This window comes from Canis lupus, chromosome 8 (genome assembly GCF_003254725.2).
Source record: "Canis lupus dingo isolate Sandy chromosome 8, ASM325472v2, whole genome shotgun sequence".
NCBI classification, from domain to species: domain Eukaryota; kingdom Metazoa; phylum Chordata; class Mammalia; order Carnivora; family Canidae; genus Canis; species Canis lupus.
The window spans coordinates 49,737,273-49,962,657 of NC_064250.1; the positions used below are offsets into that span (position 1 = coordinate 49,737,273).

Here is a 225,385-nt window from a genome sequence, read left to right on the forward strand (position 1 = left end):
GCACAGACCTATGTCTTGAAGACAGTACTCAACCTTCAACTTCAAGTGTGTCCCCATCCTGAGTGACTCCAGCTGCAATGCCACAAATTTACTGATGACTGTGGCCAGTTTTCCTGCAAGGTCTCCTTCATGTTTAACGAGCTCATCTGCTGAAAGCAAATATTTAAAAGAAGTCATACATTTTATAATGTTGTTCGGGTTCTGGTCTTTGTTTTTCATTTACAGGGGACCTCTAAAAATAGCAGTGACCCAGGTCTCCCTCATGCCCTGAGCAGCCTTGATGCCACCTCCCACAGCCCCAGGCCTCACACCCTGGAGGACACCCACATGGACAAGGAAAGCCCCACCAAATGTTCAGGAAGGAAGTCATGGTACCCTAACTGCTTAAGAAAAAATGATTCTGGTGCTTGTTAAAATGGTAGGGGAGATTTAATGTAAGGCTATTGCAATAGGTATCAAGACTGTTACAACAGGGGAGAGAGATGGGGTTCAGCTCTAAGCACAATGAGAATAGGTGAGGGTTTATAGCCAAGGAGCAGATTGGAGGGTGGGCATTTCTAGGAGGACACCTCAAGGCCAGGGGGTTCTCACTCAATTTACTTTATAGGATTCTTGCTGAAGGCGGCCAGGGTGATTGAAATCAAGGGTGGGGTGATTCTCTCTGAGCTGATCTGGCAGGGTTCTTGCTACTATAACTGGACTTCGCAGGCTCAGCAAGGACAGGGCCAAGGTCAAGGCCTGGTCAAGAAGAGGGCTCAGAAAAAGTTGACCCGGGATCCCTGGGTGGCGCAGCGGGTTAGCGCCTGCCTTTGGCCCAGGGCGCGATCCTGGAGACCCAGGATCGAATCCCACATCGGGCTCTCGGTGCATGGAGCCTGCTTCTCCCTCTGCCTGTGTCTCTGCCTCTCTCTCTCTCTCTCTCTCTGTGACTATCATAAATAAATAAATAAAAGAAAGAAAAAGTTGACCCAACTGTGATCATGGAGAGCCTTTGTCCTTCACAGCCACTTTGTCCTCCAGCTACTAGGACACTGCAAGAACTCATGAGAGACTACAAGGAGGTGAGAAAGAAAAAAATCTGGATCCCAACCCAGGGACTATTTTGAGTCCTGGCACTCTACTCCCATTTGTTGGTGGCCCACCTAAGTGGCTGGCCCTGATGCCCTCCGCCCATGAGCTTGCCTCTCACAGGAGAGGACAAAATGTCAAAGACATGTCTTCCTAGCCTTCTTTACAGCTGGAAGCAGGCTTGTGACCCAATTCTGGCCACCAAAAGAGAAGGACAATTCTCCCAAGGGGGTTTTGGGAAATGTTTTCCTGTCTGGATGAGGAGTGGGGAAATACCATGCCCACTCTTAACTGAGGCAGTCATCCCCCACCATGAGGTGGCAAGCCTGAGGACAGGAAGAGTGCTGACGATGGAAAGAGGGGAGCCTGGGCCCTTGGTGACATCACTGAGCTGTTCCACCAAGTCTGAACTGTCTACACCCAGACTTCTTAATAAGTGGCTTTTTGATGCAAGCGACTCTTGTAGGTGTTCTACAATTTGCAGCTCAAAGCATTTCTAATACTGGCTCTCTGCCTCCCCGCTCTGCTGGAATTTGTAAAGGATACAGAGACATCTAAGCCTTGGCTTCATCTTTCTATTCTAGAAGTTTATAGTCAAGGTGGGGAAACTAGCCATATAATACACATGCTCCATGTCCTTCAAAATTAAACAACTTAGATTATAAACAAGTTTTAAAGGAAAAGTAACAGCAACTCCACTCCTAGGAAATTTTCCTCAGAAAATCTAAAGATATATACCAAACGTAGATATCTGTATCATGTAAGACATGATACAGGAAATGCAGAAATACCCTAAACATACAACAACAGGGGTTGAAATTAAATTCCGTTCATATATATTGTGAAGTCATTAAAGATGATGCTACATTTAGTGAAGGAATTCTCTAGGTGATAAGCAGGAAAAAACAGGTTATTATCTTGGTATTACATAAATCCCCTCTTGTGCAGAAAAGCATCTCTGAGTCTAGGTTGTATGCGAAGCTATCAGTAGTGATTATCACTATAAGGTGGAATTATTACTGATTTTTATTTTCTTTACACCTTGCTGTACCTTTTGCACTTCTGTACCTTTTGCACCTTGTGCAATGAACATATATTTCTTTTATAACAGTTCCACTAAGAATGTTTAGAAATGCAACTGATTAGTAAGACTATATATCTCATGGAGCACAGTGGAGGCGTGTTAAAAATCTACCAGCTATTTGCAAAACAGTATGGTATGAGGAGGTAGGGTGGAGAGTAACAAAAATAAACCCACGGTCCCACACACAGTTCATGGCTTCAAACACCAAGTGTCTAATTGGGGAACTATGACATAATACAGGTGAAATGCCCCCATCCAGTTCTGTGAGCTGTGGAACATTTGTCACATGGCCCATCCTCCCCAGAGATATGATAAATACTAAAGCAAAACTGAAATATAAGTATTTGCCTTTTACCAAAAAAAGAAAAAAATCTCTGCAAAAAAATTTTTGTATTATATCTAGTATGGACAGAATGTAATTCAGGCATTGTGAACAGCTTCCAGAAAATGCTTTTAGGCCTTTTAAAACTTGCCCAGGAATTGTTTGCAAAGTCTTACTTTAACACTGTCTGGTAATATAGAACCTAATTCACAACAGAGCCCTTTGTATTTCTTAGAGGCATAAATGTACCAGAGGATCTCTCAGTTTCTAGAATACTGCCAAATCATGGTGTCATCAGCCTAAACTCTGTGATATGCTAATCAGCTCATTGCTTACTGGGTGTGAGTCTTTGCTCCCAGGAACATAGCTTACTTCCCCAGTTTGACCTCTTTGCCTGTTTCACTGCATATTCAAGCAAAACAGGTAGCTTTCCAGCATTGTTACATAGATTGGAACAGCATTAAAACAATCGAGATTACATTTAACATTTGAGTACAGAGGATGGTGAAGGACTACTTTGAGCTAAAGATACCTCAAGAACAGCAAATGCAAAAAAAAAAAAAAAAAAAGAAGCCTTTCTGACCTCCGCTTTCCGCTTTTTTTCCTGAAACCAGAAGTTCATGCTCCCATGTGAGAGATGCCCTCCCTACCCCAGGAGGAAAGAAAGAAACCAGAGACAGGGAGTGGAGGAGAGACAAATCTGTACAAACAGACCTTTGTAAAATAACTCTTCCTCTTCCTCTAGTCTCCCCATGTATTTTTGTTACTTTTCCACAATGGCTAGTCTTTGTGCAATCTAGGATATAAGTAGTCTGCCCTTTGGGGGCCGTCTGCCCTTTGGGTCTTCATTTTCCCAGGGGGGCTCCCTCATACACATAAAACTCTGTAGGCTTTTCTCCTGTGAATCTGTCTTACATCAGTTTAATTCTCGAGCAGCTAGAAATTCTAAGAAGGTAGGGGTAAAGTTACGCCTCCCCTACTATGCTCTTCGTTCATTTACTAAAACTGTTGGTTGGGTTTACCGAGCCACCCAAGATCCAGATAATATTGATTCGTCCCACTCTTGTGGTCGCCTCTGGTTCTGAACTGCTTCTTCTGAATTACTTGATGTTAGGAATCATCCTGACATCCGTCCTGTTTACGTGGCCATCACTCCACATACCAACCCAGGCATTGGCCTCAGATCACTTCCCCAACTCGCACAGAGGCAGGTGTGCTGTGTGGGCACACCTGTGTGTTAAAATCCATGTATAGCTCTCTCACCTCTTTCCTCCCACCCCCAAATGTGGGAACTGGGTTCTCTGGTTGCTTTGTCACCTGTTGGCCAGTACCTTTGGCATCTCAACTTCTTCTTTATTCAGTCAACAAATATTTATTGAAAACCTTCTAAGTGCCAGGCACTGTGCTAGGGAAGAAAAACAGTCATGGGGGCGTCTGAGTGGCTTAGTTGGTTAAGTGGCCGCCTTCAGCTTAGGTCATGATCCCAAGGTCCTGGGATGGAGCCCTCTGTCGGGCTCCCTGCTCTGCTTCTCCCTCTCCCTCTGCTGCTCCCCCTGCTTATGCCCTCTCTCTGTCAAATAAATAAATAAAATATTTTAAAAAGAATTTTAAAAAAAGAAAAAACAGTCATGATCTCTAACTTGAGAGCTCAAAGTCTCTTGTCAAAGACAAATCTTATTCAAAGAATGACATCATAAAATATAGTTCCTCTAAGTGCTTTTTCCTAACTTGATATTGAAATATCTTAGATGTACATAGAAATACCATAGAATTCCTGTGCACCCTTTGCCCAGCTTCCTTCAATGATAACATCCTATATAATCATGGCACAATGATCAAAACCAGGAAATTTACATGGATATAATACTATTAACTAAGCGATGGCCCTTACTGGATTTCTCCAAGTGCTGTTTATTACGTTAATTCTTCAATAATTTTAACAATCATAGGAAGTAAATACTGTCATCACTCATTTTACAGATGCAGAAACTGAGATTCAGAACAGTTAACATTGTTTGCTGAGGATTCCAGCTTGCAAGTGGCAGAGTGAGGAATGCAAACACAGGCAGCCTGGCTGTGAGGGGTCCTGTTCCTCATCTCCGAACTATACTGCCTCTTAACATGACCCTGGCCAGCCAAAGCAGGTTCCCTTGTTCAAACCTGAAGAAACTTACTATCAGAGCACTACAATAAAATGGCTAAGGAGCTAGAGGAACTTGTAATGCCTGAATGCCATCTTTAGACCCAAAATATTTGCTTCCAACATCACAGTTTGCTTCAATAGCTAAGGCTTCCCAAAGGAAATTACTATTACAACCACTGCCGATGAAACAATGTTCTTTAGGCTAACAAAGGCTGACTTTCAACCATTTCCCTCCGGTTCAAAAAAACTTTACTGGATGCATTTTGACTCTCAAAAGGAAGTTTCTTTGTAAGAAACTGCAAGAAATGCAGGTGCAATTCAGGCACCGCCAAAACGAAGGCTTCAGAAAACACGGACTTCCTCTCAAAATCAAACTATTTCCAATAGTCCCACTTCCACATAACTCAGACCTAAATGAATTACGCCTTCAGGAGTCTATCTATGGCAGAATCATGTGAGATTAATTTGGGTTTGCTCTCCTCTGTAGTTGTCCTTCTTCTGCTTTCAAGCAGATAGAGCCAGGCCCTTTGGAACTGCTTACCTTCTGGATTTTGCAAAGCCAAAGGCAAAAGGGCTTCTAGTCAATGCCTCCTTCACTATTTTGGGGTGGGCACGGGGGTCAAGGAGTAAGGGAATGTAGTGAAGAACGGTGTGCTACATAAGGAGGGAGCGAGAATTAGCAAAGGGCAAAAAGAATCCCCCAGTCTGCAGTGGGGAGCCATGCACCTCTTTCTGTCAAGATCCGAAGCCACAGATGGTTGTCCGGTACACCAAGGCATGCTGAGCCCCAGGCGCCAAAGCTTCAAGTCTTCTCAAGAGTCCCTTGCCCCAAATGTGGCACAGGGGCAAGGGACCTAAAGGGAACATGTGACTGAGACACAGGGGTCTCAGAGTGGCCAGTGGGATCAAGGCTGGCAGCATATTTCGGAGGAGGCTTTAATGCTTCAGGTTTTAAGATCTTTGTATAACCTGGAGAGGGCAGGGCGCTGAGGGGAAGAGCCAATAACCACTGAAATTTAACTTCCCTTCAATTCAACAGGTGAGAGAAACCCAAGTTGATTTACAGACTACAAGAACCATAAGCCTTGAACATCTGAGTTTGTGGACTAACATTCACAACAACTATACATTCATCCATGTTTCTCCAACAAATAACTGTGCACAGAGACAAGATCCGAGGACATGGTGGTTCCCTAGATTTCCAGTGGTCATGCACTCAGAGGTCAGCAGCCTAAACCAAGGAGAGGCTGCTACAGTGTTGCTGATGGTAAGAGAAGGCCTCAGGATGAATTACAGGCATCAAAATTGACCCATATTGTGCTGGTACTCTTTCACTGTTAAGTAATGCATGATGTATCAAGTTTCAAAATTGATTGGATTTATTCCAATGAAAGAATTACAGATGAATGCAATTATTTTGCTAGAATAATTTTCATCTTACTGTTATAATAGCAAAACCCTAAAAAAGCAAAAATAGATTAGTTAATATATTACAATATATCCACTCTTTGGAACATAATACAGCATGAAGAATGATGTTATGGGGCAGCCCCGGTGGTGCAGCGGTTTGGCGCTGCCTGCAGCCCGGGGTTTGATACTGGAGACCCAGGATCGAGTCCCACATCGGGCTCCTTGCATGGAACCTGCTTCTCCCTCTGCCTGTGTCTCTGCCTCTCTCTCTCTCTCTCTGTGTGTGTGTGTGTGTGTGTCTCTCATGAATAAATAAATAAAATATTTTAAAAAAAAAAAGAATGATGTTATGGGTGCTACTTTAAAAAAAAAAAGCTTTATTTACTTACTTATTTGAAAGAGAAAGAGAGAGCGCAAGCAGGAGGGACAGAGGGAGAGGGAGAGAGAATCTAAAGCAAACTCCATGCTGAGGGTGGAGCCCAACTTGGGGCTCGATCCTATGACCCAGAGCTGAAACCAAGAGTCTGCACATAAATAAATTACCTACTTTATGCAATGCTTACACGTAATACTGAGAGTGAACACAGCTTCTGGAGGCAACACCCTCCAGGGACTTTCAAGCATCCCCACTGAATACAGTCTGGCATCCATGACACTGCTGACCTAGCCCATCAAATGATTTCCTGCTAGAACCAACCAAGGTGGGACGCCTGGGTGGCTCAGTAGTTGAGCATCTGCCTTTGGCTCAGGTTATGATCCTGGGGTCCTAAAATGGAGTCCCTCATCAGGCTCCCTGCAAGGAGCCTGCTTCTCCCTCTGCCTATGTCTTTGCCTCTCTCTCTCTCTGTCTCTCATGAATAAATAAATAAAATCTTTTTTAAAAAGAGAGAGAATCAACCAAGGAGATAAAACCTCTAGTTTTCAGAATAAAGTAGCTCTCTGGCTTACCAAACAGAATGGGTTCATGCCTTGTCCTTTGCACATAAAGAGGACACCACCAGCCCATATTGGCTTTATTTCTCCAGGGGCACAGCAGTCTGAGAAGCATTGAGACAAGGAGGGCAGACTTGGTAAATAGGCAAAGGCACTAACCAGCTCTCCTACAGCCTCATCCATGGCACCACTGCCTCATAAACTGGTGCTCTTTGCCAAACGGTAAAGTTTGCCAATACTTAATAGATTTGATTTTATAAAGCCAGCCTTTCAAGTATGGATTTTTAATTCATACATTCATTTATTTATTCATGTGCTTAAGAAATATTGATTAAGCATCTACTCTGTGCCAGGCACTATTCTAGGAGCTGGCGACACAGTGGTGAGCCAGAAAGACACAATCCCTGTCTTCATGTTGCTGGAAGGAGAAATTCTGAACCAGGTGCAGAATTGCTTGCAAAGGGAGAAGCAATGGGTGTGTTGAGAATGTGTGGCCAGTTGAAGGAGCTGAGGATCCAGCCTTCCCAAGGAATGAAAGGAAGTAGGAGTGGGCCAAGCAGGGAAAGGGGAGGTTCAGGAGGAAGAACAATGGACAAACTAACACCCGGAATCTAAGTCTAGAGTCTGAGTCCTAAGGAACTGAAGACATCCAAAAGGGTTGATGCATATGGCAGAAGGTTGAGTTAGAGTGGCAGGCGGGGGCCAGAGGTCATAGACCATTTTATTTAAGTCCAGTTTGGGAGCTGGGACTACATCTTTACTCCAACAGGAAGCCACCCCAGAGCCTTCAGCAAAGGAGTGCTTTGGTGCTGTTTCCTCGCATCACTGGTGGTGGCTGTTGTATAGCAGGAACCCCATGAAAAAACTTACTCCAGCCTAGTTTTAACAAGTGGAAGAAACAAAGACCTCTGTGCTTGCCACAGTCTCCATCCCAGGCTTCAGAACCACACAACAAAGAAAACTTAAAATGGGGCTGTGGGAGGAATACCTCACTGTCCTGCGTCCTAGAGCTTTGTGATACTTCTTGATTCTTCCAGCCTACATCTTCCAACTTTTTCTTCTTCTACATTATCTTTACTCTTCTTAGCTGTTTGAATTTCTACGGATTTTACAAGCAGCTTATCAATTTCCATAAAATAAAACCTGCTAGTATTTTTACTGGGGTTACACTGAATCTAAAGATTGATTTGGAGAGAACTGACAGCTTTGCAGTACTGAGTCTTCTGATCAATAGCCTTCCATGTGTTTAGGTTTTCCTTAATTTCTTTCAATAAGGATATGCTGTTCCCAGTGAAGAGGTCTTGCACATATTTTGTTAAATCTATCCCTGGATATGCAAGGTTTTTAGGTGATTCTATGGGCAAATACTTAAAATATTAACGAAAGGAAATAATGTTTGGGGAAAGTACTTTGCAAAATATAAAACGTTATACAAACTTCTCACCAACATTATTGAACACAAACACATCCTTTTGTAAAGCCAGTCTACATACCCGCCTAAGGCATTTTTCCCAGTCTCTATTGATTAAACAAGATGCTGAGGCTATCCAACCCGAACAGCCAAAAAATAGTGACATCAGAGGCCAAGAGGAGAGTTACTGGCCTGGAATAAACTCTAAGAAAAAAAAAAAAAAAACTAAGTTTTCAATATGAATTTTCATTTTACCCAACAACCACCAGATGGCCTAGGGAGGGGCATAGTTTTAAAAAAAAAATAACAACACATTCAATCAAAACTCAGGGACTGGATACACTCCATACAAGATCTCACTCAATCTATGAGCGCCTGACACTGTTGCCAAAAATTAACCTAGACCAGCCCCCAGTGGGAGCAGAGGTGCTACTTCCTATCTTCAGAGAAATTCTCTACAGAACTGACAAAAGCCAAGCTTGGCCTCTTCCTGGGACCAGCCCCTGGTGATGCTGACTCTCTCAGAGTGAACTGAACTAGTGACTCACACTCCCTCCTCTGAGCCCAGCCTCAAAGGCACACTCCTCCACCTGCCAAGGCCACTGGTTCTCACCTCTTTCCACCAGTCTAGAGGAGAAAATGACCAGAATGAAGTCTTCAGAACACTAAGACTATTTATAAAATACAAAAAAAGAGAAAGACATTGCTGTTATATAACCCCACAATTTTCTGTCCATCTCTTGGATCCCCCTCCTTGGTCAATGTAGCCATAATTGGTATTCATTGAATCAGCAGATATTTATTGAGCACCTGCCATATGGCAGGCAATATTTTAAACAGCAGAGACACAGCAATAAACAGTACAACAAAAGGACCTGCCTTCTTGCAGCTTACATTACTGGGGGCAAAGGTACATGTGCCCTCAGTGATGGAGAACAGCAGGGAACAGGACCATTAGTTACAAATCAAAAGGGACTTTAGAAGCCTGAGGTCTTGGGGATCCCTGGGTGGCTCAGCGGTTTAGCGCCTGCCTTTGGCCCAGGGCGTGATCCTGGAGTCCCGGGATCGAGTCCCACGTTGGGCTCCCGGCATGGAGCCTGCTTCTCCCTCTGCCTGTGTCTCTGCCTCTCTCTCTCTCTCTCAGTGTGTCTATCATGAATAAATAAATAAATAATCTTAAAAAAAAAGAAGAAGAAGAAGAAGCCTGAGGTCTTAGTTTGGGTTCCCCCAAAAAACAGACCCTAAGATAAGGACCTGAGAGTAGGTTGCTTATTGAGGAAGTGATCCCAGGAAACATAGGTGAGCAAACAGGGAAATGACAGCGATGAAGGCAGGCTATAAATAGTTTACACTACAAGAGACACAATAGACACTTTATACTTTACAATAGACACTTACCAGTGTGCACAACGGACGCTCAGTCCTGGAGGACCCTCTCAGGATTGTATAGAATGTGCCTTATAACATATACCTCGCCCTGAGGGGCGAGGAAGCTCAAGGGCTTACCCATCCACTCCCATCCTCATTAGTTGAGGGTCCCACCAGGGTCTTCATGCCCTGGCACCTCAGAAAGAGACCAAAGAAGGCCATAAGCAGGCACAGAAGTGTTTAGAGGCAACCTCTGAGATGAGCGACTGGGATGGAGGTGGCATTGGAAGCATGTGCTGCTCCCAGTCATCTTGTTCCTCTTATAAGCCCAGGACTTAGTGGAGTTCGGGGTACATAGTAGGCACTCAACAAATATTTGTTGAGTAATTAGATGGTTTGTTATCTGGAAATGTCTTTAGAACTATTCCAAAGTCAGCAGGAGAAAGGGCCCTGTACGTGAACCTGGAAAGTCTGAGCTCAAAGCACCTTCAGCTGTGCTACCCTGGGCAAGTCCCTTCCCATTCCTGATCTGTTTTCACAGTCATGAAGCAGGGATGAACACCTGCCTTGCCTGCTCCACCAGATTGCCATGAGGAGCCAACGCGAGAAACTCTGCCAAAATACTTGGGGAAACCAGAATGTGTTAGAACTATTTTTCTTTTGCAAAGATCCTGGAATATGGAATTTGCAGAAGGAGATTTTGGTCAAGTACATTCTGAGTCTGTTTCCTCACTTATAAAAGAGGCACCGTGATAACCAGCCACAGCATGTCTCAGAGTGCTGTTCTGGGGCTCAAGAGGCGAGATAATGGCTGTGGTGCACTCCATTCCCTCCTGAAACTACACTAAAATGACAATAAAGGGATGTGGACTTTTGAAAGCGAGGGGGAGACCATAAACCCATGATGACAAAGCACAAGGAGAGGAAATGATATCAACAAAATTTGGGATGTGGAAAAGTAGATGGCGGATTAGCAAATGGCTTAGTTAGTAGAGAAACTTAAATACTCAACTAATGCTGGGAAAAGCCAGGAAGAGATGTGGCTCGCCCCAAATATGAGGCATCAACACCTCTGGAAGTGAGGGTGGAGATGGGCAAAAACAGGAAGATTGGCAGGAAGGCTTTTTTTTTTTTTTTAAGATTTTATTTATTTATTTGAGAGAGAGAGAGAACACAAGAGCATGGGGAGGGGGAGGGGCAGAGGGAGAAGCATACTCCTCACTGAGTAGGGAGCCTGACACAGGGCTCCATCCCAGGACCCCAGGATCATAACTTGAGCTGAAGGCAGACGCTTAACAGACTAAGCCACCCCAGCACCCCTGAAAGGCTTTTGAAAAAGTAAGGGTGCCAAATCCCCTGCTCGCCCCTGATGGAAATTCTGGGGGTGGGTCTAACCATTTGTGTGGCAAGGGGCCCCCTCTGGTTCTGAGACGCACTCAAGCTGGAGAAGCAGTGCTTTAGGACATCCATCAAATGCTATCTGTATAGATGCTGCTGTATTCTTGACTCTTTTGAAACCTTGGACCCTGACCACCTCATGTGGTCTGTACCACGGCCTATCTGTGATGGATGAGAGCAGGTCAGGTCACGCTTCTGTCCCATCTCCAGGGATGCCTCAGCTGTCCCATCACTCACTCCCTGTCTCTCTCTGCAGCACAAAGGAATGGAACAAGGGTCCTTTGTGAACCAGAGAGAACATGGATGTCAAGATATCTTTAAGAGTTTCATCTAGAGTCTATTTGCACCTGCTGGTCTGACTCCGTGGCATCTAAAATGCCCAAGCTTCAAAACTAATGGTGCCAAAGGGACCATGACCCCTAAGAGAAGGGAGGACAGAGATAAAATGATCTCAGATCCCAGCCCCAAATATTGTACTTATTTTTATGCTGTGCCTCCTGCAATAATGGAGTGTTATTTCATTGCTGGCAGATGCAAAATAATGAGCCCATTGTGTGCTGATCTGGAGTTCATATGTCACCCATTTGTCTTGCAGCCTGACTGGGCGCTCTGCCCTGTTCACAGGAAGCCCTCCTGGTAGCCAAGCACCATGCAAGCTTGATAACTGTCCTTTACCAGGGGAGGATCCACCAGAAACACTGTCTTTCCTCCCACAGTCTTCCCAGTCCTAACCACCCCCGCCCCAACCACTGCCAAGCCTGCTGGGGCTAGCTGGGAGCTCATCACAAGGGTACATAAAGCCCAGTGGGCTTCCCAATGAGGGAAGGACACTCTTAGGAGGCAGTAGCATACAGAGGTTAAGAGAGGAGACTCAGCAACGCCTGGGCCCAAATCCTGCCTCTGCCATTTCACATAGGCATGAACTTGGGTGTGTTGCTTCCTTCTGGCTGGCTGCCATCTTCCCCATGGAATGGGGATGGTAAAAACCCCTTCCTCATGGGATGCCTGGGTGGCTCAGTGGTTGAGCGTCTGCCTTTGGCTCAGGGTGTGATCCTGGGGTCCTGGGATCCAGTCCCACATCAGGCTCCCTTCATGGAGCCTACTTCTCCCTCTGCCTGTGTCTCTGCCTCTCTTTCTATGTCTCTCATAAATAAGTAAAATCTTTAAAAAAAAAAAAAAGAACCCCTTCTTCTTGGGGTGCAGGGAGATCTAAATGAGTTAACCATTATAAAGCCCTTAACACAGAACCACACTCCAAATGAGTGCTAGAGGAATGACCTTGGTGGTGGTGGTGGCTGATGGTGAAGTAGATTCTCTAAGAGCTCCCCGCTCCCACCGCCCACCCCCATATACCCCCTGGAAAGGGAATAGGGTCCAGAGATGAAAACTAGGCAATAACTTCAGGCTAGACTAACAGAGGCCAGGGAGGACCTGGTTACCGAGGAAGCCTACAATCCATGAGGGGCCCCCTCATGCACTGCAGTCTCATGGCAACTTTATGTGGCTGTTTGCTTTGTGTGCTGACCCAGGCAAGCCGCAGGGCCAGGGGAAAGACCAGAGTGGAAAATCTAAGTGGAAACTCTTTGTCGTATGGAAAGAAAATGATGTTTTCTTCCTTTCTTCAACTGCCCAAATACTTGTCTGATCTACAGGATTCTCATCAGCCCAGGTGGAAGACCATTGTTTTCCTACCACCTGTGATTCTACACCAGGAGTCACAATGGGGCACTTGCTACTGGCATCTAGTGGGCAGAGGCCCTGGACACTGCTAAACCTCCTGCCAGGCACAGGGCACTGCCCGCAGCAAAAAAAATTATGCAGCCTCAAGTTTCAACAATGCCTAAGGCCAAACGGTGTCGCCCAAACTAAAATGAATCTCTCCCTTCACTATACTCTTCAGACACCTTGTTTGAGCTTGTGTTGGGGCATTGGTCTGACTCTGCCAGGTATTGTAGTTAGCTGGTAGCATCCTGGTACAGCAGAAAGGGCACACGCCCTGACCCCTGGCTTAGCCACCCACTCACTAAAACCCAGATAGTCATTTAGCTTCTCTGAGACCATTTTCTCATTTGAGAAATGGGGAATTGGAATCCTTATTTGCAAGCTTAAGGGAAGGATTACATAGAATACTGGGTAGAAGAAGCCCTGGCACATGGCAAGTTCTCAGCAAGTTATGGGGACATGTCTCACTAGATATAGCCCAGAAGATCAGGTAATGTCCTGCATAAGCTTGCATCTTAGGCTATGCCGTGCAACATAGTAGGCGTTCAGAAATTGTTGAACTACAGTGAAGTCTTCCCTGGAAGCCCAGGATTAAGAAGCAAACCCAGCCCATGGGCTGCCTGGGTGGCTCAGTTGGTTAAGCGTTTGCCTTCATTTCAGATCATGATCCCAGGGGCCTGGGATCAAGCCCCACAGGGGGCTCCTTGCTTAGCGGGGAGTCTGCTTCTCCCTCCCCCTCTGCCGCAGCAACCCCTGCTTATTCTCTCTCTCTCTCTCTGTGTGTCAAATAAATAAAATCTTGATAAATAAATAAATAAGCAAACAAACAAACCCAGCCCATCTCAGGGATCTATACATAGTCCCACGACTTTAAATGGTTTTGATTTAGACTTCAAGATACATCAACATCTCAGCCTCTGCATCTCCCTGTCATCAAGCTTCAGGCCCTTCCCATGACACTGGCCTTTAAATTCTTTCTGGGACTGCCAGGGTCTTGGCCACTGCTTGGGAGCAACTACTGCAGCCCAGCCATTCCTGGCTGACCAATTCAACAACCCTCCACCAGCCAAACACCTGCTCTAGTGCATGCAGAAGAAAGTCAAAGGAAATGCCAGCTTCCTAACAGGAGGATGCAAGTCTAGAGGAGTGTGATCTGCCTGGAAAATGAGAAGGGTCGTGTTCCAGTCCTTCAGACTGAATGGAGACTTCCTAAACACACACCCAGTCCACACCCAACTACTGACACACACAGCTCGGCCACACCTGAAGCAAATGTGAAAATACCATCTCTACCTCTTGCCACTGCAAAGTTTTCAGAGGCTCATCTACTATCCCTTTTCCCCTGCTAGTGAAGACATCAAGGAAGGCATACCGGGCCAGAAGGAAGGCCTGGTTGCAAGTGGGATCCCTGCCTCTAGCTGGCTGTAATTCAAAATAAGCCCTGTTAGGTCACTGAGCCTCAGTTTCCCATCTGTGAAATGAAACCTGGAAATATCTTCTTACAGTCTTTCTGGCTGTGATAGTCCATGCTCTTTCTATGGCCAGTGGTGGCCTGGCTCCCACAGAGACCTGCTGAATGCCATACAGACAAGCCCTGAGCCATTCCAAGTGCAGTCTTTACTGTTCTCCAAGGCCAGGATTTTCCATTACTATATGAGGTGGCCTGCAGAGAATGGCAGGGGAGACATATATCCCCCATTGTTCAAGTCCTTTGGAATGGACACAATGAGTCCTGTCCCTTCACAGCTCCCAGAGGCCAGGCTGCCCAGGAAGTATCAGGCAGGGACTCAGATTGCAAAGATACACGGCAACACAGACATTCTGCAAGCCCACAGGGATCCAGGCCAAGAATAGATAACGCTTATACCAAGCATCTGTCATAATTGCTAGGTGTCAAAGAGCTCACTGTTCCAGGTACAACACTGTTCTTAGCTATTTCCTCCAAATCTCTTAGTAAAAGGAATCCAGACACAACCATTAAGCAAAAGGAGAACTCTGCTCCAAGTCCCCTCATCTGTTTTAACCCTGAACCCCCCTTCCCTGCAGGCCCCCGATATTCTCACTGAAGACAGTGTTTGGGTCACATTAGCTCCAGGGTGATCCCTGACACACAAAGAACTGCATGTCACTTCTTCACTCTGTGAAACGAGCACAATGCCACTATCTGCTAGCTGCCCTGCACTCTTGGCTATCGGGTAGATGCTGGGTGGCGAAGGGGAAGGAATAAGAAATCTGGAGTTGGAATCCCCACTATACCAACTTGGACAAGTTATAATCCTTATCCTCTTTGCATCTCAGTTTGCTTATCTATAAACTGGTGTCAGCAAAACTCACTTTGTAACAGTGTCCTGGGGATTAAATGAAACTGCATATGAAGTGCCTGACCTACACTAGGTACTCAGAACAGGCACTATTTTTATAGGGATTTCCCCAAGTTGCTGAATAATGCAGTTCCAGGCACAAAACATGCAAACTGTTTGAGAAAAAAAGTGATTTAAAACCAGGAGTTCTTTTGGTACTTTATTTGAAGTGAATTGGATTCTCTTTGGATTAAGGAAGAGTTGTCTTGTTCTTCTCTAAGAATTTCACCTTTGATCAGATAGGTCCCACATCCACAGAGAGTTCTGATCTTATCATAAGGACCCTGAGGTCAGACACAGATTCATGTTTTCAGGTTATCTGAAGCAAATCACTTCCCTAGCCAGACCAGATTGTAATGCTTCTCAAGCCCAGCCTCATGTTAGCATCACCTGGGGTGCTTTTCCACCCTATGGGTCTGCCGGACCCACCCCAAACCATTTTCACCAGGGTCTCTGCTGGGTGACGCCTGAATATCAGTACTTCTAAGAGCTCTCTGATGATTCTAACATGCCATCCAGTGGACCAGGAGATCTCCAAAGTCCCTCTCAGCATCCTAGTGCCTACAACAATGAATTGAACATTGTCTACAATGTTCAAAGCAGATACTTAGTTTATGTTTGATGAATAAGTTAGTGAAGAATCTGACTCACCTTTTTTTTTTTTTTTTTTTTTTTTTTGGTATTTCCCTATCCACATTGTATTAAATAAAAGAAGAAAAGAAACAGTTGAATTGCAAGTAAGAATCCTGGAGCAGTGCTATCCTCTGCAATGATGATAATGCTCTATAATCTGTGCTGCTCAACACAGTAGCTCTAAGCCACAAGTGGTTATTGAGCACTTGAAGTGTGGTTAGTGTGACTGAGAACTGAATTTTAATTTTATGTCATTTGAAGTAAATAGCCACGTGTGACTTCTGGCCACTACATTGGACAGTGCAGACATAGAGTGGCTGCCTTTCATAAACACACCTATAGCTGTGCCCCTCCACGCTCCTCTTTTATTAACAGTGTCCTGTTTTCATTGAGGGCGGTCCCCTGCCTGCACTGCCTGCGGTCTTTTGGGGGCAGCTCACAAAGTTGCTCTACTCTTTTCCAGCCAATGGGGTGGGCCCAGAACCCGAACTCAGTCAACCAGACTCTCCAGGAATCTGACTGTGGCTCCAGTGTCGCAAGAAAATGAGTTGGAGCAGATTAATACCAATGTTGATTCCCTAAGACACTGTGTATTAGTTTCCAGAACATTAATCCCTGGTGTGACAATAATAAGTGAGATATGATGTGACCTAGGCATCATTACCATCATCATCCCTGTCATCATCCAAGTACCTCATCAGTACCTATCAGTCCTGACATGCCAGCTCCTAAACTAGATACTTAAGCTGCCTAGCTTCCCCCTGCATCATTTCTCTGTCTCTAAAATGGAAATAAACTCATCCAAATTTCTTCCAGAGTCTTTGTAAAGGCAGCAAAAGAAATATTAGTCATAAGAGCTTTGAGCCAAATGAGGGAGTAACCAAATTGTCATTAGAGGTGTTGTTTCCTGGGATAGGTATGGGGACCTGTGGGAGGGTCTGAAGCAAGACCCAAGATCTGGGCCCAGTTCACAAGCTGTGTGACCCTAGGCAAGATACTTGTCCTTTCCTTTCTCAGCTTTCTGCTAAAATGAGATTAAGACATATCCCTCTCTAGTTTCACCACTTTCTCATCTATTTACACACCCCTCCCACCTTGCCTGACACCTGTCCCCTCCTCTTTCTACAAATATGTCCCAGAAAATCCTCTAGGCTAGATCATGCTGGCCTTGTACCGAATTCATTTCTTCTTTCCCCAGCAACCCACTTAACTGGCAAGTTGCCCCGGGTATGTACTCTCATAGCTTCCTAGACTAAGCCTCTGACAAAGCACTTTACTAGAATCATGTTTAACCATCTCCTCCAGTAGTAGACCATAAGCCTTGCCAGGGCAAGGCTCACATTCCTCTTGTCCACCATTGAATCCCCAGTGCCTAGTACAGAGCCGGGCACACAGAAGGTGCTCAGTAACTACTTCCTGGTGGAATGTTTTAATAAATACTCCAAATCCATTTTATTATTTGTCATTTCAGGAAGTATCATTTCACAGGATTAATCATCGAACGCTGCCTAACAAAGTACCCCAAAACTTACTGGCTTAAAACAACAACGATTGCTTCTTATCTCTCAATCTCTGTGGGAGAGAAACTCTGACAGGGCACAGTGAGGTTAGCTTGTCTCTGCCCCACGTCTAGGACCCCGGCTGGAAGACTCAAAGTTGGTGGTGGAGTAAAATCAGTTCACCACCTATCTGATGAGTGATGTTGCTTGTGAGCTGAGAGCCTGGCTGGAGAGGTCAGCCAGAGCACCTCATGTCCTCTCTCCATGTGGCTTGGGCTTCCTCACAGCATGGTGTCTAGGTTCAAGGGTGGTGGTCCTGAGAAAGTAAGAAAGAGATAGGAGGAACATCTCCTTTTTATGACATAAGCTTAAGAGCTATCTAGCATCACCTCCACCACATTGTTCATTAGAAGCCAGTAGCTAAGTCCAGCCCACAGTCAAGGGGAGGGGAAAGCAGCCAACATCTTTTGGAAAGAGAAGTGGTAAAGAACTTGCCAACATTTTAAAACTACCACAACAACTGCTTAGCTAGCACAAGAGGCAAAGTGCAGGGTGAAAGGTGTCTGAAGAAGTAAGGCAAATTACTTCAAATTATTAACTATGTGAGCTTGAAGGCATTACTCCCTGAGACTCCATCTCCCCATCTATACAATGAGTAGGTTGTAGCTGCTGGTGCCTGGTGGTTTTCATGCTCAGAGTCTTCCTGCCTCAGTGAGCTTAAGAGGTTCTCTTCTTAACTAGCTTTCTTGAAGTCCCATGACCCTTCCCATCACGCATCACCCTTGGTTTCTGACCCTGGAGGCAGCAAGAGGGAGCTACTGGAGCTCGGGGGACCTAGGAAGCTCAGACACCAGGGATAACTTTAGGGAACAGAAGAGAAGCCACTGAGCACCTCCGGATTCTCCAAGGCCTTCTCTGTCCCAGCCCAGGTGTGGAAACCTCAGGGTGCCAGTGAGGGGGGTGGTGAGAAACAGGGCAGTCACAGACCAAAGCATTCGGCATCTGGCCAGGCCCCAGGGGTCTGCTTTACCCCAGAGAGACTGTCATTCATACTAACTCCTGGTGGGAGAGAGGGGAGAAGCCTTAAAGCGCAGGGGCTTAGCTGTCTCCTTTCAGAAAGTTCTTTCCTTCCGCTCCCTGCTCCTGTCGTTTCCATGTTACTGTTCTGTGGAGGGGAAGAGAAGGTTGCCTTGGGTCTCCGCAGTCCTGAGCCCACGCACAGCTTCCCCCTTTTCTGAACCGGCTGCAGGACGTCGCCTCACACTCCCGTGGGTCGCTCAGTCCCCAAACCCTGGGGCACAGCAGCCGCTTTGCCCGGGGCGGCGGGGGGGGGGGGGGGGCGGGTTGGGGCATCCACCACCTGGTTCGGTGCAGGGTCCACCCTCATCCCACCGGTGCACGACTTGGGGTGGAGCCGGTGGGTGCCTTTTAACCCTTTCGCTTCCAGACCCTAGGTCGTGACCCTAACCCCCCAGGGGGCCCCCTTTAAGGAGCCCGCGCGCCGGGAGGACCCCGCGCTCACCAGGTGTGACTGCCCGGCTGACAGCGGGGGAAACCGAGGCCCGCGGGGGGAAGAGACCTGTAGGAGGTCCCGCGGGGAATCAGACTGCGGGTGCCGTCTAGGGCCGGGTCCTCCTGGCCGGGCTCTCGCTCCGACCCTCTGAGGGCCCCCGCGAGGTGCTTCCTTTAGGAAATTCCCGGCCGCGGGCCTCCGCGCACTTCGCGCTCCGTGCGGCACATCGTACACGTCCTCCGCGGCGCCGCCGCGCCCCGAGAGAGGTGAGAGCGGAGAGGACCAGCGCCGTCCGCCTCCGAGAGCTAACTTGGGGCGCGGGTCCGGCGCGGGAGGCGGAGGGCCCGGCGGGAACGCGCTGGCCCTTTAAGGGGGGGACGGGGCGCATGCGCGGCGCGGGCCGGAGTCGGGGCCGGTGGGCGGCGGGCGGGCAGGGGACGCGCGCGCTCGGCGGCAGCTGGGCCCGGGGGCGGCGGGGGCGGCGGGGGCGGCGGCGACCGAGCCTCGCGGAGCAGCGGAGCCGCGACCTGCGCGTGGGCCCGGCGCTCGGGGGCTGCTCTCCCGGGACTAGCTCGGCGCGCGCTCGCCGAGGCCCCGCCGCTCGCTGCAGCTCCCTCCGCGGGCCGTGGCTGCGCGAGCCCCGAGCCCTCCGGCCGCCGGTCCTTCGTCCCGCCCGGGCCGGGCAGCGGGGAGCGCCAGCGGAGCGCCGCGGAGCATCCTTCGCCCGGCCCGGATGCCGCAGCCCCTGGGGGCCGCGACCGCGCAGCCGGAGCCCGCCGCCCGGTGACCCCGGCCCGGCCCCGCCGAGCCCCGCCGAGCCCCGCGCCCCGCGCCCCGCGATGGCTCGGCTGGCGCTGCGCGGTGCCGGGTGCCCGCCGTCCGCCCGCTGAGCCGCGCCCCGCCCCGCCCCGCCGCGCCCCGCCGCGCCCTGCACCCCGCGGGGAGCTGCGCGGCCGCTGCCCGGGGCCGAGGGCGCGGGGGCCGAGACAAAGCCCGGCGTGCGGGGCCCGGCCGCGGGCGTGGAATGAGCGCCCCCTCCCCGCGCCCCGCGGCCGGCGCGCCTCGGCTCCCGGGCTGGTCGCGCCCCGCGCCACCCTCCGCGGCGGGGGTCCCGGCCCCGAGCTGAGGCGCGCGGTCGCCCCGGAGCCCCCCGGAGCCCCCCGGAGCCCCCGGAGCGCGCGCTGCTGGGAGGGAGCGCGCCGTATTTTGGAGACGAATCTATTCTCTCCAGAACGGGGACTTGGGGCGCCCGCTCGGCCTGGGCGCCGGTGCCTTGAGCCTCTGTGGCCACAGGTCGGAGCTGTCTGGCCTCAGTTTCCCTTAGACTTCTCTCCGGTCCGCAAGCCCAGGCTGCTGCCCGGCATTGTTCTCGCTGTCAAATCGGGGAGCGTGGTGAAGGCTGCCAGCTCGGGGGTGCGTTCTCTTTATCCCACTTCACAAAAGGAACAAAGCCTCCAGGGCCGACCCCCGCCCTCCCCGCCCCGGACAACCACCTCTCTACCCCTACTTCACGTTGAGGCACTGATTTCTTTTCTTTTCTTTTCTTTCTTTTTTTTTTTTTTTTTTTCTTACCGAGTAGTATTTTATTGTACAGGAGCCACGCCCTGGTTTCTTAAAGGCGCCTCGCACTCTGTTTGGCCATGTGTTATCTCTGCAGCTGGTGTGTGGGAGGCCTCCAGTGAGCCACCTATTTTTTCCTGCCTCCTGATACTTACTCCCACCCCACCACCCCCCCGCCAAGAATTCGGGGATGCCCGGGGGGAAGAAGGTGGTCGGGGGTGGCAGCACCGGTGCTGCCACCACTGCCACTGCCGCCCCCTCTGGGGTCAGACGTCTGGAGACGAGTGAGGGGGCCTCAGCCCAGAGAGACGATGAGCCAGAAGAGGAAGGGGAAGAGGACCTGCGAGATGGAGGCATCCCCTTCTTTGTCAACCGGGGTGGGCTGCCTGTGGACGAGGCCACCTGGGAGAGGATGTGGAAGCACGTGGCCAAGATCCACCCCGATGGAGAGAAGGTGGCCCAGCGGATCCGGGGGGCCACAGACCTGCCCAAGGTGAGAGATGTGTGTGAGTGTGGGTTGGGGGGAGTGGTGTCTAGGGTTTTAGTGATGTTGGGGCTGGGAGAACAAAACCACACTTTCCTTGGTGGGGCTGGGGACCACCGGCATGGTAACACTTCAAAAATATACACAGGTTCTATCTGTCCAGAAGAATTTTCTCTCAACTACCGTTGAGGCTCTTCTGTGAGGTCCAAATACCCTGTTTCCAGGAGGCACTCTTCCCTCTCTTCTTATGTATTAAGGTTTTTTGTTTGTTTGTTTTTGTTTTTGTTTTTGTTTTTTAAGTAATCGCTATACCCCAGTGGGGCTTGAACTCATGACCCGGAGATCAAGAGTCACGTGCTCTTCTGGCTGAGCCAGCCAGGCTCCCTCTCTTCCATCTCTTGTTAAACATCCATGTTTTGTGGGCAGGGCAGCAGATTAACTGACAAGTACACTGATGTGGCTTATGTCTTATTTGCTAAGCCGATGAACTGTGGGCAGAGAGGTAACGAATGACTAAGGAGGATACAGGGGTTCAGGTGTTAAGAAAATATTTTCATGCCTTATCCCACTGAGTTCTCTGACAGCCTTGTGAAACAGGTGGGGCTTGGGGTCCCGTTTTCCAGACAGAAAAGCTGAAAACTCGGGTAGGAACTCAGGGTCCCACAGCTAGTAAGGGGTCACAGAGCAAGGACTCAACCACAGGTCTGTGGGCTTGCTGGATGCTAAATTCGGGGCAGTAAGAAAAGAGCCTGTGGAGAGGAGTAAAGTTAAATCATCTTTCTGTGCAGGGCTGGCTCCGTGATGGCTGTCCTTCATTTGCATTACCCATGAAGGCTGAGGCTGTGTCTCATTCATCTCTGTCTTTACAGGGTCTTCTGTATACCTGGTACAGAACAGGTTTTCACACACACAAATTTTGGGTTTTTTAACATTATGATTAAGACCAAGGAAACACTGTCCCCAGTGCAGAAATGCCCAAAGAAAAGCCCTGGGGTCAAAGGTCAGAGCTTGCTCAGGTGAGAAGGAAAGGGGCCAGGGAGAGTGGCCCTTAATGTAGAGTAGACACAGAGATGGCCTGTTCTGTTTCATTTTTACCAAGTTATTGGTAGAGCCATCAGAACTTGTCTTCCGGGAAAAGGGAATTCAGAGGTTGAAGATTGAGCAATGGTCTAACATTTCCAGGGGAAATAAAATGTGGGTTAATTTTGTGTGGCTACATAATTGTCTGTGTAGAAACTTGATATCTATGAAGCTAATCCCCAACAATTGGACATTGTTTCTGATATTCTTAAGATGAACACTGGGACGAACATTCTAACACATATTTTTGCGGGGGTCCATCTCTGGTTATTTCCTTGGCATAAATTCCTGGAAAGGAACTCTTGCATCAAAGGATATGTTTTTGATCGCCTGCCTATCTGTGTGAACTCGAGTGGGCCCTCAGCCTATTTGAGCCAGTTTTCTCACCTATACGATGGAGTGGATTGTGGGGAAAATTAAGTGAGAAATTAGGTGTCAAAGCGTTTAACGAACAGTAGAGTCTCAAACCAGTAGTTATTATTGGATGTGTGTTACCTCGTTTCATATCCTTCATCAGGAGGGGAGGCTAGATTTCACGCAGTGTCTGTGCCAATAGGGCCAGAGCCACATGCTTCCCCCATAGCAGCAAGGCGGTAGGTAGTTAGCAGACAGCTCTCCAGCCACTTGCTTATATCTAAATCAGGCTACGGGGGAGTGTGAATGGTTCCCTGCAAAACTGTTACCACTCCTGAAGACTAAAAAAAAATCAGCGAATTCATTAGTAACTGGTCTGTAATGTCATCTCGTCATCTTCAACCATCACGTAGAGGAAAGACACAAGGGAGAAATGAGGTTCTTGTCTGGGGGTAGAGGGGATGTCACAACTGACAGTATGGTGGAGCGGAAGGGGTTTTGTGAGCAGACTGGAAAAATTCTAAACTCGCCCTCCTTAAACTACGGGACAAATATCACAGACTGAGAACCTGCATGTCTGTATGAGGTTCCTCTTGGACCTTAGCCCAGAGTAGAAAGGAGCCCTAAAGTCTGGGAGCCACCAGAGTGCCAGCAACAGAGGGGATTAACCCCTAGGCTGGCCCCTCCCCCACTAGCCATGTCCTTAGAGGTGGCATAGTGGCATTCTCTGCAGAGCTCACATCAGGGTGGGCCCCAGAGCTATTTTGTTGGGATGGCATAATGTTTTAAAAGATCACTTGAGCCAAAATATAAAATTGGGAGATTTCACGTTAAGATCCAGATTTTGGGCACCCTTTCAGAAAATGAGAAGATCTGGGAACGGAGAATCTGTGATCCCACGTAGCAGCTGGCAGCTGGAGCTAAAGAGCGGTTCCCCCTCTTGCAATTGGCCACCGTCCCTACCCCACCCTTCCCACCTGCCTTACCCCTTTGTGCTACCTGCCTGGCCCCTGCCCATGGTTCAGTCTGGGAGCCCTGCACTGTGTGATAAAAAGCGTGTGATAAAAAGAGCTTGGCAGAAAAATCCAGCTTATTCAAATGCTGATTCTCTCATAACCATTTTTGTGAGGAAGGCATGCAGCCTCCTTGTGCCTCAGTTTCCTCAGCTGTCAAATAGGGATAGTAGCAATCCCGGGGTCCGAGGGATTTGGGAGGAATGGATGAAGTGAACATGTGAAACAGGTGAGCATGTGATGTGTACCCAGCAAATGGAGCAAGGCCTGAGGGTGTGATGGCCACCCCACAGCTGCTTTAGAGGATGGATGATACAGTTCGTTGAAGGGCAGCCCATTTCTAAAAGGATCTCAGGTCCAGGAACAGTTTGTGTTTTTTCATAAGCATCTCTCCTTGATGCTGCAAGCCGCCACCACCTTTCAAAGCTCGGTGGCCACTCCTCAGACCCAGCCGCTGAAGGTCTTCTGACCGTGGCTCTGGCCCCGGGGCTCCTGCACAACGGGGGTTTGAACATCTCCTCCAGGCAGCCACGCGGCCGGCATCAGCGTGTGCTGACCAGTCGCTCTGGCACGCCCCATGGTGAAGGTGAGCAGCTGTTGAATCTTAGCCATGTGCCAGCCCCTCTCCAAGGCCCCGACGCACAGCATCTCTATGCTGTGAGGTTGGTTCTGCCGTGGCACCCATTTCACAGATGAGGCATCTGGGGCACAGAACAGAGAGACATTCAGGAATTTGATGCCAGACTGTGAGTGGCCGAGCTGGGCTGTGGATTGTGAGGGTCTGGTTCGAACACCGGCTCTGTCCACGCCTAGGCCGCCCTGCTCTTGCCCACACGTTCGTCTGCTGGCGGTTCCTCCTCCCCAAAGCCTCCTCGCGGTGCTGGGCTGAAGTGGACGCCACCAGGGAGAATGTCTTCATAGAATTCAGGAGTGTAGGGGTCGCAGAGCAAGGGTAACCTCTGGCCCTGGTAGTGGAGGAGGAGTTGTTCCTGAAGAGATCCGGGTATTCAACAGCGCTCACTGCCGCGAAGCTCACTTAACCCCACCCCTTGGCATACCCTGGCTCCTGCTTTGCAGGTGGGGGTCGGGGGGCGAATCCAGGCTGCCAGTCCTAAAGCGGGCCTGGTCATGTGGATGTCCAGGATCCTGCCAGTTTGTTTGGGAGCGAATGCATATGTGAATGTTCCAAAGAACGCTGTCAGCGCCGTCCACGCTGGTTAACACAAGTTGACGTGAGTCGTGCAGCTGGCCAGACAGATCTTTCCAGCTAAGCCTCGGGGTGGTGGTCTTTGAGGCTCTGCTTGTGAATCCCATGTCTTTCTTTGCCTCTCTTGGGGTCATTTCCCTCTCCCAGAGGTTCTCTGTCTGGATGGCAGGCAAGGCTCTGACCCAGGGATGGTTCTGGCAAGCATAGGTGAAGGACCCTCTGACTAGAGCTCCCTCCTTCTTGGGAATGTCTCAAGGGAGGGCATATTCCGTCTCTATCCAGAGCTCCTAGAAGTCCCGGGACAGCCTCACATGAGAAGAGGATGACCCACCTGCCTCTCAGGGACTTTCCACCTGAGGAGATAGGCGCCATGCTGTTCATATTGCAAAGGAAATTTTCCAGTTTCTCTCCCACCGCCCCCCTCACCCCATATCCTGACACAGGGAAGGCTAGGCCAAGCCCTCAGAGAGTTCTGGAGTTCATCTGGTACAGAGTAGTCAGGCAAGAAGAAGGAGAGCACCCCCCTCCACCATCCTGGGACTTTCACCCCCTTGGTGACTATAAGTGGTGGCGTCAATGTGGCCAGCAATGTGTGTGAAAGGGGAAATTGCTTCCTCCAGAGAGGGCTGTCAGCTGCTCGGGACTGCCCAGACAGGAAGGAGGGGACCACAAGGAAGAGACAGGAAGTTCATGCAGAGCTGTTGCTCTGGACTCCCCTGACCGACCCAGGCCTCCCCTCCTGCATCTTCTTCACCCTTTAGAATGAATAGGACAGGTCAGAACCTGTCCTTTGTCCTCTGTCATCAGTGGCACCCCAGACATGAATGTGCAGTGATCACCGCTGTGTCACTTCCCTCTACATTAGAGCCCTAGACATCGCAGCCCTGTTACTTTAAAGGCTGTGCCACCATCTCATTACAGGGAGACCCCCTCCTACCCCAGCCCTACCCCAGGTTCCCACAGACAGGGCTCCTGCTTTACCCTTTCTCTCACATGTATCCCTATTCATGCAGACTGAGACTCTCAGCAGCTCCAGCCTGCTGGATGAGAGAGATCTGTGGGGACTGGTGGGTGGAGGTGGAGGCCTTGGGAGTAGAGCGGGATACTCCTCTGTGAGGATCCTGAGGCCACCTCCCAGCAGGATGTCCTTGTGGCCAAGAGGAAGCCCAGACAGGTGGGCCTTGTTGGCAGTCTGGTTCTTCTACCTAAAGAAGTCTGTTCCGTAACCCCAGAGAACCCCAGCTGGTGCTTCTCTTGGCCACCTCAGCCTACCTGACTCGTAGCCAAACAGATCCTGCTAGGATTCAGGCTCCCCTGGCCTGAGGAGGGGGCCTGCAGTCTAGGGGACACATCTGTACAGTGGCCTCTTTCCTGGATGCTGCCGGGCAGCTCACTGGTTCCTGGCCACCCCCATCTCTCCCCTTCCTGGTCCAGGCATTCAAAAGTCTCCTCTGGGGAGGAGGAGTGCCCTCTCCATTACGTGGTTGCTCTGTTGATTACAGGTGTGGAGCTGACAGGAAAGGGAGGGGCTTGCAGGGACTTGGGGCCCCTGTGCCTCCATGAAACCCCTCCAAAGTGGCTAGATCATGGCAAGTAGATTCACAGCAAGACCTGTCCCCAAACCTGTTCCTCTAGCCAGCTTCCACTGACCTAGTCCTCAGCAATTCAGGCCGCAGCTGGCAGGCCTGTGCCTCCCGAGGCACAGGGGCCCCAAGTCCCTCCCGAGGCGCTGCGATGCTGGGGTGCTCTCACCCTCATGGAAGGAGCACTCCCCCAGCCCAGGCAGGTCCCTGGGGGAAGGGGACACCAGGTAAATCCACTTTGATCCAGCAGTTAAACCAGAGCACACCCCAAACGTGAATGGATATGACCCCAATATTGACATTCTTGTTGAACCTTGAAGTTCATGAACATTTAAAATTCAAAAAAGCTGGTGAGTCAACCTATGCTTTCCTAAAATTATTAAATAATCATAAAATTGAAACATCAACCTAACCTCCAAATGAGGAATGCTGTCAAGTGCCAGGAGGGAAAGAAAGGGCCACGGTCAGGGCCCGACCAGAGTCTCTGGAAGGAGTTGGAAGGTTCAGGACAGGAGGGAATGTATGGAGGGCTTCTCCAGGCAGTGACTTCTCTGGGGCTACTCCTGGGTGTCAGGTGGGCAGGAAGCTCCAGGATTAGCCTCCCTCTTCTAACTAGAGCTCTTTCTCTGTCTCTAGATTCCCATACCGAGTGTGCCTACGTTCCAGCCCTCTACACCTGTCCCTGAGCGCCTGGAAGCTGTGCAGCGCTACATCAGGGAGCTGCAGTATCCTCCCCAGTTCGAGGTCATGGCCACCATCTGGCTGGTGCAGTGGTCCAAAGACCAAGTGGGGCTGGTTTTCAGACAGGGCTGGAGAAGCATCAGGAGAGTGACCCCATTCTACAGCCCCCAAGAATGCTGTTCACAGGGCATCTCTGTGCCCGGCAAGTGATGCCAGCACAGCCTGGCTGTGGGAGTCTTTTATCTGATGAGTGCCAGACCCCCTCTGCCACCCACTTCCTTCCTCGTCCTCCCTGTGATGGGAGAAATGTCCTTGGAGAGACCCGCTGCTAAGACTGTCAAGCCTAGGTCCACCAGCACAGACCTCCTCCTCTGCTGTCCATCCAGACCTAGCAGAAGGAGAGTGGGGAAACTCTCCCTTGGGGCAGTTTAAAAGCTGGTTTGAAAGAGATAGGGGGAGGCAGATGCAGGAGAAAAAGGCTTTGATGCTCCAGGACATAACTTCTACGTCTTGGAACATTCTTCTAGTTCTTTGCCTTTTTCTTCCCGTGTACGAGGCCAGTTGCCTAGCATGGAAAGACCTGAATCCCAGAGCCCGATTCCCCAGTATCCCTGCTCTGGGCCTCGATGGAGAGGCCCAGAGCTGTGTGCCCTGAGTCCTCTCCCTTCTAGCTGCACATGTGCCAGGGATGGGAGGACTAGGCATGGTGCCTAAGGAGGAAAAGCAGGCTCATTACTGGAAACCAGGTCCAGCCCTTCCATTTCCCAATGGGGAAGCTGTGGTCTGATTTGGGGAAGGCAGTTGGCTCAGGAGCAGCACCCAGCAGGTAAGCTGCAGTGGACCCCCAGTGCAGCCTCCCCTCCGCTCATCTTGCTGCTCCATCTCTCCGGGCCCTGGCTGGCCAGGCTGCCTGCCCCACAGCCCACTGCTGTGTAGGGGAGAGCTGAGCTGGCCTCTCCTTTCTGATGTTCCAGCCTTAAGTGCCTTGTGGAAGCAGCTTGTGGGATCCTTACCCAGTCTGCACCCCAGAGGTGTCGGGCCCCGAAGTCTGGGGGGGTGGCGGGCAGGGGGGCAGAGGGGTGCAGCTCTTCCAGACCTGGCTAGAAAGCCCTTAACTGGCACCCACAGGTACAATCACACAGGGACACAGTTCTTTGAAATTAAGAAGAGCAGACCTCTGACAGGGTAAGTTTGGGGAGCACCTTGTCTCTCTGCATCCGGGCTGTGTCCCCAGCCAAGTTGCAGTGCCTGGGGACAGCCTTTGGGGAGAAGCTTATGAGGCAGGCAGGGACATCTTCCAGGGGAGCCAGAGAGGGTGGAGGCAGGGTTGGGGACAGGTACCACGGCGGGGCTCTGAGGTTGTCATAAAGGGGAAAATCCTGGCCAAGATGAATATCCAGGGCTCCCCTGATGGAAAGGAAACCCCAACATCCATGCTGAGCTAGGAGAGTGATGGGTAGCCCCCCACCTTGCCCTGGTATTGACAGAGGGTGGTCCCAGGTAAATGTCTAGCCTCATCCTTTTTTTCTTTTGTTATTTTTATTTTTTTAAAGGTTTTATTTATTCATGAGACACACACAGAGACAGAGGCAGAGACACAGGCAGTGGGAGAAGCAGGCTCCATGGAGGGAGCCCGATGTGGGACTCGATCCCGGGACTCCAGGATCACACCCTGGGCCAAAGGCAGGCGCCAAACCACTGAGCCACCCAGAGATCCCTTTCTTTTTTTTCTTTTTTTAAACAAGAGATGAGCCTAGCAGGAGAGAGCCAGCCATCCCGTTCTCTCCATGCCCTGCAACTGCTCACGTACTCCCCATTGCCGGGGACCTGTATGCTGCCCCCTTTGCCTTATTGGACTCTCTTCTAGTCATTTTGTGCAAGTCCCAGTATCTGAGAAGCAGGGACCCCACTGGAGACAACACTGCATCTCTCACTTCCCATTCCACCACCCCTGGAGACCCCTGGCTGGTTTCACCCCAAAGAAGCCCCGAAGGCAGAGGAGAGTGAAGGGTGAATGCCACTGCTGGGTCTGGGGCCTCAGCCCAAAGCTTAAAACTCTGTTTTAAAAATTAATGTGAATTTTATATCTTTCTCCACACATTATCTGTCCATGTTTGCTTTCTTACAAGAAATACTTTAAATGGTTTGCTAAATGACTTAATTACCCCGTCCCCAAACCCCTGGGTAGAGTCCAGCCTCTCTAACCGAGAAACTTCGCTCTTATTATGCTGTGGCTGCTGTATGCTAGGGGCCCAGCTCCAGCCTCAGTGCGATGGAGGAATTCAGCACCCTCCTGGGCAAAGCCAGTGGCCAGGCCAGTGTTCCAGGGCTGGGAACAGCATACGGTGAGGGAACCAGGCCTCAGGAATAGGCTGTCTCAAAGTGGCCTGAATTGGAAGTTCAGAGCAGGCTGGGGTTTGTCACTGGGGTTTGTCACTGCCTGAGATCCTGTGTCTGTGCCCCGGGCAGCTGGCCAGCTGCAGAGGAGCAGTTGTAATCAATTACAAGCTCTTTGGAGAAGCCCTGATTGAGAGAGGTGTTCACTGTGCTCCAAAAGGGACAAGAGCAATGCCAAGGTCCCCAGCATCCCGGGCATGCTTTCCCACTGCCCCTGGCAACACTGTCTTCATAGAAAGCCCCCAGCCCAGTGAGGGTCAAAACCCTGCCTACCAGGGCATGCCCCCTACACCCCCATTCAGGCTCCTCTCTCCCAGAAGTCTTTGGAGTAGGAGCCTGGGATGGGAGGAGGAAGTGAAAGGGGGTAGAAAAGGGGGGGGAAGGGGCCTCCTTCTATATCTTTAGTGGCTGCCTCTTCTCCTCCTGCTCAGGCTCAGGACAGACTTGGGGGCAGGGGGTGCACAGGCTGGGCCTGAGCTGGAAGGGAAGGGGCTCTCAGTCCTGTAGCACTTCTAGACCATCTTCTCCCCGCTCCTGACCCTCCTCCACTGGAAGGGCCTGGAGGCTGTGTCCTCATAGTTCTGCTTCCCTTCCCCCAGGCTGATGGACTTGGCCAAGGAAATGACCAAAGAGGCTCTGCCAATCAAATGCCTGGAAGCCGTGATCCTGGGAATGTATCCTTCCTTGGCCCTCAGAGACTAGGGGCAGGTGGGCTCAGCCTGTCTGAGCTCCAGCTTCCTCCTCTGGAAGGGGAGGGCTGAATGAGCTCCAAGCCCTCCCAGCAGTCATGACCTTGATCCCAAAGCGAAGGGGTTCTTGGGGCAGCGGTGAGCTCCGTCCCCAACACCTCAGTTGCTAACTTTCCAGGCCTGCTTTTTTTTTAAGGATTTTATTTATTTATTTATTTATTTATTTATTTGTTTGTTTGTTTATTTATTTGAGAGAGAGAGCATGAGCGGTGGGGGAGGGAGAAGCAGATTCCCCGCTGAGCAGGGAGCCCAACTCGACTCTGGGTTTAATCCCAGGACCCTGAGATCATGACAGATGCTTAATTGCCTGAGCCACCGAGGTGCCCCTAGGCAGGTCTTTTTTACGTCATGTGAACACAGTGACTATGTTCTCTGAACCCCAAATCAGGGCACATTGTCTCACAAAAGGCTGTTGTACCATTTCTGAGAACCAGACAGTCTGGGAGAAGCCATTTGAATGCCCAAAAGTTGGCATTTCCAGGACATTGTAGATTCATAGAGATGATGGATGGGGTCTTTAAAACAAAACTGCCTTTTTTAAAAAGCAGAGTTTCTGGGTCACCCCCATTCAAAGGGCAGAACTGAGGCCTAGAGCTGGGTTACCAGGGTCATGAAGTGGGACCGACCAACCCCTGGTCAGCGCAGGAGGGAGACAGGTGTTTATGGCCGGGTCTCCGTTCTCATTCGTCTGTGCCTTAGCGATGGCCTTTTGTTTTATGACGGAAAACTGTTAAGCTTGTACAAACAGAACAATATAAGGAATCCCATGTGCCCATCACTCAGTCTTACCAGTTCAAGGCCAGTCCTGAGTCATCTCTGCTCACCCCCACCATCTCTTGCTGCCCATAGTACCTCCCAGCTCATAAATATTCTGTCCGCCCCCCCACCCCCCACACATACACATACCCCATACCCGGTATAGATGCCTGGCTTAGTGCTGCAGAAAGGGCAAGGGGGCTGCTGCCTAACAGAACAAGGACCGCATTCTCTAGGACAGATCGGGGAGGAGAATGTGATGGTCAGGCCAGGAGCACGGCTTCTCTAAGGAGGACCATGGTCCAGGGGGTACACTCCCCCCACCCCTCACAGCCATACCTACCTTAAATTATTCAGAGAGAACACCGGGGCGCCTCCTCAGTCCCACTTCCGCAGAGGCCCCTAGAGCTAACTCCGCTGGGGTGGTGGTCAGCTGACAGGCAGGCCCACCTCCACAGAGCTGGACAAGCATGGCCCTGTCTAAAGGGTTCTTTGCGGGGATGTGCATGAGAACCTCAGGCCACTGCCCAAGCCTCCTCCACGACCCCCCATTCTCTTCTTCAGGGGCCACACACACCAAAGTTGAGGTTCCCAGCCACACTGTAGGGGGGAGACTCTGCTTCCTCCCTGCAAAGCTCACAGAAGCTGCTCCAGGCAGGATGCCATGGTCCCAGAGGCCTTTCAGAGGTTACCTGGGGGCTCCTGGACAGGAAGACGACAGGAGAAGCTCCCTGGTATGGGCTGGGGCCCCTCCCCAGTGTCCCCCACAGAACTGCCACAGCCCCCTTGTTTGTTGCACACACGGCGGACACCGTACTGAATTTGCTTCCTTGTCTCCTGGCTGCACGCTGAGCGTGTGCCTTGTTCATCTGTGTCCTCAGACACTTGCAAGGAGTGGGGCTCAGTAAGTCCTGGAGGGGCCGAGAGCATAGGCTTTGGGGGCAGGCTGACCCAGACCTGAATCCTAGCTCGGCAGCCGACTGACTGTGTGACCCCAAGCAAGTTCCCCAACATCTCTGACCTGTGGGGTCTTCCTCTGCAAAAGGGCATGATGGTAGTGCCTCTCTGGCAAGGTGGTTGGGACCACTGAACCAGTCATTGCATGGAGGACACCTGGCGCGGTGCCTGCACAGGGTGTCTGCTCCATGCTTTTCTCTGCTCACCTCCTTTGACTCAGGTGTTCAAGTAGAGCTCACTGAGTAACTACTGGGTGCCTGGCTCTGGGCTGAGCCCCAGACATGCATCGAGGAACATGGTCATACAAGGTCCCTGTTCTCAGGAGTTTATGGCTAAGAGGGGCAGGCTCAGGTGGATGGGGGACAGCCCTCTGGCCAAAGGGAAGAGCTGGTGCCGAAGGTCCTGGGTGGGAAATCCTGGTGGATGGAGAGACTGAACAAGTGAGCAGGCGGGGTAGGAGGCCACGGGGGCGGGGGGCAGCCGGCCCGGGCTCCACTGGCCTCCCGGGAGGACCTGGTTGTGTGCAAAGGGCGGTGGGCAAGCACGTGTGTGTGTTGGGCGGCAGCAGTGAGAGAAAGAGCACAGAACTGTGAGCATCTGGGAGAAGTGTATGTGTGAGAGAGAAGACAAGACTGTGTCTGCGAGCGTGTAGGGGCGAGTGTGGGGAAATGTGTGTGACTGACAGGAGGGAGGGAAGGAGGGGGCTGGCAGCAGGCCTCCCTCATCCCTCCTTCAGCCGGGAGGACTCTGGAGGGCCCTGCGGTTTGCAGCGGGGAACTCACGGATAGCTGGTAACAGCTTGACCTCGCGGCAGCGGCCCTACAGGTTACTTTATTGAGCACCTACTGCATGCCAGGCTGCGGGGGGCGGGGGTCCTCCAGCCCGGGTCCCCGGGGTGCAGGGCACTGGGGGGAGGAGGGGAGGCCCCTGCACCCCTCGAGCTGTTTCCTTAGCTGGGCTGGCGGGGCCAGTTACCTCACCAACAGCATGCCCACCCTGGAGCGCTTCCCCATCAGCTTCAAGACCTACTTCTCAGGGAACTACTTCCGCCACATCGTGCTGGGGGTGAACTTTGGCGGCCGCTACGGGGCGCTGGGCATGAGCCGGCGCGAGGACCTGATGTACAAGCCGCCGGCCTTCCGCACGCTCAGCGAGCTCGTGCTGGACTACGAGGCCGCCTACGGCCGCTGCTGGCACGTGCTGAAGAAGGTCAAGCTGGGCCAGTGCGTGTCCCACGACCCGCACAGCGTGGAGCAGATCGAGTGGAAGCACTCGGTGCTGGACGTGGACAGGCTGGGCCGCGAGGACTTCCGCAAAGAGCTGGAGCGCCACGCCCGCGACATGCGGCTCAAGGTCAGTGCGCTCTGGCCCGCCAGCCCTGGGCGCCGGTCCCCTGGGGACCGCCACCAACACCCTCTCCTTGGCCCCCACCCCAGCAGCAGAGGGGCGGGGCTCTCAGGGAGGGTGATGGGGGTGGAGAGTCTGGCCCCGAGGGGCTTGGCTCCCTGCTCCTGTTGAGACCGTCCCCTTGGGTGGGCGTGGGCGGGCCAGGGAAGGCCCTGGAAGGAAGAGGCAGGTGAGCTGGGTGTGGGAACCGGGAGAGGGGCAGGGGTGCCACCCTCCTTTGGAGCCTTTGGTTGGGAAAGCAGAGGCTGTCTGGAGGAATAGGTAGGGCCAGGTGCAAGGAGCCGGCATCCACCCTAGGTATGCTGACCCTTGACCTCCCAGACCCCACGTTCAATAAAGAACCAGAAAGTCAGAAAAAGGAAGCCTTACATGGGAAGATGGTGAGGGTGGTGGTTCCTTCTCCCTCTTCCCCACTGTGATAAGCAGGAGGGCAGCTAGGAGGGGCTGTCCTACCCCAGCAGGTGGGCTGAGCTGCTGAGAAGCTTGCTCCTGGCAGCCGGACAGTGGGCACAATCCTGGCCTCTCTTTGGGTCCCCCTGGATTTCAGTGCCTTGCCTGGTGCCTGCCTGGCCCCTCCTGGGTGTTCAGCCCCTCCCCATTGCTTGGTCACTATTGAGCACAGGAGGCCAGCTGGTAGCTTGCAGGAGCTCTATTTTTGGGGCAGGAAAACCAGGTACAAGGGAGGCAAGGAGTTTGCTCACAGGCCATGAGGAGAGTGGGCGGGAGCTCAGTCTCCAGATGGGGAACACCAGGTGTGTCACAGGTGCAGGCACTGTGCCTGCAGGGCCTGTTAGAGCTCGGCTGCCCTGCCTTGCCCGGCAGTCACAGCACTTTCCCCCCGGGGTAGAAGCCAGCGGCAGTGACCCTGCACAGCTCCGGGGGCACTGGCCCTCCCTGTGTATCACTGGCTTCCCAGCTCCCTGGCTCCTGCCACTGGAGTCACACTGGGTCTTCGGGGGAGCACGTTGGACCTAGAGTTGGAGCTAAGAGTTGGCCTGTCCTTAGGCACTGTGATTCCCAATCTATTTGGCGTGAAGGACTCCCCATGTTATTTGCTCCTCTCTAGCATCCCTGCCATATACCCCATTTTTTGAAATTTTAGTTCAAGCTGCCCATGCCATATAAAAATGTTTTATTTGCTTTTCGCCTTTTTCCTTCACCATATGTAGCTGCCAGTCTGAGCATCTGCCCGGTGACCAGTGTCCTGCTTGGGCCTGGTGGGATCTCAGCCCAGAACTCAGACATAGGCTGCTTCCCCAGTTGTTGCATTTACCTGGCTCGGGTGAACGGCCCAGGGCTCCTTACAGTATCACAAAGCCTAGTGACTTCCCTTGACTGCATGCTGCCCTGCTGGGGAACCCTTGCCCGGCAGCTTTAGTTCCCAGGAAACAGGTTTGGGATGATCCTGGAGACAGGATGGCCTCGGGGCTTTTTGCTCCACCGTGCGGTGCAACGCAGGAGGGGCTCCGGGTCAGCTCTAACTGTGTCTTTGCTTCTCCTTCCCTACCAAGATTGGCAAAGGGACTGGCCCTCCCTCTCCCACCAAGGACCGGAAGAAGGACGTCTCCTCCCCGCAGCGTGGCCAGTCCAGCCCCCACCGCAGGAACAGCCGCAGCGAGAGGCGGTAAGGGATGGGGTCGCGCCTGGGGGGACTGGGTCGTGCGTGCGAGGTGCGAGGAGAATCCTGAAGGCTTTCCCTCTTGTCTTCTAGATCCCTGTGCTTTTCTCACCCTTTCCCCACCCTTCCTTTTTTGCCTCCACCAGAGGAAAGTGACCGGGGTTGGTGGGTTTGTGTGTTTCTGGGTTGACACCTCCCAGGAGCAGTGCTGTCCCATTTCCCTGGGGAAAGCCACATTCACTGGCCCCCTGGCTACCCAATGTGAGGCACTGGTGCCAGAGCAGGAGGGCCCACTGAGAGGGTGGGGGCAGCTGTGTGGGAGGGAGGCAGGGACGGGTGGGCTCCTGGCAGACGACGAGTTCTCCCGAGAGCATCACTGGGCAAGGTTGACATCAGATGGCAGCTGTTGGGCGGCTTTGAACATAACTTTGGCCCCTGCAAGTCTGGCGTTTGTCTCTATCTAGATGGCAGAAACAGCCCATTAAAATGCCAGGCCGCCTCCTCTCCTTGGTCTCCCACACGGCCGTCTGGCTCTTGCTTCAATATCTGTGTGGTTCAGGAACCACAGCTCCGGGATGATTTAGGGGCACAAGCAGGCCTCCGAGGTACAGTGTCTTTCCCTTAGACTCGGGAGGCTTTTATAGAGAACAGATTCCCAGGGCAGCTGGGGACAGCCAGCTGCAGGGGAGGGGGCCTCCGGTGACCAGCAGGGCCTGTAAGGGAGTGTGGGGAGCACAGCCGGGACAGCGCAGGGCAGGGCAGGGCTCCGGGAACACACTTCCACGTGTCCTTCACTGCTGCGTTTGGGGCACCTTGGAGAATGGAGGGGGAGCGACCCAGGAGCAGCCCCTGTGGTTCCGCCCACCCCCACCTCCCTGCCCAGCCACTCACCCTTCCCCCCCTCACCCCCTTCTCTTTTTCCCTGCAGGCCATCGGGTGAGAAGAAGCCTTCTGAGCCCAAAGCCATGCCGGACCTCAATGGGTACCAGATCCGGGTGTGAGGCGCGCGGCAGTGCCCCAGCCTCACCGCATCTTGGGGCCAGGATCCCCCTGCCAGAACTGGCCTTGTTTGTGGGGAGAGAGGGCCTGGTGGGGGGCAGGGTGAGAGGGCGGCAGGAAGAGCCTGTCTCAGCTCAGCCACCCCAGCTGCTGCCCCTCCCACTGGGCCAAGACCCCTAACTTTGGGCCAAGAAGCAGTTAGTATTTTATTTGGAGTTTTTAACCCGATAACTAAAGTTTAAAGTGTTTGGGGGAAAACTTAAAAAACTAATGGATCTGCCAATCGCCAGAAGGCCAGTGCTTAGATCTGAGGACTACAGGGTTGGGCAAGGAAGGGACGCTGGCTCTGCTGGTGTCTCTCTGGGGAGGTGAGTCCGTCCTGTCTCAGCCCCACTAAGCCTGTGGCTGGGCGGGGGTGGAGTAGGGGAGGGAGGGAGGTGTTCCCCTAGTTCTGCCTCCCCTGGGAAGCAGAATCTTGACCCAGGGAACGGGAAGCAGGGTAGAAATCATCCTGGGAAAGGTCTTTGTGGCCCATGGCAGGAGCTTGGCCCAAGGCCACATGGCCCAAGACCAGAGCCCCTGGCCCAGGAGAGGCCTCATGCCCTTGCAGCCTGTGGCCAGGGCTGTGGGGGCTGTAGGAGAGCCCAGGGGAGCCCGCTGGGGGAAGGAACCCCAGGCCGCTACCTGGCCTCCTTGCTTACTCCAGCTCTGCCTGGAAGGGTGAAGCTGGGGGTGCTCCCTGCTCCCTGCAGGGCGGCTGGGCTTTGCCACAGGCCCGGAGCTGTACCAGGCTTGGCATGACTGTAGGGACTGAGCAGCCTGGTGGGCCCAGGAACCATGACTGGGGATAGAGTGGGACACTCAGGCCCCAGGCTGTCCCCTGGCAGGCCCCAAGGGTTGTGGGGAGACACTGCTACTCCCCACCCCTTTTCTATTACCTCAGTCCTTGCTGTGAAAATGAAGACCAGATCAGGATGCTTGTGCCTCAGGCCTGGCTCCCCTCATGCAGCAGCCCATCTGGGTTTGGGGGTAGCAGTGACGGTCAGACCTGTGGCATGTGCCTTGTCAGGGAGGCATCTGGACAGCTGGTGTCTGCACAGTCTGCCTATCAAGTGTGAGATACCTGGTGGACACGTGAAAGTGGAAAGACGTTGGCAGGGTTGGGGGAAGGTCCTAGAGACTAAAGCAATGGCAAGTGATAGGGCGAGGGCGCAGCTGGCCACCACGAAGGAGCAGAGCCTGGGAACTGGGGAGTGTAAGTGAGAAAAGGATGCAGGGGAGAGGTTAGAAACAGGCTGCTTGGGAAATAGTGAGTTCCCTGTTGCTGGAAGTATCCAAGCAAAGCCTGGATGGCAACTTGTCGGGAAGCTGTCGAGAGGATTCAGGTTATGGAAGGGGAGCCGGATAAGGTGACCGGCAAGGTTTCTTTTCACTGAGAGGCTGTGCTTCAGCCAGGGGCCAGGCCCCGGATAAGGAAGGATCAGAACCAGGGTTGGTTCTGAGGGTTCACACGCCCAGAGGGCCAGGCAGGGGATTAACAGGAGGGCTGCAGTGAGGGCCGGGTGGCCAGCTAACGGGCTGCTCCTGCCCAGGTATTCTCAGAGTGGGGGCCATGCATTGCCAGATTGTATGATTGTTTCTCAGAAGCCAGAGCTCTGGATTTTTGTGTGAAATGACCTGATTTTTAAATGTTGGCAATCAGTTCGGACAATGTAAAAACCCAACATGAAAGAGAATGCCAATTTGTAATCTCTGAGGTAGAGAGAGCTTGTGCTGGGGAGAAGTCCACTGAGAGGTTTTGAGGTGGAGATCAAGAAAGTTCATCTAGGCTTCCCGGGAGGGCTGGGCCAGGGCAGGGTCCTCTCTGCTGAAGCTGCCCCAGACAAGGCAGCTGGCCCGTGTTTGTCCTCCTCCCCGTCCTTGCAGACCGGAGGCCTACCGGAGTCACCAGCAGGGGTGGAGTGGAGATTGCCCAGTGCCCAGCCTGCCAGGGAGATGGATGTGCGTGGGAAGCAGGGAGGGGTGGAGGGAGGGAGACACGATGCTTCTGCTGATGCAGGTGCCCATCAGGGAAGCACCAGGGGCTGGCAGCTCTTCACACCAGCAGCTTCTGGCCCAGAGCCAGGCCCGGCAGGAGAGCCAGCTGGGCAGTCCTTGAGTTCCTCAGGGGCCGCCAGGCCCTGGGGAGGACACCTAACTAACCTGCCCCTGGACTACACTCCAGCCAGGCCAGTTCCAGCACCATTGTGGCCCCTGACTCACCATCCCGTCCCATCCCAGGTCTCAGGCCATGGGGTGCTGGTCCCCACGTTTGCCACATTGGCCTGGGGCAGAGAGGACTCACTTCGGGAGATGTGCAGCTGACAGCGAACGTGGCCTTTTCTGGGTCTACACGTGGGTGCCACTTACCAGCAGGGGAGGGGACTGCCACATCCCCAGAGACCCCAGGTCTTAAGGGAAGACTTGACAGGGGACTGGGGTCAGAGAGATGGGAGGAAACTGTTCTACCCTTCTCCAAAGCCGTCTAGGGAGAAATGGGAGGAGGCCCACCCCTGTTGCTGCCCAGGAGGGAGCTGATCACCCTGAGCAGATAACCCCCCCGCACTCTCCCTCCTCCCTCAGACCTCGGGCCTGTGGAGGCCACCACAGGATACAGCGGTGCTTTTTAATTTATTTTTAACATTTTCTCATATGTAGCAAGCCCTCCTCCCCTCCTGGGCGTGTTTACACAGGCTCTGCTCCCTGGGGCTGGCCTGACTGCAGAGTTTCTGGGGAGGCAGAGGCAGGGACTTCGGGGCCTTAGTCACCATCCTTGGTTTCACCTCATGTCACTTCCTGTGAGGAACAGGGGCCTGGCTCCTGACTCAGGACTGCCTTCCAGCACTCAGTGGGGGCTCCTCTGCCCCCAGGGGTGGAGGCTGCTGGCCCAGGAGGCCCCAAGGTGAGGTTAAAAAAAAAGCTGCTTCATGAAGGTGGGCCAGGGTGGCAGTGATTGCTTCCCAAAGCCCAGCTCCTTGGGCTCAATGCCAGCTCAGAACACTGGGAACTGGGTGTAGAGAGCCCTCCTGCCCACCTAACTGCCAGTCCTCTCCCTCCCATGGCCTCAACACAGTCACGTTCCCCTCACCCATCACGCCAGACCCCATCCTTCCTGGGCATGGCCAGGTGAGGAGGGAAGCAGCCCTCTGGCCCCCGACGCCATGAAGCCTAGGGCCAGGCTCCAAGGAGTGGAAAGGGCCCAGGGGTTGGCTGTGTCTGGTTTCCGGCCCTCTCTGCCGGCACACGCCCCATTCCTTCCATCCTGGACTTGACCTGCTGGCTCTGAGATGAGGTCCAGTTCTGGTCAGCAGCATGTCCAGGGGCCCATGTGTCTGTGTGCACCTGGGGCTCCTGCCTGGGTTGTTTTCTGGCTTTGATGCACTACCATCAGCAGGCACACCCCTGGCCTGGAAGCACCAGGAAGGTGCACACCGCTCATTGTGCCAGAGCACCCCAACACACACACTGGAATCTCCATGGGTTCCCGCTCAGAAGCCAGCTGAAGGGTGGGAGGGGGCCTGCCTCAGGCCAGACTGCTCTGGTGCTAGCTGCGAGCCCATCAGTGTTGACCCCCAGCCACACCCTGGTGCTCCTGAGTCCCAAGTTCCCCTTTCTCTCGGGTATGCTTGGCCCAGGGTCCTGGGGACAGGGGGGCCACCCCTCCCTTAAGCTTTGTGTTAAGCTGCCTGTGGGACCAGACTCTGTCCTTCCTGCTCTTCCCGTGTCAGTATTGCTCCCTCCCCTCTCACTTTTACCCCTCTCATTGCTGTGCTTGCTTTTTTCCTGAAATGAATAAAGGCTCCCCGGCTCCGGTTGCACCGGCTGGGCAGAAACCACATGGAAGCCTTGTCTCCTTTCCCCTGCGAACTGAGGCCAGAGCCCACCCCACCCACCAGTGCCATCCCTGGTAGCTGTAGGAAGACCCAACCAGAGGTAAGGGGAGCCCCAAACCAGCCAACAGGAAGCCTACAGGCCCCCGTAGCCATCGTGAAACTTCTGGGGTCCCCTGTCACCCTCAGCCTGCCTAAGCCACTCCGCTCTTGTCAATCCTAACCTGGGAGATCTTTCCTGATGGCTGTAAATAAAACCTCTCCTTCACACAGTCAGCCTGAGCCGCACAGGCTGGCCCCAGCAGTCCCCCAGGGACAGAGGAGGGAGGATGAGTCTTCCCCTAGGAGGAAAGGTTATTTCAGGAAACCACAGCAACGGGGCTCTTAAGTCCCTTCTCAGCGCAGGTGCCCACAGTCTCAGCACAGAATCTACAGTGGCTAAAGTCACAGCTTCAGAGAACACATGTGGTTCCACCCATCGCCCCTGCTCCCTCTAGCGCCAGGCCCCTTCCCACACTTTATGACAAGCCTACGGCTGCAACCAGACTTGCACAGAAACAGCTTTTAGATCCACAGCCTTTGTTTTCACCCTCTCTGCTCTCCTTTCATTCAGCTGGACTTGGAGAAGAGGTAGGATATTTCCTCCTTCTCATTCCAGTCAATCCCCATAAAGTCCTGGCTAGAAATGTAGTTCAACACAGCAAGACCCCCTCACTTCCAGTGGCGTGGTGGTGAAGCACAGCAACTGGGAAGAGGCAGTCTGTTGGAATCCCTGACCATCTTAAGACTGTATATCGTCCAGAGAGAGGCAGTTTTGCTACCTACAGGCTCATTTAAGTCTTACTTAAATGATACCCAAAAAAGACTTTTCAATAAGGTAACCGAAATCTGTAAATAATATGGATTGTACACCTTTACCCAAAGGCAACATTATAATGTACACATTCAAGTGCAGCTAAAACACCCAGTCAAGGGCCTGTGGTGGACTTCAGTGACATAGGCTCATTCCCAGCAGGCCCCTGAATTGCTGGGGTACACGGGAGGGCTGGGTCGGTGCTGGGACCACAGTCCATCATGAGCCCAGCAGGCTCATTGGGGACACTGCTTAGAATTGAGAGATAAATGTCATCATGGAGTTCCAGGAGGATCAGGACCCAACTTACAGAGGGTGGGAGTGGGAGGTTACCTCATTTCCTGCTGCCATATTTCAGGCTCTCAGCATGTCCCAGCCTCATTTAGGCACGGGACTAATCTGTGCTGGGACTTTTGGATGCAGGTGGCACTTTTTAGAGCCCTGAACATGAAGAGGTTGAAAGCCCTGTCACCCCCATCTGCCAGGATCTGACCTTTTGCCCACCACCATGGAAGGCAGTGGTGACAAGAAGAGGTGGTCATATCAAAGACCACGCCAATTGGCCCCGACGTGGGCTGCCTGGTAACCCAGTGTCTGCCAAGGGGGGAAGGGGACCAGCTGCTGAGTCTTGGCAGGTGGTGGAGATGGGCCACCTCAAGTCGGCTGGAGGGACAGCTCTCTGGGGATGTGCACTTCCTCTAACCCCCAACAAGAAAGAGCTTGATCGTGGGAAAGGCAAAAAACCTCCCAGAATTTAAGTGAAGAGATTCCGGTCTTCTCTCCACAGCTGTGTGCAGCCTCAGCAGCAGGGGACCTGAGGAGGGATGGGACTGAAGGCAGAGTCCCCTTGGAAACACGTTCAGCTCACATTCTCCTAACTGGGGTGAGAGCTGCACCGACCCAGGCTCTCATCTGGCTGGTTCTTGCCTGCAACAGTTTTGTTTTGCACATTTGCTCAGAATCAAGGGGAAGGCACTCCAGGTTGAGACTGGAAGTGTCAGGCCGCAGGTCCACTCTCTCCTCAGGCGGAAACTATAGGAGTAAGGCCCCTCCAACTCCCGGGAGAAGAGAGGCCAGACTGTGCATTACATAACCAATCAAAATAACAGCCCCCTGGGGCAGCCCAGGTGGCTCAGTGGTTTAGCGCCACCTTCAGTCAGGACATGATCCTGGAGACCCTGGGTCGAGTCCCACGTTGGTCTCCCTGCATGGAGTCTGCTTCTCTCTCTGCCTGTATCTCTGCCTCTCTCTCTCTGGATCTCTCATGAATAAATAAATAGAATCTTAAAAAAAAAAAAAAATAGCCCTCTGGTTAGTTGCTACACCAGGGCAAGACCTGGGGAGAAAAAGTTTAAAGACAAAACCCAGCAGCAGCAGGCTGGTTGGTCTTTTCCCTTCTTCCAGGCCCACCCACCATGTGTCCGCCTTACAAAATAACCTGTCTCTCCTACTCTGGGAAAGGCTGTGCTCTGAGGGCTGTGGGGTATCAAGGAACAAAGCAAAGGAGATCCTCAATTTACCTCTTTGCAAATTGTGTTTCCTCAAATGTAAATAAAGGTAATATATGAAAACCCACATTGCCACCTCACGGTGTTGACTGCTAGTGGATGTAGAAGCACTGTTCAAACATTAATAAATATCTGTGCAAATGTTACATGACTCAGGAAACCCTGCAGGGTGGGGGGTACACCTCAAAGCTCAGAACTGTAAAATAATTCCTAGCCAACGAGCAAACCATGCAGCCAGGCTGGAGAGAACTATTCACCCTCAACTCCTACCAGCGATCCTCTGAAATCTTACCTTCCCTTGCTTGCCAAAGCCCAAACAACACAATTTCAGATCTGAAAATTCCTCACAAATGGAAAAGGTTATTACTTTAATCCCCATTTCACCAAGATACGCAACACAACAATTAACTTACCCACAGTCATCAAATGACCAGGCCAACATGACAAGTGGTGTTCCTTATCCCTGGCTGTTTTCTTTCGGCCAGGTGGTTCAACAGAAGCACCAGGTAACTAAATAATTCCAGTTCTCAGAGGCCAATTCAGGAGTGTAGGGTCTGGGATTCTATTCAGGTAAGGCAGAAAGTCACACCTGGTTTCACGGCTTCCCCAGGGCACGTGGGCCTGATGGATCTGCTGCAGGAGGAGGCTGGAGGAAGACAAAAGTACCAGCGGAAGGAGGCCCGGGAGGGAAACCTTTCCATCAGCAGATGGCCCACAGTCCAGCTCTGATTCCAGCATGCAAGAGGTAACCAGAAATAGACACTGACCAAGAGGCAACCGCCATGCACATCATGCCTCACGCAGCTGCGATGGCTCTGACAAGAAAAATGCTTCTCGCCCCATGTTCGACAGAGACCCTCCTGAAATGCACGTGGACCAGGGGAAGGAATGAGGGCAGCAGACGGAATAGGAATGATACCAGCTGAAGGAGCTGTTCTGCTCCTGTGAGGAGGGAGAAGAGAGCTGGACCCCAACAAAAGGCAAGGGAGGAGGCTTCTTCGGGCCCTGTTCCTCCCAGGCCTCAGAGCAGCAGGGATATGTGTCAATTATCACAGGGTGTGATTATACCTTTCTCAGGTCAAGCTTTAGGACCTGAGAGCCCAGCCCAGGATTAGTCTTTTCCTCTTGCCCACCTCACTCTCCAGGCCTTCTCTTCCCCATGCCCTTCAGGAGCCTAACAAAATGATCAACAGTTGGGGGGAAATGGTAAACCTTTATTTGGAAAAGACAGCTCAAATGACCACTTAAAACCCCCATTTCATTTCTAAAACAGAAACAAATAAGAAAACAAGGAAAAGATCATCTATAAAACTCCTGCCCTCTGCCATCTTGAGCCGTTAAACTGCATTTCCTGGCAGAAGAGAACAGTGATGGGCCATAGTCCTGAAAACCAACAGGGCACTGACTTGAGACCATCTCAGGAGGTGCCCAGGGAGAGACAAACACAGTGAACGATGGGTGGGGTGTGGACAGGTGGGCCTGGGGCTCAGACAGGCACATGCCCAGTACCCAGGATACAGTGTTCAAAAATATACACGCACAGATAAATTCCCCAGTACCTAGGCACAGAAAGCTTATAACCATGAACACAGCAGCAGAATTCAAGCTGGGTCTTTGGCTTCCAAAAATAAGGGGAGAGAACCTCTGGCTAACTGTCCCTAATTCCAGCCTCTCCACTATTCCTTTCAGTCCCATTCCCAAGGCCGAGCCGGGCAACAGCAAGGCTAATCTGCAAGGACCAGCAGCTACTCTGAGTTGAAGGCGATGTGAGGAGCTGTGGGCCCAGGAACACCCAGGCTGCACCCCAGCTATGAAAGATTAAGGCATGCAGGTGATACATGTGGGCAAAGGGCCCCCTGAATGAGCCAGGGTAGCCCTGTGCTAGGAGGGGAAGCACTGGCAATGAGCAGCTGAGGCCTTGCTGGCCAGAACAAATCCTAAAGCACTGCCACCTCCGGTTCTTGGATAGGTTTAACCCAAGGCCACCTTCTGCAGAGAGAGTTTGGCCTGAGCTAAGTATCAGGCTTTTCTAGAAGGAAGTGGAAAGGAATGGGGGAGGCAGGAGATAAAAGGTGGTGGGAGGAAAGGAACAGAAAATGGCTTCTGAGGTGTGCAGAGGAAAGAGAGAGTCCCTGAGGTCTTGGGTCCCAGCTGAAACAGCTGTGCAGCCTGCTTGTTTTTACCTCTACCAGGACTCCCACCCTTGCCCCAGGTCTGCAGGAGACAGAGTCCAGTAAGACAAGTTTCCTGAAGGTTCTCTTTCGTCCTTTTAAACCTCAGACTCCTATTCCAGTCCACTGACCCCACACAGGGGTTCGCACTTTCACCTCTCTCACAGTGGCCTAGGGAAAGGGACAAGCCCTAGAGAAAGTGTGTCAGGCCTATGCGAGCTCTGGGTTGGAGGCTTGGAGGCTGCTGGGGCAGGCAGTACATCCCTGAATCTGCTGCTCCAGGCCAGGAGGCCCGCTCATTTCCAGAGGCCAGAGGAGGAGTATGCCCTGGGTGGCATGATGAACACCTCATGAGACACAGAGGATAAAAGGGGAGAAGGGCCCATGCCCCTGCTGCTGCCTGGCAACATCAGGTCCTGCTCTCGATCTGTCCTGAGGCCGATAGGCCAGTGCAGAGGCAGGAATGGCCATACAGAGCAGTCTCACCCTGAGAGGACACACTCATACTACACACCTCACATGTGTATGCCTAACAAGAGGGCTGGGCCCAGAGGTCATGAAGGCAGGAAGATTGGGTTAGAAGATACCATCAAGAAACATCCTGAAAGCAAATAACCAATGAGATCAATAGCTCCCGCAACCCTGGTAATTAAAAATTAAGGGGGAGCGCTGGATACATGGAAGGAAAGGGGAACCCCCCTTCTGCCTCTCCCAGGGCCACTGAGTATGTGGCACAGGATTAGGAAGAGGTTGGGGCAGGGCAGGGACCACAGGCAGAGAACGTGGACAGGCCTGGAGAAAATCTAACCATGGGAAAAGGGAAATGGGGAAGGGACGTAAGTTCCTTGGATCTCAGTTTCCAGAAGCATAGGGTATTTCCACAGTCTCTGATCCAGTGAGCTCTTCTGGAAGAGAAGCTCTCTTCCCCTGGAAGCCCCATCATGGGGCGGTGACTTCCATCCCAAAGCTGGCCAGCAGGCAGAGGTGGTCTGAAGAGCAGAAGGGATTGGGTAGGCCATTGGCAGCCCAGAGAATCTCTTCAGAGAGGAGGGAGAGACGGCCCAGAAGCTTGAGAGTCCCATCTTGATACAGCCTGCGATCTAGGATATAAAGCAGAAGCCAGTGGGGAAAGCAGCCCTGGCCACTGCATAGGGTGGCTGGGGCCTGTAAGAGCTATGCTTTATGGAGGCCGCACCCCCTTGGCTACCCCCTGCCCACCCTCTCCTCCCCCCACTGCCTCTGGCTGAGGCCTCATTTTCTCAGATACTCTGTGAAATACCAATGAACGAAGCAGGGTAGATTCAGGGAGACTGTGGCAACCAGAGAATGTATGCCTATGAAAACTTCAGACTTTCCAAGAAAAGCTGGAAATCCAGATTTCTTACATAAAATCTGATTTATTTTTTTAGATTTTTTTTATTCGTTAGAGACATGGGGGGCGGGGGGAGATTGAGAGAGAGAGGCGGAGACACAGGCAGAGGGAGAAGCAGGCTCCATGCAGGGAGCCTGACGTGGGACTCGATCCCGGGTCTCCAGGATCACGCCCTGGGCCAAAGGCAGTGCTAAACCACTGAGCCACCCGGGCTGCCCTAAAATCTGATTTTTTTTTTTAATCTGATTTTTAAACATTGACAATCAGTTCAAACATTTTAAAAGACATGCTTTAACTAAAACAGGCATGAGGCTGGTAGACTGCCATACTGTGACTGCCAGTGCCGGGTGAAGAAACAATAGGGTTTCTGATCTAACCAAGTCCCTCACTAAATGGCTGCCACATTCAAAATCCACTTACCTCCTGATGCTCTATTTTTATCTCTTAAATAGAGGTAGGGCTGCTTCTGCCCACCTCTCTCTAATGCTGCAAAGATAAAAAGAGAAGGCAGGCAAGTGGCCTAAGGGAATTATGATGAGGATGTCCAGTGCCAGGTGGGTATGAAATTTGCTCTTTTGTGAGACAGGTTGCAGCAGCCCATGCCATGTGACCAAATACCTGACGTACCATCAGCTATTCCCAGGGATTTCTGAGGGTGGCTTCTACGAACCCAGGATCCACCAGGCTTACCAGTTCTGTTCCCATTCTCGCAGGACTCAGCTGAGAAGAAGATGTAATCCACCGTTGTTCCAAGACCCAAGGGCATTGTGGTGACCTCTGGGCGGCCATGCTGGGGCAGGAAATGAGTATATACTGAGGTCAGGTGAAGGCAATGCTGGATGGTACCTACAGTCCTGCAGGGATGAAGGAAAAGAGGTCAGTCAACAAACATTATTGAACTTTTCTCAAAGTCATTTCTTGTATGGATTTTGTAAAAATTTTTAAGGGATGATCCCAAATAACTCCATCTCAGCAAATTCCTTCCCATGCTAATAAAAGGCAGATAGTCTTAGCTAAAATTAGCCTAGAAACAGATACATTTATACTCAGACTCCTGACTCTCCTCACCCCACGGCCACCCACTCTCCTCTTATTACATGAAGTATACATAATGTATCCTTTCCAGGGGTCAGCAAGTTCTTCTGTGAAGCCTTATTCTCTGTGGAAAAGTGCATGAGCTTTTCATCTGCAAGTACCTGGGTAGGTCACTTCTGGCCTCTGCACACCAGCCTTCCAAAAGCTTAACATGTATTAGGAGAAGAGAGACCTCAGCAAAAAGTGCCCCCCAAATCAGCCTCAGGAAAGCCAATGAGAACCCTCCCATATACCCAGATGGGGGCTGGAAAGCAAGCTGCAGGGAACTGGAAGGAAGATCACCTGGGGAAGACAGGCTCAGGCTCCAATGCGTCTTCCTCAAGAACAGACTCAACCCAGCCAGCAGGTCGCTCTGTAGAAGACCAGGGAGAAAAAACACAGACAGTGAAGCAGGGTCAGAACCTTACACCCTGAAATCCTTCTCAAATCCTTGACTGGATTGCTCCAAAAGGGGGAAAGGGAAGAGAAGAGGTAATGGGATGAGGAAAATAATGGATCAAAGTCAAGAACTTGAGGAAGGCAGATAGAGACCTTGAGTGCACATTTCTTCCTTGCCTCAGCACCTTTTCAAATTATTTAAATTTATTCTTTAGAATAGGTAATTAGAGTCACATGGTACAGAAATCAAAATGTAGAGAAAAATATCAGTGAAAAAGTCTCCCTACCATTAAGTGGGGCCCCTGCCACTCAATTTCCCTCTCCTGAGGCAACCAATGTTACCAAACTCCTGGTATAAATCCTTCAGAGATTTTCTATCACACACCATCTGCTATGTGTGTATACATGTATGTGTGCGTGTGTATGTATATATACTGTATAACATGTATGTTATGCATTGTTAAATATACATAAATATATATATACACATTCATGAAAATATGCATTCCCAATATCAGGAAAGAAGGTAGGGATATTATTATAGATCCTACTAATATTAATAAGTGTTATGGACTGAATATTTGTCTCCCCAAAGTAAGGTGAAATTCTACCCCCAGTGAGACGGTATTTGGAGATGGACCTAATTATTTCCAAATAATTAGGTCACAAGTGTGGAGCCCTCCTGCATTGGATTAATGCCTTCATAAAAGGGATCCCCAAGAGGACCCTCACCCTCTTCCTGCCATGTGAGGACACAAGAAGTTAGCACTCAACAACCCAGAAGAGGGCCCTCATCAGAACCGGACCACACTGGCACCCTGATCTTATACTTCCAGCTCCAGAACTGTGAGAAATAAAATTCTGTTGTCTATAAACCATCTAGGCTGTGATATTTTGTTATAATAGTCTAAACTGACTAAGACAACAGGAAAATAAGGATCAACAAAATTGACAAACCCTGAGCTAGACTGAACAAGAAAAAAACAAAATACTAAAACCAAGAACGAAAGAAAGGACACCACTACCAACCTTATACAAATTTTTAAATTAGACTATTATAAACAACTGTATACCAACAAATTTGATAACTTAGATGAAATGGACAAATTTCTAAAATGACACAAACTATGTAAACTGATTCAAGAAGAAATAAACAATCTGAATAGCTTATAAGCAAGTAAAAAAATTGAATTAGTAATCTGAAAACTTCCCACAAAGAAAAGCCCAAGACTAGATGGCTTCATTGGTGAATTCTGCCAAACATTTTTTAAAAAAGCAATACAAATACTACATAACACTTAGAAAAATTAGGATGGGACACTTACAACTCATGCTGTGAGGTGTTACTCAATCAAAATTAGACAAAAACATCACAAAGAAAACTACAGAACAATAACCCCTGTGAATGTACAGGCAAAATTCCTCAATGACTATGATATTATAATTTATAAGAAATACATATTTGCTCTTGTCCAGAGTTCCTCATAACTCTCCAAACCCTTAGAATTCCCTAAGAGATGAGAGTGATAAGGGTGTCCTCTGCTATGTTAGATGACTTTTGGAAAGCACCTAAAAATGGGGGCTGGTTACCAGAAGAACCAACCTGTGATTAATGGACTGGAACTTTCTGTCCTAACTCCCTACACCTCCTGGGAGAGGAGTGGGGCTGGAGCTTGAATGACCAACAGCCAATGATTTCATCAACCCTGCCTATGTAACAAAGCCTTCAGAGAACTTCTGGGCTGGTGAACACGTGGGGATTTGGGGAGAATGCAACATGAGAGAGTCCACAGAAGCTTCCCAACTACCTTGCTGTATGCATCTCTCCCATCTGCCTTGTTCCTGAGTTTTATCCTTTTATAATAAACTGGTAATCTAGTGACTAAAATGTTTCTCTGAGTTTTGTGAGCCATTAGAGCAAATTAATTAAACCCAAGGAAGGAGAGGATCATGGGAACCTCTGATTTATAATAGCCAGTTGGTCAGAAAGTTAACAATCTGGACTTATGACTAGCATCTAAAGTCCAAGGAGGGAGTTGTTGAAGCACAGGTTGGGCTTGTGACTGGTGTCTGAAGTTAGGGAGCAAGGGCAGTCTTACAGGACTAAGTCTTCAACCTGTGAAATCTGGTGCTATCTCTGTGTAGACAGTGTCAGAATTGAGTTGAATTGTTGGTGTGGGCAGGTGGCGGGGGGGGGGGACCTCTTTCTTCCCTGTGTTGGAAATTAAGTCTCAGGCAACCAATATTGGTTGTCTCAATAAACTGTATCAACCAATTAAGTCTCAGAACAATATATTAGCAAACCAAATCCCGCAAAATATAAAAATGATTATAAACTATGATCAACTACAATTTATCGTAGGAATATAAGGTTATTTTTACATTTGAAAATCTATTAATGTAATATATGATATTAGTATAATACTGAAGGATAAAAACCATATGATCATCTGAACACAAACAGAAAAAACATTTGACAAAATTCAGTACCCCTTTATGAAAAAAAATAAAATAAAATAAAATAAACAACATAAAAAACTGGACACAGAAGATAACTTCTCTACCCAGATAAAGCGAATCCACAAAAACCCCAGGGCTCACATCACATTTAACTCACTACACACTTAAAAGCTCTACCCCTGGGCAGCCCCAGTGGCGCAGCGGTTTGGTGCCGCCTGCAGCCCGGGGTGTGATCCTGGAACTCAGGATGGAGTCCCACATCGGGCTTCCTGCATGGAGCCTGCTTCTCCCTCTGCCTGTGTCTCTGCCTCTCTCTTTGCTCTCTCTGAATGAATAAATAAATAAATTTTTATGAAAAAAAAAAAAAGAGCTCTACCCCTAAGATCAGGAACAAATCAAGGATGTCCACTCTCATCACTCAACATTAGAAAGGTCTAGCCAGGGCAATCATGGAAGAAAAAATAAAAGGCATTCAGATTAGAATGGAAGAAGTAATGCTGTTTCTGTTTGCAAGATGACATGATCTTTTATACAGGAAATCCTAAGAAATCCACTAAAAAACTATTAGAATAAATGAGTTATCAAGACTATAACATACAAGTCAATATACAAAAATTGCATTTCTATACACTAGCAGTAAAAATCCAAAAATGAAATTAAGAACACATTTCCATTTACAGTATCATCAAAATGATAATAAATTTCACAAAAGTGTAAGACTTCCACACTGGAAACTAACAGAATATGGAAAGAAATTAAAGATCTAAATAAATGGAAAGATATTCATGTTCATTGATAATATTATTAAAATGGCAATACTTCCCAAATTGACCTACAGATTTGTAGATCCCTATCAAAATCCCAACTAGCTTCTTTGCAGAAATTGACATGCTGAGCCTAACATTCATATAGAAATGAAATGGATTCAGAATAAACAAAATAACCTTAAAAAACCATAAAGTTATAGGATGTATACTTCTCTACATCAAACTTATACAGAACTAAAATAAGCAAGACACTATAGCACTGGCATAAGGATAGACATATAGTGAATGGAATAAAACTGAGCGTCAAGAAACCCGTATGGCCACGTTCAATTAATGTTTTTCACAAGGGGAGAGGTGAACAGACATTGACTGCTAATAGATACAGGGCTCCTTTCGGGAGAGATGAAAATGTTCTACTATTAGATTATAGTGATGGTTACACAATTCTGAATACAATAAAAGCCACCGGGTAGATTTTATGGTATATGAATTTCATCACAATAAAGCTATTTTTAAAAAACAAAAACAAAACAATAAAGCTGTTTTTTTTAAATGGGTTAAGGGGGGCACCTGGGTGGCTGTCAGTTAAGCATCAGCCTTCAGCTCAGGCCATGATCTCAGGGTCCTGGGATCAAGTCTCACATGGGGCTCCCTGCTCAGCAGGGAGTCTGCTTGCTCCTCTCCCCCTGCCCTTCACCCTGCCTGTGCTCTCTCTCATTCTCTCTCAAATAAATAAATATATTCTAAAAAAAAAAAAAGTAAGGGAATGTTATGGACAACTTCTTATCAATAAAATTATTAATTCAGACTAAATGAAATATTCCTTTATATACTTTACATTTTCCCTGTTGATTTTTTCTTTTGTTGGTATTATAAATAGGGTCTTTTTTATTATTATCTTTTAACAAATATATCATTATTTTTATATATGAATACTATTGTCTTTCTGTATATTCATACCATACAAGCTACTCTCCAGGATTATCTTAATGCTTATAAATAGTTATTGGTTGATTCTCTTGGATCACCAGTTATCTAACAATATGAGCAGCAAGTAATTAAACCCTCCTTTCCACTTTGTTACTTCTGTTTTCTTACCTTTCTGTTTCTAAATCTGTTGGCTGGCATCTCTGAACATGGCTGAATAATGAGAGTGGTCATCCTTGTCTTATTTCTGACTTTGACAGGAATGCTACTATAGTGTCTTCTTTAAGCCAGATGCGGATTTGTGGAATTGAGATAAATGCTGTGGTTTGGTTTGGTTTTTAATTTGGCCTGCAGTGGCTCCACTCCCCTCTTCCTGCACCCCACCTCCACGGTGCACTGCTGCTACCATACACTGCTGACCAAGATTCATTTTATGATGTAAGGGATTATGGGCATACCTCAAAGATATGGTGGGTTTGGTTCCAGACCACCACAATAAAGTAAATATCCCAATAAAGCCAGTCAACCGAATTTTTTGGTTTCCCAGAGCATATAAAAGTTATATTTATACTGTACTGTAGTCTTTTATGTAATAGTATTATATCTAAAAAAAACAATGTATATACCTTAATTTAAAAATACTCTATTGCTAAAAAAAAGTGCTAACCATCACCTGAGCTTTCAGCAAGTCATAATTCTTTGCTGGTAGAGAGTCTTGCCTCAATGTGGATGGCTGCTGACTGATCAGAGTGGTTACAAACGATTTCTCTGTAGCATGCAATCTGTTTGATATTTGATAGCATTTTGTCCAGAGAACTTTTCTTTCAACATCGGAGTCAATCCTCTCACACCCTGCTGCTGTCTTATCAACTAAGTTTATGTAATCTTCAAAATCCTTTGGGAGCACCTGGATGGCTCAGTTGGGTTAAGTGTCCAACTCCTGGGTTTGGCTCAGGTCAGGATCATGGGATTAAGCCCTGCATTGGGCTCCCCACTCAGCAAAGAGTCTGCTTGAGGTTCTCTATCTCCCTCTCCCTCTGCTCTTCCCCCCACTTAGGAGCATGCAAGCACTCTCTCTAAAAATAAATAAATCTTTAAAAACTGTATATTCTAAATCCTTTGTTGTCATTTCAATAATCCTCACAGCATTGTCACCAGGAGCAGATGCCATCTCAAGAAATCACTTTCTTTACTCATCCACAAGAAGCAACTTCTCAGGGTACCTGGATGGCTTAATCAGGTTAAGTGTCCAACTCTTGTTTTAGCTCAGGTGATGAGTTTGGGATCCTGGGATCGAGCCTCACATCAAGCTCCTTGCTCAATGAGGAACCTACTTCTCCCTTTCTCTCTTTGCCCCTCCCCCTGCTCATGCTCTGTTTCTCTCAAATAAATTAAAGCATCTTAAAAAAAAAAAAAGAAGAAGAAACCCCTCATAAGTTCTATCCTGATATTGCAGCAATTCAGTCCCATCTACAGGCTTGACTTCTCTAGTTCTCTTGCTATTTCCACATCTGCAGTTACTTCTTCCACTGAAAACATGAACCCCTCACAGTCATCCCTGAAGGCTGGAATCTACTTCTTCCAAACTCTTGTTAATTAATGTTGGTATTTTGACCTCTTCGCAGGGGTCACAAATGTTCTTAGCAGCATCTAGAATGAGGAATCCTTTCTAGAAGGTTCGATTTACCCTGCCCAAATCCATCAGAGGAATCACTATCTGTGGCAGCTATAGCCTTACAAATATATTTTTTCAATAATAAAACTTGAAAGTTGAAATCATTCCTTGATCAATGGGCTTCATAATGAATGCTGCGTTAGCCTGCATGAAAACAATGTTAATCTTGTACATCTCCATCAGAGTCTTGGATGACCAGATACATTGTCAATGAGCAATACTATTTTGAAAGTAATCTTTTTTTCTAAGCAGTAGGTTTCAACAGCCTATCCTTTGAAGCTTTGAAGCCAGGCATTGACTTCTCCTCTCTAGCTATGAAAAGTACAGATGGCAATCTTCTTTCAATAGAAAGCTATTCTGTCTACACTAAAAATCTCTCAGGTGTAGCCACCCTCATTAATTATCATAGATGGATCTGGATCTTTTGGATAACTTGCTGCTTCACCTTGTACCTCTATGTTACAGAGACAGCTTCTTTCCTTAGACCTTATGAACCAACCCCTGCTAGCTTCAGACTTTTCTTCCGCACGTCCCTTACCTCTCAGCCTTCACAAAATTGAGTAGAATTATGTCCTTGCTCTGAACTAGGCTTTGGCTTAAGAAAATGTTGTGGCTAAGGTGATCTCATATCCAGACCACTAGAAGTTTCTCCATATCAGCAGTAAGGATGTTCTGCTTTATGATTCAGGTCATCATTGGAGTAGCACTTTTTTTCTTTCAAGAACTTTTCCTTTGCATTCACAGCTTGGCTAACTGTTTGGGGCAAGAAGCCTAGCTATTGCCTGTCTCAGCTTTTGACATGGCTTCCTCACTAAGCTTAATCACTTCTAGCTTTTGATTTAGTGGAAGACATGTGACTCTTTCCTTTCCCTTGAACACTCAGAGGCCAGTGTAGGGCTACTAATTGGCTAACTTCAATATTGTTTTGTCTCAGGGAACAGGGAGCCTAAGGAGAGGGAGAGAGAAAGACAAGGGAATGGCTGGTCGGTACAGCAGTCAGAAGACAAAAAACATTTATCGATTAAGTTTGCCATCTTATATGGGTGTGGTTTGTAACGTTTCACAATTCCAATAGTCGCATCAAAGATCACTGATCACAGATCACCATAATAAATACAATAATAAAAAGGGTTGAAATATTGCGAGAAGAACCACCAAAATGTGACAGACACAAAGTGAACAAATGGTGTTGGAAAAACTGCGCTAATAGACTTGCTCAGTGCAAGGTTGCCACAAATCTTCAATCTGTGAAAAACACGATGTCTGCAAAGTACAATAAAGTGAAGCACAATACAACAAGGTATGCCTGTATCTAGTTTTTCCTTAATTTAAGAAGGGTCTTTTAAAAAGAATCTAGAATAGATGTTGAATTTCAATAGTCTCTTGGACTATATAGGATATATTTCATATATTTTAATAGATTTCATATACATTTAGTATGTTAAGTTACATTAATGGATTTCCCAAAATCAAACAATCTGTATATTTCTTAAGTTCCTTTTGTTCATGGTATATACTACTCTTCTGATATGCTGCTAGATTGTTTCCTGATCTTCTGTTTAAATTTTTTTTTACATCAATATTTATAAGTGGAGAATATTAGCATCAATAGTTTCTTCTGTTTAACTGCCATCAGGTATCAGTGTCAAAATACTTGTATAAAAATAAGCAGCTCCAGGGATCCCTGGGTGGCGCAGCGGTTTGGCGCCTGCCTTTGGCCCAGGGCGCGATCCTGGAGACCCGGGATCGAATCCCACGTCAGGCTCCCGGTGCATGGAGCCTGCTTCTCCCTCTGCCTGTGTCTCTGCCTCTCTCTCTCTCTCTCTCTGTGACTATCATAAATAAATAAAAATTAAAAAAAAAAATTAAGCAGCTCCTTTTTTCCTCTGTGTACTGTAATAATTTAAATAGTAATGGATTTATACTTTCTTTAAAGGTTTGATGATAATCTCTAATCAAGCTGAGCCTGGTGTTTTTGTGGGACCACATCTTTGAGAACTGTATGTATTTCTTCTCTATTTAGAGTCTCCTCTCTGTAATCTCTTTTACTAAATTACATTTTCTAAAATTAATATATGCCATCTAAGTTTTTAATTTCTTTTGTACTTAGCCGGGCCAAGAACCCCCTTATAATCCTATTAATTATTCTGCATCTAGATACTTTCGTTTGTTCCTTCCCTGACCTTTGAGATAGGTTAGCTAATGGGCCTACCTGACAGCTGCTTTTTGCCCAAACAACCAACTTCTAGAGTTTATTAGTTCCACTATTATGTTTTCTAAATTATTCCTATTCGTATCTTCTGTTTTCTTTCAGTTTATTTGTTCTTTTTTCTAATTTCTTGAGTTCAATGTGTATTTTACTTACTTTTAGCTTTTCCTATCTACTAATGTAATTCTATGATTCCAAATATTCTATATAATTCCATGAACTTTTCACTGAATGCTGTTTTAGCTATAACCCATAAATATACTGTACTTTCATTATTATTATTGTCTGGATACTCTGCAGTTTTAGCTTAAATATCACCTTTGACTCAAAAAGTTGTTTGAAATTTTCTAAGTATTCAGATGACAATGTTTTCTGTTTCTAATTTCTATTTTTACTGCATGTGTGATCAGAGAAAGACTATATGACTTCTACCATTTGAGATTTACTGAGGGTTTTTTTGGTAGTCTAATTCTTAAGAGTTTCATATGAATACTTAAAAAGATGTCTTTGCTCTGCTTTCAGTATTCAGAGTTTGATGTGCATCAATCAGATTTACCATACAACATGTTACTGAAGTCTTCCACATTCTTATATTTTTTCTACTTGATCTGTTGTGGGCTGAGACAGATTAATTAAAACCCTTTACCATTAGTTATTTTCTGACTACTCTTCCTTATTAAAGCCTGCACTTTCACTTTGTGATTGTTGATGTAATATTATTTGGAGCATATATATTTGCAATAATGCTAATATCTTCATTTTGAGTCCTACATTTAACCATTACAATATGCCAGAAAAATCTCAGTGACTAGCAGGATACTAAAAATGGTTTACCTCAACAGCAGGTTCTGTCCACCCAGCACTGTGTACAAACTGCACTGTTCTGGCAATCACACAGGACTAGAGACCTCTGCGTGCCCCACCAGGCCATATGAGCACATGGGCCACAGATGCCTCTACCTAGGCGGCAGCATCTTCCTGACCCAGTCAGCACTAGGAGTGGTCAAACAAGTAAGTTCTTCTGCAAGTTCTTGGGAAGAGGATAAATTGTGTCCAGGCATGGGCCAGTGGAGAAGCTGGATTCAGAACTTTCCTGGTTAGAAAAATGATCCTTTGGTCCGTGGTCATCTGGTCAGTTTGTAAACAGTGGTTACAAAAATCATCTATTAGCATTTTTTTCCTATAATATACTGTATTGAGCATATGGTTTATTGTTATTAAAAGACCTGAAGGGGGATCCCTAGGTGGCTCATCGGTTTAGCGCCTGCCTTCAGCCCAGGGCGTGATCCTGGAGTCCCGGGATCGAGTCCCACATCGGGCTCCCTGCATGGAGCCTGCTTCTCCCTCTGTCTGTGTCTCTGCCTCTCTCTCTCTCTCTCTGTGTCTCTCATGAATAAATAAATAAAATCTTTAAAAAAATAAATAAAAATAAAAGATAAAATTTTATAGTGTTAAAAAATAAAAAAAATAAAAATAAAAATAAAAGACCTGAAGGTCCAGAGTTCAATGGAAAGAGGCAAGTGGTCATGAGAAAGAAAACACAGTAACCCCTTTCAGTGTCTTTAAGACCACACTGGAAAAAAGAAATCATTCATAATTGAAAATGCTTACAAGGAGGGAACTTAAAATTTAGATTCCCTTCTTTCGAATTATTCCCCCACAAAGGGAGCTGGGGAAGGAAAACCATAGCTGGGGGCATCACAATGCCAGATTTCAGGTTGTACTACAAAGCTGTGGTCATTAAGACAGTGTGGTACTGGCACAAAAAGAGACACATAGATCAATGAAACAGAATAGAGAATCCGGAAGTGGACCCTCAACTTTTATGGTCAACTAATATTCAACAAAGCAGGAAAGATTATCCACTGGAAAAAAGTCTCTTCAATAAATAGTGCTGGGAAAATTGGACATCCACATGCAGAAGAATAAAACTAGACCATTCTCTACACCATACACAAAGATAAACTCAAAATGAATGAAAGATCTAAATGTGAGACAACATTCCATCAAAATCCTAGAGAAGAACACAGGCAACAACCCTTTTTGAACTTGGCCACGCAACTTCTTGCAAGATACATCCATGAAGGCAAGAGAAACAAAAGCAAAAATGGATTATTGGGACTTCATCAAGATAAAAAGCTTCTGCACAGCAAAAGAAACAGTCAAAAAAACTAAAAGACAACCTACAGAATAGGAGAAGATATTTGCAAATGACCTATCGGATAAAGGGCTAGTATCCAAGATCTATAAAGAACTTATTAAACTCAACAGCAAAGAAACAAACAATCCAATCATGAAATGGGCAAAAGACGTGAACAGAAATCTCACAGAGGAAGACATAGACATGGCCAACAAGCACATGAGAAAATGCTCCGCATCACTGGCCATCAGGGAAATACAAATCCAAACCACAATGAGATACCACCTCACACCAGTGAGAATGGGGAAAATTAACAAGACAGAAAACAACAAATGTTGGAGAGGATGTGAAGGAAGGGGAACCCTCTTGCACTGTTGGTGGGAATGTGAACTGGTACAACCACTCTGGAAAACTGTGTGGAGGTTCCTCAAAGAGTTAAAAATAGATCTGCCCTATGACCCAGCAATTACACTGCTGGGGATTTACCCCAAAGATACAGATGCAATGAAACGCCGGGACACCTGCACCCTGAAGTTTATCGCAGCAATGTCCACAATAGCCAATAAAGAGGATGTGGTCTATGTGTACAATGGAATATTACTCAGCCATTAGAAACGACAAATACCCACCATTTGCTTCAATGTGGATGGACCTGGAGGGTATTATGCTGAGTGAAATAAGTCAATCGGAAAAGGACAAACATTATATGGTCTCATTCATTTGGGGAATATAAAAATTAGTGAAAGGGAATAAAGGGAAAGGAGAGAAAATGAGTGAAAATATCAGTGAGGGTGACAAAACATGAGAGACACTTAACTCTGGGAAACGAACAAGGGGTAGTGGAAGGGGAGGTGGGTGGGTGGTTGGGGTGACTGGGTGATGGGCACTGAGGGGGGCACCTGGCGGGATGAGCACTGGGTGGTATGCTATATGTTGGCAAATTGAACTCCAATTTAAAAATTTAAAAAAAAAAAAAAACAAAGGGAGCTGGGGAGAGTGAGAATCACAATGTTTTTATTACACAACTTGGGCAATACAGAATGCTCCAGTGCAGTGCAATGTCAGCCTGTGGGAAGGTTAGACCATCACTATCTAGCACTGCAGCTCCTTTTGCAACTCACATGCTGTCCAGTAAAATCAATGTCACAATCAAGTCAGCAAGTTCTGATGTGCACTGGTGGGTTGCATGAGTCTAGTATTAGACTGGAAATATTATTCATTAGCACACCTAAACGCATCTAGAAAAAGATCACATGTTATGATCTCCTTATTGTACTTCTTTCTACTCACGGTCTAAAAATGGTGGTAGATTTTTAGATTTGGAGTCTAAAGGACATTCATGAGATAAACATTTTTCCAAAGAAGACATACAGATGGCTAACAAAAACATGAAAAGATGCCCAATATCACTAATCATCAGGAAAATGCAAATCAAAATCACAATGAGATATCCCTTCAGTCAGAATGGCTAGTATCAAAAAGACAAGAAATAACAAGTGTTGGTGAGGATGTGGAGAAAAGGGAACCCTTGTGCACCACTGGTGGGAATGTAAATTGGTCACTATGGAAAACAGTACGGAAGGTGCTCAAAAAATTAAAAATAAATACCATATGACCTAGTAACTCTACTTCTGAGTATTTACCCAAGGAAGACAAAAGCATTAATTCAAAAAGATATATGCACCCCTATGTTTACTTCAGCCTCATTACAATAGCCAAGATATGGAAGCAACCCAAGAGTCCATCAATAGATAAATGGATAAAGAACATGTTGTGTACACACACACACAAGTGCACGCTCAGAATATTATTCAGTCATAAAAAAGAATGAAATCTTGCCATTTGTGATAACAGAGGTGGACCTAGAGGGCATTATGAGTGAAATAACTTAGAGAAAGACAAATACCACATGATTTCACTTGCATGTGGAATCTAAAAAACAAAACAAATAAGAACAAAATAGAAACAGACTCATAAATACAGAGAACGAACTAGCGGTTGACAGAGGGAAAGGGGCGAGGGAGAGGCAAAAACGGATGAAGGGGATTAAGAGGTACAACATTCCAGTTATAAAGTTAATTATAGAAATGAAAAGCACGGGGGCACTTGGCAGGATGAGCACTGGGTGTTATGCTATATGTTGGCAAATTGAACTCCAATAAAAAAAATTAAACAAACAAAAGAAATGAAAAGTACAACATAAGGAACAGAGTCCATATTATAATAATCTTTTGTAGTGATAGATGGTAACTACACATATGGTGGATGGATGTGTTTACCCAAATTTAATTTCAATTTTGAAAATACTATTATTTTGTACTATTAGTGAACTGGGTATTTTCCCCACATAATGATTCTACCTACAAAGTGATCATCAGTATGTATTTTAAAGGCTTTTGGTTTAATTTTGTAACTAAATTGAAATGCTTGTTTTATGTTTCAAGTACAATACTGTTTTATTTGTTTTTTAATACTCTATCTATTTTTTAACATGAAATGTGGGGTCCCACTACTGTTTAACTTTAGGATTTTGTAATTATAAAACACTGAACCACTGCTTCCCTGCCTGAGCCCACTTAATACCAGCAGTCATCTCAGTTCCTGGCACATGCTACCTACTTATGCATGGGGGCCATCATTATCATTATTGCTATCGTTACAGCAATATAATATATTTAGCTTTGCAATTAAAAAAAACTGAATCACTGAAATGTTTGTTGCTTTGTGCGAAATGCCAATTTGAATTAAATTCCTATAAGAAAAAATAAATTCATGACTTATCACCAGTCCTTCTATTTTTTTTAAATTTTATTTATTTATTCATGAGAGATACAGAGAGAGAGGCAGAGACACAGGCAGAGGGAGAAGCAGGCTCCACGCAGGGAGCCTGACGTGGGACTCGATCCCGGGTCTCCAGGATCACACCTTGGGCTGAAGGCGGCACTAAACCGCTGAGCCCAGGGCTGCCCATCACCAGTCCTTCTAATATAGTTTTTCCAGTCATTGCTTGGTTGTCTTAGGTTGTTCTAGCAATTTGGTCAAGAAAGGCTTTTGGTTGAGTATGAAATTCTTGAACCATATCTTCTTTCTTTGAAGCCTTATTCTCCTGTCTTCTACAACTGAATGATAACGTTAAGTAGTCTAAAACCAATCTGATCATTTTTACTCTTAAGAGCAGCCCAATCCTTTTTGGTTCAACTGCCCAATGGATTCTTTTATTTCTGACTTCTAGTAACTTCAGTAGGATGTCTTATTATTGATTCTCCTATGTCATTTTTTACTGAAACATGGTACATCTTCTCAATTTAAAGACTCAAATCTTGGGACTCCTGAGTGGCTCAATGGTTGAGCTTCTGCCTTTGACTCGGGGCATGATTCCGGGATCCAGGACAGAGTCCCACATCGGGCTCCCTGCAGGGAGCCTGCTTCTCCCTCTGCCTGTGCCTGTGCCTCTCCCTCTCTCTGTGTGTTTCTAATGAATAAATAAATAAAACCTTAAAAAAAAAAAAAGACTCAAATCTTTTAATTTGGGGAAAACCTTCCTTGAATCATACCTTTACATACTTCTTTTGTGTCTTTATATTGGTTTTCTTGTGAACTCTAATTATGTGTATGTTGAAAGTCTCCTTATCTTTCACTACAATCATTTCTCTCTACCCTCTTTTATCCTTTTACTTCCTTTTTATTTTGCTTTTTCTTTCATGGCTTCTGTCTCTTGTTTTGTTTTCAGCAGTATCTATTCCTATTCTTTCTTATGCTGTACCCAATTTTGTTTCATTTTATGTGATTTTTACATTTTTTATTCTTTCCTGAGCTCTGCAGTTTCCATTTAATTTTCTGATGTCTTGCAATGTGCCTGAACTTACTTTATAAAGGCAATTATTTTTGTACTCTTGTTTTAGAAAGTCAATTGCTTCATTTTTTTAATTCATGGGAAAATAATCATAATTTTTCATATATTTCATGGCAACAATTTTTATCTCTGAGGTAAGCATTCTTTATCTGCCTTTTATTTTTCCTGTTCCTTCTGCTTTCTTTCTTGCAGTATTCTAACACAGCTCACATACTGGTTCCTTTTTAGCAGCCCTGCTTTGAATTAGTTGAGGTTTTTCTGTACCAGCTATCTGTACAGTTCCTCTAAGGGAAGAACTGGGTATGCATTCCAAGTAATAGGGATATTCCTGATGACACAGTGTATGAGTCCTTTAATCTTTACTTTTCCCCAGCCAAAAGCGATATGCAGCTCTGTAAGTACCTCATCACCCCTGCCGCCATTCAAACAGACTGCTTAATGCAAATAAGCATTATTCCTTGATCAGGCTTTTCTCCAGTGCCTCTTAAGACCAAAACAGGTTCAGGCAATCTCCTACCATAACCTGTGCATCCTATTGTTGCTGATGAAACAAGAGATTTTGGTTTTGTGCCTTAAGGTACACTCCTCACCTTGGAGAAATGCACTGTGCTGGTTCTTTGTCCCCAGATAAGTCCCTGCATACTTCTTCCAGTGCTGCTACACAAACTCCAGCGCTTCCGGCAGCCATTCTACCTATGCTGTGATTCATGGTTTAGGTTATATTTAGATCTCCTACTTTTCTACTTTTCTCAAAGGTGGAGTTTGCATTGCTTTTTTCCATTCTCTTTGTTGCTTTGTAATGGTTTCAGAGACAAGAAGGGGGGAACATATCAAGTATACTCTACCATGTTTGATCTGGAAGTTCTCAGTAGGAGTAAATTTTTATTACAAGCAGGACTACAATCACCTTATGATTTTCTTTTTTTTTTAATTTTATTTATTTATGTATTCATGAGAGACACACAGAGAGAGAGAGAGAGGCAGAGGGAGAAGCAGGCTCCATGCAGGGAGCTCGATGTGGGACTCGACCCCAGGATTCCAGAATCACGCCCTGAGCTGAAGGCAAATGCTTTAACCGCTGAACCACCCAGGCATCCCACCTTACGATTTTCAAAGCCCTGTCATGTGTATCTTCCCTATATGCCGTACACACACTGGTTATCAGCAACTTAAACCTAAAAAGGTTACATGTCTCACTAAAGGTCTCAGAGATGACTGGAACTCAAGTCTCAATTCCAAGTCCATGTTCTCACTGAGCTGCACATCCAGTCACACATATGGCCACAGAACTCTACTGACCTTCCTTCTAAGCATGCTTACTAACGGAAGCTGACTACTAAGAATTTTACTTACAAAAAGACTAAGAAACCACATAACTGACAAATACCAGGGGTGAAGATGAAAGAAGAGCAAGAAAACAAGCTTAGTTGCCATTACCTGGCTTAGTATCTGTCACTCCTTCCATAAGAACCAATCCTACGGGTCGCTGACAGGCGATGTCACAGAAACGGAATTGCAGCAGGAAGTCTCGGCTATACTTTAGTCTCTCTGCAAACCAGGAAAAGCCATACAGTGAGAGAAAGGAAGAGAAGCCACATGCTGAAACCCCCTTAATACCGAAAAGCTTCCAGTGTAGGGACACAGAAGAAGCCTGGCTCTGAAGACAAGTTGATTTCCAACAGATAGGATTTAAAGTTGTCCATTTCACTGGGAGGGCTCATATGAGGACAACAGTGGGAAAAACAAAGGAACTTGTTAAGAGAATTGAGGGAATTACATTTTTCTCTTCACTATAAATACCAGCTTTCTCCCAAAATGGGCACAGAGGTATAGCCAACCAAGAATGTGGCACATGCTCACCTGCTCTCTTGGGGTGACAGGAGGTCAAATACTGACAGCAATCAGTGATGCCCAGGGAGCTGGGCCAGAGGGGGGCCTGCAGCTTCCTCTGGTAAAGCTGATGGGAGAAGTCTTCCTGTCCAGACACCTAGAAGGAAAGAGCAGGTGGGAATGAGCACACTAAGATGGAAAAAGAAAACAGCCCGTGACAATCACACACTGTATATATAAGATAAGCAAAACACATCAGTCTCAGGGGAAGGTTAAAAATAAGGAGCTAATTAAAGCCTTTTTTTTTTTTTAACTAGAAGCACTGAAATGTCCACGAGGCAGAAATGAGGGCTACGAGAATGAGGTATGTGAGTCAAAGAGAATAGAACTGTATGAACATCGCCTAAATTAGCCCCATTCTATCCCCTAAATTTCACCTTAAAAAAATCTACATGAATCTCCACAGGGAACATCAACTTTCAGGGGCTTTAATTTGCAGTGGGAAAGAGTTTATCCTGATCTTCAGATCTTCTGGATCAAGGTCTAGCAGCCTAAGTCCATCATGAGGAAACCACAGGGTCAAATCAAATGGGAAATGCAACAAAGAACTTTACCGTATCTATGTCCCATCCTCAGTCAAAGCCAAAGAGCAGCCTGGGAACGGACAGAACATAGCAGAGAAACGTTCGGCAACATCAGCCACCTGCATATCTCCACAGTGTGTAGCAAAATTCCCTTTATTTCATTTAACAACAACAACAACAAATATTTGGATGCCAACTATGTGCAAGACACTAGCTAAGTGCTGGAGAGAGCACAGTGAGAGATACCATCTCTCTGCCCTTGAAGGACATAAATTTTCAATATGCCATCTCAAGTAAGACAGAGCTAGAATATAATGACCATTTTCTAGCTGTCTAACTTTGGGCAAGTTAGTTAACTCTCTTGAGTTCAATATCCTCTATTATAAAATGGGATGATAATAATACCATATACAATTAAGAACCTTAATGATAACCAATAGCTGTCTGCTTCCTTTGAAGCAGGAACTAGAAAACACTTCACTATGTGTTATTTTATTTGATCTGCTACACAACAACAAAAACCCCCTGAAATGGGTTCCATTGTATCCCTAGGGTACCAATGAGGCACATGGGGCTTAAGGAAGTTAAGCAACTCGCATAAGGTAGCAGAACAGGGATCAGAACTCAGGACTGTCCGGCTTCCAAATGAGTGCTCTTAATCACTATCCCTTAATGGCGATGGTCACGTGGTAGGCACTTAGTAAATTCTTTTTCCCATTTTCTGAGCTCCATGATTATAGCAGCTTTCCACCGGGATAAGGCCTTTCTCTGTACACGCAGGAATCAGGATATTGCTGGCCCTTGAGTAACCTCATTAAAATAAAAGCCCAAAGTGTTTAACAATATTTCAGCCATTTTGTGTCCTTTCTCCACTGCACCTTGCCAAAAGCAAAGCAGTAAGTTGGGCAGCAGTGGCCAAACAGAGGAACAGGGAGATTAAGTGACATATAAAGAAATCAGCACAAGCTGAATGTCTATCATCAGGGCTGAATATGATGAAACTATGAGACTTCTATCAACATTCAGCAGTTAAAAGGAATGAGACAGATCCATATATACATTGTTGAGTTAAAAAAAACCCTACAGAATTAAACATACAATAATATGTTTATAAATACACACACAACAGATCACATATCAGTCGTCAGAAGCAATCACAGCACAGTATTGGAAGGCAAGAGCTCTGGGGCCAGACCACCTGGTTAGAGATCGTGGTTCTACCACTAGCTATCTACATAGCCTAGAGCCAGCAAACTGCCAAACTTCTCATGCAAAGTGCTTAAAATAGCACCTGGAACCCAGTAAGTGCCTAATAAATGTAAATTACAATGACAATATCACAGGAACATAGATATCACTATAAATGCATATGGAATATTCTGGAAGACCACTACCAAACTTCAAACAGTTACTACTTCATCCTAAAGGGAAAGGTGAGGAACGTAGGTAATAAAGAGGGTTTTGGTCTTATTTACAATGTTTGAATTCTTGTGAGTTTACTTACAAACTAAAAATTAATGATAAAAGCTGAAAGGACTATAAGATGCCAAAGGCACCCAGGAATTTCTAACATCCAGGTTTATAAACTATTCTACAGAACAAGAAAAAGCTGGAGGAAGCCAGAAAAGGTGTAGCTGAGGTCCCTGCCACAGAAGCAGCACTAGTTGCCAGTACCCAAATCTCTCCCTTGGCCATATTCCCACCCCCACAGTGGCCTCTCCCATTTCACCTTCCAGGCCGGCATCCCATGGTATTGGAGTTCTCCGTCCCTGATGAAGTTGTAGAGAGGTGAATCAGGAACTGAATTCAGGTCCCCGCACAAGATGATGGGGCAATGGCTGCCATCTGACAACCTGGCTACTTTGTCCACTTCAGCCAAGAGAATGGCCATCTGGGCCAGCTTGACATCACCCCGGCGTGGGTTGTACAGCACGTGGGTATTTGCCACACAGAGAGGGGCCACCGAGACTTGCCCCAGGCCTTCTGGGACTAGCGGCTGCAGCAGCAACACTAAGCCCACGTTGTCCCGATTGAGGAGCTCCAAGCCAGGCCGGAAGTACTCCACAGGGCTGGCACAGAGCAGACGAAATCTTGTGGGCTTGTAGCAGACAGCACAGCCATCTGTCTTACACCCGGTCCTCCTCTTATAGAAACAGGTAAAACCTGCAAGAACACCCAGCCAAGGAGATGGGTCAGAGTCCTCGAAGCCTGAATCCCTCCAACTAGTGGGAGCAGCCCAGGCGTGTGGGCCTATGGCACTGCTCCTGCGGCTCGGTAAAGGGGTTCCTGTCCTTGCCAACTGCTTGGTTCTGCCGAGGTTCCCTTACAGTTCCCTTACCAGGTGACTGAGGGGCTAGATGGGAAGTAGGACAGGAGGGTATGAAGCAACATAACTTGATAGGAAAAGCATGGATTCTAGAGTCAGACAAATTATAGAGTCCTAGCTCCACAACCTACTAGCTTTGTAGCCTAGTGACCTTGAGCAAGTCACAAAAATCTTTAGAACCTCAGTCTCCTCATTGCAGGAATAAGGATAACACTAACTCAGCCTCACTGGGGCAGGGGCTACTTCAAGGACTAAATGGCAGTAAATGTCAGAACTGCTTTAAAACTGCAGAACTCTTTCTTTCTCTCCCATACGAAGAGGAGACAGTACACAGGTGAGACTGAGGATTTACTGAAGCACAAGAAAAGATGGTGCCTTCAGGAGAGAACAGACAGGGCCTCAGGAAGCAAGACCAGTGCACGTGCCAGGGAGCTGCATTACCCATCATTCGCAGAGAAGGCTCCAGCTGCTCCCAGTAATGATCTTCCTGCACTTCCTGGAGACACAGGATCTGGGAAATTGACAGGGACACCAATCACTCCAGAGTTACCAAGAGTGCTGGAGAGGGACCCCTGCCCCAGGAGCAGACACTGGGGCCAGGTGGGCAGCTGTAGCTGGTCTCAGACAGGATCACACTGAAACTTCCCACAGTGCCAGCCCTGCCCAGACAGCCAGTGCCAGCAAGGACAGGCCTTGAGTGACGCTGAGCAGACTAGATGCAAGCGCAAGATATTCCTGCTTCTGGAATCCCTCAAGTCTCCCTCCTTGCATAAAGGTGCTGGGAAGCATGTACCCGTGAAGTCTTCTTAGCACCTGCCAAAAACTCATAGACTCCAGGCAGGAAAGCTCCAACCCTAGGCAGAATTCCAATCCTATAAACAACTATGGGGTTGAACTCATTTTATAAGTGCACGGGAAAAAACAGCCAGGTTCAAAACAAATACAAGATGGCACTTCCTCCCCTCTTCACTCACATCGGGGTCCCAGTGCTGGAATTCTTGCATGAGATTCGCAAAGCGATAGTTCCAGTTGAGGATGTCCGGGTGGCAATGCAGGTAGAGCTCTGAGCTCTGCTGCATCAGGTCCTGGGCCAGGATGTTATAGGACATCAGAGTGAACTGGAACTGAGGGCCATCCCCCGCCTCCAGGCCCTGAGCATCTGGCTGAGTGGAGAAATCCTCCCATTCTCGCCACAAGATTTCTGCAAAGGGGTTGGGAAGAAGAGGCCCACAACAAGTACATGTTATCCACAGGCCCTGCCATCTCTACTCCTGACTCAGAGATACTGTGCCTGAAGTTCCTTTTTTCATCTTCCCTGCCACCCATCCCTCTCTGTGGCTATTTGAGCAGCACCCTAAGGACATTTTCAGACTAGACAGTAAGCTCCGCAAAGCCAGAGACAATCTTAGCCTGTTAACCACTGCATCCTCAGTATCAGGCATAGTACCTGACACCTAGTACATGTTCAATAAATACAGGCTGACAATTTCTCACTTTTGATAAATCTAAGGTCTCTAGAGAATCACTCAGATCAATGTGCTTCATAGTCACCTGAGGTTAAAGACATTTCAAAAGTAATCTCGGCCTTGGGTATTTTCTAACCTTTAAACTCAAAAAAGCCTGTGGGGCTATAAACCACATGTCCCCATCTCCCCTAGAGCATGGGGCTACAAAGTGAATTTCAAACCTATTTGAGCCACAGAACTCATTCTTCAAATTTTAATGGAAGCCAAATATATAATATAGATAAAACCAGAAGATAAAATTCTGGTTGAGGCAGAGAGTGGAGGCCCTTAGATCTCTCCACCACTACCCCTAGAAACAATATCATGGAGAATGAGAACTAAGGTGTACTTTCAGTTATGTCTCTGCCTAGCTATGTGACTTCAGGCATGTCCTGCTACCCTCTGCACCGTGGTTGTTTCATCTGAAAGACCATGGGGCTGGATGAGACAATCTCTAAGGCCCCTCTAGATCTGATACTACAAGATTCTCAGAAAAACAGAATGCAGCAGCAGAGCTCCCTGCCAGAGAATATTCTTTTTAGCAGTGGCTCTGCTCACAATGGAGACAAGCTCCTGCCCTGGCTCACTCAGCCAGTTGTCAGACTCACCATGATATGGGATTTCCAATGGGGGAGGTTGCAACTGCCCAAGGCTCTCAAAAGGCCAGATGGGAGCCTCTTCCTGGGGCACAGGCTCGGGTGCTATGCTCCAGGCCACCATTGCAGGGTCCTCTTCCCACTGCTCTGCAGCCAGGGCACCCATTGGGAGGAGAGCACAGTCTGCATACTGGGGGCCGGTCTGCATGGGGACAGCTGCCCACATTGGGCCCTGGACCTCTGGCAGTGGCTCCTCTCCTAGCACCTCAGGGAAAGGCTCCTCCAGGTTCTCTGCTGCCCGCAGATCACTCAGCTGCCTGCTGGACCACTTGTCCTCTGAAGCAGCATCCTGTTCTCCGGGATTATCCATCAGGAGCGCCAGGCTGCTCTGGGCTAGTCCCTTATCTACAAGGGGACCCTCACTCGAAGTTGAGAGCACCTGGCTCGACCCTTCTTCTCGCCACTGCTGTAGCAGGCCCTCACACTCCTCCTGGTCGGGCCCCCGAGGGGCCATGGCAAAGTCACCCTCTACCTGGGTGGACGAGCTCTTCGCCAGGAGTGCATTTTTTCGACATGTGAAGAAGGCATCTAAGAAGCAAGCCAAAATACCATGTTATAAGATGACAACATCACCCAACCCATACTCTTCTTCCAAGTAGAATGAAAGTGCCATATAAGCAAGAATCATATGCTCCTTGCTCATCATTGTACCATCATTGAGCCTGCCCATTCTAGTACCTGGAACACCATCATTGTTAGCATAAAGTGCTTACTATGAGCTGGGCACTATCCTAAGTGCTTTGTAAGTACTAACTAATTTGTATGGTAGGGATCTGATATTCAGTGTGTGAATGAAAGAATGGCTGTCCCACATAATCTAGGACAGAGATGGTCACATATAACCACTTCCCTTTTATCTGGAAGTTAAGACTCCTATTAAGCATCAGCTCTCTGGTTCTCAGGGTCACACTGAATTGGAACCAGCACTTGACCATGAATCAGAACTGTGGGTTATGACCTAGCGCTGAAATTTGGACAATGCCCCCAGTGATATGGACTCAGTCTTGACTATAAATTGGGGAGGGGAAGTTTGAACTACATAATCTCCAAGAGCCTTTCTAGTTCTATAAATCCCCTAGTCTGTAAACACATTGCAAAAGAAAAAGTCCTGAAGTAGACAAAAAGAGTGTCTCAGAATCTATACGATTCACTTTGTAGCAAAGGCCCCTGGTCTTTTTCTCAAAACTATTCTATTCATAAATCTTCACAAACTTCATTATCAGCCTTCCCATCCCATAACACACCAGAGGCTGTAAATCAGAAGGTGCCAACAAGTGACAGCAAGAGACAGCTGTCATCTCTCTGCTACAGCAGCCACAAATGACAGTCAACAGGCAAGAAAGCAAGTGGGAAAACTCTAAAATTAGAGCCCCCAAACTCCAAGCACAGTATTTTAGTGCAAGCAAACACCCACACTCACTAAATCACTTATTTACGGCACAGGACAAGTGACATGCACGATGCTCACCCTCAATCACCAGAGATTCATTTCATCAGCTCTATTTTTTAAAAGGCAAGAAAAACTTCAAAAGTGTTCAAATGTTGACAGATACAATCTTATTTATGGTCTATGTGGATTTCTGTCCCTCTAAGCCAGTGGTTTTCAACCAGGGGTAATTTTGCCCTCGGGGCCATTTAGTATTGTCTGGAAACACAGTGGTTGTCAAAACTGTGGGGATGCTACTGGCATCTAAAAGTTAGTGGAGAAGGACACTGCTGAACATCCTACAGTGCAAAGAACAGCCTGACAATAAATTATCCAGGCCCAAATGCCAATAGTGCGGAGATTGGCAGACCTTGGTTTAAATCCACGAACTGGGCCGCTGGCTCTGATCTCAGGGATTTTTCTAATTCCTTGTCCCTTGAAACATCCTCTGCATGCTAGACGGCAGCGGTTCTCTGATTTATCTGTGTGAGGATACTAGTTTTCAAATTTAGCAGATTTTTGGTGGTGGTTGGCTTTCCAAAAGAATTATAGGAAGGAAGGACAGAAGGAAAGAAAGGAAGGAGAGAAAACCTTCTGGAGAAACCAAATACGCAAAGTTAAAAGAAGTGGCAGGGGATCCCTGGGTGGCGCAGCGGTTTGGTGCCTGCCTGCCTCTGGCCCAGGGCGCGATCCTGGAGACCCGGGATCGAATCCCACATCGGGCTCCCGGTGCATGGAGCCTGCTTCTCCCTCTGCCTGTGTCTCTGCCTCTCTCTCTCTCTGTGACTATCATAAATAAATAAAAAATTTAAAAAATATTTTAAAAAAAAGAAGTGGCAGGATGCCTGTGTGGCTCAGTGGTTGAGTGTCTGCCTTCCGCCCAGAGCATGATCCGGAGGTCCTTGAATCGAGTTCCCCATCAGGCTCCCTGCAAGGAGCCTGCTTCTCTCTCTGCATCTCTCATGAATGACCATATAAATGAATCTTTAAACAACAACAACAACAAAAGTGGCACTACTTTAATGGGGGAAGGAGGGAGGGAGATGCTCCCTTCCCCAAGATCTCTAAACTCTGCGGGCCTAGAAACCTGTGGACTAGTCGGTGTCACTAAGGCTGCACCTTGACGCACATCAGAAGCTCCAGAAATGACAGCAACGTGGATGAAGGCACATGCTTTAATTCTCTGAAAACAAACACTTCCGCGGAGTTTCTCGTGGTGAACCGCGTGCCTACTATACTCCGGGCGGTGTGCTAGCACTAGAAACACAGGGAACAGAACAGGCATGGCCCTGCACCCCCCACCCCACCCCGGGAGCCTGCATTCCAGCGGCAGACACACAGGAACAGATGAATTTACACACCCACACACATCGTGTGAAGTTCCAGAAAGGGGGGGAAAAAAAAAAAAAGCACAGAATGCAGTTGACGGCTTATTCCTAGGAAAGTAGCTCTTGGTCTGTCCCGCCCTCTAAAGTCGCCAGAGAACATTCTGGGAGTTCTGCTTCTCGCAGAGGGAGGGGGTCCCCTAAGAGCCTGGGGAATTTCAAAGACCAGGCAGTGCAGGCGGATGGTGAGAAAGTGCAAGCATGACAGCCTTCCCCGCCCTCAAGGACCAAGCGGGAGTGGGCATCGGCTCCGCCCCGCCGCATCTCCAAACGCGGCTTCCAAAGCGGGGGCTTCCGTGGTCTCTGGGTTTGGGGAGCAGCCGGCCCTTCCCAGCCTGAGGCTCGGCCGGAGAGCGGAGCGGCGGCTGGGAAAGGGGAGCGTGGAGTGACCCGGGAGGCCGCAGGTACGTGCGGGGCTCGGCTCACACCCCACCCCCACCCCCACCCCCGAGAATTCGGCCCTCGCCTCGACCCGAGCTGCCAACGCCCCCGCCCCAGGGCAGTGCCCCGCGGACCCCCGAAACCTCTGCACCGCGGGGGCCCGGGAGCGCGGCTGCCGCCCCTTCTCCGGCCCCTCCCACGGTAACTGTGGCCCGACGCCGTCAGGCCGCAGGCGCAGGGGGCAGGGAGGCCCGCGTGGGCGGGGGGTCGGCCAGGCCCGGGCCTCGCGGGGTCCCGGACCGGCACCGGGGGCCGCCTCCCCGCACCTGGGCCGGGGCAGGTGGTCGTGAGGCCCGACGCGCCGCGCGGGGCCCCGCCGACGTGGGCCCGGGCCTGGCACCCGCCTGCCGGGACGCGGGGCCGGTACCTGAGAGGGCGCGGAAGAGGCGCGCGGCCGGCAGCAGCAGGTAACACAGGCACGACGCGATCATGGCCAGCCGCCGCGCTCGCGCCCGCGCCCGCCTCCGCCTCCCCTCCTCGGCGCCTCCCGCAGGGTCTCCCTCGCTCCGCTCGGCCCCGCCCACGGCCCCGCCCCGGCCCCGCCCCCGGGCCGGCCCACGTGGCTCCGCGGCGCTTCAACAACAACTTTATTGGGAGCGCTCCCTCGCTCCGCTCCGCTCGGCCCCGCCCCTGGCCCCGGCCCCGCCCACGGCCCCGGACCGGCCCACGTGGTTCCGCGGCGTTTCAACAACAACTTTATTGGGAGCGCTCCCTCGCTCCGCTCCGCTCGGCCCCGCCCCTGACCCCGGCCCCGCCCCCGGCCCCGGCCCCGCCCCCGGACCGGCCCACGTGGCTCCGCGGCGCTTCAACAACAACTTTATTGGGAGCGCTCCCTCGCTCCGCTCCGCTCGGCCCCGCCCCTGGCCCCGGCCCCGCCCCCGGCCCCGCCCCCGGGCCGGCCCACGTGGCTCCGCGGCGCTTCAACAACAACTTTATTGGGAGCGCAGCGGCACGCGCGGGATTCGCGAGGGCGGGGAGCCTGTTCCCGCGGCAACGGGCGGGCGCCCAGCCTGAAAATTAAGCGAGGCTCGTTGGAGGCCGCGCGGTATCATCCCAGGGCCACACTGTCATTCCCCCTCTGCCATCTCAGTAGGAGTCCACCTGGGGCGCCCCATAACCTCTCGCCCCACAGATGACGACTTTGTCTCAGGCCCCCGCAGCCCTGACTTCTGTAATCTCTCTCCGCATCCCAGGGAGGATGCGCCTTCTTGGGAAGAAGAATTTATCCCTGTTCCTGACTCTACTGTCTTCCCTAGGTCACTCAGATTCTAGGTCCCAAATTAAGTCCACACCTTTGTCTCCTTTTCCATTCTATTCCAAATGAGCCTTCTTTTTACCTAATCTGGGGGGGAAAAAAAAAGAAAAGAAAAGAAAAGAAAAAAAAAAGGGCAGGTGTCCAGTTGGTAATTGAGTCAGGAAAAGTGGGTGGAGCAGGGGTGGGAAGCTCCACAAGGCAGGGACCAAGTCTGGTAGGTGGGCTGGTTTTCATTGAGGTGCCCCTCTAGTGCCCACAACAGTGTCAGGCACACAGTAGGAGCCAAATCTGTGTTGACCCAACAAAGCAGGTGTCACTGAATGAAGGCCCGGTCTTCTGTCAATTCTGTGCTACCCGAAGACCTCTTGGAGTCTCTCTCTTCCCCCATCCTTACCCCTCAGTCCTACCCCGGCCACACTGGGATGCAAGGACGGTGTCATACTGCCAAGTTCAGTACCTAGTGTCTGAGTTGTGCGATTGCTGATTTGTGGCTGGAGCCTCGGTTGCTCGGGGAAGCCCTCCGGGGAGTCACCAGATCCAGGACCAGCTGGGTACATCATAACACTGAAAGGCTGAAAGAAAGAGAGGGTCAGTCTGGCTTCGAGTAACAGCATTCACGACCTTGCCTGAGATGCAGTGGGGGGGGGGGGGGGGGGCAAGGGCAAACTGAAGGTTGGGAAGGAGCACATTCTTAGAAATGGAGCACACCAATGTTAGTTAGCTCTGCCTAAGGAGCCCCCAAAGCCAGGCCCACTTCTTTTATAGGGCTGAAATAAACCTTCCTTGTACCTCCCTTCCATTTTGTCCCAGTGGTTACCCAGAAGCCCAAGTTCTAAATCAGATCCTAAATCAAGGTACCCACCTAGAGACTCTGTTTATCGCTTTGTGAAATGAGGGTTCCCTTATCCATTTGGAAATGTTTTAAAAATATAGATTCCTAGGCCCTGCTGCCAGGGTTCTGATTTAACAAGTCTAGAATGGGGCACCGGTTATTCTGGTGTCTAGTATCTAGTCTGGGAACCTCTGCTAAAGGACCTGCCCTCGACTGCGCTGTCCGATGCATGTGTGTGCAAAATATGTCAGGCCAACCAATGCCATGCTCTCTCAGAGGGTTTTCCCCAAGGCCAAGTAAGCGAGACTGTCCTCTTTTTGTTTCCTAATCCATAATCAGCTATGTTGAAAAGTGTAGGCGGACGGGAGCATCACAAGTTTTGGAGTTAGACCACCTGAGTTCACATCCTGGCTCCGCCACTTCCCACCTGTGGAACCTCTCACGTTATGAACCTCTTGGAGCCTCAGTTTCCTCCAACCTAGGGTAAGCCCTTAGTGTTTACTTTTTTTTTCTTTTAAACCCAAACCAGCTCTGGCTACTGCTAATTAGGGTCATCTTCTACAATCCTTGGCAGAAATAAGGGCCTTCCAAACTGTAATGCTAAACAAGACCTCGCTGCAGATTCCAAGGAGACCTGGCCTGGAGAAGAGGAAGCGTTGGGCTTCCCCGGCCAAAGGAAAAGTAGAAGTACAATGTGCACCATCTGCAGCCTTATCATGCCAGAAATATTCCAAGAAGAGAGACCAGATGAGTTCCTTGATTCATCCCTTGATTCATGAAGATGAATCCCTTGAATCTCCTTGATTCATGGAGATGATGATACACCACTGGGTGCTTACAAGGATACAGACCCTATCTAAGGGTAAGTGGAAGGTTTTGCAATACTTTAAGGGACACAAAATATTCTCTTACAGAGAAATATCCTGTATACAAGAACCCTCAAGGGTTCAAATTTTACTTATGTACGGAAGTTCAAGATGGCTGCCTTTATTAACTTACTGGTAGAACATGTGCATCATTCAGGCAGGCATAATCCTTCCTTTTAGGATTGCAGGAGCAACTGACCAAGGCCTAGAGCAAAGCTGCTCAGGTGAAATACAATATGAACTCCATATGTAATTTTAAAAATTTTAGTAGCCTCATATAAAAAGGAAAAAAAGCAGGTGAAATTCATTTTAATAATATGTTTTATTTAACCACTTCTATCCAAAAGAGTAGCATTCCAACACCATCAATCCTTTTTTTTTTAAAGATTTTATTTATTTAAAGAGAGTGAGAGCCAGAGAGATCACAGAGGGAGAAGGAGAAGCAGACTTGCCACTGAGCAGAGAGCCCAATGCGGGGCTCGATCCCAGGACCCTGAGATCATGACATGAGCTGAAGGCAGATGCTTAACCAACTGAGCCACCCAGGCACCCCCATCATCAATACTTTAAAATGAAATACATTATTTTTTTTTCTTTTTTGTGCTAAGTCTTTGAAATCCAGTGTGTGTTTTACATGGATAGCACATCTCGAATTAGACTAGCCCCAATTCAAGTGCTCAATAGCTACAAAGGGCTAGTAGCTATCATAATGAACCTGTGCAGGTCTAGAGGGCTCAAACAGTCTCTCAGATACGATAAGCTGAAAAGAATTGACTGTGTTCAACTCTTATGATAACCTGAGACCCGTACACTCCTCCTAACCTGGCCTCTGTAATCCTAGTGTTTCCTCTGGCATCTCAGGATTTATGGCCAGATATTCCCAGAAATGTGCCAGCTTGGTCTGAGTTGATGCATTCACTTATTCACGGATTCATGCATTCGTGTATTCATCAGATGTTTACCAAGCACTCATCAATGTTTACCCCAACCTCACCCTGACTTTCTTGACCTCAGTCCCCCTTCTCCTCTTTCATTGCAGACTCTGGCCCTGGACTCAGTTTCTCCTGCCTCAAGTCCTCCTGTGCCCAATGTCAATGAGCAATCCCAAACCCTGGAAGCTTACTGTACTGCCTCCTCAGTGGCCTCATTCCCACTGTACTTCAGACACCCTTGGAGAATCATGGCTAAGTGCTGCTCCACCTCTGAAATCATAAGTTCACAAACCCATCCCAGTGGATCACACCTCATGACTTTCAGCCTCTCCCACTCTCACTTCTGCGCCAGCTGTTAACTCCATCAAACCCTGGAGCTCTCTCTTCTGTCCCCATACCTCTCCTCGGTCAGCATTTCTTTCTATATCCAGCATGGAATCCCCATTAACCATCTTTTATCACTCTTCCCATTATCAACTCTCTTGTCCACTATTCTTTAATGACACCTGCCTCAGTCAGTAAAACCATTCTCCTTCCTGGCTCCTACATCTGGGCTGCTGAGCACTGGTGAATAAAGTTACCAGGCCCTTGGACTGGAGCCAGTAGTGTGCTGGTCTCCAACCTCATTCAGCCCTCAACCCTCCCCAGCAATCCTTTGTTTTCAATTAGCTTTCTCTCCCATTTCCATGATGACCATTCTTCTCTAACTCGTTGTCCTATGATCTCCCTTCTTGTTCTCTGGAGATCATCTCCCTGCCAACTTTAGAGAAAAAAAATAGAACTACCAAGTGAAAACTCTCTACTCCTTGTTGCCACACCAACACACTGACCAGCATCCATAGCCACCTTTCTTCCTTCCCTCCCAACACAGTGGCTCACAATTCCACCATGCTTGGGATCCCTTCCTCCTGCCTCCTCAGAGATTATGCTCATTATGCTCACCCCATGCTTTTCTTTCCTGACTCCTTGCCATCACCATTTAAACATGCTTCAGATCTCTCCTATATGAAACTCTTGCCTAGCCCAAGGCCCCCTCCAGCCATCCCTCCATCTCCCCACCACTCCTTCACAGCCAAGCTTCTTGAGTTGTCTGCTCCTGATATCCATACTTCTTTACCTTTCATTCATCTTCATTCCACTGAAATGTAGCTTCTACCCTCATCACTCCACTGAGACTCCCCATCAAAGTGCCTTCCTGGTTGCCAAATATAATGGGCCATGCTCCAGGCTTTATTATTTCTTGAATGCTCTATAATTTTGCATACTTCTTCCCTTGTAAGATTTTCTTCCCTTGGAAGGAGCCTCGGTGTCCATCGAAAGATGAATGGATAAAGAAGATGTGGTCTATGTATACAATAGAATATTACTCAGCCATTAGAAACGACAAATACCCACCATTTGCTTCAACGTGGATGGAACTGGAGGGTATTATGCTGAGTGAAGTAAGTCAATCGGAGAAGGACAAACAGTGTATGTTCTCATTCATTTGGGGAATATAAACAATAGTGAAAGGGAATATAAGGGAAGGGAGAAGAAATGTGTGGGAAATATCAGAAAGGGAGACAGAACATAAAGACTACTAACTCTGGGAAACGAACTAGGGGTGGTAGAAGGGGAGGAGGGCGGGAGGTGGGGGTGAATGGGTGACGGGCACTGAGGGGGGCACTTGACGGGATGAGCACTGGGTGTTATTCTGTATGTTGGTAAATTGAACACCAATAAAAAATAAATTTATTTTAAAAAAAAGAAAAGAAATCTCACAGAGGAAGACATAGACATGGCCAACAAGCACATGACAAAATGCTCTGCATCACTTGCCATCAGGGAAATACAAATCAAAACCACAATGAGATACCACCTCACACCAGTGAGAATGGGGAAAATTAACAAGGCAGGAAACCACAAATGTTGGAGAGGATGCGGAAAAAAGGGAACCCTCTTACACTGTTGGTGGGAATGTGAAATGGTGCAGCCACTCTGGAAACTGTGTGGAGGTTCCTCAAAGAGTTAAAAATAGACCTGCCCTACGACCCAGCAATTGCACTGTTGGGGATTTACCCCAAAGATACAGATGCAATGAAACGCCAGGACACCTGCACCCCGATGTTTCTAGCAGCAATGTCCACAATAGCCAAACTGGAAGGAGCCTCGGTGTCCATCGAAAGATGAATGGATAAAGATGTGGTCTATATATACAATGGAATATTCCTTAGACATTAGAAATGACAAATACCCACCATTTGCTTCAACGTGGATGGAACTGGAGGGTATTATGCTGAGTGAAGTAAGCCAGTCGGAGAAGGACAAACATTATATGTTCTCATTCATTTGGGGAATATAAATAATAGTGAAAGGGAATATAAGGGAAGGGGGAAGAAAAGTGTGGGAAATATCAGAAAGGGAGACAGAACGTAAAGACTGCTAACTCTGGGAAACGAACTAGGGGTGGTGGAAGGGGAGGAGGGCGGGGGGTGGGAGGGAATGGGTGACGGGCACTGGGGGTTATTCTGTATGTTAGTAAATTGAACACCAATAAAAAATAAATTTATTTAAAAAAAAAGATTTTCTTCCCTTGGTTTTCATGACATTCTTGTTTTCCTCCTGACACTGTGGAAATTTGTCCTAATGTCTTTCATTTGTGTTCCTCTGAGCACCCCTTTCAATGATGGTGCCCCTAGGATTTCATCCTTGGTCTGTTTCCTCTTCTTACTTTAAGTCCCTCCTTGAGAAATGCTCATCCCTCCAGTGGCTTCAGATACTATCCACATACTGACAACTCACATATCTGTTTTTATCCTTTTCCTGGGCCATATACTCATAAATTCTTTTGTCTGTGGACCTCTCCAATGGATGTCCCAGAGGCAGACAACACACCCAAAGTTGCATTCAGCACCTTCCCCCACTATCCTCCAAAAAACGACCACCCTTCTTTCCCCCCAGCTCTTCTGTCATCGTCTTTTGGAACAGCACAATCATCTATCATGTTTTCCTGGCCTCTGGCTTTTTCTTCTTCCTTTCACCTTCATATCTGATCTGTCCCAAGTCCAAGTGCTTTGGCCTTCTTTATCTTTATCAGTGAGATAAAGATATACCCCTGCAGCCACTTCTAACTGGTGTTGATCCTCCTCCTGTCCTAAGTCTGCTTTCCACACTGCAGCCAGAGCAGTATTTCTACTCTGTGAATCATGTCAGGTCATGCTTCTGTTTAAAACCTCTCTGCAAACCCCCACTGTCCTCAAAATGCAGGCCAAACTCCTTTGCCTCAAAATGCAGGCCAAACTCCTCTGTTGCTGGCCTCTGCCCACCTCCCATGTCATCTCTCAGCTCTTCCCTTCCATCACCACTCCCCGAAGTAAGGATCCCACTCCAGCCTCACTAAACTACCCATGACTCCTTCAGCAGGCTACAGGAACTTTGTATGCTTCTTCCCAACCTCAAATACCTTTCCTCCTCCCCTGGGTCTGTCCCTCTCCCTGCCTTCACCTGGATACTGCAAAATGGAACTTCAAGTCTCAGCCTAGACATTTCTTCCTCGAGGAAGCTTTCCTGAACCTCCAGCACCCATCCACAAGCAAACATGCCACTGCCCTCAGTCTGGACCCAAAGCTTCCTCCTATTTGCTTCTCTCACAGCCTTGCTTACCCTGGATCCAACACTGTCACTGTCTCTTTACTCCTCAGTACCCCTCAGTAAGCTGTATATATACTTCATGAGGTTCGCCACTCTGCTCCCATTGCCTAAGCCAGCACTAGTACATTAAGCACATTGAACGAACTAAAGAACAAATGAATGAATGAATGAATGAATGAATGAATAAAAAGTCCTTCTTTCTGAAGAGCTGCAGTTTCATAAGGAAACTGAACATAATAAAACCCAAACTTGCAAAAGTGGACACATAATGGGGAATTTCTTGCTTTATAATTCTGCAAGCACCTTTCTTTCAAAAACCTCCCCCCATATTTGAAATCCTACTGGATTTACAACTACCATTTTTTTTAAATGCCCTTGCATGAAATGAATATTATTACATCTGGTAATGGCATTTGTTTCTTTCTTTGGTTGTACTTCCTCATCTTGCCTCCTAATGTGGTTTCTGCCAACTTTCTTGGATTCTTTTCTCTCCATTCTTTCCTCGGAGAACTAGAACCATTATTGTCTTATGCTAATAGCCATTAAATGCAACGGCAAACTTTTTCCTAAAGGACCAGATAGGAAATATTTTTTACTTTGCAGGATGTGGGTCTCTGCAGCAAATGCTTGACTTTGGCATGTGGCTGTATGAAAGCAGCCACAGAAATATCTAAATAAATGATCATGACTGTATTTCCAGAAAACTTTATTTACAGAACAAGCCATGGACCAGATATGGTCCTCCGACTATAGTTTGCCAACTCCTGAAACACATCATCTGAGCCCAGATCCATCTGAGCCATGAACAGCAGTTGCCCTGAATGGAGAACAACCCTGTCATGTTAAATCAACAGCATGCAGGGCGGTGTAGAGAGGCATTGTGGGCTCTACAACCAGACTGACTTCCTTCATGTCCCAGCTCTGCCACTTTCCAGCTGTGTGATTTAGGGCCAGTTACTTAGCCCCTCTGTGCTCAGTTTCCTCCTCTGTAAAATGGGAATCAATAATAGTATCTCTTAATGGCATAATAATAGACTATTTAAATGGAAAGTTCATGGAACAGTGTCTGCACTTACAAGTGCTGTATAGATGGTACCTTATAGGATAATAAAGGGTCCCTTTGCCGTGTTCTCCACTAGTGGAAGTGTTGTAACAATAATACTGGCAACAAAGAAGGAAATTTTCCTTCTCTTAGTATTTGTCCATATCTTGCCCTGGATGACATTCTCTTTGACTTATTTCAAGTCAAAACCACATCTCCCATCCTCCCCTGAGACTGTCTCCTTTGTTCCTGCTCTGTGGATTACAGAATCAGTTTACCTCCCACTCCCGAAGTCCCTTATGCCTACCTCCCAGCACCGCAGTGGCTCATCTAGCTACAGAATGTACTTGTAGGGCAGGGCAGCCCAGGTGGCTCAGCGGTTTAGCGCCACCTTCAGCCCAGAGCCTGATCCTGGAGACCTGGGGTCGAGTCCCACGTCAGGCTCCCTGCATGGAGCCTGCTTCTCCTTCTGCCTGTGTCTCTGTCTCTCTCTGTGTCTCTCTTTCTGTGTGTGTCTCTCGTAAATAAAATCTTAAAAAAAAAAAAAGAATGTACTTGTAAAAGTACAACATTCTGATTAGATGGGACATCACATGCTGGTTGTATCATTTCTGAAATGCTAGCCCCACAAATAACCCCAAAAGGATACATACAGTCAACAGACTTTTGACCATGGTAAAAAGGCAATTAAATGATGAAAGAACAGTGTTTTCAACAATACTGTTGGAACATTTGAACATCCACATGCAAAATGAATCCCAATCCATACCTCACAAAGGTACCCTTTATACCTTACCCAAAGATTCACTCAAAACGGATCCTAGAGAAAGCTCTGCAGATGGATGACAGTTATACATCTGTTTACCATGGTGATGGTTATGCAATATCATTAATGTACTTAATGCCACTAAATTATACACTATAAAAGGGTTAAAGGGATGGCTGGGTGGCTCAGTGGTTGAGCATCTGCCTTTAGCTCAGATTGTGATCCCGGGGACCTAGAATCAAGTCCCATATCGGGCTCCCTACAGGGAGCCTGCTTCTCCCTCTGGCTATGTCTCTGCCTCTCTCTCTCTCTCTGTATCTCATGAATAAATAAACAAAATCTTTAAAGAATAAATTTTAAAAAGGGTTAAATGATAAATTTTATGTTAGCATATTTTACCACAAAAAAAATTTAATGGATTGTAGACCTAAAGGTAAAAGATAAAACTATAAAATTTCTAGGATAAAACATGGGAGGAAATCTACATGACCATGGCTAGGCAGAAAGTTGGTAATTTTTCAATTACGAATTTTGAAAAATTATTTGACTTGATCAAAATTGAAATGTGTACACTGTGAAAGACAGAGTTAAGAATAAGAAGCTAAACCACAGATTGGGAGGAAAATATTTGCAAACCACATGTCTGATAAAGGATTTCTACCCAGAATATATCAAGAACCCTCAAAACTCAGTAACACCCAACTTAAGAGAGACAAGAGATCTGAACAATAAGAAAGATATAGGAATGGCCTAAAAGCATATGAAAGATGCTCAACATCACTAGTCGTTAGGGAAATACAGATTAAAAGCACCAGAAAATAACATTACACAGTTCAAATGGCAAAATAAAGACAAAACTGCGATATCAAGTGTTGGGAAGAATGTAGAACAATGATGCTACCATATATTCCTATGGTAAATTCATATTAGCAGAGCCCCTTTGTACTTTGGGTAACAACATGATGGTGTCTCACAAGGTTAAACATACACCTGCTACATACATGCAGGTGAAGAGGGGGCACCTAGGTGGCTCAGTCAATTAAGCACCTGCCTTCAGCTCAGGTCGTGATCCCAGGGTCATGGGATCTAGCCCTGCATGGGGTGGGGGGTGACCCTGCTGCCCATCCCCTGCTTGCACTCTCTCTCTTTTGAATGAATAAATAAAACCTTAAAAAAAAAAACCAATAGTCTTAGCTATAAAAATAAAAAACAAATAAATAAAAGGTAGAGAGCAGGTTAAAAGGACACAGGAGACAACCTGAATGAGCTCCCATAGCCAAAGTTGGAACTTGAACAGCAAAATAATGACAGTACTGTATTGAATAAAATAAGCAGCCATGATCCCTGCTAATATAAACAACTGATTAAACCAATAAATAAGAGAAAGGGACCACTCTCTCCTACAAAAGAATTTCAATTAACAAACATAGAAGGACTGTGGGAAACAGAAAAGCACTGTTAAAACATGATAGTAATAATGGTTGAGGCAAGATCTCTGTAAGATCAATGGATGCTAAAATTATTGGGCAAAATAAATAAATAAAAGTATTGGGCAAAAAGTTGAAGCAGAAATAGGATATTTGCATAGTGCATCTTCTCTAAACTATATAATTACAAAGTGGAAAGCAGTAATTTCATAGTAGATAAACCTGGAAGATACCACCTTGGCCAAGAAATCAACGTAATCTATATTGACATCATGTGTCCTTGATATGCGCTGAGAAGGGCACATCAGCTCTGGCACCTTTCCCAGGAATCGTGACAAAACATCAGACAAACCCAAACTGAGGGACATTCCACAAAATATCTGCCCAGTACTCTTTAAAAGTGTCAAGATCATATAAGACCAAGACTGAAGAAATGTCATATTCTGAGAGAGACAGAGAGACATGGTAACACAATGTGAGATCCTGGACTGGATTCTGGAACAAAGAATGGACATTAGTGAAAGAATGAGTAAAATACAAATACGATCTATAGTGGAGTTAATAGCATTGTACCAATGTAATTTCTTAGTTTTGAAAATTTTTCTATGCAAGATGTAAATATGAGGGGAAGCTGATTGAAGAGTATATAGTCTATTATTTTTTGTAACTCTATACAATCTAAAATATTTCAAAATTAAAATTTTAATTAAAAAACAAAAGGATGCCCCTGGGGCACCTGGGTGGCTCAGACAGGTAAGCGTCTGCCTTTAACTCAGGTCATGATCCCAGGGTCCTAGGACCAGTCCCACGTTGGGCTCCCTGCTCAGCGGGGAGTCTACTTCTTCCTCTCCCTCCACCCTTCCCCCCAACACGTGCACACTCTCTCTCACTCTCTCTTTCAAATAAATAAAATCCTTAAAAAGAAAAGGGATGTTCCTCAGTAACAAACTTTTAAAATAACATATAAAAAGAAGTTGCAGGGGTACCTGGGTGGCTCAGTCAGTTAAGCACCTGCCTTTGGCTCAGATAGTAACCCCGGAGTCCTGGAATTGAGCCCCATGTTGAGGTGGGGGGGTGGGGGGGGTCCCTGCTCAGCTGGGAATCAGCTTCTCCCTCTCCCTTGACCCCTCCCCCTGCTTGTGCTCGCTCGTACTCTCTCTCTCTCTCTCTCTCTCTCTCTCTCGCGCGCGCGCGCACGCGCTCTCACTCTCAAATAAATAAAAAGAATAAAAAGAAGTTGCAGATATATTTTCTGATTTTAAAAGAGATACAAAATTTTAAAATTATGGCTCTTGAACATTTTTCCTTCTCCAGAATGGACTTTTTCCCTCAAATAAATATAATTGCTGCCCATCATTATAAAGAGGAGCTCTGATTCAGCCATGCTCCTGTTAAAGATCCTCAGTGGCTTCCTACTGACTTTTCACTGCATTGAATCGATTCCTGAAATTGCTGTAATCCCTATGGCCTCCCTTTTCCCTACTACTCTCTGCACCCTGTATTCCCCCAAACTCAGCTTGAGCTCTGTTGCCTTCCTTTATTCTGTATCCCTAGAAATGCCTTTTGCCAGGACTCTACTTATCCAGAACCCACAAATGCTCCCCAGCACGAAGAAACCTCCCCTTCCCTTGACCTCCCAGAGAATCTCCCTCCTGACCCTTACCAATTCCCAGTAGTGCCTGGTGTCTGAGCAGAGGCTCAGTGGCTATTTAGAGTGCTCTCCCTCAAATTTTCTAATTCTCCCTTTGTGCCTGAGACCATGTGGTGCTGTCCAGACAGAGCACCTAGAGTTTAGACCAGGACCGATATATATACTCTCCAGTCCCCTTTTTTCTCCTTTCAGGACACTTTCTTATCCTCTGTACCAGTGTGGAGTAGACAGATGTCCAGAGGGTCTCTAGGACTCATGCTTACCAAATCATCCTAGGAGTTGATCACTCCCTCTGGCCTGTTTGGTGTTTCTTTCAAGGAACCACATGGGATTGGGCCAGTAGAATGGTGTTGCCATGCTGATGTAGGGTGACTCAAGTTTGTTTTATGAACAGGAGCTCTGCCGAAAATACTTGCCCACCACCCTCACACCCTTCCTATCTTGTATTATATATGCCTTGAAGGGACCATGCCATAATCATGTCTGCATCCCTTCCCCACAGTGGTGCCTATCTTAGGGTCTTGTACATAATAGATACTCTATAATTTTTTTACAGAATGAATGCCTGAAGGAAAGGGTAACATCTCAGATATACATATTTCTTTCAGTCCAAGGTTCTAAGCATTGTTTCCCTACACAAATTCCTAGATCTTCGTCATTCTTCTGAGTGGCAAAGAGGGATCTCCATATCCCCAAGCCCTCCAGTCACTGACCTGACCGTTGATGTGCTGAAGGCTTATCAAGAAGGAACAAACACACCTCCAGATTCTCTTGAGAGCAAACTGCAAGTGAACTTCAACTCCAAGACATGTGAAAACAGCCACGCGTGTGAATGATGGTTGAGTGGTTTCAAGTTAGGCAGCCCGGTAGTTTGGATTAAACAATACTTTGGCTGCAATAAATTGTAGTGATAGAACATATGTTTGTTGTGCTTTGCTTTTGATCTTCTGCTCCAAGGTTGAGGATACTCTCTCGGGGAGGAAAGAAAAAAGGAAAGAGAACTGGGTAGAAGAAAACTGACTTCACCCATGACTGAAATATTTCGTACCTGAAGCACAACCACCTTGAGAGAAGAACATGGTGGCCGCTCTTCACAGTCACCTGATTAAGGAGCTTGGTTTTGCTCCTGCCACAAAGGGAAATCTAACACCACCGAGAGGCCCCCCCACAGCACCTGCACACTCACAGCCAAGCCTGGGCTTGGCCCCAGCAGACATATGAGAAAAGAGGACTGCCAGGGCCACCAAGAGGGGAGGTTGGCTGTTGCCAAGTTCACCCACATGGATCACAATGACTGCATGAGGTCATGGAATGTTGAAGAGATGAAATGAAAGTGCCCCCTAAGTCACAAAGTCGCAGGGGGTGCGCATCCTTTCGACGGGGCTCCCAGGAATAGAGCTGTACCACTCTCCCTGATGATCCTGGGAAGTAGCTACTTCCCCCAGACAGAGTTGGGGTCCAATCCATGCATGTCCAGTTCCCACCAAAGCCCACCCTCCCCAGGGCTTGCTTGGATACAAGGATAACTCTAGGCCCCACTGTGGGATTTATCTGTGAGAGGGCAGAGGTGCACAAAGTTTGAGACAGAAGTGAATAGACAGGTGTGCTTCTTAGGGAAGCAGCAGAAAGGTGGCAAGAAGCTGGCAGCAGCCCCCGAGAGGGCCCTGGCACCATGGACAATGATGAACCTCTTGAGCCTGAGACAAAAGGTGAACAGGCATCCCATCTCTCATCACTTGGGCCCTTCTGAACTGCTCGGTGTAATACCCAGTGATCACATGGACCCTGAAGACCCCTCCCCTCCTCAGCCAGGACCCTCTAGATTCTGGACAGTGGATTACATTGACTTGGCTTCAGGGCTTCCCAAACAGGGAGTGAGAGAGTCAGATGCAATGCTGTGCTGGAATTGGCTTGTACTAACTCTGGGTGACTTTAATTTTCATTTTGTGAGCTGGTTTATGTCATGTTGGTAGTTTGAAACAGCCATGTTGGGAATATTTACGCCACCTGAATTGGCTAACACTACAAATCAGGATTTTTTTTTTCTTCTGGATATCTATTTAAACATGTACTAGCATTCTGCTGGATGGATGGAATTCTAAAATTGTATGACTCAGGATATTAAGACTCAAAAAGTTATAACTTTTTGATGGCTCAGTTGGATGGCTAAGTTGCTGTATGTCTTCTAACTGCTGGGCCACTGCTACTTCTACCCCTTATCATCCAGACCCTGTCTTACAGTCTCAGAAATAAATATTGGAGCTTATGGATAATAAGGGTTTAAATATTGGGTTTATGGATAAGGACTGAGAAATCACAGACCTGCATGAACTTATTAGGAACCCCACTATCTTATAATCTGGGTGGTTAAAACTTGGGACCACTGCCACAAATGCTCAGCCCACCCAAAGAGTAGATTGGCCAAGTTCTGATGGGCTACCTGGTGATGGAGCATGGCTCCTCCAAACATTGCATCAAGTACATGTGGGAGGACTAGCTCTGGACCCTTCTGTGAGGCTTTCAGGAACCCATGCTGGTCCCAGATCAGTGATCCAGTGGCAGAAAACCATGTCCAGCAAGTGTGGGGACTGGTAGGAGGAAAGCTTAGGACGTGTATGTTTGATGATCCCAGCAAGATTTTGCAACCCTTCCTTCTTCATGGTCTTAAAATAAATGTTGGATTGGAAGGAAGAGAAGCTAGGTCAAATTTTCAGGAATCAAGTTATCTTTCTTTCTCCTTGGGATGCTTCCTGTCTCATTTCATTTCATATTTGACCCAAGTTGCCTGCCCTGCCCTGCCCTGCCCTGCCCTTTGCCTTCTGCAGCATGGTTTGTGCCCGCCAATGAGGAGGCCTAGGCATCGGCACACATCCTCTCCCTGAAAGCGTGAAGCAGACTCTCAACCCCACCTAAGCCAATGAGAAGGGGAAAAGTGAGCAAGGAGCCAATCTCCAAGACAGGCCCAAAGCAGGGAACCAGGCAGGCGCAGGGAGTCCCAGAGGACACAGGAGGTGTTTAGCACCAGACCCTATAGGTGACCAAGAGGTGGCACTGTGTCCCATAAGGAGGGCTTGTAGAATGGAGTCCCCCTGTCAGGACTGAATGCACACTGTGGTTCTCAGCATGCTGAGCTGCATGGGGAGGGGAGGGGGCGGGTTTCACAGGCTGTGGCCAGGACGTAGCTTGCCAAGGAAGGGAGCATAGGCCAAGCTCTACGTGAGAGGCCAGCAGGTTTCATTGCCAGCATCAAGGAGATGAGTTTTTTTCTTCCAGATGAACCCGAAACCAAACCCACCTCACAGAACAGTGATGAAACCCTCTACTGTGAGGCCGAGGCCTCTGTGGCTGTGGAAAAAGAGAAGCCAGCCCGAGAGAGCTCAGAAACAGACCTGGAGATTGAAGGTGAGAGTGGACACTTAATAGGTGGGGTAGTAGCAAGCCTCGTTCCTCAGAGGCTGGAGGCCTCTGCTTTCCCAGGTTGGCCATGGCTCTGGCCCCGGCAGGCTGGCCTGACAAAGGCGTTCTTGGGGCCAGTTCCATGCCACGTCCTCTTCAAGTCTGGCCCAGTGGCAGCAGGTGCAGCTGCCCAGTGCCTGTGGCCTCCCTGGTGAGCAGAGTAGCCACATGGGCTTGTCCAAAGGTAAATCAATACACGAACAGGGATTTCTGGTTTTCTAAATGATTCCACCTGTGGCATCTTATGTCGTCTTTGAACGAGTCCCAGGAGGTAGTCATTATTATCGGCCTTTTCAAGAGGGAACTGAGTGTGAGTTGCCCAAGGCCACAGAGAGCTGCCAATGTTCGCTGGTGCCCTGTTCACCCCACCCTGCTCATCTGCCTTCGTGCTCCATATTGTGGGGGATCCTGCAGTGTCTGTGGCTCCCAGTGACTTGCATCCCAGTGACTTTCCCCTCTACTCATATTTGAGTTCTCAAGTTCTTGGTTCTCCTACTTGAATGTTAGCCCTAAACAAAGCAAGTGTGCCCTGGGAGGCTGCGGGGGGAGGGGGGGCCGTGGGGAGGACAGGGATGTGGGCAGGGTGGCAGGGGAGGGCAAGGGTGCTGGCTAGGCTGCAGCAAAGACTCTTATTGCAAACAATGCCTCCATCCTCCTCTCCCTCTCTTTCCCCGGGGAGGGAAGTGCCCAGAACAGCTATGAAACAACGTGAGCAAAATGCTCCCCCTGCCTGATGGGCCAGCCTGGAACTTCTAGGCTGAGGCTAGCCCAGTGGCTGTCCTCTCTCGTGTTCTGGAGGCTGGGTCAGTCAATTCATAAACCTCCCCACCCAGGGTTAACACACAACTTCCACCTCCACACATGCCTCCTTCCCACTCCACAACCACCACCACCACCCCGCCCCACACTCAGCATCTTGTTGCTCTTTCTCTGACTTCTTTTCCGTGTCAAGGCTGCTGCTAACATACTAATGTGGTTTTTAGCACGGAATTTTAGGGTCACCTGAGTGGCTCAGTGGTTGAGCATCTGCCTTCAGCTCAGGTCACGATCCCAGGGTCTTGGGATTGAGTCCCTTATCAGGCTCCCCACAGGGAGCTTGCTTCTCCCTCTGCCTCTGCCTCTGTCTCTGTCTCTGCCTCTCTTTCTCTCTCTCTCTCTCTCATGAATAAATAAATAAAATCTTAAAAAAAAAACAACCCACAGAATTTTTGCTGGTTGGAAGGGGTGGCAGATAGAAACTGGATGCTTTGTCCCAGATTCCTGCTTCCATCCCATTACCCCCCAACTCCCCACGAGAGAATATAACACTGTTGCAAGCTGCCTCTAAAACACAACCACACTGACTACAGCTAGAAAGGGTCAGCAGAACAAAACAGAGCAGAACTAGTGCCAACGACAAAGGTGGAGGTTACCTACCCTGACTTGGCAAACAGGAATCTCTCATGGCAACTATGCCATGCTGGGATAGACACTCAGGGCCCTCTTGCTGGAGCTTCTAGTGACCCTGCAGCCAGTACGGAGGTGCTGGGAGTGGGCAGGGAGGGCTTTCTGGACAGGCCTGAGACATAAACCCATGGGGGGAGGGGGGAATAGCAAGCTGGCAGGGAAGCTGCAGAAGAGGAAGAGAAGGCAGGAGAAGTTGCTCACCTGCCACATGCTGTTTTTCCTATGCAACACTGGTTCTCACCTGGAGGCGATTTTGCACCCCAGGGGGCATTTGGCAGACTGGGCAGAGTGGGGGCAGGATGCTACAGGCACCTCACTGGCAGAGGCCAGGAATCCTGCTAAATATCCTTCACTGCACAGGACAGCACCTCACAACAGAGAATTATCCAAGTCAAAATGTCAATAGGGCCGAGCTTGAAAGCCTCTGCTCTACAAACCTCCTAAGGAGAAGGCCAGGGAGTAGCTGTGCGGCAAAGTCAACTTCCTTGTAAACTTGTCCTTTCCACCAACAAAGCTCTCATTGTTGGCCTCAGAAATGTCCAGGGTGGGTTGGCCAAAGGCCCTGGCATCTGAAGGAAAACAGATGCAGGCTTTAGACCCCAGCTGGCCATGGGAGGCCCGGCTGTCCAAGGGGCTTGCTTCATGAGACAGCTGTGAGGGCACACGGAATTCAGGGAGGTCTGCTGCTGCCCATTGACCACGAGCCAGGCAGGGCTCAAGCCCAGGGAACAAAGGCCCCGAGAGGTTGGAATGGAGACCTAATGTCCCCTATGTCCCCTGATGTCAGCTGGTTTGAGCGCTGATCAGCTGCATGTGATGTGGGGCTGGATTTGTCATCAGTAAAGTAGGCATAACGCTCCTTTTTGTGAGGAAACATGACCTGCAAATGTTTTTTGTTTTTTTTTTAAGATTTTATTTATTTATTCATGATAGACAGAGAGAGAGAGAGAAGCAGAGACACAGGCAGAGGGAGAGGCAGGCTCCACGCAGGGAACCCGATGCGGGTTTTGATCCCAGGACTCCAGGATCACGCCCCGGGCCAAAGGCAGGCACCAAACCACCGAGCCACCCAGGGATCCCGACCTGCAAATGTTTGAAAGAGAAAAGCACGCTCAAATTCAAGTTTGCTTGTTTCCAATTGATTGGGGTTGGGGGGTGGAGGGGTATCCCTCCATCTTGCACCGATTGGCCACTTTGAGAAGCCCGCTCAGTCCTACTAGAGGGATTTTCAAGTTGGAGCCTCTCTAAATCTTTAGCAAAGCTTTACTCGCAGCTCTCATTTTAACAGTGGTGGTGAAACTAAAACAGAGGCTCCCCTCAACTATCACCAATCAGATTTTTGTCTGTTTGGCCTTTCAGAGCTGTCCCATGGTAGGCAAGCAAGTTAGGCCCTTATGTGTCCTTGATCTCATCAGTCCTGGATGTGGACAATCCAGGGAGGTGGGCATGGGCACACTGCTCCTTCTCCTAGGAAAGCTTGGGCCTAAAACCGGCACCCCTGTCTCTTACCCAAAGGGAGATGTCCATTTGGACCTTCTGGAATTTGGATCTCTTTTTCCACCTCCGGCTGACTTCCCGATTGGAGTTGCCCTCCTGTGCACACACTCATAGGGACATCCTGGGGCAGAGGAGACACCAGATGAATAGTGTCTGCAACTGGCCCAAGGCCAGAGGGGAAATAAGGCAAATGTAGAAGAGAAACCCCACCTCATCCACTTGCATCTTTTTTCTGTAGATACAGAGAAATTTTTCACCACCAGACAAAATGAGCTGTACCTGGAAGCCTGCAGACTGATGAGCGTGGTGCCTGTCTCCTACTTTCTCCGGAACATGGAGGAGTCCTACATGAATCTCAACCACCATGGGCTGGGCCCCAATGGTACCAAGGCTATTGCTATAGCCCTAGTGGTGAGCATGCCAATGGGGGCACTCGAAGGCTGGTAGAGGTGGGCCTTGACAGAGTGGTGACAGATCTCAGAGAGATCCTCCATGGGGCCCTCAATTGCAAGCTTTATGCCCATCCTGCCCTAGACTCTGCTTGACTGCCAGTTGACTTACCGAACAGGCAGGGATGCCCCATTAGCTCCTGGGAAGGGGGCTGTTAGGGACCTTGGCCTTGCGAGTCTATGCTCTTTCTGATTCAGGAAGCAAAGGCAACAGCTCCGGGTAAGTGGCTGGGCACTAATGCAAGTGCTTGATACAAAATGTCAGCCTGGGTCTCAATTCCGAAGCTCACTTTTGCTATAAATGAGGTCGCTACTGAGCTATTCTATTCAATGTTTGCCTTTTGCAATGTTAATAATTCTTTAAAAATCACACTGTAGAATAGATCATGTTTTCCCACATGAATAATCCTCTCTCTCTCTCCCTCTCTCTCTCTCTTTCTCGGCTTGGCATGAGCAACCAAGGACTTGACCTTGAATTCATCATGGCTTTATATAATTAAAATTGATTATATACAAACCAACTTCCATCCCAGCAAAACAGAACACGTGACAACTGTATATCAGCACAACACTTTGTTCATTTAGGTTGGTAAAGAGAAAGTTTGATTTAAAAAAAAAAAAAAAGCACTCACTCATTTTGGGAAATAGAACATCATTTGCATTTAGCACATGCCCGTTAAGAGGCTACATGAAATGTGAGAGTGTGCTGCTTTCTGGAGAGGGAGGAAAGAGAGGAAGAGCAGAGAAAGAACAAAGCCATCTTGAAATTTATTGAGTGTTGAAAGACTGATTAATGAGGTGTTAGGAATGCACCATTACCTCATGAGTTTCATGGAAAAAAAAACAGATAATAATGCAATTCTCTCGGGACTTGGGCCACTTGTCTCTTAGTAACAGCAGTTTCTGTTTGGGAGGGGGGAGTTTTTTCTTCTCTGATTCTCTGTGTCACTAATTTGACAATTAATCACTGTGACATGCCGGTGACTGAACTGTTATTTATCTTTTGCACTGTTTAGCTTTGCACATGTTGTGTTTCCCTGGCTTCGCTTAAAAGCACCCTGATAGTAGCGGTCCTACTTCATGTGTCGCGTCTCTCCCTCACCTGCCCGCCTCCACACCCTCATGGGTCGTGAGGTGCAGGGGTGTTCTCTACCCCCGTTGCTTCCCCAGCAGTTGGCATGGAGTAGCCAGTGGCCATGTGCCCTAATGAGACGAAGGTCGATAGGCCTGGGGGGGCGCTGCCCGCCGCCCCCCACACCGTGCTGGTTCCCCCCTCCCCCGATCCTGGACACTTCTAAGTGCCACCTGGCCACGTGAGCCATGACCCTTGCCTTTGAGCACGACGAAATTGTGCCTGCCTCAGCGAGCCAAGACCAGAGGGTGTTTCGAGAAGGCCCTGAGTGAACCATTCCACATTGCGGTAGCTGTGTGTCGTCTTTCCCTTTGCCCGGAGCTAGGGCTCCTTCCCGCGGCCTACCTCTCTTGCTGCTGGGCGCACGTTGAAAACGCTCAAATCCAAAACTGTGTCTGTTCTCTACATCTCTCCGTACCAGGACCCCGAGGTAAGGAAGGGAAGAATGACAAACAGTGCCAGGTAGAGCGAACCCCTGGCCTTCATGCTGCAGGTCACTTCCTCTGCCCCTGGGAATGCTGACTAGCTTGGAAGTGCATATCTAAGATTGAAATTTAGGTCCTGGGGACGCCTGGGTGGCTCAGTGGTTTAGCGCCGCCTTTGGCCCAGGGCCTGATCCTGGAGTCCCGGGATCGAGTCCCACATCGGGCTCCCTGCATGGGGCCTGCTTCTCCCTCTGCCCGTGTCTCTGCCTCTCTCTCTCTCATGAATAAATAAATAAAATCTTAAAAAATATATATCCTTAGGGTCCTGGAATCAAGCCCTGTATGGGGCTCCCTGCTCAGCAGGGAGTCGGCTTCTCCCTCTGCCCCTCCTCCCCGCTCATGTTCTCTCTCTTGCTCTACACAATCTCTCTCACACAAATAAATAAAATCTTTAATTAAAAAAAAAACTAAATAAATACCCTTATTAAATATATCAAGTTCTCCTTAATCCTAGAGTAGGTGCCAGCTTCTCTCCTCCAGGCTAAATAGTTAACCATCTGTTTAGCCCACCCCTGTGTCCCGCACTTTCTCAAGGATCTCATCATTTTAATGTTCCCTTTCTAAGTTTCCCCACAGAGTTCCCCTTTGGTGGAGATACCCAGAATAAGCATGTCGTCCTGGCAAAACTCAATGGGGTGGATCATCCCTGTGTTTTCTCCCGTTCTGTCCATTCTCCAGAAGTGCTAGCATGCATCCCTGAAAAGGCTGGCATGTTCCAGAGAGGGGATGGGCTCCAGGCAAGGGCCAGGAACTGACTAGATCACCTACCACCTCTGTCTTTCTCCCCCTCCCCCTGTGGCGTCTGAAGTCCAACACAAGTGTTGTCACCCTGGAGCTGGCTGACAACGGTCTCATGGAGGAAGGCATCCTGAGCCTGCTGGAGATGCTGCAAGAGAACTACTACCTGCAAGAGTTGGTACTGTGCCCTTTCCCTGGTGCTACTGGTTTCCACCCCCAGCCCCGGGCTCTCGGAACCCACCTGAGATAGGCCAGAGGCCCCTGCCCCAGCCCTAGCCAGCCTCCAGCTCCCTGTGATCCATTGGTCTAGAGGCCCCTTCCTCCAGAGGTGACTTCTCAGAGGACGGCTGCATGTCAGAGGCCAGCAGGGGGGCTGTGTTCCTTGTGGCCAGAGGAAACCCTAAGAAACGGATTCTGTCTGGACCTTATAAGCCCTTCTGCATAGATGCTTCTTTTTTTTTTTGAGATTTTATTTTTTTATTTGACAGAGAGAGGGAGCACAAACAGAGGGAGCAGCAGGGAGCCCGACACGGGACTCAGTCCCAGGACCCTGGAATAGACCTGAGCCAAAGGCAGTTGCTTAGCTTAACAGACTGAGCCACCCCGGTGCCCCTCCCTAAATTCATTTTAAAGCAACTATGCAGGGGCACCTGAGTGGCTCAGTTGGTTAAGCTAAGCATCTGCCTTTGGCTCAGGTCGTGATTCCAGGGTCCTGGAATCGAGCCCCACATCAGGCTCCTGCTCCGCAAGGAGCCTGCTTCTCCCTCTCCCTCTGCCTGCCACTCCCCCTACTTGTGCTCATTCTCTCTGTCAAATGAATAAATAAAATCTCAAAAAAAAAAAAAAAGAGTGAACTTAGAGAAAATAAAGATGTGAAATACTTTCATCAAACACAATGTGCCTGGAGACAAATGATGATGATAGTTGCATAAGCATGTGAATATATTTCAGACCACTGCGCTGCATCCTTAAAAATAGTTAGGATGAAAAAAAAAATAGGATGGTAAATGTTGTGTTAGGTCTATTTTACCATAATTTTTTTTTAAAATGAAAAAAAAAAAAAAGGAGAGGAGAAACAAGATAATAATGTCTGGTTTATATAAAAGTCCCTCCCACTAGCCCAAAAGGGCTGTGTCTATTTGCATCCCTACATGTTCCCAGCATAGTGATTCGTGCTTCAGGAATCAATGAATGAAATTTACAATGATGAATGACTCTGAACTAATTTTTCAGTTGCTTTATGCCAAACTTTCCAAATAAGGCTGTCTCCGTTAAAAAAAAAAAAGTACAGTGTGCTTATCTAAAGTACTAGGGCTAACCTGAGAAGTAAGAAGTCACCAAAACCAACTTCAGAGAAGATTGAGACCAGGGGGAGAGCCTCACAGCCAGGCATCAGAAAAGTGAATACTCATCACCCTCCCTCCTTTGCTCTTCCTGAACCTTCCTACCCTTTCACCTTTGCCCTCCCACCGCATGCAGGCCTCAAGTAAGCTCCATCCCAACACTGTTCATTAATGAGGGCGCTTGGGTGGGATTTTTATACACCTAAGTGTGTTCTTGCCTTTTAGAATGTTTCCGACAATGACCTTGGCTTTAAGGGGGCCAAAATCATCTCTGAATTTCTTCAGAGAAATACGTCTTCTCTCTGGAATCTGCAGCTTTCAGGTAAGCCCATGGAAGGGGTGGGAGAGGACAAGGGAATGCAAAGGAGACACAGGAAAGAGCCAGAGAATCCAGGGTGGAATTGAGCCAGACCAGGCCCCTCTGAGTTCCAAGATCAGAACACCATGTCTTCGCCCTGCTAAACCCTCTGGTCATCCCTTCCTCCTCCCTAAGGCCACACTGGCTTCCTGGCTGTCCTGGACCAGAGACTTCTGACTCACTTGGCAGCATGCCTGCCTCTGCCTGAAAGTCTCTACCCTAGATATCTGCACAGCTCACTCTGTGGCTTTATTCCTGCCTCTGCTTAAATGTCATCTCCAGAGGGAGCACTTCTCTGACCTCCCCTCTATCCCCATCACTCTCCTATTTCCCTGCTTGTTTTTTTCTAATAGCACTTATTGCTACCTGACCCCCTATTGTACACTCAGTTCTTAATTAGTCTGTTATCTGTCTCTCTCAAAGAAAAAAAAAAAGTCACTTGAGAACTCTAGCTCTCACAGACTTGTCCTCACTCAGGTTTGTGGTTTGAGTTTATATTATCTTCAGGGTCCTGGAACCCCTAAGAAATTAATCTAAGTGGTCCTGTGCTGCTAATACCCTGGGGCATGCATCAGGAACAAACAGAGTGCCTCATTGGAGGAAGAACCCCTGGCCCCAGGCTCCAGGCTGCTTGGGATTCCCACAGATAAAGCTCCACTAAAGATGGGCTCACAGTCCAAAATTGCAAAACAAGGAAACGAAACGTCAAGAGAGCTATCAGAGTCTAACAAGTGGCAGCATCAAGAACTTCAGAAAATAGAATTATTAGAAAGGAACTATAGGGGCACCTGGGTGGCTCAGTCAGTTAAGCAACTGACTCTTGCTTTCAGCTCAGGTCATGATCTCATGGGTTGTGGGATAAAGCCCCGCATTGGGCTACATGCTCAGCAGGGAGTCTGCTTGAAGATTCTCTCCCTCTGCTCCTCCCCCCACTCACTTGTGCAAGCGAGTGCTCTCTCTCAAGTAAATAAATAAATCTTTAAAAAAGAAGAAGAATATCATGCCAGGGGCACCTACCTGGATCAGTCCGTAGAGCATGCAACTCTTGATCTCGGGGTCATAAGTTAGAGCCCCATATCAGGGATAGAGATTACTTAAGGAAGAAAATCAAAGAAGAAGAAGAAGAAAAAGAAGAAGAAGAAGAAGAAGAAGAAGAAGAAGAAGAAGAAGAAGAAGAAGAAGAAGGAGGAGGAGGAGGAGGAGGAGGAGGAGGAGGAGGAGGAGGAGGAGGAGGAGGAGGAAGAATAAGACAGAGAATAGCAGAAGATTATCGACATTCCTCCCTCCCTCCTCGCTTCTCCTCCGCCGCCTCCTCCTCCTCCTCCTCCTCCTCACTCCTCATCCTCGAAGCAGCTCTACCAGGTTACAATTCCACCAATGGAATATCTGTTTCCCTTGGTTATTAGCAAATTTTTTGTGAATCAGAGTAGAGTGTAGATGTTGAAATCACAGCATGTGGGTGCAAATCCTGGCTTTGACACAAGGCAAGTTATCTAACCCTTCTGTGACTCATTTCTCTCATTTATAAACTAAGGAGAATTATATTATCTACTTCAGACAGTGACTATGTAGATAAAGTGAATCGAAATCTAAAACACCTAGAACAATACCTGGGACCAAGTATTCAATAAGTGTTCATCATTATTACTATCTTTATTACATTCCCAAATTACTACTGAAATAAAACATCTTTTCCAGATGCTTATTTCCATTTTTATTTTCTCCTGTATGAAATGTCAATTGTCCTATGAGGTTGCTTGTATTATTGAGTGTTAGAAACTCTTTATATGTTATACATATTCACACTTGAATGTGAGGATTGATTCAAGCACACTTGAATGTTACTTATGATGTTTTCTTATACATATTTTGTATTATTTATTGTTGTCAAGTTCATCAGTCTTTTTTGTAGGTTTGGTTTTTGTAGTCCTGCTCAAAAAACTGTTTCCTACTTCAGACTATGACATTTTTTTCCTTAATTTTCTTCAAATATTTTTATGATTTTGTTTTTTCATCCTTAATCTTCAATATATCTGGAACTTACTATTGTTTGTGGCATGAGGTAGAGAAAGACTCAAACACCGTATTTCCAAAACCAATAGCCAGATGCCCCAGCATCTTTAGCTGAATATTCAATCCTTTACTGACTAATTTGAAATGTCACCTTTATTGTATATCAAACTCTCATATAAATACAGGTTTCTCTCTAGATTTTCTTTTCTGTTTTGTCAGTCTCTGTGTCTGTATCTATGTCAATGCCATACTATTTTAATATTTGTTTAGAAAATTAAAACTATATGCCACGTGTTATAATTTAATGATTAATTGTAATTAATGAAATATATTATTATTATATAATTATAATATTAAATATTATATTATTATAATATATTAAAATATAATAATTATAATTATTATATTATTATTGTAATTAATGAAATATATATATATAATTAATGAAATATATAGAATCATCTTGTCAAGTTCCATAAAAAAACAAAACAAAACAAAACAAAAAACTGTTGGCTTTTATTTAGAGTTATAGTTAATGTCCTAGATTAATTTAGGACAGAGTTGAAATATTCAAAATATTGAATGTCTTCATTTAAGAATACAGTACCAGGTTACAATTCTACCAGTGGAATATCTTTCCCTATACTGTCTCCATTCTGGCTCTCACCAAGTTACCTGTGAACCAGAATGATTAAATGTGTGGATGTTGAAGTCAATGCTTGGGTCCAAATCCTAGCCACTAGGTTTATCTTTATTTCTTCAAGTCTTTTTTTTTTAATCTTCTGCAATAAAGTATTATGCTTTTATTCCATTAGAAGTCTTGCACATTTCATATAGGTCCAGGTGCTTTATCATTTTATTCCCACATAAACAGAATGTTTTTTCTTTTTTCTTAAGATTTTATTTATTTATCCATGAGAGACACAGAGAGAGAGAGAGAAGCAGAGACACAGGCAAAGGGAGAAGCAGGCTCCATGCCGGGAGCCCAACATGGGACTTGATCCCAAGTCTCCAGAAGCATGCTCTGGGCTGAAGGCGGATCTAAACTGCTGAGGCATCTGGGCTGCCCCAGAATGTTTTTTCTATCATATAGAGATATTACTATCTGGTTATTAAGTGGTTATTACTGATATGTCTGAGAGCTATTGATTTCTGTATATTGATCCTATATCCAGTCACTTTATTTATGTATTTATGTATTTATGTATGTATGTATGTATGTATGTATGTATTATTTATTTATTTATTTATTTATTTATTTATTTATTTATTTATATTTAGAGAATGCCAGTCAGGGGTGTGGAGGGGCAGAGAGAGAAAACGGGAGAATCTCAAGCAGACTCCACACTCAGTGCAGAGCTTGACATGGGGCTCAATCTCAGTACCCTGAAATCATGACCTGAGCCAAAATCAAGAGTCAGTCATCCAACCAACTAGCCACCTAGGCACCCCCCCCCACCAGGTCACTTTATTGAGTTATCTTATTGGTTCTAACATTTTGTCAGTTACTTTTCTTGGATTATTTAGATAGGTGATCATGTCTGCAAGTAATAGTTTTGTCTCTTCTTTCTAATACTTATAGCTCCCAGTGATTTTTCTAGTTGCATTGGCTAAGGCCTCTAAAACAATACTAACATAATACAGAAATCTCTGTAAAAATACAAATTACCCAGTCCCATCCCAGGCTGCTGAGTCAGAATTTTTAAAGGGAGGGATCTAGGAATCTGTATTTTATCAAACTTCCTAAATGACTCTCTTACAGCCATCTCTGTTATTTGTAACCACGGATGTAAACACAATTTGAATCGCTAATAACCTAATTTTATACGTTGACCAGCTTATTGTCTCATTTCATTGCTCTGGTACAGATGCAACCAAGGTGCATTTATTCATTGGATTCATTCATTCATTCAGTAAGCACATATGGAGCACTGTTAGGTGCCAAACACTATTTAGGTGCTAGAGATACAAATATTATTAAGGGTTTAAAGGAGAAATTTAGGGATAAGTCTCTATATCATTTATTTTCCAGGAATCTTTTTTAAAAAGATTTATTTAGGGATCCCTGGGTGGCGCAGCAGTTTGGCGCCTGCCTTTGGCCCAGGGCGCGATCCTGGAGACCCGGGATCGAATCCTACATCGGGCTCCCGGTGCATGGAGCCTGCTTCTCCCTCTGCCTATGTCTTTGCCTCTCTCTCTCTCTCTGTGACTATCATAAATAAATAAAAAAAATTTTAAAAATCTTTAAAAAAAAAAAAAAGATTTATTTAGGGATGCCTGGGTGGCTCAGTGGTTTAGCGCCTGCCTTCGGCCCAGGGCATGATCCTGGAGTCCCTGGATCAAGTCCTGCATCAGGCTCCCTGCATGGAACCTGTTTCTCCCTGTCTGTGTCTCTGCCTCTCTCTGTGCATCTCTCATAAGTAAATAAAATAAAATCTTTCTTTAAAAAATGAAGATTTATTTATTTGAAAGAGAGAGAGAGAGAGTACTCATGTGTGCATGGAGCATGGGAGGAAGAAGGAAAGCATCCTTAAGCAGACTCCCCACGAGCACAGAGCCCTTGAGGTGGGGCTCCATCCCAGGACCCCAAGATCACGCCTGGATCCAAAATCAAGAGTCAGACACTCAACTGAATGAGCCACCCTGGCACCCCAGTTTTCCAGAAATCTTTTAAACTGTCTAGCAGGGCTGGGGTGAGAGTGAGATAAGGAAGGCACACGCCTCAGTCATAGAATTTAAGGGGCACAAAAAAACTCAGTAACTAAGTAAATGATATCTTGTGGTAATGTTTGTAAAAATCAAAAATAATGTAAAAAAAAGTCTGTAGTGAACAAAATATCAACACTTAAAACAGGATCCACAAGGGACAGATTATGGTTAGGTTGAGTGCAGCCATGCAAGTGCAAGGTCAAATCCTGCCTTTATTTAAAACTTTAAACTTGGGGATCCCTGGGTGGCTCAGTGGTTTAGTGCCTCCTTCAGCCCAGGGCGTGATCCTGGAGACCCAGGATTGAGTCCCACGTCAGGCTCCCTGCATGGAGCCTGCTTCTCCCTCTGCCTGTGTCTCTGCCTCTCTGTCTCTCTGTGTCTCTCATGAATAAATAAATAAAATCTTTAAAAAATCAATAATAAAACTTTAAGCTTTTGTTCATCTTAGATGTTTTACATTATTTTGAGTTTTACAAGTATTGTATTAAGATATTACTCATGGCGATTACTGAGCTCAGATCTTGCACACAATGGGAGTGCCTCACTTGTCCCCCTCTGCTCCTGGCCCTGCTGCTGAATTTGTATTTTTTATAATGTTATAGACTCTAGGCACTAAGCTAGGGGTCGAGGCTGCCAAGGGGGGAACGCAGGGGATGATGTGTTGACTCCTGGAACTCCCCACACTATCACTATCACTATCACTATCACTATCACTATCACTATCAATCACTGGAACTCCCCCACATGTCACTATCATGACAGAGAGAGCAGAGAATGTTCAAGAGAAAGGCAAATAGTTGCCCTCTTTTCTCCTGTTCTCTTCCATGTCCATATATTTGCTTAAAGTACTTGTCACTTTCCTGTGGCTGATTGTTCCAAAGGGGAAGAGCCTGACAGGGCCAGGATACAGGAGGGGAAGGGAGCCCTAGTCTGGAAAGCATTGCAAACAACCCCCTTCACTGCAGGAAATAACTTCAGGGATGAATCTGCAGAACTGTTGTGCCAAGCCCTGGCGGTAAGAAGCGAGGGGCGGGTGCCACCGAGCCCTGTGGGAGATGGCCCTGGGAGATATGGGAGGCCTAGAGGGTGGCTCCGGGTACAGAGAAGTGAGGTCACATGAATGTCTAGGAAGCTGGTGAGTGTCTGGACTCTGCCGATCCTGACCACAGCCACAGCAGTGGCCAGGCCATTTGGATGGGACTAGACCCTCCTCCCAGCAGTCATCATCAGTGATGATGCAAAATGCACAAAGAATGTCTTCAGTCTATAAACTCTCGTCCACCTGAATTTTTTTTTTTTTGTATGGGAGCCCTCCATTACACAGCCCTGAGATGAAAGAGGTATTTGCAGCCAAGAGAAGACAAACATCACCTCTCTCTCTACCTTGTTTCTTTCTGCAGGCCAATTACCAAATCAAGACGCTGGATCTCAGCCACAACCAGTTCTCTGATAAGGGAGGAGAATACATGGGCCAGATGCTGGGTGAGTCCCCCATGGAGGCAAGGGGCGAGCAAAGGAGAGGCACTTGGCAGACAGTTGCCTGTCAGGGCTGCATCTCCTGTTTTTTACTGTTATTGAATGCTCGGATCATAAAGTGATGTACGCCACACCCCAAACACATTTTAAGTGGAGCCAATACCTGGATGTGGGAAGTAAAACTTTTAAAAAGATTAGAAAAACATAAAGAATTAACTTGCTGACCTCAGGGAGGCTAAGGATTATTAAATATGCACAGCGGGCATAAACTGTAACAAAAACCATCCATTTATTTGACAACAGGCATAAAATGTGCCTATGATAAAAGACAAGCAACAGAGAGGACATACTTGCAGCATTTGTATAATAGATTTGTGTTCAGAATACTGATACAAGATCCTATAGGTCCACTGGACAATGATAAATGCTCCCCAAAAAACAATGTTCAAGGCATACGGACAGTGCGAAAAGAAAGCCAAACACCTAAACTCTTTAGCAATTAGAGAAGTGCAAAATAAAACAATGAGAAGATCCCCCTTGTCATCTACCAAAGCTGCAGAAATTTCAAGTCAGACTATCTGGAGCAGTGAACACAGGGAGAAATAAGGACTCTCTGAAGCTGCTAGGTAAAGGCACTATGGAGAGCAACCTGACAGTATTTAGTAAAATTGAAAAGGTGCATATTCTGTGATACAGCAATTCACCCGTGCAGGTCTCAGAGATGCTCTCGCACGTACACAGAGATGTCTGAGGAGGTTCACTGCAGATAAAAAGTGAAAAAAAAAAAAAGAGAGAGAGAGCCTGGGATGGCTCAGTTGAGCATCTGCCTTCGGCTCAGGTTGTGATCCCAGGGTCCTGGGATCGAGTCCCGCATCGGGCTTTCTGCAGGGAGCCTGCTTCTCCCTCTGCCTCTCTCTGTGTGTTACTCATGAATTAATAAATCAAATCTTAAAAAAGAAAAGAAAAAGAAAGAACCTAAGTGTTCATTCCTGAGGAGATGAGTAGAAAAGGGGATCACTATTAGCAAGGGAGATGCTAGGTTAGGTGGGGTGGTGAAAAAAAAGCCCCCCAGGGAAGGTGGCTTTTCTTTGAAACCTGAGTATTAAAGAAGAGTCAGCTGTGCCAGGTTCTGGAAGTAGAACATTCCAGGTGGAAAGAGCCAGGGCCTGGTGTGTCCGAGAGTGAGGACAACGTGGCTGCCACAGAGCAAGCAGGAGAAGGGAACAGAAGGAGGAGGTCACCAAGGGGGCCCGCAGCCACTTGGGTGAGGCTTCATGGGCCATGACATCTAGGAAGTCTGAATGTGATTTCCCATGTGACGAGAAGTCAGTTCAGGGTGTCAACGTAAGGGAGTGACACGGTGTGATTTGCGTTTCAGAGGAACCATTTTTTGGAGACTTATGTGCTTTATGATGAACACAACTGAGGACAAAGCGGACTTTTAAATACAGAGAGCAACATAGAGCGTAGAGAGTACTGTCAATAATACTGTAATAGTGTCGTGTGGTAACAGATGGTGACCACTAGGTAATGTATAGAATTGTTGGACCCATGTCATACACCTGAAACTAACATAACATTGCATGTTAATTAAACTTTAATTAAAAAAAAAAGAATGGAAGAAGGAAGGCCCATCAGGAAGCTAATGCAGTAGTCCAGGCAAGATAGGACCATAGCTGGAGCTGAGGGAGGAGGTGCCAACAGAGAGGAGTGAATGAATCCAGAATGTACCTTGGAAGTAAAGCCAAAAGGACTCACTGGTGTGGAGAATGAAGGAAAGGGAGAGAGAAAAATAGATGTCTGGTTATTTTGTTTTAGGAACTGGCTGGATGGTGGTGCCATTTACTTAAATGGGGAAAAGTCAGGGAATAACAGATATGAGGGGACAGGAGTCAGGAGCCAAAACTTCTGTTTCGGCCATGTGATGTTTGCCATGTCCGTTTGACATCTACATGGAGACATCCAATTTGCTATACGGGTTTAGAGCTCAGTTTAGAGCTCAGTGAACAGATCAGGACTGGGAATATGCATCTGGGAGTTTAGAGGCATTGCAATGTATTTAAAACCGTGGGGCGGGATCCTTGGGTGGCTCAGCGGGTTAGAGCCTGCCTTTGGCCCAGGGCGTGATCCTGGAGTCCTGGGATTGAGTCCCACATCAGGCTCCCTGCATGGAGCCTGCTTCTTTTTAAAAAAAAAAAAAAAAAAAAAAAAAGATTTTTATTTATTTATTCATGAGAGATACACACACACAGAGAGAGAGAGAGAGAGAGAGAGGCAGAGACACCGGCAGAGGGAGAAGCAGGCTCCTTGCAGAGAGCCCGACGTGGGACTCGATCCAGGGCCTCCAGGATCACGCCCTGGGCTGCAGGTGGCGCTAAACCGCTGTGCCACCGGGGCTGCCCATGGAGCCTGCTTCTGCTCTCTCTTGCTCTCTCTCTCTCATTCTCGCGCGCGCTCTCATCAATAAATAAAGTCTTTAAAATAAAAAAATAAAATTCTAAAAAAAAATTAAAAATAAATAAATAAAACCAGGGGGCAAGATGAGATCATCTAGGCAAGGAGTGTGGATGGAGGTGAGAAGGTGGCCATTGGGCCACTCTGACACTTTTAGGTGTCCCGGGGAGGGGTGGGAAAAGAGACCCAGCAGAAGTGGCCAGCCAAGTAGGGGGAAGGTGAGGTATCAAGGAGCCAAGTTCTTTCAGGAAGGGAAAAGTGGTCTCAGCTGGGTCAAGTGCTGCTTAGAGGTCAAATAAGATGAGGTCAGAAAAGTGACCACAGGACTCAGCAACATAGAGATAATTGGTGACCAGGACAAGTGCTGTGTTAGCGGAGGTGAGTGTGGACACCTGGCCAGAAGAGGTGGAGTTGAAAATGGGATGCAAAGAAGTGAAATGGCAACATGGGCACCTCCAGAAGCCCCACCGAGATGAGGCCGGGGCAGAAAGATGGGTCACATGGAGGCAGGAAGGTTTGTAAGGTTGGATAATGCTGACAGGAAGGAAAGAAGAAGAAACGGGTCGCAAGGAAGGAGGAGGAGATAGTTGCAGGAGCCGAGTCCCTTGAACAGGTTGGCAGCTGTGGGGCTGTGGCATGAGGAGCAAAGGGGCAGGGGAGGCCTCAGGGAACAGAGCTGAGAGAAGGAGGGGGCGGAGCGTGGGTGCTAGAGGGGGGGGCCTGGCAGGTGGGGGGGAGCTCTCTGGTCTCACTGCTACCACCCCCTTAGTGAGGGGTGAGCCACAGATTCCCCAAGAGGGAGGGTCCTGCCCAACAGGTCAGAGGGGAGGAGCAAAGTGTACGAGCTTTGTGCGGCAATTTGGGTCCATCTGAAAACTGATTTCCAGATACTTTAAAACTAAATTTTAGGGGCACCTGGTTGGCTCAGTCGGTGGAACCTGCGACTCTTGATCTTGGGGTCGTGGGTTCAAGCCCCATGTTGGGTGTGGAGGTTACTTAGAATATTTTTTTTAAAAAACCCTAAATTTCCAAACAACTTTCAAGTGAGACAGACTACATTCTGTTTTAAAATGGTTACCATCATATCATATATGAGCTTTAAAAAATATTTATTATGAAAGCTGCCAGTTAATAAGCAATTGCCACGTGACTGGCATCCTGCTAGACGTTTTACATCAATTCTCTCACAACACCTTGTATGGGTTAATATCTCCATTTTTACAGATAAGGAAACAGAAATAAGGGAAGCATCAGGAGCCTGCTTGAGGTCACACAGCTAGCGAGGGGGTGAGGACAGACCTAAAATTTAAATTTGGCAGCCATTGAGGAGATGCAGGTGTGCAAAGCATAACTTAAGTGAGGGAATTAGCAGAGAAGAAGAAATAGGGGTAGAGGAGAATGAGGGAGAGAATGAAGGCGGGGGAACATTTATTCTCAAAATAATATAAGGTGTTGTGCACCTTACTGAAAGTCCATCCTGGTGGTTGACACAAGAGACACACACATCAGTTCACAGCACACTGACCATGGAAAAGAAAATCGAGTCAGACCTCTTCCTGGGCCTGAGGCCTGAAGGCGCTGCCTCCCACCCAGTAAAGCTTCAAGAATGCTTCAGCCTCTCTCCAGCAGTGTCCCTGGCATATCCGCCCTCCCCTAATAAAAATAACCATGATGATGTGTTTAAACAGGATATCAAAAAAGGATCTTATTTTTTAAAAAATAAATAAATAAACAGGATATCTCCTCAAGGCTTTGTAGCACGTAAGCAAAAGTATTTTTTTTTAAGATTTATGTATTTATTTTAGAGAAAGAGCAGAGGAGGGGCAGAGGAAGAGAGTCTTAAGCAGACTTCCTACTGAGCACAGAGCCCAAAAGGGGGCTCAAACTCACCCACCCTGAGATCACAACCCGAGCTGGAACCAAGAGTCAGACTGAACTACCCAGGACTCCCCCAAAGTATCTCTAAATTAAAAAAAAAAAAAAGTGCAACTTGTATGCAAACCAGCTTCTGGACGAGCCTGGTGCCTCACCACTTAGCTTTCTGGAGCCACCTCTGTCCCCGTAGATCCCCAAGAAAAAAGCATCTCATGAGATAAATACCATCAGAGCCTCCCCCGTGTAAATACAACCCCTGTGTTCCATGCTGCCTCTATCTAGTTTAATGGTTGCATAATATTCCACCAGGCGGCTGTTTATTATATATTTTACTCTTCCCCTGTGAGTCACAAACGTTGCTTTTATTAAGTGATGCCATGATAAACAACAAGCATGTAACTCTTCTCTTATCCTGCACTGTGTCCTTAGAAGAGTCTCGGAGGTGATATTGCTGTGTGATAGGGTGCGCATAATAGCAAAATATCTGTGACCAGATCACATTTGCCAACTAGATTGTAGCAATTTCACTTGCCACCTACAATATTGGAGTAAGATTGTTTTACTACATTGTTGCCAGCCTTGGGGATCATCTTACAATTTTATGTTTAAATGAATAACTGAAAAATTATTGCCCCAATGTCTTAACTTAACTTTGCATGAGCATCTTTATTCCCCAATGTCATGGACCTTTGTCAACTCCAAGAGTGGGTTCTCTGGGAGTTGGAGGACACTCACATGACTCCCTTTCTCCCCCAGCCCTCAATGTAGGGCTCCAGTCACTGGATCTGAGCTGGAATCACTTCTACATACGGGGAGCTGTGGCCTTGTGCAATGGTCTCCGGGTAAGATGCTCTCTGGCAAGGGTGTGTTGAGTCCAGGGAGGACGTCCAGCACCTCCCATCCCACCATCTTGAACCTTTTCCTCATGACCCCATTGATGAGAGTACACTGAGCTCTCGTCAAATGCTTTCATGTTGTTAGCATCATTCCCACAACTCCTAGATGTGCTTTATTCTTTAGTATAAATCCTACTTTGGCAAATTCACCTTGCTGGGGCCTCGGTGGCATCTTTGGGGATACTTCAAGAGGGCAGTTTAATTAGGGGTAGGGAATGATCAGGTTCTGACTCCCACCACTGGGAGGGATCTGGAAAGGTCTCCCTCCCAGAGACTACTGAGCACCCGGACTGGATGGGGAGAGGAACCAGGGCCTCGTGGCTGGATGAGTCACATGCAACCTTGCCACTGGTGCTGTTCTCTCCCGTCCCCTGGAGGCTAATGGAACCCTGCAGAAACTGGATCTGTCTATGAACGGCTTTGGGAACGAGGGGGCCACAGCCCTTGGGGAGGTCCTCAGACTCAACAGCTCCCTGGTCTACCTAGACATCAGCATCAATGATATCAGCAATGAGGGAATCTCCAAAATCAGCAAAGGACTGGAGTTCAATGAGAGCCTCAAAGTCCTGAAGGTAAAATCTTTACTCAAGCTGGGAATGGGCCATTTTATGGGTGTGTCCATGTGCATGTGTGCACACCCATGCATCTGTGTGTGTCCATGTTTCCAGGTGTGTGTGCATTCCTGTGTGTGTTCATGCATCTGCGTGTCCATGCTGCTGTGAGCCTGCACCTGCGTCCGTGTCCATGCATCTGTGTGTATGCATCCATGTGTCCATGTGTGTTCATCTGTGTGTCCTTGCATCCACTGTGTGCCCATGTGTGTGTATCTGTGTGTGTTGGGGTGGAGACAGCAGGGTGATGGGGTTGCATATTGCTGGAGAGAATCATTGGGAAAATTTACTTTGTGCTTCACACGTGCATAGGTTCTAGACTGTCTCTCTGCTATAACCCTAATGTCACCCTCTACGGTCACCTGGTGCATGGTGTCATCTCCTATACGGTCTTCCCTCCTCCCACCTGGGTCTCCTCCAGACTGCTCCACATTGAAGCCAGAGTATGCATTTTGAGCCTAAGTCCGGCTTCCACCCCCACCCGCAGCTAGTTTCCTTGAGCGGAGACCTCCATCTGGCTTCCTGTGGTTTCAATCCACTTCTCTCATCCCAGGGTGCTTCAACAACCTCAGTTTACCACATGCTCTCCCTTGCTGTCCAGCCATGGCCTCAGGGACTCCTTTCATCTCCACCCCCTTCTTGGGGCCTGGCTCTCCCTTGTGGCCCTGGCCTCAGCCTCACCTGTAGTGCCTTCCCCCACTGCTCCCTGCACCTACCTGAGTCACTGTCCCACCCCAGCATGCCGCTCTGGCAGCAAGCCTCTCACAGACCCTCAGATCTTGGCTCACTTCTTCACACAGAGCTTGCCAGGTTCCTCCTTATATTCACATTTCAGTGACTAGTTGTCTGGTCACCTCCACTGGTGTGAGAGCTGCATGAGACCAAAGACTGTGTTTGGTTCTACCCGTTATTATACCCCTTGTACCTTAGCTCAGTGCTGAGCATAGAGAAGATGCCCAGTGAATGACCATTAATGAATGAATGAATACATCTTTCATTTCAAATCGATTGGCTTATAGGGGCACATGGGTGGTTTAGTCAGTCAAGCATTTATTTGCCTTTGGCTCAGGTCAGGATCCCAGAGTCCTGGGATCCAGCCTCGCATTGGACCCCCTGCTCAGCGGGAGGTCTGCTTCTCCCTCTCCCTCTGCTGCTCTATTTGTGCTCTCTCTATTTTTTTTTTTTTTTTTTAGTAAGGAAATTGATTGGCGTACAGATGCTAATGTATGACATAGAAGGTCCTAGGCAGTTGGAAAACAGATGAAAGATGAGGCCTTCCATTACCAGTTCCCCTTTCTGGGGCTCCTACCATGAGGCAGGTGCACATATGGGCTGCTGCTTGCTCACAGCACAGCCCTCCGGTGTGGGCTCCACTAGCCCCTCCCGCCAGACCAGAAAGCCGAGCCCTGCAGGCCATGAGAGGCAGAGAAGTCAGCCTGCAGTCTTCCTGCAGCGACTCCAAATCCTTCAAGATATGGGGGGTGATTCGGGGGAACCACAGATGTGGGGGCTCTGGTGGAGAAGGACAGGAGTTAGAAACCAGTGACAATGAGCTGCCATCTGAGTGGACAAGCACCTCAGAGCTGCAAAGAGGAAGCCAGATTCCCAGCAGTGGATGGAGCAGGGTGATGGGCTGGGGACAGTGGGAACTGCGGGTGAGGCGTGGCCAGAGCAGGAGGAAGGGTAACTCACAGTGGAGACACTGATGTGGCCTGCCTGTGATTCAGCCTCTGGGGAGCAAGGAAGCCAGGGAAAGTTCAGAGAACCCAAATCTTAAAAGATGGAAGCCAGGGATGGAACATGGCAACAGGGATTTTCTTTTCTTTTTTTCTTTTTCTTTTTTTTTTTTTTTTTAAGATTTTGCTTATTTATTCATGAGAGACACAGAATATGAGAGAGGCAGAGACACAGACAGAGGGAGAAGCAGGCCCCATGCAGGGAGCTCGATGTGGGACTCAATCCTGGGCCTCCAGGATCACAACCTGGGCTTCAGGCGGTGCTAAACCGCTGAGCCACCCAGGCTGCCCTAGGTATAGGGCATCTCAGCCCCACTGGGATAATGCCCTGAGCACTTAGCTAAGCCCGTGTGGTCCCCGTGATCTGCCCCACTCCAGCCCTGTAGCCTCGTTCTTTCCACTCCTGCTCATGAAATGTTTGCTATTGCCCAGACACCTCCGCACCCTTGCACTTGCCTACCCTTGTCTTCTCTGGTGCATCTCACTCCTTCTTCTGGTCCTGCCTCTGCTTCTTCAGACCAGAATAATCCCCCTTAGTTCTGCAAGGCTTAGCTCCAGTGTCCCCTTCACTGTGCCGGATGCCCCTTGCCTAGCTCATGCAGCAGCAACATGGACCTCTGTCACTGCCCTCACTGCACTTCTGATGCCATTTGCTTGTTTGCCTGTGGCCCCCTCTGGAGTGTAAGCTACATGTGGACGGAGACCTTGTCCTGTCTGTCTGTGTGTATCCCTTAGCACTTTTTCCAGCAACCAGCACATGGCAAGCTCCTAATAAATGTTTGCTAGCTGGCTGGATAGATGATGGGGTGAGCCATGAGATGGACAGCAGATGGATGACTGGACAAGCAGACAGGGAGGCAGATGCTTACAGAGAAGTCTGGGTGGAAGTCAGAGATTATGATTTGATGGGGAAAAATGGAAGCCATGCTCTGTGCCAGCCTCTCCTGTCTGTCTCCATGTCACCCTCCTCCTGTCTTGCCCTTCCTCCCACAGCTTTTCCTCAACCCTATGAGTATGGATGGGGCTGTTTTGCTTATCCTATCCATCAAGAGGAACCCCAAATCCAAGATGGAAGAGATTGACATTTCCGTGAGTGATCAGATAGTAGTTGCTGGTACCAGGAAGCATGGTAGTTACCATGGCCACGCTGTGTTGGCAGGTGCCAATAGCCCTGTCCCTCACAGGCCCTCACACAAGTACTCCATGAAAAGGTCACTCCTTTTGGAATACAGCTTGGCCCTCTCTTGGGGTCCTGTTAGTGGGAATAACCATTCAGTCAATAACTTTACAGTGTGAAATCACTGACCAGAACCTGAGTAGGTCTGAGAGCAGACGGTAGAAACAAAAGTGGGAGGACCCAGAGCAGACTTTGTTGACTGCCATTTCTGCTCATGGACAGCCCTGGGTCCCAGAATGGTTCCAGAATCACAGAACTTTTAGAATCTGAGAATTAACACATAGGCAAATTTGTATTTTTATTCCACGACTTGGCCTGCTGAAAGCAGAATTTAAGGGTTAACCTCCTGATGGAGGAGGGAGACTCGAGCAGGTGACATCACTGGGGCCACATGTTCTTGTCTCAATCCTCAGAGAGGTGGTAGCTTGTCCACCACTTTATACTGGCTTTTCCCCCAAAGTGATTTTACATGCTCCAGCTTCACCTGACCCCTACTCTGGGAGGTAGATAAAGTGCATTCAAGTCCTAGAGCTGCCCTTGACAAAGCACGACAATCCAGCTGGCTCAAACAATAGAAAGGTATTACCTCACAGCTCTGTAAACTAAAGCTCAAGATCAAGGCACTGGCAGGATTGGTGCCTTCAGAGGAGTGTGAGGAAGAATGTGTCCTCTCCTTCTCCCAGAGTCTAGTGCTTTGCCAGCAGTCTTTGGTGTTCCTCGACCTGTAGGAGCATCACCCTGATTTCTGCCTTCAGCGTCAGAGGGCGCTCTCCCTCTGTGCATGCCTGTCTCCATATCCAAATGCACCCCCCTTTTAATTTATTTATTCATGAGAGACACAGAGAGAGAGAGAGGCAGAGACATAGGCAGAGGGAGAAGCAGGCTCCATGCAGGGAGCCCGATGTGGGACTCAATCCTTAGACCAGATCACGCCCTGAGCCAAAGGCAGATGCTCAACCACTGAGCCACCCAGGGGTCCCCCAAATGCTCCTTTATACAAGGGACACCAGTCATAGCAGAAGATTAGGGCCTACCCCCATGACCTCATCTTACTCGATCATCTACAAAGACCCTGTTTCCAAATAAAGTCACCTTCACGGGCCCGGGGGATTAGGCCTCCAATATCTTTTTGGTGGGAACACAATCCAACCCATAACAAGAACTTTTCCTCATTTTCCGATATTCTATATAAGGAAACTGAAACAGAGAGGTTAGGTCACTTGCCCAGGACCACACAGCAAACAAGAAACACGACAAATGGTAAACCCAGGACTTCTGCCTCTTGCTCTAGAGTTCTATAAATGTACATACGGTGTTAACGTCATGTTATATAAATGCCACACAAACATGATGTTTTGCCAAGATTTTAATGCCTTGCAATAAAATCGGTGATGATATTTTGAATATAGAAGCCCAAGCTCCTTGGGCTTGGAACTGAATAATAAGTAACATTTGGACTTAGGTTTGCCACAGATTATAAAACATTAGAAAAACATACCTGCTTTTCTTTTCACTGAGTTCTCTTGCCCCTTGCTCCCCATCCCAGGCTCCTCCTTTTGCTTAAGGTCTTCCCCCGCAGAGGCCCTCTGTCCATCCTCCTCCTACAGCTCTGACCTTGCCCCACCCTGACTCTGGGTCTCAGTTACACACTCAGATTCTGTTGGCATTTGCTCTTCCTCCCTCCCCCACAGTAGTTTGGAAGGCATGCATACAGGCACTGTCTCTTGGTGTCTGAGGGAACATTAGAAATGGTGCTGTTTCATCTAACCCCAGATGGCACACGAACCCATGTGAGCTGGGATCACACTGCCACTTTACAAGCCTACCAAGGACAGACAGTCTGAATGGGCCTTTTCCTTCCCTTTTGTCATTTCTCCTGACATAGCTCTAAACAGTGTTGGGATTTCTTCATTGTAGATGAACCTTCTCTAGAACTTTCTCTAGAATATCTACAAATCAGGTTAAGCACGGGTTTAATTATTCGAAGCAGTAAGTGATTCCTCAGAAGCACATCTGAGGAATGGAGCAGGCTGACCAAACCAGTGAAGGCCAGGTTTGGTCAAACACTGCTTCACAGAACATCTCTTCTCCTGTGACCCATAACTCAGCTCTGAAGGCACTTCCAAAAGGGGAGTTTTGAGTCAGGTCAGAGTGGTTGGAAAGAGGAATCCTCGTCCAGAGCACCTGCTCCAAAGACCAATATGGTGGTGAAATGGACATTTCAGGGCTTTTGCCTCGGGACCAGCCTCCTAACCCCATAGCTGTGTCTCATCTGTCACATGCAGACAGTGATGCTCACCACCTGAGAGCAGAGCCGAGCCGACAGTATGTGACCGGCTACCGGCACTCAACTAGAGCATCTGATCAAAATCACGTGTGAACCTCACAAGTCAAATCACAGAGTCTAAGAAAGATCAACTACCCCAGTCTAGGAGCAGCACTACAGAAAAAGCTGGAAAAGACCAAAAAACAAACAAACAAACAAAAAAACCATACACCTCTGCCTTTGGCTTGGATGGACCTGGTACTGGGTGGGGGGGGGCGTCAAATGGTACGGGTGATGCCTTCCTCATGAGGGGTCCCCTCTCTCCCTGCCTCAGAATGTGCTGGTGTCTGAGCAGTTCCTAAAAATATTGGATGGGGTGTGTGCCATCCACCCCCAGCTGGACGTGGTGTACAAGGCAGTGCAAGGCCTCTCTGCCAAGAAAACGGTCCTCCTGTGGGCGAACCCCATGAAATTGATTCAGGTGAGCCCTTGCTTTCCTCTCAGAGACCCCAAGGACCCAGAGTCTCCCCTCCTGCAAAGGGTCTGCACAATCCTCTCTGATAAGGAATGTCTCAGACATGGCATATTCCTTGTGGATGTTGGATTTCCCCTCAGCAGTGCCATCCGACCCTGGAGGAAGGGGCGATCTGGGAACTGGCTGAAGTGGGAGGGGCTTGGAACAGAATGGTTTCTACCAGCCGGGCCCCTCCACTGGCTAATGTATGACCAAAGGCAAGTCACAGTGCCCTCTGGGTCCCAGTCTCTTCACCTGGAAAATGGGTAGAACAACAGGACTCACCCCAGGAGGGCTGCTGCAGAGATCCAGTTCTATGACACACACAAAAGACTGAGAGCAATGCCTGACCAATAATAAGCATCCAACAAACCCAAGCTCTTTCCAATAGCTGGTAAGGATGCCAAGATACCTGGTGAGCACAGCTATTTGGTGGCTTTAGCTAAAGAGGAACGCTCAGATCCTTTATATCTAGGGGTAACCTGCTCTTGGCCCAAGTCTTAGGTCACAGGAGGGAGATGTTACCATGGGAAAGAAAAAAATCAGACAATTTTAGAGCTGCAAGGGAGCTCACCTGGTCTGACCACCTCACAGAGTAGTACCCAGCCCAGGCAAGTGTTCCCACCCCCGGCACTCACCGGTGGCAGGGTTGATGGGCCTCTGCTGGATGCAGACTGGTTGCTATCTGGGGTGATGCCGTGCAGATGTAGGTTCTGCAGGGTTTGTGCCTCTGGGGCTGCTTCCTGCATCTTGATTGGTCTGCTCTGTGCCTTAGCTTCCAGGACTAAATAGGAGAGCTCTGCATGAAAATTATTGTTGTGTGGAAAGTTCTGGAAGGCAAGGGGGGTATTGACTATCTTCACAAGTCAGATGACATCAGACAGAACCAAGGGGAAATCTGTTTTTCAAGGGGCGCGGGATGCTCCAGGGAACAGGAACAGAGTTCTTAGGTGCAAAGTGGGGGCCCCATCCCCTGTTTAAAACAGCAAAGAAATCTCTAGGAATCTCAGAGGAATCTCAGAAACCAAACCGGATGTGCAACATAAAACATAGTCCTTCCCCTCAGGGCAGCAGTTGGAGGGAGGGTGGGAGCAACCATCTGGTTGAAAAGATGGAACAGATGCAATAACTTCTCATAGATATATGATAAATAATGAATGAGTGACAAGGGCAACAAATAGCATCAAAGTCCAGACTAGAGGCCACTGCGGGATTAAGGCAAACAGAAAAAGATGTGTCCTGGGGAAGGGCCTTGAAAAGCAGAAAGTCTTGAGGTGGGCAACGACAGGGAGGGAGTTCTGGGAATAGGTTTCCCACCCTCGAAGGAGCAGAAGTGGGTGCACACAGTCTGTTTGGGCAATGGGAACAGGACCACATGGTTCCAGGCTCCCGCAAAGCCTGTAAGTCAAGGCTGCACAGGGAGGCTGGGGCCGGATATGGTGATCCTCAGGTTCCACACTCCACATGGGGGTTTGATTCCACAGGGGAGCATGGAGCCAGCGGTAGTTGCTGGGCAGCAGGTGATGGGACTCGAGCAGGACCGAGGAATAATTTTTCAGGCAATGGGGAGGAAATAAACTGAAGGGGGTAAAGATGAAAGTGGGAACACCAATGCAGACGTTATGGTAGTATCCTAGGTATGATAACTAGTGTTCTAGAATGAAACCTCGCCTGAGAGTGGCAAAGGAGATGGAGGGACAGATGTAGGAGATACCACTATGGAGCATCTCCAGGATTTGCTGAGTGTTGGGGTATATGGTGCATGTGTGCAAGTGTGCATGTGTGTGCATGTGTGCGTGTGTTGGGAAAAGGAAGGCGGTGATGATAGGAGAGAGCCAAGGATAACCTCAAAAGTTCAAGTCCAAGGGACTAAAATAAAGGTGGTGACATTGCCAGGGGTAAGGAGGCCCTCTCCAGCCCCACCCTCCGTCCACCCCTCCCTACCCCCAGTTTTCCACAGAGGAACTCCACTGGATTTCTCCATTTCTTCACACCAGTTCTCGCTCAATCCCAGGCCTATACACATGCATGTTCCTCTGCCTGGAACACCCTTCCTCCTGCCTTCCGTGCCTCATTCATTCCTACCCTTTCTCTAAGTCTTTACTCAAGTTCATGTCCTTGGGCAACCCTTCCAGATTCCCTAGTCAGGAGTAACTAGGCCCTCTCTGAACAACTCCTCCAGGGCAGGAGCTATGATGGGTCTCATCCATAGCACCTACCAAAGTAACAGGTCCTTGTACTGGTCAAAGTTCTTGTCGCTGACCGCCCAATCCACCCTAGCTAGGTTAAACAAGGAGGGATCTACCACCAGAGACAGAGCACAGAAACATCGTGGGGGCTGGAGAAACAAGAATCTTGGTTTAGATTCTGAAAATGGCTCCCCCAAACACCCCCAAGTGGACTGCAGGATGGCTGCTGCTTCGCCATTAGCAGGAGGCTACCCAATGGGGCAGCCTGGGTGGCTCAGCGGTTTAGCACTGCCTTCAGCCCAGGTCCTGATCCTGGAGACCCGGGATCGAACCCACATCAGGCTCCCTGCATGGAACCTGCTTCTCTCTCTGCCTGTGTCCCTGCCTCTCTCTCTGTGTGTGTGTGTGTGTGTGTGTGTGTCTCATGAATCAATAAATAAAATCTTAAAAAAAAAAAAAAAGGAGGCTACCCAATGGAGAGTCACCCACTGAATCAGGACCACCCTCCAGCTGCCCACGGCCTGCTGTCTCTAAATCAGACCTCTCACACAAGAGTCACCCAGGTGCTTGGTGAAAGCCATCCCATTCCAACCCCTAGCTGAAAGGGGGTTGGGGGAATGTCGATGTCGCGCTCTGCAGCCTCAGCGTGGAAGAGCAGGGTGCCATGGGGGAAGTGGAGGTGTGTTGGCTCACCCACCCATGGTATCTGCCACGGCACCTACGGTGTTGACAGCGTCGAGCAGACTGAGAATCACCTGGGATGTGTTGGACTGAGGTGCCAGTGGGTGTCAGCCTGGACTTGTGAGCAACTGTTGAGGATCCAGAAGTAGAGTCACCCCAGGGGGAGAGGCAGTGCACCCCAGAGTAGGAAGTGTGGGGAAAGGGGAAAGAAGAGGCAGGGGCCAAGAACTGGTCCCAGAGGAGTTCCCCTGTGAGCAGGATGCCTGCAGAAATGTCTAGCAGTATGGCTGGACCTTACGGGCTTTTTGAGAGTGGGAGGGGAAGAGAAACAAAAAGATACTTAAAAAGGACCCCAGAGGAATGTTTTATGATACTGAGAAGGGGTTCACGATGTATTAGTACGCTGTATTTTATAAAACACTATGTACAATAGAAAGATGATGGATGGGGACACCAGGGTGGCTCAGCGGTTGAGCACCTGCCTTCAGCTCAGAGTGTGATCCCTGTCTGGGGATCAAGTCCCATATCGGGCTCCCTGCGAGGAGCCTGCTTCTCCCTCTGTCTGTGTCTCTGCTTCTGTGTGTCTCTCATGAATAAGTAAATAAAATCTTTAAAAAAAAAAAAAAGAAAGAAGATGGATGGATGGATGGATGGATGGATGGATGCATGGATAGATAATAGATGATAGGTAGACAGAAAGAAAGATAGGTGGGCCAAACAGCATGGACTCTAATCCTTCCCTCTTTGGAGCCACGTGGAGATCCTGCTCCGTGGAGTGGGGGCTCCTGGAAACTGAGCAAACCCACAGAACCATCACGGCACGCCGCTTGCCACACCTCACTCTGTGCAGGGCGGCTGCTAACACCCAGGAGACTCAGGCTCCCCAGTCGGCCTCCTTCCGCCCTCTGCTTGCCAGGCCACCCTTTGGTGGGAGGTGGCGGCGGGTGGGGGGTGGTATTAATAGATGTTATAAAATCAAGTGTTTGCTCCTGGTGTCTCCTGCTTCTCCCAGAGCTATGCCGACCAGCACAAGATCACAGTCTTAGACTTCTTCAAGAGCCTGAGCCCTGATGGAAAGATGACGATGCCTGTGGGCAATTTCCGGAAAGCCATAATACTGGTGTGCTGACCCCCAGGGGCTACAACCAGTATCTGTGTGTCTGTCTTTGTCTGTGTGTCTATCTGTGAGTGTGTGTCTCTCTGTGTCTGTATGTGTCTGTGTATCTCTGTATCTCTGTGTGTGTGTCAGTGTGTCTCTGTGTGTCTTTGTGTGTATCTGTGTGTCTGCATGCATCCGTATGTCTGTGTAACTGTGTGTGCCTGTGTGTGTCTGTGTGTGCATATGTGTCTGTGTGTGTGTGTCTGTGTCTCTGAGTGTGTCTGTGTGTGTGTCTCTGTGTCTGTGTGCCTCTGTGTGTGTCCATGTTTTTCTGTGTGTATCCGTGTGTCTCTGTGTGTCTGTGTGTGTGTCTGTGTGTCCTTGTGTGTCTGTGTCTGTGTGTGTGTGGCCCTGGGGAGGGCTAGGCAGGGAGCTCCACTGACCGGGCCTGTTCCGTCCACCTCTTCAGCAGGACAAGGTCCCCCTCAACCTGTACCAGGTCAGGGAGCTGGTAAAGAAGCTGAGTGACAAGCCCGACACGGTGAACTTCAGGTCAGTCCAAGCCAGCGGCCACCCTCCCCTGCTTCTGCCCCTCGCGAGCCCCCACCTCTCCACCAGGCGCCCTGGTTGATCTGCGCCCCAAGGGCCACCGTGTCTGCCTGTGACCAGGGACGACCTCCGCAGGCTCCCTGGCTCCCAGGCGGCCCCACTGTCTGCCTCCGCACTTCCATTCACACTCCACGCAGAGCTTCAGCCTCCACCATGTGCTCCTGGCTGTGGGGCCAGGTTCTGGGGACATGGTGTCACAGCTGAACAGGAGGTGACGCAGCGGAGCCCGTGGCTAGGCCCTGGAGTGGTGACAGGTGTTTGCCGGGTACCCAGTAGGCCAGAGAGGATCTCCCGGGCAAGTACGGAAGGTGCAGGCCACTCCGCTGTGGACAGTGATGTCCTGTGACAGAAGCTGTGTTCCTTAAAGAGACAGAAAAGGGCCGGGACAGCAGCAATAAGGCAGCGACTCCCTCCGTGAGCCCTTCCCGCAGCCCCTTCCTCTGCGGGCACCGGGCCTGCCCACGAGCCCCGCAGCGCCGTCCTCCCCGCCGTCCTCCCCCGCGGCCCAGACGATGAAGCTGAGCTTTGGAGAAAGGCAGCACAGAAGCTCAGCGTGTGCATACAGGGGCAGCCGTGGCCTTTGAAGCCACGTCTATGTGCTTCCAGAAGCTGCCCCACCAGCTTGGGCTCCCATCTAGCCCTGCAGCTTTGTGTTCTTGCGGTGTCCTTAGGGAGCGCTACCCGAGCCATCCCCTCTGGCCCTGCTCCACAAGCCTTCCCCGGGTCCCTCTGTCCTATGCCCCGACTGATGCCTCCGGTGGGGAGAAGCCAGGCAGGGACAGGCGGGGCAGACTGACCCATCTGCACACCCTGCTTCTAGTAAAGGGTGCAGCCGCACCCAGGGCTCTCAGTCTCCAAGTCTTTAGCATGGGGTTATGACCCCAGCACCCGAGAGGGTTTGTAAGGCCTAAATGGGGACAATGCATGCGAGAGGCTGGCACATGTCACCCAGCAAAGGGACCCTTCAAGATGCCTCGCACGTCTGCCACACCATTCCCATCTGCCCTCCCTGACGTGATGATGCTTCTTGTGCCTTGGGAAGTTGGTGGAAAGTGCCCGGGCAGAGCCTGAGAGACCAAGTTCTGGGTCCGCAGACGAGTTCAAGTGGTCATCAGGAGGCAGTCCTGGGGCTTGGGTCCCCGAGTCTTGGGAACTGAGGGGAGGTCTCTGATGCACCCTGCAAATTATCCCTCAGCTCTGTTAGTTCTGATTGAAGAGCAGAGTGGTCACTTTTATTGTCGCGTGGATTTTTTTATCTTCATTTTTGTTACAAACACTATCTACTCGTGAAAATTCTAAATCCACAGCAGTGTAGCAAGAAGAAGGTGAACGTCCTCTTTTATCTCCTCCCTACAGAGCACTCTGCCTCCTGGAGTACTCATGAGCAAATCCAGGGCACGTTTCCCTACCTTTCCCATGACCCACGATCAAGTGTGCACGTATGTGCGCACGTGTGTGCGTGTGAGATAGTGGTTTAGAACGTGGCCTCGGACGCCAGATCACCCGAGTCCCAAGCCCAGGTCCACTCCTGTGCAAGTCACTCGACCTCCCTGGGCTTCAGCTTTCCCATGTGTACTATGAGCTTAGAACACTACCCATGGCATAGGAGCTTCTGAGGAGTAAATGGATTAATGCCTATAAAGCATGTAGAACTTCACCTGGCATGTGGTAGGCCCCGCATACACATATGTTTTCTTCTATATTATTTTACCCTCACAAACACACAGTTTCTTATTTATCATAAATAGAACCATGTTATCACGTTCCTCTGAACTTGCTTTGCCTTCCAGGATGCCTTGGCGATCTTTCCGTGTTTGTACATTTAGATCCATCGCAGTCGTTTTAAATGTCGTTTTAAATGCCATGTGCTATTTCAATAGCACAGAAGGCTCATTATTTAACCTCATTTTTATGGGCATTTATTTCCGTGGTCTTCCTACGACAAATAATACTGTAACCAGCATCCTTTTGGTGTTTGCACACATGACTCTCTCCGACAAGGGCTCGGTGGTGGGGAGCCGGTGTGATCTCTGGGTCAAAGGGTGTGCACATTCTAAATTGCCATCTAGTGCTAAACCCTTGCCAATAATGTAAACCAGCTCTATGCCCTGTCGCCGAGCTGGCACAGAAACTCAGCTGTGTCCAACCCTCTGCCACAATGAGGGGCAGGTCCTCTAATGGTCTTGCTTGGATCTGAGTCTGCACTGGTACTCAGTGTCATCCCCTTACCTTTCAAACCAGTTTGTTGAAAACGGTGAAGCCCTAGCAACCAGTCTGGTCTGGAAAGAAGTCCTGGTGACAGAGACGTCCTGGCAAGTCGGATGGTGGCAGGGAGGAGGCGGAGATCTGTCTGAAACCTCCGTAGACAAAATTCAAGGCCAGACTGTAAGCGAGCCAATAAAGTCTGGCTGGGTCCCAGTGTCTCTGGGCTGCTGGTGGTGGTGTGCCCTTCCCCAGGGGCCGCACCCCCCTGCTTTTAGTGACCAGCAGGGGGTGCATCCAAGGCGGCCTTGGTGGGAGCTGCGAAGACAACTTGGGAATGCGATGGGGTTGCTAGGCAGCAGGAGAAAAGAAAAAGCGGGGGAGTGGAAGGAAGAGGAGATCAATGCACAAAGGCGGTCATCAGAGCAAATGTAAACTGTGTCAAGGAGAGAGATTTCTGAGCTGCGGGAGGCAGTGGCTGAGGGAACAGATGCTCAGGACGGGGACCTTTAGAAGCAAATGCTGAGGGGCCATGTGGAGAGAGCCCAGGATGGGAGACAGAGGGACCTGGCATGTAGTCGAGGCCCAGCACTACTTAGCCACCTGACCTTGGAGCCTTATGCTTCCATCTGAAAAGTAGGACAGCTGAACTAAAGGCTTTCCACTCTGTTCTGGGGATCTACTCTTCTGCGTTCCTTTTTTTTTTTTTTTTTTAAGATTTTATTTATTTATTCATAGAGACACACAGAAAGAGAGAGAGAGAGGCAGAGACACAGGCAGGGAGAGAAGCAGGCTCCACGCAGGGAGCCCGACGTAGGACTCTATCCCGGGGTCTCCAGGATCACTCCCTGGGCCGAAGGCGGTGCTAAACCGCTGAGCCACCTGGGCTGCCCTGTGTTTCTTTTTAAAATTCCTTGGAAGCTAGGGAGACACCTAGTGTAGAGCAGGGATAGTCAGGAACAGCATGTGCTGAGCAGGCGGGGGTGGGGGGCAGTTGTCTTTGTGGATGAACAAGGGCATCCTCACATGTTTATTGAATTGTCGACTGCATTGTAGACTGAATAATCTTGTACCTCTACAGCACTGCATAGTGCCTGGCACATGATAGATGCTCAATAAATACCCATGGAATGAACAGACACAGTCACCTGGCAGTTATTTTGGGCAAGGGGTGGAAAAGTGGGAAAATTGGGGGATAACCGAGAACCGACACCTCAGAGCATGGGGAAGCCCTGGACCGGCATCTATGCATCCAGTCACCCACCCTTGGGTTTCACTTTGCTTCCCCAGGGGTGGAGCTGATGCCAAGGCCTCTCCGCCCATGTGTCAGGATTGTTATTTGAAATCATGTACGTGCCCCCTCCTCACAGTGCACCTTCCTTCATCAAGGTCTCAGCCTAAAATTGAATTTCCACTAATCTGGTGCCATATAGGAGCTTGGAGTCAAAATTCAGACCATAGAAGAAAATAAAGAAATCTAATAAGGGATTTGGGGGCTGAAACCCACATCTACCATACTCATCAGGGTATGTAGATGTCTTTTGCTCCACCCCACAAATAAATCGAATCCCCTTGAAGTCAGGCTGTGTCTTTTAAGTCTATTATAATCTATAAACTTCCCCCCATCAAGTCGCCTCCCATACTTAGCATCCAAGAACTGCTGGGGTCTGAGTGGAACCCTGAGGGTTTTGAAGTCACAAAGTACCAGAATTTGTGGACTATAGACTATGGATCGGTAAAAACAGCAAAGTTTTCTCAAGACTTTGTAATCCATCTCTTGCATAAAATGAAAAGGCAGCAATCTTCTGATCAAAGGTTACTTTTCGTTTGGGTAGCTTTGGGGAAATTATGGAGATATAGGGCAGCTAAAATCCACCCCCACCCCCACCTCCCACCTTCCAAGCCAGCCCCTGGACACACTGCAACCCCCAAGTGAGTGAAGGATGGCCAAGCCCACGTCAGCCGCAGCCGGGGAGCCTTCCCTAAGTGGGATTAATTCCTATGATTGGCCACTAGGTGTCAGGTCAGCTCCAAAAGTCCTGGTGAGTACTTGGCTCCCAGAAATTAGAGACCGCTTTGCAACCCTTGCAACCTTTGCACTTTCCACGATTTCCCAAACCTCTGCCCTCCTCCCAAACCCCCCCCCCCGCCCCCTGCAAGAACCTGACATGAAATCTGAGCCCTGATGGGTCCAGCAGCCTGACCCTCGGGCAGACTCAGCGTCGTCATCATAGATTGAGGTTTCTAACTACATTTGCACCCTTGCTACAAGGAAGAAAATCAGAAGCTGGTAAAAACTCTATAAACAGTCCTGGGGCACCTGGGTGGCTCCGTGGTTGAGTGTCTCTGGCTCAGGTTGTGATCCCGGGGTCCTGGGATCAAATATTGCATCAGGCTCCCCTCAGGGAGCCTGCTTGTCCTTCTATGTCTCTGCCTCTCTGTGTGTGTCTCTCAGGAATAAATAAAATCTTAAAAAAAAAAAAAAAAAAGCAAAACAGTCCTCAGTCAGCCCACTCTGGAGCTGGGCAAGACCACAGGAGGAGACAGTGCTTCATTTGGATGGGACTGCCCAACTGTCATCCTCTGACTACTGGAACGTGCATCCAGAGGCTGGGAGACCCAAGCAGGAGCCGCAAGCCCAAGGCGGAGGGAGAGGAAACTTGCAGAAGTAGGAAAGGCTGGTAGGTTGAAATGGCCCAGAGGCACTGGCCCGCACTGAAGGGGGGTCAGGCTGCAGCCGACCCAGGGAAACAGCACCCTGCCTGTGCCCCTCCTTCATACCCTAACTCAGCTTCGTGTTAGCACTAACTTTTTGCTCCTCACAGAAACCTTGTACAGAAGGTCTGGCCTTACTCCCATTTTACAATTGGGGAAATGGAAGCATGCAGAAGTTAAGCATCTCATTCAAGGCTTTTGCTGGCCAATAGGGAGGCTGAGATTAAGACCCTAACAATACAGCTCTGGCTCTCTGGTGTCTTAACCACTGTACTTCCTGGCCCTTGATGGCTTCCATGCTTCAGCTTCAGATCAAGACAGGGAAGTTTAAATGCACTTACTCTGTTTATATTCTTTCTGCAACATAGTGAGGAATAACTAAATTAATGAGCAAGCATGAGCTCCAGGCTGGACTAGCCAACAGGAGAGGGGCAAAGCCAGATGGTAATGTTCTATTACAGCTGATTCCTCAAGGTCAGGTTGATAGGCTTTCCCTGTCCCCAGTATTATTCAGAAATTGCACTAAGGGAGGTACGATGGGAGAACAGAAGGAAGCGTGTGGAAAGTTCTGTGTATCAGCATCATAAAGTGCTTAAGCACACAGAACCTGGCATTGACGTTTCTGGGTTCGAATTCTGCTTGGCTTTACCACTTGCCCTTGCCGGCTCTGTGACTTTGAGCAAGTCCTCAGCCTCTCTGAATCTCCATTTCCTCATCTGTAAACAGAAACAAGAATAGATCCCCTCCCTCACAGGACTGTCATGAAGAGTTACTGAACTCCTGCATGTGAAACACAGCCCAAGGCCTCTGGCACACAATGAGCGCTTCTTGTAAGGATGACCTCATTGCACTGGGTGTTCCTTTCCAAGAGGGAGGGGGTGAGAGGAGCCCTAGGTCCAGCAAACCGGGCAGCCGTCTTTGAAATATTCAAAGATATTTAATATCTTTGAATATTCAAAATATTCAAAATTACTGGTCCTTTGAAACACCATGGGAAGCATTCTAATCTCAGGCTTTGGTTTAAGGCTTGCATTAAAAATTTTTTTTAATTTGTCCAGAATCTTTTTTTTTAATTTTATGTATTTATTTGACAGAGAGAGAGCAAAAGCAAGGGGAGCAATAAGTGGAGGAAGAAGGAGAAGCAGGCTCCCCTGGTGGAGCCGGGAGCTTGACGCAGGGCTCGATCCCAGGACCCCGGGATCATGACCTGAGCCAAAGACAGACACCCAACAACTGAGCCACTCAGATGCCCCAGAATCCTTTTGAAAGATTTTATTTATCTATCTATCTATCTATCTATCTATCTATCTATCTTTTTTTTTTTAATTTTTTATTTATTTATGATAGGCACACAGTGAGAGAGAGAGAGGCAGAGACACAGGCAGAGGGAGAAGCAGGCTCCATGCACCGGGAGCCCGACGTGGGATTCGATCCCGGGTCTCCAGGATCGCGCCCTGGGCCAAAGGCAGGCGCCAAACCACTGCGCCACCCAGGGATCCCTATCTATCTATCTATCTATCTATCTATCTATCTATCTATCTATCTATTTATCTATTTATTTATTTACTTATTTATTTTTTTGAGAGAGAGTGTATGTGCCTGGGGAGGGGGGTAGACAGAGGGAGAGGGAGAAGCAGACTCCCTGCTGACTGCAGATCCTGACACAGGGCTCCCTCCCAGGACCCTGAGATCAGGACCTGAGCCCAAGTCACACGCTTAACCGAATGAGCCACCCAGGAACCCCCTGTCCAGAATCTTAAGGATTGGACGGATGTGGGGACGACCAGCAGCACTGTGTGGACAGTGCAGGGGACACAGCAGCCATCTGGCATTTTTCTCAGCTGCTGAGGTCTGAAGCCCTCTTCCTGGGCTGGGAACGCCTTGCCTTGGGGGAGGGACAGCTGGGACTTGCGGCTGGGACCCCGGATCATGCCCTACACCAGACACTGACTCTCTGAGCTAGATTCAGGAGCTGGCATCCCAAAGAGCCAAGTGATGTGGGAAACCAAGGCAGAAGAGAAATTATTAAATTTCCTCACTCCCTACAGGCCCTTGACAAGTCCCTAAAACAGGCAGAGTGACATTCCTCTAGGGACTCAGCGACCTCAATGTTGATACTTTGCTGAGGGCAAAAAGACAAACCTAGCCCGGTCCCCAGGATCCTATAAGTCTACTTTAATATATAAAAATTCCTTTAGAAATGTTATCTCTAAAGCCCCTAAGATACATGTTGGCAATCCTCCCCCAAGCATGTGACCCACCGATATACATCTGAAGGGTCTCATGACTCGGGTTTTATTAGACGGTAATAAGTGACCTTTCCCAACAATAGCCAGCCCCCTCAAGGTCCTGGGAACCTTACTTCCAAAATTCCTTAAAGACTACATTTTTCCTAACCCCCTCCCAACTTATCTCTAAAGGGCCACTCCTCATGACCCCGGTGCGGGTCCTCCTGCCCTTGGGTCCTGTCCCTGTGCTTTAATGAAACCACTTTTTGCACCAACATCTCCAGAATTCTTTGTTGGCCGTCAGCTTTGGACCCTAATGTCTTTTACGTGGCAAGGACCACAGCGAATTCTCTGGAACAGCTGCAGCAGGGCAGCCAGATGAGCACTCGGGGAGGCGGCGTTGTCGGGGACACAGAGCCTGGGGGTCAGCCGGGTGAGCGCAGCCTCTGCCGCGTGGCTGTGGCTGCAGTGGCAGCTGCCGTGTCCTCAGGGGACCGGGCCGCCTTGCCAAGGATGGGGGCGGGAGGGGCTTGGGATTGGTTTTGTTTTGATTAGTTTTGTGTTAAACAAAATCAAACAATGATTAGCAAGGCAAGTCCACATCGGAAACACTGGCTGCACACCAGTGGCCTTGAGCCACAGGAAGGGAACACTTCTCCTTCGGGAACCAGACGTCCTGGAGCGGGGTGGAAGCCAGGGGGGCTGGGAGGCCCACCTTGACGTCTCGTGGTTTGCCTTTATTTATTTTTTATTTTTTTGGATTTTTTTTTCCCTTTTAAGGAGGGTCAGTAGTATGGCCCTTGGAGGACTACCTCTGAGGTTCGGCCCCACCTGAGGGAGTGTGCGGAGGAGCCGGCTGCTGAGGTGGCCCGGATGAATAAGCCCTAACTCTTGTGCGTGTGTACGTGTGTTGTGGTATAATCAAGAACATCCTGGGTCTTTCTCCCAGTTCCTGCTACCAACTTTAAAAACTCTTGGGGGGGTGAGGGTGGCATACAGGGGACGCAGTCGGTTAATTGTCCAACTCTTGGTTTCAGCTCAGGTCAGTTGTGGTCTTAGGGTCCCCACATCTGGCTCTGAGCTCAGCATGAGTCTGCTTGAGACTCTCTCTCCCTCTCCCTCGGCCCCTCCCCACACCTCTCTCTCTAAAATAAAGGAATGTTTTTAAAAATCTCTTGGGGCACCTGGGTGGCTCCATCAGTTAAGCATCTACCTACAGCTCAAGTCATGATCTCAGGGTCCTGAGATAGAGCCCCACATTGGGCTCTCTGCTCTGCGAGGAACCTGCTTCTCCACCTCCCTCTTCCCCTCCCACCCTGCTTGTACTCTCTCTCTCTCTCTCTCTCAAATAAATAAATAGTCTTTAAAAAAAAAAAAAGAAGAAGAAGAAGTCTTGGAATTTCCTGAGTGGCAGGAGTGTCATTGTTATGCTAATGAGGTGACCCAGGGTGGGCCCCTTCATAGCTTCCTGAAGCTGGTGACCTGGAGGACCAAGCAGGGAGCAGAGGAAGGAACTTCCAGCCGATGGGAGAGGGGGTTGGAGATTGAGTTCAGTGACGCAGCCAGGGTTCAGTCATTCCCACCTAAGGAATCTCCCGTGGGAACTCTGGGCGGGAGCCTCAGGGGAGCTTCCTGGGAGGGGAGCGCCTTGCTGTGCTGGGCAGGGAGGGCACGGAGGCGCTGCATTCCCTTCCGGATCGGCCCTGCACACATCTTCAGGCTCTGGCCCTTGATAATAAAACTGTAATCCTAAGTATAGCACCTGTAGTGAGTCCTGTGAGTGTTCCAGGGAATTCTCCAGCCTGAGGGGGTCCTGGGGAACCCCCTTGCAGCTGGCATCTGAAGGAGCCTGTAGGGGCTACTGAGCCCTGAACCTGTGAGTCCCACGCTGGCTCTGGTGGGACTGCCCTCGCCCCAGGTGTGGTGGAAATGGAACCCGGGGACGTGAATGCATTAGCACGTTTGAATTATAGAGACATAAAGTGTGTGCTCAGATATGTCCGTGACCAACAAGAGGGTATCTATGCCCAACGAGAGGGGCTTCCTCGTGTCCTAACCCCCCGATCCACCTGCTTTGGATTGCGGGCGACCTGACCACCAAACTCAACCTGCAGCCCCTGCAGGGTTGTACCCCTCCTGGCTGTTCCTCCGATATCCCAGGAGAGGGCGCTCCAACCTCACAGGTCCTCCCCCTCCCGCTTGCTTCAGCCCTCTAAGGTGGGGTTGGGGTGCTGCACAGAAAAAAAAAAAAAAGATAGGACCCCAGACTGGCTCCAGGGAATCAAATACAGATGACTGAAGAGGGCAGCCGTGCCCCTGGCTGGCTTCAGTGACACTGGTCATACCAGAGGAGCGTGGGCCTGAGCTCTCCAGCCACCCGGAGAGCAAGTTTCTCCACCCAGGGCAGCTCCAGGTTCTGGGCAGGGCCCAGCTGTACCATCTCGCGGGACCTCTTCACAAAATATAAATTTACAAATACAATATGAGGAGGGTGCCTGGGTGGCTCAGTGGTTGAGCATCTGCCTTTGGCTCAGGTCGTGACCCCAGGGTCCTGGGATTGAGTCCCGCATCAGGCTCCCTGCAGGGAGCCTGCTTCTCCCTCTGCCTGTGTCCTGCCTCTGTCTCTCTCTATGTCTATCATGAATAAATTTAAAAATCTTTAAAAAAAATAATAAAAAATTGGGATCCCTGGGTGGCGCAGCAGTTTGGCGCCTGCCTTTGGCCCAGGGCGCGATCCGGAAGACCCTGGATCGAATCCCACGTCGGGCTCCCAGTGCATGGAGCCTGCTTCTCCCTCTGCCTGTGTCTCTGCCTCTCCCTCTCTCTGTGTGACTATCATAAATAAATAAAAATTAAAAAAATAATAATAAAAATATAAAAATAAAAAAATTTTAAAAATATTCATGAGAGATACAGAGAGAGAGGCAGAGACACAGGCAGAGGGAGAAGCAGGCTCCCTGCAGGGAGCCCAACATGGGACTTGATCCCTGGTCTCCAGGATCACACCCCCGGCCAAAGGCAGGCACCAAACTGCTGAGCCACCCAGGGATCCCCTCTCATGAATAAATAAATAAAATCTTTTTTTAAAAAAATACAATATGAGGTATAGTAACTTGATGTTTATTTGGAATGAGGGAAAAAAATCACAAAAGCCACGCTTTCTAAAAGCTGATAGTGGCCTGAATGTGAGATCCTCCCTGGGTCTTGGGAGAGAGTCTCACAAAGTGAGGGTCCCTGCAGCTCCAGCCTCTTCAGCTTCTTTACGGGTGCAGGTAACTCCACCACTGCCTGCATCTGCCCCCGAATGAGGAGTCCAGCCTGCTTCCTGAGCCCACCCTGCCGCTAAAATATGCTAGAAAGACGCAGCTCGAGCCAGCTGCCTGTCTGGGTCTCCACGCCTCTGTCCCAGCCACTGCCCTTGGAGCAGCCAGTTGTAGCCACACCATGACCGTGTGCATGGCTTGCTGCTGTCCCTTCCCTCCCTGCCACACCCCAGAATCGGTCACCTCCATCCCCTCCGGCTTTTGAGGCACAAGGTGGTTCCCTGGCTTCTTCCTCCTTGAGTCCTGGTTTCAGTGAATCCTCGTTCCACCTGCATTATCTCAAGATTGTAAAACTCACAGCCCCGATATGCCTTTCCTAAGGGCACTGTGATGCAGGAAATAACCTTTTTCTTAAAATCCGTGGTTTATGCGAGTGTGGGGGTGGGGTAGGGAGTGTAACTACATCCATTTGTTTATACTACAGTGTAAGTGACTTCAATAAAATTCAATAAACATTTATTAAGAGTTTACCCCATGTCCAGTGCTATTGTGGGTGTTTGGGATACATCAGCGAATAAAACAAAACCCATCCCTTACATGGAGTTTACACTCCAGCAGGAAGAGACTGACCACAAACAAGACATACAATCAATAAGTGAGTCATACGGTATGTGAGAAGATATTAAGTGCCATGAGTGGGGGGGAGGGGAATGAGCCGGAGAAGGAGGTTCAGGAAGGTCATTGCTGGGGGTGGGGTGGACTGGGAGAGGTTATAATTTCAGGCAGGTAAAGAGTGGTATTTGAGCAATGACTTGAAGAACACCTGGTGGAAGAGCTTTGCAGGCTGAGCAAAGACCCCAAGACAGGCGTGTGCCTGTGCAGGACTAGGGTGCTGGCCTGTGTAGCCGGAGCAGAGTGAGGGGAGAAGGCTGCTCGGTGTGTGGGGAGATGGGATGAGGTTGGAGGCAAGGGCCAGCCCAGGAGGGGTTCCGAGGGTCACTAGAGAACTCGGGGCCTGGGTGACATGTGCCTTTGCAGAGTTTGGGGCAGCAGGGGGCATCCTCAGACATCTTTTGAAAGGGTGTTTTGGGCTTTGCTGGGTTAAGATTGACTTTAAGGACTCAAAGGCACAATCAGGAGAGTCACTAGCAAGGTTATTACAACAATCCAGGCAAGAGCTGAAGGGGGAAGCTGTAGGGTGATGGGGATGCTGGGGGTGCCAGACCCTGGATGTATTTAATGATGGCGCCAACAAGATTCCCCAACAGAGGGGGTGCCTGGGTGGCTCAGTCAGTTAAGTGTCTACCTTTAGCTCAGATCATGATTTTGGGGTCCTGGGATCACCGAAGTTTGGGGCCCAAACATGAGGAAAAATAAAATCTTCATCATCGACCTGAGAAAACCTCAATGGGGCAGATTTGAGTGTTGGGGGGTGGAGAGAAAGAAAACCAGAATTGATTCAGGGGTGTTCATGAGCTATGGCAAGGAGGCGTCACACAGGCATTCGGAATCCAAGAATGAGCTTTGGGGGCAGGATCAGGACTGGGGAGTGTGCTTGGGATTTCGGCGAGACAGTATCTAATGCCAGGAGACAGCCGGAGCACCTCATCTCTCCAGCCTGCAGAGCTGTGGGGAGAAAAACCTCTGCTGCTTATACGCACCCCCTCCCCAGCAGCGTGAACAAACTGAGACTAAATGGGGCAGGGGGGCAGGTGCTCCCCCCGTCTTCTAGTCAGAGCTGAGAATGCCCGGCGCTCGCTCTCCCGGCCTCCCTTGCAGCTAGCCACGCTCCGGTGACCCAGGTGGGCTAGGAGATGTGAAGGGCAGGCCACTAGGGCTTGTGGGAAAATCTTTCCTCCTTGATGCAAGGAGCAGCGACAGGGAGAGCCTGCTCCTCCACTCCGCTTCTGGACCTGATTGTGCGAGGCTGTGGTATCCATCACGTGGCCGGGGAGGTGGCATCACAAAGATGCTGAGGACAGCAGGGCAGAAAGACGGGACGAGCCTGGCTTGGGTGACATCACTAGGTTGCTAGGCAACCCTGCCTCACACCTACCCTGTGAAGTGAACCAATAAATGTCTCTCTGCCCGGGCTTCTTGGAGTTGAGTTCTGTTACTTGCACCAAAGCATCCTGGGAGACACGGATCACCCTCCCCACGCTTCGTGTACGCACCGTCCCCGTGTGCCTGCTGCCTGGTGACGCGGGGCCCTCCCCTACCGGACTGTGAGCCCCTTGAACCTAGGGCCGGGTCCCCATCCGTGATCCCCAGCCTTGGCAACATGCCTGCGACAGAGGAGGGGCTCAGAGATATTTGAGGAGCACATTTGAAGAATGGAAGACAGGGTGCGGGATCCCTGCTCTCAGCAGCCCGGCTGTTGGGTTTCCCGAGAGCCGCTCCAGCAGGCACAGCACCCCAGCAGCCTGGCAGCGCCCGCGTGTAAACACGCCCGGGGTGAACGCCCACAGATGCCTCGGCTGACAGAAGTGTGGGCCTAAAGGCTGCAGCACCAGCAAGGCTAGGAAGGCACGTATTCCCAGGGCATGGGGAACTGAGGACTGAGTTACTCCGTGGGGCCAGGTGGGGAGCGGCGTGCTGTAAATGCAGGCGTTTCTTCTAGAAAAGGCCTCCCCGTTGCCAAGACCCCTGCCTCACAGGGCTGGGGGTGCAAGCAGTCAGCTGGGAACCAACTGGCCCAGTGGGGTCTCCCACGAAGGAGGGGTCTTCTGAGACCTCAGAGCTAAGGACCTCCGACTGGGAGCTTGAGAGGGTGACAAGGCCCTTTCCTCCTTTCCCAAGCTCCTCCCATGATGCCAACATCAGTCCTGCCCGCTTCGGGTCTGCTACAAAGACCCACATTAGCCCGGCAGAAGTATGTCAGGGGAGCCTCCGGGGAGAAGGAGCGAGGACAGTCGGGTGGTTTAGGGGCAAAGGCTCCGTGCCAGGCTGGCCTGTGCTGGAATGCTCACTCCGCCACCTCCTCCCTCCCTGCCTCCCCGCCTCGCCGTTTAGGGCGGTCCCTGTATGCGCTGGCCACTGTCTATGGCACCAGGGTGACAGCCCTAAGCATGGCAATTGCCCAGATGTGAACTCAAACAGCAGCTCTACTCGGGGCCATGGGGCTTAAACCCCAATTAGGGAGGCTCAGAATCAGACCGCCGCTGGAACATGGTAAGGACCGTGGTGAGGACTTCCGCCAGGAAAGAGTACCCGAGGACACGTGGCAGCCATGGGGACAGGAGCCCATCGTTCAGTTCATCAGACTCATTATTGTAACAGTAGGACCCACTTCCTGTGGCTTTTGTGAGAATAAATGGGACACAGTCCAGAGGCCACTAAGCCTCTTCCCAGGCCTAAGTGCTTCCTAATGGGATGGGTGGTGGCCATGGCCATCCGGAGGCCGATGACGGGCCTGGAAGCCTGAAGGTTTTATTTATTTATTCATGAGAGACACCGAGAGAGGCAGAGACATAGGCAGAGGGAGAAGCAGGCTCCCTGCGGGGTCCTGGGGTCATGACCTGAACCAAAGGCAGACGCTCAACCACTGAGTCACCCAGGTGTCCCAGAAAGAAGGTTCTTGCACGGGCTGGTGCCTAGGGCCTGTTGGGCCCACCTTCCCTCTGGCCTGGCATTCCCTTGCAGCTGGACGGGCAGGTTCCAGTCCCCAGGCAGGGCTTGCCTGCTCTCCGTGACCTCAGCTGAGCTTCGGCTACTGGAGTCAAAACCAAATCCCTGAGTCCAGACACTCCTGGACACAGGTGCCACCATTTCCCTGGCTCAGGTCCATGAACCAGCTACCGTGCAGTGTGACAAAGAAGAAAGCAACCAGGCTTGGCTGTGTGGAGGCCTGGTCTGGAGCTATCTGTCACAGCTGTCTGTCACACCCTCACCCCTCAGGAAGAATGACACTAACAGGGAACAGAAGGCCAGGGCAGGAGCTTTGACACTTGTCCTCCCACCCAGAGCTCTGGGGCTGGCACACCATGGGCAGCCAAGGGGAGCTGTCACTGCCAAGCCCTCATCTCGTTGTCTGAGATGGGTGGTACTGCATGTGATCATAAAGCCCCGGGCTCCCTGCTACCTCAGTTTCCCTGAGAGGAAGGGAAACTGTAGGCCATCAGATACCACCACTGAGGTCAGAGTGAGACAAAGGAGCAGAGCCGGTGGATGTCTGCTCAGACCTGCCTTCTAGCCAAAGACATGCTAAGGTCCAAGAGAGGGCTGGGCAGGGGCCAAAAGGGCCAAGGGCACTCTGGGAGCGGGGCTGGTTTTGTGGGTGCAATGTGTGTGGTCACACAGGGCCCTGTACTTGGAAGGGCCTGGGGCTTGGTTCTGTGGTCTCTTGTCACTGTCTTAAAATTCTTGATTATTTTGGGGGGCACCTGGGTGGCTCCGTGGTTGAGCTATGCCTTTGGCTCAGGGCCTGATCCCTTTGTCCTGGGATCGGGTCCCCCACTGGGTTCCCTGCTTCTCCCTCTGCCTATGTCTCTGACTCTCTCTCTATGTCTCTCATGAACAAATAAATAAAATCTTTTTTAAAACTTCTTGATTATTTTTTAACAAATGCCCCTGCAAATTTTGTAGCTGGTCCTCTCTGAGGGAGAAGACTTATACACAAAGGGCATAAAGGGCATTCCTATCCAGGAACCCGAAATAGAGGGTATGGGAACAGCCAACCCACCATCGTCTCCCCACCAACTCAATGAAGAAACTAGAGTGGCCTCCTCTCTCAGACAGATGGAATATGTGTTTTCAGAAGAGTGGAGAGGTCAAGAATGGCCAGGACTTCAACAGGTTGCCCAAAAGGCCAAGAAGAAAGGCCAGGAGCCAGGGGAAGACCAGCTCCTCCTCCCGAGGTCCTGGTTGCCTCTTCCACAAATAGGGTAGCAGGGAGCACTGGTGAGCCCCTCCCCCGCCCCCCCCCCCGCCCCCCCCCCCCGCCCCCCCCCCGCCCCCGCAGCTGGGACTCGCCAGTGCAGGAGGCAGGCAGGCAGAGGGGAGCTAAGGAGGGGAAGGGGGGAGAGGTGGTTAGTCCTCAGAGCCAGGAGAGAGGCTCCTTAAGGACCTCAGCCAGCAGGGCCAGCCCAGGCCTGCTCCGACCTCTGGTCTCCAGCCAGTAAGTAATTGAGAAATTCCTCCAGAATGCTGCCGGGGCCCGCGGGCCTTGCCCACCCCTGCACCCCCGGCCTGAGCCTGCTGCTTGGTCCAGGCAGACTGCTAGTTTCCACCTCCCAGAGGCTGGCCAGAGGCTCCTGTGGCCGCCCCACCTCACTCACAGCTGATCCGGGGTCAGACGGTGCCGGGAAGGAGCTGGCAACAGGGGAGCGGCCCTGGGTCCCAGACCAGGGCTGGGGAGAATCCAGGCTGGTTCCCAGGAAGAGGGGGCCCCACCCTGTGTGTGTTGTGGGGGGAATGAGGGAGACTTGGGGATCTGCCTGGGGCCCAGCCTAGAGCCCGGCCTGGTTCTCAGAAGCCAGGCCCAGGGAAGGGTGCCCTCCCCGGCAGATACTGGCCAGGCTAGGCAGGAGCCAGGAGCCGGGGCAGGGCCTGCCTCAGCACCCCACCTTCTGTCCCCGAAGCCGAGAACTGGGCCACTTGAGACTCTCTCCTTGGCATCTGCCCCATTCCAGGCTGCTAATCCCCTCCCAGGAAAACACAAAAGGCCCTGGGAGGCCCCAAGAGAGGGCAGGCCTCCCGTCAGGCTTTCATCCTTCACACTAGTGGGAAGTTTGTGCTGTTCCAACCTCAAGTAAAACCCCGAGAAAAGAGCAAGGGAGGTCTTCAGTGAAATTGGAGGGCAGATGCTTTGGCAAGGGAGGAAGGATGGGCAGAAGGGGAACTTACCCATTTCAGACTTGTGTCCCGGGCAGGAGTCCCTGCGTGGGCCCAGTCCACAAGGCTCCCAACTTCACGCCAGTCTCTACCTCCTTCCCTCTTCCTCCTCGGGCTCAGGCTAGCACTGCAGCTCCCAGGGTGGTGGGTGGGGGGCTGCCCTCCCATTTCCACAGACAGGGAAGCAGAAGCAGTCAAATGCCGGGTGATGTCAACAGCTAAGTGGCAAGAGCAAGGCTGCTGCTACCAGCTTCTCAGGGGCACTCTCTGGACAGGGCAGTGACGGCCCAAAGCCAGGAAGAGCTCTGGTCTCGGATCTCAGCTTTGCCACTTACTGGCCTCAGGGCCTTGGGCCAAACACTTGACACCCCCTACCTGTAAGGGAGGGAGGAGCTAACAGCCCTTGCTGGGGTCACCTCAATGCAGACATCAATAAGGATGACGGGGCATGGTACCAGGCCTGGCTGCAGAGACGACCTCGGTCAAGGGATCCTGCCCCTTTCCATGGCCGGAACTCTGCCCCCAACCCGGCTGCATCCCCCATGTTCCCACTGCCCAGGGCCTGCATCTCAGACTCTGTGTTACCAAGCTAGAGGGGATCTGCAAGTGTGCTCCCAAGGGCTCCCAGGCCCAGCTGCAGTTCGCGCCACCAGCACCGCCGAGCCTGTTTCCCTCCCTCGCCTGGCCTCAGCAGTGAGTCCGGCCACCACAGACGCTGTTGAAAAGTCCCAACTGTCCCTGGAGGCCCGATTCAAGTTCCTTCCATTGCTGAAAGGATCCAAAGGTAACCTGACTCATCCCCGGGTCTATCGAATCTGCAAGAGCTTCATTCATCATCTCCTTTAATAATAAAAGGGCCCCCCTGGACAGGCCTCCACATCCACAGGGCCTTTGAGGGTGTGAAGGCAAAGCAGGGTCCTCTGCTTACCCCAGAGGACAACTTTGTCAGCTGTTCCCACCTGACCAGATGATCCTCTGCTACCCTGGCCCTGGCCTGGCCCTCTGACCTCCACCACCGCCACCCACCTGCTTCTGAGAAACCTCAACTAGCTCCCTGACTCAGTTTCCCCTAAGCTGATCTACTCCCTAATTGTGCACATGTCCTGGTTTGGCCTCTCATCTTGCCTGAGGCCTGACCTTTGGTCCCAGACCTCCAGCCATGAGCTCTACACATCTGATCTCACACAAACACACACACACACACACACACACACGGATCTGCTGACCATTCCCACCTGTCACCTGCTCTTCCTGATACTCACCTCTGGTCACTAATGCAGGACCCAGGGTCTCTGCAAAGTGCTCCTTAAGTCTTATCCACAACTGCAGGAGGAGATGTCCCTTCTTGCTGGGCCTCGCTCTGTAAAAGCTCCCAAAGTAGGGCTGCTTGTGCTCCGAGGGACACAAACCATTTTTAATAAGATAAGTCTTCCCATTGTAATTTCCTGCACCCCATCTATGTCTACTTCAGGTTTCCACCTGGCTCAAGTGTGAGAGGGCGCCTCATCACACTCCCTGGGGACCCTCAGAATTCCCTCTACCCCCGGATGCCTCTCAGTCCTAGCATGTGGGGCCTGACCCGGTCCCTGGAGAGGAGTCATATCCCACACAGCCCTCCACTGCTCCTACAGATTTCTAGAAGGCCTCCCTGCACAGATGCGTCTTGGGCTGAAGCTGGGACCCTGCTACACAACCATCAGCTCAGCCCGGCTCGCAACCGACTCTACCTGCCTGGGACTCATACCCTTCCATCTGATCCTTCCCCAAAAGGGCTCCAGTCCTTGATCCTTCAGCTTTCAAGACGTTTGAGATTCGTCCCCCAGCTCAAACATGGCCCGTGTGGAAACCCACATGACAGATCCCCCTTCATCCCTCTCTGTCCATGTTCCTGCCTCTCCCGTGTATTATTTCCTTCTACACGTCGAGGCTCCTAGAGACAATGCATCTGTTCCCATGCTGGGTGTAGAGCAAGTGCAGAACACTAGCTCTGAGGTTGGCTGACGCTGACTCCATGAATAAAACGGGAGACCTGCCCAGGGGCCTCTTTCTTGTCCATCTACTCCCCACACCTGCCCGTCTTGGGGAGAGCCCAGGTGTGGAGTGTTTACTCCCCAAAATGACTTAGAGATACTTCAAAAAGAAGGAGAATTGCTGTCTTCTTACCACGGTGATGGCACTTCCCGTGTCAACTCATCTAGAAGGTGGAGACCACCACCCCTCACCAAAAACAAACCCTGCAAACGTAATGCTTACATGTGTCCTATGCAAAACTCCATGGTGAGCGGCCCGTCAGGTGACACAGATAAAGCCCTTGTCCTTAAAATGCCTCTTAATATGTTCAAGGAGGTAGATTCTTCTGAGAATCTGATGAAAACTCGATAGTTGTCCCAGAGAATCGCACCCTCCCCCCAATTTTGCTCATAGTTCCAGGAGGTCTGCTGACCCTACGTAGACCATCCTCGGACCTCCCCAGGGTTCATGCTGCCAGGATTAGGAATCCTTCCTCGAGGCAGCTTGCAGTCATCCACAGAGGCACACCAGAGGGGAATTTCAAAGGAACGTGGACCTGAGGCCAGCCCTGCGTACCTGAGAAGCAGAGCACTGTGAGGTTGTCGTGGAGGAAGGCACGACTCTCCACAGAATGGGCTGGCCCTGCTGGACCCAGCATGGGGGGGTGGGAGGGTGGGGGAAGTGGGGAGACGACAGGTTGCTGAGCATCTGGGCTCCACCCCGAGCTGAGAGGGAAGCAGGAGGTGATAGGCCTTGATGATTCTGCAGGGCTAGAGAATTCTAGATTGTAGCTGCAAAGAAAGATCTCTATCTGGATGCCCTCGGGGAGAAGACTGGAGAGTTCATTAAAGCACACGTTTGCTTTCTCCAAAGTTCTCCAACTTTGATGTAGGTCAGAATCAGCAGAGGAGGGAGGCCTGGTAAATGTGTGGGAATAAGCCCTCCCCCCTCCATCCTAGGGCCCCAGGATCTGCATTTTACAGCACCCAAGCGGTACAGCTGACCCACGCACCACAGGTATTCCCATTGAATAGGGGGGAGGCTCCCACATGCACAGGGATTCATCTGTCAAGGTTCCCTTTCTCTCTGCGAGCCCAACATGGCACACACATAATTTGCCACCTCCTCCCACGGGAAAGCCCATGGCCTCCTGGGTGCATGGGACTTGGGGCTTCTGATGGAAAGGTGAGGGCAGGATCACCTGGCTTGCCTTGCTCTCAGGGAACAGGGGAGCTAGGAGTTCCGTCTCTGCCTGCACCCCAAGACAGCCCGCTGCCTCCTCCCTCCAATCTCCTCCCCTCCAGCAGCCACAGACCAGCACTCCTTCCTAGCTGGTCACACCCCTCCAGGCCCCCCTCATCCAAGCCAAACCAGGGGTCACCTCATTTTAAAGCCTGAAGGCATGGAAGGCAGCAGGTCTTGTCACTCTTGGAGATGAGGCTCAGTGGCAAGGAAATGTGATTCGCCACCACCAGCCACACACACACACACACACACACACACACTTGTTTTGGAGAAAGGATGGAATCACAGGATTCTATTAAAGCCTTTAGAGCTCCCCTGGTCCAGTGTTTCATTTTACAGATAAACTGAGGCCCAGAGAGGAGGAGGACTGTGTGTTCAAGGTCACATAACTTACTGGTGACAGAGCTTGAGGCCAGAGTCCCGCCTTCCCTCAAAATGCTGCTTCCTCAACACAGAGACAATAGGCCCTACGAGATGTGATACTCAAATATTTTAACAACCCCAATGGCACAGCCTCAGCAGTCAGAATGAGTCTTGTCCTTGGCACTAAGTCAGGTCCTGGAGACCCCAGGGATGTCCCCATAGTTGTGGGATCCAGGAGAGGTTCTTGGGTTCCCAGGGAGAGTGACTGGGATGGTAGTGGGAGGGTTTGGAGTTGAGGAGAGGATGCAGGGGGTGGGCAGCTGGGGCGGGGGGATGCCTGGGCAGCTGGTGACCAACTGGCATGTAACCATGCCAATGCTGTACCAGTTAAACGTCAGCCAGGGAAGCCAAGAGTCAGAGAGCCCCCCTCGCCCTTTAGAATTGGTCTCTTGGGAGGGTAAGCACACACTTCCCTCCCTCTCTGTGAGCCAAGTCCCTGGCTTGCCAGGCACAGTTGGCACCCACTTACATGGGGTGGAGGAGGGGATGAGAGAAAATCAAATGACAGGAACCAGCCTTCAGCTTCTAGACGTCTGGCCAGGTCACCCAGCAATGGACGATCCAAGCCCCAGCCTTCCTTTCTCTGTAGACAGCAGCAGCTTTGTGTGTTCAACCCGGAAACAGCTGATAAAAGGAACATTTTCAACTCACAGTGGTCCCGGTGCCCCCATGTGGCTGCTGGGTGGGGGGTGCAGTATGAGACCATGTGGCTCTTCTGTGCCCCCAGGCTGTAGGGTGCCTGGAGGCTGAGGTGACTCAGCTCAGCCTGGGGGGTCCCTTCAAGGTCTGTGATTCAGTAGGGTGCAGACACCCCAGAGAGGGGTGAGCCTCCAGTCCTCCAGAGAATGAGGGCCCAGAGGGCCTGGGCGGGGACACTCTGACCTCTAGTGAGGGAACTGAGGGAAGAGGAAAGGCACAGACCAACAGGGTGTAAATCCTGACTCAGCTGCTCACTGCTTTCAGGGACCTTGACCTCATGGAGCCTCTGGTTCTTCATCCATGAAATGGGAACAATCCTACTGACCTCACGGGTCATGGTGAAGAGGAAATGCTGGGCACAGTCCTCCAGTGAGGTGGTGACTTCACACGTGGCACTTGTCCCAGGCTTCACAACCTTTATACTGTCCGTGATGTCCATGATGTGTGTTTACCGAGCTGACGTGGAGTCTAACAAGGTTCTGGAATGTTGTGACACATTAGGTTTCTCTCCTAACACGTCATTACCCCGTGGGGCGGGGGGGGTCACAAGGTGTGCGTTACTGAGGGACGCATCAATGCAGCATCCTCCATGGGTTTGTCGCTCTTCTTCCCCTGCTGGCCAGAAAGGGTCCCTTGCACCTTGCAGGAAAGAATCATGAGGAAAAACTTTGCTTATCACCTTGGAAGGTCCCTCTGCTTCAGGAGATCCTCAGGGATGCCAGGGTGCCTGCCCTGGGGCTGAGTGGGAGAACTCAGCCTTTAGGATTCCTGGAGAAGGCTGGACTCAGTTTTCCAGGGACATTATTCCACATTCCTAACGCTTTGACAGGCAAACTCAGAAGTTTTCTTTTTCTCACTATTCAGCTTAATTTTTATCATCAGCTACATATTATCGAAGATAACATTTAATCTGATAACTTCCAGATAAACTTAGTCGCTGCAGTGATCTCTAAGTTGTTTCTTGCTTAGATTCCACTAAAATCAGGATTTCCGGGGAGCCTGAGAGGCTCAGTGGTTGAGTGTCTGCCTTGGCTCAGGTTGTGATCCCAAGGATCCTGGGTTCAAGTCCCTCCACAGGGAGCCTGCTTCTCCCTCTGCCTGTGTCTCTGCCTCTCTCTGTGATCTCATGAGTAAATAAATAAAATCTTAAAAAAAAAACCACAATCTTTTATTTATTTTTTTTAAGATTTTATTTATTCATGAGAGACAGAGAGACAGAGAGAGAGAGAGAGAGAGAGGCAGAGACACAGGCAGAGGGAGAAGCAGGCTCCATGCAGGGAGCCTGACATGAGACTCGATCCCAGGCCTTCAGGATCACCCTGGGCTGAAGGCGGCGCTAAACCACTGAGCCACCGCGGCTGCCCACCCGCAATCTTTTAATTTAAAAAAAAAAAAAAAATCAGGATTCCCCTCCTTACCCTCCCCTTCTCTAGGGCTGATTCCCCAGAGTTGGTGTGTTAGGGTTTGTGGTTCAGGGGTGATCTTCCCCATGTGGGCTCATGCTCTGTCCCATGGTGACCTGCCTCCCTCATCAGGGCCCTCCAGCCCTAGCCTCACCTTTGCATCATCCTTGTTCATGCAGAAAAACCTTGGGGTACATCTCATGGGGAGGGGGGACTCCCAGTGAGGCCATGTAGGATCCTGTGCAGCCATCACTAAATTTCTGGGACTGACGGACCCCCCAGAACTACAGCCAGCAAGCAGAGCACTCATCCCTCTACTCTTTTTTTTTTTTTAATATTTTATTTATTTATTCATGAGAGACAGAGGCAAAGACACAGGCAGAGGGAGAAGCAGGCTCCATGCAGGGAGTCCGATGCGGAACTTGATCCCGGGACTCCAGGATCACCCTGTGGACCGAAGGCAGGCGCCAAACCACTGAGCCACCCAGGGATCCCCTCATCCCTCTACTCTTAATCCAACATGAGTGGGGCTCCTAACATCTGCCCTGCTAAGGATTCGGTGCAGCTAGGAAGACGTGAGAAGGTCCAGACAGGGTTCCCCACCCCACGCCCAGCCCAGATGTTACCAGATGTTAGCTATCTCACTGCCACGGCCTTCTTTCCCGCTGACCTGAAGACCTTCTCTCTCCGGGAAGCTTGCTAGGAAAAGGGGCAATTAGTTTTGCCCCATGGTATTCCCCAAATCAGTTTCATTTTTTAACCTTAAAAAATAATGTAAAAGCCCCAAGTTCATTCATCATCTTGCAGCCGGACAGCTGAGGAGTGTCCTAGGGTAAAACCACCCACGGGAGCCAGGCTGAGCAGTGGGGTCCCCCGAGCCCCGAATCTGAATGTGAACTGTGGCAGGAGAGCTGAGGCCTTCCTCTTTCCTCTTCCAAGGAGATGGAGGTGATGGTTGCTCTCAGCTCCACGCTCCCCTTAAAAGGACCAGAAAGAGCTGCCCCGGCCACCCCAGGGATCAGCTTCCTGTCCCCTCCACTGGCCGGGCTCCTTTTGGACAAACACCTAGATCCCACTCTGGCCTCTTCTTCCCCATCCCCGCCCCCAATCACTCCAGGCCTCCACACCCCAGTAGAGAGCAGGGGCTCAGAGTGGGACAGACTGGGCTTTCCTGCCCCTCCCAGCCACCACCTGTGCGTGACCTCAGCAGGTCCCTTAAAACTTTGAGCCACAGTCTGTGTCCCTGTAAAATGGAATGGGTGTCCACACACCCCTCCCAGGGCTGTGACACTTAGAGAAGAGAGTGCCCATAAGGTGCTGCCCAGTGCCTGGCGCAGAGTCAGCGAGGCTGGTTATTTTTATTCTGGTTATCATTGTGCCACCGCAGCAGGGAAACAGGTTAACAACCTGCTCCCTCCGAGCTAATTACAGGCCCGCCGGGCGGCTGTCCAGATTCGGAGCCGGGAGGAGGCTGGCGCGCTGGGCGCTACAACGTCACCAGGCCCAACAGGACGGAGCACGCTGCCTTCTCCAGCACCTTCGGGGGGAAGGACTGGAGGCCTTCCTCAGGAGCCACAGGACCCTCCGCCACAAGCTGCCAATAGGGGTAGGGAGAGACTTGCGCCCAGGAATAGGGTCCATACAAGAGCTGTTTACAGGGCCACCTGCCCAAGAGGATGGTCTGGTCCCTGGCAGGGCATTGGTTGGGGAAGAGAGGTCAGCAACCAGAGGTCACCAAACTGCCCGGGAGAGTCAGGGAGACACTGAAGCCAGGCCCAGCCTGCTCCCTCTAGCCCTGCTCCCCGAGGCAGGCCTCCGCCTCTCCTCCAAACAAATGTTGAATGAGCACTTAAATAACACAATGTGTGGGAAACCTGGGTGGCTCAGCGGTTGAGCACGTCTGCCTTTGGCTCAGGTTGTGAACCCGGGTCTGGGGCACATCGGGCTTCCTGCATGGAGCCTGCTTCTCCCTCTACCTGTGTCTCTGCCTCTATGTGTGTGTGTCTCTCATGAATAAATTTTTAAAACTATAAATAAATAAATAGCCATGTGTAGGCCTTGTGAACAAGGAACAGGCCAGGACACGCTTAGCCCAGCGTGGCCTGCCTAGCCCAAGGCCCCACTCTTTGGCCATCTTCTCTGAACCTTTCGCTGTCTTGCTCACCGAGGCTCTCTCTGGAGCAGGGCTACTCAAAGTGTGGTCCAGCACCCTGTGCAAGCTGCTTGCTCAGATCCAGGATGAGATAAGTACTGGAATTGTCCCCAGGCATTTAGATGCTTTCATAGCAATTCGACAGAGTTGTTTTATGTCTGTAGAATCTAATAAAAAAAACATTGGGGGCGTGTATTTTATGTCCTTTGTTCATTTCCTTATTTTCCCCCCAGCAAGTCCTTTGTGTTATATTTTACAGAAGAAATAGCCCGTCATTGATTAGACATTAAGCAAACAATTGGCCCTTGACCACAGAGAATTGGAGAAGCTCTGCTCCAGATGCTTTTTCATGTTAGTCTTAGAAACCCTCACGTCAACATATTACATTAATATGTGTCATTTGGAGAGCTGGTGCCCAGGGGGCGCAAAACACCCCATTGCCACCACCCAGCAACACACCTGACCCTGGTCAGCTCCCCACCCCACCTCAGCCGCCCAGCTTCACCACCCCGACCTCCCAGCCCCCTGCCTCCCGTTCACAGCCCTCTCTCCTCCCCTGGAACCCATAGGACTTTCTGTCCCCGCCGTTCATTTGGAGATTTAGCCAATTAAAAAAAAAAAAAATCAAGTGCAAGGCTTTGTGTTATGAAATTAAACATGCGAGTCCTCCAGCTGGCCTCTGTGAGTTGCCCTGTGTGGCCAGTTTTCGGCCTTCACTGCCGACCCATGACTGCTGGTGCCTGGAACCCTCCCCTCCTAGCTTCCAGGCTCCAGGGGTGCAGCGCCCACCTCCCACCCTTAGCACTCCGCCCTGTTGGGTGCTGGGCGCTGCAGGAGGCAGATACAGAAATGTAGGAATAGACTCACAGGGGACCTGCCCAGGGGGTTGGCCATGCAGGGGAAATGGAGAAGCAAAGAAACTCCTTTCCCCTTTTCTCCCTGTTTACTTCCAAGTACCAGAGCATTTTTCTTTTTGTTTTAAAAACATGTTGATTTTTTTTAAGTTATATAGGCAGAAGTTAAAAAATTCAAAACCTACTGGGGGCGCCTAGATGGTTCAGTGGGTTAAGTGTCTGACTCTCGATTTGGGCTCAGGTCATGACCTCAGGGTGGGGAGATGGAGATCTGCCTGCGTGGGGCTCCGAGCTCAGTGGGGAGCCGGTTTGAGATGCTCTCCCTCCCTCTCCTTCTGCCCCTCTCCGCTGCTCAAGTGTGCTCTCTCTGTCTCTCAAATAAATCTTTTTAAAAAATTCACAACCTATGGAGGGCACCCCAGGTGGCTCAGCAGTTTAGCGCCGCCTTCAGCCCAGGGCACGATCCTGGAGACCCGGGATCGAGTCCCACGTCGGGCTCCCTGCATGGAGCCTGCTTCTCCCTCTGCCTGTGTCTCTGCCTCTCTCTGTCTCTCATGAATAGATAAATAAAATCTTTAAAAATAATAATAAAAATTAAAATAAAAATTCAAAACCTATGGAGAGTAGATAATAGGAAGGTTATATGCAGACCACCAGCTCCAGGATCCCACTTCAGAGACAACCACTCCTACTCTCCCTTCCAGGATGTTCTGTGCACCTGCGGGCACTATTGTGTAGATCTACCCCGTTGTTTTCACACCCATGGAAAGGCACCACATGCCCCTCCTGCACTTAACTTGTTCTAACAAGAGATCTTGCAGCCAGTGACCCTGTTCTCATGTGCTTTTCTCAGAATCTTTCCTCATAGACCTAAACTGGAAGGTTCCTCAGAAGGTTGCTCTTCCAGGGAGGCTCAAATGGGGCCTCAGGAGCAGGTGTGGCCTGCTGCGTCAGAGTCACCTGAGACAGGTCTGGGGCCACACCCCTGCGGGGTCAGTTGGAGGGGCCCTGGGAAGCCCGGTGTCTTTAAAACTCCCCGGCCTGGGAGTCTCAGGGGAGCCTCAGGCCCTGCCGGATGTAGGACAGGCAGGGTGTCAAGTAGCCTCTCGTCACGAGTGAGGAAAGTAAGGCTCAAAGAAGGAAACTGATTGCCCAGGTCACACATGAAGTCGGGGGCGGAGATTCTCCCAGCCTGGGTGCCCTGTGGGCCGCCGCACTGAGGGCCCGCGTTAGGCGCCGACGGCTGCCATAGCCAGTCACCGCGCATCGCGGCCTTGGGACAACACAAATTTATTCTTCACAGTTCAAGATGCCAACAGTCCAAAATCAAGGTGCTGGCAGCGCCATACTCCTTCTGAAGGCCCCAGGGGTAGAGGGTGGAGGGGGTGGGTGTCTTTCCTTGCCTCTTCCAGCCTCTGGTGGCTCCTAGCCTTCCTTGCCATGTAGACACATCACTCCAATCCCCTCCTTGTTGTCATATGGCTGTGCGTCTCTGTGTGTCTCTGGGTGTCTTCTTTGGAGGATTCCGGCCTCAGATTTAAGGCCCATTCTAAATCGAGGACGATTATACCTTGAGATCCTTAAGTTATTACATCTGCAAAGGCCCTGTTTTCAAATAAGTTCGCATCCTGGGGTTCCAGGACAACATGAATGTTGGGGGGGGGGGGACATTATTCAGCCCACCACAAAGCCTCTTTTCATAACAGTTCCTTGGGCAAACTGCAGGCCTGTTTTGGGCTCCCAACCCCCAACCTCAGGCTTCCGGCAGCCTGAACCCTAGGAGCCAGTGGACCCAGAGGGGCAGCATCAGGCCAGGAGCGGTGCATTCAAGCTGCTGGACATAGTGACCCAGATCCTCGTGCCAGGCTGGCACCCCCACTCCCAATGCAGAGGGTGTGAGATGCTGATAGCTGACCCCTTCTTCTGAGAACTGCCCCTGGCCTACTGGAGCTGCCCAGCCTGAATACCGGTTGTTTCCTGACCAGGTGGTGACACAGAAGGCCAGCCCTCTTGCCTCAAGATTTGACCAGTTTTGTGGTGCTGCTCATACCTCAGAGCTCACCAAAGAAACAGCTGACACGACACCCCAGCCCAACATACCAAGATGCCAACCATCTTCCCTGCCTGCTCTTGCTCCTGTCGCTCTCTTGCCCTCCCTCAAAAACTCACTTGTGCAAAAATCTTCACCTCAGACTGCTTCTAGGCAACCCGACCTAAGACAGTGGGGGAACGAGGCCGCATGTGACAGGTAAGGGAACAGATAGGGTGGGTCTCCTTCCTGAGTCAGCAAGCCACCCAGCCCTCCCCACCCAGCAGTCCCTGTGCATTCACCAGGGAGGCACACCCTGGGTATGGGGCACCGATTGGGAAGAGAGGCTGGAATGGGCACAGTGGAGAAAGAAGGGGTAAAATAAATAGGTTTCACCAAGGAGCTTATGTTATGGAAATGAGATGCACAGACATGAGCTGACTTGAGAGTGATTATAGAGCAACATGTCATCATGCCTAAACCAACTGGTATCTCTTGGTTATCTCAGGGACAAGTCACAAAGGGTTGCTGAGCGGGAATTCATTTCCAGGTACCCTCGCTACCCTCTCCCCTCAGCTCTATTCACTTTGTCCCAATCCCAGGAGGTGAGGATCACTGGTGCCAAGTAGAATCTATCTGCCACAGACCCCACAGGTTGTTGGGCTAACCTTCTACCAGTACCCATACCCATTCTTGTTGGTCGATTTGTTGGTGGGCTAATTAGCTGGTTAGTTAGAGAAAGCAGAAAATGTGGGTCAGTCCAGGCAGAGAGAACAGTATGACAAGGGTCCAGAGACAGTATGGCCTGGTTAAGGAACTGCCAGTAATTCCATATGTGAAGGACAGTGAGAAGTGTCGCTGGAACAGGGCCCTGGAGCTAGGCAGAGATACCACATGGAAAACAGGGCCCTGAGTGCTGAGCAAAGGAATAAAGACTTTACCTTGAAAGTTGTGGCTAGTCACTGCAGGGTTTTAGAACCCTGCCACAAAATTACTTGATCATGGGCAAAATGGGTAACAAGGATTAAGATGTACTTCCAATTATAAAAGAAATAGGTCGGGATGCCTGGGTGGCTCAGTGGTTGAGCATCTGTCTTTGGCTCAGGGCGTGATCCTGGGGTCCCAGGATCGAGTCCCATGTCAGGTTCCCTGCGGGAGCCTGCTTCTCCCTCTGCCTGTGTCTCTGCCTCTCTCTGTGTATCTCTCATGAATAAATAAATAAAACCTTTAAAAAATAAAAATAAATAAATAAAAGAAATAGGCCATGGGGGTTGAAAGTACAGTGTAGGGTGTATAGTCCATAATATTGTAATATACTTATGGCGGTGAGCATTTTGTAATGTATGTGTGTTGAATCATCATGTTGCATGCCTGAAACTAATTTAATATTCTATATCATCTATACTTCAATTAAAAACATTTCTTAAAAAAAAAACATTTCTTAATTACTTGATAAGGTTTTCATTTTAGAAAGACTGCTTTGGCAGTGGTTTGGAGGGTAATTTGGAAAATGGTGTGCTAGTAGTTTATTGATGCATAACATATTACTCTGAAACTTAGCAGCTTAAAACCATGAACATTTATTCTCTGACATTTTCTGAGGTCCAGGAACCTGGGAACAGCCTAATCCAGTGGAACTGGATGAGGGTCTCCCCTGCGGTTGCAATCTGTGGGAAGCCTTGACTGAGGCCAGAAGATCTTCTTCAAGATGGCTCTCTCACATGCTGTCAGCAGAAGGCTTCAGATCCTCACCACGTGGGCCTCTCCTTAAGGCTACTTACAACATGGCAGCTAACATCAGAACCAGTGATCCAAGAGAGAGCAAAAGGAAGGCCAAAGTGCTTTTATGACTTACTCACGTATAGCTACCTCTGCCATATTCCGTTTGTCAGAATTGAGTCAGTAATTCCAGGCTACACTCAAGGGGAGAGGAATTAGCCTCCACCTTTTAGAAGGAGGAGTGTCAAAGATTCGTGGATATGTTTCAAAACTGATTAACCTACAGGTTAGGAGACTATAGGAGTATTCCAGGAGAGATTTGTCATGGCCTGAACCAAGGCAGGAAAATGGAGAGAAGAGTATTGAAGAGTTATAATGACATGGGTGGCTCACAGGTACAGAGAACTATGATAGGTCAGGAGCCAGTTGGCAGGAGCAGCCTTGGACACAGGACCCTCCACATGCAGGGGCAGCCTAAACTGCCTCCCCCTGAGAATAGGAAGAGGGTGGCAGGTGACCAATGGTATCCAGAAGTGTTTAGATGTAGTAGATTTTTGTAGCATCTTGGTGAATGGAACCAGCGCTAACCAGGCTGAAAGCTTCCTGGAGTCCAGTGGTGAGAGTCTTTTGGATCTATCCCTCTAGAATAAGGTTAGGGTGAGAGCCCTATCCCTTACAAAACACAGAAACCGTGGGTGGACAATGATGATAGCAGAGCAACAGGCTCTAAGTCGTTATGGCAAGTTCTATAGCTCTACCAACCATCCTAAATGTGACTAGCATGCCTGGGTTCACTCATTCATTCAACAAACATTTGCTGAGTGTTACCATGTCCCAGGCATTCTGGTAGGCCCTGGAGAGAAAAACTAGGAATTAAAATGGCATCAGACCTCTCAACAGTGACGCTGGAAGCTAGAAGACAACAGAACAATGCTCTCAAAGTTCTGAGAAAAATTATGTCCAGCCTACAATTCTATATCCAGCCAAACTATCAATCAGTGTGCAGTGAGAACACAAATGTTTCAGACAAGCAAAGCCTCAAAATGTTTACCTCTAACGCACACTTTTTCAGGAAGAAAGGAAGGATTTGTGCCACCAAAAAGAAAGACAAAAGGAATAAAGGATCCCCAGGATGATGGAAGGAAGGAACATTCTAGGATGAAAATGGACCCAACTCGTTCAATTTTTTCTTAAAGATTTTACTTATTTATTCATGAGAGACAGAGAGAAAGGCAGAGACAGAGAAAGAGGGAAAAGCAGGTTCCCCACAAGGAGCCTAATGTGGGACTTGATCCTGGACCCTGGGATCATGCCCTGAACCGAAGGCAGTCACTCAACCACTGAGCCAAGTGGGCATCCCCCAACTCATTCAATTTGAAGCAGGACAGGGGTCCAGAAGAGAGGCAAAAAAAAAGCAAAAAGCTAACCAAGCTTTTTGTCTAAAAAACCAAGCTTTTTTGTCTAAAAAAAAGGAGAACAGGCAAATTAGTAACTCCAAGTTGCATGAGAGAGAAAATGTGATCATAGTGCACTATAGGGTTCAGCTGTATACAGTTTCACGTGTAAGTACTACATAATGGTTGAAGCAAAAACATCATAGGAGGACAGGCGCATTGAGCTGAGGAGTAAGGTGTATGGTTAGAGAGCTAAATCCCAAGAATTCACTGCAGAAAGTTAATTGATAATAGCTACTATACATATACATATATATATGTATATATATAGTACATTTAGAAATTTGGAGCATAAATAGCATAAGAAATTACTAAAAAACTTAAATGTAGGGGCACCTGGCTGGCTCAGTGGGTAGAGCATGCAACTCCTGATCTCAGGGTGGTGAATTTAAACCCCCCCCCCCCATGCTGGCCATAGAGATTATGTTTAAAAAAATTTTTTTGATACAGTTAAATGTAGTTGCCTCTGGGAAGGAGACATCCAGGTAGGGAGGCTTCATTATAAGCCTCCTGGTATATTTGATTTTTAAAAACACACCTATTACTTTGATTAAAACAATAGAAATAGGGGTGCCTGGGTGGCTCAGTCAGTTAAGCATCTGCCTTCGGCTCAGGTCATAATCCCAAGGGCCTGGGACTGAGCCCCATGTCCAGCTCCCTGCTCGGTGGGGAGCCTGCTTATCCCTCTCCTTCCGCTGCTCCCCTTGCTTGGGCTCTCTCTCTGTGTCAAATAAATAAAATCATAAATAAATAAATGCAGAATGGCTAGCTGGGGAGGGAGTAAAGGCAGCATCCTGGATAATTCTTTCCTTTTTCGGTGCTGGTCTCCAGAACTCTATGAGTGAGATTTAAGTGGGCAGTAGAGTTAGAAGTCTTCTTGGCTGAGGGGCACCTGGGTGGCTCCATCAGTTAAAGGTCTGCCTTCTGCTCAGGTCATGACCTCAGGGTCCTGGGATCCAGCCCCACATCCGGCTCCCTGCTCCTCAGGGAGCCTGCTTCTCCCTCTCCCTCTGCCCCACCCCCTTGCTCATGTTCTCTCTCTGGGTATCTCTCTGTCTCAAATGAATAAATAAAATCTTTTGAAGAAAAAAAAGGAATACTCTGACAGTTTTGACCCTGTAAATGGCCACTAAGGCCAGGGCCTTGCTGTCAGGCAGTGTGAAAGGGGGAGGAGCATCCCTCCAGGAGACAAACGTCTGTTGCTTTAGCCCGTCCAGTATCCTATTCATCCTCCTGATGGGACTCCAGCCGTCCCTCTCTTCAGTCCAGGTAGAGCTGACATCTCACCAAACTCTGCAGGGGAAGCACATGACTCTGACCTAATCAGTGACAGCAGTGTGTCCTTGACTGCCCCGATTGGTTAGGAGTGGACATGTGACCTCGTGGAGCCAATGACAGCCCTCTTTAGCATTTTTTGCTAAATGATTGGAGAAAAAGTGCCATTTCACTGCTAGGGTAGCAGTGATGCAAGCCTGACATTGCTGGTTGCCATCTGGCCGCTGCCAGGTGAGAAACTGCCTGCAAATGAAGCCTGCTCAGGGAAAAGCAGCACTGAGAGAAGAGGTTCCGTGACATCATCTGTGCACCGGGATCCAGCCAGGCCTGAAAACGACCACCCTAGGACTTTTATTTGAGTCGATAATGCTTTGGGGGATCTCATACCACTTATAACCGAGAAGATTTTGAGTGCTACACCTCTTGGGAGACAACATGACGGCGGCGGGGTGGGGGAACCCCCAAGGGAAAACACAAAATCAGAACAACTGGGTTACCTAATCCAGCCACAATCCCTCAACCACTGTGATTCTTCTTCCAGGACTCCCCCAGCACTGGGATTTGGTTTATTCCCTTACATGTGCACATGGAAAAAGGCCCAGTGCACAGTCCTGCAAACTCATAATTAGGAGGGTCATGTGTTGACAGAGCCGAACCTCTCACATGCTCAACTATGGAGACATCATCTAGTTTGCTTGTTATCTGATCCAAACATTGTTTCTTCATCTGGCCCCACTTAGGGCCATCCAGTTTCTGCTCAGACTCTCACATGGGTGAGGACTGCCCCTGACTCACTGTCAGCTTTTCCATTGAGCCAATAAACAAGAGCAGGGCTGGAAGGTTCGTCCTCCATCTGACTGAGCCAGTTTGTTTCCCTAAACCTTCTGCAGCCGCTAACAACACAGGAAAAGCCCAAACCCACTTCCAAAGACAGTACTTCAGGTGTTCAAGGAGCGCTGTTCCTTTTTACTAATAGGGATTGAGTTCAGCTGCCTGAAGCAGAAACCCAACAACAGAGGCTTAAGCCAAATGCAGAGGGAGAGATCTCTTTACATTACAGCAGGGCTGGGTGGGCAGCCCGGCGCTGGCGTGGCAACTCGAGGAACACCACTCCAGGGTTCCAGTTCCTTTCAATCTTTCTGCTCCGCCATCCTAATAGGTTCCTTCTACCCTTGTGGTCGCCTCAAGGTTGCAGAGTGCCTCCTGCACCTTCAGATTCCAGTCCACACTCCAAGCAGGAAGAAGAGAAAAGCAACAAGGAAACAAAACTTTCCCAGGAATAGCCAGCAGATTTCTGTGTATGTCACATAGGTCAGAATTGTGTCACCGGCCTCCACAAGTTGCAAAAGAGCAGAGGATGTCTTTTGTTTATTTGCTTAAATCTGGACACGTTGCTGCCTCAGATAAAACGATGGTACTATCGGTAAACAGAAAAGGGAGAATGCACACGGATGGGGTAGGCAACTGGAGGTCACTTCAAAAGCTTCCTCTGGGACAAAATTCGCCTACAGAGAGGCTGAGACCTTGAGTTGGGCCGGACGGTCAGACAGGCCCTCAACTCCCAGTCCAGCCCCACCACTTCCTTACCTGGATGATGTCAGGAGATATTTTTAAGCTCTTTGAGCTCCTGTTTGCTCATTTGTTTAAAGAGGATAAATGTGTTTTTCTCAAGGGTTTCTGAAGTGATTAAAGCACCTCCATGCGAAGTACCTTAACTTTTAGACACTCAACCAATGTTAATTACTCTCCTACTTCCTGCGATTGCTCATGACATGGTTCTAATCCTTTCCTCAGGGACATGCTTCTTAAATCTGCTCTAAGGTCTCTTATTTATTTATTCATTATTTTTTAAAGTAATCTCTACACCTAATGTGGGACTTAAACTCATGATCTGGAGACTAAGAGTCACATACTCTACCAACTGAGGCAGCCAGGCATCCTCTAATGTCTCTTCTAAAAGGTAGTCCCAGGGAAGGCCTGAACTGGCTCGGTCAATAGGGCATGCAACTCTTGATCTCCAGGTTGTGAGTTTGAGCCCCATGTTGAGTGTAGAGGTCACTTAAAATAATAAAATAGGGTTGCCTGGGTGACTCAATCAGTTGGGCTTCTACCTTTAGCTTGGGTCATGATCCCAGGGTCCTGGAAGCGAGCCCCACCTCTGTCTCCCTGCTCAGCAGAGTCTGCTTCTCCCTCTCCCTCTGCCCTTCCCCTTGCTTGTGCCCGCTCTCTCCCTCTCTGTCAAATAAATAAATAAAATATTTTTTTAAAAAGAATAAAATAAATAGGGGCAGCTGACTGACTCAGTCGGAAGAGCATGAGATTCTTAATCTTGGGGTTGTAAGTTCAAGCCCCACCTTTGGTGTGGAGATTATTTAAAAATAAAATCTTTAAAACAAATAAATAATAAGATAAACAAAAGGCAGCCCGAGGATGGAACCCAAAACTCCATTGTGTATTCCCTGGGCACCATGCTTCCTTCTTGCACAACCTAGCCGTGAGCCCACTATTGTGGCAGGCATGAGGAGCTTGGCACTCACTTCTCCTGGGCTCTTGGACCATCAAGAAGAAACCAGAAGGAGCTAAGCATTGACGTGCCCACAGGGTTAGCTTTATTAGCATAGAGCTGGCCAGGCCTCCAAAGTCCTTGAAATCTAGACTCTGCACAAACTCTAACGGATTCTTCAACCACAGGTGGAGAAACTGGAACTCTGGGAGCAAGGGCCTACCCCAGGGGTGTCATGCTGTCCCACCAGAATACTGCCTCTGCCTCCAGCAGGAAGAAGAAAGGAGGTGAAGGAGGCTGTGGTAGGTCAGTTGGTGCCCCCTCCCGTTACATCTTAATCTTCAGAACCTGGGAATATTCCCTTCCGTGGCAAAAGGGATCCTGCCGATATGATTGTTAAGGGTCTTGAGATGAGAAATCCTGGATGATCCAGGTGGCCCTATGTCCACCTCAAGGAACCTCAAGGATCCTTTATAAGAGGGAGACAAGAAGGTCATAAGCAGAAGAAGGAGGTGGGATCATGGAATGCAGGTGGCCTCTAGAAGCTGGAAAGGCAAGGACACTCTGCTCGCCAGATGCCCTCTCCTCCTTGATTTTTTTTTAAAGATTTTATTTATTTATTCATGAGAGACACAGAGAGAGAGAGAGAGAGAGGCAGAGACACAGGCAGAGGGAGAAGCAGGCTCCATGCAGGGAGCCCGATGTGGGACTCGATCCTGGGTCTCTAGGATCATACCTGGGCTAAAGGCAGCGCTAAGCTGCTGAGCCAGCCGGGCTGCCTTCCTCCTTGATTTTAACCTCATTTAGACTCATTTTAGGGGCAGCCTGGGTGAATCAGCGGTTTAGCGCCGCCTTCAGCTCAGGGCCTGATCCTGGAGTCCCGGGATCGAGTCCCACATCAGGCTCCCTGCATGGAGCCTGCTTCTCCCTATGTCTCTGTCTCTGTCTCTGTCTCTCTCTTGGTGTCTCTATGAATAAATAAAATATTTTTTTAAAAAAAGACTCATTTTGGGGATCCCTGGGTGGCGCAGCGGTTTGGCGCCTGCATTTGGCCCAGGGCGTGATCCTGGAGACCCGGGATCGAATCCCACATCGGGCTCCCGGAGCATGGAGCCTGCTTCTCCCTCTGCCTGTGTCTCTGCCTCTCTCTCTCTGTGACTATCATAAATAAAAAAAATAAAAAAGAAAATTAAAAAAAAAAAAAGACTCATTTTGGACTTCTGGCCTCCAAACTGTAAGAGAATAAATTTGTGTTGTGTTAAGCTGGCAGTAATTTGTGACAGCCACAATAGGACCTTTACACAGGGGCTAGAAAGGGAGCAGACAGTGGGAAAAGAAGAAATCCTCCCAAGGATGTTGTCCTGCAGTCACTCAGGCCTTCCAGGGCTTTCCACGAGCTTGGGCATGTCCTTCTTCACCCCATTCTTCAAGGCTCAGCGCAAACATTGCTTTTCTGACCTAACCTGACTTGGTGGAGTTAGCTGTCCCCTTGTCCTGGCATGCACAGGGCACTCTTACCACTGCTCTGGTCATCCCAACTTGGTATTGTAGTTTCCAGTCCATGTGTCTGTCTGATTCCCTCGGCAGAGGGTGAGCTCCATGGGGATTGGAGCTATGCCTGTTTCTCTTAAAAATACATTGGATTGGCGCATCTGGGTGGCTGAGTGGTTGAGCACCTGCCTTTGGCTCCAGCCGTGATCCCAGGCTCCTGGGATCGAGCCCCACATCGGGCTCCCTTCAGGGAGCCTGCTTTTCCCTCTGCCTATGTCTGTCTCTTTCTCTGTGTTTCTCATGAGTAAATACATAAAGTCTTTAAAAAAAAAACAAAAACGTTAGATTGAGTAGAATGAAGCCAGGCCCTCCCCATCCCACATCTGTGCTAAGTGTCTCTGCTTTCATTTCAACGCGGCCCAGACCCCAAACAACAGCTCTTCTTCTGCACCTCTGAGAGGCTGTCTTCCAGTGTGCAGCTTGGCCATCCATGTGTATGTCACCATGGATATCTAGTGCACTGTTTGCACACCTACCATCGCAGTCCTTCCCAGGGATCAGGGATGAAGACCAAGAGGTTCCAGCCCAAGCTGGTTGCTCCTGAATGGAGAACACATAGACTCAGCTACTGTTGTTTTTACTGGATATTTTCTATCCCAAGTCCTGTACATCCCAGAAAGCAGGCTGTGGATGGGGAGAGAGGGACAGGAAGCAGAGGGCAGAGAGGGGAGGAAGGCCTCTCTGGGTCCCCACAGCCCTGTCCCTGGATTGAGTACATCCCTGAGGCCCAGTCGCAGGCCTGCCCTGGAATTCTTGAGATACTTCTGGGGTCTTTCCAATAGACTTCCTGTTTAGCTTAGCCCCGCCAGAGTGCATTTCCATTACTTGCAACCAAAGAAGTCCTGAAAAATCTGGAATGAGCAAGCCTGAGCCAAGAACAGAGTGCTGGCACATCACGCACATGGTACATTCCCAAACCAAATATGGTAAAGCGTCACTTACCCAGAGGTCACAAGTGTGACCCTCTTGCCTATGCAGGACCCTGTGGAAAACACAGAAGGAAGAAAGAGGACCTATTGTTCTCTCTGCCTGGCTGGGGGGGCGGGGGCAGAAAGAGCCAAATTGTAGAGCAGAGTAAAGCATGGGGGATGGCCATGGACTGGAACATTGGGGAGCAGAAGTCAAAGAAGAGAAGCGGGCCAGGGTCCAACCGAGTTGGGAGGAAGCCACCCTTCGAGAGAGAGCCCCGTTGTATTTCCTGGTTTGTTCTATGTGTACGGACACCCCTTTTGAAGGCCCAGGACCCCTGTCACTGGCATTCCCTGCCTTTGCTAGAGCCACTGAGTCCCACGTCCCATTCAAAAGGCCCATCCAGCCCAACTCAGAGGCACAACATTCCTGCACCTGACTCATGAGCAGTCCACGGGGTTAGGTACCACACCTCTTCATTCTCATTTGGGAACCAGTTCCAGCAAGCTTGATTCACCAGTTCCTCAGCCCACAATGGACTGGAAACCCCACATTAGAAATGAGGGAGATGCCAGGAGAGGAATGACAATGATTGGGCCAGGAACTAATAAGCTGCAGCTGGGTTTCTCCACGTCAGCACTGATGACACTCCAGGCCAGTTCATTCCTTGTCACGGGGAGCTTTCCTGTGCATTGCAGGGCATTCCCGGCTTCTCTCCACCCACTAGATGCCAGTAGGAACCCCTCTATTTGTGTCAACCAAAAAAAATGTCTCCCATATTGCCACAGGTCTCTCTTGGGGACAAGATCACCCCAGGTGGAGAACCACAGTACTAGGAGAGAGAGAAACAGTCACAGTAGTCACAAGAACTGAAAAAGAACCACAGCTCAGGCCAGCTGGTTAGGGGGCAGAGCCCAGCAACTGTCTGTGGCCCTTAGGGATATGTTGTTTATGGCATGGGCCATAACTCCAGGCACACTGAGCCACTGGCCCAGAGACTCCCTGAGAAGTGACAGAATGGGCCTGTTCATCCCAATTAAGAAGGCTTTGTCTCAGAAAGAAAGTGGGAGGCAGCCCCAGTGGCACAGCAGCTTAGCTCCGCCAGTGGCCTGGGGTGTGATCCTGGAGACCCAGGATGGAGTCCCACAACGAGCTCCCTGCATGGAGCCTCCTTCTCCCTCTGCCTGTGTCTCTGCCTCTCTTTCTCTCTGTGTCTCTCATGAATAAATAAGTAAAATCTTTAAAAAAAAAAAAAAAAGTGGGGAAAAGTATGCCCCGAGGAGGGACAGCGTTCCCCGAGGAGGATGAGCCACACAGGATTTGTTCTCCTCCAAGTATTGGTTGAGTTAAACTCAATTTTAAAGGTTTCTACACTGATTCTGTCTTGCTTTGGGGGGATAGAGGTTCCCACCTTCTCTGATGAGATCTTCACAATCCTTCTGGGGCCACCTGCAATCCTGCTTCCTCTCCGAGGCCACACCTGCCTCCCTGCCCAGAGCCTCTCTCCCATGCCCCTTCCTTACCTCTCCCAGCTCTTTGACCTCCTACGTTTACCATGTGGGTTAAGAGGAGGTAAAGACTTCTTATCCCAGTCAGACCACTGTGTGTGCGTGGTGGACAGTCAGACAAACAGGGTGCCTCTGAGGGTGGGACATGTCGTGTGCTATTGGCAGCCCTCCTTCTCCCTCATCCTCCAAGGGGTCTGAAAATTGGAGCTACCTGTATTCATAATAAGGAAAGAAGTAGTGCAATCTTGCGGTCTCAAGTCATATTCTCCTCCACTTTTTCCTCCGAACATCATGACCAGACCTAAGCTGAGTTAGGTAAATTGCTAGCTGACACCCACATAGAGTGGTTGTGTGGTTGCATGCATGTGTGTGTGCAAATATGGGAGGAATGTGAGGAAATACGTGTGTGTGTGCATGTGCAAATGTGTGCATGCACACGTCCTGTGCACAAGTTTTCTACTGAGGGTTATTTAGGGTCTGCATTCTGGTTGTTGGAAGCAAATATATCTGCTGAGAGGCCTTTCTTGTAGTCAGGGGTGTGGGCCTGGCCATTTCCTTTTGCAGTAGAAATGGGCGCTGTGATTACTCACACCAGTGGCTGGGCCCTGGGGAGACTTGGATGCAGAAATATGGCCCCCCAAGCTGGCCCAGGGCAGACACCATCAGACCTTCCCACAGGGCTAGGACATCCCATGGCAGGTGTGTGAGGCTTCTGGACCATGGCTGCTATCCAGGAGTGTCACTCTGGACATCGAGGCGGGAGCACACAGCCTGGTGTCTGCCCAGGGACCTGAGCAGACCTCTGCACTCACCTTGGAAGAGATGGGTAGTGAGTCATTCCTGCTAGTCCAGGAAATTTACATCATGGGAATTTCCAAAGGCTCTGCCCTGAGAGATCTCCTTGGAAGTTCAAACTCAGCCATGGAAGATATTGGCCTGGTTGGTAGTCCAATACCCACTGGGTGTAGTTTCCAGTCCACAGTCCATGACGAGCTCTAGTTCCTGCTGCCAAGAGCAGGGAAACAGACTCCTACCCTGAGAATGGTAGTCATGAGAAGACCCTGGGACCATCTTTCAGGATGGCCAAGATAAAAGATAAATGGCCAAGAGCTCCTAAACAAGCAGAAGGTGCAGCAGAGAAAGAGATGAAGATTTCACTTTGAGGCAACACTTTGGGAGACATGTCCCAGGTACTGTGCCACGCACTTCATCATACACCAACTTGGAGGTCTTCAAAGGAACACCCAAGGGCATTGGGGCACTTGACAGCTCAGTGGACACATGAGCAAACCGAGGCTCAGAAAGAGGAGGTGACTTTCCTGGTATCACACAGATATTAAGTGACCCAGCCAGGATTCAAACAAGGTCAAAAACGAGGTACAAAATGTCCAACAATCAATAAACCAGTTAAATAAATAATGGTTTATTTATAGAATCCTAGGCAGTCATTGACATTTCTTGGTAGTAGAATATTTAATGACCTGGAAAGATGTTCAAGATATATAGTCCTGTGGGGAAAGAAAAAAGTTACAAAACAACATGTGTTTAAAAAAAAATTAAATAAAATGCAGAAGTGTGATTTCTAAGAAAAAAATCAAAATGTTAGCAAGGGCTTTCTTTGGATACGAAGAGTGGGTATGATTTCTATTCTGTGACTTTGTCCATTTTGTCTTACAGAGATCCCTCTGTAACAAGGACAAACCTGACAGAAAGAGCCCGGGCTGTGTGTCTCTGGGGGGCAGGGGAGGGGTCTAGTCAAGACCAGCAGTGAGATGCAGGATCCCAGGGCTGAGCCTGCCAGAGGGTGTGGTGGGAAGCAACGCCCTTCCTCGGAAAACATCAGACTTTTTCTAGATCGGGCAACTGACAGGCGAGCCTGGGTGAACCTGGATGCCTCCCTCAGCTGTGGGTGCCCTAGCTTGGAGGTCTAGCCCTCCTGGGCCTGTACTTGCTGTGCTGGGGGCTCCAGCCAGCTGGGGGCTGTCGAAGGTGGGAGAGGGCAGAGTGGACCCGGTTTACCCTGGGTGTGGGTGGAGGGGATGGGGAGAGCTGCTAAGAATTGCCTAAATGTATGCATTTATGCCGAGTCTTCAGTTGCTGGGGAGGGGGGGTGCCCTCACTCAAAAATAACAAGGGTGGCAGTATGATTCAGTGATCTAGAACTGTGCCTCTCAGCCCCATGAGCCCAACAACGCTCCTTTTAAAAGTTATTTTAGAGACGCCTGGGTGGCTCAGTGGTTGAGCATCTGCCTTTGGCTCAGGTCGTGACCCCGGGGTCGTGGGATCGAGTCCCACATCGGGCTCCCTGCTTCTCCCTCTGCCTGTGTCTCTGCCTCTCTGTGTGTCTCTCGTGAATAAATAAATAAAATCTTTAAAAATAATAATAGGGATCCTTGGGTGGCGCAGCGGTTTGGCGCCTGCCTTTGGCCCAGGGCGCGATCCTGGAGACCCGGGATCGAATCCCACATCGGGCTCCTGGTGCGTGGAGCCTGCTTCTCCCTCTGCCTGTGTCTCTGCCTCTCTCTCTTTCTCTCTGTGTGACTATCATAAATAAATAAAAATTAAAAAAAAAAAAAATTTAAAAATAATAATAAACTCTGTGTGTGCCCACAGTCATCTGATCTTCAGGACACTATGAGGTAGGTATTGTTATTAGCCCCATTTTACAGATGAGATACAGAGGCCTAGAGGTTTAGTTCCTTGCCCAAGGTGACACAGCCGGCAGGCAGCGAGCAGGGGAGCTGGGATTTGAACTAGTGGGAACTGGCTTTCCTTGGGGCCGAGGCTGAGCCAGAGGGGACGGGAGCAGAGCCCGGTAGCAAGCGGGCCGGGGAAGCTAACATGCAGGGCTTTTCAACCTCAGCGTTCTCATTCCGGGCTGGCTGCTTCTTTGTTGTGGGGGCCGTTCTGTGCCGTGTAAGATGTTTAGCAGCATCCCTGGCCTCAACCCATTAGATGCCAGAAGCACCTCCCTGCCGGTCATAACAACCAAACTGTCTCCAGACATTGTCCAAAGTCTCCTGGGGGGCAAAATTGAAGTGCAGAGCCAGTGGGTTAGAGCCAGCAAGGTAGACTCAGAGAAGACACAACCTGAGCCAGGTCCTGAGATAGGGTAGATTTTTCCAGAGCTAGAGAGAAGGGGGGCAGTGTTCTAGGGGGAGGGATGTGGATGACTTGGGTACAGCAGCAGGTGGGTGGTCATATAGAGGACATGTGCAAGCGGGTTTGGGTGGATGAAGAGGAAGCTGTGATCATGCAGCCAAAAGGAAGAAGAAGCTGTTCCCCTCCTGACCTGACGTCCTGCTCTGGGTAAGGACCCCTGATTAAGATGGGGCACCTGAAAAGGTCTCTGCTTGAGGGTTCCATGTTGATCAGAATTTACCAGGCTTTTCCAGGCTGTCTCCATCCCCCTAGGTTGACCTGTCTTTCAGACCCTCAGGTGACTCACTCCCACAGCAGAGACCCACCCCACCCCCCTGTTTCATAATCTCCCCCCATTCTTAGCCAGCCTCCCAGCCCCACCTTCTCAGGTCCTGAGAGCCAGCGAGCAGCAGTCTCCTTGAAGGGGAGAAGCTCCTGACCTATAACCCCGAGAAGGCTGAACAGTACAAATGCCTTGACTGATGGGTAAGGAGCCTCCGACCATACCCTCCTTACCCCCTGACTCTCCGCTAAGCCTCCAGGGGAAGGGGAGATTCTCACAAAACCCCTTTGGCCACTGCATTTGGCTCTTGACTGGAATAATTAGAGATGGAGCCAGGAATGATGTCATGCCTCTGCAGAACACAGGATGACTTTGAGCAAGGCATTTACCTTGGCCTCAGCTCTCTCCTTTGTCAAGTGAGCCAGGGACTTGAGACGTTTTAACACTCCCGCACTGACATTCTGATTTGAAGTTGAAAGCCCCCTGGGCAAGTCCTTCTGAGAAGAGCAGCCACGGCTTTGCATACTCAACGCCCCTCCCCTCCCTCCCTCCAGGTGGTGCTGGTACAGCTGTCAATCATGGTGCCCTCCCCCCCTCCAGGAATGTAGGGGTCAGAAAGCATCCCAGGCCACCCAGTCAGAGGACCCTATGTTGATGGGTTCATTAATGGACATGCTCCTAAGCAAGTCAGTTAAGAGTCCTTCCTAGAATATGAAAGACAGAAATGTTTCTAGAGACTTATTAAGCTGGAAAAACGTGAATCTAAGGCTACTGGCTGTCACCTTCCTGACACAGGAAGAAAGCCCATCTGCAGAATAAAGCCAGTACAGAGTGAGACAAAGCTGAGAGCCAAGAGAAAGATAAATCCCTAACAACATTGTTTGAACCCCTGGATCGAACTATGCCTGAAGGTGATGCCCACTTATGTTAATAATTTCCCTTTTGGCTAGCTTGATTTGGAATTCTGTAACTTATAACTGAAACAGTCCTGACTAATATAACCCTTTAGTGGTAGGGGCTGTGAGAGAGGGTGTTGAGCACACGGAAGGTTAGAATCTGCCACTTTATGCCTCCAGCCCGGGGCAGCAAACCCTGACATATCTCTCCAGCCACGTGCTTTGACAGTCTCCTCGCTTCAGCCTTGGAGGGGAGCTCTCCTAACCTAATCCATGGTCAACACCACCGTGCACATTTCTCAAGCTCAAGTTTGACTTGAAAAAGGATATCCTGGGGATCCCTGGGTGGCGCAGCGGTTTAGCGCCTGCCTTTGGCCCAGGGCGCGATCCTGGAGACCCGGGATCGAATCCCACGTCGGGCTCCCGGTGCATGGAGCCTGCTTCTCCCTCTGCCTGTGTCTCTGCCTCTCTCTCTCTCTCTCTCTCTCTCTCTGTGACTATCATAAATAAATAAAAAAATAAAAAATAAAAAAAAGAAAAAGGATATCCTTGGCCTCCGGACATAGCACCCCAGGAAACCGGCAAGTGGAATCTATAACACACAGCCTATAGCATGGCCGGAGAGATGGGGAGCAGGGTCATCATGAGTGTGGTACACAGCAGTGTGGGTTCTACATTCATCCTCAACCCCACTATGGGGGGTCTGCATCCCCTGGCAGTGGGATTATGGGAGTCTGGGGCTTAGAAGAGCCTACCAGGCCAGGGAGATGCCTGGCAGGTTGCAATTATCTTTCTACTGCCTCAAGCTGCTGCCTGGGGAAACCAGCCCCAGCCACAGGGCCGAGAAGGGCCTGGGTCTTCGTGGCAACTGCTTGGTACACCTGCAGCATCTGGGTTCTTAGAGCTGGGCTCCACTCTGCTAGAGACTGAGTTGTGTACTCCCTAAATTCTAGTCTGAAACCCTAACCCCCACGGTGACCATATTTGTAGAAAGTCCTTAGGAGGTGATTAAGGTTAAATGAGGTCACAAGGGCAGAGTCCTGACCAGTAGGCTTGGTCTCCTTATAAGAAGAAAGATCTCTCTCTCCAAGAACGTGCATGGAGACGGCATGTGAGCACACAGCGGGAGGGCAGCTGCCTGCACACCAGGAAGAGGGTCCTCACCGGAACCCGACCATGTTGACACCCTGATCTCGGACTTGCATCCTCCAGAACTGTGAGAAAATAAACGTCTGTTGTTTAAGTCACCTAGTCCATGGTATTCGGTTCCGGTTCCGATAGCCTGAGCTGACCAAGATGGGCTCCCTGCCACCCCCACGGGAAGGCCCCACGGGCTCGCCGGAGGGGCGGGGAAATCATTCTCAGCCAGGAGCTCCCAGCAGTTACCATGTGCCAGGCACTGTTCTGAGCACTTGCCATGCCTCAGCTCCCGGAATCCTCATAGCCACCCTGTGAGGTAGGCAGCATCGTAGCTGTTTTACAGATGGGGAGACCAAGGCACAGAGAAGTTAGGGAACCCAGGTCACATAGCAATGCTGTAAAAGTGAATCCCAGCCCCACAATCCAAACCCAGCAACCCTCAACGCTGAGAAACTGAGAGAAGGAAAATACTGCACCCCATCACCTGCAAGAAGAATCTGTGGGGAGGAAGCCATGGCCTTTCAGCTCAGCATCTAGGCGCCAGGTAGTGCTGTGCCATGGAGTGAACTCGGGCCCCCTGCCTCACACAGTTCTCTGGAAGTGACCTGCCACTGTGTGCCCTCCAAGGCTGTTTTCCACCCAGCTGGGTGACCTTGCCTAAGCCATGTCATGAAAAACTAGAGGTGGGCCACAAGGTTGTTCAAAACTCTTCCCGTTCATTCTCTGGTTCTAAAGTATATAGGCTCAGGCCCCCCTGTGCGTGGTGCTGTCAGGGGAATTGTGCAAAACTGTCCCTGTCAGGGTGGGTAAACCCAGGTCAGGGCCTGGCACAGATCCTGGCTCAGCCTTGGGAGGGCAGTAGAATCTACTCTCTACCCAGTCATCCCAGGGCACCGGAGCCGAGGGCCCATCCCAGGCCCAGTCTCTCCTAGGCCCTTCTCATCCAATCAAACCTCATCTAGCCCTAGTGACCAGCACTATGGTTTCACAACCTAGCCAGGCCCCCCCAAAGCCCTTGTGCGGTGGGGCACTGAATCCTTCCAAAGCTCATTCATTGTCTCCAGTGGTCCCCAGTGCCCAAGACTTTGGCCTGAGCCTAGCAATGGGGTTTAGCCCCCTGGGGGATTGGACTGGGACAGCAGCCCAGCAGCTTGGTCTCCTGGCTCACATGCCCCGTGGGATGCTGGAACCAGGGGCCTCTGGCTTCTTGTGACCACACCCAAGGCCCACCAGGTGTCGCTGTGTAGCCAGCAGGACGAGCGCTGAGGCTTTTCTCCAGTACCGACCCCGGGGGACTGGGAAGCAAAGGCAGGAAGCCTGTCCCCCTAGCAGTGGCTCTGTCCCCCCAGCCTCAAGGCCAGCAGAAGCATGTCTGTGAAGGCATGTGCCATGGTGTACAAGCCAGCAAAGGTCTCCATCCATGGCCAGAAACAAGGTGGGAACGAGGTGGACCTGTCTGCTGAGAATTGCTTTCCCATCGCAGCATGCCATGGGGTGGGACCCGAGGCCCCTCCACCCTTATGAGGCTCATCCGCAGGAGCTCCATCCAGCTTCCTGGGGCCCTGCCTGGAGCAAGCCCCAGCACCATCCACAGAAGCCGGCAGTGGACTGGGTAGACCCACCATGCACACTGATCGCTGACAGAGGAGGCATCTCGTCAGCTCCAGATGGCACCAACCCTACCATTCACCAGCAAACTTGGTTCAAGGTCAGGCAGGACTAGGAGATTCAGAGTGGTCATTCCTGGCTTAACCTGAGTCCAGAAGGCACGTCACCCAGAAACCAGCAGGCACTGAACACTGGCTTCCTTCCCATCCTCCTCAGGCCCAGGGAGGGAACCCACCTGTTCTAACCCTGAGCCCTGCGGCTCCATGGACAGGAGACCCTGGACATTGCAGTAGAAGGACTCTCCTCAGGCCCAGCCCACCTGAGGGCTGACGAGGGTCACCCTACAGCTCCCAGAGGTCCAGTTACAGTTCTGACACTTCTGGTACCCAGCTGGGCCTCAGTGGAGGGAGAGTTCAAATGAGGTAGTGCTAGGAACCCAGCCCCTCCAGCTCCGCTGGTCCTTGTCTCTCCAACAGCCACTCAGACATCTCCATGTGGTCTGGCTCTTACCCAAAGAGGAAAATCAAAAGGGGTCCAAAGGCAGTAGTCCAGTGAGTACCTGCACAGCTCCACGTAGAAGGAAAAGGAGAATAGAGTATGGACAGGGACACAAGAGAAGCAGGGGACACAGATGTCCCTTTCACAGTTGTTGGTAGATGGGGCTGGGACTTCTGGGTGAGGAGAAGGCTTACCCAGGAGGTCGTGGGTTTGGTCTGCGTGGGGTGACGGCTACTGATGGTATCACAGAAATAGTGGGTACATCTCACCCCTAAGTTCCATTAGCATAAATCATCCAGTATCTTTCCTTTATTCACCAATGCACAAATACAAACTAATCAATCACCTGCTAGAAGCTTCACTGTGCCAGGCAATATAAGGAAGACCCCTGGAAACACCCTGTTCTCACGGGCACTAGGCACAGCCTAGCCGGGACACAAAACTCATGAACAAGAACACACTTGCACGTGCCTCACCCACATGACACGGGCTACAAAAGCCTGCTGATAACCACATGAGTGTGTGAGGCCCCAACTGTTAAATGTTTGCTCGTTCGTAGCCGCCCCTGATCATTCCTGATGTGGAAAATGCAACAAATGTGCAAGACTCCCAGAAGCCCAGCTCCATTCATAGAGTATCTACGACAGTGTGTGCGCGCGCGCGCATGTGTGTGTGTGTCTGTCTGACCAGGCACCTTGGTAGCATCTGTGACTTTGTGCTTGGGAGCCCTGGAAGAAAGGAATTCCTAAGAATTGTGTCAGAGCAACAAATGAACAGAGACGTCTCAGAGGCCTTCCTCACTGAACAGAGGGGGAGAAGAAAAGATCCAAGGGGTGGAGTCGTATGCCTTGGGTCACTCGGAAGTGAACAAGGAAATAAAACTGGCCATGAGGCTTGTCTTGGATGACACGTGAGCTCCCCAGAGGTCAGAGGCAGAACCGATGTCAGAACTGGAATATGAGAACACTGTGTCTTCTCATGGTGGCAGTAGTGTGGAAGGTGGGGACACCTGGTGTCACCTAGGCCAACCTGGAGCATGACAATCAGTGGAGGCAATGAAGGGAAGTGGTTAAGGGCTGGGCTCTGGAGACAAATTGCTGTGGCTGGAATCCTGGCCCTGTTGCTTATGAGATGTCTCTGAACATCGCTGCACCTCGGTTCCCCATCTGGAAAACAGGGAGGATGACACTGCCTCCCTCGTGGGGCCGTTGCGAAGATTAGATGAATGGATAAACTCAACAAATTTAGGGAGGTGCCTGGCGTGGAGGAAAAGCTGAATCGAGATGCACGGCAATGCAGATTTTCTGCACACACGCTGGCCAACAGGATTCCAGCAAGCCCGCTTCCGCTCGGAGACAGTGCTGGAACTCACAGACCACCGCCCTGGGCTTCTTTTTTTTACTGATTTACCTTTTCATCCCCAAACCTGACCAGTGGGCAGCTCCTACAGAAGCTCTAGCCCCCTCCTGGTGAAAATGAGGATGTGTTGGGGGCGGGGAGCTGTGGGTGCAGCTCTGTCCTGTGGCTGGGGTGGGGGCATGGCCGGACCTGGAGCGCTGGGCAGCAGACTGCTGCGTCCGAAGTTGGGACGCTGGTGTCTGCGGAACACGGTGCTGCCCGTTCTCTTTCCTGCCTTGGGATTGTTGACTCGATGCAGGATTCTTGTGGTGGTATACAAAATAGGCGTTCTAGAGAGTTCCTGCGGTTGGAGCTTCCATGAGGCTGTTGACATCCACACAAAGAGATGTCTCTATGTGCAGCTCATTTTTATATTTGTCATTTGCTCTACCCTCTGAGTTTTACCCCGCCCCGGCCCGCATCATTGCGTGTCAGAAGCAGCAGGAACCCTGGAGCTGGCCTCGTCTTCATTTTGGGACCGGGGACCCTGAGCCCAGACGGATATTTTTCTCGGAGCTGGTGTGAGCTTTGCCGAGCCTGCTGAAGCCAGGCTGGCCGCAGCTTCTCCCTCAGGGCTGGGTACCGGGCCTTCCTTAGCAACCGCCACTGAATCACAGCGGAGAGCAGCTCATGGGACCAGCCCCTGGGGTGGGTGCGTTTAAAGCAGCCACACTTGAGCCTGAGCCCAGGAGAGCTGGCGAGAGGAGTGTGGGCTCCACGCTGGCGTGGGGCCACCTGCCCCTCCGCCTCTTCAAGAACCCGTGACAAACAACCTCGCCTGGTGCCCAAGCTCTTGCCAAGCCGTGTCGCAGTAAAACCCTGGCAGACTCAGCAAGGAGTCCAATTTCAGCCCAGCGGGTGGGGAAACCAAGGCAGCAAGAGCCCAGTGTGTGCAAGGTCATACATCCTGCTGGCAACCAGAGGCCCGGCGTCCAGGGCTGCATGCTGAGCACTGAGCACTCAGGCCCACCCCGGCCAAGGCTCCGGGCCCCGAATGCAGGGGGAGCTGACATTTCCTGAATCACATCAGCACAGAGCCCAGAGAAAGGCCCAGCACTTTCCATCCAGGAGTCCTCACAGCAGCCCCCTTTGGCCAGCAGAACAGAGGCACTGGAGCTCCCTAGAAGCCCCCTCAGGGTGTCAGGTCCAGGCCAGGAATCCAGCTCTAGAGGATTCCAGCTTCCAGCTGAGTGCCTGGAACACCAGACATCAAAAATCTGGCAGGCCGAGGGAGAAGGGAAGATTAGATCATTAGGGCAGAATGAAGGAAACCGAGGAACCAAGGGAGGGGAGGAAGGACAGAGGCCAAGAATGTTTCAAGGCAACCTGAAAGCTCCTTCGGCCTCAGGCAGGCCCAGACACTGGCAGCTTCCCCACTGCCTCCCTTACTCCGCCTGTGGGGACCCGGCGCGCCTCCGCCCCTCCCTGGGCTCAGTGCTGGTCCACACACGTGTGCACGCACGAGCACCCGAGGGGCACGACGGCGGCCTGCTGCACACGCACGCACGCATGTGCAGGTATCCGGGCTAGGCGTGCAAGGCCAGAGGAGGATACGTGTGTGTTTGTGTGCAGTCTACAAACATGTTTTCACCAAGCTCAAGGAGAAGCAATCAGTCATCTCCCAGGAATCCTAGCAACAGCCGTCCCCAGGAAGGGCTTCTGCCAGCTGGAGCAGCCGTGAGTCAGCAGAGGCTGCCGCGGGAGGAGGAGAGCTCTTGCCCCCGGGCCGGCCGCTCCCTCTCCCGGCCTGGCTGCCTGGCTTGGGTCACCGCTTTGGCACCGATGGCCCAGAACACATTCCTGGAACTGGCCAGCACAGGCGGCTGAAGGGTTTTTCCCTCCTCCTCCCTCGCCCTCTCCCATCCTGTTCCTCCCCACACTCGCCCTTTTTTTCCGCCCTCCCCCCCCCAACTCTTGCTGCAAAACCCAAACACCGCATTCACGAGTTCAGGAGCTCCAGCCAAATGGCAGGAGCCGGCGGTGGAGGGGATGGGACCTGGGGCTGCCCGGGCCTGGGAGGGCCAGGGTATAGGACACCTCCTGCCGGGCGGCGGCCGAGAGGGCCCTGCTGGGGACTGCTGAGCTCTGCTGAATTCCTACGGGGCAGAAGCGTCATCGCCCCGGGGCTGCCGGGCACTGGGGTTCAAGGCGGCGGCTCCCGGAGCACCCGACGGGGCCTGCCTAGGCCCGGGTAGCAGAGGGGCTGACACAGGACCGGGCGGGAGGGTGACCGAGGGCAGGAACCGAGAGGCCGATCACCAGCGCTGCCTCTATGACCTGAGTGCTTATTTCAGCCCCCTCGGGGCGATAGGATTATCTCCTTCTACCTACAGACGGGGAGATGGAGGTGTAGACGGGTAAAGGGGCCGGCCCCAGGTCACACGGCTCTTAGCCACAGGAGCCAGATGGGGCGGCCGGGGCTCCCCCCATGGGCCGCTCGGCCTCTCCTCCCGCCGGCGCCTCTGAGGTGTGTGCCCCGACGGCGGCACCTAGAGCAGATCCATCCACTAGAAACCACAAAGGCCGGCTCCCCTGGTGCGGGGCAAGCGGATCTGGGTGAGGAGCAATCTGCCATCTCAGCAGCCGCGAGGCAGGGGCAGCAACAGCCTGGCCCAGCCCGAATCCCTGGCCTCTTTACTGGAGGCAGGAAATGAATAAAAGCTAAATGAGTTTGAAAATGCCAGGAGGCAGTGTTTATCCCCTTCCCCCTCCCCCTCCCCCTGGCAAGGACCGTGTATAGTTACAGTTTAATCTTGGAAATGCCAGACAGCTGTTCGCCGTTGCTAAGAGACTGGCCCACATTATGCAGATGTCAGGGACCTCAAATGTCTGCCGGAAATTACAGATCATGTTGGAGGAGCAGAGGGGCCTTCTCTCTGCTGGGGAAGCGCAGCGGGAGACCTGCTGGGGGGGGAGGGTGGCAGAAATTAGGGGCCTGCCCCTTCCCGGGTCCCCCCTCTGTGGCTCTGGATCCTTTACTGTGCTTGCTCTGCCGCCCTGGCTCCCTGCTTCCTGCAGCTCCCACCCCACATCCGGGCCTTCTTCCTTTGACGACGGGTGCTGAAGCCCAACTCCACCCTCCCCCTCCAGTTTTCCTTCTGGGGCATTTTTCTTCAGTCCCGTGTCCCTCTGTCTGTCTTGCAATCGTTCCCGCCTCTGGGATGCAGCTAGGCCAGCTGGGACTGAGCTGAGATGGGCTGACCCCACCCTAGGAGGAGGGGATCCCACCCTTTGAGACCCCCTCACCTGGGGCTGAAAAGGGACACACACACACACACACACACACACACACACACACCCTCCCCAACATCCCCCTCCCACTGCTCCCGCTGAAACCCAGGGAGGGCCACCATGGCAACTGCAGGCTACCAAGACTGCTGCATCCCTGGGGAACTGCCAGGGATGGGGTAGGTGGGAGAGGAGGAGGGGAAGCGCTGTTCCAAAGCCCACACCCTAACATGGACTCTGATTGAAGGTGACAGGGGAAGCCACCAGGGCCCTGGGGCAGGCAAGAAGCAGGCACAGCTCCTCACTCAGGCTGGCAACGACGTGGAAGGCTGCCAGGTGGTGCCAAGGGAGCAACTGGCATCCACAGTGTCTGCAGGATGACACCTGGGTATAGTGGGGGTGAGGTTGGGCTGAGGCCGGGTAAGGGTGTGGAGTGGGTACTTCCTCTAGAGCCCACAAGGTACCTGGAAAGCAGAAACTTTATGCTACTGCCCATGCATCCAAATGGTGTCCACGGTCCCTGGTGCCAAGTGTGTGACCCTAGCTTCCCCCAGCCATATAAAATAAAGCCAGCTGCACACTTCATGTGCTGTGGAAGATGGCTGTGAAGATTAAGAATGTAGTGCATGTGTGTGTGTTCACCCATATATGAAAGCATTTTAGAAAGAGATTCGTGGGAGCCCCCATGAAAGCAGGGCCTTATGAGCACCCATCTGGCCTTCCTTAGAGATGCCGATGAGGCTGGTAAGAGGGGAACACCATTTACATAGCTCTATCCAGGTACCCAGGTCTTCCTCCCTGCAAATGGATACCACCCTCAAGGAGCGTCTCCCTGGCTTTGTGTCCAGGCTCCTCCGGTCAGCTTCTCATCGGGCACATTCCTACAGCAACAGTGATGTTGGATTCGAAAACTGAGGCATAGACCCATCTGAGACCTGCCATTGCAGACATTAGCTTTCCGTGGGCCCTTGGAGCTTCTAATCCCCTATCCGACCCTCCCAGCCCTAGCAGGACCATGACCTCTGTCCCCACCAGTTAGATGCCAAGGTGTCTCCTCTTGTCAGCTACATGAGCTAGGCCTTTTCTCTTCTAGAAAATGGAAACAGATAATAGCACAGACCTCTCAAGGTTGCTGTGAGGATTGAGTGGGATAAAGTACAACCTGCTTAGCTCCTGCTAAGCTCTCAATACATTTTCCTTCTTTTATTAAGGTGGAGCCGCTCCTGGGCCCTGCCTCCTTAGAAAGGTGCCAGGCTTCAGCAGTGAAAGAGGGGGATTTCCTTGGGCTACATATACACCTGCTCCCACCCCACCCCAGCCTCCTAGCACAGTGGCTGGTTTCCCCCTCTTTAGAAGGTTCCAGAAGTGTTCTCCTGAACAGTGCACCTGGGAACTCTGAGGGCAGGCACCAGCTACCAGGCAGGTGGGGGTTTCTTGGGGCCTCAGAGAAGACGCTGTTCCTGAGAAGGGGTGGGTGGTGGAGGATGTGCCCCTTTCCCCGTGGAAACTGCTGAGCCAGGAAGGATTTGGCGGGCAGGAGCCGCGGAGACTGAGTCATGGCTGGCTCCCAGCTCATTCAGCCTCTGCGGCCCTCTGAGGCCTTCGCTTGGCGGGAGGGAGGACGCGGCAGCTGCTCAGCCCCGTCTTTGTTCCTCGTTCTCTCGCTCAGCCTCTCCCACCCTGCCATTTCCTCTCCCCGGCTCGAGCTCTCCCTCATTCACTTTCTTGGCCTCCTCCTTTCTCTCATTCTCCCACCGACCTCGGTTCCCTCCCCCTTTCATCCTGCCCTTGAAGCGTATTTCTTGCTTTCTCATCCTTTCTTCTCCCTCGGAGCTCAGAATCACACTTGGCAGTCTCCCCTCCCACCTCCCTCCCCTCCCCGGTGTCCTTCCCTCCCCCCTCCACTCCCTCCCTCCCGTCTCTCCTTCCTCCGCCCCTTCTCCTCCACCTACCTCCCCCAACCTCTCTGTCTCCTCTTCACCTGAAGGAGACACTTCAAGTCCCCAGGCTGACAAAGCCAGGTCAAGGTCATCTGTCAAGCCCTCACCAGCCCTGGCCTGGAAGACTGGGGTCCAGAGACCAAGGTCAGAGCTGAGCAGAAAATCAGAATGAGGTGGGGAGAGTTTGTTTCAGAGTCCAGACAACCCCTACCAGCACTGGCACTGGCTCCCTATCTGGAGATTTCTATGCCAGGCCACCTGCTTCCAGCTCCCTTCTGCCTAAGCTCCCAGTGCAGCAGGCCTGTCAGAGTCCTGACTCTCCCTGGTTCTGCTTACTTCCTTACTCTCTGCCCTGGTGCAGGAAGGCCAGGTGAGAAAGGCAAGAAAGAAATCAGAAGCAATAATAAACTGCTTTCAATCAGAAGGAAAGCGGCTGGGGGCAGATTGTACCATATATGAGGTGCACGTTGTAGTAACAAAGTGCAAGGCTTTGAAACCAGACAGGGTGAACTTGAATCTTGACCCTGCTTCTTATTAGCCAATGAACTTGAGCAAGATACTCACGGCACTTCAGAGTCCACCTCTATTGAATGTGGATAAGAAGAAGAACACCTCCCTGCCAGGGCTGTTTCGAGAATTCGAAAATGTGCACAGGAAGTGCCAGCATGGTGGCTGCTCCTAATCCCTAGTTCCTCTGTAGAGAAAGGAAGGCTTCCTGGAGGAGATGGAGCTTGTTCTGGGTGTGGAAGGAGAGATAATAATAGTAATCATATTTCCATTCTTGTCCGTACCAGATGGACAAGTTTCTTGCAGTTCAGAAACTCTTATATTTATTATTTTTAAAATATTTTTAAATAATATTTTATTTATGTATTCATGAGACACACAGAGAGAGAGAGGCAGAGACATAGGCAGAGGGAGAAGCAGGCTCCCTGTGAGGAGCCTAATGTAGGACTCGATCTTGGGACTCTGGGATCATGCCCTGAGCCAGAGGCCAACACTCAATCACCGAGCCACCCAGGCGACCCTGTATCATCTCTTTCAATCCCCAAGTAACCCTTTGAGGCAGTTATTTTCTTATCCCTGTTTCATGGAAGAAGCAGTTGAGGCTCAGCAAAGCTAGGCAATTTACCCCAATTCACACAGCAAAGTGGAGAAGCAAAATTCTTATCTCCTCTGCTATGAGTTGGGGTGGGCAGGGGGACATAGCAAAAGTGACAGCAGGCAAGACCCAGCACAGTGCCTAAATCAGGCAAGAGCAGGCGGAGAACAAGGGTCTGTCTGGATGTGGCCATGGGGAAATTTTAATTGAGCCCAGTGCAAACCCAGCTTAACTCCCCGGTCAGATTTGGAGCTTTCCTGTTTCGGTCAGCCTGCCTGAACTCTTGCTCTTGAACCATGGCGGGGAGAAGCAGGGTGGGGTCCAAGTTCCCATCTCTGGGGCACCACATCCCTGAGGCTTCCTCTCCTTCCTCCCCACCCCCACATCCTATAATCCAGATAATCCCTGCGGTAATGTCCCGACCTCCGTATGGCAAAAATGATCTCTCTTGGTTTTTTTGCCACCCTCTGTTGTATAACAGGGATAATCGCTTCTTCTCTGGGGAATCAGGACAGGGCCCGTGGGGCTACTGCCTGTGATCACAAACAGGCCTGGGTACAGAGGGCACTACGACAATGACGATGGGAGGCAGGTCTCTTGTGGGGAAGAAGGGCAGTGAGGCCTCGAAATCGATGGTTTCTGGTAGAAAGAGGTGAACTAGGGGGACCAGAGCCAAACAGGTGTAGTGGCCCCACCTATGGATCCCAGCCCTGGCACCCTTCCCCCAGCCATCTCAGATTACACCCAGCACTGCTTTCAAAAAGAACTCCGCAGTTTCCATGGCAACTCACCCACGTGGTCTCTGCCTTGGAGGCTGAAGTGGGGAGTGGTGAAGGGCAGCTGACAGGAGGCGTGAGGAGCTCCTCCAAGGTGAGGGCAGAGTCCCACCCTCCTGCCACCCGCCCTCACCTCCAGGCCAGGCGGAGGCCTCACATTGCTCCCCAGGAAAGAGGAGTTGGAGCTCTGGGACCAAAAGGCAGCAAGGTCACTCCCCCAAAATGTGCCCTTGGCCATGGGCCCTAGGGCAGCCTCCTATCCCGCCTCTGGGCTCCTGGAGGAGAGGCCAGGTGAGGCCCTGGGCAGAAACACGCCTCTGGTTGTATCTCACCTTTCCTTCCTTTGAAATGGCGTTAGCTTTCTGTTCTGGGGCCAGGGCTCGAATTCTTGTTGGGCTACTGTGAGCTGTGTTAACTGGGGAGAGGGGCTCGACCTCTCGGAGGCTGTGTCCTCATCCTGACAGTGAGAACGCCACACCTGCATCAGCTGCATCAGCTGCATCAGAGGGGAGCAAGTGAGATCACATTTGGGAACGTGCCTTGTGAAAGAAAAAGCATAAAAGAGAGAAAAGTAGAGGTGGTCCTGGCGAAATGGGAGGGCACTCGGAGCCCAGCCTTTGCCCCCCTACCTGGCCAGTGCCCCAGCTCTGCTGCATGGAATCTTGCAGTTCAGAAACTCTTATATTTATTAAAACCCTGATTTGATAAGCCCTCACTTTCCTGTATTAATTGTGTCTTGATTAATCTCCCCCGAACTGGACTCCAACAAAAGCATCTCCTTCTGGCCAAATACGTCATCTAGAACCAGGTGCCCTGTGAATGTGACTTGTGGTCCTACCACTTCGCTGATGTCAGGAGGGCAGGGCTTTCCCTGGAGAAGACAGAAGGCTGCACGGCTTTCTCTGGGCGTTTCCCATCCTTCCTCCCCTCCTGTCTCCACACTGGGAAGCTCCCTCGTGGTCTCTGGCAATTTCTCTCTAGCCCTGCTGAGGGGGGATTCGTCTTAGCTTGGCCCCCTGAGGGGCAGCCAAACCCTCCTCCCCAAAAGAAGCCAAGCTTAGCAGAGGGGTGGGGTAGAGGGAGAAGAGGCCGAGGTGCCCGCAGTACACACACCTCCAGCTAAAGGGCCTTGCGCCTGGCCCTAGCCTCTCTCTTCCTTCCCAGTCTCCATGCACTGGCTGGTGAAGAACCCACAGGCTTTGCTCGGCCCTTCCCTTCTCCCAAGAGCCCCTGGGGGTCCCTGAGCTGCTCCCTCCTGCCCTGGGACTCTGAGTGAGCTGCCTGCCTTCTTCGCAGAGCCTCCCTCCCTCATCCATCAAGTGGGGGGTGATTCTGGAGGCCCCCTTGGCTCTAAAACACTGACTCGGCAATTCTCTGCAGCAGGCAGGAGCGCCTGGCCAAGCAACCTCCTCCCCCACAGCCCAGCCCCCTCCTTCCCTTTGTCACCTCACTCGGCAGTGCCCCCAATCCCAGAGAGGGTGGCTTTCATTATTTTTTCTTTATTTTTATCAAAGGGTATTTTTTTGTCAAAAATTGTGTCTCCCCTGAGACAGCACAGCCTTTGAGCAGGCTCCCCTTGTTTCCATGGCAACAGCAGCTGGCTCACATGTGTGGTTGCCATGGAAACAAGGCTGGTTCTCCTCCCCTCCTCTCTCACTTTCCCTTCCTTCCTCGCCACCTCACTACCCCCCTCCTCCTCCTTCGCACCCCTTGAGATGCAAGAAAGGGCAATGGGTGGCCCCTGCCCTGTGGGAGCAAACTGGGTCCTGCCACCCACGGCCCACCGCCCACAGCTCAGTAGTAGCCACGTGGGCAGACCCCTGCGACAGGCCAGGGGGGCACGTCCTGCAGGGGCCCTTCCTTCCATATTCCATACTCTGGGGTGCGGCTTTTCTGGTCCAGGGCTTGGGGCGCAGGCCTACTTCAGGGCTCCAGACAGTAACCCCAAGGGATCCTGCCTCTGGCAAGAGTGGGGGCTGTGTTCTCGCCTGCCCGACACAAAGCTCACCCCAGAGGTGTGTCCATCACCTTTGAGTCGCATACGGAGCCTGCCTCCGCCACAGCAAATACACACGAAGGAAAAGGAAGGACCCTTGGGGAGGAAGTCAACGGCCGGAGATGGAGACAGAGGAGAGAGCAAGTGTACTGAGAGTTACGTCTTGTCTGTCACTAGACGTTACAAAGACCGTGTATCACGTTTCCCAGGGACATGTAAGCGCCTCAAGAGTGGGAACCCTCCTGTCTTGTCACTGATGAATCTGCGGTGTCTGGGGGGAGAGAGAAAAAATAGTGCGTACAACATGCTCGTGGTGAGGGTTTTTTAGGTGGCAATTCTTGTTATAGCCTTTTTGCTGCTTTTCCTCAGCGAACATGTATTAAATGTATAAAAAGAATAAACAACAGGTGTATTTGTTTGATCTGAGAGGATAAAGGGAAGGGAATTTGAAAGAGGCCAGATTGTGGAACAAACCAGAGGCAGCTCTCCCTAAAAGCTGTAGCGGGCGGCGATCTGTTGGGATCTGTTCGGTCTCACGTCACGGGCTGGGCTCACGGGGGTGAGGGACTCTCCACTTGGCAGGAGAAAGGCGCCAGGGATCTCAAGTCAGAGCGGGAGAGAAGGGGCTGCCAGGCCAGGTAAGGGCAGCTGAGAGGGAGACCCTTGTCACCTGCCTATCCTGAGGTGCCGAGGATGTTAAGAGGCCGATCCCCCCAGGAGCTGGGCGCTGGCATCCCTGCCCCACGCCCACCCTGTCTCAGGCCTCGGACTAGAAATTTGGCTCAATGTGCTGGAGATATCAGCAAAGGGGCAAATTCCAGCTCCCTGTCTCCTGAGGGGCGGGGGTAGCGGTGGGGTGGGGAGGTGGAAGGCCATCTCAAGGTCAAAGAAGCAAGCGTCATGCAGATTCTTGCCCTCAGCCAAGGGCACACTTCTCTGTTCCCTTCCCCCCACCTGCCCCGATGCCCTGAGGGGTGGACCCAGGCACCTCGGAAATCCAGAAATCTGAAAGTCTTGGATTGCGGGGGTGCAGGGCCCTGAGGGGTCATTGCTCAGTTCCCATGATCCCTCCATCTGAGGGACAGACAGAGGACCGGAAGGCGAGGCTGGCCCTGGCTCATCCCCAGCCAGCTAATCCTGCCCGCTGTAAAGGGGACAGAGGGACAGAAGGAGAACAAAGAGAGGCCAAGAAGGAAAGGAAAGGAGGAGAAAGAGGGAACTGGCTCCGGGCCTGGCCACTGCCCCAAGGAGAGGGCCTTGCTCCTCTGTGTCTCTGTGAACGGGACAGGGACAGGGAAGCACAGAAGGTCCAAGGTGAGGGGGAGGCGGAAGATGGGGAGGTGGGCGTGAAGTGGGGGAGGGCCAGGGGGACTGGTGATGGGCGGTGCCTTCAGTGCCCGGGAATCAAAATAAAGCTGACAACCTTAGTGGCACTTTTGAGGTCTCAAGACCTTCACAGCAAGAAAAAAGCCCCACATCACAAGGTTCTGATTTGCTCGCTACTATCCAGTCCGGGCCAAGGCACTGAAGTGATGCTGCTTTCTGCTGCCTCTTCACCAAAACAGAGCAAGGGTGCCTCTAGGGTACTGTGATGGAGGAGATCTAAGGGTCAGGGAGCCTGGCAACGAGTCGTGGATTGTGTTCACCATAAAGTCTCAGAGGGATCTTCCCTACAACACCCTCCCAGGACAGCTTCCTCCACTCTCTGCTTGGATGCCTCCTGTGACAGGGATCTCATCCCCTTAGAGAGATCACATCTCCCCAGTTTCGATTCTCTCTTGCTAGTATCTGTGCTACCCTTTCCGTTAAAGAAGAAGAATTGTGCTTCCCATTCCATTATCTTTACAGAGAAGATCAGTGACAAATAACATCTGGGTTTATCCATCATCCATGCATGCCAAATTAGCCCTCACCCCAAGGGTGACTCTAAAAAAACTCCCTACTTTCCCTTCTCCACGTCCTACGTTCCAAACAATTGCTTAGCTGGTGGCCCTCCCTGCAAGCCTGAGCCCCCGGTGGGGTGCAGTGGGCCGGGTTCCGTTCTTGCCATCTCTCCCGCTCCTTTATTCTTGTCCTTGGTTCCGTGCCCTTCCTCCAGCTTTGAATGTGTCCTTCGCAGCCCGCGCTTATCTGCCAGCCGGGGGCGGCGAGGCACTTCATCTCTTAGGCTCCTCCCCTTCTCCTTCCCACCAAGACCTTTCATGATGACACGGAGAGTTTCTTCTTCCAGGGCCTCCCAGGCCCGCTCACCATTCTTTCCTGGCTCCCCTCTAGGACCGCACCTGCCTTCTGCCTCAGTGTCCCGAAGGTTTACCTGGCCCAGTTAGATACGCCCCTGGCTTCCCCCTGCGTCTGTTTCCTTGAAGTGCGGAGAGCGGATCAGTACCCTAAGTCACCGCCAACTGGGTGGCTCAAAACACATCACACATTTATCCTCTCACAGTTCTGGAGGCTAGCCGTCGGAAATCGAGGTGTCAGCAGCCCCTCGCTCCCTCGGAAGGCTCTGGGCGAGTCCTTCCCTGTCCTCTTCCAGCTTCTGATGTTTGCCCGCATCCATCCTGGGTCCTCCTGGGTGCGTAGACCAATTACTCTGATTTCCGCCTCTGCCATCACGTGGCCTCCCTCCCCAACCGCTCCCCTACCCCCGCTCCAGGCAAGGCTCCCTGGGCCTGTGTCCCTACCTCCTTCTTCTTATAAGGATATTGTCTTTGGACTTAGGGCCCACCCTACTCTCCTATGACCTCATCTTAACTTGATTACATTTGCAAAGACCCTATTTCCAAATAAGGTCACAGTCACAGGTTCCTGGTGCACGTGAATTTGGGGAGGACACTATTCCACCCAGTGCACTCCCTCACCCTCTCCTTTATCCACCCGCCCATCTCCCACCCCCCAAGAAGCTCTCCTGGCTCGGTCAGTTAGGCTGACTCTTCTCCGTCTTGGACGCCCTGCCAGCTCCTAACCAGCAGCTCTCCGGCCCAGTCTCCAGCACCCCAGTCTGTCCTCAAAACACACATCTTACCCTGTTACCTAAATGCGTCCCACTGCGCTGCAGTTAAGGGACAAGAATTTGCAGCAGAGGACACAAGACCTTTATACGGGTGTAGCCTTATCGCCTTTCCTACCGTTCTGCGCGCACACACACAGGTGCACACACACAAACACAAACCACTGGCAAACCATGCTCTGACCCAGCTAGAGCTCTCAGGAAGCACCAGGCTCCTGCCTCTGGGCCTTTCCACAACCACTCCTCTTCCGAATGTCCGCTACTTCTCCCTCAACATAGATTCAGCTGCGTCCACCGGGTCCAGGACACTGACTCCCGCACCCCCCCACCTCCGTGAGCCTGGGTCAGTGCCCCGTCTTCTGGAGCCCTGCCCTGTGTCTGCCCCTCACAGCTGGGAGCTTCTCCAGGACCAGGACTGAGTCCTTTCTCTGGTGCTTCAGATGGGTCCCTGGAGCGCATGGACGGAGCCCGGGTGCATAAATAATACTGTATTTGCCAGATCCTGCCAAGGCTCCTTTGATCTGCATCTCTGTGTTCCTGTTTTCCATTTGACTTCATACCCGCCTCCCAACCCCCACCTCCTCACCCCCCCGCACCCCCCCCCCCCCGTCTTTCCTGGGTCCCTGGGAACCCTCCCTCCACCCCACCCCCACCCCCACCCCCAGCCCCAGAGCCGCCTCCTCTCCAACTCCCAGCTGTTCTGCAGCCTCACTGGGCATTCGAGCCTCTTTCAACAGCCACTTTCTCCCCCTTCGCTCAGTCTCAGCCAAACTTGTTTCCCTTCTTCCCCTACTGGGGCGGCACAGGGCTGTCCTCTCTCTGGACTGCTACTTGCACCTGTAACTGGATCATTCGTGTGCCTGTGCTGTTTTGGGCCATGTTTCTGGGAACCATTGCATGGCAAAGTGGTGTGGAGTTGGGTGTGCTGGGAGACGACTCAGGAGCCCCTCAGGGAGCTGGGAGTCAACAGAGAGCATAAATGCTCACCTGGAGGTAACAGGATTGCACTCAACCCGCCACCACCGCAGGGCAACACCCCAGGGTCTCCCCGAAGTGCTTGCCAGGGCATTCGAGCCCCGTGGGGCTTTTTGCTGACAGAGAAAAATGAACGCCTTTCTCCTGGGGTGTTGCGCATGGGAAAGATATCCTGGGGCTGCTCCAGGGCCTGAAGGGAGACAGAAAAAAGGCCTGGGGTGCCCTGGGCTTCAGAGGTCGGAGTAGCCAAGGCTGCCCAGGGCCCCCTCCTGGCAGGGAAGCTGTTCTGGGTAACAGAATTACCCATGGCCTCAGGCCCCGGCTGAAAGGAGTGTCCTCATCCTGTCCTGGTGGGCAGGGGAGGCAGGAGCAGGACTGCCTGGATTCACAGTACCCAGAGCAGCTGCAGAGCTCAGTCTCAGACTCTTGACTGGCTTTCCAACTGCCAATCAGGGTCTCAAACTGAGATCTTCCCTCCATTTCCCCAGCTCTAAAGCCTCAGGGCTTCCCTTCTGGATAAAGGGCACCACCCCCCACCCTCTGGGCCACCCAGCACCCAGTTACCCAAGCCATAAAGCAGGGAATCTCCTTTTTTAAAAAAAATTTTTTTAAAGATTTTATTTATTTATTCATGAGAGACAGAGAGAGAGAGAGAGAGAGGCAGAGACACAGAGAGAGAAGCAGGCTCCATCCAGGGAGCCCGACGCGGGACTCCATCCCAGGTGTCCAGGATCAGGCCCTGGACTGAAGGCGGCGCTAAACTGCTGAGCCACCCAGCCTGCCTGGGAATCTCTTTTGAGGCCTCTCTCCCCCACTGCCATCGAGCGGGCCATCAAGAGTGGCTGGCACTGCCTGTGGGCCACTGCTCCCAGCTTCAGCTGCGGCCAGGCCCCCGCCACACCAGCCTCTTGCCCTGGACTGCTCTGACGGTCCCTTAACTCTTCCCTGCTGTTCACCTCCAAGTGGACACAAATCACAAAGCAACCACCAAGTCTGGAAGCAGAAGCAAGTACAGAAGATGTGGCTTGTTGGGATCCCTGGGTGGCGCAGCGGTTTGGCGCCTGCCTTTGGCCCAGGGCGCGATCCTGGAGACCCGGGATCGAATCCCACGTCGGGCTCCCGGTGCATGGAGCCTGCTTCTCCCTCTGCCTATGTCTCTGTCTCTCTCTCTCTCTCTCTCTCTCTATCATAAATAAATAAAAAATTAAAAAAAAAAAAAAACAGAAGATGTGGCTTGTGGCTCTCACGTGACAACCCAAGGCACAGTACTATTACCCACATTTCCAGACTCTAGCCACTCTGCAGCCTCTACCTAGTAGCCTGGGTAGATCTGCTTACTTGAATTTGATCTTGTCTGTTTGGTAAAAATCCTCCAAAGATCCCCCAGGGAAAAAATGCCTGTAGGTGTAACTTTGAGGCCTCCTGGGCATGATGGCTGTGCCCACGAGGAGGTGGGTGCCCTTCCACCCAGACTTCCTATAAATTTCTCCTGTGATGGGATTTGCTTTCTTCCTTTGACTCTTAACAACACCCCTCCTTTTATAATTCCCCCAAATTCCTAAGCTGCTGAAAGGACGTCGCCCCCCAATGGACGTCCCTGGAAGCTCCCTCAGTTTCCCTGAGCCGGTTCATCTCCTGCTTGCCTGCCAGCACCGGCTCCTCCTGCGGCCCTAACTGGGGCTGGGCTGGGGCAGGGCCCAGCGATCGGGTCTGGTCTATGTGCCCAGGGCGGCTGCGGATGGGCGGGGAGGCCCATGACCAGACTGGGACCCCATGGAGGGCAGCCTGGAGCCCCAAGGGCAACGCCGGCCCCCCCCTTGCCGCCCCCGCCCCCCAGCCTCCCTTCCATTTCGTATTCAGGGCCCATTCACTGCTTTAATGAAACTCACCATTTTCTAGCTGCCCTGTGTTCCTTCTGCATTATTCATGGGCTTCACTCTTTGCTAGCGACAGGCACAGGCTGACCTCACGCTCCATTCAGGGACTAAGAAAGTAAAGGCCCTGGTGACACAGACCCTTCCCGGCCCCTCCCACTCTTCCTTATCTCCTCTGCCCATTTCTCAAGTCAAGAGGGTCAAGAAGAGGGTCTGTGATGGCCACGTACGCGTCTGGGGGTCAATGGGAGTCTTTGGTGGTTTGTTGCTTCTCATCAAGTGCCGCGACCGGCCCCCTGAGCCTGGCTCCCTAGAACTGAGAGATGAACTTGGGAAAACCCTCTCTGCAGAGTGTCCTCGGGTCTCTCCTGCCTGGCTCCCAGCCCTCAGGCCTGCCTTTCAAGTGAAGTGCCCTTGGGACCACTGGACCTGACACTACCTGCTTTGTTCTCACCCCCCCACTCCACCCCCACCCCCGCACCCCCAGGGCTGCTGACACTGCAAGGCCACGTTCTACACTCCCTGGTTTTCTTGTCCAGGCTTCCCTGAGCCATCCCTGCCCCCTACCACCCAGCCCAGCTAAGCACTAGGAGCACCAGGCAGGTGGAGCCAGCCCTCCTCCTTTGGAGCAAAGAGGCAGGAAAGGAATGGTGCCACCTCCTCCAAGGCTCCCCAGCTGCCTGCCTCACTGACCCTCACAGCCTCCCTGGAGGACATACAGACAGCAGGGTCCAGAGGGGCCTAACCATGACCAGTGTGGGCAGGGGGCTATGATCATCCAGGAACTGTTCCCTGAGCACACATCTAAGTACGGCATTTATTCTTTTTTTTTTTTTTTTTAAGATTTTTATTTATTTATTTGAGAGAGAGAGAGAGAGGAGTGCACAAGCAGGGGGAGCTATAGAGGGAGAAGCAGGCTCCCGGCTGACTGGGGAGCCGGATGCAGGGCTCAATCCCAGGACCCTAGGATCATGACCTAAGTTGAAGGCAGTTGTTCAACTGACTGAGCCACCCAGGTGCCCCAATACAGCATTTATTCTGAAGCAAGTCTTTGAGACAGGGGATCCGTGCCCTTCCTCACAGACGAAAAAACAGGCCCAGACAGAATGTGACCAGTCTCACAGCCAGCAAGTAGCAGGGCCCAGATTCTCTGGTTCAGAAGCACCCCTTTTGGGGCAACTCCTGGCAAGATGGGGGGGTCTCTTTGTAAGCATGTTCTCTGGCACCCCAATCCCTCGCTTGCCACTCTTCCAAGGGCTGGTTCAGGAGGGCCCGGGCACACTGCGCCCAGCTGGCTGGGGATGCAGCAGCTCCGCCTGCCCCAGAAGGACCCAACTGCTAATCAGAAGCACTGGTATCCAGGCAACCAGCCTCCCTGGCTTGAGATAAGCAAAAACAGCTGGGAGCTGCTGAGGCTGGGAAGCCATCAGTGGGGAGGGAGACGCAGAGCCAGCCAGCCAGTCGGCTGTTATTTTGAGCCTCCTATTCTCACCTTCCCAGACCTCGGCTGGAGCTAGGGCCTTTCCCCTAAGCTCATCCTGGCCACTGCCTCAGGAGAGGGGTCTCCTGGGCTTCGGCCAGGCCCCAAACCCAGCAATTAGCGGGAAATTAGCGGGAGAGCTGCTGACCTTCCCTCTTTCTGGAAGCAGGAAATGGAAAGGTAGTTGGTCACAAGCTGCCAGGGTGCAGGGGCTCTGGGGTCGTTTAATAAACAGAACTAGTTGAGGTTCACCTTTTGAGGCCTCCAGGGCTCAAGGAGAGATTATCCTCTCCTCCCCACATAGGGCCGACTGCGAGGACAGGTTCAGCGGAGAACCCAGGCCTCACCCACGTTGGTAGTGGTAATCAGGCACGGGGAGCGGCGCTGCCGGCGAGGTGGGGACATGGACTGTCAGACCGGCTGGGCTTGGATCAGTGCCTACTCTACACATTATAAGCTTGCTAGGCCTCTCTGAGCCTCAGTCAGTGAGGCTGTGAAATGGTAACAGTGATGTCCACCCCGCAGATGGGGAGGTGGGGTATAAGCAAGAGAAAGCATGGAAACTCCTGGAACAGTGTCCGGCACTGTTGGTGCTGCTATGGCTGTCCTCCCTTCCTCCTGCCTGAGCCTGCCCCTGCCCAGCCTGGACCTCTCTCCCACACAGATCTGTCTTCTCCCGGGCTATTTCTGTCTCTGGTTCTAAAGGTCAGTGCCTTTCCTGGGATATGGCAGCTGCTGTGTCTTCCCCACCTCTGAGTGGTATTAGTCTCATGCCATGGGGGGTAGGGAGGGTTTGCCCCAGGTGACCGGCTCCACCTCCCTCGCCTTCACCCAGGACTGTCCTGGGCAGGCCCACCCCCACGTTGACACATGGTTTTCCAAGGCTGCCACTAGGCCCAGAGCATAGAAAGTTACTGGCTGGCTCACCGACAGGACAGCAGCCAGCCACCAGAATGCTCCTGCAGCTACTCCAACACTAGGGCTTCCGGGGGGCTCCCCGCTGACCACCCCCCACCCCAGCCTCTTTCCCAGAGTTCTGGCTCCAAGCCATCCCAGACCCTCCACTGGGACCAATGGGCTTTTCCTATATGAGAAGGATTGGGGAAAAAAGACTTTCTATGGGCTCAAAGAAAGGACCAGAAGAGGCACTTCACCTGCCCAGTAGGAAATCATCATGGTAACTTCAGGATTGTACTCCCCTCCGTTCTCTCTTCGCTGCCTCCAGCCACTGCCCACTCTCCTCTGCTGACCCTTCCCTCTGGGGTCTGTGGCTCGGGTCTGGCAGAGGGAGCATAGTCTGGAAGCACCCATCCTCAGGCAGCCAGCTAGCTGGCTGGCCTTGCACCCAAAGGATCCTTCAAGTCCAGCACTGGTGCATACCAGCACCCTGAATTTTGGGGAGGTGGGAGAAGATCTCGTGGGTGAGTGACGCACCCCTGTAACTAACACAGGGGCACCTGGCTGGCTCAGTCCGAAGGCATGTGATGCTTGATCTCAGGGTTGTTAAGTTTGAGCCCCATGTGGGGTGTAGAGATTACAAAAAAAAATAAACTTAAAATATGAAAACACTACTTCAAAGGGTCACATTTATTTCTTTTTTTAAAAATAGATTTTATTTATTTATTCATGAGAGACAGCGAGAGAGGCAGAGGCAGAGGGAGAAGCAGGCTCCTCAAGGGGAACCCGATGCAGGACTCGATCCCTAGACCCAGGATCACACCCTGAACCAAAGGCAGACACTCAACCGCTGAGCCACCCAGGCATCCCTCCTATATTTATTTCTTTTATTATTATTTTGGGGGTGGAAAGGGGGAGGAGGGAGAGAAAATCTTAAACAGACTCCACTCTCAGTGCAGAGCCAGACATGGGGCTCAATCTCACAATCCTGAGATCATGACCTGATTCAAAATCAAGATTTGGAAGCTTACCAACTCAGCCACCCAGGTGCCCCACCCCTATATTTATTTTAAAAGAAAAAAAAAAAAGGAGCTTCAGCAGTCAGGCAGTGACAAGAGCAGGAGTGCAGAGGGCACAGCGTTGTCCGTTTGCGGCTAAATAGTTTCCAGGACACTCATGGCCCATCAGCACCCCACAAGCCCCCATAGGATGTGACTGACCCATCCAGCCCTGACTCCTGGTTTCTGCCAGGATATTGGCTATTTCACCAACCCTAACAGCTCCCTCAGAGAGGCAGTGTGGCTCCTGTTCATTTTCACTTTGGGGTTCCTCCAAGGCACGGGTAGTATGGTGACCCAGGGGCAGGGGTCTGAGGGCCAGCCCTTCCTGCCTGCCCCACCCTAGGGATGATCTCAGCCGGAGGGCCCAGAACAGGTGAGACACTGGAGCTTGGGGGGCGGGGGAGCTGGGGAGGCAGGCGGGGGGGGGGTGGGGGGTGGCGGGGGGAGAAGGGTGTCCGACGAGCACAGTGGAGGTCTTAGTACAGGTGGTGGAGATAGAGCAGGGCTAACCTAGTGACCCCAAACCCAGGACAGGAAAGGCTAAAAGGAGGAAAAGAGCCTGGAGCTGGGGGTGGGGGCTGGGGGTGCGACAAAGGAGCAGCTCCCATTGCCCCCCACTGCCCAGCCCCAGCCCATTCCTCCTATTCTCTCCGGCACCTCTAATTTCCTCCCCTCACTGACCCACTCCTGCTGCAGAGCTTCCTGGAGAGGAGCAGGGACACAAAGTCAAGATAAACAGCACTGAAGGGGGCTCGGGAGGAGCATTCCAGAGCTAAAAATAACAGGGTCAGCTGGCTGGAAGAGCCAGTGGCCCCCAGCCCCTCCCCCAGTCCTCTCCACCCCCTCCTCCCCACCCAGCTGGGTGGCCCCCAGCTCTCAGCTGAGCCTCCAGCCTGGAATGCTAATCTGCTGTCTCCTGGCCCACCGCCCCCTTCCCAGGCCCTGCCCCTAGGTGTGGGGCCACAGCCAGGGGAGGTGGGGAGCCTGCCCCCATCAGCCCTTCCTCACCACACCCCAGGGGAGCCCGACAGGCCCACAGCTCGGCAGCTGACCCTCCTGCCTGCCTTCTCTGTTATTATTTGGGACCTGGTGAAGTCTGCGGCCGGCCCTGTCAGCTAAGGCAGAGGGCTCCTTCAGACGGCAGTGGGGATACAGCTGTTCTCCCTCCCGCCCAGCGCCTTGGGGAGCGATTCTCCTCCTCTAGGTGACAGGGGAGGGGAGCACGTGGGGGCAAAGAAAATTCTAGGAGGAAACTCACCGTCAAGCACTGCTAGGTGCCAGGGCAGTGCTACACACCCCCAGCCCCGCCCTGCCCTGCGCAGAAAGTAGGTATTAGCCAAGCTCATTTCCAGGTTAGGGACCCAGGGGCTCCGGGAGGCTCCAGGACGCGAACAAAGAACTAGTCCTGGGAGGTAGCCCAGGGAGGAGTGGAGGCCCTAGGCCTGGGGCTGCCTCCACAGGGGCAGGTTCTCCCTCCCCGGAGCTGCAGACTGGCCAGCCCTCTCCCCTCCTGCCAGCACCCCCCCACCCAGCAAGGTGTCTGGAGTGTCAGCTCACTGCCTGCCCGCAGTGGGGACCGGGCAGCCCGTCTTGGCCCGTGGCGGGCCCGCTGTCCCTGAGGACGCCAGGTGAGGGCTGCCCATCCGCAGGCACGCCACTCTTCTGGTGGGCGCCGCTGGGAACAGCGGTGGGGAGTCGGGGTGACCCGGTTGGCAGTCAGGACAACCTCCTCCTCATACCCGTGATGCCCTCAGGGTGTTCCTGGAGGAGTTTTTAGGGGACCACGCCTGGCTCTGGAGGATGCCCTTTCCTGAAAAGAGACAGTGCAGGCCTTGGACCAGCCTGCACAGCATCAGCCGGGCCCTAGGGCTCCACCCACGCGGGGGGGGGGGGGGGCGGGCGTGGATGGTGGTGGTGGTGGGGGTTTGCTCTCCTGTCGGCCCTGGGCGGGGAGGAAGCAGAGATTGTTAAACCCCAGAGCAAACTGGGCAGGCTTAGCTGGGATCCAGCTGCTGTCTTTAGTGGGCCAGCACAGGGGTGGTATTTTTTGCAGGTGAAGGGAGGCAGCTGCTATCCTCCGGAGATGCAGGGAAGCTGGAGGAAAGAGGCCTTCACAACTGATTCAATCTTGTGGACCGCCTCCCCACTGGGGATGCTCCGGCCTCCTGCCGGCCTTGAATGCATCTAGTGATGAGAGGCTCATCCCTGTCAGAAAGTTCTGGTTATTAACAAGCTCTTCCTTGTTTTTTTTTTTTTTTCTTTAAAAAAAAAAGACTTTATTTATTTATTCATGAGCGACACAGAGAAAGAAGCAGAGACACAGTCAGAGGGAGAAGCAGGCTCCCTTCAAGGAGCCCCATGTGGGACTCGACCCCAGGACCCAGGATCATGACCTGAGCCAAAGGCAGACACTCAACCACTGAGCCACCCAGGTGCCCCAACAAGCTCTTCCTTGTTGTGTTGAGCTAGAATCACCATCCCTGTGCTTCTCATCATCTGCCCTCTGGGGCCATGAAGTTGCTCCCCTTTCCCCCAGAACGGCCTTGCAAAAACAGAGTCCTGAGTTCAGGCGATTGGAGACAAGCTTGCTTTCAAACGCTAGAATTGAGGGGACAGCCACAGAAAGAATTAGACGATTCAAAACCACACTGCACTGGTTGATCACAACTCTACCAGAGCTCTGCTCTTTGCCCACGCTCTGCTCTCAAAGACGCCTGCGGGTGAGGTGCCATTCACACAGGGGCTCTTTATTTGATTAACAGGAGCAGAACCTTTTACTGCCCAGCCCATGTGGACTCTGGAGGAAAGGTTCTCACATGTCCAGTAAACAGAAGGTCTTTCTTTGACAGCAGCTGGACATCGCATTGTTTACTAGGTCTCTTGAATTCCTCAGAAATTCGCCCAGAAACCTGGGCGCCCGGAGACTCGTCCCATTCCCCACCTCACGCACCCCCAGGCCTCACAAACAAGCCTCTCAGCCCCATCCCAGCTAGGTCTCATTTCTACCCATTTTTCTCCATCCTTCTGGCCACCATCCTAACCTGCCCAAGTTCCCCTTACCTCTCACCTCCAAACTGTGGATCTCGGACTTTCTAGCTCACCCCAAACCCTTTCTCTGCCTAGAAGCCAGAGCCTGGGTCACATCCTAGTTGTTGTTCACATTTGCAAACCTAATGATGGTTGTCAGTGCATTTCAAATAACTAGATTCCTCACCATGGGCTACAAGACCCTTCAACATGGGGCTCCATTGGGGTTCTGTGGCACCTCCCTGACCGCTGGCCATCCAGAAGCATGTCAAACTTTTTCCTGTCTTGGAGTCTTTGCACTTGCTGGCCCCTCTCCCTGCACCAACATTTCATTAGCTCTTCACACACCTGGCTCTTTCTCAACCTTCAGGCCTCAGCTAGAGTGCCATCTTCTCAGAAAGACCTCCCCTGATTGCACAATGTGAATCAGGTTCCCTTCTCCACCCGCTGTTACAGATCCTTTTCCGTTTCATCTGTACTGCTTAACAATGTATTGACTGGCTCACTCATTCATTTTTTAAATATATTTTTTAAATATTTTATTTATTTACTCATGAGACACACACAGAGAGAGGCAGAGACACAGGCCAAGGGAGAAGCAGGCTCCCTGCAGGAAGCCTGATGTGGGAGTTGATCCTGGGATCCCCAGGATCCTGGGACACACCTGGGCTGAAAGCAGATGCTCAACCGCTGAGCCACCTGGGCGTCCCTCATTCATTTTTTTTAAAAGATTTTATTTATTTATTCATGAGAGACAGAGAAAGAGAGACAGAGAGACAGAGAGAGAAGCAGAGGGAGAAGCAGGCTCCATGCTGGGAGCCCGACGCAGGACTCAACCCCAGGTCCCCAGGACCATGCCCTGGGCTGAAGGCAGGCACCAAACTGCCGATCCCCATCACTCATTCATTTATCTAATTGTCTGCCTGCCACACTCACATGTAAACTCCAGGAGAATATGGACCCTGTTTGCCTTGCCTATCACTGTACCTGCTGCATCCCATGCAGGGCCTGGCACCCCGAGGCACACAGAGAGTATTTATTGGGTGATAAATAACACCATTGGCCTTGTGGTCTCCGGGGGTGTTTGGAATCCAACTCTCCTTGGAAACAGTGAGATGGACATGAAAAGCCTCACCGGCCTCCCGAGTCCCTCAGAGTGAGGAATGCATAAGAAAAACTGGCCAGTTCTCATGGTTCATCCATTCGTATATCCACTTATTCACTCCTTTAGCAAAATCTGAGGGTTTCCTGATAGCCAGGAACTGCTCTAGGGATAGATGGAAGCGAAGCCTCAGTGAGCTATGCCCAAGTCCCTGCTTCAAGGACCTTATACTCCTGCAATCAACGTTTGATTATCAACAAGTAAACAAAACTGTCCATTGAGCCCTTTAGAAGCACCAGCAGCTCCAGCCTCATGGTGCAAGTGCATAAAGGAAAGCTTCAGAGACTCCTTCTCTAGAGCATGAGGGCAACCCTGCCCGGCCTTCTGTTGAATATCCACCTGCTGGACCTGCTTACTTAAAGCGAGGGGCGCCTGCCAACCAACACCCTCACAGGTAGATGTGTTTTAGGGCTCAGGAAACAGGAGTCCACTCCGACACAGCTTGTAAGAATGAAGACAAAAAACAAACAAACAAATAAAACCTCCGCAGTGAATAGACACAAATAGGACTCAAGCACCTGGCTAGATCAGTCTGTGAAGCATGTGACTCTTGATCTTGGGGTCATGGGTTCAAGCACCATGTTGGTATAGAGCTTACTTACTTACTTAATAGATAGATAGATAGATAGATAGATAGATAGATAGATAGATAGATAGATACAGAATTGCAGTAAATTTGTGATACCCGATTTGGATGCAAGGATACCAAAAATAACAAGAGCATCTAGGTGACAAAGTCCTACAAGATGTGTGTCTGCGTGTGTGAGGCCGATGCAGCTGGGGTGCCTGGAGCTTCCTGGGGTGGTATGCATCCAGAGGGCTGGTGTGCCCTTGGGTTGAGCACATCTCTCTCTTATTGGTGGCACACAGTTTCTTATCTCTCCCCCCCTTCCCTTTTTCACTCAACAAACAGGCATCCTCTCCTTGATCCTTGGTAGGCTCTGGGGCGAGAGCCATTAGACAGGGAGGGTAAGGAGAGTCCTTACCTCAGACAGTTCAAGTCCCTGTTTTCTGTCTTGGGGAGCGCACGCCACCTACCTGCTGCCCTGGGAGACAGATGTTCTAGATGCCTCCACTTCCTCAGCCTTCTTCTAGCCATGTACCAGACGTGGTCACTTCTACCTCTTAAATAGCTCTGATCCCCTTCTCAATTCTTGCAAGGTGCCCTAGGGCAGTCCTTTGTCCCTCTCCTGGATGGCTCTGGGTCCTACCACCTCATCCATCCACCAGATGTCCTCTGTCCCACGACTTCCCACCAAAGGCCCACAAGCCTCCGAGATCCAGTCCCATCCCCATGCCCACCTGGCGGCCTCTTCCCTCCACACTGGATGGGACAAGGCAGGTGCCTCCGGAGGTTCCAAGGGCACCTCCCGGGCCCCTGTCCCCAGTGCAGAGGGCGCAGCACAGTGCCTAGAGCACTACCGGTGTGATGACACACCGGGCCAAGGCAACCCATCAGATTTTTCCTTCTCACCGAGCTGGGTAACCATGTGGTGGCAGACGAGGCCCCGCAGAAGGAGCCAGCCAGCGCCCAGCCCAGCGCAGGCAGCAGCTGGTGTCGCCATGGAAACCGCGCACCGCGCCACACGGGGCCTGGCCTTTTCTCTCTGCCTTTTTGGCAAGCTTCCTCAGCCACCCTGAAACCCAGTCACCCCAGTGAGCCAGGGCCTTGCCCCTGCACCCCCCTCCCCGGTCCTCTTTGGCCGGCTCTTCCTCCTCCCCCGGCATTTCCTCCCCTTCCTCTTCTTCCCAGCCACCCTCCTCTCTGCAGTCTTTGCCAAAGCGCTGGGAGGGGAAAGCCAGGCCAAGGAAGGACTCCGATTTTCAATTCTAAGCAGATTTCCCCTCCACAGGCAGCGAGCCCTTTCATGCATTTTTTTCCCTATTATCATAAACGCAGGAACTTGCATTAGGATGAATGAGCAGAAACTCCTGTCTTTGTCAGAGCCTTGGCAGAAGGCCAGGCATAGAATGACCTAAAACATTCAGAATTAAATGGAGCTGGAGAGGGGGTGGAGATCCTTCGTCGTGAGAAATGGAATGGTGGGGGTTGGGGGGGCGGCCCTTGTCTCTAATTATAATACCAGTGTGCACCGTGTGCCCAGACTCCGTGCTAAGCCCTTCTCACAGATTCTGGTTTAATCCGCACAAAATTCCTATGGCCTATTTATCACCCGCCCTCCCCTCCCCCCACCCTCCCTCCCCCCTTGCTTGTGTAGATGATGAAATAGAATCACGGTATCAAGGAAAATGAGTGAAGGGGTAGGATTTGAACCCTTCAAACCCTGGAGCCTGAATCCAGCTTCAAGGTCACCTTCCTTTGGGCTCCTTCATGGCTCAGCAAACAGTTCCCATCCCCCAGACCCTCTAGAACCTCTTCCTAAGCCCAGCCCTCCCTCTCACTCCCAGCCTCCCTCATTTCCATTTGTCAGTGTGATTTTGCAAATCAGCCTGATTTAACTACTTGCTGCCCCCCCCCATTACATTTAGGGAGGAGACACCCCCTCACCCCCACCCCAGGCAGAGGGAAGAGAGGCTTTTCAAGATCCAGTCTGGACAGGTCTGTGCCTCCTGGAGAGGGGAGAGACCTTGCTCTGTGAACCCTCATAGCACATGTTTGTCTCTGGTGTACAGATGCTATAGCACAGAGCAAACGCTCAGCAAGTGTCTATCGCGTGCTGTGTGGAATGTTCCATGTCCCTCGCTCACTCGCGGTGCCCAGTCCACCCTCTTCTACTCTCTCTGTGGCCAAGAGCCTGACTGGGTCACAGAGCTCTCTCGCTGTCTGGCCTCTGGATGGGTTCAGCCAACGAGAAGCTGCAGCAGGAAATAAGAGGCAGGAGAAGGACGTGGGGGTCTTTATTCCCGCTCACTTGGAACCTTGGAACCGTGGGTTGGCAGTAGCTGTTTTCCTGCTCCGAAGGCCACAGCTCCGTGCTGTCAGCCTATTCCACAGCTAGGCCGGGCCTGGCTCCCTCGCACCCAGCGCTTTCCCTGCTGTTGGCTGTGGGAGGCTGCGCCATTCCCCGTGAATTCTCCTCACCTTGTCTACAACTTAGACACCATGCTCCCCTGCAAGTGCCTCGCATCACCCCTTCACTTCATTCCAGGACAGGGACAGATGCAAGCTTCTGCCGCCCGCCGTGCCCTCTTATAGGTGGCAGGGATATAGCAGGGGACAGAACGAACAGAAAGCTTGCCCTGGGGGACCTGGCATGGAGGAAGGCAGTGGACAAGGAGAGCAGAGCTTATGTCAGGCAGCGCTAAGTGCCGTGGATGAGGGAGCACATGGATGAGGGCCAGTTAGACCTCAGAGACGGTCTAGTCTGTGTCCCCCACTCTACACATGATGGAAAGGAGGCCCAGAGAGGATGCTCAAGGTCGCAGGGTGGTGAGCTATTGGTAAAAGCTGGGGGGATTCAAGCCATCCTTGACTCTGTCATGCCCATGGCCAGAGGGGTGCAGCTCAGCCCACAGAAGTGGTGACGGGGGCAGGGGATGGATGCCAAAGCCTCTCAAGTTCCTTCTGGTTCTTTTTTTTTTTTTTTTTAAGATTTTTATTTATTTATTCATGAGAGACACACAGAGAGAGGCAGAGACACAGGCAGAGGGAGAAGCAGGCTCCACGCAGGGAGCCCGATGTGGGACTCGATCCCAGAACTCCAGGATCACGTTCTGAGCCGAAGGCAGACACTCAACCCCTGAGCTACCCAGGCATCCCATGTTCCTTCTGGTTCTTTCCTTTCTTTAAGGACAATCTTCCAGAAGCAACAGTGCGAGCGACGGTGGGTTTGCTGGAAGGCTCAGACGGCAGGGCAGACAGGAAGGTGGCACCTGGCAGGAAGGATGGGAATGCCTCTGTTCCTCCTCAGGGGCACCTCGCCGCCCACCTGCACACAGGGCACCATGGGTCCATGGAGCTCCTAGGACGCAGGGGTGGAAAGACCTGTGGGCCAGGCACTGGGGCTGTAAAGTGGAGGGGGTTAGGGAGGGAGGACCTGTGTGGTGGGGCCAGCTGTTTGGGAAGGGTATTGTTCTGGTGTTGCTGACCAAGCCCCAGCCCACGTGCGGGGCTTGGCTGGGAATCCGCAACTGCCCTGGTTGACTGGGTCATCCGTTTCCCACCCGGCTTACCATCTTGGCATGCCCCCAACGCCCTACTGGGTGGAGGGAAACCACAGTAATCATGTATTGAGCCTGCAATATGCCAACCGCAGTTCATGCATTATCTCAATACGTGATAATCTTTGCAACTATCCTATGAGACGAGTTATTATCCCCATTTTGCAGATGGGGAAACAAGCTCATCAGAGTTGTGTGACTTGCCCAGGGCCAGAGAGGGGGAGGATTCGACTCAGACTTGTCTAACAGGAAAGCCTGGGTTCTTGCCCCTTAAACCTCACACAATCTCACCAGGGGGCTTCTGGGAATCTGCCAGCCCAGCCTCCCAACTGGCCCAGAGAGTGGGCTGCTGGTCATCCCCCTCTCCCCTTTCCACCACCTCCTCAGCATTGGCCACCCCCTTGGCCTGCAGTGTCTTGGGCCCGTGCCCAGCGCGGCTTCTCTGCCATGTGGCCCTGCACCAGCCTCTTGGCCCCCAGGCCAGGCTGGGGTTGCCATGGCAATGCCCTACCCTTGGACTGCCTCGTGAGCCCAAAAGCCACTGGAATGTCTCAGAAATCCCACCCTTCAGGCCAGCATCCAAACTGCCTCTCCCAGACGGCCACTCTCATTATGAGCAACAGGAAAATCTTTTCAGGTCATGTCCTGATTTTCAGTTTGGAAAACAGATGGCCACCATTGCAAGGCCCCCATACGCCCTTTATTCCCCTTTCCCCTTCCATTCTGTCCTCTCTTTCTGCGCCCAATACTCTGTGGTGGTTACAAGCACAGACAGAGCCTGAGCTCAGATTTCAGTTCCTCCCCCTTCCCAGCCGTTTGACCTTGGATTCATCCTTGGGGCTTGATCTCTTTGTCCTTCATAGAGATGACTATTCATACCCACGTCCTTGACTTTTGTGCAGGTTAAAGAAATTTATTGAATCAGGGCACCTGGGTGGCTCAGTGGTTGTGCCTCTGCCTTTGGCTCAGGGCCTGAACCCCTGGTCCTGGGATTGGGTCCCCCTTCGGCCTTCCTGCAGGGAGCCTACTTCTCCTTCTGCTTATGTCTCTGCCTCTCTCTGTGGGTCTCTCATGAATAAATAAAATCTTAAAAAAAAAAAAAAAAAAGGAAACTTACTGAATCAGAATCAGAGCCACCTTCTCAGCAAAGCCTTCCCCACCCTCTCTACTTCAAATCACAAACCTGTCCCGACTCCAACACCGCATCCTCCTCCCCTCTTTATCACCAGCTGACATACCACCCCACCTCTGTCTTTTGGTTGTTGACTGTTTTCCCTCCACTAGAATGGAAGCTCCATGAAGACAAGCATTTCTTTTTCAATCTATTTCTTTTTTTCTTTTTTTTTAATTTTTATTTATTTATGTTAGTCACAGAGAGAGAGAGAGAGAGAGAGAGGCAGAGACACAGGCAGAGAGAAGCAGGCTCCATGCACCGGGAGCCCGATGTGGGATTCGATCCCGGGTCTCCAGGATCGCGCCCTGGGCCAAAGGCAGGCGCCAAACCGCTGCGCCACCCAGGGATCCCTTCAATCTATTTCTATAGCTGTGTCCCTGTGTCTAGAACAGTGCCTGCACACAGAGGGCATTCAAAAACTATTTGTGGAATAAATGGATGAATGGAGACAGGCCAATGGCACGGGATTTTTCACAGGCTGATCCGAGGCACCCAGAGCTTTCCCAGGTGGCCAAATTACCTGGCATGGGGCCTGGCCTGTGGTTACTATTTGAGGCTGGTCAATGCTATTGTCTTGTTCCTCTCACTTTCCTCCACCCACACCCATACCTTCGGCCTCCCAGTGACACCCTCAAGAAGCCCTGCTGGGAGCCCTCAGAGGGAAACCTTTGCTGAGGCAGCATTCTGAGACAGAACTGACTACTCCAGATGCTGACACATCCCACAGGGACAACTTCTGACTGTAAGGCTTTCTCTCCCCTCCTCTCACCCATGAGGGAGTTTGAGTCAGGACAGAAGACTGGGGAAGAGTAGCCTCAGGCCACCCACTTGCTGCCCAGACAGCCTGCCCTGCCTGGAACTGCAGCAGGAAGGACCCCAGGCACAGAACCAGCCCCGGATGGTGCAAGCAGCACAGGGCAGGGGACCTGGGGGCAAGCAGCTGTCCTTCCTTCCTGGGGTTCCTCTGCAGACAGGTAGCAGGAGGCGCAGGCTCCTGAGGGCTACCCTCCACCCTCCAGGGCCACTTTCCTTTTCTATTTTTCCACCAAAGCACAAACAGCCATGCCAGGGGCTGCTGCATCAGTTCACAAAGATGGGATGGAGGCTGGGGTGTCAGAAAGACTGGCCCTTGGGAATAGAGAGAAAGGGGCTTCAGCAGCTTTCTGCGCCCCACATCCCTGAGTAAATCTCAGCTAAGAATACTCCCTTACATTCCTCCAGTAGGCATACTTTCCAAAGCATCATCGTGATGATTATCTTACTGGATCCTCATTGTGGGACGGTGGGGATGGAAAAGACAGGAGTCAACAAACAGAAGAAAAAAAGTCCACCAGCTTAGAGGCCACCAAACCATAGAGCCAAGACATGAGCACCTGGTAGTGTTTCTATTTTGCCAAACTTTCCCACTGTCCCTAGAGGTCCACCTTTGAGGAGGGAAGCCCTGCTCGATCTCTGTAACCTAGGAGGAAACTGAGGTAGAGGGCCTGGCAGGGCCTGGAGTGGAAACACAGATGGCATCTTCCAGGGACATTCCTAAGGAAAAGAATTCTCCATTTCTGGCTTCTCTGGTAGAGCCACGTGTCTTAGGACCTCACATGGAGAGGCCATGACCTCTGGGAGGGGCCCCAGAGCCCTCCATCACCTGGAAGAGAGAGTGTCTTCATTCTCATTTTCTAGATTGTAAATAACTGGCCTAAAGACGTGAAGCTAGCAACCTAGAGGGCGGGAATTCTCAGCTAGGCCTGGAATACTCTGAAGCCTTCTGGCTGGTTTTAGGGGCCGTGGCTACCCCTACCATAGCTCCTGTAGGCCCTCCACACGAGCACTCCCCGGCAGGCTCTGTCCCGCTCCTTGCCCGCATGTCCCTAGGGACACATGTGCTGTCTCTTTCTGGTTTTTTTGCAATCATGTGTGCCCGTTCAGGCCTGGCCCTCATCAGCACACCACATCTCAAATGTTTCTTAGCACCACTATGTCCCAAACAATCTTCCAGGTACTAGGGACACAGCATAGTCCCACGGGATAGAACAGGTCTTTGCTATCAAGAAGCTTTTATGGAAAGGGGGGCGTGGACAGAAAAAAATGGAAGTAAACAAATAAAAAAGATAAGCCCAGATAGCAGCGAATGCTATAAAGGGGCTCACACAAAGTAATTGCATGGAGAGTGACAACATCTTTGAGACGCTCTGAGTTTATCTCATTTCTGCTGAGATTAGGGCCTGTCGGTCCTGCAAAGCCAGGGGTGAGGACACAGGAGGTGGACACAGGTCCAGGGTAGGGCTGTGGGCCAGGGATGCCCCGGGTCCCATGTGGCCCTCATGTCCTTTTTAACAGTTCTTCCTTCCAGGGTCAAGAGTGGCCTGATTGAAAGACGTTACCAACGACGAAGAGTTGAATTTATTTTAAGTGCAGGGGAAAGCCATTGGAGGAAATGATGTGATTGATGTCTTGAAAAGAAAGACCTTGCTGGCTGCTTCCTGAAGAATAAATAACAAAAGTCAGAGGGCAGAAGAGCCAGGCCAGGGGGTGGCTGCGACCACCCAGGCCTGCCGCGATGGCCCCTTTCCTAGATTCCAGTGTGGACGTTGGGGTGTGGAGACGAGGGTTTATGACGGACCCCCAGGATCTCCGCACCCAGACTCCGGCTCGGAGCCAGGCTCGGAGCCCAGGGTCCCCTGTCTGTCCCGGCCTGCGGGGCCGGGACACTGGGAAGGGCCAAGGGCCAGCGCCCGGCCTCCAGCCTCCGTCCCACCTGCGTCCAGCCTCTCCCAGGCCTGACCCACCGGACCTCCCCGCCTCCCCTCCTCCCCGCAGGAAGCGGGCTGGCAGCGCCTGCTGTGTGACCTTGGGCTGCAAAGTCCGGCTTTGCAAAGTCAAAGTGAGTCACTTCCTCCCCGGGGCCTCCCCCTGAGCAGGCAGCCTGGGGCCTCCTGCCCCCTCGCCGGCCGGGCTGGCGCTGGCACGCACGCGCTCCGCATGCTAAGTGCTCTCCGCCAGCCGCCGCGCCCCGGAGGCTCATTTGTCACCCGCTGCTGACTCAGCACTTCTGGGGAAGGCTTTTCCCTTCGCCTTGGAGGAGGCGGCCCTGGCTCTCCCCTCCCTTCCCTCCAGATCGCGTGTGTGTGGGTGTTTGTGTAGGAGTCGGAGTGTCACTGGGTCTGTGCGCGTCTCTGATGTGTATCAACATGGGTGTGCATTTCTGGGTCCCTGTGTGTCTTTTGTGTGCAGCTGGGTCTGCGCGTGTGTCTTTTCTGTGTGCGCCGGTGCTGCGGGTGCTTGGGTGTTTGCCAGCCTCTTTCCAGTGTGTCTGCGTGTGTCTGGGTGTTTTCCATTGTGTGTGTGTGTGTGTGTCTGGGTGAGTGTGTGTGCTTCCCCATCACGCCGCAGGCCTTTCCCCCTTCCGGGCCTCTGTCCCCGTATGCTCCCCTCGGACCTCGGCTTAGTCTCAGCGTGAGCCCCACCTCTCCTCCCCAGGTCCCCCCAGCTCCGGCCTGCCCTGCACCCTCTGCCTCCTGTCTTCGAAACACAGGACCTTGGGGATTAAAAGCACAGGCTCGGCAATCAGCCAGATCTAGGTTTCAACCTTGCTTCTGCCCTTGCCAGCTGGGTGACCTGGATGGAAATACTCACCTTTTGAGCCTCGGTTTCTTTCTTTTTTTTTTTTTTTTTTTTTCTTTTTGAGCCTCAGTTTCTTCACTTATAAAATAGAAGTGATCCTATCTCCCTCCGGGAGACAATCTCGTGATGGAGGCTGGCATATCGCACGCTGCAAAGGGGGCCTCTTATTTCTTCTTAGAGCAATGGGCCCAGTGTCAGGCACACAGCCAGGGTCTAATGAGCAGCACTTAAGAACAAAAGCACTGAGGCTGTCTCCTTGGCTGCTGGGGAAGGGAGGGGTGTGGGAGCCAGTGACCTGGATTGGGAGCTGGGCAGGAGCCGCCTGCATGACAGCCACTGCAAGGAGAGACAAGTGGTGACCTGATTTAGTGCTGCCTAGGGCAGCCAAGGAAGTAAGGGAGGAAGTCACAGGAGAGGGGCTTGGAGCCACTGTGCTCTGTCCTGCCCTGCCCTGCCCTGCCTTGCCCTTCCCCAGACCAAATACTGCCTGACACCCTCAGCTCCAGCGAAGACCCAAGGGGAGCAAGACGACTCGTCCAACTTCAATCCCAGAACAGCCTCATGCTGCGTCCCTGGGAGCCCACTCACAGCCATCCACTTGTTTGGATCTTCTTAATAACCCTAGGAAGGGGTTTCTTAACATCCCCATTTGGCAGCTGGGAACACTGAAGCTTTTCCAAGGTCACAGGGCTAACATGTGGCAGAGAGAACTCTGGCATTCCAACTCCCCAGTCCAGCACTCCCCTGGATGTCTACGCCACCCACCTTCTTCCTGCACACACGTATGCACGAGCACATACCCCCGTGGGCCCTCCCTCTCTGCCCACAGGCAGAGCTCCCACACAGATTGGCACCACACCCTCCCTAGCACCAGCTCCTGGAGCAAATTCTTCCCAGAGCCTGCCAAGCCCTGTTCCCCTTCGTTGAAAGTAGGACTTTATTCAGAAGGGTTAGTATTTATTATCTCTAGGCCTGCGGTGTGGATTCTCATTCCGTCCTTTTGCTTTATCTAGCAGGAGATGCAAACCAGCTTGGGAGAGGGACACAGGGCCTTCCCCCACTGGCAGGAGAGCATGGATTGGGCAGCCTCACACTTCAGAGTCGCTCCCTAGACTTGGTTCTGGGTTCAGAGAGTAGAGGGTAGAGCCAACTAGAAAGCAAACCAGGGACCAGGCAGGTGGGAACAGTGAGAATGGAGGCTTTGGAGGGCAGGAGACCCTACTTCATGCTCCTGCTGCTAACTAGCTGTGTGGCATTGGGCGAATCACTACCCCTCTCTGGACCTGAGAGTCCACATCTCTAAAATGGAGGTTGATCTCAGGTTCCTTCACGGCTCACACACCGTCCTAGGTGCTACTAGACATGGATCATGGTTGGGGTATGCTATCGGTTACCACCAAAGCCTGAGACAGTGGTGGAGGCTCCACCAGTACCACACCCCCACCCCAGCCCTGCCTCCAGCTCTCCCTGGAGAAACCAGCAGACAAGGGGCAGGTGGACAGAAAAGGTCTGGGTGCTGGAGATAGGACTTAGAAAAAGTCCAAAGGATGAGGGGGCACCAGAGAGCTTCTTTTATTCCAGCTCCAAGGTATCCAGCCCTGAGGTAGAGACGGAATGTTGGGTTCTCTGCTCAGCTCTGGCGTGGATCTGTAGGTGAAGGCAGGAGTCATTTCTGCTTTTTAGGGCCTGTGACTCGTGGAGAGAAGGGGTTTGATAAGCATCTCTGGACTTCTTGATTCATGATGGGGTTATCCGAGCATGAGGTGGGGCCCCTTGCAAAGCAGACATGCCCATTTCTGTCCAGACACAGTCCAGGCGGGCAGTGGGCGGCTATGGTCTGTCCTTACATGGGGCTGAAGGGGCCCAGCCACTGGGTGACTCACTCTCTTACCCAGCCAGCTGAAACCCGGGCTCCACCCTTCCCTTCTCCTGCTACCCACAAAAGCCCCTTAACATAGCATGCTTGTCACACTGAGACCAAGGTAGAGAAAGGCATTTCCAAAGGTTGGTGGATGGCAACTGGGAAATAAATGGAAGGCCATGTGATCACTTAATTATCCAGCTTTGGAGCCACCTACCTCTGGGCTTCCTGCTTGTGTGATGTGATTAACCCCTTGAAGTTTATTTTATTCTTGCAGTATTCTTACAGCTGAAAGCAGCCTACAGATATGAACCTGGTGGCCCTCCTGGGATGTTAGGCTTAGCTCTGTCTGTGAGGAGCGGGGTCTGGGGCCATCAGAGGAAGTCTGATCAGAACAGATCTGATAACCTGATGATGGTGGCGGCGTGGGACTAGAGGTCTGGTACAGGGTGTATTTGTAAGGGGAACACGGAGGGAAGAAACTCAAGAAACTGGGGCTCAATTCTAGCTGTCAAGAGCTGAAGACCAGCAGAGTGAAGAACTGACTCCTCCATCTAGAGCAGCGTTCTTCGATGGTGGGTTGAGACCCATTAATGGGTCATGAAATCAATTTAGTGGATTGCACCCAGAATTTTCTAAAAAAGAGATAGAATAGGGATGCCTGGGTGGCTCAGTGGTTGAGCATCTACTTTCAGCTCAGGGAGGATCCCTGTTTCTCCCTCTGCCTCTCTCTGTGTCTCTCACGAATAAATAAATAATAAAATCTTAAAAAGAATAATAGAATGGGAAAGCATCAGCACAGGCTACATATATAAAAAGGAATGTCTAGTTGCATAAAACTTTTGTGTCAGCATATACATATATATGTAAATGCTCATCAGAGTAATGGATTGAGATGAGAAATGCATTTCTTGTAGGTCATGGTTTTTTTATTTCATTTTTTTAAAGATTTTATTTATTTATTCATGAGAGACACAGAGAGAGAGAGAGAGAGAGAGAGGTGCATAGACACAGGCAGAGGGAGAAGCAGGCTCCACGCAGGGAGCCCAACATGGGACTCGATCCCAGGTCTCCAGGATCACACTCTGGGTTGCAGGTGGCACTAAACCACTGCGCCACCGGGGCTGCCCAGGTCATGGTTTTAAACATTGAAAACCACTGCCTTTGGGGCACCTAAGTGGAGCAGTCGATTGAGCATGTGACTCTTGGTTTCTGCTCAGGTCATAATCTCAGGGTTGTGGGATCGAGCTCCAAGTTGAGCTCAGCGCCGCGTGAGTCTGCTTGGGATTCTCTCTCCTTCTGCCCTTCCCTGTATCTCTCTCTCTCTCAAATAAATAAATAAATCTTTAGGGATGCCTGGGTGGCTCAGCAGTTTAGCACAGCCTTCGGCCCGGGGCTTGATCCTGAAGACCCAGGGTCGAGTCTCACGTCAGGCTCCGTGCATGGAGCCTGCTTCTCCCTCTGCCTGTGTCTCTGCCTCTCTCTGTGTGTCTCTCATGAATAAGTAAATATTTTTTTTTAAAAAGAACGTAAAGACTGCTAACTCTGGGAAACGAACTAGGGGTGGTAGAAGGGGAGGAGGGCGGGGGGTGGGAGTGAATGGGTGACGGGCACTGGGGGTTATTCTGTATGCTAGTAAATTGAACACCAATAAAAAATAAATTAAAAATAAAAAAATTAAAAAAAAAAAGATCTTTGGATGCAAGGGTCACTTGCTGAGGCTTCCAAGTGGCAAGTGCCCCCATGTCCCCAGTTTCTGTTGTAAGGACAGGTGGAGACTCAGAGGTCAGCCTGGGAGATCAAAAAGGTAGGTTTGGTCTTTGGTAAGTCCTCCTCAGATGCCTTCCACTCCCAGTTTCACTATTTGGTAGAATTGGTAGAATTTTGAATGTAGTGGGGAGGAACAGAGAAAAAACTAGAAAGCTCAACTTCTGCTACCAGGCCTGGAAGCCCCACGGTGGTGGCCCGAGCTGGTGGTTAGCCCCTGTTTGTCATTTTGCAAATCTGGTCTACCCACCTCCGGTGAAAACTCCCAGCCTCACCCCAGGGGGCAATGACTAATTACAAAACCCAGGTTCTGTCTTCGCAGTCTGCTCATCTCCCCGCCCACAGCGCCCCCTCCCATCCCGACCCCGCGCCAGCCCAGCCTGACTCCCTCGCCGGACTGGGTTCAGTGAACTCTTGGCCTGGCCCCTCCTCCCCAGGCTGGGCCCTCTGGGGCTCCCTCCTCTCCAGTCAGCTTCACTTTCACTTTTCAGCCACTCTCACTTCTCTGTCAGCTCCTTACCCTGGAGCTCAGCGCCCTGGCCTGTCCTCAAGGTGAGGGCCATTGCCGAAGCCCTGGGCGGCACCCCATTAGTCAGGTCTTGACTCAGCGGTAGTCAACAGATATTTATGCAATGTATTCTCTTCCAGGCTTCAAGTTGCAGCGATAACAACACGCGCGAGGGCCCTGCACACATGGTTCTAGAAGCCTGAGTGATACCGAAGTGCAATCAAGCAATTAAAAACAGTAGACCAACCCTCTGCGGCCAGATGCATGTGCTAGAGAGGCGCATAGCGAGGGACAGCCTGGCAGCTGGGGAGGGCTCCCTGGGGGAGAACAGAAGCCTCTACTGAGGCCTGAAGGCTGACCTGGGGTTGGCTGTTCACCAGAAGGAAGGGAAGAGCCTTCTCAGGCCTGTGAGTGGTGCCCTGTTGGGGGAGGCTGGCTGGAGCCCACCGCGGTGGGGGGAGGGGGGATTGGCCCAAGGAGCTGGGGTCTCGAAGGTAGAAGGAACCAACTCTAAAAAGACCTTAACAACCTGCTAAGCCCTTTGGACTCTGTCCTGCGGTGATGGGGTGCCATGGAAGGGTCTGAAGCCAGAGCAACATAATGCACAGAATGAGAGGCAGCTGGTGGCTCAGTCGATAGAACATCTGCTTTCAGGCAGATGGTGATCCCAGGATCCAGGGATCAAGCCCCACATCAGGCTTTGCTCAGTAGGAAGCCTGCTTCTCCCTCTCCCTCTGCATGTTGCTCCCCCTGCTTGTGCTTTCTTGCTCTCTCTCTCTCAAGTAAATAAATAATATTTTAAAAAGATTTTATTTATTTATTCATGAGAGACACACAGAGAGAGAGAGAGGCAGAGACACAGGCAGAGGGAGAAGCAGGCTCCATGCAGGGAGCCTGACGTGGGACTCGATCCAGGTCTCCAGGATCACACGCTGGGCTGAAGGCGGTGCTAAACCGCTGAGCCACCAGGGCTGCCCAAATAAAATCTTAAAAAAAAAAGAAAAAACAAAAAACCTCACAGAACAGAGTTGAAGGGCAAGACCAGGCCCAGAGAGGTCAGTCAGTGGTATCTCTGCATGAGCGGTGGCTCTCTGTTCCCTGCAGGAGGAAGACTTTGGAGGTATGCGAGGTGCAGGACAGAGAAGATGAGGTCCTTCTGAGACAGGTTGAATGCCAGGTGTCTGTGGGGTGCTAGGGTGCTAGGCCACTGCTCACAGTACTCTGGGCCCCTGACCAGGGGCTGGGTGGAGTTCTAGATGAGTGGCCTCCTACACCCAGAGCTAATAGAAGGTGAGGTGAGCTGTACAGTAGGAAGACAGGGCGTCCTGCAGTAGGAAGCCCCTGGCAGAGAAGGAGCAGAAAAAAAGCTACAAGAAAGGGAACCCAATGCTTCAAGGAGCGTGTGGTCAATGGGGTGGCTGCCAGGTGTGGCGAGACCAGAAGAGCTTCCAAGAGACAGAGCAAAAGGAGGACATTTGTGAGCCACGGCAGGAGTAGTCTTGGTGGTAGCCGAGGGACAGTGACAAAGAACAGTCTGGCTTTGAGGCTGGGGGGGTAAGAAGCAAAGAGAAGAGCCACCTGAGGCCAGGCCAGCTCAAAACAGTCCTCGAGGCCCCAAATAGCCTCTTCCCTTTTCAGCCTAGTATTATTTACATGTCTTTACATTTTTTAAAAGATCATTTCTTTTGGCCAACAGACATATGAAGAGATGTTCAACATCACTCATCCTCAGGGAACGCAAATCAAAACTGTAATAAGCCATCACCTCGGGATCCCTGGGTGGCTCAGCAGTTTAGCGCCTGCCTTCGGCCCAGGGTGTGATCCTGGAGGCCTGGGATCGAGTCCAGCTTTGGGCTCCCTGCAGGGAGCCCGCTTCTCCCTCTGCCTGTGTCTCTGCCTCTCTCTGTGTGTCTCTCATGAATGAATAAATAAAATCTTAAAAAAAAAAGTGGTATACACATACACACACAATGGAATATTACTCAACCATAAAAAAGAATAAAATCTTGACATTTGCCACAACATGGATGGAGCTAGAGAGTTTTATGCTAAGCACAATAAGTCAGAGAAAGACAAATACCATATGATTTTACTCGTATGTGAGGTTTAAGAAACAGTAAAGAAAAAAAAAAAGAAAGAAAGACAAACCAGAAACAGACTCTAACGCTAAGAACAAACTGATAGTTACTAGGGGGAGGTGGGGAGGAGATGGGTGACATAAGGGCTGGGGATTAAAGAGTATGCATATGATGAAAAAAATAAAATAAAATGATTTTTAAAAACAAAATTTACAGGAGAGAGAGAAAGAGATTATTTCTTCTTTTGTGCCCAAACCTGCTGCCCTATAAATCAATTCTACTTACTGTTATGCTGCTCCTCCTGGAGGCAACACACAATATGACCAGTGCCCCCACTCCCCTTCAAGAGCCAGTCCAGGTGTGCCCTGCCTCCTCCTCTCCCCCAGTCTCCTCTCCCCAGATTAAAGCTCCCATTTCTTTCCATTCTTTCCCCTCTCTTCACGGGCCCATTTCTCCCTCAGTGGCTCTCCTCTGACCACAATCCAGTTTGTTGGCTTCTAGAGACATGTCAAGATCTGAATCCTGACCACCTGCGTGTGTTCTGCTGACATGCAGGGTGAGAACATTACCTTCCTCTTTCTAGATGCCGTTTCTGCCAAAGCAAGCTGCCTCTCCCATAGCCACACTGCCCTTAATCATGGAACTAACTCTCAAACTGGAAGAGAAGTGAGATTCTTAACATCTTAATTTTTTTTTTTATTCATGAGAGACACAGAGACAGAGAGGCAGAGACATAGGCAGAGGGAGGAGCAGGCTCCCTGCAGGGAGGCCAAAGCAGGACTCGATCCCAGGACCCCAGGATCATGACCGGAGCCAAAGGCAGATGTTCAACCACTGAGCCACCCAGGTGGCCTTTAACACCTTAATTTTTTTTTTTAACACCTTAATTTTTAAAAAATCCTAATTTTGCAGAATAAGAACCTGAGGACAGCCAAGGCCACAGGGTTAGTTAGTGACCTGCAGAGGAACAGGCACAGCCCCAGGCCCCTGCGGTGGGCGCGGCCAGCAGGGCCCACGTAAGCTCACAGCCAGACTGTGCTGGCTGCAGCGGTGGCAAAGTGCATGGGAAAGCAAAAAGCAAGAGTCCGAGGGCTGCCAGTGGGAGCATATACTGCTAGAAGCATTTTGGAGGGTATCCAAGAGAATTCCATCCTACAAAAATATAGGGCTCTTTGCAGATCAATGTTTGAGGATGCTGTACCAGAGACAACTAATTATCCCATACTAGATGTTTCTCTGCCTCTTCTTGTAGCAGTAGAACCCCTACTTCTCGTGGGGGCGCACACCTACCACTGTAGAGATTATATTTCCCAGACTCTCTCAAGCCAGGTGTGGCCACGTGGCCAAGTTCTGGCTGGTGGGTGTGAGCAAAGGTGATGTGCAACTTCTGGGGTATATACACTTAGAGGTAAGGGGCCTTCTGTCCTGTCCCCCGCCACCACCTTCCAATGGTGGGATCTGGACCTAGACGAGATGGTGCTGAGTCTCTTTGACCACGTAGACAAAGACAGAAGACGGAAGGGATCTGCACCCCTGACAGAGCAGAGGCACCCTGGCAACCCAGTACTGCTTACACCCCTACGGACAACCTGAGAGATCTCTTCTATCTTGTTTAAGCACCTGTTACTGTGGTCCTTTTTTTTTTTTTTTAAGATTTTATTTATTTATTCAGGAAAGACACACATAGAGAGGCAGAGACATGGGCAAAGGCTCCATGCAGGGAGCCCAATGTGGGACTCGATCCTGGGACTCTAGGATCACACCCTGAGCTGAAGGCAGACACTCAACTGCTGAGCCACCCAGCTGCCCCGTGGGTCCTTATTAAAGCAACCGAACTGTTTATCCTAGCTAGCCCAGGTAGCACATTGTTTATAGGTTGTTTTATTTTTATTTTGTTTGTTTGTTGTTCTTAGTTTATTAATCTTCTCATGAAATATCTGTCCAATCACCACAAAGTCACTGTACAATCTTTATCCTTCTGTTGTCCAATGTCCAGCTCCCTTGTCGCCAGTGCCAACAGTGACTTTTGCAACCCTACCCTTGACTTTCTTTATTCTGTTCTTGCATTCCTTTCGCTGATTCCTTGAGGTCTTTTTCTTCTCATGCAGGCCATGTCTTGCAAGTCTATGTTTGGGTTCATTTTTCTTTGCATAATCCAAGGAATCATAAATCGTGCCAAAGCCAGTTGTCTTGCACCACCAAAATGGGTTCTGTATCCAAATACAAAAATGACATCTGGTGTGGTCTTGTACATTTTGGCTAGTTTTTCCCTAATTCCTGTCTTAGGTACTATTGCCTTTCCAGAGTGAAGAACATCAATGAGCGTTTGTTTCTGCTGCAGTAGACGGTTGGTCATGGACTTCCTGATCTGGAGAGTTACTGTGTCGTTCATGATGGCAGCCAGGCTTCAAGCAGCCAGGGAGAAATAGCTATTTTTCTTTTTTAAAGATTTTATTTTTGAGTAATCTCTACATCCAACGTGAGGCTCGAACTTATAACCCTGAGATCAAGAATCGCATGCTCCACTGATTGAGCCAGCCAGGAGTCCCCAGGTTGTTCTGTTTTTAATGGAAACACCACAATATCCATCAAGAACAGAATGAGAAAAGAAGCCATGCTGGCTATGTACTCTTGAGTACGTGAAGTTATTACAAAAAGAGTGAAATAGATGTGTTATGTACACTGACTTGGAACAATGTCCCTGATATAATATTAAAATGAAAAAGGCAAGTGACAGGACAGTGAAGAAGATACTGGTTTGCTGGGTTTCCTGGAACCAGTCATTTCCTTCCTCCCCTGTAGAGGCTACAGAGAACACGTTCGCCCTTGCCTTAGACAGAGTGGTGCTGTGAGGGAGGAGGCCCCAAACCATGGCAGCCTTTTTGTGCCAGGTGGGAAGATCCTAGAGCTGGTAAAGGGGGGAGAGGAGCAAACACAGTGGAGCCTAAAGAGAAAGGCCACACCTCCAAAGACAGAGAACAGAGAACCAGGTCTGTGAGGACACCGAGTGGCTGCCTCAAGTCCAGACTTGTCCAGTACCTGAATCTTCAGACTCCATTTGCTTGGGGGGTTTAGTCAATTTTAGCTAGGTTTCCTTTCACTTCAAAAAGAAGACTCTTTAGAAGGCTGAGGGTATTTGTTATAGCTTCATTTATAAGCAACATATTAGAAAATCTAAATTCCCCTTTTTAAAAAAAGGATTACAGAAGTAATGGTACTTCTAACCATGCAATGCTATGCAGCCAAAATTTTCTCAAAAAATAACTCTATCTGTGGTGATATGAAAAGATACACCCAAGATAGATCATTAAATGAAAAAAAGAAGTGCAGAAGATTATGTAAAGTACGCCACCATTTGTGTGAGGAAAAATAATGCATAAACTTACATGTTTATACAAGTGCTTGAAATATCTCTTGAAGGATACTCAAGAAGTTGATAACACTGGGGACCTGTCTAGCTAGGAAACTGAGAAGGATGCTTATTTTGCACTGTACACCCTTTTTTCCTTTTTAAATTTCATACCATGTGCATGTAATGCCTGTTCAAAAAATAAAGTCGCTTAAAAAAAATTCTTTTTTAAAGGGGGGAAAAAAAAAAACCACGCCACCTCCTAAATGATAGAGTAGGCACACGGGAATATTTATAACTGTCACACGCACCCACATGCACACACAAGTTGTGTGTCTACATGTTCCAAAAAGTCTGGAAGGATATGCACCAAAGTGGCCACAGCGGTTTCCGCAGGGACAGGAGCTGGAGCGTGTGTGCAGGCAGCCGGGAATGATTTACCAGCTGAAAGGTCACTCCACGCTGACATTTCTTGCAGGCGCTGTTCTTAATGTTAGAAACTTCAAGTCGTTTCATCCTTACCCTAGCAGCTTTGGAAGAGCAGCTCCATCACCCTAAATTAACAGGTGGTGGGACACCTGGGTGGCTCAGTGGTTGAGCTTCTGCCTTCGGCTCAGGACATGATCCCAGGGGTCCTTGGGATGGAGTCCCACATTGGGCTACCCACAGGGAGCCTGCTTCTTCTCCCTCTGCCTATGTCTCTGCCTCTCTCTCGAATAAATAAATATTAAAAACAAACGAACAAACCAAACAAAAAACCAGGTGGCAGTGTCAAGGGCCCAAAGGGGTTCGCTCACCTGCTCAGAAACCTGTGGTTCTCCAGCAAGCCTGGGGCTGGTGAGCGGCGGGGCCAGTTAAACACCTCCCTCTGGGGCACTAACCCTGCTCCTAGGTGGGGCTGCAGGGGCCCCAGGGCCATGCACCGACGTGTGGAAATCCCTCCCAGCCCTCTCATCCCTGAACTCCTTCCTATGCCACCACTGAAAGCGTGGCGACCCTCACCCATGTCTTCCTTCTCTCCTTTTGCATGTGGCAGCCAGAAATCACCCCCAGTCCCCCACTTTATCTCAGCTGGAAAATAGGAACCTGGAGGCCATTGGGGCCCCCACCCCACTGCCTCATGCTTAAGCTCTGCTCACATGCCCCATGGATCTTGGGAAATGTAAGGTGAACGGTTAGTAAGGTCTAGTGCTGATGAGGTTAGGAGGAAGAGGGTGCTCTTGTGGGGAGGATGGTGCTTTGGGGCGGACAGTTGTAGACAAACCGACCCGTTAAGGAATGTGCATACTCTCAGAACGAACCGTTCCACTTTTAGGACGATATCCTACAGAAATACTTGAACAAGTGTGCTGTCGGCAGGCAGCATTCCCGTAATAGTTATGGGCTGTGAAATTCTATGCAGCTGTCAAAAGGAATAAAGTAGCTCTGACTTATGAACAGGCACAGAGGATGCCCATGGTGCTGTGTAAAAGACAAGCTGTAAAGCAAGATGGAAAGTGTAACCCAAGTTTAAAGAAAAAACAACAACAAAATAGACACAATGTGGAAACATGTATATATAGAAAATGGTCTGAAAGGATGTACACCAAAATGATAATACTGGGAAGCAGAATTAGGGAGGACATGGGAGAGAGGGAGAACTTTTCATTTTTTATCTGTATATTTCAATATTATCCATATTTTTATAAGAATATTTCATTTTGGGAACACCTGGGTGGCTCAGTCAGTTAAGCATCTGCCTTTGGCTCAGATCACGATCCCAGGGTCCTGGGATCCAGCCCCACATCGAGCTCCCTGCTCAGTGGAGAACTTGCTTCTCCCTCTCCCTCTGCTGCTCCCCCTGCTTGTGCTCTCTTTCTCTGTCAAATAAATAAATAAACAAACAAACAAACAAACAAATACATACATAAATAAAATAATATTTCAGTTTTGTAATTACACTTAAAAACTTAGTAACGGGGCAGCCCCAGTGGCTTAGCGGTTTGGCGCCGCCTTTGGCCCAGGGGTGTGATCCTGGAGACCCAGGATCGAGTCCCACATCAGGTTCCCTGCATGGAGCCTGCTTCTCCCTCTGCCTGTGTCTCTGCCTCTTTCTCTCTCTCTCTCTGTGTTGTCTCTCATGAATAAATAAATAAAATCTTTTTAAAAAAACCAACTTAGTAACAGGGATACCTGGGTAGCTCAGCAATTGAGCGTCTGCCTTTGGCTCAGGGTGTGATCCCGGGTCCGGGGATCAAGTCCCTTCTTGGGCTCTTTTCGAGGAGCCTGCTTCTCTGTGTCTCTGCCTCTCTGTGTGTCTCTCATGAATAATCTTTAAAAAACAAACAAGAAAAAACAAACAAACAAACTTAGTAACAATACATGAACTTTTCATGGTCCAAGTAACAGCTTACCTACTGACCCTACTCCCTTATCTGTCCATCCTGTCCATACAGTCTTCTCTGTTCCTTCTACCATTTGCTATCTTTGGGCCTCAGACCCCTGAGCTGGCTGCAAGACCCCAGAGCCACATCCAAACCATACTCACTAATCCCTCCTTAATCTCGGCTCCCCAGCAGCTCAAACCAGCTGCTGTCTCCTGTGGGAGGTGGGCAGGAGTTCCCTTGGTTGACGACCATCATAAAAAGAGGAGCAGAAAAAAAAAAAAAGAAGAGCAGCTGTGGCCCTATGGAGGCTCAGAGCTCCAGGACATGGGGCCCAGCTTCTCCCTAGACAGCATATTTCTTCCTCTCCTCCCTGACACACACAGTGTTATCAAAGCTTTTTCTAAAGATTGTGTGGGACTCAGAGATGGTTTTGACCAATGCTCTCACCTGGCAAGTGAGGACGCTGCATCCAGGCCAAGCCTTTGTCATCTGCTTCTCTCCAAGTGGGGAGAATATTCAGAGACGGAAGACTCACTTTGTTAACTGCTCAGTAAAGGGATTGCATCAGACAAGCAGCTGTCTACACCCATGGTTCTCAGGCATGATGGCACACTGGAATCACCGCAGCAGATTTGTGGACAGCTAACATCTAGATAGTACCCGCAGAGGTTCTTTTTTTATTTTCACTGGAAGGTAGCCTGAACACTGGGATTCCGTTACTCCCCGGGTGTTTCCAATGAACAACATAAATGAGAACCACTGGTTACTGTGTTGTGATGTGTGTGTGTGTACACCTAATATGTGCATATATAACCCATGGGTGGGAACCCCCCACCCCCCCCCACACACACAATATGCAAAACTGGATTTCCCAATTTGCAAAGTAACGTGTACTGCTGAGGTGACCCGAAAAGCAAGCCACCCCTCCAAAAGTGTCATATTTAAAAAATGAAAAGGTTGTCATAGGGAAAATCAGAATCTTTATTGGGTGTTTTTTGTTTGTTTGTTTTTTGTTTTTTGTTTGCTTATTTTCTGATGTGGTTTTTCTTCTATTACATGTGGAGGGAAGGGGCCTCACAATCCTTTCCAAGCTGAGCCCTGATCTGGCCCCACACATCCACAAAGAGGACTGTTTGCCCAGAATGGTGCTCAGGTTTTGTGGTAGAAGCATCCAGGAGAACAGTGCTCCCATATCTGCGGGTGGCCCCATGCATTTTGGGTTTTGGCCTCAGGGCAAGGTGCACATATGTATGACTTGTACGTGCCGGCCTGCCTGAAGCAGATGAGAGTCGGCCAACCTCCAGGTCATTTCCAAATCTAAGTTTGTGAGTCAGGTATACAAAGCGAGTCTAGAGGAAGACCTTGCGAAAGTCCTATGAGGAATTGATTAGTTGATTTTGATCTGAGCAATCACGGAAGGCTTCCTGGAAGAGATAACATTTGAACTCTGCTTTTAAAGATGAGGATTGGGCAGCCCGGGTGGCTCAGCGGTTTAGTACCACCTTCGGCTCAGGGCGTGGTCCTGGAGACCCAGGATCGAGTCCCACATCAGGCTCCCTGTATGGGGCCTGCTTCTCCCTCTGCCTGTGTCTCTGCCTCTCCCTCCCTCTCTCTATGTCTCTCATGAATAAATGAATAAACTTTTTTTTTTTTTTTTTTTTAAAGATGAGGGCAGCCTGGGTGGCTCAGCGGTTTAGTACCACCTTCAGCTCAGGGTATGATCCTGGAGACCCAGGATCGAGTCCCACGTCAGGCTCCCTGTATGGGGCCTGCTTCTCCCTCTGCCTGTGTCTCTGCCTCTCTCTCTCTCCCTCTCTCTGTGTCTTTCATGAATAAATAAATAAAAATCTTTAAAAAAAAAAAAAAAAGATGAGCAGGATTTAAGAAGGAAAGGAGACAAAGAAGGTAGGGCTGCTAGGGCTGTCCCGTTCCTTCTCTCCACCTTCTCCTCCTTGACCTCAGAGAACCAGGCTGTGACTCAGGAGCCTTCTGCAGCCTGAGGGCTCTGGAGTGGCCAGGAAAGAAGGCAGAGGATCCCTCCCTCTCACCTCCCACACCTATTTCACCTCCCAGTGTGACTATCTGCCCCATAGCTGAGCATGTATAACAGGACCAGGTGGGCTCAGCCCTGGTCTCCTCTGGCCTGGTTTATTTGTTTTTTTTTTTTAAGGATTTTATTTATTTATAAGGCATTTATTAAAAAATATTTTTTTATTTATAATAAAAAATTATTTTATATACAGGCAGGGGGAGAAGCAGGATCCATCCCAAGTCTCCAGGATCACGCCCTGAGCCGAAGGTGGCGCTAAACCACTGAGCCACCCGGGCTGCCCCTCTGGCCTGGTTTAGACCCTCCAAGTCCTTCAGAAGCATCAGAGCCTCAGAGCTCCAAGTCAGAGCGGGGAGAAACGCCCTCAGGCCTTCCTTGTAGGCCTTGGGGCCAGAATCTCAACCTGCCGCAGAAAGACCTGGAGAGCTTTAAAATAGCCAGGGGCCAGGACCCCAGCCACACCTGCAGCATCGGACTGTCCTGGGGTGGGGTAGGTGCTTCCTGAAGGTCCTTCCAGGGCTGCTGATGGCCTGCCAGGACTGAGAGCTGTGGCCAGTGCCAAATGGTAGGGGAGAGAGGATAGGAGACAAGATGGAAGGGATGGGGTGGGAGGGACAGCTGCCCAGGGGAAAAGCTCAGAGGCGCTGAGACAGGTGGAGTACAGGACCCAGCAGGGAGGTGCTCTAGGGAAAACAAATGCGCAGCGGGCAGCCCCTGAATTCTGCTTCTGTTTCCCAGGCTCTCAGGGCAGGACCAGGGACAACTGCTCACCACCAACCAAAGGAGAAAGACACAAAGGCCCCCAAAGAGAGCCTCCTCCTTTCTATAGTTGGTGGTCCCGTGAGAGCAAACACGATGTCCTTTGGTCACTACCGTCTCCCCAGTGCCTGGCACGTAGTAGATGTTCAGTAAATACCAGTCAAATGAACTGGTGGATGAATTTGTAACCCCAGCCCTTTACCTGTGTCAGGACTGTCACGGTTTTCTCAGTCTGTGGGTTTTCTGAACAGAAACAGGAGTGAAACAGTGGAGCTGAGAACTTTGGGAAAGCAGGATGGTGTTTGGCTTGGGTTCCCTCTCCATCCTCCCACTGACTCTGCTTCTTTAGTGTTTTGCATTCAGGATGTCAGTGGTGAAGAGCAGTTGGCTGCCCACTGCTGCCCTTCCAAACCAGCAGGCTGGAGGCTAGAGGAGAAGGGGAGAGGAGGGCTGGGGGCGGAGAGGTGCAAGTGCAGTAGAGGGGTGTGCTGGGAGCACGTGGTGGCTGCCGGCACCCTGAAAGGTCCAGAGAGAGGGGGGAGCGACGAGGGAAGACCCCTACCTGGTCGCTGAGCTCCCAGGGGTCTGGTTCCAGAGCCTCAGTGGAAAGGACCTAAAGCCCCAGCACTCAGCCACTTGGTGTCCCACATCGTGCAGGCCCCACCCTGGGCGCATCCCTTCAGGCCCGGAGACACTTCCCCATGGGTGGCAGGAGCACAGGGTCGGCCTGCTGCCAGTCTCGGGGGCCTGACATTCCCACACACCCCGACCTCCAGACCTCAGCCTCTAGCCGCAGCCCAACCAGCCCTAACACACACACCCCAACAACCACCGCAACCAAATGTGTCCTGCCCAGAGGGGCCCTGCTGTCTCAGGGGTGGGGACAACTCAGGGCTAGTGAATGGCTCTACCTCACACCTCAAGGCCCGCGGGGGCACCTGCGTGGAGCAGGTGCACGAGCCGCCAGCTCTTGGCTCCAGAGCCCCTGCAGGGTAGGGATGGGGTACAAGGGAGGAGAGCCGGCTGCGTGCCGCTCCCACATGTGGCCAGGGCCACCATGGTGTGGGCACAGAGTGCTGGAGTTGCAAAGGCCCCAAATTTCACAGTCATAGAAATTGTGTCAGCTGAAGCCCCACAGTTGGCGAGTGCAGACCCAGGACTCAGCCCCAGCTGCCCACCTTCTGGAGAAGGCTCCTGCACCAGCCCACCTCAGAGCCTTTGGCCTGGAGCCCTAGGGAGAACTGGTTACCTGGCTTGGCACATGCATTGCTAGAACAGCTTTCTGTCTTTAAAATATATATATATGTAGTTTATATATATATTATATATATATAAATGTTATATATAAAGATTTTATTTACTTGAGAGAGAGAGACAAGAGAGAGCATAAGCAGTGGGAAGGGGAGAGGGGGAGGGACAAGCAGACTCCTCGCTGAGCGCTGAGCCAGAAGCAGCTGGATCCCAGGACCCTGAGATCATGACCTGAGCCTAAGTCAGATGCTTAACCAACTGGTCACCCAGATGTCCCTAGAATAGTTTTCTGGAACATTCTATAAATCAATGAACAGGCTTTCCTGTGTCCCCACCCAGCCTGATGCCCCCACCCAGCCTGATCCTTCCCCTCTCCAAAGTCTCTTGGCATCAAAATCATTGGGCTTCTTGATTTTTAAAAAATTATTTATTTATTTATTTTAGAGACAAGTGAGGGGAGGGAGGACCAGAGGGAGAGAGAGAGAGAACCCTGAAGCAGACTCCCCACTGAGCAGGGGGGCCCCATGTAGTGTTCGACCCCAGGACCCTGAGACCATGACCTGAGCCAAAATCAAGAGCCACCCAGGTGCCACTGGGCTGCTTGATTAAAATGCAGACTCCAGAACCCCGTCTCAGCTTTCTAAGTCAGAATGTTTGAGGATGGAGTCCAGGCATCTGCCTTTTTATCTAGGACCCCTCCCTTACCTCCACAACTACCCTCAACCAGCTCCCCAAATTTGGCCAATATGTTTGTCTAAATGTCCAGATCCATCCTCCAGAGATTCCGGTCAGGATGGAGGAGGTTGGGCCTGGGAACCTGTTTGTTGCAAGCATCCTCCTGGAACACTGGGAGACACCTCCCCGTTCTGGTCAAGATTTGTAATGAAGAATCCTAGTTGGGGAGAAAAAGAATCCTAGGAAGTGTCCACAGATGGACCTGGGCTAGAGTAGCTAATGACTCTGTAGGATTATCTTCCTGGAATGGGGTCTATAGCTTTTCCAGATTCCTCAAAGTGGTCCCTGACCCCAAATAGGTTAGGAACAAGGAATCTTTGTTCTAGAGGGATGTATGGAGAAGAGGGAGCCTAAGGGATTGTCTCTTTGGGTCAGATATGACTGGAGGCCTGGGTTCAAATGTCCCCCTTAACCAGAGCCAACACCCTAGGCCTGCCCAAAGCCCTAGCTGAAGCCTGGCCTCCCACACCCGTTGCTCAGACACACATCTTCCCACTCCTCCCTTCTCCTGCTTGCCCTCTTCCTCCCCACCCCTAGGAGGCAGCTAATGTGACCAATGGGGATTTCAAAGGCAAAGCTGAGACTTGTGGGCTTTGGTCTCAGGAATCCACCCCTCCTTGCCCCGGGAAGGGAACTGTGTGTAAGTCTGTGGGAGTGGGATGGAGACTTGGCCCTGGTATTGGAGACTCAGACCCAGTTAGGTCAACCCTTTCCTGCTAAGAGCCAGCCTCTGCCTCCCTGCCCACCCTTACTGAGTAAGGTGAGGGACGTGTGGAGAGGAAGTGAGGAAGAAAGGAAAGACTTCTCTCCCTGGTGTCTCCACCCCAAAAGGAGATGACCTTGTGATAATAACGTGATGCTCTTTCTATGGCCTGTGGGCACCTGCTTTGGAAAGCCAGCTGGGCTTCGGGGTTCAACTCTGTGTGTGTGTGTGCATGTGCGTGTTGTACAAATGCAGACGTGAATATGGCTTGGGTGTGCTCGCGGGCGGGCAGGCCAGCCTCTGAGAATGCAGTACAGGTGAGCCCAGGCCTGGAAGCACATGTCAGGTCACAATGAGTGTGTATTTCAGCCCCCCATAGCTGCATTTTTTTGTCCCAAGCAGGGTGCACAGCAGGGCCAGGCCCTCTGGAGTTTGTTTGAAAGCCCTCTTGGATGAGCACACAGTCTTCCGTGCTCCAGGAAGAGAAGGCAGAGGCCCTGCCCTTGACATTGCATCGCACCTGGTCTCCCAGCCCTGTCTGAACACCGCGAGGTGTTTTGAAGTTACCTGTAGCCCCTCTCACCCGTGAGGATCTGGTTGCAGGCCTTGGTGTGTCTGGTGTCCCGGTGAACTCAAGGCTGGCCCTGGGGCACTGTGGAGAGGAGGGGGCCCGGCCAGAGGTGCTCTGATGGGGTGGGGGGTGGGGGGGCTGCACAGGTCTGCCCCTCCCTGCCCAGGGCTGGACTCTGGATACACGTCCCTCGCCCCCTCTCTGCCAGCTACTGAATCCAAACTCAAGAAGTGAGTTCAGAGGTAGTAGCTAGGAATGAATGCAGGAATGGGGACAGTCCTCTTCCCTGCCAACTCCTTCAACCTTCGGCTTGCCAGGGGGTAGCCTCCAAGCCACAGACTCCCAGATACACCCCAGACGACAAGCTGGGTCCATTGCCAGACAGCCAAGCCTTACTGCCGGACACCCTGTGTCACTCACCGCCCCACCAGAGCTGTCCCTGCCAGTTGGATCACCATCAGGTTCGGGTCCCCAGCACGGGGACTCCCCGGGCACCAACGCTGGACGCTCCATAAGGAGGATGGTGCTTTTGAACCAAGCCTCTCCACTCATCCCCACCTTTTACCCAAGATTCAGACTCAGCAGGTGCCAGGGGGGCCTGAGAGCATCCAGGTGGGTCAGCAGCCGCTGAGCCCACCTGCCGTCCCACTGAGGTGCTGGTGTTCCCAGGCTTTCCTCCATGACATCTGCATGCCAGGAAAGGACAGTTAGCCAAGAATGGAATTTCAGGTCCTGGGGTGCAGTGGTTCTGAACCTGAACTCAAGAAGGCCAAATTCCAGAGCCTGAGCAGGGCAAGTCGCTTAACCTCCTGGAGCTTCCACGTCCTCACTTGTGGGAGGGGGGCGGGTAATAACACCCACCTCGCACCTCCCAAAGTTGCTTTGAGAACAAAGTGACTACCTGGCACCTGATGCCTGTGAGTGGAAGCAGGAGGGGCTGTTAGAATCTGTGCTGTTTCTGGGACCAGATCTGTTTAGAAGTGGAAATGTCTTTTGGTGCCTCTCAAATCACCTGCAAAGGTGCTTTCTTAACCTCGTGAAAGGCTAACACAGCCCTCTGGCAGAGACTCACTTTCAGGTAGCTGGTGGAGGGCCTGTCTGAACTGGGTTAGAAAATCAAGGCCTTTGAAATGTAAATGAGGATTGTGTCTCGACACACCCAGTTCTCAGGGAAATAGGTGGATGTGCCTTGCCCCTGGGAAGAGGGCAGGAAAGCCCTAAGGTCGAGGGGGGAGGGTAGGGGAGGGGGCCACTGGTCATCAAACAACTAAGTGGAGAGCTGAAGAAATCTGTGATGTACCAAGTCCTATCTGCCCATTGTACGGATGGAGAAATCTGGGGCCTTACCCACTGCTGAGTGAATATTTACCTCATCTGAGACTCAGTTTCCCTATCTTCAAAGCAGAAGGTGTAACCTCTGTTTTGCCCAGCTGCTGGGTAGATGTAGGAAGCAGAGAAGGTGAGGTGGTTGGTGAAGGCCCTTGAGAGAAGTGTGCTTTCTGCCATAGGAGGCCTGATGGGGGTGGTGGGCAGGCCTAGCCAGGCAGAGCTGGGGTGTGGGGCCCATGCCCAAGGTCAAGCAGTGCCAGGCCATGCTTCCCGCTGACCCATACCTCTGCCTGGCCCTCCCATAAGCCGGGAGAGCAGTCCAGGCCAACCCTGTGGGAGTATGACAAAGGATGAAGTGAGGGCAGTGGCCCCCCAAAGGACCCCTGGAGGCTGGTTTCACATCACCAGCCCCTGTTCTGTGTCCTTTCCTGGATCATATTTGTGCTGCCCTAATTTCCAAGACTTCAGACACTCCTTCAGGGAACCAAACACATCAGGGGAATAAAAATTCAATTCACTTCTCCACTACAACCATTTCCTCTGCTGAAATGTTTTGCACTGATGTCGGAATCTAACAAATCCAGATTTGAATCCCCATCCCACCACTTCCTGGTGGAACAACATAGAACAAACCTTGGTTCTTGGAGCCTCACCTTCTCCATCAACAAAGTTGGGAGAGTCATCTCTGCCTTGCAGTCTTATTGAGAAGATTAAATTAATTCAGTGATTTATTTCGACAAATCTGTACTGAGCATCTGTGGTGTGCAGGCCTTGAGGATACAGCTAAGAATATGAGACAGACAGGGGCATGTGCTCCTAGGGCCTTTAGACAGGTATTAACCAATCATGCCCCCAGTGGCGATGCTACCAACTGTGTGGAGTGCTATGGAGACAAAGTACTCATGAGGAAGTAGTGAGCTCAGTTTTGAAGGATAACTAGGTGTGATCTATTTCATTGGATCTCAAACACTGTTGATTGTTGTCATATTTTTATTTTAGGTAACACCAAGAAAGGAAATTTGTGCCAATTAAGCATGACATAGAACATTCCTACCCCTAGAAGCTTCTTTTGTGCTTACTGAAAAAAGTTCTTTTAGACTTTCCTTCAGCCCCAGAGGAGTTCCCTATCTCCCACCCAACTTAAAACCAAAGGGTAAGTGTGGGGGGGCACCTGGTGGCTCAGTGGTTGAGCGTCTGCCTTTCATTCAGGTTGTGACCCCAAGGTCTGGGATTGAGTCCCACACTGGGCTCCCTGCAGGGAACCTGCTCTCCCTCTGCCTATGTCTCTGCCTCTCTGTGTCTCTCATGAATAACAAAATCTTTAAAAAGAAAAACCAAAAAACCAAAGAGTAAGTGAAGGATCAAATCCAAGAGAAATGCACCCTGCCCTACAGGAAGTTGGCCTGGTGTAAAACCCTTGAGTTAGTAGCAGACAGGCTCCCAGGTGCAGGTTCCATGGAAGGGGGAGGACAAGAGGGAGGTGTGGAGCAAGCAGGAAGAAGGGCAGGAAGGGTGAGGACGAGGTCCTGGCTGGTGCTCACTGTGGGGCTCAGCTTTGGCCGAAAGAGTGGCAGAAGGAACAGGGCCGAGTGCCAAATGAGGGGAGTCTGTAAAATGCATCCTGCTGTCAGAGATTTAAAAGATGCAGCTTCCCCAGAAGCACAGAGCACCCCAGTTCCCAGATCTTGGTTTCTAAATACCATTCTCCACTTAACAAACAAACAAACAAAACCAAAAACAGGGCACTTTGGGGAAACAGCCAATTCCAGGGCTGGCTTAGGGAAAGTACAAGATGACCCTGGAACATCTGGTTGTGCTAGGAAGTGACGATGTGCTAAAAAAAACTAATGAGGACATGTTAACAAGAATGGAAGCCAGTGTAAAAGGGTTTCTCCTGGACAAATTTGGCATAATTTGAGCACTGAAATAAATAATAAGAGTTATAGATTATAAATCAAAGAATAAAATAACAATCCATGAGTCCATTTGACATAAAGAAATAAGTGAATAAACGAATGGGTGAAGAACACTCTTCCTTAGCAAAGAATGCTAAGAAACAAATGTAGAAAAAATGATAGAATTAGAAAATCAGGGGCACCTGGGTGGCTCAGTCAGTTAAGCATCTACCTTCTGCTCAGGTCATTTACCCAAGGTCCTGGCATTGGACTCCCTGCTAAACAGGGAGCCTGCTTCTCCCCCTACCAGCCCCTCCCCCTGCTTGTGCTCCCTCCCTCCCTCCCTCCCTCTCTCTCTCTCTCTCTCTCTCTCTCTGTCAAATAAATAAAATCACCATGATATTAATCGTTTCAGGCAAGAAGCATGAATAGATGCTACTGGTAGGGATGATCAGAAACAGGATATTTCCACAGAGTAAGACAGTACACAGAGCAGAAAATTCTTCTTGAGGTGCCTGGGTGGCTCAGTAGATTGTCTGCCTTTATCCTGGGTCCTGATCTTGGGATCCTGGGATCAAGCCCTGCAGGGGGTCCCTGCTCATGGGGTGGGGGGGTTCTGTTTCTCCCTCTGCCTCTCCCCCCACTCATGCTCTGTGTGTGTGTGTGTCTCAAATACATAAACAAAATTTAAGAAAAAGAAAGTTTATTTCTTTAAAAAAAAAGAGAGAAAGAGAATTCTTCTTTTGCTATAAACACATTAGTAGGACAGTTGGGGATGTTTGAATAACGTATGTAGATCAGACAATAGAACCATATCTGTACAAATTTCCTGATTTTGATAAATGTATTGTGGTTATTTGTTATATGAGAGCGTCCTTCTTTTTAAGAAATACATGCTGGGGGCACCTGGGTGGCTTAGTTGGTTGAGCATCAGACTCTTGGCTTCAGCTCAGGGTATGATCTCAAGGTCATGAGATCGGGGGCTCCGACTCTGTGGAGTCTGCTTAGGACTCTCTTTCCATCACCCCCTGCCCCTCTCCTCCGCATGCTCTCTCTCTCTAAAAATAAATAAATCTTTTTTAAAAAATTACATGCTGAAATATTTAAGCATAAAAGGCATGACTGTCACCTACTCTTAAACAGTTCAGAAAAAAAATGTATACAAGTGTATATCATATGCACATCCTATCCTCTCACCTCCTCACACACACAGACATTCTCTGAGAGGAAAAAGATCTTGATAGAACGGCGGCATGCTGGTAAATGTATAACAACATTTTCCAGGGGAAACAGCCTGATTACCAATTTCCATGGTGTAAATACTCTGCCTCCATAGCCAATTTCAAGGGACCCACATGAAGTCACAGAATAGGAAGTTGGGAGCAGGGGCACCTGGATGGCTCAGTCAGCCGAGGGTCTGCCTTCCACTCAGATCATGATCCCGGGGTCCTGGGATCGAGCCCCGCATCAGGCTCCCTGTTCAGTGGGGAGTCTGCTTCCTCCTCTCCTCCCACTCCCCCACTCATGCTCTCTCTCTCTCTGTCTCTCAAATAAATAACTAAAATCTTAAAAAAAAAAAAAAAAAAAGACATTGGGAGCAGAGCCAGACAAGTGGCTCTAGTATCTAGCACACCTGTGTGAAAGTCAACATAGTGAAACACTAACATTTGGGGAAACCGAGTACAGGGAATATTTGTGCTATTTTTCTGCGACTTTTATGTAGTCTGAATTATTTCAGAGTAAAAGGGTTGGCTTTTTAAATTGTGGCCCTTAGAACTGATAAAATCCAGGTGAACTGGAGGAAGACAGTGAAGGAGCTTCCAAGTAGAGAGCCTGAGTGTGTAAAAGCCCTAAGGCTGGAAAAAGCACCATTTGCTTGAAAACAAAAGCAAAGAGAGCCGGAGTATGGGGGCAGAGGAGCTGAGAGGTGGGGGTGGGAGGGTGGCCAGGACACGTGGGGTTCGTAGGCCACAGCGAGGGTCTAGGTTCCTGGTGAGGACAGCAGGGAGAAGTCATCCCAGCACTTTGAGCGGTGGGTGGGGGAAATGTGGCCTTATTTGCTTTTATCACTCTGGCCCCTGGCTGACCCTCAATAAATGGTGGCCATTAATACTGCTCCGCTCTCTGCTGTCACTTCCCCTAGGGGCCTTTTTTGCTCAATTGGAGTTGACAGCAGGCGGCCCCAGGCCCACAGGCTACTGGGCCCAGCCCCACCTTACCCCCTCAGACCCAGGCAGACCTCCTTCTGCACACACAGGCCATGCACAGGCCCTCCCCCTTCTCCATTAGCTTCCTTCTGTCTGTCTTGGTTTCTAGTCTGGGAGTCCCAGAGCCCCGGGGGTGGGGATTGGGGGCGGTTGGAGGCTGGAGAGGTTTGAGTTCAAGGTGGAATGAATGGGCTGTTTGATGGGAATCTCCCAGGGCAACCTCCAGGCTTGGTACAGTTCGAGTGGCTGTGGGCTTCCTTTTTTCCAGATGAATCACTGCTCTGTGCGCCTGTGACGATGTGTGCCCTCCCCCTGACGTGCCCTGGGGCCCTCAGAGTGGACTGGATATGTGCGAGGAGCAGCTTCTCTTGGGCCTAGCGTTAACTGCAGCGTGCTGTGTGCCAAGCATCCTGCTAGGTATTCCCGGGCATTCCTCATCCACCTTGCTGGCAGCGCAGCGTGGTGAGGGGACACGTTATTATGTCCATTTTGCAGGACAGAAAACTGAGGCTTACAAGGTTTACTAGGCTGTTCAAGTTCACCCAAGTTGACCCAAAGATTCAACCCAGGCCATCGGACCCCCAGAGCTTGCACTTCTGCCCACAGTCCCTGTGCCATGTCTCTCAGCCTGTACATCCAGGCCACCTGGCCAGGCCAGCTGGCAGTGACTGAGGAGTCTGCTGTACCAGGAAGGGGTTAACTGGGATGCCCTCAGCAAGCTCTGGTTTGGCCAGACCAGTTGCCATGGTGATAGCAAGGGGTTTTTTTGGGGGGGGAGGGGGAGGTGGGAGGCCAGTAGGGTGGGATCTTCTGAATCACACTGGATGTTTTTTCCGCAGTCAACCCCCTTCCCAAGTCTTCTGTGGCTGCACTTGGCCACCAGGAATGGCTTGCAGAACCAGGGGTTCTCTGAGAGAGTGAGGCCCAGAGACCTTGGCCAGGGTGCACCTCACCTGCCCTGCTCTCACCAGCCCTGCCCCAGGAGCCTTTCCCACCAGGAAGACCCCAGGCTTCTGCTTTCAGCTCCCAAATTGCTGAGATAGGTGGAACCCAGGCAAGAACACAGATTTAGGGCCAGAGGGAGTTAATCCATCATTTGTTTGTTCATTCTTTTTTTAAAAAATATTTTTTAAATTTATTTATTCATGAGAGACACACAGAGAGAGAGGCAGAGACATAGGCAGAGGGAGAAGCAGGCTCCATGAAGGAAGCCCTACGTGGGACTTGATCCCGGGTCTCCAGGATCAGGCCCTGAGCTGAAGGCGGCACTAAACCACTGAGACACCCCTGAAAAGAATGAAGATCCTTCATTCTTTTACCAGATATTTTTTTTGCCAGATATTTTTTTGCGCACCCGGTGCTGTGCTCTGGGGTCAGCTTCTGGAAGCCAGGCAGGCTCCGCACTCCTGGAGCTGCCCTTCCCAGGGGTTGGAAGACCCCATTACAAGCTCTCTGTGTCACCTTGGGCACATCCCTTTCCCTCTTTGACCTCATCTGCAGAATGGGGCGCATAACATCCACACTGCAGTGTGGATGAGACCAAATATTTGAAGCATTCACCTGGGTGCCCGACACGTAGTGGGGCTAAACACACAGTCATCACATGAATGTCTGTAGACTGCCCACCTTTCCCTCCAGCCTCAGAATGAGCCAGGTGAGGACAAAAATCACAAACTAGCTCTAAATCCTGAGGCTCGTTGTGAGCAAAATCTCAATACTGACCCAGTTAGAGAGACCAGCTCTTCCACCACCGTGACCTTGGCTTCAGGTTACCCATTTGTAATGCGGGACTGATCCTCCCACACTTACCGGGAGGCCAAGTACCTGAGCTGATGGACAGTACCACAGTGGACCCCGAGCTGATGGACAGTACCACAGTGGACCCCTGACCATTCTGTCCCACCCTCCGAGCCACTCCAGAAGAGCCTAAGGCCACTACCCCCCAGGCCTGGAGATTCCACCCTGGCCTCCCAGTCTTGGCCTCCTTCTCCAGCCCAACAAGCTTTTTGCCTAAGATCCAGGTTTCAGCAGTTATCTGTTGATTTGATTCCAATGTGGTTTTCTAAGCCAGGCTATGCTGTCCAAAGAGAGAGATCCCTCCTGACACCGATTCAGGCCTCTGACCCTCTGCTCCCTATTTGGCTCATCCCCACCCCCGTTAGCTCCGAGCTGCTGTGCCCTGGCAGTAGGAGCAAGAACCTGATTATGTGACCCACGTGACACTGCACACCAGGCCTGTGTTCGTCAGCCCGAGAACCACTCCTCACCCTCCGTAGCTTCAGGGCAGGGCTGGCCTGCTGGGGGCCAGGAAGGTCAGCTAGGCTGATTACAGTGGGAGCAACATGCATGCAAACCCCACACTTTAGGGAACCAGCGAAGGAGAAAACCATTTAAGAATTTCATATCTGGGGGCATCTGGGTGGCTCAGCGGTTGAGCGTCTGCCTTTGGCTCAGGTCGTGATCCCAGGGTCCTGGGATCGAGTCCCACATTGGGCTTCCCGCAGAAAGCCTGCTTCTCCCTCTGCCTACATCTCTGCCTCTCTCTGTGTGTCTCTCATGAATAAATAAATAAAATCTCAAAAAAAGGAATTTCATATTTGTTATTGCAGAAATACAAAACTACAAAGTAATCACCATGGGAAAATTCAAAACTCTTCCACTTACTCTGTGGCTTAGTGTTGATATTATTTTGTACTGCTCGTGGCAGTGGGGATGGCCTGCTCTTTTTGGAGTTTGGTGCCTCTAGAAGTCTGAATCGAGGCCTAGGAAATGGAAGTGGGGTGCGCAGTCTGTGGGATCCCCCCAAGTCTGCCCCTGGGGGACAGAGGGGAAAGATGTCTTCTTCTGGCTTCCGGCAGATACCAGAGGAGGTGAGCTGAAGCTTGGCTGGAGGTGGTGCTGATGAGTTATCCAGGATTTTCTTCCCTTCTATCTTGAATTTCCTCCTCCTCAGGCGGGGTGTCAGGGTGCTCATTTATAGCAGGATGGGGCCTCCAGAGCAGATCACAGCTGTCATTTGTTGGTGAAAGGTCGGCAGGCTGGGAGGAAGCTGTTGGGGGTGCCTGGAAGGCCGACAGGAGCTGCAGAGATGAAGAAGCTCCCAGCCAGCCCAGCCCCTGAGCTGGAAAATCTTGAACAAAGGATCCAGCCAAACCATAAAAGAAAAGGATGGGCAGACAGACAGGCTTAGCAAACACACCCTCCATGAGGGGGTCAGAAAATGCTTGGACAGCAGAAGGAAAGGATGCAGATGGCCTGAGAGGAGGTCTGAGGAGTTCTGTTCTGTTCTATGCTTTTTTCTTTTCCTTTTTTCCTCCCTCCCTCCTCCCTCCAATTCTTTCTTCCTTCCTTCCCTCCTTCCCTCCTTTCCTTCCTTCTTTCCTTCCTTCCTTCCTTCCTTCCTTCCTTCCTTCCTTCCTTCCTTCCGCCTTTCTTTTTAAATAGGCTTTATTTTTTGGAGCACTTGTAAGTTCACAGCAAAATTGAACAGAGAGTACACACTTCTTATACAGCCCTGCTCCCATTCGCAGTCTCCCCGACCATCAACACCCTCACCAGAACCAGACATTCGTTCCAGTCCGTGAACCTATGATGACACATCATTATCACCCAAGTGTAGAGCTTACATTAGGGTTCACTCTTAGTGTTGTACCTTCTACGGATTTTGATAAATATGTCACAGGACATATCAACCAACAGGGTATCATACGTCCTAGTTTCGCTGGCCCAGAAGTCCTCTGTGCTTCACCTGTACATCCCTCCCTCCCACCCAACCTCTGGCAACCACTGATCTTTCTACTCTCTCCATAGTTTTGCCTTTGCCAGAATGCCATAGAGTTAGAATGTATTTAGCCTTTTCATATCGGCTTCTTTCACTTAGTAATGTGTATTTAAGTTTTCCCCGTGCCTTTTCATGGCTTGATAGCTCATTGTTTTTCAGTGATGAATAATGTTCCATTGTCTGGATAGATCACAGGTTGTTTATCCTTTCCCCTACAGAAGGACATCTCCGTCGCCTTCAAGTTTGGGCAATCATGAATAAAGCTGCTATAAACATCTGTATACAAGTTTCTTATTTTTTTAAGATTTTATTTATTTATTCATGATAGAGAGAGAGAGAAAGAGAGAGAGAGAGAGAGAGGCAGAGACAGGCAGAGGGAGAGAAGCAGGCTCCATGCAGGGATCCTGACGTGGGACTTGATCTCAGGACTCCAGGATCATACCCTGGGCCAAAGGCCGGCGCTGAACCACTGAGCCGCCCAGGGATCCCTGTGTACAAGATTCTGTGTGGACATAATTTTCAGCTCCTTTGGGTAATACCAAGGGCTGTGATGGTCAGATTATATAGGAAGAGTATGTTTACCTTCGTAAGAAACCACCAAACTGTCTTCCAAAGTAGCTGCACCATGTTGAGTTCCCATCGACAATGAGCAATAGTTTTTTTCTTTTTTTTTTTTTTTGCAATAGTTTTTTCTTTTGAATTTTTTTTAATGTAAGCTCTGCACCCATTGGGGGGCTTGAAGTCATGACCCCAAGATCAAGGGTCCCATGCTCTACCCACTGAGCCAACCAGGTGCCCCAGGGCGAGGTCTTGTTGCTGCACTTCCACAACAGCATTTGGTGTCATCGGTGATCCAGAATGCGGCTTCTCTAACACTGTGCAGTAGTATCTCACTGGTGTGTTATTTTGCAATTCCCACATGACACAGGATGTGGAGCCTCTTTTCACATACTTGTTTGCCATCTGTATATCTTCTGCGGTGAGGTGTCTGTTGAGGTGTTTGGCCCGTTTTTAAAATTGGGCTATTTGTTTTTCTTATTGTTGAGATTTGGAGGTTCTTTGTATATTTTGAATAACAATTCTTTCTCGGATCTGTCTTTTGCAAATCCTTTTTGCCCACTCTGCAGCTTGCCTTCTAATGCCCTTGAACCTCAGCTTTTGAGCTGACAGTTCCAGTCAGATGTGGCCCAGCGTTCAGCCTTTTCCACCCAAATCAGGACTCCTCCAATGGGCAATCATTGTTGCTCTGGGTGCCCCAGGGGGCTGGCAGAGACCTTGTCATATGCTCATGCCACTGGTCTGATGGCACCACCCAATCCAGTGTCCTGCCTCCTCCTCCTTGGGGTTGCTCCCACTAATCCCTGTGCAGGCCTACCTCTCAGGCTCTGCTTCAAGTCAGAGTGATGGACAAGAGACTGGAGGTGCCCATTATTTTTTTTTAAGTTTATTTATTCATTAAGTAACCCCTACACCCAGTGTGGGGCTCAAATTCGTAATACCAAGATCAGGAGTCAAATATTTTTCCAACTGAGCCGGCCAGGAACCTTTAAATTGGGAAGTCAGGGTAGCCCGGGTGGCTCAGCGGTTTAGCGCTGCCTTCAGCCCAGGGCGTCATCAGAGACCTGGGATGGAGTCCCATGTCGGGCTCCCAGTGTGGAGCCTGCTTCTCCCTCTGCCTGTGTCTCTGCCTCTCTCTCCATGCCTCTCATGAATAAATAAATAAAATCTTTAAAAAAAATAAAATAAAATAAAATAAATTGGGAAGTCAGAGGAGGCCCTGCAGATAATGTCACCATTCCAGGCTGAAACCTGGAGCCAGGACAGCACCCTGTGACAAAGGGCCCAGGAGACAGAAAGTCAAGTGTAAAGGCCCTTGCCTATGTGGCTGAAGCAGGGGGTGCCAAGGAGTGGGAGGAGATGAGGCCACAAAGTTTCAAAGACTGGAGTGGAGGCAGGCCATAGTCAGAAGTTTGGATTTATTCCAGATGCAGTGGGAAGCCACAAGAGGGTTTTCAGCCTAGAAATGATATGGTCTGATTTGCATTTTTAAAAGCTTGCTCTGGCTGTTAGGTGGAGGATGGGTTACAAAGAAGCAAGAGGGGAAGCAGGGAGACCAGTTGGGCACTTTACTGCTTCAGTTAATATAAATATCCCACCCCAACAGCATCTCCCTTGCAGACAACCATGGGAGCCAGTTGCATAGAATCCCATGCACACTCACTGCAAACCCACACACACCTCAGGTCTCCCCACACTTGTCATCACACATGACCTGTTGACACGGGTGCACATGCACACATTCATGTTCCACCACATGCACAGAGGCATAGAAGGCTCATGCACATATGTCGCCATGCATGGCACCAGCAGAGATGTTTTCATGCGCAGGCAAGTACATTTATGCCCTTCCTTACTCCTATATGAGGGACTTTCATCCACAGACATGCATATAGCTACACATATTTCCACACAGCTACACCTATACCCTATTTTCCAAACAGAAGCAGGCCTAAGCAGGGGAAGTGGCTGAGGAAAAGGTGTGAGGGGTTTTATGAGAGGAGGAGGTAATTGCAAACCTTAGACATTGGAGAAAGAAAATGCTCCAACGCCTGCTTTACCCTGAATTGCACCTGATGGTTGGGTCAGCCAGTTATTAGCAAGACTGCATTAAAGTCCTGGATCATCAGGTTGCGTGCTTCTCCCCCTCCCTCATTCTTTTTTTTTTTTTTTTTTTAATTTTTATTTATGATAGTCACACAGAGAGAGAGAGAGAGAGGCAGAGACATAGGCAGAGGGAGAAGCAGGCTCCATGCACCGGGAGCCCGACGTGGGATTCGATCCCGGGTCTCCAGGATCGCGCCCTGGGCCAAAGGCAGGCGCTAAACCGCTGCGCCACCCAGGGATCCCCCCCTCCCTCATTCTTACCTTGCAGTTCCTCCTCCAGCAGCCACTGTGGCCTTGCTGCCCACCCACCCCTGATATCAAGCAGCTATCACTGCACTCCTAGGGACTTAGAGGGCCTGGGGTTGGGGGCAGGGGCGGGAGGTGG

The 225,385-nt window shown here is 50.3% G+C and overlaps 3 protein-coding genes, 5 long non-coding RNA genes and 1 pseudogene across 28 annotated transcripts; 5 read left to right on the plus strand and 4 right to left on the minus strand.

Moving 5' to 3' along the window:
• Positions 1–17,279: 17,279 nt before the first annotated feature.
• On the minus strand, positions 17,280–19,292 carry LOC125755674 (uncharacterized). The gene is made up of 2 exons (XR_007412728.1): positions 18,874–19,292; positions 17,280–17,667 (listed from the first exon to the last, which is right to left on the minus strand). It is a non-coding gene; the product is annotated as an uncharacterized LOC125755674 (long non-coding RNA).
• Positions 19,004–39,586, plus strand: VASH1 (vasohibin 1). 3 transcript variants are annotated; one of them, XM_025443706.3, is made up of 8 exons: positions 19,004–19,130; positions 20,444–20,917; positions 26,782–26,870; positions 27,955–28,011; positions 29,823–29,897; positions 32,657–33,038; positions 34,604–34,716; positions 35,639–39,586. In XM_025443706.3, exons 2-8 carry the CDS (start codon positions 20,615–20,617, stop codon positions 35,709–35,711), a joined length of 1,092 nt encoding a protein of 363 aa, XP_025299491.1. In that variant the 5' UTR covers positions 19,004–19,130; positions 20,444–20,614; the 3' UTR covers positions 35,712–39,586. The 3 variants fall into 3 exon arrangements, with proteins under 3 accessions (XP_025299491.1, XP_025299490.1, XP_025299492.1); XM_025443705.3 differs by lacking the exon at positions 19,004–19,130 and adding an exon at positions 19,980–20,277; XM_025443707.3 differs by lacking the exon at positions 19,004–19,130 and adding an exon at positions 19,980–20,277 and having other exon boundaries at positions 20,459–20,917.
• Positions 39,587–43,132: 3,546 nt separating this feature from the next.
• On the minus strand, positions 43,133–84,797 carry ANGEL1 (angel homolog 1). Of its 9 annotated transcripts, XM_025443688.3 has the most exons (12): positions 84,589–84,797; positions 84,254–84,432; positions 72,852–72,966; positions 67,840–68,415; positions 66,701–66,927; positions 66,168–66,237; positions 65,130–65,563; positions 62,847–62,973; positions 62,424–62,534; positions 46,860–46,929; positions 46,173–46,336; positions 43,133–45,210 (listed from the first exon to the last, which is right to left on the minus strand). In XM_025443688.3, exons 3-12 carry the CDS (start codon positions 72,952–72,954, stop codon positions 45,050–45,052), a joined length of 2,043 nt encoding a protein of 680 aa, XP_025299473.1. In that variant the 5' UTR covers positions 72,955–72,966; positions 84,254–84,432; positions 84,589–84,797; the 3' UTR covers positions 43,133–45,049. The 9 variants fall into 9 exon arrangements, with proteins under 9 accessions (XP_025299473.1, XP_025299474.1, XP_048969701.1 ...); XM_025443689.3 differs by lacking the exon at positions 84,254–84,432; XM_049113744.1 differs by having other exon boundaries at positions 84,254–84,797.
• Positions 70,863–77,468, plus strand: LOC112657651 (uncharacterized). Of its 2 annotated transcripts, none has more exons than XR_003135199.3 (4): positions 70,863–71,102; positions 73,566–73,709; positions 73,801–74,088; positions 75,132–77,468. It is a non-coding gene; the product is annotated as an uncharacterized LOC112657651 (long non-coding RNA). The 2 variants fall into 2 exon arrangements; XR_003135200.3 differs by lacking the exon at positions 70,863–71,102 and adding an exon at positions 72,120–72,982.
• Positions 84,798–84,850: 53 nt separating the features above from the next.
• LRRC74A (leucine rich repeat containing 74A) lies at positions 84,851–119,170 on the plus strand. Of its 9 annotated transcripts, none has more exons than XM_025443699.3 (14): positions 84,851–85,249; positions 86,814–86,942; positions 90,178–90,350; positions 92,814–92,921; positions 94,312–94,408; positions 100,048–100,181; positions 100,567–100,648; positions 105,728–105,813; positions 106,263–106,439; positions 109,208–109,303; positions 111,992–112,138; positions 116,054–116,161; positions 116,610–116,692; positions 116,887–117,978. In XM_025443699.3, exons 1-14 carry the CDS (start codon positions 85,213–85,215, stop codon positions 116,951–116,953), a joined length of 1,524 nt encoding a protein of 507 aa, XP_025299484.3. In that variant the 5' UTR covers positions 84,851–85,212; the 3' UTR covers positions 116,954–117,978. The 9 variants fall into 9 exon arrangements, with proteins under 9 accessions (XP_025299484.3, XP_025299489.3, XP_025299483.3 ...); XM_025443698.3 differs by having other exon boundaries at positions 84,852–85,249; positions 106,245–106,439; positions 116,613–116,692; XM_025443701.3 differs by lacking the exon at positions 116,887–117,978 and adding an exon at positions 118,991–119,170 and having other exon boundaries at positions 84,853–85,249; positions 106,245–106,439; positions 116,613–116,692.
• Positions 119,171–132,132: 12,962 nt separating this feature from the next.
• Positions 132,133–135,218, plus strand: LOC118355519 (uncharacterized). Its single transcript, XR_004818135.2, has 3 exons — positions 132,133–132,273; positions 133,549–133,773; positions 134,461–135,218. It is a non-coding gene; the product is annotated as an uncharacterized LOC118355519 (long non-coding RNA).
• Positions 135,219–165,609: 30,391 nt separating this feature from the next.
• On the minus strand, positions 165,610–173,172 carry LOC112657753 (uncharacterized). 2 transcript variants are annotated; one of them, XR_007412729.1, is made up of 4 exons: positions 172,180–173,172; positions 170,381–171,229; positions 169,420–169,591; positions 165,610–166,588 (listed from the first exon to the last, which is right to left on the minus strand). It is a non-coding gene; the product is annotated as an uncharacterized LOC112657753 (long non-coding RNA). The 2 variants fall into 2 exon arrangements; XR_003135273.3 differs by lacking the exon at positions 172,180–173,172 and having other exon boundaries at positions 171,066–171,205.
• A 26,007-nt stretch (positions 173,173–199,179) lies between these two features.
• On the plus strand, positions 199,180–201,439 carry LOC118355578 (uncharacterized). Its single transcript, XR_004818315.2, has 3 exons — positions 199,180–199,306; positions 199,403–199,669; positions 200,959–201,439. It is a non-coding gene; the product is annotated as an uncharacterized LOC118355578 (long non-coding RNA).
• A 1,871-nt stretch (positions 201,440–203,310) lies between these two features.
• Positions 203,311–203,732, minus strand: LOC112657868 (40S ribosomal protein S24-like; annotated as a pseudogene).
• Positions 203,733–225,385: the final 21,653 nt, after the last annotated feature.

Coding starts and splice junctions, on each gene's coding strand:
- ANGEL1 (XM_025443686.3), bottom strand. CDS start 71,570: ATGATCGCGTCGTGCCTGTGTTACCTGCTGCTGCCGGCCGCGCGCCTC. Junction 66,238..66,700: donor TCCAGCACTGGGACCCCGAT/GTGAGTGAAGAG, acceptor TCAATTTCCCAG/ATCCTGTGTCTCCAGGAAGT. Junction 45,211..46,172: donor CGAGAATGGGAACAGAACTG/GTAAGCCTGGTG, acceptor TTTATATCCTAG/ATCGCAGGCTGTATCAAGAT.
- VASH1 (XM_025443706.3), top strand. CDS start 20,615: ATGCCCGGGGGGAAGAAGGTGGTCGGGGGTGGCAGCACCGGTGCTGCC. Junction 33,039..34,603: donor CCCGCGACATGCGGCTCAAG/GTCAGTGCGCTC, acceptor TTCCCTACCAAG/ATTGGCAAAGGGACTGGCCC. Junction 34,717..35,638: donor AACAGCCGCAGCGAGAGGCG/GTAAGGGATGGG, acceptor TTTTCCCTGCAG/GCCATCGGGTGAGAAGAAGC.
- LRRC74A (XM_025443697.3), top strand. CDS start 85,213: ATGGACAATGATGAACCTCTTGAGCCTGAGACAAAAG. Junction 85,250..86,813: donor TCTTGAGCCTGAGACAAAAG/GTGAACAGGCAT, acceptor TTTTTCTTCCAG/ATGAACCCGAAACCAAACCC. Junction 105,814..106,244: donor CCTTGTGCAATGGTCTCCGG/GTAAGATGCTCT, acceptor CGTCCCCTGGAG/GCTAATGGAACCCTGCAGAA.